This window comes from Anomalospiza imberbis, chromosome 14 (genome assembly GCF_031753505.1).
Source record: "Anomalospiza imberbis isolate Cuckoo-Finch-1a 21T00152 chromosome 14, ASM3175350v1, whole genome shotgun sequence".
In the NCBI taxonomy this organism is placed as follows: Eukaryota; Metazoa; Chordata; class Aves; order Passeriformes; family Viduidae; genus Anomalospiza; species Anomalospiza imberbis.
The window spans coordinates 2,935,659-3,224,016 of record NC_089694.1 but is presented as its reverse complement, the minus strand read 5'-3'; positions in this window follow the sequence as shown (position 1 = coordinate 3,224,016).

Sequence of the window (288,358 nt, the reverse complement as noted above, 5' to 3'; positions counted from 1 at the left end):
ATTTCAGTGTCATTATCTTTATTGCTATTACTGTGGAATTGTTCATTCCAAGTGATCACTTCTGCTTTTCTCTGCACCTGATGTTGTCCGTGGGCAGGAGATGTACTTACAGCTCCTCTGCTGATCCCACGTCCTCTCCTCGTGCCTTGGGGGCAGATTGATCCAGGCTGACCTCAAATATTGTACAGCAATTCTATCATTTCAGTGGAATTTGGTTGGTTTGGGAAAAAATTTCAACAACTTATGGTTCAGTGAATGCAGAAATGCCAATACACACATTGAGACAATTCTGTTTCCATGAAAACTGAAGATTCTGTGTCCATTCCATGCAGAAAACAAAAATGCTTCTCACAAATGGGTGAAGAGAGGGAAAAATCTGAGGAAAATATTTTCCTCCATTTCATTCTTCCTTTGAACTACATATGCAACACAACAGAAATGTTGCTCTGATCTTAGAACAAATTCTCCAGGGCTCCCCCAGGGAAATGCCAGTGAGCCAAATTGGTCTGCCCCCACAACAGCTTCACTGGTGATGTATGGTCACTGACAAAATAATCAATATATTATAATATGTTATAATGTATATAATATAGAATCAATAATAAAATATTCACACAGATATTTTGAGCTTTTAAAACACCAAAGGGCCAATCAAACTATTTCTAAACTCTTTGGAAGCTGGGCTTTGGTCACCCTTCAAAAAAAGGAGAATGAGTGTTTCTTTCAATTTCTCAAATTTTTAATGACTGAAGGTAGATATTTTACCTTAGATTTATCTCCACTTAAGTAATGAATTTTAAAAAGAATAGTTTAAAGTGCTTCAGCAATTTAGAGGGAGTTCTTTCTACTAACTTTAACTAGAGTTATAAGATTTTTTTTGAGTAATGTTGTAATCTAAATTGTCTCTCGAAAGAAAATGACAGTCTTTTAAGTTTGATTTTCTAACAAATCTTACAAGCATTCTACATGATAATATTCTGCTTAAGAAACCTACATTTGTCTCTCTCATAAAGCAGATGTAAGATTTTACTACCACACTAAAATTCTTCCTTATAACACTATACTCAAACTGCCCAAAAAACACTTTGAAATTTGGTGTTCAAAACACACAGGCAGATCTTTCACTGGAGGTAATGGGGGCTGTAAATTCAAGCTCTGAACCTTATAAAAAAATTGATGCACACATTCCTGTTAACCAATTTGGTTTGTAAAGTTAGCCCAGAAAGAAAAAACCCCAAACTCACAGGCATGTTACAGTCACATCTTCAGTGTAAAACGAGGCAATTTCTGTTTCCTGTATGCCTGATAAGTATTTGCATATCATATAGGTAGAAAAATATCTCTCATGAAATCACTAAACATGGCAAAACTTCCTCTAGTGATGATTTATTGTTCAGATATTTTTCTTCAGGAAGGAAAAAGCAATGCATGCAAAGTACAAAATATGCAGCCCCTTTAAAATGACTTCACTTTAAAGAGGCACAAGTGAAAAATAATTTTGTTTGAGCACATGCAAGCATTGATTTCAGTCTCCAGGCAATGCACTGCTCTGTGTGTTTGTCACAGCTCAATTTACATCCACAAGTAGCAGAGGAGCAGCACAGTGCCTGGCACCACCACTGCAGGATATGGCTGGGCAGCAAGATTTGGTTCCCACTCAGATGCTGATTAAAAAGGGGCCTTAAAATTGTCCCTCACCCCACTGCCACGCAGAGCTGTAGAAAGGCTTGTTCTGGCTTTCCCCATGAAATCAAAATTCTAATCTTAGTGGGATAAATATATTCATTTTTGGGGGGGTTTTATTAATGTCTTACCTACACCACCGAAACCCCCAAGAAATAAAAGTCAAAGATGCAGAGAAGGATCTCACTGTGCTCTCATCAGACCCCATTGTGCAGGGCCGTGCACATCCTCAATCTGCAACATCCACTGCAACCCCTCAAGCACATTTTTCAGCAAGCTGCTGTTCCCACAAGCCAGAGAGCCTTCTCTTTCCTGCATCACATAGCAATGTGATTTTAAAGGCTCTCCAGTCTTTAATTTCCTCGTGTTTAATGGTCACACAATTCCAGCGCTGTTCCCCGTGCTGAGGTGCAGGGGCAGCCCCAGGGCCATTGCAGAGCTGTGGGACACCAACAATAAATGCGATATTTTGCTTTTCCCACCAAGCAAAATCCACTGAAACCAACGACACAGACATCCTAGGGATTCTGAATGGACTTTGCTTCATAAAAATAAGACATCCTGCCCTCTGTGCCCAGCAGGTCACAGAGCAGGGCTGTGATCACACAGAGCAGGGGAGCAGCCAGCTCTGCCCAGCGCTGCAGAGGCTTTGGACACAATCCCACCTCATCCCATTCTCCTCAGCCACTTGGTCCCAGCCAGTTCTAACCTGCTGCAGGGCTTTTGCTGGAAGATGGGGGCACAGAAATGGATTTTCTGCTCCTTGGACAAATGTTGGGATCAAGGAGAGCTGAGGAGGAAAGAGGTGAAGAAGAACCCATCCAGCCTGCCCACGTTCTGTGTCTCACCTCCCAAAAGCTTCCCCATTGTTTCATGGACATTTGTGCAAGTGAAAGCAAGAGCAAAGGAGCCATGAAAAATGAAAACAAAATGTGAAGTCAACTTGCAAAATGTGGTCAAATGGCTAGTTAGAGTTATAGTTTTCAACCTATTTCTAGAAGCATAATTGAACACTTCCAGACTAGAACCGCAGTTAAATATTCTCAAAATATAAAGTCAGCCAGATTCCCTAAAAGAACTTCCCCCATCAGAATTGCAACAGGAATAATAGAAAATGATCAGCATTCTCGACATCAGATAATTTAAAATCCCAGGGACTTTATATAATTTCCTACTTCTATTAGGTAAAGCTGTATTAAATCCCTATTCAACAGCCTGTATTATTCTCAGCCTGTGCCCACCTAGAAAACAATTCCAGCATTTTGCAGGAAACAGGTCCTAAACCCACTATTTCACTCTGGTAGCTGTGGTCATTTTTTATACTTATTTTGCATTCAGGCTGCTACAAAAAGAAACACAGAATAGAAATCAGGTCTGTTGCATACATTTTAAACACTAAATCTGACTTTTAGAAAATCAAGGTTATGCTTTTCTTCCTATGTAAAAATCCAACTGCATTAAAAAGTTTCCAAGGTTCCAGCAACACCAAAATTACGACACATTTATGAAAACTGTGTTAATGCCTGCAAACCTTTGTTGTAAATTATGCATGCGAGCATGGAAATGCTAATGAAAAGAGGATTTCATTTACAAATGATTAGTACAAATTCAGCAGTCACTATAGTTATGCCACTCTAATTTATTTTCTTGTAGAACATGCTGTTTGCCAGGTTTGGGCCATTTATTTCTGCACTGTGGAACATCAACTTTTCAGACTTTAATGTCATGTTATCTTTTTTATACAAAGAAATGTTCATTTTCTTTCCAGGCCTTAGGAAAATGAAGTCCTTGGGTTCAAAGGTAACTCTTTTGATTAAAACATTTGTAGGAAGGCTGCAACAAAATTGATGCCCTTTTACACACAAGGAATTGCTGAAATTACTGTGGTTTCTACTGATGTGTTGAAAAAATGCATATAATCACCTCACCAGAGCTTGTAAAATTTTTTCCACTCAGCACACAATTTTTAATTTTTTAAAGAAATTCCCTCACTACATACAGTCGGGTTTTGGTAGGTATTAGACCTCCCTAGAAAAAAAAATAAAAAAGCAAAAAAACCTCAGTGAGTCAGCATCCCAAAACCATTCTACAGGCCTTTAAATGAGAAGAATCCATAGTGAAAGGCTAAATCTTTTATTTTTTTTCCCAAAGATTCATGTTGGCTGGAAAATCAATAATGCCTTATATGAAACATATCCAAATGGAAATGAAAACATGGGTTCGAGGGAGTCTTAAAAACATATTGTAGAAATCCCTTCAAGGTTTATTATTAAATAGAGAAATTGGATCTTTGCAGGGGTGGTGACGTTCTGTGGGTTGTGTTAGAAGTGTTTGAGGTAGAAACAATATTTTCTTGTACAAGGGATTTTGCTGCTTTCTGTTAAATCCTTTAAAACATTCCAGGCTGGGAAGTTCCAGCCCTGAGATCCTGTGTTTAGATGCAAAAGGAGACTTTTGTCCTTGTTTCTGTGTTTTTTTTACAAGCTGGGCAGAAGGTTCACAGCTGAAGTTTGCTGAAGTCAATAAAAATATTTGCAAGCCAGGAAAGGCTGAAGAATTATACAACTGGTCCTATAATTCTGGCCCGAAAAACAGGCCACACAACCCTACAAAACCAGCCTGTGAGCAGACTATTAAAAATACTAAAGTGGTGGAAAACAGACTTTAGGCCTTGATCAGACAATGATTTTGATTGCACAATCTACCCAAAGCAAATACATCCATAATGTGCAGTGCACATTTGCCTTTGACAGCTTTATTTGTTCATTAAACATTTATGTTAGATGGCTTTTAGCATCCCAGCCCATGATATTCATCTAAACTTGGCTAGAAAATTCACAGCTTAAGTAGCCCCGTATTTTATCATATTAACCTTTCTTTGCATCTTTACTGAGCAGTTGGGATAAAAACTGGCCTAAATCACACATTTCAGGATGGAATTTTAAGAATGTTTTTGCTAACATTAATTGTTTGGGATTTTTTTTCATATGATGTGGTAAAACTCCTTTCTCTGATAACTTGGTAACAGCAAATTGATTGCAATCACTCAGCCTAAAATGGGATTTCTTTTATAAGCAAATCAAGAACAAGACTATTGGGAAAGGTTTAACTATCAAATTAACATTGTAACCTACCTGGAGACTATTTCCTACCAAACAGTATGTGGAAAGATTTCCAGGAAACTCATGCTATATATAGGACTTTAAATAGCATTTAAAAACAATTATTCATACACTTGTAATTTCTTGTTCTATTAGCTAAATGCATCTCCCGCAAATCCAGCTGAGTGAAGGAGCAGGGATGAAGGGAGAGAGCGAAATACTTTCTATAATTTGATGATCAGAATAATCAGAAGTTATCCTAAAATAGGCCATGATCTTAAGTACAACAATTAAGACTTTTTCATTTGAAATGAAAGAAACATTTTCATTTAAAATGAAATAGTATCAAGGAGTTATTCAAGCAGACATTTTGAGAGTTTACATGCAACATGGGTGCCTGAAAACAAGAAAAACCCCAAATGGAGCTGCACACTGTACAAAAAGGAACTGTGGACTCTGTGGGATCTTCTACCTGGCTTATCCAAGGGCACCCTCCTTCTCTTCAATGACATTGTGAAGACTTGCCAAACATTGCAAATTAGATGGGATTTGCCGTTCATTTTAAATGTCTTTAAGCTTAATTTAGTGATATATTTGCATTCAAACAATACACATCTAAAGAAAAAAAGTGGTGGCAGACATGGAAGCTTCAAAAGGCACAACGTGCACGAGACATTTTCTGAGGCAGCAAAAACAATTTTTAAAGTGTCTCTTTTCATTTTTTCTATTGTTTATAAACTTTTCTGCTTGTGAATTTGGTGTCTGTAAGGCACCAATCAATATCTCAAGGCAGTAAACACCTGTTTTTCAGGGAAATGGCTCTTTTCCCAAGCAGGGAAGATGAGAGTGGGGGAGATGAGAGCAGGGGGAAGCACAAGAAACAGAACCCAGCAAAGCCTGAACACCCTCCTGGCTAGCCAGACACAGATCTTCATCATGCTCACAATCTCTAAATTGATGGCTCAGAAACCTCTCAGAGAAATATTAAGAAAACAAAACCCGGTTTTCAACAAATGATGAAAAGAGAAATAGAGAATAGAGAAAAAGTGAAAGCTTGAATGCAGTAATAATTACTGCTCTAGGAGAGCACAGCATCAGTCAGCTGTCAGTCTTTCTTACTGCTCTTTGCTCTTGAAATCTACATTTTCATTTCAGTCATATACCCATACAATCTTCTGCTGTTGCTTGGTAAGAAAACAGAAGTAATCAGGTCTTACCCACATGAAACAGTGATTTGTCTTCCAGGACAATTCATCTGCTTTGGTTCCCTGAAATCAAATCCACTGAAGTTGTGAGGCTTCCATAATGACACAGATGAGTTGAAAATTTGGTTGTGATGTCAATAATTTCCCACAAAATTGACAGTAACTTGATAAGGTGCTGCCTTTATTACATCTGTCCCATGGTTAACAGAAACTGCCTCTGAGACAAGTCCACATTTCACAACATCCCATTTCTGTGCTCTCACCTGTTCTGCTCCTCAGTCACACACACTGAATTGTATTCTTTTGTCAACTAGCTTAAACACGTTGATGCACAATTTGCTGATCAGGAGGATAATGTTGTTATCTAAGAGCAAACCCCATTCCTGACGTGCACATGCTGTAGAGCAGCTGCGATGGGGACAGTTGTCAGGACAAGCTGGGAAAGAGGAGGCAGGAATAACAGATGGGATGTGTCAGGTACTGGACGTGCTGATGGTCAGCCAGGGCATCATCCCAGCCCTGAGCTCTCAGTTTAAATGTCCTTTATGGGAAGCAGAAATGAAGACATGGGGGAATAACAGCAATGAAAATGATGGATGTGCAACACACATCTCCTCTGTTCGTGCATCTCCAGGTTTTCCACTGTTACTTTGTCATCTGTCAAATCTTTTGCTGTAAAGAAACTTTAATCCAAGTTAGCAGACATAAAGGTTTCACCCCACAATGTGTCACCAAATTTTGGATGAACACAGTGTTTCTAGAATATTCACATGCATCTGACACAGAACAGGATCACCTTCACTGGTGAACGATTTGCTAAATGCTCTTTTGAAGGGAAAGAGCCAGAAGAGTTGTTCCAGAAAATGAGACATTAAAAGCCTTCAGGAATTCCAGCCTAGATTAGTAGGCATGACTTGACTGAACTGTGCAAGACTGAACAAGCTATAGCAGCAAAAGCTACAAGACTGTCAGAGAAGGGGTTTTCCTCCTTTTCTTCTCCCCCAGCCACCCCACACCTTCTGTGGGAAGTGGCCTCTGTGACAGAATGCAGATGGATGATTGGCAGTGACAGTGCAAATACCAGACTGGCATTTCAGAAAACGGAGGGGATTCTGAGGAAGCTTGCAAATCCTCACAAAGATACTGATAAGTTTGTTCTTCACCTTACTGATATAAAAAAGGCATTCAGAATGACAGAGCAGGGTGATGAATGAAATGTAAATACTCTAGTCAGGTATTTTGGCCCAACATTTCCTGAATTTCTCACACTTCAGCTCTGGCATGTTTAATATTGCACTTCTCCAGTGGAGCTTACCTTCTTCAGCACCAAGGCAGACAGGACAGCATTTATGATGATATCTGATTGATTCTCATAAAACTTCTTATTCAGCATACACAGTTAATTTGAATTTCTGCTGCTGATGTGTGACTGCCAGAGAAAGCACCTTCTCCAGTTCTGCATGAGCTCCTGAGGTGCTGCTGCCTTCACTCCTGTCAGGGGAAACTTCTCTGAAGTACAAGTTCAGTGATTTAACTGGGGCAACAGTGCAGCTGCTTCCCCTCAGTTCTTCATCTGTGTACACATTCCATCCACAGCTGCAAATTGCACGCAGAATTTAGGGGAATAAAGAACCTTTTAGTAAAAGCCAGTCTTGTTTCTATCATTTTTCTGAGTAGGGTGGTGATCAAATCTCCATTGCCTATTGCAAGAACCAGGGGGAGCCTCTTTATCTTCTATAATGCAACATGACTTTATTAAAGACTTTATAAAAAAAGACTTGGATGAGGGTGCAATGCAATGGTTGATACAAATTTCAATATCTATACCCATCTGTCAGCAAATGCCCAGGAAAAAAATATTCAGCCCTGTTCCTGTTAATCTGATTATCATAAAACCCTCCATAATTTTTCCATCTGGTTTTTCTAGTGCTAGGTTTTCCACCAGGAAGGCCTTTGAAATTAATACCTCTTGGAAGGAGAAAAAAAAAAACCAAACCAGACAGAGGTGGTGTCAGTTTTCTTTGGTGACCACCTAGGGCAGAGGTAATGAGGGCTGGCAGTGGGGCACGTTAGACTTAAGGGACACCCAAAAAGTGCAAACACCTTTTATTGAGAGCTTAATAAAAGGGTCCAGCAAGATGCTAATCAATTCTATCCCATAGATAAATCCAACACAATATATATTTATCTCAAAACTGTGTATTATGACATTATTAGAGAGGGAAAAAAAAGATTACTTTAAGATTTTTTTCCCCCTAGGACTTTTTAACACCTGAGTCTAATGGAATAGAGATAAGAAATTGACCACTAAAAGAAGTTTCACAGCCTCTCTGCTCACTAAGAAAACCTAATGAACTTGAATTTTAATCTTACTTTTTCATTGAAAAAATGTTTTTAATGTTTAATTTTTGCTTTTTCATACTAAATGACTGAGAGAGCCTAAAAAATTAGCCTACCCTAAATTGGGAGCAATCACCATGTTTTATTAACTGTGAGGATCATCTTCTGGAGGGCAATCACAAAACTATTGAATATTTTACTTTTCTCATCTGTGATCTTTTCTTCTGTCTCATTAGAAAACAACCCAGTGAATAAATCTTTCAGTGCCCAATTCTGTGTATTCAGCTCCCATTAAACACATTGTAAGGGATCTCAGCATCTCAAAAGGACTGACTTCTCATCTGCCTCATCTCTCCTGCAGTCTCCAGCACCAAGTTCCTCCCCATCTACCTAATACATTTCCAAGCTTTTTCCAGTTTGTGTTCTTTTCCTGTGCTCTTTATGGCACCTGACTATGTGTGATTGATACACTTAACTGAAGGTAGCTGGTTATTTGATGTACAGGTTGATAGATATTCCGTGGAACTCCAAATTAACCATGAGGAGAGACCAGATTTTCCCCAAGAAAAGGAGGCAGCTGAAATTTTTCACTGAAAATGCTGTGGATTGTTCCTTTAATAAAAATGCTGCAGTTCTTAGCAGGAAAATTTCAGAGCCTTGAAAATTCTGTTCTATATTTTATCAGGGCAGAATTTAGGTATTATTGTACTAATTCCTATCACTCAGACAGCACCACAAATCTTTTTGTTATTTTATCTTTCCTCTCTCCTTAGTTTTCACAGGAGTTTGATAAGAGATTAGCCCCTGGGCTCCTTTGTAATCTGTGGCAGTGCAGGAAAGCATCGCTGCAGGAGCTGTGTAATCCCATTGTCTGTGCCACACGAGTTAGGATTACATGGAATCCCATTTGCCCTGATCACAGCGAGTGCCAGGAGAGGTACACAACGCTTCAAACAGGAAATTGTGGCTGCAGCAGATGTGCTCTGATAATACCTGACAGAGGTCTGTGTTGGATGCTCCCCTGGTTTGGGCAGAACCTTTTGGGAGTCACAGGTCACCTCAGAAACAAGTGGTTTTGATCAAACTACAAACTCCTGGACTTCAATAATTCACCAAGGCTCTGTCACCCTTTGCTGCCTTCTGTCCTGTACCAGGACCCTCAAAATGGCAAAGGATTGATCATTTCTTATCATAAACCCCAAATTTCCACCCAGCAAAAATTCCACCTGGCCTGGGGGCACTCTGCTGGTTGTCACATTTCTGTGTGACATTGGGAAAGAGGATCTGAGCGCAGAGGCTCCCTCAGGTCTACAGATGTTCCTCAGATTAGGTACAAATATGGTTTTACTGGGAACACTGGTTAGAAAAAAAGGAAAACCAACCTCTTAGGTGAGATGATTTGTTGTGTGGAATGTCTGCTCCTTTCTCTTTTGAAATAGCCTGCAGAGCAATTCTGGTGGTATTCTATAGCAGAACATGAAAATACCTTCATATTCAACAGAAAAAAAAAATACCATTTTTCTATCTTAGTAGAAAAGTAGACAATTATATTTCAGACTGAAAAAGAAAAAAATAAACATTAAGTTCTGGAGATCCTATTAGGATTATTTCATGATCTTGCCTAATTCTGTGTTTTTAGTTTTCATCATGGGAACATGATAGGAATTGCTGTTCTGACATCTAATGCTGACTGACTTTGGGTTTGGTATGAATGAGTTGCCTCATGCATGCAGAAAAACACCACAAACATAATGAACATTTGAAACATGTTTCTGCCATTTTAGTGGGTGAGCTGTCTTTTAAGAGAGCTTTTCAAAAAGGAAGTAGATTCCCTGTATTTTAGTTAAATTTAAAGTAGATTTAGAGATGCAATTTGCAGATTGCCAAAGCCTATTTTCCTGATGCCTACTTAACATATGGCCCTGCACCTCTGAGGAAGGATGAGCCAAAGAAGGGGCTGGAAGGATTAAGCCAAAAGATCTGAAGCTGATTCACTGTGTGCAAATAAACCACCCAAAAAACCTGAAACCTGGCTATTGAGAAAGTTACACATTCTGGTAATAGTACAAAAATCTGGAAGAGGTGAGATATCTCCGTTCCTTTTGAAAATAAACCTTGGTCTGATGTGTTCAATGTGGCAGTGCAGAGTTGAGAGCTTGGTTACTCACTCTAATTCTCCTGGTTTTTGGAGGAGAAGCAGCTGTGCAGAACCATAATTACCAGCACAGCTCCGTTTAAAGCATATCCTAGCCTTGTACTGCAGCACAACTTCACTGGAATCACTCTCTCATGCCATTACTGCCCCTTCCATTCATTTCTAATGGTTTGTGGCTTCTTTCTCCAGAGATATCCTTAGCCCTGCCTTTATTTTCAGCCTCAAAGACATCACTTTCATTTATACTGAAGGGCTGAGATTATATTTAGCTGTTGTAAACAATGAGCTTAGAAGAGAGTAAAGCTTGCTTGCTAAAATATTTTCCAAAATTTCACTGTATCCCATGGATTTCAGGATGAACAGAGAGTATAACAGCCCACATCCCCTCAAAAAGTCTGCCAACCTAAAGCTGAACAGCTCCTACCTCCTCAAACTATCCTGTCCCTGTCTCCTTTCCTCTTGCAGGTGCCTTGAGATAACAAGGCCTTGTTTGTCTCTTGACACTTTTCCTGGATCATCTGAAGATGATGCTGCTTAGTCTAATTAGGCCTTTTCTCCTCACCATAAAGGAGGGGCAGTGGGAGCAATAGGGGGGTAACTCAAAAGGGAAAACCCTTCAGCCTCCACGTGGATGTCCTGGTGACACAAGGCAGAGATTTCACTTGGACTCACCTGTGGTGAGGTCTGTCTGCTGGAGGCACACTGGATCTGCCACCCCACCCATGCCTTGTCCTTGGAAAAGCACACTATGGGCTGAACTTGCTATTTATCATTCATTAATAGGTGGCAAAAATTATTGCAGCTTAAAGAGAGTAGAGAGATGTGAGACAAAATGGGAAACAAAGCAAAAATAGAAAAACTTGGCATCTGTCAAAAGTGTGGGAATATTTATCGATCCTGATGTAAATATGCACTCTAAAGCCAACTTTCATTGTTACAAATTGTCATATCTTCCCCAGAGATGCTATGCAACTGCAGGCAGGGAGCAGCAGACCATTGTGAAGCTGGATGGCATAGCCACAACTACCACCAATTAAGAAGGGAAGGGAATCTCTCCATCAGGCACTCCAGCTATTTAGATGCAGTTCACACCACGCACGTCTCTGAGAAGTTTGCAGTCTGTGAAAGCAAAGGTGAAGGTCAAGGAGTAAGCCACAGAAACCTTGGTTACCTGCAGAGTCTGCAATCAAGATGTGTGGAGTTGATACATTCTCATATTATTCCCTGAAATTATGTCTTTTCTTCCCATAAACGTGGTCACTGCATTGCTGATCACCAGGGCTTTGTAGTGCAGCGTTGTGAGGTGATTTATAAAAACCCATGTTTTCCAGGCAGCTCATCAGGGAATTGAAGCAGCTAAGATGTTGGTAATCACTAGACCTGAAGCAGATCTGACAGCCAAAATACCAGTCTTTCTCAAAAAACTTTTTTCTCAGAGGTATTTGCTATAAACAACTTTGGTTCATCTGTAGTCAAAAGCAGTGCTGGTACTTGTTGTCTGGATATCACATTCCCTTGCTAAGCCCCCTGCCCATCACTCCCTTCTGGCTTTCAGGCAGGGCTAGAGAAGATTCTTGTCTGCCCAATAAATTATCAGTAGTATTTCCCATTTAAAAATTACCAAGTCACAACGTGATTTGCATGACCATTCAGCAGAAAAATCCTTTTTTCTGCTATGATTTTATTCCTTATACAGTGCCTTGTTTTAGCACATAAACATCCTCAACCCCACTAAATATCAAAAGTCTCAAATAATCATCTGAGCACAATTTTTTGTTTGAATAGAGCTTTGATCCTGAAGAGCTGAATAACTCAGACGAGTCACATGAGACTGCTAATTCCAGGCACACAATAAGAAGGAAACCTTTGCAGAGAGGGCAGATCCCACCAAGCTTCCCCCACTGGTGGTCACAGACACACAGGTCACTGACAGAAGAGGTACAAACAAAGCTGTGCCCCAGCAAAGACCAAGCAGCAGCCAAACTAAAGAAATGCATGCATGAATAAATAAAAGAAACTGCCTTCATGCCTGGGGTCAGGCTGAGAGTGGCAGGAGAAGTGCAGCAGCTCCAGGTGTGCTCAGGAGGTGAGCACAGGCTGGAAGTCCACAATCAACCATATTCAATCAAACCCTGAGGCATTTGTTTGCTCTCAGACCACGTTGTTTTTCAGAAGGACTCAGCTTTTCATCCACTGGAGCAGTGAGGTGGTATTCCCTTCCAAACTCCAGGACTTGGGCAGCTGGTTTCTACTCAGGACCTTTTTGCTAAATAATTCCACTGATTTCAGCAAGCCCAGGGCAAAGCAGGAATAGACAAACCAAAATCTCCATGTAGAAAGTCTGGTTCTATAGAACAAGTGAGCACTTCAGTCACAGCAAAACCATTTCTGCCCTGGACCCCTGAACAAAGGGAAATCAGCTCCCATCAAGTCATTTTGTTTGATGGCTCTTGCCATTGGTTTGAAATTCTGCAAGTCACACTGCTTTTGATACTGGCCCATCTCCTTTCACAATCTTCATTTTCAACTTGTCTCTTCACAGAAGGGCTGGCAGGGAGGGCAGCAGGTTCTTTTTATTCTACATGCTACCTTCCTTCTGCCAGTCTTGATACCGCTAATGATCTTAAATACCTTTTCCAGCATTTAATCAGGTAGAGCATTTAATTGGGTAATCACCTGCTGAAGTAAGAATAATGTTTCTAAGCAATCCATCTGCCTTTGCAACACAGGAAAACAAAAACAGGTTTGAGCAGATAGGTGCAAATGCAGGGCTTGTATTTTGATGGTCATCTGGTTTGAATGGGAGTTGAGGGAAGAGATTTGCTTCAAAATAAACCTTCCCTCTCTGCTACCTGTTCTGTTACAGATCAGAGAGGAATTTGGGGAGCTACCTCCTGAGTAAGAGATTAAAAATCCCACATTTCTTGATGTTTCCATTCTTTCACCCCAGCAAGCAGCAGATTCCACTGCAGACAGAAGATTTGGTGACTCTGTCCAGCCATTCTCACCTTCAGCTGGACATGGCAACTGGGTCTCACTCAACGTGGCAAAGGTGGCCTAAACCAAGCAGGAAAAAAAGCCATCTGGATTTTTGCAGACAGACAAAGGGCTTTTAAAACCTAAAATAATTTTCCTAAAACTTTAAACAAGGTTTGTGCACATGATAACATCTGAACTCCCAAAACAACTGCTTTATACTGCACAATAAAAACACGTTTACTGTGAGGTAAAAATTTCTCTGGTGTGCTACTAAACAGGTAGGAAATAGGACAAACCAGTCAGGGGGATTAAAAACTGACAGAGAAACTCTGAAACGTTTCATAGGAACCCCTGGTATTTAATACATTCATAAGCTACTCAAAAAGAATTAAGGAAAAAATAAGGTGACAAAATTTGCTTAAAGCCAAAACAGCTGAGGCTTCTTCAGCATGGGTAAGAACACAGTTGAGGGGACACAGGATGACTGAGTGTCTATTGATAATTCACCACACTAGATCCACAGGGAGGAGAGTATGTGGCAGCAGCTTGAACATAAAGAGCAAAGATGTAAATCAAACTTGTCCTTCAAAATTCAGAATTAAAATGATGGAATACCTTCCAAAAGGACAGGTTGGTTGTTAATAGGCAGAAAGATTAAAAACCTCTTAGAAAAATGAAAGAGAACTCCCTCAAGCGCTATTAAGCAAAATGGTTTGGATGTAATATTCTGGTGAAGAATACTGCAGACAAAAATACGAAAAGCCATACCTAGAGACATATCTGTGTGTTGGCTCTGCTCTAACACTTTTTCTGCAAGCATTTGCTGCTGCCTCTTGCATCTGATGATTTCTCCAGGGTCAGCTGGACTCTTGGACTGAGCTGTTGCTGAAGCCCTTTGCTCTCAGAGCCCTTTGCATGTAGTTAAGAGTTTCACCTCGGAACCACAGACATCCAAAAGAACAGTTTTCCATCCTCCCTTGCAGCCTCTCTGCTCAAAAAAGGGAGCCTAAAGCTACTGATCTTCTGTTGTGCATGGAATAAAAACCAGACAAGAAAGAAAGGAGAAATCTAATGATAGTCAAGGGATACCACATGAGCCTTTCCGAAAAGTAGAGGAAAAAAGCAACAAGCATCATGTAAATAAAGACCTGAAGCCATCAAACAAACAAACCCTCCATACAACCAACAAAAAACCAGCCCAGCCCACCCCCAAAACCCTTATCTATTGGGTATAAAGAAATGTATTTCTAAAAGAAGGATTCTAAAAGCAGCCTAAATCTGGGCTATATTCCCACCATTCCTTGATTAAGAGCAGCACTCAGGGATAACAAGTAGGTTTGTGTTGTGCATGGCTTTGTAAATAAAGCATGAGGGAGATAAACTAATTTTACAACTTTGCTGGGAAAGCTGGGAAATTGGTGGAAACCACCTTAGCCCTGAGACAGTTTCTCCCAAATAACAGAGTAAATCAATTTACATAAAAGCTCCACACTGCTATTGTTAGCCTGCTTCCAGAGCTCCTGCTTCCTTGTTTAAAGTTAGCCTGCACCTCCAAACCACAGGGCAATTTCTATAGAATCTTCCCTCACTTTCCAGCACCATTAAGCCCCTCCAGGATGTGTTTTACCATCCCACTCACCCAAAGCTCCCACTGCAGCCTCATATATCACCCCACGCCTCAAGGCGTGTGTTAATTGACCAATAAAACACACCTGTAGCATATTAATGTTCTAATAAAACACTCTCCATATTCTGTAAATTTTGTGTTATCAGTTCTCCATCAATTATTTATTAAGAGCCAGCATAATAAATTATCTGCTGAGCAAGGTGCAATAGCAAGAGGACAAAACAGTGCAAAATACATTTTATCACCTTCCCACTGCAGTTCCAGCCTTTGTGGCACACTGCATATTTATAAGTGCTTGAAGTGAGGAAAGATTGAACTCTTCAGCTCAAATCAGCATACTCAATTCATGACGAGATTGCTTTGTTGAAATTAACAAAAAACAGGGCTTCTTATAGCATTTACTTGCATCAGGTTCTCCTAATCCTAATGGTAGTGATTCCCTTCTGCATAGAATTTATAGGTTCATCCTCTGTATTAGTGCTAGTTAACAGAAATATTTTTAATAAGACACTCTAATTCCTTTCAGACTTAATTTTTTTAAAAATTTAAGTAGAGAATTTTTAGAGTATCCCCAAATACAATTAGCACATATCTAAAATGACATTGTTCCATCCCCACAAAATTAAGAACCAGCATGGACTTAATGAGCCTGCCAGTTTTCAAGTGGTGCCTTACTTAGGTTGAAAATACTTTGGATTTCTAATAAATATTATGGTTAAAATCAGGTACAACAACAGTCAAATCAAAAACAGATAAAGCCTTGGAATAACCACTAAAACATAGCTTTTAAACAATTCCTGATTATTTTCTCCAAGGGGAAGTTAAAATTCTCTCTGCTACAGTTTGCAGACTTAGATGATTAAAACAAAGCAGATCCCCTTTTTCTCCTCGGTGTTCTTATTTATTGCTGCCTTAACAAGATAATTGTTTTATGAAACTGAAAAGAATTATAATCAAAACTTACAGAAGTGACTGAAGTGAAAGAGGAAGGAGAATCAGCAAATGCATGAGTACAAGTTTAAAGATTTTTCTGTTGCCTCCTGTTCAAGGGGAAGTTTCTATGTTAATGGCAGATGAAGGACAGAGGAGAAAGGAAAGAGCTTAAGGTAAGTAAGAGTTAAAAGAGAGAAAATTATCATTATTGTTTCTCTCAATTCATTGTGGACATCCACCTGAGAGCTGTCAGTAGTTCTAAAAACAGGTGAAAATCATGTTATTATTCATAATTCTTGATGGAAAAGAGAATGTTCATCTCCATCACCTTCAATCCACCACACATTGTTCATGTCACTAAAGTGTGTCCTAAAATAAAATACAGGAATGGCAGCATTGCAAACACAAGAGAAATAAAAGCTTTTATTTTCTAGTGGGTATTCAAAATGTACCTTTAGGGTCACATTTTCATCTGTAATTTCCTCCATGCTTCAGTTCTGTGTGGAATGGAAATTACTCTTGTTGAAATTTTGCATCTGCAAAAATTTACCCTGCTCACGTGGATCACCCAGACCTGAGAAACTTAAAGTGAAGAGACAAAGTTACACTCAGCACCACACACAAAACTTAGCCTTGCCCTCTTCAGATGCATCTGCAACAGAATGAGGGAATTTATCCCACTGCAGAAATTGTATTTGATCATGAAGTATGAAACAAACTGTTCCTTCTTGTACAAGAGGGGTTATCCCATGTTCTCTGCCTAAATAAAACCATATTCTCTAAATTAAACCATATTCTCTGCCTAAATATTAATCAGTTTGAACTTGCACTTGTGAATTATCCCCCCAGATGAAGCAGAGATGCTCAAGAAGGCAAAGCTTCTCCTGTAGAAATAAGAAGGAAGAAGATAATCTGCAAAATCTCACAAATATTTTCATTTGGTGTTGGTGCAAAACTCTCAAATAGGCATAAAAAACCTTCCACCATGACAATGTTCAGAATGTTTCCTGAAATGTCAGAAGCAAACATTAAATATCTCAACAATATTTCAATGTAACTATGCAAAACTGGCTGAGCATTCAAAGAATGCCTCAAGAAGAAGGGAACCAAATGTTCTACTTACATCAAAACAAGACAATAACTCATTTCAAAAGTGTAATTTCAAGGAGATGCAACAAATGCTCAGAAAACAATGTTATGGGTTTTGTAAAATATGTGGCATATTTTCTGCAAAATCTAAAAATTATAATTTCCTCAGTAAAGGATCAAATTACCATTTTCATTCAGAGTAATAACAAAGAGCTTCAATATTACATGTCAAAACAAAGTTACTTTGCACATTCAGCCTAATTTTATTTCCTTGTTTGTTAGGATTTTTCCCTTCAATGTTGAAAATGCACCTATGAAACTTGTCACTTTTTATACTGCATTAAAAAATAAAGGATCCAAAACAAAGCCAGTCCAACTGTGAGTTATGGCATTGCACACGGAGTTAACAATAGTGTAATGATTAAAGAGTTAACAAAAGTGTAATTATTAGTTGTAATTTTGAATATTATTTTAATAATATCATTCAGCAGGTCATAAGTTAGAGTTTTAGGATGAGAAATAATCCTGAAGAACAGATTATGCCTACTAACTTAATTTTGAAAATCACCTAAAAGGGAAAAATATTTTTCCCCACATCAAATCTCTTCCTGATTTGCTATTTTTCTATGATTTTAAGTCAAACTGGAAAAAAACCCTAACTTGTCAATAATTTTGTAGCTTGTAAGTGAAGAAGGTTTATATGGAAATGGAAGCTGAGCAAACTAGAGCTGCCTCTTTTGTGACATTTCAATCTGGTCTAAAAATAAAGATTTTAAGTGTGAAATACTTTGGAGAACTTGTCCATTATGGCATTTATTTGGATATTAATATTTTTAACTTCATGCTTTCAGTGTGCCAAGAATAGCCATTTTCACTGAAAATAAATAATGACCTAAATAACAGGATATGGGTTTCCAGATCCACAGTCCTCAGAGAGCAATCACTCTGCAAATCAACTTACAGGTAAATTAATTATGCTGCCTTATGTCTTTCATAAAGGTCCTAATTAAAATAATTTTATGTTTTCCTTATATTTATTTGTGAATATTAGTTAATTATTGACAATTAACAGTTCTATTTACTTAAAAAGCCTCTCAACATCTAAACCAGGATCAAAGTGAAGTGAGGAAACAGAACTTTGAAATCAACAACTGCAACATAATTTGTTCATTTTCATGTTATGAGAAAGATGAAGTGTGGGAGTGCAAGATTGGAGCTGCACCTCTCCTTGCATTTTCAGTCACTTTTCTGATATCCAAAGTACAGGAAGTAAGGCCTCTTTAAAGACATTTTTTGTCCCCCTCAAATGTAGATTTTTCTTTCTTTTTCCTTTTTTTTTAATTATATCTATGCTGTTCTTTTGGAAGGTGGTCATATTGTTTGAATCAAATACTTCTGTTTCCCCCCTCACACCATTTTTTATTTCCTCTTGCCTTTAAATGGGAAATTTTGATCCATTAGAAGCAAAAGGCCCAGGACAGATTATAACAAACATTATTTGCTCTGACTTGGCATAAAGTGAAGCATGTGAAATAAAATCCTGCATTAAGATGAAAACAATACATGTCTCAGCATGGATAAACACAGTGGAGCTCGTATTTCTTATGTTGTCAAATCCTTTTAAAATGGTATTTTAGGACAGCAAATTTTAATAGGACAAAATGATACAAAACAATGAACATCTAAAATAGGGACAATTAAACTCTAGGAAAAAAAATCTCTGCACCACACAAAGCTATTTGACCTCTGGCTAATGTTTATCCATTATTTCCATGGGTTGTAGAAAAAAACAAGTTATGAATTAATAACGGGATGATTATTTCCACCTAAAACTGGAAGCTGGAAAAGCACAAAACCTTTTCTACATTCTGCCTGAGTCAATATTCCCTTTCCTCAGACATTTCAAGAGCATTTCAATGGTAATGGGCACTGGACTGAGCACCAAAACCAACCACGAGCAAAACTCCAAGGAAAAAATGCCCAGCAAGAGCCATTCAAATTCATCAGCACATCTATTCCCATCGAAAACTTCTGAATTATTGATTAATTCTTTCTGTTTGCTCTTTCTCATCCCAGAAATGGAGCTCTTTCCCCTTGACAACTGACCAGGCTTTTGTGCTGAGCTGCCGCACTTTGGAGGGGAAGAGCTTTGCCTCTGGCAAGAGCCCTTCAAAGAGCGTTTGAACCTCACCTGGAGAACCCCCGTGGGCAGGATGACAAGAAATCACATTTTGCACAGCTCTGTGTACATTATACCTACATCTATAAGTACAAAATGCAGCTGTAAATCTGAATTAATGCCAGGAAGAGTGGCTATGGTGCTGACATCTGACTGGAGCTATCTGGATGTAAAGAATCTGTTCTGAGTTAGTCATGGTCTGTGGAGAGAAAAAAGCACCTGGAAATAATGAAATATTTGTATATATTCAAAAATATTGAAAATATTTTTTCATATTGAGAAATGAAATAATGTCTGGGGTGAAATGAGCACCCACAGGAGGCAGGTGGAGCTCATGTGGTGCCATAAGTCCAGATGATGAGCTCAGGTGCTCACCACACCCTGGGATGGGTTAAGAACCCAACTGAATTAGAAGCCAAAGCTCCTACCCACAATGGCATTCCAAGATTAACATGTACTTTTTGATTAAATTCAAGATTAACTTGGATTTTTCATTTAAAATTAATTCTAAAACTCAACAACTTTATTATTCTACAGTGATAAATCAGTTATTTTAGTGATTGATGCCAAGTCAACTTCCTACCAAGTAAGACATTTTGGAATATATGTTATCAATACTTGCATAATCCTGCTGGCTGCAAGCTTCACAGAATACTTCTGTGCAGGACGTGGCCTCAGCAGGAGCTGGGAATGACAAATTAAATATCATGCTTTAGGAAGTCAAAGGTTGGATTTACATTTGCAGTAAGAATTGAACAAATTAAGAAATAAAAATATAATTGAAAAATAAGAAGCACACTAATAATCAGCTACTCAAGAAAAACAAATAGGAAAGAAACACCTCAGCTATCAAACAACAAATAAGATTTTGTGCGGAAACCCAAACATTGAGTTCAGGGGTGTTCGGGGGCACAGTCACAGCTCTGTCTCCATCAGCTGGTCCCTGCGGGCTTGGCCAGCAGAGCTGCTGCAGGTCTGGCCCCCAGAGCAGGGAAGGAGCAGAGAGGGCACAGGCAGCACTGGGCCTCACAAGGCCAGCACAGCCAGCACCAAGCTCTTCATCCATGTCAACAGAACAGACAAAATTTCGCACCATTGCAGAGGAAATAATCTGGTTTTCAGATGCCTCCCCAAAAGCTCCAGCTGCCAGAAGACTGCTGTGCTGGAGGTGTGCTGGTGCCTCCATTAAGCTGTATTTATATTTACTGCTTGATATTTTTTCCTGGTTAAAAATGTTATGTGATGCAAACATATCTATGAATTATATTCTCTCAGTCTCAAAGTTTTAAAAAAATCTTCTTAAATAACATTCCCTTTCCTTGACTGGATGCAACGCCACCCCACCCAACACAGGCACAGGAGTAAGGTGAGACTTCAGGCCATGGCTCTTCTGCCTGGAAGCTTTGGATTCTAATTCCAACTTTCCTCTGTCAAGGTCGAAAGGAGAAAATACAACTAAACACAACTAAATAAAACAAAAATACAATGAAAAATCCTAAACCAGTGTGATGGAATGAGTAAGGCACGTTTTTCTGTGCTGGCACAGCAGCGCATTCCTTCAGAACAGAAATGCACTGCACAGCCTGTGGAATTATGGAACTCCCCTCACTGCCTCCTGAGAAAGAGCCCAGGCTTGTAAGAATCAGCTGGGCCTTAATCTTGCTTGGGTTTCCTTCCTGTGAGAAAATGGAGAGAGTGGGATTTTCTCTCTGCATTCAGGGATTGGTAAAAGCTATAATTAAAACAGATTTTAGGGATTTCTGCTCAGTGCAACTGGCTGTAATTCAGCACACCCTTAAATCTGAGACAACTTCTCCAGAGTTCAGTCAATAAAACAGCTCCTGGCAAGCAGCAGGAACCTGCATTCCCTGCTCAGTGAGCTGTCAGGAAGAAATGCAGGTTATTAGATGCCTCTGTTATTAGAGATTACACAAGTGGCAGAGAAAATGACATCCAATTCATGTTGCTCCTCAACTCTGATATTCCCCTCTCCGCAGTCCTTGTGAACACATACAGATAAAAATTCAGTTGGCTTGGAAGACAAAATAAGGATTGTATGTGACCAATATTAATGGTCACATACAATCCTTAGAAGTCCTTCCTACAATCCTAGAATCCTTCTAGTCTCACCTAAGAAAATGGTGAGACTAGAAACCTATTTCCCAAGCCTTCAGTCTGATGCTTTAATATGACATTTAATTTTTAATATAGCACTTACATTATTCTGAATCAGATTACTGCTCCATATCTACTTTTAAGGCTTCTAGAAAGAAAAAGCTAGAATAGCCATTTTTCCTGTGTGCTCTGCTTTTTGGGATGTAGAAACACTAACTGAGCAAAACCAAAGAGATTTCTCTGTATTCCCATGTAGTGAGACCTCCAGAGTCTCCTAGACTCCTTTCTGAAGACAGTAGGTAAAATGACTGTACACAAAATTCAATGAAAACACATTGTAAAAAGGAAAAAATAGTAATTCTTGAGCCTTCTTCTAGCCAATGCCCTTCTCCCATCTTATTTTTCTGAAGCCTCATTCTTTGGAAACCTAATGAAAACTTTATATACTACTACAGAAAGAGGCAAAATCCAACCCAAAACCCACCTGAAACACTCACCTCACCTTTTTTTGTGTGTTTATACGTAATTAACATGTGGGATCCACTGCTGCAGTGCTCTAGGCCACGTGCTAAGTGGATTTTTAAAAGCAAGAATTTACACAGAGGGCAAAGAACCATTGCAGGAATGCTTTCTTTAGGAATTCTAAATTCAAAACCTGAAGCTCTTACTGAGCTTTCTGATGCAAGAACTGACACAAGCTGTAAACTTGAATGTTGCTTTCCAAGTTATGAGCTAAATTCAAGTGTGGGGAGGAGAGAGGAAAGGGAATTTCCTTTTCAAATGTAGGACCTGATTCATAACTCCAGCATTTCCTCCATCTGAAACAGATGTGTTTAGTAATGGTAAAGTAAACTGCACTGAATGTGTTATGGAATTAATAATACCTGTTCTCTAAAAAAAAGAGGGGTTGTGGGATTAGAATTCCTGGATGTAAATATCTGTCAAAAAAAAGGGGAAAAAAAAGCAGCAGATGCTGCTATCAAAAAAGAATAATTTGGCTGTTTCACATGACATCAATCAAAGCACTTTTTTAAAATATGCCAGAAGTAAACAGTGCTCATACATTACAAACCAATAGCAGGGTAATGCATGGTGGATGTGTAAATGGTGATAAACTGGGAGGGAAAGGTTCAACCCTGGCCTTTGGAAAGGAACAAAAGACCAGAAATAACTGAGATACTCCTTTGTATGAGTACTGTGTATGAGTATAGTATACTCTGATTTTTGCCTCGCTCCCCAGCCTGTGGCTCTGACAAAACTTTGATATTAGAAAGAGGAGATAGACATAAAACATCATAGAAGAAAAATAAAAATCTAATGTAAAAGGAAATAAAATAAGTAACTCAATCTGCCTGGGGAAAATTATTGAATTAACATACGTATATAAAGAATTCAAATCATGAGGAACAGTGTTTGTGCTTATTTTTGGAACCTTTCATCCTGTTATAAATATGGCTATGCTTAATTAAGTTTGAAAACACACTTATAAGGAAAAGATGAAAAAACTGCAGTTATTACCCATAATAAATTATTTTAGATGCCTAAAAGCTTGTAGGACCAATACAAAATTATGGTATCAGAAATTTTTGAGCAATGATTTGCAGAGAGAAAGTGAAGAGCTATATGGTAATAATCAAAAACCATTGTAAAGGGCATAATGTATACAATAAAAAATAAATTAGAAATGTATATTCATGGGAAAAATATTGTGGAAAGAGAATAAAGTGAAGGGAAGTTTTATCTCTTCCAAGTTAAATATATTTTTTTTCTCTGAAAGAACAGCATAACAATAGTTAGAGACCATCACCTTCCTGCAGCCAGGTTGTACCTGATATTAACAAAGTGCACTCATTAGAATCAAAATCCAGCAAAGTTCTAAAATCTTCAACTTCATTGATAAGTGACTTTCTGCTTTGTTAGAACTTACATATCATCATTAAGAGTAGACACAAAATTAACTTATATGTTTGGTCATTTAGAAAACTAATCGAACTTTCTTTTTGTAACCTGCACAGATAAAAAGAACCTGAGACTAAACCAGTAAACCCCAATAAAAATGGTTTCATATCAATCAGGAACTTATTAATTATATTATTGAAATTATTATTAATTACTTGTTATTATTAACAGACGCAATGAACTGGCAACAGATGGTGTGATAGAGTGAAAAAGAGATTAATTTCATACATTCACTTTTGGCAGTCCTGCAGCCCAACCAGACCATCTGTGGCACATTAGGAACGTCCAAAGCTGTACCATACATATTGCAGAGATGATACAAATTGCTGGACTCTCTGCTTTTCCAGTCCAGAACCCATCCATCCCTCGCCATGGCAGAATTTTAAACAAAGAAGTTTTTATCCCATGCATTCTGCCCTCTGCTCTGCCTCTGGCACTGCAGAGCTCCTCCAGGGTTTCTGCAGGATTTCATCTGAGCTGCACTTCCAGCGTGTGAGCGACCTCAGGTTCATGCTCAGAGCACATTCTCCACTGCTAACAGGAGGAGTTTAAATTTACAAGTTGGGAATCAGCCTCACTTTCCTTTTTCCAAGCAAAAATTCCTAATCTGTTTACAGAAAACTGAGAAGGGGATGAATGTCGTCCCTGATGGTTCTTACAATTTTGGTTCATGACAGCATTTAGCAATTGGACATTGGTTTTGTTTTCCTTCTGCTTTGGAGTTTTCTATCATATTTTTCAATTATTTTCTAAGGACCAACATTTCATCCAGCCAATCCATCTCCATAACTCTCTTCCCCTTTGCTACAAATATGTGTATATTATACACACAGAGATGAAATCCTGTTTACCTTTACTTAGAGCATTTGTAATGTTAGAAATTAAATTTCAATGGACACACACACCTGTAAAACAGGATTTGGAACACAGAAATATGCTCAGAAATCTAGATTTCCATGGAATGGGTTCAGCGATGTAATGTGATCATTTTAGGGGAAATTTTAATTGACTGGGTAAAAGACTAATGACATCTGTTTCCAGTGAAATAGTCCGGGGTTTTTTAGTGCAAGTCTGTATTCTAAATTGTCCTAGATAGTTTGTCCTAGATAACACACACAAATCCATCTGCCATGGCCATCAGAGAACATAAAATTGCAACTTGTAAAACCAAGGAGTGAGGAGCTGGATTTCAGTGACCTGAAACATGTGAGTCACAAACACACAGGGATATTCTTCTGCCCCTCCTCATTGCTCTTTCCATCCAGGAGGAGAGGAAGGAGCAGGTTAATACAGCACATTGTGACTCTGGAATTTATTGCTGTGTTTCTCACGTGCTTTTTAGAAATGCTTTCACAGCAATGCCCAAGCAACATTGCTAACTGCCCAGTCTTTCTGAACAACCCATGAAATAAGCCTTATGTCGCTTTTTTTACCATTGTCCTCCAGTCTCTTCTCTTGACACCACATTTTTCCTCCATGATTTTCTACTCCTCCCTCGTCTCAGTTCAGTTCTAAAGGCTCAGCAAAGCAGCTCTCACAAGTGAATTCCTGACCATCTAGACAATTACCTGAAGCAAGGTCGTTGTGTCAGCCTGACGGGACCGTGTGTTCCATCCCTCCCACCTCAGCAGGGGCTGTAGGAACTGGATTTAACTGAAACAGAAACTACTCTCACCTGCTTTGTTCTCTTCCCTCTGCTTCATGTACATTTAGCTTGGCTCTAAAAGGCTTCAAATCAAACAAAGAAACCCCAGCCTTTCTCTTATTTCTCCATTGGAAGAGTCAATTCTACAACCATCCCTACTGTGAAAGTGGGACAGAGGAAGAGAATTAAGGAGAGTTTTGTACTTAGTTCATACAAAAGTTTGCCTTAGTTGAAGGAAGACAGATGTTACTAAAGTGTAAATTCTGATACAGAAGTCCTAATGTTTAAGCAGGTTTGGTTTTATTTATCTTTAATAAAATAATATATTTTACATGAACATTTTTTTTTGCCATGAAACTGTACTGGGTAAGGTAGTTGTTAAACTGCTTATCAGAATATCTAATTTTGTCTATTATGTTAATATTGACAGATTTTTAAGAAAGTGATTTGTTTGGTCTCAGTTTATAAGACAGCAGCACACAGAACTCCAGTGGTACATCTGTCTGTTCTCTTAGTTTTCCTTTTTTTTTAAGGAAAATCTGAACATATAAGAGCCTAGAAAACAATCAAAAGAAACAAAGGTTTTCATTCTCTCCATACTATTTCTTGCTACCAACTGGGAATCAAACAAAAATACAAGAACTTAACAAGGCATTCATTTCAAATACACTGGACAGTGAATTCCCTGTTTAAAACAGTTAAATGCCTAAACCGAACATATGAGATTGATTGAGCACTTTCCATGAGACCTATGAGTTCTCAGGTAAAAATTCTGTTTCTGCAGGAAAGGAGCCCCTAAAAGCACTGGTTATGAGCAGGTGACTGTTCTGGCAGTCTGATCCTGCTTTTATTTTCAGAGCATTTCCAAGAAAAAGGCATTTTCCCTGAGTTTCCTACTATGACCGGTACATATGGTACATATAAGCAAATATGTGTTGAAGTTTATTGAGAGCTGAGTCCAAGAAAAGCTATTCTGCCATTAAAGTGATTTTTTTACCCATTTTTTTAAGAGAATCAAAACAAAATCTCATGCAATGGAATTTTGGGTCCAAACCTAGTTTCTCTTTGGATCTAAACCAAACAATATTGTCTAAGCTTTTGTTCTTTTTTTGTTACACTTTAAAACAATACTATTTTGCAGGATAAAGTTAATTTGAAAATACTTTGAAATGACACAGCAATACCAGACTAAAACCACAGCTCTTTCACTGTGTGCTTTCAATTTCCTTCTTCTTCCGTTTTTGACTGACCCATGTCTTGAATTCAGTTTGAACTCACAGATTCTTTTGATTCCCTTGAAACTTCCTTTTGTTGGCAGATTTTATTTGCAAATTGTATGGCCCAAGTATAAAATGCATTCACTTACAGATTGCATTTCTCACCAAGCTTTTTTTGTTCAGGGAAGCTACCCAAGAGTCCAGAAGCTCCTGAAAGGCACAGTGACACCATCCATCAGCTATTCCCACCTCCTCCTCCTCCTTCCAGTCTTCCTCCACGGATTCTTTTCATGCTTCAGAACATCTCTGAATGTCTCCTTGACCTTGACATGACACATTATCTTGTCATCCCTTGTCTTGTTTTCTCCACGTCCTTTCCTGGGCCATTTCATCTCTGCTGTCTGTGCTGCGCAGTGCCAGGACACACAAATGTTAATGGGTTTGGAACCTTCACCTTGGTGAAACAAGATCAAGGTTTGATTGGTTTGGCACCATAATTATGTAAGGAGCTGCTCCTCAATGACTAAAAAAAGATGGAATAAATATCTCAGGGATAGGCTTGAAGCATTCAGAACTCCAGAGTTCCTGGAAATAGGCACAGTAAGGCCAGACAGCAAAAGTTAATATCTAGACATGGAGAAATTTCACAAATAACCACAAGGACAATTTGCCTTCCCAAAGTCAAGAAGTCATATTAGTTACAGCTTTTTTGACTGCTGGTTCCAGCCCTAACACTTCAGTATTAGTAAACCAGTAGTATTTCAGTGCCATGAAAGTAGCTCACAAACAGCTAGAGGTTCACTCATTTTCCCAGTAATCTCTTTTAAAGTCCTACTTCTAGTGCTCATTTTCCCAGTAATCTTCTTTTCTGAACTTCTGTCTTCTAACTGGCTGGGAGACTGCCATGCAAGGAGCAAGCACCTACAGTAATTCTTAGAATCAAAGAAATGAAGTAATAAATATGCAGCAACAAAAACTGCTTAGACACAATCTGAGATGACAAAGGTGTGAAGTTTGGGAGACCTCTTTGCACTTTCCCAGCATATTTGGTTACCTCCATGGCTCAGAAGAGGTGACACCATGTCACTGTCCCTGTCCTACCTGGTCACTGGCCTTTAATGTGGCACTTCACAGTGCTCTCCTCTGATAACATCACTGGTTTTTTGGTTTATAACCCCAAATATCTGCTTAGGCAGCAATTCCACCTGTCTGCAAGATTTATTGTCTAATTCCCACATACATTTCATAACCAAAAAGATGTCAAGTTGGCCACCAAGCTACTCAGAGCCCACTCTGCCAGCTAGTCACAAAATAATGTTTTGGTGATTTATTAGTTTATTCCCAATATCAAAACTTATTTTCATTATCATCTCAAGTTCCTGTTCCCCATTGGTTCTACAGCCACCAAGGAAACTGAATCTGAGCTAAATGAGTAATTGGATTTGACACAGCTGTCCTAATCCATTATACTGACATTAGTATTTTAGGCAAGAGATACTTGGTAGGATAGTGAGTGACCTGAGCAGACTTGTCTCCCTTAGATAAGCTAAATTTTTCCCCCATAGATGGTGTGAATCTATGCAGGGTTTTTTCATGTTCCATCCTAAGTATTTTGGTTGTAGATTGTAACTGTCCTTGCACAGATGAATGAGGAATTCATAATTCACTTTATAATGGAGGAAATCAGTTTAGTGTTAGACACTAACTGGTACTGGAGGATGTTATTGCTGAGGCAAGGCTGATAATTTTGCAGCATTACCAGTTGGGAAAGTATTTTTAATAAGTATTTTTTAAGTGCTTTAAGTCTTATCCTAATGGAGATAAAAGGACCAGAGAGAGCCCACCACCTCCTCCTCCTTTTTCCTCCCTCTCAGGTTGGTTTTACTGCTCAGGGTGACACAAGGGGATGAGTGAGTTAGACAGAGACCAGGGTCTGGGGGCTCAGAATTTGGGACAGGAAGTTTGCAGGGTCTTTAGTCGCTGCCCAGACTATCTGGCTCGTTAAGAATTTATTTTTTGAGAGCTTGAATAGGTTTTTCATGGAGGAAATTTATTCAGTAATCTCTAACATCCCCCTTGGAGAACTTGTCAAGGTCTCCTCTTAGTTTTAGAAGAAAGTTCATTGCAATATTCCACTTAGAATTCTTCCCTCATGGTAGTATATATTCTTTATCTGCCTTCAAATTCCTCACTTTCTTTCAGTTATTTCTTTATCACTCTAATTTCTACCCTAATTTTTAGAGCGCAGACCTGATTAGGCACAGAGATATTCACTTATCTTAAAACTAAGGAAATAAGAGTTCCAAAGACACATGGATTTTATACCTATGGTTCTTCCACCTTTGAAATAGCTTTTAAAAAAACCCTTAGAGTGATGATTAGAGAAATTACTGTGGAAAAAGTTTGAAAATTCAAGGGAAACCAAAATAATTTCAAAAGGAAGATGTCCACCAATTGATTTCTTGTATTTTGAGTGTAGAGCTCATTGTTGGTCCTGCTGCACAACCCTGTTCCATGGTGATGTGAGGGTTCTGTGGGATATAAAATCAGGAGTTCTGTTTCTACCTGTAGCATCCACGATCCCACACAAGCAGCACAGCCCCTGCAAAACTTGAAAGCAAAACTGTGCATTATGTGCACCTGAAAAGAAACAGCAGCTTAGTGGGATCTTTGCTGTTTGTATAAGCATTTAAAAGAGAGAGGCAACACTCAGATTTTATTCATTTTCTCATATGTGCTGCTCTCCCTCATCAAACACTTCAAAAAATTGAAATTGTCTTCTAATATAAATGTCTCCTACTGGGAAGCTACTTTTTCTAAATGTGTTCAAAACAGGTCATTCATTAGCAAGTTTGCCAAAGGAAAACCTCTGTTAAGCTTCAAGATTTTATTTCCCAAGAAAATATATTTTACCCTCTCATTCTCAATCAGCATAAAAAAGAACCTTTTTTATTTTTTTATTCCACTTCCCTCCCCACAATATTTTTTTTTTTAAAGTGAGAACAGTCAAGATCAAACAACAAACTTGTTTATATCCCCATCTCAGACTAGAAACATCCTCCATGGACTTCTAGTGTGGGACAGCATTTTCCTGGAGGTCTCCTGACCAGGCTACACCACAACATTCCTGAACTGAGCCTGGACAACTGCAGGGGTTGAACATTCTAAATTTGTTACTTTAGAACACCAGCAAAATGGAAAAACATGGATATTGACAAATAGCTCTAAACTGGAGAGCATGTGCCATTAACATTTCTTTGCTGTTTGATAGAAATGACCAGGGGCACATATTGTAGGAAAATAAACCTTTGCATCTTCAGGCACTTTTCCTGTTCTTTCCTAGTTAGCACAAATTGACTTATTCCCTTGGCACATAAAAGGAATATTTTTTTTTATAATAAAAAAAACCTGCTTGCATATTTCATGTGGGGATTTTTTGTGTGTTTATTTTTTGTTGGTTTGGGTTTTTTTTTTATTTTCCCCCCGAAAAAAAATTAATAATCTTAAATCAATCATAAATATATCAGTGAAGTGCAGGAAAATGTCCTATTCTCTTTCACTCCTGACTTTGTTGACATGAAGTTTAAGGTTAGGGTGGTTTCAGTGAAGTTAGCCTGAAAGTTATCCTTATCTCCTTTAAAGCACAAAAGAAATGAAGTTGCTCAGACATTTATTTGATTCCCACATCTAAGGCAGTCTTTTCTTGTGACAGATGGATTCAAACTCTAAACACTGCATTATTCTGAGATGGCCCTTGGTATTGTGCAGCAGGCTGCACTTCCAGCATCTATTACCACAAGATGCCTTTAACAAAATACATCCATCAAGAGAAAAGTGACAGAGCTGCACCAAAGGATTCCCAGGATGAGAATATGAGAGGCATCAGTATTCTAACAATATTTGTTAGGTTCCTTGAAATATTTTTCTCTCCTTAAATATCTGTTTTATATAAGCAGGCTTTGTATTTTCATGGGTACTCCTGCATCTCTTTGTGAAAGTATGTTCTCTGATCTTACAATAATCTACCAAGTAGAAGATAATTTATATGATAACTTTACTGATATTCTCTAAGCCCTTCTTAAAGGCACAGAATCACAGAATGGTCTGTGTTTGAAGGCATCTGAAAGCCCATCTCATTCCAACCCCTTGCCATGGCAGGGAACACCTTCCACTATCCCAGGCTGATCAGAACTCCATCCAACCTGGCCTTGGGCACTTCCAGGGATCCAGGGGCACCCACAGCATCTCTGGGCACATGTGCCAGGGCCTCAACACCCTCATAGGGAAGGATTTTTTTCCTAAATCTAATCTTTCTCAGTTTGAAACACAAGCCAATGCAGAAACTAAGGGCTATGGATTAAGTTTTCTGTTGTGCCTTTGCCACTTGTGGTCTGCAAAGAACTGGTGAAGCATTTATACCCTCAGTTAACCCCGTTTCTCTCGGGAATTTGTGTAGGAGTTGCATGATCTGGCAGTTACATAACCTGGCAGCTACATTAACCAGTAAATAAGATGCTATACCCGATTTAGTTAAGAAAAAGTTTTTCACTTCCAAGTATCAGGATGATAAGAACTGATTTAGAGGAGGCATCAGGATAGTTTGAAAGCCACAAAGTAAAGCACGGGAAGCCTCAAAAGTAACCCATCCTCACTGGATTCCTTGGTTTCCCAGTGAGTCACCTGTGTCTCTCTGTCTCTGACCAGTTTGATTCCTTGCTCATTTTCATACCTGCAACAACATTCTTTATCTTGCATCTATTTTTGCCTGTCAGATGCCAACCCCCAAATTAGTGTCTTTCCTCAGCCGTCTCCCTCTCAGAAGCCTCAGAAACATCTCACCTCCCTGATATGCAGCAGAGGAGGGCAAACTACACCTGGTGTGACAGCCTGGCACCCAGCACTGCTCTCTTCTAAAGGAGCTTCCCAAGCTTGCTGTCTTCACAAGTGACTGCTCAAACCAGATATAAAAATGCAGAGTGAAGTAGGGTATGAATATTAAATGGATGTTACCTGGTTGATAACATTATCTATTAAACTGGTGGCTTTGGCAGACAAATTGATGTCAGGTTCAGGGATTGCTTAGACCAATCTGAATTGTGCTCAGAGGCCAACAGCATCCAGTGAGGCTCAAGCTGTGCTGAGAAAAGCGATGTCCAAGCATTCATATGCACTGTGTGTGCCCAGGAAGAGACAATGGAGAACTTCAGATAAGGATCATCAACACAGTAGCTCCCAAGAATGTTTTTCCTTTGTTTCCATAAGTCATCCTCACAGACAGAGGAGATGGGCTACGTTAACAAGTCAGAAAAAGAGGCAGTAACTGGAATTTTGGTTGAGATCTGAGTCTACCAATGTGAAAGCAATGTGAAAGTCTATGCTATAGCCAGGCAAGAAGCAAAAAAAAAGCTTCTGGCTTTTCAGATGCCAGTTCTCAAAGTTACAGTCAAGTCTTTCCCATGTTTTGCCCATCTGTCTAATGGGCTCTCAGCCTAGCCAGCACTGGAATGGAGTCAGTGTCATTATCCCCTTGCTGTAATTGCCATGGCAGGATGGAGCAGCATGTACAGCCTTCTCCTGGTGGGAGAGAAAGAGGCAAGAGAAACTGAAGCAAGTGAGCCAGATGTCACAGAGACCCTGAGAAGTGTGCTGGGATCCAGAGGAGGAGGGAACAAGCTGTCTGCTTTTGCTGCACAGGAGCTGTTTGTTCCCATCCTCCACTGGCTCTGTTTTTTCCAATGCGCATGACTTTGTTCTTGTTGGTTTTGCACTTCTGACCAAAGGTGGGGTATTTTAGGAGCTATGGGCTTGAAACATTTCACTGGTGATGACCCTTTCCCTTTTCATGTGCTAGACACTGATGTTGGCACAAGATTGTGAGGGAACAAGATGGTTTAAATGACATGAAAGAAAGAACAGGATTTAATAAAGAATTCATGATCACTTTGTTGTGACAGTTTCTTCATCTCTCTGGAAAACTTTGCTTGGTATATGTCTCTAAGAAAGCCAGATCCCACTACAGCTGTAAGAGAAAACAATTCATACTTGGTCTTTAGACCAAAGAAACTGGTCCAAGAAGCAGGAGATTAATTCAATTTTGTGGGATGTAGTGCAATGTGGCCCTGATCTACACTAGAACTTTGCAGGTTGAGTGCCCATGGTTGAACCAAACCATTTGCTAAGTTGGATGAATCTTTGGATTCATGGATCCATTTCTGCTTTCTGCTTTCATGGATCTGTTTTCTGCTTTGATCTGCTTTTCATGGATCTGCTTTCTGCTTTGATCTGTGGCAACCACCTGGCTAAACCCATAATTCTCTCAGACCTGCTGCTGGTTTTTACCTTTCTCCCACTCCTCAATGCTGTCCTGGTAGGTCAGACTATTTCCAGGAGCCCAGGCAGCACTGAGAGGTAGGACACCACTACAGGAGACCCTGAGTCAACCATAAAAACCCAACAAAACCCCCAAACAAAACAAAAGAAGAAATTATATTGTAATTTCCTCGATAGTTTTCTATGAAACACTGCTTTTGGGTTCTTCCATTTTCAGATTTCAGTTCTAGTGTGCAACACTGAGAGTTTGTTTCATTTCTCAGCAGAAGTGTAACATCCACAAACACTTAAACAATTCCAGAGTCCACAGTCCAGAATTCTCAGTGTTTCCATCAGCATTTCTCCAGAATCAAAGGTGAGAGAGAATTAAATAGGTTCCAGATGGAGTGGACTTCAGCTAAAGAGGAAAAGTCAGAAGCTTAACCATATGATAGACCTAGAGGCAACTCCAAAGCTGCCAGGAGCTGCCTTTGGAGTCTGCCAAGGAGACAGATGCTCATGCCAACAGAGCAGAGATTGGCATCATTTATATCACATCAGCTCTCCTGCTGTCACCATGCCACAGAGCAAAGCACCAAGGCAGACAGTTAATATTTAGAAAAGAGCAATCACACTGCATGCATTTAGATCATATATCCAGGAACAGTTTTCATATTCTATTTACCCTTTTGGATTTTAAGAATGAAATCATTGTCCTCTCTTCCTGTGTTCCTGTAAAGCTCTTGATGAAAACTTCACAAGCTGCTCAAAGCATAAAGTAAAACCAAACCCTTAATTTCTACACCAGTGCAGAACTTTGGGATAAATAGTGATTATATAAGTGATATCGCCATGAAAATTACATCTCCTACTTATAAATGAAGTACTCACAAGATTCAGGAATTTGTTGTGGTTTTTCCCCTCTCTATTTTCACTTTACAAATCCTGAATAAAAGGTGCAAAACTGAAGACATATAAACACACAATTCTTACCTAAAAGCTGCTTTTCTTTCAGTGGATTCACACATTGCTCCTAACTTCATGCTCTGCCACTTGGAACATCTTTCTGTCTGAAAATAAATTATGCTCTGTGTGGAGCATCCAGTCTAACCTTAGGCATCCAGCAGCATACAACTGCACAGATGTATTACAGCAAATATTCACATTCCACGCTGGGGCATGGCACTTGAACAAGTGCAAACTCTTGCATGGAATTCTGGACACAAACTGGTTCAAGCAAGCCTTGTTTAGAGATCACTGTGCTGGGACTTCAGGTTTGACCGTGCCGTCTGCTGGAAGCTCAGATTTCTCTGAATAATCCTAATCATCATCTAAATCCAGCATGGGAACAAAAGTTCTAAACAAAGCAGAGTGTCGCCCTGATTTCTTAGGATTTTCTAAAGCCTTCTAAATTTACATTCTTGTAGAGAACTTTCTCACGCAACTTTCTGTAAACAACCTATTGTTTTGCATTCTTTCATAGAGGCGGAGAAATTTGATAGACTGGTAGTTTGTCCAGTGTCGTTGGAGAGGTGGCACGTTCACCTTCCAATCCACTGGCACCTTTTGAGAACTATAAATGATTGGAGTCAGAAAAAAATAAATTAGTCTCTTCATGGTGACCAAAGCTGTGGTGCGTCGTTTTTCCTTGTGTCCTCTGGTAACAGCAGAGTGCAAATGGGTGCAAATCACTGTCCCAGCACAGAGTAAAGCAGTGACTTCAAAACCAGGGCACTGCAGCTCTGAAATCCTTCCATATCAGAAGGATTAACTTTGTTCTTTACGGAGCCTTGCACCATAAAGTGTGTTAAAATCTACCTCTCCCTGATTGAGAGCCCGAATAAACATTGGCAATTATTTAACAGCTGTTTAGGCAGCGTGTTTACATATCCTGGGGACTGTGCCATCCAAATATTGTGATTTCATTAAGGAGCTTTGCCCTCAAGAAGCTCAGGGATTGAGACTTCTGAGGGCCCCAGAGCAATGTGATAATTTTCCTGCTGTGCTACCTGGCTTTCACAAGGGGTTGATCTCAGGCAACCTTGCAGATGGTTTATGACTGCACAAGTCCTCAGCAACATGGCAAAACAGTATGGTCCTGAGGAAAAAACATAAAAACAAATGTACCACCCCTCTGTCAGACACTGCACAAACAACAACAGCATGGGGTTGTTTATCTGAGGAGTTTCTGATGTATTTCTTTGGCTTTTTCTTCCTAACCACCAAATACTCATTAAAAATCCTATGTTCTCCATGCATCAGAAAAATCAGCATCTTCACACCAATGTGTTCTTGCTGAATGCTAGCATTCCCTTCACATGCCATGGAAAAAAAAAAAAAAAAACAGATTTGCTGCCAATTTCTCCTTCTCTTCCCACACAACTAACTGAACCTAACCTGCTAACTCCCCAAAAAGCTCTAGCTAAGCATCTGCATCCCTCTTCCCTCATGGCCAAACATTTTGCTCTTAAATCCCTGTACACTCCTGAGAGTCTTTTGATAGCATTTAAAATATGATTTCAGTTCCTCGGGCAGATCAGCAGAAGCTCTCAGGGTGAGCTGTGCCAGCTGGAGCCCAGATAAGGCCTTTGCTGGCTTTATCCACATTTGGGAGAGGAAAAGGAAGGGTTTCAGGAACTGGGCTCAAGAATTAGTCCTGAGCAAGGTGTGTTTGGGATTAATATTTCTGGGATGAATAGCTCTCCTCATCTGCAAGCAGACATCTCACTTCAGGCCCAATGTACATCTCACTTTATATTAAAATATATACTCAGTCTCAGCACTCAGATTTTTTCCCCTCAAGATACTCGTTACAGCATGTGCACCATTCTGAATGCAAAAAGTGTTTAAATCAAATCTGTATTTTGAAAACACTGTAAATGTATAAAATCTGGTTTTAATTACATATACATAGCATATTTGAAAAGAATGTAACATTATATTTGCTTAATCCAATCAATTTATATTCAGCTCCTTTAATGTGGCAGAAGTTATAAATGAGTGGATTTAATCTCTCCAGAGTGCACATTTTCATTCTTTACAAATGATACTGTCCTTAAAAACCACAATATTTTCTCCAGCACTAAATATGAAACTAATAGTCCTCTTGCTAAAATTAACATCTGCTTTCTTCATGAAAGCAAACTAAAAAGCTTATTTGTGTTTCAGGAATTGTGTCTTTCTGCTCTCAATCACACCAGTGAAAGGAAACATTTGGCTGTTGCTCCATGGAAAGCAACTTTCTTTTGTCTCACATCTAATTCTAAATTACACAGCATTTTAAAAGGACAACTAATATCAGAAAAAACCCAAATGTATGAAAAGCAGAGAGGATGCTCTCCACAACACCTTTGGTGTGGAACAGATTGCAGTGTCATGGAAATAAAAAAAAAGATACTAAAAAGACAATTCAGGTACTTCTGTTTTGGTTTTTTTTGGGTTTTTTTTTTTTTTTTTTTTTTGTTTTTTGTTTTTTTTTGTTTTTTTCCTGGTTGCAAGACTAAGAAGACATTAAAAGACTGATTTAAATATAAAACAAATGATTTTTTTCCCTTTCCATCTTACATCAGTTTTCCTGCAGAACTAATTGCCCTATGAGCCTGTGCAAGACCAGCTGGAAATAAAAGTACATGTGTGTTCAAATGGGATAGAAAAACCATAATAGAATGAACTACAAATGTGGAAATTGATATAAACTCCTGCCAAAAGAAGTAAACCATCAGTCACTGGCTGCAAGAGATTCCCATAAGAAAATCCTTTGTGCTACACAGTATATTTATTCTGAAATACAAAGAACTGGCCACTGCCAGACAAAGCACTGAAAGAGAGGCACTGCTAGTGGATAAATATGGTAATTTAAACTGATTTTTGGGGGTGGTAAGTGGAAGAAGAGTCAGAGAAAGTCACAACACTCTTTTTTTTTTCATGTAAAGTCACAAATAATGTCCTGTAGTCAATAAGTGAAGCACAGTCTTTAAAACACCCCACATTTCAGTCTGATCTATATTTGACAATATCAACAGAGGGAGCTTAAGAGGTGGGGTTTGCCCAGTTTCATTAATGAGCCCTTCATCAGAGCAGCTTTGATCCAAAGCCAGCATTCCATGCACAAACCTTTACCTTTGCAATCAGCACCTGGGACATTGCTGGGGCAGGAAACACATCTGGGGGCAGGAATCACATCTGGGGCAGAAAACAAACACATCTGGGGGCAGGAATCAAGCACATCTGGGGGCAGGAATCACATCTGGGGGCAGAAAACACATCTGGGGGCAGAAAACACATCTGGGGGCAGGAATCAAACACATCTGGGGGCAGGAAACAAACACATCTGGGGGCAGGAAACAAACACATCTGGGGGCAGGAATCACATCTGGGGGCAGGAATCAAACACATCTGGGGGCAGGAATCAAACACATCTGGGGGCAGGAAACAAACACATCTGGGGGCAGGAAACAAACACATCTGGGGGCAGGAAACAAACACATCTGGGGGCAGGAAACAAACACATCTGGGGGCAGGAATCAAACACATCTGGGGGCAGGAAACACATCTCCAGTGCTGTGCCACAGCCTCTCCTCTCTCCCAGTCACACAGGGGCACCCTGGGCAGGGCTGGCTGCCTCCAGGCACTGGTACCCCCTTCGCCCTGTGCTCATCTCTCTGAGCAAGCACTGAGCACTCTGGGCAAACAGGCTCGTGGAGAATTCTGCCTTAATTAATGCCCACAGATAAGCCCCTGAAATCTCTCAAATCCAAAAGGCAAACAAGTCCCAAAAAGTGAATTAAGCATTATAGCCATTCCTACCTTCCTCCTTCTTCCCGTCATCACACAGATAAACAAAAGCAAAAAAACCCAAAAAAACTCTGTCTGAGGCAGAGGCAAAGTTGCCTGAGCTCATTCTCCTTCCTGCTCCAGCAGCCCCAGAGGGATGTCCTGTGAGAAGGGGAGGCCAGGCCAAGCACACCCAGCCCTGCCCTTCCAGGCACTCGCAGCCTCCAACCATTTCCAGCTGGGAAACCTGCAGGGCTGCACATCATCTCTGATAAATAACCCTGCCTGGGCTCTTCTGAGCACTACAAACATAGCCAGAAACCAGAAATGAGGGGTTTTGCAACTTGTGAGATTACAGGGCTATCGGGTGTTTGAGTGGGACTGAGTCCTTGCCGAGCTCTGGCCCCTGCCTTGGTGACAGGAGTGAATCAAGCAGGTCCTGCTGGCTGGAGAAGTCTGTCTGGTGCCTCATTAATTCGTGTTCTCGCTGCTCTCACCTGCAGAACTGTGTCCTCAGGCAGACCAAGGGCCCTCATTCTGGTGTGTATAAATCAGAATAAACCAGGTTTCCCAGACCTGCTTTTGTGCAATTATAACACAGGACCTCTAAATTACAATTTTCTCCAGTCTTAGACTGCTGCTGCCCAAGAAGAGGTTTAAACAGCATAACAGTGCATAAATAATATAAATAAGTTAACATATTTAGAAGACCAGACTTTAGAGGAGATAACAGTTTAAAATGCATATTTGAGTAAGATATTTACTGCAACAAAAAACTTCTAGTCTGCCATTAGTTATGTGGAAGGTTATTCAATTTGAAGGGTAGTTCTGCTGTTTTACTGAGGAAAGTAAGTTCTACACAAGTAACTATAAAGTTTCAGCTGCCAAACTATTTGTACAACAAGATAATTTTTTAGGAATTCCTAGGAGGGGAAAAAAAAAAAGAAACTCAGACTGTCTAATCAAAATATGAAACTCCCAGTAGGAGAAGAAAACTTCAACCTTCCAGATATAAAACATATTACAAAGCATTCACACTTGAGCAATTGATAGGATGGTTTAGAGAGACTGCCATGCAGTCAGCAGAATGGATAACCTTGGGGGAAAAGAAGTATATGAAATTTCTGTCCCTCGAGGTATTCATTTGCTGAGGCTGGAGGAGCGAAGATCCAGAGCTTCACACCATTAAGGCTACCAAAAAAAAAGTGATTAGTTCATATATAGAAAAATTTGCAGTCTGCATTACCTTATGAATTTTCAAATGGAAAAAAAATCTCATTTTTAATGATAGAAAATACAAAGTTATCTTATTTTAATCTAAGTGTTGCTGCACTCTGTTAGAAACTGACTGATCTTTCCATTTGTAAAGTACAACATGGTTTTTCAACAGATATTGGCAATTCTTTAGGGCCCAATCCAAAGACAAAAGCTTTTCTGTTGCCTCCACAGGTTTTGTATTAGGCCTTTAGTAAACTGAAATGAAACCAAGTCCCAGAGCACTCACACACGTTGGCATTTATCAAACAGCCTACAAAAACTGCAGCAGCAATCAGAGTCCCAGGCTTTCTGTCATTTCCAGAGAAATAAGTTCCAAGTGGAATGCAGGATCAAATCCAAACACTCATTGTACAATAGAGGGAAGAAATATGACACAGCACTGGGCATGCTATGAGCAATAGGAATATGAGCTGTGGGCAGACAGGGAAAATATGTAGCTCTCATCTTATATAAAACCCTCAAATGAACCAAAATACTTTCTGATGTCAGATCCTGGCAGCTGGACTACTGAAGTAGGAGTTTTTTTTAATCTCAAGGTCAGCCAATACATTTAAAATTTTAGATAAACTTCCCTTTTGCCAAAAAAAGTTAAATTCTGCTTATTGGGGATATTTTCCTGCCATGCTGATGCACAGACCATTTCCACATCACTCCTGTAGGATTCCTGTCACCCACCTTTCATGGATGAAAGAGAAGTAATGTAGGACTTTAAAAACAGATGCAAACCACAAGCAGGCCCCTGTGGGAAAGCCTGAACGCTTGAAGAAAGAAATATGCAGAAAAATGCAAATTTTCTCAATTTGAAGACAACATTAGGATTTAGGAATGAAGACCAAATGCTCCTCAATCAGGATTCCTAAACTTGCATTAAGAGTTAAAACTTTTGAAAATAATCCCGTTTCAATTTTTAATTAGGGGTGGTTCCACTGCTCACCTGTATTTGAAACTCATTAGATAAAATATTTAATACAGCCCAAAGACAGAAAATGAAAGATTATTGATATTACAGCTAACTAGTACAGAAAAAGTTATACACATTCCCATGTCAGCCAGTCTGTATAGGAGTCAAATCACTGATGTTGTAATTAATATTATTAGAAAGTATATAATAGAATAGTAAATACCTGCCCTAAAGCAAAGATTTTGCTTATTATCATTTTCAACCCTTTTAAAATTGTATTTGCTTAAAAGCATCAGGCTATTTGGATTCTCACAACAGTAAAAATCTTTTCATCTAGAAGAGTTTTAAAAAGCTGATAGAAACTTCTTAATAGTTTTTGTCTGCTCATATCTTCATTATTACTCTAATAAAATATTTAACCAGAGAAATTCAATAATTCCACATAGCACTCGCCCTAGAGAAATCACTGGAAACAAATATCACTGCTTTTCTGTTCTGCAGTATTTGTAAGATCAATTAAGATTAAAATTTACGATGAAATGCTACCAGCTCATTTTTTTCTCCTCACACACTATGATTTCTCCATTATGATTAAAGTCCCTTTGCCATCCTTTAAGGCTGAAGCTATGCTCTGACTCGGAGTTTATGAATCCCAAATAATGAAATTATGTCATTCCTTGCTTTGAAGCCCACTTGATCTCTGAGGATTGGAAAGGAAAATCAGCGGGCGTTAGCCACACGCCTTTCAGGAGACAGGGAAAGGGCCACATCAGATATTGACAATGCAGGAGTGCAGGGCAGCATCCACGTGGCTCTCCAGATAAATTCTGAACACCACGAGAGTTTTCATTTGATTGGAAAGCCAACGGTTCAGACGCTCCCCTCGCTCCTGGAATTGCGTTAATAAGACTGAAATCAGAACAGGTTTCCTGTGCAAAACACGTTCTGGTTTGGCCAGGAGAGCACAACCTTCAGCAGAGTCCTCCAGGCTCTTCACAAGCCAAGGAATTCACCTTGCTGTGAGAATAAACTGGCCCTGAAAGGCCACGGCATGGGAGCAAGGAAGGTTTGACTCTGCTAAAATATGATGGAAATATTCAGGTTTAAGCTCTGGTTCTACAGCGAGGTGTTTGTTTCCCTCAGCTGATTGCAGCATGGGCAAATGTCAGTTTATCATAGAATTAATAAGTCTTTGTCCCCGTTGAGTTAGGAATGGCTGAGAGAAGGTGACATTGACTCCAGTGCTCAGAGGGCATGAAGTGAGATTTATCAGGAACTTCACATATTTATAGATAGGATCGTTCACCCAGAACCTGAACAGAACCTGAAACAACACCCCTCACACCCCTGGTTAATTAGGAACAACACCTTTTTTAAAATCTCTTTCCATAAACATCCCGTACAAACATTCCACGTGTTCACAAACACCAGGTGCAGAGATTAAGAGAAGAATTGTTTTAATTCTTTCTCTGAGTGTGCTCACAACTTCCCTAGGATGATGCCTGGGAAAGTTATCTCTTTCTCTGACAAAACTTTCAGCATCCACAAGTTTCCCATGCAAAACACGTTCTGGTTTGGCCAGGAGAGCACAACCTTCAGCAGAGTCCTCCAGGCTCTTCACAAGCCAAGGAATTCACCTTGCTGTGAGAATAAACTGTCCCTGAAGGCCACGGCATGGGAGCAAGGAAGGTTTGACTCTGCTAAAATATGATGGAAATATTCAGGTTTAAGCTCTGGTTCTACAGCGAGGTGTTTGTTTCCCTCAGCTGATTGCAGCATGGGCAAATGTCAGTTTATTTTACAATTAAGAAGTATTAAATGACAGATCAAATGTATTGTTCAATTCTGTAAGGGCAAACAGGCCCAGTCTGGCCCTATTTTGACACTCTAGTGTCACAAGAGCACAACAGAGATCAGTGGAATTTGGGACACAGATTCCCTGGAAATCCCTGTGCAGGAACTCCAGCTGGGAGCATGAGGGTGTTTGAGGGAGCTGCGGGGACCTTTGGCATTACTGTTCATCCTGACCCCATCTGGTTGTGGCTATTTTTAAGAGCTCTGATGTTCAAGCTGTCAGGTAAGCACCTTGCTGTAACACTGGGCATTGCTGATGGTGTTTTACAGCTGCTCGGGAGGGCAGAGAGCTGATCTCCCCACATCCTAACAACTCCTAATTTCCAGAATGAACATCTCATTTACTAAATAGCACTTTCATGCTTGCATTTTTAAGCTGAATAGCCTGTCTTTTACCACACAGACCTTTTTCCATCCATACAGATGTCCCAGAAGCAGAGGCAGTAGCAAACACTCTTTGCATTTTGGGCTTTTTTTGAGATTATAGGAGTAAGAATGCAGTACCCTATTTCAAACAAAGAGTTTAAGTGTGATTAAGTGGCAAATTAATGAATGTAGCAGCATCCAGGTGAAATATTGACTTAAAATTCAGTCCTTTTAGAGATCATGTTTGAAAAATTAAGTCTCTGCTACCTCTAGTTGACTGAGTTTATACTTTGCTTTGGTTTATGCTTTAGATTCAGATGAGGTGTATCAAATATGAATCATCTTTTTTAAAAATCCAATCATTTTTGTGTAGAAACAAATCCAATTTGTTTATTAATCTCTCAAATATGTCAAATGGATTTCTAATTGAGAAGTAATTGCATTTTGCCTTTTAGAGTCTTTGTTGATTTCATAAGCTTATCGTCAATCCTGTGTTGATTTCTCACCTGATAAAGAAATAATGTTATCTAATTAATCACATTGTGTAATAACAAATCTCCTATTTAGAGGTACAATAATTAGATTTGGAAAATACTAGGAAAACAAGAAAATTATTCCCCAAGGTAGAGGGATTGTGGGTTCTACTTGAAAGGAAGACACGCAGTTTGCAAAGTTGATTAATTAGTTTTAAGAGGATCTCAAAAAGCTCAGTACTTTGAAGTCTGCAATCAGTTTGGAAAAGAAAATATATCTGTGCTACAAAGATACCTCGTACCAACTTTCAAAATATTATCTGTGGCAAAACACAGCATTTGCTTTGCTATATGAAAAACCTGTTTTCACTTTTGGAGACACAGTATGATAAATTTTGGCAAGCGGAGTGATTTCCTGTCTCTGATGCATTTGGCAAGGCAGAAATGCTAAATAAGAAGCTTGCCTTGAATTTACATCCCCCCTCCAACAGTTTCAGCTGCAGCAGCTGAGAGGAAAGGAGATGCTGGTTCAAGTGAGAAGTCTTTTTGGGCAGGAGTCTGTAATGAATCACACTTAAAATACATGGTCACTCTCCACCATGTGCATATTTTTATCATTCCTATTAGACAGCCAAAAAAAAATTTAAAATCTCTATTGAGCTCATTCTGAGACCTGTGGCAGAGATGAATAGAGAGTTTAAATGAATGATTTGAAGCTGACAACCTCAGCAAACTGTGGTTCAGAGCAACTGTGGCAACACAGCTGCAGCATCACGCTGAAAATATCCCCCCATCTGAACATATGTACAAACCTCGAGGAGGAACGATGTCCTGGGGGAAAAGACAGGAAAAGAACACTGAATTCTGACAGGCTATCTGAAACGTCTTTTCACTATAGAAGATCAAGAATCCTCCTCTGAAAAGCAGAAAATAGAGTCACACACATAGTTGCTGATTTCACAAAGCTGCTTTGAACTTCTATTTCCTCTATCTAAGGGCAAAATTTGAATAAACAAAAATTTATGCCTGAATAAATCGAATAAAGTACTAAATGTTCATGAAGAAGCATTTCAAAGTTTCAGATAAGTATCTGGAAGAGCAATAGAACATTATGGATCAATAGTTTTCTATCATTTGCCTATTGGAAAAGGTCTTTGAAAAAAGGACTCCTTATTTTGCCCAGCAGCTGGCCTTTGAGTTGAGCTATTCAGCAGCAACCACATGAAAAGAAAATGAGATTGCAGCTTATTTTTACTCTTTAATATCTTTCCAAAGATCTACCCTTCTCCCTAATATGTCATATAATTGAAGAGTAATAAGCAGCAGCCTCAATTCCTTAGACTATTATTAATTTTGTTATTCTCTGCTGCTGTTTAGAAATCTGCCTTGTCTACTTCCAAAATTTCCAAATTTTTTTTTACTTCTTCAACCCTTTCAGTGCAAGGCCCATCAGCCCAAGCTGATTCTCCCCTATAAAGGGGATGCAGCAGGGCTGTACCATTTATGTGCTGTGTCTCTGGAATTTCACAGCCTACAAAAGTTGCCTTGCCTGTCCTCAGGATTAACCCCTCCTCAGCAGGAATTCCACAGGTCTCCCTCATACACCATCAAAACGCCCAGTACTGAAAACAATTTTTTTCATCTGCCAAATGGCAATCAATAGAAAATAGAGAATTCAAGTTCTACAAGTGCTAAAGTCAGACCAGCCCTCCACCCCCACATTGCATTTGGGTGCTTCATTTTTACATCCATGAACCTCTAGAACGAATTATTTCCTCAAAGAGCTCATCATGTTTTTCCACAATCCATTTCTGCCTGTTTAATCCTGACCATAATCTTTAAACCTCTTCCATTTCAAGGGCAAACTCCTTAGCGAGATCATAGAACTGTTCATAGTTGTAATGTTAATTAATTCAAGATACTGGCAGACCCTCATGGAAAGTAAAATTCTTCTCTTCAATAAAATCTGTGACTTTGTAGCTCACCACTGAGTGGAGGCCAAGCCTGCCACAAAACTCCTTCTGACCTCTCCTCCATGCCTAGAAGGATTCTCCCAAGGCAGAAAAAATGTTGCCATAAACACTCCCAGGCAGATGCCCATGGATTTGAGAGGCTCCATAGCTATTCTATATTAAAAATCCTCACAGAATTTTTTCTTTGTCCTCTAAAATTTACTCTTTCTTTAAAATAAAGGTAGATTTTTCATTATAAAACATCTTCCTCTTATCCCCAAGGCATTCCTTAGTCTAAAAGAAACTATTAAAAATCTGTGAAATTCAAAATATGAGTTTGTTTTAATATTTTGCAGGAAAATCTAAAGAGTTACAGATGTAATTTTTCCTGCTATCTGCACTCCTATCTGATTATTTCAGCTGATTGTGAAAACAGGAAAAATAATTTTTATAGAAATTCTTCAAAAGAACAAATTTGCTTTTTAAGCATTATAACTTAGCTGTATTTAAAATCCTAATGTATAAAATCTCTAAACAGCCTGACCTTTAATAAAACTTTTCCTCTCCTTTTCCACACAGTTTTAAAGAAAATCATCTTTTCACTACTCATCACCGAGAGAGTTTACCTGTGAAATACTCCTTCCATTTCTTCCTGATTATTTCACAATCCCTAAAAAGAAAGAAGTATTCATGCAACATTATTTCAGTTAATGTAATCTGCAAATTCCTGCTATATTTCATTCCACCAAGTAAACATCCGTTGACTTTCTCTCTCGTGTCACACACTCCAGCAGCTGTGTCCTTGATGAAGCTGGGTAGAAATTACTTATGATATGTTAGCATTCATCATATCTGCTAATTTTAAACTTTCCCTTCTCCATTCGAACAACCCTGCATTCAGCTATTGCTGAAACCCATTTATTGGTAAATGCAGTAGTCCCTGGCAGCTGGCAGTGGGAATTATACCTATTTATCCCAGGGGTGAACCAGCACTGCAAAATGGAGGAGTGGTTCAAAGCAGACAGAGGTGACTGTGAGAACTGTAATAAGGGCTCCAATTTCTGGAAAATTTATCAATTCCTGTTGCTTTTAGTCAGCAGAGTCTTAATAAATGTATTTTTAATAAACTTATTTTTCTAAACTTAGAAAAATAAAAGCCAGCTCTTGGGTTCTCAATGTGCACAGCTGATCCTGGTGTTCCTTGTGTTCAACAGCAAAATTTTTACTTTAAATACTCTTCTGAGTAACCTCCCACCCTCTCTGCTGTAATCACAGCCCCTGCCCTCAGCTGAAATTACTGAACCTCAGATTTGAGGTGCTGGCTGCAAGCAGGAGAGCATCATCCCCCTCCAGGGCTGGAGCCTGCCCAGAGCTCTCCTGTGTGCTGACACCTGTTTTAATAATAAATAGAGAACATTGCTTCTTTCCTAAATGTTTAATATGGACCGACAGCTCCAAGGTGCTGCCTTGTAAAACCATTTGCTTTCACATATTTCAGTGTTTAAAAAAATACTTATTTTAATATTTGAGGAAGGATGTAATGAAAATTCCTGTGCTTGGCCACAGATGCACTTGCAAAAATTCATTAAAGTGTTGAAGGCTCTAAATTCATTTATTTTACCAGCATGGCACAGAATAGGAAGGTTTGCTTGTATGGATGGGGAGCTTTCCCCATATTCAGTGAAAGGACAGACAGAAGTTCTGGAGATACAAGTTATTATTTTCTAAACCTGCAGCAATTAAATTCAGAATAACTGGACAAGGCTTCCTGGCTCTATTTTGTCACAGAAATTTTACTGTAAGGAATTGGCCAGAAGGATTTTTTGGGGGGGGTTAAAATAAAAAAGGAAAACATTTCTAAAGATTAGAAATATTTTTTACTTCTCTACGCCTTATCCTACTGTTCTTTCTTACTTACTACAAACTCTTATGGGTTTGTACATACTCAAAAATTCACCGTTCAAAATGGAAATATACTATATGCATGAGGAAAAAAAATAAATTACTGATTAGTGTCCTGGAAATATCAAAACTTTAAAATCAAAAATCTACTACTCAAGTTGAGATACAGTGTGGAAATATAAAAGAGGGTTGTCCTTTCTTCTTTTTATTCTATCCTACAAGAGCCATTGAAAATGAAGTGCATCATGTACTAAAACCTGCAACCACCCTGGAGCGGCCACAGATATATATAAATATATATAAATCTGTAGGTCCAAAGAAAAAGTTCCTGTAAAACCATACAGTTTGTTATTACACCCCATCCACAAAAACCCAACACAACCCCACTTAATTTCTGAACGTTGGCTCCTTCTTGACGAGTGCTAAATCTGAATATAATGAACAGGCTAACACAGCTGCAAGTTTTCTCTCAGCTCAAACTCACACAGAACAATCCCAGCTGTATAGCATAAACATACCAATGGTTTAAAGAAAAAATTCATAAAGAAAAAAAAGTTCCACATTTGTATAGCCATGAGATACTAGAACCTGTAATCAGCTTGGAGAAGTTGTAGAATTCCAAGTGCTACAAATGGCATCATTTCAGTACTTCAGAAAACTTCTTGGCATGAGATACAAAATCATATCAAAGCAGATCTGTCTCCAGGTTTATCTCACTGCAATTTATCTGTGTATTATTATCTTCCCAATTATTAAGAAAAAGCAATTTTCATTTTAATGTAATGTTGACAATGAGACATATTTAAATGTTATGATAGACAACATCAAATATATTTTAGAATTAAAGCTGATCACTTTTCCAAACTTTCAGTAGATGCTGTTTCTAGGAAGTTGGATCATTGCAATCAGAAATTATTATACACATCCACAGAAAGGCACATACTCATTTAGATATGATTTGAGATAGATCTATTTTATTTTGACCAGAAATCAACCCCACTAAGCAAATCTCAAACCACACCAGATCACACTTTCTTCTCTCCATAGCCCAGCTTAAATTTTCACCCCTTATGTTCTTTACATTCAGGAAATGTACATTTGCATTCTCACTCTTTCCTCCAAACTGCCCATAGGATGGTCTGGGGTTTGTTTCCCTTTTATAATAATTCTGTTACGTGCAGTCAGGAATCTCTTTGAAAATGCCTCTTTCAAACAGAGGCCTTAGAAATTATAAATTTCATGGCAGGGAAACAAACTCAGACCCCCACAACATCCAAAACCTGCGGAAGGGAGTCTCCTCTCCATCTCTGGGATATTTCCTGTCTGCATCAATACTCTCCCTAGATAAAGAAAAGCTAATCCAGCCCTGATATAGAATTTAACGTCTGGGCTGTGGCATTCCCATTCTCTGGACAGAGACACAATTCTGTCTCTCAGGAGAAGCACAGAGAGAAGAAGAGAAAACAATCTTTATCTCTGCCCCTCTGTTTTCCCCATGTGGAATGTGGTGTGGGCATTGTTCACCTGCAGTGATGGCTGGGTTGGTTCTGGTGAAGTTGTTTGGGGTCAGTGACCAGTGGGACCCAGCTGTGGCTCGGGCTCTCAGCAGAGTCACGAGTGTGAGTTAGAGAGGTGAGTAAGAGGTAAGTATGTAGAATAGTACAGAATCTCTTTAAATAGTATATTAATGTAATATAGTATAGTTTTAATAAAGCAATCCTTCAGCCTTCTGATCTGGAGCCAGACATCATCATTTCTTCCCTGAGCTGGGGTTCACCACATTTTACCATAGTGGACAGCACATTATGGATTGATTTACCCAATTATTCATGGAATGCTAATTAAAACCAAGATTCCTGTTTAATTCTTGGTCTCCAATGGCAATAGATGAAGACAACTCTGTTTCTCCAGGAGCTGACAGGACAAGCTCTGACTCTTTGGCAGCACTGAAAGCTGTCACAGACCCCGTGCTTTCCATTTGCCTTCCAAATTATGCTGGAAGAAGCACTTCTGCAATGCCTTGGGAAAAAATAAAATAAAAGTAGTGAACATCTGCTGATATTGATTGTGAGAATCTGAAACTTTATGAAACCATAGATGGGATGCATTTGACGAGCATTTTTCTGGAACATTTTCAGACTTAAGCAAACAACATCTGTTAATATTGATTTTTGGGTTACACTGAAACTTTCAGAAGAATTACAATCAGCAGGTGATTGAAAAGTGTTGTGATATATGTTAGAAGATCAAATAGGAAACAAAGGTTTAAAGGGTCTGTTTCCCTTTATCTTCATTAATAATCTATGATCCTTCCCTTTAAAAAAATAAAAAGAATAAAGGTAAGGAAAAAAAACCATTTGCTTTATTTCACACACTAAAAGATCAGAGAAGAAAATTAGCATTTATGAAAGTTGGTGAGAATGTCTGAGGCAAAATGTTTCAGTTCTACAGTTGACACAAACATTTCTAAAGCTACATTATAATAAAAAAATAACTGAATAAGTCCATAGAAAAGAAATCACCATGACAAATTGAGAAGTCTGTTTAGGAAAAAAAAACAAACCAAAACAAAACAAACAAACAAACAAACAAACAAAACCTTTAACCCCCCCAAAAAAACCAAATAAACAAAAAAAAATCCACCCAAATATTTCCCTGATACTTTACAGTTTAGCTTTTGAATCAATAATGAAACAAAGTACCACATTCACAAATTGGAACAGGAAGGTTTCAAATTCCATTGGCTGGTGAATATTCCAGATGGGGCTTGTGAATGCCAAAGGTATTTTTGTGCTTGAACTTTATCATTTTTCTATTCAAGGGGCATTTTCCTTTAAAAGCAAACTTTTGGAGACATAATCAACTTACCCACCATTCTTTGATTTGGTAAACGATCCACTACAATTAAATTGCACACTGAAATATCAATATAATTTGTTTTCTTAGTAAACTCCCGTTCTCCTGCAGCTACTGGGCAGTGAAATATGTTGCATTTTATGCAATATTAGTAATATACAAAACACCGTGGCACATAAATATATTGGGAAGTAGATCAACTGTGCACAATTAATAAAAAAAGAACATAGGTTTTAGAAACTCTTTTCTGATGCATCTGGACTTGCCAGATATTAAACAGAATTAAATTTCCTTCCAGTGACAAAGACAAGCATCCCATGGAACAATGGATTCTTCTGCCTACCTCCTACACCCCTTCCAGTCCCAGATTAGCAGACAAAGATATTAATGAATCAGCTGCAGCCAGAGGTCACACAACCCACATCTGCTTTCAGGCTTTGGCAAAAGCAATCTGAGCACCTGTCTGAAAAAATAAGTCATTTATTCACTGAAAACATTTCAGGGGACAAAGTAGTCTATTTTATAAATGTCCTCTTTCAGATTTACCCTACTTCTCTGTCCTACAGAAATTCTGTTTGTACTTGAGGGATTTCTTGAAGTCAAATCCCAAGCATATGGAGGGAGCAGTCGGTTCTATTTATCTTTCACACCATGTGAGGCACCACCAGCCAGTCCAGGTCTTGCTGGTGAATCTAAGCAAGACATGGGCAATGCTGGTAGTCAGAAAGAATCACTTGACAGCCCCATGTGCTTCCTTCAGTGGAGAACATCTGTTTGTGAACCACCAAACTACCAGGAAAAAGTGCAGGGTTTCTCATTGCTGATATTTGCCATGATTCTTGGACTACTCTGTGTGTATACACATATATATGTAGATATATAGATACATAGAAATATAGAGATATAGAGATTTATAGAAATAAATGTAGATATAGATGATGAGATAGAGATAGAGATAGAGATAGAGATAGAGATATATACATTCATATATACATATGAGCAGGCACTCTGTGTATTCAAATATGTCCATCTTGTCACAATCAGACTTCTCCAAGTCCTGACCACTTTATTACATCTAATTCATTGTTTAGAACCTAATTATCCCCCGACAGGACCTAATGTAAAACAAGATTCGTCAACGCTTAGTGGGTTACCAAAGAGGCTCATCTCAGGAGTTACAGACAATTATAGGAGGGAAGAAAATTGAAATTTGTGTTTTATGGGGAAACCTTCATTGCATCCTCTAAAGACATTTCAAAGAGCTAATTTGAGTAAAAAAATCAGAACTCAGGTCCTGCATTGAATGCTGGAAGATTCTGAGGAAATAGAGGCATGGAGCATGCAAGAGACATAAAAAAGAAATGGCAGTTCCTAAATATTTGTGGAAATGCTTCCATGGTTCACAGCTCAGAGCAGCTCTGGCCACAGCCCAGGCTGTTTCTGAGGATCTGAATCAGAGTCAACACAGCACCCACCATCCTTCTGCTCTTCTAACAAGCCATCAGCCTGGAACCAAACAGAATTCCTCTTTTATGAGCCTAACTTTACAATGCAACTCTTGCACGACTTGAGTGCTTTTGAGTTGTAATGAAAACCACAGACATACCAAAAAAAAGGCACATTCCCTCACAACAGCAATTTGGCCCCTGCTACACAGTGAGAACATGAGGCCAAGAATATTCCAAAGATGGAAAAAACAGGCAGAAAATTGCCACGCCTGGCTAAAGCACAATGCACTGCAATGTCCTCTAAATATTAGATATTTAATATAATATAATTCTAAACATAATATTATATTGTATATAATATTAAATACAATGTAATATTTAATATCATGTAATATTTTATATTTATATGTATGCACTCATACTTATATAAACCTCTATCTATACAAACCCATACAAATGTACAACCCTAAAAATATATGCACACACATTTTCAGACAAGAAGAACATACCGTGCTGTGCAACAAAAATAAAATGAGAGAATCAAGTAAACCCTCCCTGAGGTGACACTTTGTGCCTTCCCTCTCATCCTTGGTTCCAAGCAGAGTGACCTATTGGTCCAGACACCATAAAAATTGAAAGATATAACCATGGAAAACAAAAGCATTCCCTGTCTGATCTTCTGCTTCTGACACACGGGATTCATGCATTTTAAAAAGCAGAATTAATACAAATCAGTGTGTTAGAACTGGGGCTGCCTTTTTAAGCTCAAGCTCGTGTGATTCAAAGCTGACCTCCAGAATTTCACATTCTGCATTTCCACTGTGGATCTTCTCTCAAGGAAAGGTCATCTCTCCTCAGCAGAAAACTGAATCAAACTGAAGCCAAGAAGAATGCCTGTTTACTTAAACTACTGCAAGAGTCTTAATTACATTTGTTTAGCCTTTTATGGAAATGAATGGAACAATGTAGCCTAAAAAAATGGGACTTCAAACGGTTTTGTGCACTTTGTATTAAAGGGCTTCCTCTTTGGCTCAAGAACAGTGGGAAGCTTTATTTTATAAGGCATCTTAGAGAATAATTAAAACACTTCTTGTCGCTACTTTTATCTTTCCTAGCTGCTCAAAGTGATTAAATAAAGACACTGAGCAGTTAGTATAAACCTTTTTAACATTCAGCCATGTGCCTTTTCCAAAAGCCATGCACAAGCTCCTTTTTCCCTCAGATAGGCCTAAAGGCTCTTCAAATCAATGTGTTTTGGGTTTTTTTCCCACCTTGAATTATTATTATAAAAACACCAAGTTACATAACCATTCCCTCTGAGCTCTCCACACTTAGGCATATTTTAAAAGCATAAGCAATCATTAATTATACCTAATTTCATATAAAAACATTTCTTGACCTACACTCAAACTTGTACAAAATTGGCCAGTCCCTGAAAAAGAGTATGGTTTTTTGACACCAAGAGTGTGTAATTGAATTTGTCCCATAATATTTTAATGTTTTGCCTTATTTTCTTTTAATGAAGAAACAGGTAGCATCAGGCTGCCATTTATTTGCTGAGTGCCCAAGCACCAGAGTAAAATTAATGGGGTAAGAAGGGAAGAATGATCTTGCTTAAGGAGGGAAGTCAGCTGTAATTCCTACTGGCCAATAAGGATTAATTATGGGATTTCCATTTTCCTTAAAAAAAAACCCAAAACTTACAGAGCTCTGAACCTTCTGGCCTCGACAAAGTGGGAATCTTCATTCAAATAACTTTTCTAGAAGTGCTTAATCACTGCTGAGGTTGAAACATTGAATGATGTGGTCACCAATATCAGTTAGGGGATAAACTAAAGGGAAAAGTTCAAAAAGGTCAGAAAAGGTCAAGAAACTCCTTTGACTGTTGTGGAACGAAAAAGTCCTACTTTATTTTATTATAAGCTTATTTTAGTTGAATTTATTAGATTATATACTACAATCAAAGAGAACATAAAGCATTATCTAAATTACTGCTGCTGCCATCTTTTAATCAAAGATTTTTGCTTACTCACCTGAAACTTCAGCCTTTCGGTCAGGGAATATTTGAATTAGTGAGTTTGTCCTAGCTGGCATGAAGACAACTACTGGGAGCTCAGTCCTTGCCCAGACAGAGCCCTGGTCCTTTGCACAGCCATGCCCAAAAGTCAAGCAGGAGAAATTCAAGTGGCATTTAGATTCTTGCTGAGGGCACTGTGTTATCTGTCACCCAGATTAATGCAGCCTGCACGAGGCTTGTGGTTCCTGGCACTTGAGAGTTATAGTGTGCTTAATGAAGATATACACTGGCTTTAAATGCTCCTGGACACTGCTTGCCCTGCACCTCTCTCTGCTTTCCCAGCAAGTACAGTTTGAAAATTATTTGAAACTGATACATCTTCTGGGGGAAAAAAAAAAAAAAAAAAAAAAATATATATATATATAAAAATAGAAATAACAATAAAAAATAGAAATAACAGTAAAAATAAAAGTTAAAAATTAAAAATAAAAATAAATATAAAAATTAAAAATAAACATAAAAATAAAAACAAATATGAGACAAAACAAAAACAAACCTAAAAATAAAACAAAACCAAAAATAAAATAACAATAAAACTAAAACAAAAATGAAAACAAAACCAAAATAAAAATAAAAATTAAAATTAAAATTAAAATAATAAAAATTAAAATAATAATAAAATAAAAATAAAAATAAATTTGGGCCACATGCCATTTTGTCCATTCCAAATATTTCTTTTCCATAATTGCTGACATCTGCATGCTAAGTACAGGTATCCACAGTATTGTCTTTAATTCCACAGGATCTCCCTCTCTACTCTCTTTAAGGAATATTGTAAAAATCCTCACTGATTAAGCTCCGCAAGACCCTGTATTCAATCGGGACACATCTGGCAGCTTGCAGCAAGAGGACTCTGCAGCCTCACAGTTGTCATTTCCTGCAGCTTCTTGGTTGTAAAAATCCAGCCCCGAAATGCTGGAGTCTAGAACATCCTTTTGGCTGCTCTGGATGCCTCGACACCCTGGCAGAGGGCTCAGGGACCTTGGCAAGTCAAAACCACCTGTGGCTTCGATTTTAGCCCATGGGAGAAGCTGCCAGCCTTATATGAGGAATTACAAGCCAAAAGGGCTCGAGTAGTGTAATAGGGGAATTGACACAGGGTGAAAAAGTAGAATTTTGGGGTTTTTTAGAATGTAATTCAGGGATAAAATATAGAGGAATTTGGGCGTGCTCTAGCTTTTTTGTCTTTCTTCTTGTCCTCTATGTCTCAGTGTGACAGTGACACTTTTCTATTGGTCTAGGATAGGGACACACTGTCCAACATAGATTTTAGGTATTGGTACAGTTCCTGTAAACACTGTACACGTAATTTTGGGTATATAATGTGGGAGACTCCCGGGGCTCGGGGCAAACTGCCATGGCTTCTGTACTAGCTAGACCTTGGCAGGTCAAGAAGAAAATGTCTTCGATAAGAAGAAATAAACAACCTTGAAAACTTGGCTTCACGCCTTCCAGACTTTTTCTTTAGCTGCCAGGCTAGGGAAAAAGGACTTTCGTACTGTTGGGGTCTTGCCAACCCCACCCCAACAGTTTTGGCATCCCTGGGTGGGCACGAACCACCAACCTTTCGGTTCACAGCTAGGGAAAAAGGACTTTCACACTGTTGGGATCTTGCCAACCCGACCCCGACACCGAGATGTCCCATCAAACAGCCTGAAACAGCAGCACAACCCCAGATTCCCGCTGGAAAATATCTGGGTGTTTCATGGACCCCAAAAACATGGAATAGCTTGGACCTTGAGCTCAGCATTCATGGAAAAGGTAAAGGTATAAAGAGTCTCTTTGTGGGACGTGCTCTGCCTGAGAAAGCCTCAGGATCTCAAAGTGCTAAATAATAAAACACTGCTCATTAATATCCCTGGATAAATGTGCAGAATAATTCTCATCAAATGGAAGAAATCCCACTCAGAAGAATTGCAATCCGTTGCTTCACGTTCACTGCAATTTCAGGCATGTGCCACCTTATACATTCTTATTTCCAAGTTATATAGAAATAAGAAATAAAATATTTTTAAAAACCCATAAAAATCAACAGAGAAATGTGTTAAGCCACTGATGTGTCTCTATTGCAACTGTGGAAAGCAGTGTTTTTATACAGAAACTTTGGAAAAGTACAGCAAGAATGAACTCCTTAAAATAATAATTAAATAAAAGAATAATACTCTGCTATTCTGTAACTTCTACTGAATAAAAATTCTCAGAATGCTTTATGAACACTATTTGTGTCTTACAATATCCTTGATTTCTCTCATTTTATTGCTGAATAAGAAATAAAGGGGCCAAACATTATTGTCCAAAGGTTTACATTTAGGTACTCCCTAAGTGACTTGGGTTTTAAAAATTTTGAACTGCAGAAGGGCGTTGAGCACAGATCTAGGCAATTTAACTTATTTTTACATTATTGCAACAGTTTTCAATTCACTAAACCATGTGTTTTAAAACCTCATTGTGGTCTCCCAGTTGTTCTCAATGCACCCATTCATCTCTCTAAATACAGATTTCCTTCCACAACTCAAAGTGTCTTTGTTCAACATTTCACCAAAGTGTGATATTGACAAAACCAAAGAAACTGATTCCATCAAATATTTTTTTCGAATCATGTCTGGTTTGTGCTATTACATGTTTCTTCCACAACTGCTAATCCAGTATTATTGTCATTTCCATGGATGCATTGCCCAGGTAGGACCATTCCTCCTAAATAATTTTCTGAACAAAACACCCTTATCTAGGAAGATTTGGGGTTGAATCTCCTTTTGAGTATATTTGTCATTTAATTCTATAATGTGTCAAGTTTACCATCCCCATTCCAAACCCTTTAAGTCCCATCACCACGTGACTGTATTTTGCAAACTGAGGCATCAGATCAACTTCTAATTGATTATTTTATCCTTTCTCTCCTCCTGATTATCCTTGTCTGTGAACTTGGATGGTTTTTTTTTGTTGGTAAGTAAGCATTTGCAAAGGACAAATCACTTAGGAAATGTAAAGAGATGATAAACAAGGGGCAGTGTCAATTCTAACAAAAACAGAGGGGAATGCAATCAATCAAACACAGAGCAGCTCCAACAAAAGCTTCTGTTGTACCTGGGTGACACATGAAGAACATTTTATCTGCTATCAGAAAGTTGTTTAGTATTTGAATCCTGTTTTTTTTTTTACCACAATAAAACCTTCCAGGCTGGTTTTCCTCTTCTTTTCTAAGTGATGAGCACATAATTAATATATTTCAAAGCACTTGGAAAAACCTATCCTTGCAGACAACAGCAAATTTTGTCCTTTCCAACCTAGAATCTACTAAAAGCCTTTCCTTTTGCTTTTGTGATTTAAGGGAATTATGGTCTTTTCTATAAAGAAGAATGAAAATTAATGTTCTTATTAAATGATATTGAACTTGCCTAACAAAAGATTTATTTTATTCAGTGTTATGAAAATGACAAAATTTTGTTAAGTGTAGCATATCTGAAAAACAGCTTTGCCAGATTTTTTTTTTTTTTTAGATAATTTGCATGGAATTCTATTTACCTTTAACTTGTCAATGTCCCTCTCTTTAATGAAGCTACTACTTTCAAATCTCAGGAACATTTTTATCAAAATCTATAGAAATTGTGAAAATAATAAAGCCTGATGGATTTCTGAGTATGATATCAATCAGCAAGAATTTCATATTTATTTTCTGAAATTTAGAATGAAATTTACCTGTGTATCATCTGGTTAATTTTTGTTTTATTTACTAATTAAAATGTTATTTTCTAGAATCTGACATATTTGATTTTTAATGTAGATGACAAAATGGGTGGATTATTTTACATCAGGTACACATGATGCATTTGACTGGCTTGTCTACGCTGTGTTTTCGTCCTTTTTTTTTTCTTTTAAGTAAAATGGCACTTTGAAAATTAATAAATATGATAAATTTGAGGTGCTTAATCACATTTAAAAATCCCTGAATGCCACATTAACATCTTAGAAATCCATAAAATACTTCTTAGGTTTTAGGAGAGAAATTGCATTTTAATCAATGGTTGAATAAACCTAAAAGAGAGATGCAGAGGAAGAGATTCCCTTCTCCAAAGATCTCTCCAGCTGCACTTTTCCCTTCCAGTTTGAACTTCCTATTTCTTAGTTTTCCTACTCAAGCTTTGTCTCTCATGCCATACTATTGGGATCAGTTAAATCTGGAAGATTCTCAGTCGTTAAAACTGTCTGAATGTGTCAGTGTGTGCCAGAGGACAGATGAGGAGGAAACGAGGAAAGATCAGAGTAGATGAGAAAAATTTTATGTGATTTGTGGTATGAAGTCTTTGCTATAACACTTTATATTACATTATTACTTTGAATTTTCCTTTATATACCTTTAAGTCCTGCTTTTGCCAAAAGTCAAGAATTGGGAGGGAAACTCTGTTGGTCAAATCATTTATTATCTACCAAACCCAGCAATTAACAGGAGTAATTAATTCCCTGCTGAATGTTTTAAGTAGGAGGGGAACGTATGGAGCTGGTATCCCCTATTTCAAATATTGATCCACTCACTGAGCCTATCTATAAGTAAATAGTTATGCAGAACCTATAAGCATGATCTATATATCAGCTGTAATTCCTCCAGAAAATGCAATATATATATTCCCTTGCAAAAAAGGCAAGAACACAATCAGACATAAAATTCAAGCTCTTGTGTCATTGATGCAAAGCCATAAGACTTTAGAGAAAACAAACCTGAGGAATTATCAAAACTGCTTTTTATATTTTCCTGCAGGGTATTTCATGTCAGGCATGAGTTCTTATTAAAAATCACTTTTAAAATTATTATATTTGAGCATTCACTTATAATTTATCATCTTGTTCATGGAGATGCATGATTAATGAAAGGAAACTGAAAGGTAATTGAAAAGTACTAATAAAATTTTATATATTGGATATGTTATTTTTAATTTTCCAAAGGATCGTCAGAAAGTCCTTATCACTTAAATGGAGTCTCTTTAAATGACCACAAGATGAATATTATGGGCTTCAACCTCTATCAGAGATTTCAAAAGGAGCAGGGCCTTACATATGTACAAGTCCTGTCAAGTATCTTTTTTGTGCTGCTGTCTTTTGCCCAAGAGAGCCTTTTATTTGATTTCAGTCCTTCCCTCAATGCAAGATTAAAACCCAAAACCCCTTTTTATGTGAACTGCAATACCTGGCTCATTTAGCATGAAAAACCAAAAGGATTTGGAAGCAGCTCTGTTAGCTCTGTTGATCTTTTGAAGCAAATTAACTTTTTTGTTGTGTCCATTTGTACCAGTTAATTTTACTCAGACAAATCAATCCTGTCTCTTATTCCTGTAGAAGTCTGTGTGCAGAAGTGGAAGGGGATGCATGAAAACAGGAGAGATGCTAACCTGGGTTTGCTGCCCTGTACCAAACATTATTTCCAACCAGAGCATCCCTGAATGGCTGGAAGAAGCCTTTGGAGACACTACAAAAATAACACTCCTGTGTTTTTAATTTCTCAGCAGTGGCTCCCTTTAGGAACCCATAAACCTCCACAGGTCACGAGTGATGGCTGAGGAGAAGAAGCAGAGATGAGCAGCTGGCTGCCTGATATTCAAAGCTGACTCCAAAGGATGCTCTGTGACAAAGGGAAGGGATCCAGAACAAGTTGTGACACAGGAAAAGGGATCCAGAGCAAAGTGTGCCACAGGGAAAGGATCCAGAGCAAAGTGTGCCACAGGGAAAGTGATCCAAAGCAAAATGTGCCACAGGGAAAGGATCCAGAGCAAAGTGTGCCACAGGGAAAGGATCCAGAGCAAAGTGTGTCACCAGGAAAGGGATCCAGACCATAGCGTGCTACAGGGAAAGGATCCAGAACAAAGTGTGTCACAGGTAAAGTGATCCAAAGCAAAGTGTGTCACAGGGAAAGGATCCAGAACAAAGTGTGCTACAGGGAAAGGGATCCAGATGCAGGGAAAGTATGTCACAGGGAGAGGGATCCAGAACATAGTGTGCTACAGGGAAAGGATCCAGAACAAAGCGTGCCAGGGGTTCCTCTGCAAAACACACATCAAAGCTGCCCTGGCTCCAAAGGGAGCTGTTTCATCAGCAGCTTCAAGGACAATGACCATTTGCATTCTGGGCCATCTGCTGAGCTATCTGTGCCCGATCAAAACGCTGGGATCTGAATGGTCAGGGATTATCTGTTATCAGTAATTACGTGTTAATGCTCCAGTCTGAGTCAGTTCCTGTTTGCTCACAGGAACAACTTCCCTTAATCTGTGTTGTTCAGAGATCTTCTCCTGTAATTGCCACACCAATGACTTTGGTGGACAGACACTGCACTGGTGTAGGAGGAATCTGTTCTAATTAGTGCTACAGGATGGATCAGTGCCTTTTCTCCCCTTTCTTTATATACACATTCTATAATTATACAGATGCTGGGTAAGAATAGCTCAGTGAGCATTGATAAATCCTTCCGTTTATTCCAGCTGAATTATTTCCATTTCAATTTTAGCATCACCACGTGTGAAGCCTCAATAGCTGAAAAAACTTTCTTCTGAAACCTTATTTGTCCCATGGCTCTTCTAAAATCTGAGGTCGATCTTTAGAATTAGCTTCATATTTACAGGGCTTGAAATGTGCTTTTGTGACTCGTGCAATCAAGATGCAATTTCACACAAGCTACTGCAAACTAATAATGAGGTTCTCAGTGATGTGAAGATTCAACTGTCAGTTCAAAGCTTTCATTTCCGAGCTATTCCATTCATTAGGAAAAAAGAGCACATTTGGAACAATGTTTGTAAGCTGAATGATAAAGTATCCTGAGGGATCTGAGCAAAAGCAGTTAACAAAGAACCCATCTACAGAAGAACTTGTGTCATTTGCCAAGAAGGCACAGCAATGCCGATCTCTAATATAGTTTTACTTCCTCAATTAACATCACACAGCTCTACACAGCTTATTATCATTAGATTTCAAAGCACTTTACAATGTCTACTGTCATCAGCCATCAAAAACACAACCCTAATTGTTCATTAGTAGTGGCTGTTATGTTTATGTGGTGCCTTGGCAGTGGAATTTTTTCCCACGTAGTACTTGTGGCTACATTCATCCCTCTTAATGATACCAGGCAATAAAACATGGTCCTGCATATTGTTAAAATAACCCAAGGAATGTTTCTGACCTAAGGCAATTTGCATTATCCCAAATAATTATCAAGGAGCTGGAGTTTTCCAGCGAAGACTCCCCAAAGGCCATTCAGGTGCAGCCACCCTGTCTGGGCAGGCAGGAGCTTGGTCACAGAATCCCAGAAAAATGAGGTTGGAAAAGGTCTCTGTGACCATCAAGCCCTAGCTGTGCAGAGGGCTGAACTGTGACAATTGGCCTCAGCACCCAGGAATGAAAAGTTAAGAGTGTCTTTTCCATTAGCCTGATATTAGTTATTTTAAAACTGAAAGCATGCTTTTGTCCTTTTATATAGAAATTGTTCTTCCTATATAAAAAAATTTTCTGTGAAGGTTTAGGTGTTGGTTAAAGGGTAATTTGGTCACTACTGTTAATCAGGTCTACTCTATTTTCCACTTCTAAATGAAATGTTAAATGAAAATGAGTTATCAAAAAATGAGGTTTCAATTTCAAGAGTACTTCCTGAAGAAATTCTTCTAGCACCTTGCTTTGTTTTGCTGTCATTTTTCCAGGCACACCCTCTTTGTCAGACTTTTTCATGGTTTAAGAATCATGCAAAGAGTTGAGTGAGTATTTACAGAATTTAGCAAACATTGAGTTCTGCTGGGTGGGCAGAGGGAGCTCAGCCCAACTCCCTTTTCCCATCCCAGGTTCCAGGTTGCATAACTTAGAGATTCTTACGGAAACTGGGTTACAGAACCTTCCCACATCAATCTCAACCCCCCAGCATTCTCACTGCCTCATTCTTTATTTTACACAAAGCAAAGCACCAGATGCCTCTCACTGAATTAATCTTACTGATTAAAAACTCTCTGGGAAGAGGGAACACGAGAGCCTGACTTTATTATATTTTAGGTACCAAACTTAGTTCTCTTGTTTGCTGACTGAGTACCCTGACTATGAACTATGTCATGAGAAGAATATCACTTTCTGCTGTTGTACCACTTTCTGCCCCTTTTATCTCCTTTGTTTTCCTTACAAATGCTCAGACATAAAATAATCCACTAATGAGCTAATGAGACTTTTGCTAATTTAAAAAAAAAAAAAAAAAGCATTAAAAGAAAATTTAGGAAGCAAAAGCAAACTGAAAATGTAATTTCAGTTGACATCACTTTTTTCCCAAAGGCCCTTTTCTTCTTCTTACTCTTCAGCACTCTGAAATGACAGAAGTAAACTTCCTTTCAAAATAGTACTGAAGTTTTAAAGGAAATGGATCTTTCACAATTATTTAAACTTCTAGAACAACACAATGAGAAATCTTGAATAAGATTAAAAGCATAAAGAGCACCTGTGGATTTATTTTCTTTTTTTGGTTTCAAGCACCATTTTTATTTTGCAGCATTGATCCTCAAAATAACTCCTGCTAACATGTGGTTCTGAGTTGAATGAACTCAGATCATCTGCTTTGATTTAAATATTGATTCTTTGTAATGTATGAGAACAGCTGCCTTTTTGAATTCCTTTCCATCCTCCTTATTACCAAAAACATCATCATTTTATCTGTGGGATTTGGTGCTTAAATAGAATTTCAACTATACCATCTAATGAACTCAGTCAGAAGAGATTCATCTGCTCACATCTGAGGAAAATACAATCCAGATTTCCAAACCCTGACTTAACAAAACAGGACATCAGGAAGTTGCTCAGATTATTTTAGGGAGAATTGCCTATCTCTTAACCTGGAGCCAGAGTGTATAATTCCATTGGCAAAGGAGTTGAATAGGTGATAAAAAGTTCACCTAACCAGAAAAAGAAACTGGAAATCACAATTATTTCCCATTACAGTCCAAGAAAGAGCTGATGCCTTCAATGGATTAAGAGACAGAATCAGCTTCCCTAGCACTGGGACTCTTCCCAGAAAAGAGTGAATAATGAGGATAATACTGGAACATCCACTTTTCAGCTCAGATTAATAACTTTTGTAAATGACTCATTTAAGCTACGCTGGTGTCCAAGACTTCCAGAGCTCAGACACTCCCAAACATCTTCCTCCATATGAGAACTGCAGCTCCAGCTTTCTCCTCTCTTACAGGGGAAGGATGATGGCTCTTCCACAGCTCTGCTGAGATATGCCTCACCCTTGCATGATGATATAAAAATAAATAAAAATTTTAAAAATCCAATATATTCTATTTTCTCTGAGAAAAAAGAGGAGTGGGTCAGAGACATGTTTTTGCCTTTGCTTCATCTACCTTGAGATAAAACTCCTACTATTGTGTAATGTGTACGATTTTCATACAATCCAGCAGGATGACACCAAGACAAGGGTCCCTGACACTGCTGTCTTTCCAAGAGTGCCACCTCAAGCCACCAAAATGCACTTGGCTCGTTCTGACACAAATCTGAGAGGGCTTTTCCAAAGTGAAGAAAAGGTCCAAGTGACTTTCCCTTGCCTGTGCTCTCTCCAGCCACAGCTTTGCTGTACCTGTGGAACTTTACCTCAGTAAAATACTCCAGAGGAGAATTTTATAATTTTATTTTATAAAATGCTCCAGAGGCAGGACACAAGTGGAAAATGCTGTTGGTATATCAATATATAACTCAGGTGAGATGTTGCTCTCTGATGTGAATCCATTTTTCTAACATGCATCACTCTGGAAGCAACTGAAGTGACATTGAAAATTCTAGTTATTTCAGAATAAAAATATCCAAATAGGCAATTTCCACTGAAGTTGCTATAGAAACTGTGAGAGTGAAGAAATTAATTCTAGCTCTCTAACAAGAGTCAAGAATAACCACTTTCCATTACATATGCATAACCATAAAACTATGTTAGCTCATATAAAATAATAATTATGAAAATTCTTTTTTCATGAAGAGGATTTTTATTTTTAAAAGAACCATGACCAAGCAAGACAAACCAAACTTTGAAAAATACTCTGCACAGTGAGCCAGTTATCTCACCAAAAATTTTGAAAACTGTAACAGTTTTGAAAAATCTCAGCCTGAAAGCACATTTTTGGCAGAACCTCTGCTTTCTTCCTTTCTCCTGTGCCTGCAGATTTCAGAAAACATCAAGGGTAGATAATCCTTACATTCCTGCATGTGCCACACTCATCTCAATGCACACACCAGGGCCATTCCCAGAGACCTAAGCAAGAAATGCATCATCCAACCCTCAGAAAACCTGGCAGAAATTCTGTCAGGTGAGAGTGAGGACACCCCACACAGATTTATGGTGCTTCAGCCCCAGAGGCCGGGGGCTCTGTAGGATGTGGGATGTTTAGAGCAAACCTTGTGCTTTTTATTTGCATTTCTACTTTGCTGCCCGAGCGCTTTCTGTCTGGAAAGAGGAAAAGGCATCCACAGGAACTGTCTGCAAACCCTCACAGCTTAATTGCTCTCATCTGGGGACTTGTTATTGTTAAATTTAATAGACATTGGGGTGTTCTCTACTGAGACCTTTAATGTGTTCAGGGCTTTAGAGATCTCTGAAGAAAAATTGAACTTATGGAGAGCAAGTCAATGGTCCAGTGACTAAGGAAATCATGCACCTGCTGAAGAACATCTTTCTTCCAGTATTACCCCACAGTATTTGGGTCCTAAAGGAGCAGGCATGACAGGGCCAATTTAAACCTTTTAGTCTTGCTGTGATTATAAGATGATGTCCAGCATGAATATACCTATTATTCCTTGGGAAGTGACAGAGAGGGAATCTTTTTTTTTTTTTCAGAGTTATGTATTTCTAACAAACAGACACATTCATTATTAAGAGTGGGGGGATTTATAAAAAGGAAATAATTCATGCAGCAGGCACACAGCTGGGATTCCTGTTTACCTTTATGTTATCAATGATTTCTCTATGCATGTGAGGGTATGTCAGGATTTGTTGGCACATTTCATCCTTTACAATCTGGATTTCAACACACATTTTGGTTTTCTGGTATCTTAGTCTGTCCCAAATCAACCCCTAAATATTTAAAAATTAAGGAAAACCCTGGTGTTTCAAGATTGATAGACTGATTTCCAACCTAATGAAATGAGGTCAAGTTCAGTTATACAGTTTTAGAAGTTTATCCATAGCAAAAGTTTTGAGTTTTAGAGTAATAAACTATTCTGTCTAGCAGGAATCACTAAATGGATCATGCTGTGCTCTGCAGTAAAAAACCAAAAAAATACTCATTTTTTGGTCCTTTTAGCCAAATATTTGGTTTGTTTACATAGTTGAATAAAAATAGAATGTAAAAGTTTAAACCAAAAAGCAACCCCTAGCACAAGGAGAAAACCTGGGTATGGAATGAAGAGATGGTTTTCAGATGAGAGGGAGAAGCAGATGGAAAGCTGATGAGGCAAGGAAATGGCAACCTGGGACTTTATCAAGCCATGCAGGTGGCAAAGCAAAGTGGGCTTCATTCAGCAAGATACTGAGAAATTCTTGAGACTGAGTTCCCTGATAGTCCCTCCAGATGAAACATTCCAGCAGGCAATTAATTTGTACAATTGCTCAATTGCTTTTTGACAATAGCTTGCTAGGAGAAATATCATACCAGAACTTTTTGAGGAGCTGGATTTCTTTAGAGTGCATTGGTGACAGCTTTTGAAAACTCCATGGGAAGGAGGCTTGGGTTTGACATCTCAGAGTTATATTTTAGTAGCCCTGATGTGTAAATATTATAGTATTTCCTTCCAGAAGCCAAAATAATTTATGACTAATGTTTTGATGAAAGCTCCTAGACAGTCTTAGATGATACAGAGAAAATAAAGATGCTGAGGACCTTTTCATTTAGAAAGAAAAGGTGCTAGTGTGAAGTACTTTGGATTCCAAGGACTGTCATCTTTAGAGAAAAAAAAGATTTTATCAGAATGGTCCTGTCTCAGAAGTCTCTGCACTCCCACATCAAATAGCTGCCAATGCTCCCCCATTTTCCATCACTAGACCAACTTCACTCTTCTGCTTTTGCCTTCCCACACCTTTGGAAGGTGTGTGACCTCCCTGCACGTACAGACCACAGCAAGAGGGGTTTGGACCTTTTTTTAACTTTTCTCCTCACAGCTACTGGTAAGGTCACAGAAGTTTAGAGAGTCCTAAGTGTGCCATAAAATTGACTATGCAGAGAGCATCAATCTCTGCACGCAGGATGATCTTATCTGTACAGCAACAAGGGAGACATGAGTGACAGGCCTCATTTGGAAAGCTGTAAAGAAATGGGAATGCTGAGGAGAAAGCTTTGGAATGGTAATGGGAATGAAAGTAGTTTGGATGTGATTAAAAGAAAAAAAAATGTCTTATATGGGAAATAAAAAAGAAGATTTGGAAAAATGACTTACTGTATTTTTTTATCAGATTCTTAACTTGCCCACCTATGGGAAAACCATACAAAACCCAAAAGAATGCTTATTTTTAAATATTTTGCGAAAACTTCAAATTCTACTGAAGCCAATGAGTGCTGAAGGTACCAAGAGACACTTTCTAAAACTGAGAGGGTGAAAGGCAAAGTGGAGGCAGACTGGAGTCCATTCCACCAGCTCTTTGATCCCTGCTGACAGCCTTCCCACTGAGACACCATTATTTTTGCTTAGATTTATTTCTAAAGTAACAGGAAGCTGAACTTTTTGGGTTTGTTTTTGTGGCGGGGTGAACTTTTCTAATTTTCCCTTTCTTCTTAACACATACTGAACTAGGAAAGTGGCTCTGGGATACACATCTCTCGGGGAATATGTATTCATTAGTAGCTTAACTGCAATGCTAGCACAGTAGAACAGCTGCATTTCAGTTCTCCCTCAAGAATTGTGTTGTCTTTTGTCCTAGGAGGCTCAGAAAATACAGAGAAAAACAAGTGAAAAGTGTTACAGAAAGGTTCTAGCAAAATTGCATACAAATGGAAAAGATTTCTATCAAAAACGACCACTGTGAAATACATATTTAAAATATGACTCAGTCCTTAAACAGAATAAACATCAATTTGCCAGTTGTCATGTGTTTTAGAACCATTTGTGCCATTTATTCTGAAGCAGCATCACATTTATTTTCCTGACCTGCTGTGAGAAAGGGTTTGAGATGTTACTGCCACAGCTGAAATATGTTGCTGTATCCAGTGAAGATATTCAGCACTGTGCTGCACATAATAAGCTTCACCACTCATCTGACAATTAGTCATGTTGACACATTTTTATAAATTAGACCAAGAGATCATTTTCAGATGAGACATTTTCCCTGCAGAAGGAACCCTTCAGCTTTGCAGGGCGTGCTCAAAGTCAGGCATTTACCACAACGGAAAGCAATCTCTGCCGTGGAAAAGAGAAAGGTGCCTTTTGAACATGCCAAAAGGAAAATGAAATGTGAACTAAATTTATGGTGGCAACAAAAACCCATTTTCTTCAAGTGAAGAGACATTTCACATTGCCTAACACTTCTTCTGGGCTAATTGTTCAAGTTCTATATATCAGAGCATAACCAGAGGTAAAACAAAGCAAAACAAATTCCACTAATAAGTGTGGTCCAGATTCTCAGAGGGCACAAACCAGCTTAGTTACACCAAATGCCAGAGCCAGGCAGCTATATCAGAGCTGCAGCTGGTGCTGCAGAGCCTGAGAAAGAACTAGAAAGTGACAGAAAAATATTTCTCCTTCTGCACGTCTATTTTGACTGATGGATTTCTGATGAATTTCCATTAAATATGAAATACTGTGCTAGGTACATATTTTTAACTGCCTGGTAGTTAATTTTACAGTTTGGAGCTGAAGACCTGGAGCTCTTCAGTGAAGGATGTAACTACAGCTAAGTAATCTGTCTGGTTAATTATTTCTCTCCTAAACACTGATAAATACAAGTTTGAGAAAACACCACAGGCATCTTTTAAAGCAAATACTTTCCATATTTATGTATTTATATACCCAGTCTGACAGAAACTACAAATTACTACAGAACACCATATCATGTATATTTTCCATGTGGAGAGAATACAATTCCTACAGTCTGAAAATGCTTAAAAATTACACATTCCCACATCTGGAGACTTTGTATTTGTGAAGGTCAAGGCACAGATGTTTCACTCATATGTTCTGCAGCACAGAGCAGTCACACCTGGCAGCGGTGCAGAGTTGTGCTCCTGTTCCAGAGTGGATCCCAGCAGGTCCCTTTTCCCAGGGGCTGTCTGTCTTCAAGTCTCCCCCACCACACAGAAATGTTCCAAAAAGCCCTGGCTGTACTTTAGTGGTGATGGAGATGGATTCACTCTCACCAGCCCACTTCATTCTGCCCTGACCTTGTGGTTTGCTGGGAGAGCTGCACAGAAATCACTGCAGAAATCTTTTCTTCAGCGCCCAGGTTTGCTGTGCATTATGCAAGTGGGGCACTGACAGCAGGAAACTCCACCCCACTTCAGGTTCCACACTTCTTTTCCATCAGGATTTATTTAATGGCATTAAAGGCAGCTGAGCGCTCAGGTTTGACTGCAGTGTCACCTGGGTTTAAATTTTCTTGTAAAACTTGCAAATACTTGTTATTAACTTCCAGTCTTTTTGTTCTAACTCTTACATCCCACCCCAGAATAACGAATTCTGCTCCCCAGGCAGCCCTCCTAGCCAGTTTTATAAGTCTATCAACACGCCCAAGCATATTTAAACAGCCTGGAGGGTGACAAACTATGCAAAATGATCAAAGAACTTCTAAGTGTCATAGCACCTCACAAGGCAGATCTGTGCAAAGGTATCAATTCTTGCTTTGCAAATATTTGCAAGTAAAAAATGGGATTTCCATGAATTTGTCAGAAGGCAAAAAATGTCACTTCTCCCAGTAAATACAATTTTTCATTATGACAGCAGTAAAAATATAGAGTGGTGGATAGGTACTCTGAGCTCTGCATACTTTGTAAAAATGAATGAAAAATTATAGCAAAAAATGTTTCACAGGAAAATAATTATGGAAATAACATGATTTTAGTAAGGCTTTTTTGCTGTTTTATCACACACTTTTTGATATATCTGGATATCGACTGATATACGTTGATCACTGCTGATACAATTTAGGAAAGAGTTCTCTGTGGAACAAAGGTTCCATACATTTGTGATGTGGAACATTTCAGCAACATGGCTTCTAAGTTTGGGAGCTTAAATTATTTGTAATATATTATGGTAATTTTTGAACTGAACCCTCCCTTTGTTTCTTTAATTTCAGCTTATTTTTACCTCTTTAGTTCACTACCTGTGAAGAATTTAAAGGAAATAATTTTGAAACTTCATAAGATACATTTTACAATAAAAAGCATTTAGTGTTTAATCAGAGATGGAATTTTTATCAAAAATCTAGTGCATAAAAACTTGAACTGTTACTTAGAAATAGTCTCTTAAAATTTTCTTATATACTCATACTTCTCTGAGTTTCAGAGTCACTATAACACAGAAAACAAAACACTCGTTTAAGTCCTCAGCCTCTGAAAAAATCAGTTTCTACAGTATTTGATGTCCAAAGATTTGCTTATGTTGGTTGCCAACAATTCTTTGAAAACTACTCTGTCTTTATGTGTTTGTGTGCACCTCAGTGCGTTCATTTCCTAGATCCCCAAATTAAATATTTCCAGACTATTTTTACATGCAGACACACTGTTTCTCTGAGCGACCAGAAGCAAAATGACTGGGGGCTTATTCACTGAGGGAATCTTACCTGCATGAAAGAGCAGCATTTTTTCCCCTTCTATTTTCCATTTAAAACAAAGCCCAGCATGCATAATAAAGACGTTGAGCTTCTGACAGATTGGCAAGAACACAGGGAGCAGTCCTGTGAGCCCCAGAGGTAAGCAGAACAATTTCATAGGAGATTTCAATTTGGATGTGCATTGTGAGTCATTTCAACACTGAGAGAGATTTAATGTCAACATCAGTTGATTCAGTACTGACATCATCTCAGAATTTCACCTGTTCTCCTTTGGGAAGAGCAACTCAGCCTCTAAGTTTACTCCAGACTGATTTTTATTACACGAAAACAGTCATTGAATAATTGTCAATATAATTAGAAAAAGCCCCCATGTTAATCCACATGGTGGATTTCAGGCTAATTCCCTGAAGAGAAGAAAGCAGACATTAGCTAAAAATTCCTCTGGCTGCACATCTCTGCCAGGAATTCTCACACTAATAAAGAAATCAGTTCTAAAGATTTGTTTATTCTCCCATTTTCCTAGCCTTTGTTCCCTCTCTTGTAAACCTTTAGGTTTACTGGTCATCATTCTCACTGCTCCTTTATATCAGTTTCTCCTCAGTTCCTGATTTCCCACCCCAGTTTAAAACAAAATCACCTGCCCAGAGCTACCTTGCATTCAAGAAGCTGTTCAGCTCCAGCAGAAGGGATGATGTGCTGTGGGTGTGAAAGTGCCACTTTCTCCTCTAGGCCCAGCAGTCCTGGGGCAGTTGCCAGAATTAGAGTGGCTTTCAAGTGGAGTTTACACAATCAGCCTGGTTCCAAGGCAGTGTTTACTGCTCCATAATTTCATCTAATCCCCACAGCTACTGACATAAACTAATTGCATGTACACATATGATCCCATTACGAGTGGTGCAATCCAGATGGTGCCAATCTGGGATTGCAAACTGAGTTCCAGTGCTGTCAAATGCATGCCAGGCTTCCCTGCTGCATTTACATCTCTATTCCTCCTCTGTCAGGGCATTTCCTCCTCAGCCCAGTAAAGCCAGGGAGTCTAAGTCCCCACGAGAACATTGTCCAAAAGATGTCTCCAGAGACTTTGAAAACACCAATGTCTGAAAAGCTTTAGATTTTCCTTTAAATCATTCTATCCTTACTATTACAATCACTAATACCATTACTATTTGTTATTAATTCAGTGAGCCTTCAGAATTGCTGTGATTAGCAATAACCCGCCTGCCATGGAACCTGAAATCTCAGCTACAAGAAGACAATTCATACCTGAAAGAACACCTGGTGTGTCCTTCTTTAAGTCCAAATAGAATATGCAAACTAACCATCCACACAGCACGTGGATTTTTCCTATGTCATCTCACCAGCTAAATGACTAGAGAGTTAAAATATACCTACACAGCAAAAACAGCAAACAACCAAAATTAAATATTATTTGCTCTTTGTTTAGAGGCAAATAGATATGAGAATTGCCAAGTGGTGTTTGTCTTTCCAAAAAAACTTTCTAAACTTATTTTTCCATAATTTAATAAAATCCTGGTGGATCTAGTGGAAGGATCTTCTGCACTTGCATGGTTGTACTGCATGGATATGCTGAGATCCTGGACACACAATGAAGATTTCTTATTAGTTTTGGGATACTGTGTTCCAAGAGTGCCAGCAAACACATCATCTCCTAAAATATGCTGTGTGTTCGTGATACATTTAAAGCCATTCATTTTGATTCTCCTCTCACTTTTTCATTCCATTGATTCTTGAGATGTTACCCTGATCAAGATTAGCTCCACTTGCAGTGAAGATGAGTCTACTTCTAGCAAGTACTCACAGCACTCAAGTTTTCACTTTCTACCTGCTCTCATGCAGGTAAAACTTAACTTACAGAGCAAATCTGAAGTCAACTGAAATGTCACGAGCCTGGCTCGTGTGAACTCAATTCAGAATCCAACTGAATATTCCCCAGCTCTATTTTGATGTTGTTATTTATTCAGCCCGGGAAATCAGGAAACACAAGATGCACAGGTGAAATGAACAGCCTGAATCTGTGGAGATCTTCAGAGTCCAATCATTCAGGGGTGCAAATCAGCCTGGTGGAGCCAGTGGTCACACACCAAGGGCTGAAGGCACTGGGTGACTCTTGCATCAATCCCGATTCTTTGCATGCTAAAATACAAGTGCAGATGATTTTATGATTGTTATTATTGCTCTTCGTATTATTAAACAAACAGTTCAAAATTACTGTATTCAGTTTGAATTGCTTCTCACAAAATCACTAACAGAAATCCTTTCTGAACATGCAAGAGGCACTTCAGTATTTCATGAAGTGTTAAATTGGCAAAACAGCAACACGAGTTCATTACTGCAGATTCTTTCCAGATGGAACCATAAATGTTCTGTACTTCACTGAGCCCTCGTGGTACAAAGCAAAAGTTGAGCATTCTGACCACTTTTTGAGGAACGATATTTCTCATAGTGATCATTTATTTTCACAGTGAAGTCACTAATCGAAAACAGAGCAGGAAAATGAAGATTCCAGAAGAGCTCTGATTTATTTGGATCTGGTTTTCAGATCCCAAGCTGAAGCTTTTCTCCACGTCTCCACCTCTGAACACAACACCATGGGAGACTCCAGCTGACTCAGCACACCTGAGCGAGGTGCTGGCAGCCCACGGGAGGAAACTGCAGCACCCAAAGGCAGTAGAGCCAATTGTGCTTCCTGAATGCAACATGATTTCCAACTGACAAACCCAAAGGAACAGCATTCTTGGAAATTTAAACTAATGATTACATATGAAATGACAAAATTAAGTGATTTTAAGTTTTACAGTTGTGTTCAAAAGAAGCTACTGAATGCTCCTAATTTTTTTCCATCTAACTGTGGCAGTTCTGTTTTTTTTAATCTGTCCATCTTTTTATTTACATATTCTTGGAATTTAAAAATATGTTTATTTGCTTATTTCAAAGCATGAGTTTAGTTCCGTCTTATCCCAGTGTAAATCAAGAATGATTCCAATGGTGTAAACCAAACAGGAACAACACATACATATAAATATTTAAAATTTAATCAGTTGCATAATATTTAAGATATAATCAGTTTTATCTGCCCACTGTTCTTTGCCTAAAGGAAGAGTCACACCAAAATTTTCAAATTCATTTAAAGATGATATTGATATATTTTTGTCTACATTTTGAAAAGGCTTTGCCCCAAAGCAGAATCATTTCATTAATCTAGACCATTTCATCCTGTTGACTTGCTTTGTTCCCACTGTTGTACTGGAAATTCCAATCAATCTATTCATGAACTCCACTCGAACTGTTCTTCAAACAATTAATTAGATTTACTTGTCCCCTTGAATACATCAGCATTTTGATAACATTTGTTTCTAGTTAGAAATTATTATTTTTAATAATCTTATCAAATGCCTAAAAGAGGTTGCTCCTTTTTCTTGGAATCCCAGGTGTAAGAATAAATATGGAAATAAAGATAGAGCAAACTAACAAGACATTCATCTTCTGCTTCAGACAGGCTGTGATATCTTCAAAGGAGCATCCAGTAGGAAATTATGTTCACTGGTCCCCAGAGTTTTTTGAACAATCAAGCTCCTGGGAAAATGTTAATGCCACAGTCTTCGTCTCAGTTCCCTTCCATGCCAGGAACCTCTCTCACTCTGTGCAGTGAACTGCCCCATTCCACAAACACATCAATTTCTTTTTGTTAAATCTCTGCTTGTGCATTTCACAGCTCAAAAAGGAAATCTCTTTACATTCCAATCAAGAAACTCATTCCCATAAAATGATATTTGCCCCAATTAAAAAATAAACACTACTTACAATGTGATGAGATTAACTTTGTAGGAAAAGTGGTTTTATACATTTACTTTGACTTTAGCTCTTGTATTGAAATTAAAAATTAAGAGAAGCTCTTAAAATTCTTTATTGAGTAACTTTTAGAAATTAAAATAAACTCTGTGGTAGTGTCTTGTGCTACTACAGCTTTCCTCTCACACTACCCCTACTCATATAATTTTGGAATGTCTGTAATGGCTCTATAAAACTTGGCTATGTCGATAAGACACTTTAATAAGTCTTTCATCCTAAAGAAATGATGAAAACTTTATTGCTCTTGACAGAGCTGATAGACAGGGAGTAAAGTCCTATTTTTGTGACTTCTTCAGGATAAATTCTGAAACCATAGTGGCTCCTACATGTACAGTACTCTGGCATTAAACAGGGCAAGAGCAGAAACAAACTCCACAGAGGTAATAAGTAAATATCCACAGGGTCACACCTCCAGTCCTTGGGCATCCCACCAAAATTCTTCTCAGACCCAGAACCAATGAATCTGTAATCAGGCGGGCAGAAAAAGTTGATTTATATGAATATATAAATTTCCATAAGCCAGTCCAAAAGTTAAACTCTCCAGAAACAGAACAATTCTGAGTCCTCAGACTCCTTTGAAAACACCACCAGGAGGAGCTGAGACCAATCTGAAATCACAGATAGTGATCTGAATGAATATCCCTTATATCAACATGCTAGCACGTTAGGAAGGAAATTAAATATATCCCTTTAAAGGCTTGCTCTTCAGAAAATTCATATATTTAACACTATTTCTTCAGAATATGAGGACAAAAAAAAACCCAAAAGTAAATGTTTGTTCAATTTTAGTTGCATGGATATCTGTACTTATCTCTGTGCTCATTAAGTATCACCCAGATAAAGCAGTATCCCTACACATTAAGGTAGAAAGGCCCAGCAGATTGAACATGTGCTTTAAAACTGTTGCCTCCAGTAGATCAACTGCTTTATTTATGGATTTTTGTGTCAGGTTTTACACCAGCCTTGCTGCAGAAGTTCCTTAACCCATTTGCCTACATCTCTCTAACAGCAATAATGTCAAGCTCCCTCTTTCTTCTGGAGGCTGATAAAAAGGAATGAGTTACTGTTTTGAAAAGACTCCAAGGACAAAACTATTCCACAGTCGTTAAACTGTGCTCTCGGACATAATCAACCTCCAGAGGGAATGATGGCAAAATTACCTTTTTTCTGCCCTGTATCTTTGTGTCAAGTCAGGTTTCTGGCTTTTTCATACCATCTAAAAATTATCTTTTTGAGCAGAGCCTGGCACAACTGGGCAGATTACCCAGTAAACACACACTGGATAATCACCAACAGAGAGAAACAACTCTTTTGCAAAAGGTAGGAAAGAACAGTGTATTTGTCAGATCTATACACCAAAGCAATCCCCACCATTGGGTAAGTTCATCCCTATAACTTGGGATCACAAATCCAACTGATGCTGTTTCAGAAATTAATATTCCCCTCCAACATTACTGGCTGTATATTAGATTCTCTTATGGAATCATGTCCACTCTGTCACCTTAGAGCATAAATATTTTAATAAACAGTCACATTTCATACATTGTCTTCAGTCTAATAAAATATTTTCTTTAAGTTGACCATAGAGACATCTGGTCCTTCCAATCAAGTACAAGCATTTCCCAGGATTTGGCCTGCTTGAAACCCATTCCCCAGCCTCACAAACCCAGCAGGAGCTGTCCTTATACCCCTGCACTGCCTGCAGACACCCAGGGTGCATTCAGAGCTTTTGTGAGACACCTTGAAAGGGTTCTAAGAGATTCAGGTTGTTGAATGACCTTATTTTGCATAGCAGTAAATATGAATTTATCTCAGGTTTCCTAGTAGATGTATCTTACCATTGTACAGTCCTTGAAATGTTTGAAATTCCTTTATGCTCTTTCAGATTACTCTCAATAAGTTGACAAGCCTGAATGCTTTCTAAGCCACTGCAAAGAGACTGACAACCAACACAATCTGAAGGCAGATAAAAGGGGATCTTTGATGGGCCTGAAACTTATGAGCAAGGCAGAGAATAAATCTATTTCTTGTAAGCTACTTTCTTAAAGGGGAGAAAAAAATATCTGGAGTGTATTTCATCTAGGACCTGTCAAAATAATAGCTCGGTGATGTGAATTCAGAGCATGAAAGTGCTCCATTAGCAATCAACAAGAGACAAGAGATACACCAATCTTTTCTAGGAGAGTTTTCTTATCAGACACATTTGTTTTACTTCATGAGATTGTTCTAAATGCATAAAATTTACATACATATGGCTGCCTTGTTAATTCCTGCTCTGAAACTATTTGGAAGAGTTCTCATTTTCTGCTTAGGGAAGGAGCTTCCCAGCTGAGGAATGTGAGTGAAGGATGTTAGGTGCTTCTCTGATCACATCAGTTACACAAAATATGGCTTCATTTCTACCCTCACAATAATGAGAAATTACAGGAATTGCAGATATTTGTAACGACAAATTAGGAAGAGTAGTTAACAAATACCGACAGCATGAGTAAATTATTACAGAAGTCACTGAATTAATTTTTTTAATTCCATGGTCAGATATCAGATAATGGACTTCCTTTGTTAAACACTAAGTTTTTTTCCTCTTTTCTCCTTTCTTACATATTAGCAAAAAGCACTGCTTTGTAATAGGTTAAAAATGAGGTTTCTATTGCTTACATGAACACAAACAACTATGAAATATCTCCTCAGATGTGAGTTTCCTAAGAAAATGTATCTTGTCATAGCTTCCAGATATCTGTCTTGAAGGAACAAAATTACAGGTAATGGTTATATTTATCTAAAGGAAAGGTTCTGTGAAAGAGGTCACAGAATAAAAGCATTTTCACTCAACAACACTTGGGAGAAAACATTCTTCATTCCTTATCCAGGTGAAATTACATTGCCCTAAATTCAGGATCAGAGGAATCCTAGAATTATCAAAATCATGAGCTTCCCTTTATTTTCTCGGTGAAATTAATCAGAACTTATTTTCCCAGTGACACTAATCAGAGCAATTATTTTCACATGTTGAAGCAGAATTTGGCTTCTTAGAAAATGCCAAAGTGATGTCTCCCAGTGCCATGATCAAAAGCAGTAATTATTATCAGGTAAATCTGTGTTTCAGACCTTTTCAAATATTGAAATTCCATCTGGAAGTCTGCAAAGAAAATGAAGAGACATCATCCACGTCACCTGCATATGAAAAAACTGATATTTATGGGCAGCCACAACTTTTCTGGGCAACCTGTGCCAGGGCCTCACCATCCTCACAGAGAAGAATTTCTTCCTTATATCCAAGCAAAATTTACCTTCTTTCACTTTAAAACTGTTGCTCCTTGAACTGTCACTACAAGCCTTGGCAAAAAGTCTTTGCCCATCTCTTTTTTATAAGCCCCATTTTTAAATTGAATGGTATGACTAAGACAAATCAGTTGAACATTTATTTTCCAAGACATAAAAATGAATGAACGGGGCAACAGGAAAAGGTATGCATGAAGGGAAACTTCTAAGATATTCTAATGGTTCTAATTTTAAAAGCTGCCATCAAATCTTGATGGATTATTAAAGTGTGTCTCGTTAGATAAATTATAGGCATGACACTTTGGAGAGCAAGAATGTGCCTTAATTTATTAAATAGTGACTAAGCCACTACTGTGGCTCAACATTGAAGAGGGCTAATAGTGAGTTCAGAATATGTATTCAGCAGTGGGAGCTCGGTTTTGGAGGTTATTCACAAAGATTTTGGAGGTTATTGACAAAGATTTAGTATTTCTTTTACCCATATTAGCCACATGCCTAATTTTATGTGCAAATCATACAGCAGGGGCACAGAGAGATCAGCAACAGGAGGTTCAGGATATTTATATTTATTTAGATATATAAAGATGCTGAATTATTCTGTAATGAATTTTGTATTGAGTGCAGCACTTAATGGTCAGCCCTCACGCTGCCAGTAGTAAATGTTACTTATTTTGTCAAAATGACAAAAAAATAGATTTATTGTATCTTTATTCTATTAATTTCTTGGTGCTGGAGTTTAAAAGGAACTGTTTTGCTCTTCTGTGCAAAAATAGATCAGTATTTTTTTTTTAATATATTACTCAGGCTTTAGATCTTACTATAAATCTAAAAATGACAATATGTGTCCCAAGGCAAAGAAATTTGCCAATCTGTGAATCTTTTCATGACAGCCAGAACTTGACCAAACTGCTGGATTCTGTTTTTCCCTCTGCTGACAATGGGATTTCCTAACTTGCACCTTCCCCTTCACCACTGTGCATAAAGCTGATACAGAAACTCTGACCAAACTTTCCAAGCTCTCCCCGAAGTGGATTCTTATCCTGTGGCCTTTATTGACTTATTTATTGTTCTTTCCACTCTTGCAGCAAGAGCTGTTTCCAAATATTCTTCACAAGATTCATTTCCAAGCAAATGCAAAACTGCTGCTCTACCACTGCCAGAAATCTCCACTCTATACTGAGCCTGCTCGTGTCATTACCAGCACTTCCAGAGAATGTGTGAGGAAAAAGAGGGGAAGAACAAGCAATAATCCCTCTTTGCATCTCTGTGCAGTGGTTATGGATTTCATTTACTGCTACATGAAATTTACCTGCATTACCTGGCAGGTAAATTACTTCCCCACACCTGCTCTGCTATCCAAGGAAACACAAAGGTGTAATCATGAATTTGGATTCAGAGCAAATTGTGGCAGGAACTCAACAATGTTGACCTAGAGAACCTAGAGATAAAAATGGAATCTGCAGAAAGCAAACCAGGATTGAGATTTTCAATAACAATTTTTAAGGTTGCATGTGTGAATCCCAGTAATTTCACAACAGGCAAGGAAAATACAAAAATCCAGGCACTGCCCTGAGCACGAATCTGAGTCAAGTGGTTCTTCTCTGGCTGGAGGGCTGACTTTACTTGTGATTGCCCTTAATTTTTATAAAATAACACATTTTAGTTTTGGATGGCTGCAGTTCAGAATCAGTACTGTAGTAAAACTGCAATAAAGGATGTTCAGTTCTATTTGCAGGGTAAGACAGAGGGTTAAGTCAAAAATAAACTCACAGCAAAGCCTCTTCTATTTTTCTTTCCTACAGCATTCAGGAAGACCATATTCTGAGCTGGATTGTATAAGGCAGGCAGTACTTTACCCTTTTGTGTGTGAGATAGAAAAATTTCCATCCACTCTGTCCCTGAAAATTGGCAAAGACAGAGCAGAGGGTGGCTGAGAGATTTGATGTGCCTCAGTCAGTGAGGCTGGCCAGCTCCCAAAGATGACAACTGCAGCTCTTCAAGTTCCAGCAGAGAGAAAAGGAGACACAAACTCTGACAGCTCACTCTTCAAGGAGAGCTCCCAGCAAACTCTAGCCCAGACAAAAGGAAATATCCACCAGAATGTGATTTAGATTCGGCAGCTGCGGTTTTACAAGTTAGAGCTTCCCTGCAGTTACCCAGCACATGAGACAGTGAGACAGCAGTGGTGGTTCATTTCTGCTGTGTCTGAGCTACCCCACACTGCCCTGAGATGAGTGACAGCCTGAAGGAACTGGCCATGTTTTCCCCTTTTTGGAGTCCCTGTGAATCCAGGAGGGAAACGTGGAATGCCTTTGCTCCCCTGCAGTGCCCCTGAGGGAAGCACAGACCCCGCGTTTCAGCAACTGGTGCAAACAGACATCCTCTTTGGAGATGTTCCTCAGTAAGCTTTCGTTCCTGATTTGGGTGATCATTTTATCAGTCCTGTAAGGTTTGGAAATCTCTCTGAGCTTCTGAATGTTCAGCCATTGGTCAATTACATACAGAAAGTCACATTCCCCAGATTCATCTCCAGCATGTCTTATGAAAACAAAACTCATTTTCACTACAAGTCCATAAAAACAGATGAAGATTTCCACTGTCACTGATCTTCCAATGGTGATTTCATTTTCCTATATACTTTTCTTCTAATTGATCAATTATCAGTGTCCATTTGGTGAGCTTTTTTTTTTAATGTACTTAAATTACATTTCTGCATAATAATACATCCTTTGAAATAGTGCTTCTACAAAGACAGGAAAGTAAATTACACAAATACTGCCCATCTATCAACTGGAAATATTAAATAAAATGTTGTTTAAATTAATGTGTATCTCATGTACTGTCTAAAGAAACAGAGTCTATGAACCAGGATTCATTTAAATCTCTATAAATTTTCCATTATAACATTTTGTGGGAGGGAAGTCAATAAAGGAAGATTTAGATAAATTATGCAAAACTCACATTTTTAATTTTAAAAAAAGTGTTTTATTTTTAAGAATAACACATAGAAAGGTTTTCGGTTGTTATAAGATGAGCATTCTCTTGACTGATCAAAATTTCATGCATTTCATCTATTCTAATACACACCAGGATGCTAATTACTGAGGATTTCTAACCCCAAACAAGCAAGGGAGCCAAGTCACATGATCCTTGTTTTCACCACAGCAGCAGATTTGGGTCAAACATCTATGACCTTCTAAAAACCCAGATTAAGTGCATAGGCAATTTAGGACAGATAGATCTAAAAAATCCTGCAGGCAGGAGGAAGAAAGAAATCTCTGCTTCCATGACACAATTCAGTTCACCTGACAAACAGAGGCAACAGAAAGAACACAAGTGCAACACTAATGGGGGGTCACAGAGGGAATTCCATATAAATATACATAAACTCTATATATTCCATGTAAATAAACTCTCTGCAAAGCCTGAACCATTAAAGAAATGTATCTAGATGGTCACTGGAAATGTGAAATATAGAGATTTCCTTCCTGAACAATGCGTGGGTGACATAAAACTTGCTCCCTGCATTACCATTAGCCAACAAAGTATTTTTCATGGCTAGACGAGAAACTGGAAAACTGTCACACATCAGGTTTGCTGGGAACAATGTTGATTCAATTTTTCTCCAGCACAGGCCTTTGTCTCTCACAAGGGATAGCAGAGCACTGTGTAACACTTTTATTCCTGCCAGTTTTTCTTGCAGGTGCATATAGTCACTCTGCTTCATTTCCTCTACTGCTCTCCCCAAAGAATCCACCGTTATTGGCTCTAAGAGCAAGTGACAGATTTCCCCCTAACTGAGCAGTCTCAGGCACTTTCTTCATAAATAAGTTATTTTGGGGATGTTTCTGTATGTGACAAACTGGGAAAAGGCTGTCTAATCTGTGGCAAGGCAGGAGCCCCAGTCTCCAGGAGTTTTCCTTGAGGAAGGATTTGGGAGCTGTGTATTTTCCTATCCAGTGAAAAGCTGTGGGTGTGTTGGTTCAAGCAGGAGCAAGACTCATGAAGGCTGATAAAAGTTACAGCAGAGGTGAGACATTTCCAGAAATAATCCAAAAAGAGTAAACACCAAAGGAAACAAAAATGCCTTCCTGCCCACTGCTGAAAACACTGATTTTCTAACCAATTCCATAGATGATCTCATTTCATGCAACTTAATCCAACAGACACTATATTCCCTGATTCTGCTTTCTGCAATATACTGAATGAAATAGATACTGATTCTAAAGCTCAAAATAATGCAAATTTTCTGCAAAGAAAGACATATTTCAAAACTGAGCAAAACTTGACACAGGAAAAGCTACTGAGGTGCATCCTGAGCTTTTTGAGCACAGAGACAGAATTACAGCAAAGCCTGAGCTGGGATAAATGAAACACTAAACTGCACAGTTGTAACTTGGTAAAATGCAGACAGCAAAGAAAATAAAGACATCCGCAGAACCAAAAGCAGTATTGTACCTGTTTTACCTACTGGAACTATGTAAAAAATATATAGATTATCAGTCCATACTGTTAAAAAATCAAGTTAACATTCCTCACTACTGCTCCTCCATGGAACAAGCTCCGAGTTTCCCTGTAAATGTATTAGCAAACCAAGATTTCCTATAAATGTTTTACTACTAATTCTTTATTCAGCAGAAAATCAGACTCTGAAGCAAAGCTATCCACCTCAAAATACTGTTAAAGAATAAATATTGTGCTAAAAAATAACAATTAAACTTCTCACTGCATTTGTCAAATGTATATGCAAAAATGTGCTCTAAAATACTGTTGCTGTTGGTAAGATTAAATCAAACAAGCAAAAAGATAGCCTAGAATTCTTTGATCTGAAACATGCAGAGCCATAAAATGTTTGGACATGATAAAAATTTGACATTGTGGATAAGCTTCACATCTTTTATTCTTTTTCATAAAGAAGTGTCAGACAACTATATAAAAATAATAGATCAAATAAACATAGACACTGTTGTACAGAGAGCATAAAACCTTAAAAAACACTGAATAATTCAAGGGAACTCCAGCAACACTTGTAATTTACAACCCTTGCAATTTTTCATAAAGCAATACTTTTTCTAATTCTCATCTCTTTTCTTGCCGGTGCCTCGGGAAAGAGAAAGGCAAAAATGGAAACCATAACTACAAATATTAAAGTGTTTGCTTTTAGTATCAGTGTAGTAAATATGCCATTACTCTTAGATGGTAATGCAATATGCAAACACTATTTGTCCCAGATGGCTACAGTAAACAAAATTTCCAGAAACTATAATATTTTTCTCTCCTGCTATTTGCAATATTACGTTGCAAAAACAAAATTCTAATTTTTGAATACCTTCCCAATACAAGGTACTGGAAAAACAGCATCACAAGAGAATAAGAATGTTTATCTCTTCTTGGGAAAGTGCTCAGGTTTTCAGCATTGTCTTTAGCCTGGCTGTAGCTGGGTTTATTAGTTCTGCATTAATTGAGGATCTCCCCATGACATGACTTTTTTCCTAAGGAAATCAAAGATCTGCTGTCTGTGTTACCTCTGATCTGATCCTGGCAGCTGCTGTGGCACTTTTAATACCCAGTTTTTCTCTGTCTTGCCCCCTAATTAATATCCCTGTGCCCAAGAGTTTTTGCACAGGGGGAAGAAGAGCTCACCAGGAAAATCAGAGACACTCAAAGAGTGACCAAATTGGGAGTTATACATCCCAGCGTGGTTTGGAGAGGTAAGCATCACAGCCTCATCTCACTTTTACCTCCTGTACACGTATTTTGTGTGATCATACTCACCGTACTGCTACTTTAAGATCATTTTGTTTTCCATTTTTATATTTTTTATATTTGTTTTATGTAGTTTTAATATGTAACAACCATAAAAGATTTCTTCAAGATGAAATTTAGCTTGAAACAGGAGCCTACATGTAGCAATCAATGAGCATTTATGTAACGAATCTCCTAATTTAAGACGTTTTATACCAATTTAGAAAAAAAATCCCAACTAAAAGAAAAAAAAAAACTAAAACAAAACTTTATTTTGGACTCAATGCCAAAAAATACCCTACTTTTCAAAATGATAAAAAATGCCATGAGTTAACAAAGCAATTCTACCATTCTAAACCTGCTTAGACACTCAAGCTGAAGTACACAATACACTCAATACTCGTATTTTTGGTTAACTACCCAAAGAGCAGACAAGTAGTGCAGCTGCAGATCTTCATAAACCCCACTCCATTAGGTCAAAAACCACCCCAACTAGTGGAAGATTCAGCTGAAGCTTCTCTTTCTTTCCAATTTACCTCCTTTACCAAAGGAAACACCAAATTATTTGACTGAAATTTAAGATCTTTGAAGCATTTCCAGCTGTTTTCACTCCCTCCTACGATCTGTGTGGCTAAAATTAAACACCACAAAAAGACAGATTAATCTTTGCATGTCCAATAAATCATTTCCCTCAATAAATTAGTTTCTCTCAATAAAGAAAAGCGTAATTAATGATACCAGTTTCTCCAATGTAGTTTTTCTGAAGGGGATGTGTTTTATTTAACATGAAATCTTAAAGCTGATGAGGAATTCCTTAGAGAAATTAAAGCTGGGGCAATATTTCAAAAGCTTCCGTTGGAGCTGTTGCTGTTCCTGAGCAGGGCAGTCCAGTAAAGCCTCTTCTGTCCCCCATGGCACACCTGTGTTGGTTTCTTTTAATAGCTGATGTGAATTCCTTCCCATCAAATATTAAATTTTGGTGTCAGTGGATGTGGGAAATGGATTTGTAGAAAATTCTCAAAACCTGACAAAAAGAAGGCAAACCTTGAGATAAGAAATGCTGGCTTAGAAATGTCATGGAATAGGACAGACATTGGTGGGAGAGAAATGGAACTTGAAACAAGTTTCAAAGGGCAGCTTTGCAAATAAGACTGGATACTTTAGAGAAAAAAAAACAAAACAAAACTATGAAAGATGCATTGTATCAGGACCCTCAAGAGGTAATTTTAGATGATTGACTTTAAGGCATTTACAGCATGACAAAAGCTGATAAACCAAGAAACACTAAGATGGTATTGTAATTAGGAAATGGCTTCTGATTGTGATGGTGGGAATTGTAACACCTGTATTGTCTCACCCTTCAAATGAGACTGAAAATGGAATAGAAGTTTTTAAAACACTCTCAGTTACCCCATCTCTGGGTCAGAAAAGGCTGAGTCCAACAAGTGGATACAGCTGAGCTACAGGAGTTGTGCAGAGCAGCAAAGCTGCTCAGAGCTCTGCACTACGTGGTGAAAAGCCTGATAAAAACACTCCCTGTCCCCTCAGCAAACCAGTTGTGACATTAATAACTCAGTTTCCACCTTCCCCTCCCTGCCTGCAGCCTGGACCATGCCTCCCAGCACGCGGCGTTTGTTGGGTTTTTTGCTGTGTTTGTTGGACTCTCAGGGATTTCTCCTGCCAGAGGACTGTCAGTGCTCCCATGTCAGAGACACCTGGCACCTCTGAGACCCTGCACACTTTGATTGTGATTGTCTCCTGCTCCAGAGGGCCATGAACTGAGGAGCTCCTGATCAGCCTTGGCACAGCAGAGCAAAGCAGCTGTTGGGCCCTATTGTTGTGGAGAATGTGCATTTTGACAACTACTAATCATGTATTTACTCTGAGCAGTGAATAATCTTATACATTTATTATTCTCAGAATGTATTTACCCAACAAGTAATGGCAGCTCTAAATGAGTTTCTTATGTCCTGGAAAGGAAACACAAACAGTAATTAATTAGTTTATTGTTATTTAGCAGGAATTTATTTATTTATTTTGCCAAGCCATTCATCAGATGCATCAAATACAGAATGGAAGGTAGCTTTTTGTGGCATTTATGGTTATCAAGTTTCTGGAAAAATTCCTTCTGAACTATTCTAGGGGATCTCAATTGTGTTTGAGAAGGGATATCTAATTTTGACCTGAATAGGGAACAATTAAAAAGAACAAAAAAAAATTGATTGAGCAAGTAAAAAAAACTGGTTCAAGTTAGTGATTATCTATTCTGTGTTAAAAACAAAACAAAACAAAAAGGAAACAGGGAGACGAAGCTGAGTTGTGATCCATACAAAGACATAAAGCAAGGAGTAATTTAACTTTTTCAGATTCTTTGGGCTGTAAGGACAATGATTCAGCACAGGGTGGGTGAGGCAGGATAGGTCATCAGACAGACATTAACCCTCAACAGGTCACCTGGTTAACAATTATTCCTTTTGCTACAGAAACCTTCTTTTACAGAAAGCACAAGGTTCAGTGAGGGATTCTGTGAGTGACCACACAGAACCATGAAAAAATGCAATGCACTGATGATGATGGATGATCATTAATTATTAAATTAATTCATTAGCAGCACATGGGATACAGTGTTGGCATTCATTTAAATCCCAAATGGAGCATGAGGACATGCAGGTCATATTCTTACCTGCACAAAACCCACTGCAGGTTACAGCAGGGTTGATGGAGGGCACTGGGAAGTTATTTTAACCAGCTGTTAATGGCAATTATTCCTTATTGTGCCATAGCTAAATGAGAGAAGCAATGAGGTACAAACCTTAACTGCCTTAGGATAAGCCTGGGGAGATGTGACTTAAAGGGAGGAGGGAATCCTTGAGAGCTAAGCACAGTTAAAGCCCAAAGGTGCATCCAAAATGTCACAGGCCCAGACTGGCCTTGGAGGAAAATGTTGAATTAAACCACTGATGTTTATGAATGACTTCGAAAACTACTATTTTGAAATGTTGTGATATAACATTCAAATAATTCATTTTGTTTGTTTATTTTTAGTCCAAATCCTTTCATTCACTCTGACCTCCCCTTCTGTCTGTAGCTGGAACACTGCCCTCCCACATAATCTAAACAGAGATGCATTAACCTTCTTTTGGGACTAACAAAAACATTCAGGGCCTGGTTTTCTTGAGAAGACCATAATGATTTGTGTTAAAATAGTTGTTTTAACTCATCATCGAAACCTTTGGATTTGCAGCTCAACCTAAATTTTATTTTCCATTTTATTGCCCTTAGTCTCAGGAGTAAACTGAGAATGTTCTAAGGGCAAGCTGTGTGGATTCAGAACAGTTTTTTTTTTTTTTTTCCCTCTTAAAACTACCTATGATGCTTATTGTTATTTTTGCTCCTTTGCCAGCTTCTCCAACCTCTAATTAAAGGCTGGAACAATTTATTGAATGGTAAGTTCACTAATTGAATAGATATATAGACAGTTGAAAGCACCAGGATTCTCTACAGGGTTTGTTTATCAGTGTCTAAATCTTGGTTAACAGCTTGCTACCCTTCCAAATATACAACCATTTATTCAAGTATTTATGTACAATGTTTGTTTACCATGGCAACTGCTATATCATCTTGACATACACAGGAGTAATTTTATTCAGATACATTTACCTCTTTGTTAGAATTCATCCATATTTTATGGTGCTTAAAGAGAAATAACAACAAATTCTCAATATATGTGTCAATTTCTGTGCAAGAGGCACCTGGCTGTTTTCTTACATAATGAATATGACTAAAAGTGTCTGCCAACCACAGAAGTGGTCAAACAGCCAATTAAATCAGCTGGGGGGAAAAGCATGGGAACCTTTGAATATTACTTTGAATATTATTAGGCCTATGGGGTTTCCCTTAACAGTTATTTATTTTACTTTTTGAATTTATACCCTGATGCAGTTTTAGAAAACACAGTTTTTTAGAAATGCAAAGAAGAAAAACATATGTATCCCTGCAAAAATACAAGGCCAGGCTGGACAGGGCTTGGATCAGCCTGGGATAGTGGCAGGTGCCCCTGCCCACGGCACGGGTTTGGAACTAGATGGGCTTTGAGATCCCTTCCAACCCAAAGCACCCTGTGATTCTGTGATTCTATTCTCTAACCTCCTTCAGAAATTACCCCTCTGGAAGAATCTAATCCACATCTGAACACAGCCTGAGCCCAGAGGGGCAGAGAACTGGATACTCAAAGCCCCCTTCCTGATCTCTGCACTCAGATCCGATGCCATGGAAGAGGGAGATGACACAACTGATGGGATAAACCATTGTGCATTCAGAGAGTGGAAATGCTGGGCCACATTTGCACCCATGGAAATGGCCAGAATTGCCAATTCCCACGCTAGGTTTGCATAGATGGATCATGGGCAAAGAAAAAAGCAGAATTGCACCCGTGTAGGTCACAGAAACATAAACCCCCAGGTCAGAATCTCAGCAGGTAACTGGTGACCTCCTCCTGCTAGACCTGCTCCACTGAATGCCACTGGCACCTGATTCACCAGTGGGATCAGAATACACAGCCCTGGAAGTGCCAAAATGAAGGCAGACCCCAAAGGGAGTTTACAGGGTTAAAGAGAATAACAACTACAGCACGAGTGGAAAAGAAGCTGGATATAACAGGGTCTGTAATTAAAGAAAGCAAGAAATAATTCAAGACTGCAACATCACGAGAGTACAGTACCAGGAGAGATTAGAGGCAGCAAGAAATAGCCTGGTCATGAAGTACTGTGTACGCTGCTGAGTTTTCAACAGGGAATAATTCACTTCTGTGATTCAACTGCTTCTCCCTAATCACAGCCAGAAACCGCCCTGAGTTAAAGAGAGGACAAAATTGAGAGATTCTGTGAATTCCTCAATATATTCTGCACCAGCAGCCAGTACTCCAGTCCCTCCTGCAGTAAATGAGTAATAATAATGATAATAGTCATAATTAATATTAAACTCTTAGTGAAGGTTTATTATCTTCAAGTTCCATTAAGTAATTAATGAATTCATTAAGATTGCTAATGTAAAAGCAAGCAAGTTTCATAGAGACACACCCTGCAGGTCCAACATTTAATAATCTATTTTAACAGTAGCAAAAAATTAACATTTATTCCTTAATATGGTAATGATCTAGTCCTACAATTATGCAAAACACAGCTGAAGAACACTTATTTTTGGAGTTCTTATCTTTTCAGAACTTGATGTTGGTTTGTACAATCTCAGCTGCACAGGAATATGTTTGTGCTTGCTTGAGATAAAAGCCTACCCTGAAATCCACAGTGGTAAACCCACACATTTTGTAGGATAAAGTAGAGATGGACACAGAGATGGATCTGTTATACACAGTCCCAGGCATCCCAATCCATTTTCTGGATCCAGCAGAGGAAATCCTGCAATTACACAGATATAAAACCATAGCAATCTCAGACAAAGAGGTCACAAGCAACAAGGAAAGTCACAAAACCAACAGCAGCATGTCCATGTGTCCCAACTGCAAATTAAACAGGCTCCGATACCTGACATTTCATGTCAATATTCTCTATTGTGTTATTATTTTTAAAGGGGTCCAGTAAAACAGCTGGACCTATTATTGATATCATTTGCACTCAGGCAGTTGGCCAGTGGAAAATAAAACCAAGGGGAATCTTATCTTTTCTGGGAAGACTGAAATGTGTGTGAAGTACTGAGATCATGGAGACTTTTTTTTTTTTTTTGCATAGTACTAAACTGATTATTCTAATGAGCCATGTGATTTTCTGCCTGAACATTTCTCATTTTTTTAATTGGCAAGAATTAATTCTTTACATCAAATTTGAGAACTTTCACTTCTATTTTTTTACACTCCGGTTTCAAATGCAACTTTCGCTTTCATTTTATGTCTTGACTTATGAAGACAGCAAAAAAATGAGCTGTACTTTCTCTTATTTCACATTTAATGTTTTTGCAAGGTCGCAGCTTTCTCTTCTCCATGCTAGTGAAATGCAAAACTCCCTCACCTGAGTCAAACTAGTACTGCTGAAAAAGAGGAAAAAGAGGAAAAAGAGGAAAAAGTCAACACATCTTCTACAGAAAAAAAAAAAAAGGCATTTTCTAAACGTTGCACCTTATTTGCTCCTTTCATTCACACAGTTTTCAAAACAAGCTACAAAGAAAGTTTTGCCTGCCTGGCACGTTGGTTCTTTGCCTGGGAAGCTCACCTCTGGAGAGGCACAGAGCTTGTAGCAGGCAGTGTTTTAAGGCTGTGTTTCTAATTAAGTGAACAGGTGGCTCCAGCCAGCAGGAACTACTGAGCAAACAAACCCAGGGAGAGCTGGGACTTGTTGGAGCAGATGGTGTGGTCTTTGTACCTCTTTAATGAAGACTGTGCCTGAGCTCTCTGCTGGCTTTAATCGAACGCTTTCCTCGTCGTTCGTGCAGCAGCGTTCGCACCAAAATAAAACAAAACGATGTCTGGATTAGAAAGGAAAGACATTCTCTGCACCCTTCAAATGTGTTTGAGCATAGCCTGGTGTGCTAAGTTATATTCTGCATGCCAAAATTCAGGTAGAAGGTCAGTGCACACTATTATCTGTGTAATATCATTCCAACACTATAAACTGGTTTAATACTTGCATCATGCCAGCAATCACCTTGTAAAACTTTGCCCAGATATTAAGTTTTTAAAGAGCAGGTAGACATTAATAGACTTTTAACATTCCCTTGCCAACCCCTGTTTCTAAATTAATCTATCAATGATTTAGAATGCATTTACTAAATTATAACCTTTCCTTTATAGATTTATGTGAGCATACTCCAAATTAGAGCTCATATTAGGAATGGGAAAATTTGTTCAAATTTTTTCAGTGAAGATCGTGATTCTATTTTGCATCATCCCATTTACTCAGGAGAGGGTGATCAGAAAGAAAAGCAGTTTTATAAAAAAAATTCCAATGGAAAAACGACCATTCCAGCTTGAGTAGGGATTAAAGAGAAAAACAGGGAGCAGAACGGGGGAAATTTCCAGTACAAATTCAATAATCAAAATCAGAAATTCCAATAAATTACACTTTTGTACAGTCCTGTATTATCACAGGGAGCTCATTAACTTATAAAGTATTCATACACACAGCCTTGCACTCAAAATTTCCTAAACTTCATCCATATGTAAAACAGTTCAAATACCTTCCAAGGGTGAACTGCCAACTGCCTTTCCCAAATCAGGAACAGCTGAGGTGCACCTGAGGCTTCAAAGTCCCCCTGGGCCCGTGGTGTTTCTGGGGACCAGGGTCAACCTTCCACGGCACAGCTTTGGGGATATTCTTGGGAAGTTACACAGGAGCAGGGATGCAGGAAAAGTAACCCAGGGAGTGGTGAGGAAAGGAAAGCAACCCAAAAAGTGTGTGTACCATCAAGCTAAAGAAACTCCATGAGCGCTGTGGATGGAACCCGATCATTTCCTAACTTGCATTTTGTGGTTATTTTTTTTTCCCCTCTCAGAAACATCATGAGAAAATATTTGAATCTGATCCATAAATCCCTACGTTGTCAGAAAAAAAGAGAAAATGATGCAATGATTTCAAAGTTGTGCAGCTGCCTGGTCATTTTTTATTTTCACAAATTTCCTTCTATCATTAGGGCAATTAATATCCATAGTGGCCAGCATATGTGGCAGCTGAAGGCCAGGCCAGGAGCCATTCATCTCCAAGTGCACAGAAAAATGCTTTTAGTTTTATCAAATGGAGAAGGTATTTGGAAGAATGAGAGATTAAGACAGCAGATGAGGGTACCAGGTATTTCTGTTACATCTTTGTTCCTATTATTTTAATTTTTACTAACACTAATTTTGCTAACATGCTGTGGTGTAGTTTGGTTAGATGACCTAGGTTTAAATAAAGACATGGACACTCACAGAAACAGAAATGATGGATGGAGCTGAAAATAAAAGTGGAAAAGTACTATTTTAACTCCAGCACTCTTACCACAACTGCTACATGGTTGCTATGATATCACTTGGTAATTAATTGCAAACCACATTCTACCCCTATCTTTGTGCACAAATTCAATTGATAAGGAAAAAATAAGATACAGTGAGGCCCCTTCTGCAGGGCAATACTCCAATATGTAATAATTTGGTTGGAATACTGCAAGAATCGTGGTACACACAGCTCATTATTCTTACTACTCGTATCACTGAACTTGCCTTGCTAGCTCTATTTATTTTTCACTGGAGTAATTCTGTGGGGAACTTCAAAGCAATTAGTTCAGGAGCACATGTTAAAGGGTGAAGGGTTTCAATGTTGCAGCAATGTAAGATAACTATAGATCACAAAATCTGTCATGGAATAATGCAATCAAGAACAAAGCAAATTGAAGCTTTGTTTTCAGAAGATAAGAATGCAATGGAATGCATCAGTAGCTCCCCTTGCTTCTTGTGCTGTCTACCTAAATGAGACTCCCTGCTTGCATATTTCAAAGTCATTGGTTAATTATCCTGGAGCAAAACTGCATTTTGGGTGCTCTGATTTGAACATAATGATGTGACTATAATTCGAACAAATTGGAAATATGCAAAGTTGAATACTTGATTTCAGATATAATCCAGTAATTAAAAACATAACAAATCATTTAGCAGGAATGCTGCCATTGTGGCTGAGGAAAACTGCTAATTGCAGGGCCCATATCTCCCCCATATTTGCAGTGCTTAACTCCAACCACAAATCACAATCCAATGGCAAAAATAATGAATTGAAAGATTTTTTTTTCAGGCCTCTAAACCATGTAGACAATACTGAATAAGAAAGGAACAAGATGGAGTAAACAGGCATCACTTGCAGTGTCAATTCAATTTTTACTGTGCACTCCCTTTACAACACAAAATAATATGCCAGTGTGCAAAGTTACACCGATAATAAGTGTAGTAAATATAAAGAGATCATCAAACACAAAGTGAATGCTGAGGAATATTTATTTTGAAAATATGCTGTTGGTGTTATCCTGATAATTTATTATGGAGTCATTTTGCTGTCCATTCACCCAATTAGGACTTATTTCTGGTGTTTTTGATAGTGTGAATGAATGCTATTTTCCCTTAGCAGAGGGCCATGATTCTGGATGCCATTCAGGCAGCAGCATTTGCAAACACTTGTAGGAGCTCCCCCTGAGGCAGCTGCTCCCAGGCACTCAAGGTTAATATCACTGAATGTTCTTTCACTGGCAGAGCAAGCATCCCTGTGAAAAGAAACCTGCTCCAAGCATGCTGCAAGTGTATTGCAAATAAACACATATTCAGCAGTTCTGCTCAGCCATGAACACTGTTCTGCAGTGACCAAAAAGAGAGGATGAAGGATGGGAACGTTTTACAGCTCAAATCTGTGATGTGAGAACTCAAATGAAAGCCACCTTTCCTAATTCCTTGTTCCCTCAGCAGTCTGTTTGATCACAGAGGGAATCCTGTGCTTTCACACGTGGCAGCTTGCCTCCAGAACTTGTTCCAGTGTTGTCTATTTTTCGACCCCTCCTGCTACAGGGAGAGTATAAAATCCATATTTCTTTGAAATGCAACATGGTGCTTATATGCGAAAAATATTATTTCCTATTGACAGGGATGCTCACATCTGTGAGTGTTTTTGCCTCCTAGCAGTTCAAAATCTGCTGTTCTGGTGAGACCAGACTTAACATTCTAATAACAAGCACTGACATCTGCTGAGGTTTTAAGCACAGACTGAAGTTACTTTAGAGGGATGAGTTGTTTGTACAGATAATGATCCACAGACCTGGAGTGAATCCACTGATGCTGACTGACCCATCCCCATTTATCCTTCTTAAAAATCTCATGTTTATTTCCTCCATGTACAGACCAAACCTCTCCTTAAAGTCCCCAGCAAGTTGCTGTAATTGGTGAGTGACATAAAAACACTAAATAATATTGCATTCTGCTTGTCATATTTGATGAGACAAGTTCATCAGCCTCTGCCTTGCCTTATTTTTGTCATTGTGACACAATTTTGCAAACTGGTGAAATGCCCATGATAATACCTTTTCTCAGGATAGTTAAAGATGCCAATTGGTAATTAGCTATTACCATCTGTGTTTTGTTCAAATATTCGTCTCCTGTAAATATTCTTTAACAGCTGAACCTTCGTTAGAGAAGAGAGCAGGAGAAGGGATTATGGACGTTCCCTTTGGCTGGGAATTGGACTCTGTGTTGCCCATCAGTTCTCCTTTCTTCAAATAAAAAAGGCAGAGTTGTAACACAATAGTTCAAGGCTACAGCATTTCTGAAACAGCACTACTTGAAAGTGACATAAATAATGCTGACTATCTAGGGAAAAAAAAATAAAATCAGAAGAAACAAGGTATATTATCATCAGAAGACTTGGAGGAGGAAATATAAATAGAGGACTGGCACAGCTGATTGCCAGGACAGCACTGGATTTACCTCTGTTATTCCAGATAATTCACATAATGTGGATCTTCAGAATGATAGACTGAGGTGCTTGAAGAAAGCCTAAATGCATCAGGAAATGAAGAAAAAAAGTACTTCTAGCACATGAATCTCTCAATTATTTAGCACTCTCAGGCATTAATCATTTTTTTAATTCCAGATTAAGTACTGCTCATTTGACTCCACTACTGTCCATAAAAGAAAGTGAATTTCAGCATACTAGAGAATTCTTAAAGGTAAATATCATGCTAAGATAAAGGAGAGCAAGTAGTGAACACAAATAAATGGAAAAACGACCACAAGTAAGAGATCTGAAAATAATTATAGCACTAAAAGTCAGTCACAAGAATACCAATCAAAAAGCAAATCTTGCATTAAATTACTGTATTCAGTGCACATAAAATAAAGATATTTGTGGCCAGGAACTGGCTGACTGTTCAAAAAAAATTGGAATGTCTCAGCCTCTCTCATTTTCTTTCTCCACCTAAGCATTACTATTTGTTATTTGTTTTTCTTATTTAGATAGTTGTACTGAACTTCTAAACTCACATGCACTGGACTCCTAAAAGTTCAGAGTCCTGCTGTTCTTAACACACCATGGCAAGTGATAGTTCATTTTTCTTTTCCTTTCTTTGAATTGCATTTCAACATGATGCCACTCTGGAGGTTATTGAAATTATTGTTCATGCCCTGAATATCTGGTTAAACAGAAATCTGTGATTCAAATTATTAACTAAAATGAAAGGAGAAAAGATGACAACATAAAGGGTCTTATTTTTAATTCTCTTTGCAGTTAAAAGCCAGATGAATAGAAATCAGTTAAGGTTCATTACTGCTACAATCCATCCAGAGAAAGGGAAAGAGAGAAGCTCTGGTACATTAACTTTTACACTTGTGACCCGGTAAATAATGTTCTAGTTAGAGCTATGACTTCTTTCAACCCATAGCTCACATAATTTCTATAATAATACATTAATTTTTTACACTGCTAAGTGCTGCTAAAGGCATATCTGAAGGATATCAAATTGAGAGCATTCCTTTAAAAATCACAGATGTATATTCAAAATGTTTAGCCGCGACGAGACTCTTTGGATAAACGAGAAAACGAGGCCGTCTGTCAAACCCACGGCCCTCCAGATGAAACCCCAAATTTGCAACGAGCCTGACACAGCTGACATGATTCCATTCCTGTCACACATGGCAGGCAGTGGATTTCCAGCTCGACTGGATCATTTAACCAATGGCTCTGCTTCAGATGCAAGAGCTGAGCCTGACACCTGAACAGGCAGCAGAGGCGAGGGCTGGGATGAGGGAGGGACTCTGAGGTTGGATTTGTCCCCACAAAAGGATTTCCATCGTGTCCTAATTCTGTTTCTCTTGCAAGAAAGAATGAAGAAATTAACTCAAATGCAGTAAATGGTATCATGAGAATAGAGGCTCATTATTTTATTTATTGAATTATATTTTAATGATTATAAATTCCTTCCCCGTGGAAGGAATTAAAAAGAATTCTCTTTTGATGAATGTGCAGGTTGGTTAGGGAGAAGCCTAAACTGGTGAATACAGAGAAACTGTCAAAAATATGGAGGACATTTGTTTAACCAGTAGCATGAAAGCTGCACAGTGGGTAAGCCAATAACTGGAATATGATTTTAAAAGGGAATTAGATGTTAAAAATCACTGCCCATCTCATCTGCCAAAGGTAGGTGTCAGACATAGACAACAATTAATTTCCATGGATAACAAGGTCTTGCAAATATCTCAGTTGCAAGACTTAAAATATTTTCAGTAGCTAAGAGTCCAGACCAGAATGAGGGGTTTTCTCCAGTTCAAGATAGAGAACTTCAGATCCTCTTGTGTGAAAATAAAACAATGAAGATAAGCAATGAGTATTGATGATGCCTTCTAGTTTCTTCTTCTTCCTCTCATTTTAATATTTTAGCGAGTTTACAGTGTTCCTTTCCTCACCTCCTGAGGAATTTGTCTCTAAGTGCACTGTGGATCTCTCCAGCCTGATCTTGGGGCTCCTCATCCTTGTTTTACTCTCTTCCTCTATGTGAAAAAGTTGGCCTCACTGACTTTGCAACTTTTCTGACACAATTTTGAGCAGCCTGATGCCCTCTGAGTCTCATTCTTGCCAGACCACACAAGCCCCACGCTCCAGATTTAAGGTCTCTCCACTTTCCCATACCCTCCATGATCTCAGGGTCCCAAACTCAAATTATTCCAGATATCACCCGCAATGCACTGCCCAGCTGGGGATAATTCTCAGGCCTCTCTGGTTTGATGCAGGGTATCAGATAATTGATAGCTTTATCTCAGTGTAAATTCCTTGCCTACACACCTTATTCAGACCCAAAGGAAGCAACCTGCACACGGATTTAGTGTTTTCATTGCAAAACCATGAGCTTTTCTGAGCTCCTGAGGGACTTTCTGTGCCTCTCTCTGGATCACTGAGACCAAAGCCTGAGAAACCTCTTCCCCATCACAAAGGTCCAAAACAGAAACATGTCAGAACAAAGCCAGACTGCACCTAATCCTATTAATGCTGTGCAAAATCAGTCTCCTCAGGCTTTCCAGGGCTTGTGAACAAGCAGTCACGATGCCTCTGGTGATGGACAGACATTGCAAGGCTGCCTCCTGATTTCTTAGCCATTTCTTATTTTCATTCTCTTTGCTTTTGCTGAAAACTGATTGACTGTAAAAGATCTGCTTCAATGTCAGTCTCCTGTTAACAGCTGGGAAGTCACTTTATCTTACTTGCAGCCACAAGGAAACACGAGATAATCACCCGGTGACAGCAAGACCCAGCAGACAGGCAGAGAAGCAAATCTCCTTTTGTTATTCTGCTCTGCCCGTTTCAGCCCTCACCGAATTTCCAAACAGTGAAAGCAAGAACATTCCCTTTCAATTCCGTTAGTGGCTGGATAGCCACCAGGAAAGCTCATTTTCAGCCCATAAAGCGTATTTTCAGGATAAAGATTGAGCTTTTCCCTTCTCTCCTACTAAAAGTGCAATCCACAGTTTTCATTGATCTCTCCCATTTTCGGGGAAATTGTCTCTCCACTTTCTTAGCTGAGTATCTCAAAGTACAGTTGAGCTAGACAAGAGTACTCCAGACTGAGGAATTCAACAGGAAAAAGCTGTACAAAGAGGCAGTGACACAAAAATCTGGAAGTGAGCGGTGTTAGTGCAATGTAATTTAGCTGCTAGTTTCTATAAGCACTCGAATGTAAATCAGAATTTCTACTGGAAATGGATTTTGTAACTAGAAACACAGGGAAGGAAGCATAAAGAACACAATCTCCTTTCCCTTCATTGCCTCTGAACTGCTCCTTGTTTCCACAGGTGCTGCTTCTCATTTAACAGAGACATTAGCATAGAAATAATCTGCATCAAGTCTGTCTCAAAGCTCTGCTCAGTCCCAGGAGTTTTGGCTGCCTAACTATATTAGGATCACAAGTAATTTGAGTCATTATATTTTAGATTCAGATTAGCTACAGAAAATGCAATTTAATTTTTATTAACAGCTAAACATTACAAAAATATTATTCCCCTCATATTCACATACTGTTGAGAGCTTTCCACTGTAGTTCGTTCAAAAATCTAGGAAAAAAAGGTATGAAAAAAGTCACTAACACCAGCAGTTTTTTAGTAAAATTGTCATGTCCAAGTCAGACTAACTAGCTACAATTTCACATTCTACATGACATGTTACCTGTAGAGAAACAGCTAAATAGAGTTTTTCTCAAGTATGTCAATAAATCACTCAGAACTCTATTAACAAAACCAAACCAAACAAAACCGAAATATTCTGCACTGGAAACACTGTTTTGCATCTCCCACTATCTCAGAATCTATTATGAGGTCATAGTTTTATCACAAAAAAAAAACAAGTTTGGCCAATATCACCATAAAATCAGCAATAAATCTGAAATTTTATATAAAGAAAGGGCAGGTTAAGGATACTTTGCCATCCATTCGTTGAAGCCTTCAGTGTTTATGAATTTCTGCAAACCTAAAAGTAATGTCAGTCAGCCAGCCAGTGTTCCAGAGTCATGAGCCAGTCAGTAGGAAAAAAATACCCAGTAATGAGCATGATGTATTGGTGAGAGCAGATCCTCCTGGATCCCTTATTTAGCTCTGCCAGCAATTAATATGTGACCTTGAACAAATCAGTCAGCTAAAAATCAGTTTGAGGCACCATTTTCATACTGGACATCGGTACAAATGTAGTCTAAATCTCACAGATTTTCAAATGCAAATAGGTAATTCAGGTTCTCTTGCATTTGTACCTTATTTTTTAAAGAAATTCTTGCAAGAAAATAAGAAATACAACTTCCACATGGAGCTTCCACACCTATTTCCCTGGAATTTTGGTTCTATCTCCTTTGAAAAAGTGACAAGCAATCTTTTAATGCTGCAATATTTATTTCTGTTGTAAGTATATCAGCTACAAGAGAAAAAGGGAGGAAATTTAGGAGATGGTGTTGGGCTCTGTAACAGAACCTTTACATTTAGGGCGAAATATTTGCCTTAATTTCAGTGAGTCTGCTTGCTCATGAAATCCCCAAAGGGATAAGGGGTCAACTTGAAACAAAATGCAAAAATTAAGCAGGCTATTGAGGAATCATAAGAAGTTTTTCTACAAGCAATTGATTTACCCTTTAAAGTTTGTTTCTATCATGAGTGTTCATGCAATTGTTTGAATGATTTGTACATTAAAAACCTACTCTTGTTTCCATGTACGACAATTTTTCAGCTTTGCCCACACTCATCCATCCGTGGATAGATGCAATACTGTGTGGCTTATTTGATCAAGCATACCAAATTGAAAGTATTAAATAAAATCAGTTTTGATATATTCACTCATGCCTCTCCTCTAACAGCCATTTTGAAACAAGATAAATGGTGAGAAAAATGTGATTTTTTTTTTTTAACCTGTTCAGTTATGCTACCAGCTTCACTTAGGGCCCCCCAAAGCCCTTCAGATACCTTCAAAGCACTGCAGCATGGCCTTAGTTAAACAAGCACTCAGGGTTTGAGGTTCAAAAAAAAAAATTCAATTTTGATAACACAATAGGTGTGTAAAATGAGTGCCATACATAAAACTAAGAGGGTGATGAGATGCTGGTTGGTTTTTTTTTTTTTTTTTTTTTTTTTTTTTTTTTCTTTTCTTTTTTTTTTTTTTTTTTTACAGAAGCATTATAAAAATACTAATTTCAAATTTACCTAAAGCAGTAGAGGACTGCAGGTTGAACTTCCAAGCACTTAGGAAGTTTTTAAAGGCTCATGTGATGAGCTCTAGTGATGCTAAAGCACATCCCTGTAATTAGCTGTGTCATTTCCATGGATTTCCATGGTAATCATAAACATGTGTATAACCATCAATACAGCTTTGGGATGAGAGCTTAAAAGAGATCCACATCCCTCAGCCCAGCTCTTGACTTTGATGCACTCACTGTGTCAATAGCACACAGCCCATTTTCCTTATTAAATGTTATTTTTCAGGATTTCTGCACCACATACTTCACTACAGCTAATTGAAATATTCCAGGGATCTAAACCCCCCAAATAAACTTATTGTTTTCTCATCTTCATGTAAAATGGGTATTTTTCACAGCCTAACTTTGAGAAGAAGATGTTTATAGCAATCTGACTTAAGCACCACTTCAAATAATCAGGTTGACATGGAATACCACTGGTGCTTCCTTATTTTCCAATTATATTTTCTCATCCTGAAGTTAATGAAACTTTATGCAGCCTATTTCAATAGGGTCTTTTCAAGGCTCCAGTTTGGCATTGCCTCTCAGATCAAAAAGGAGCAATTCAACCCAGTCCAAAGGCACTTCAGAAAGGGGAAGTCAGCAATGTGGGGTAGAGCCTGACTGTAAGGAGCTGAAGGATAATCACAGCTGACTTCCATTCATTCCTTCACACTGAAACATTTATCATGAAACTGCCTCTTAAATGAAACTTTGCAATCCAACAGCAATATCTGTCAGCTGAAGGGAGCAATGACAGAATTGTTCCATTCTGTCTTATTCATTAGAACCCGGATTTTTTTTTTAAAGAAAGGATGTCTTATGATTAAAATATCATTATAAATGAGATGGTAGCCTGTCATGTGGAAAATTGAGATTCTCTGGTTCTGGTGAACTGACTCCCAGCCTGTGGGGTTCTAGCTTACCCAAGTGACAGGCCCTCCTGTCTCACTAGTTTACACATTTAATTTTGCATTAACTGTTTTCATGTAGACTTTTTATTGTTTAATGTGCTCCAAGACATAAAATGTTCTTGTTGTCTGCTTGCTTTTATTACCATGCCATACCATTACATACCATATGGATCTGTGATCTTATACAGAGTTCTACATACAGTAAAAAGTTTTGAATGAAGATATTAAAAACCACAGATATTATCCCCACTGCAAAAAGAGGTTATTTTTCTTGAATGATTAAAATGTAAAGGAGCTGCACAAGCTTTAGATTTTTATTTCTGGGAGCTGTCTTGTTCTTGAATGCCAAGCTTCTCCTGCCACACTGAACAGTTTCATTAGTGCACCAATTTTTTCAGTTCTTTCAAAATTTTTACATAGATTAGATTGACAGTAACCACATTTTTCCTTCAGGGCAAAAATATATGTTTTCTTATTAGATTTTGAAGGGATAACATCAATGGTTGACCTCAATTTTGGCAGACTATTCTAACTGCACTCCTATTATATTTGCCAATCAGTTAAAGCACTTCTGTCAGACCCAAGTACTTTACCTCTATCAGCTGTGATCAAAGGGGGTCAGGTCCTCTAATTTTAGAGGGTTTTTTTTATTTCTTTCTCTCCCAGGAAGATATCAAAAGACCACATTTTAGTGACTGATAGTCACGGGACAAATTCACACCCCAGTGTGCAACCCAAAGGAATATCTCAGTCACTTCTGGGATATCCACCCAGCATAAAAGATAAAGAAGTTTCCTGAGTGTTTGCACCTTTTCCTAATCATAATTGCCTAATGGCACAATGAGATTTGCAAAAGCAAGTCTCCCTGAAGCCAGAGAGTGTTACCCATTAATGTCAGGGTAAATCAGGTCCTTGATGCCTTTTCCTCAGCCAGGCTTCACTAAGATTGCTAATTCAGTGCATGTATGAGGGTACCTAACTTTGCTTCAGAGAAATATACTTGGGTGAAGATGGTATTTCTCCATTTAGAGAGCAGAGAGAAGCGGGGAATAAAAGAGGAGAGCTGCAATTAGACCCCATATGGTTTTGAATATAGCAAATATTAAATTCTTTCTTAATGAAAGGACATTGCTCTTAGTTACTGGAAAGCTTCATTTCAGCCAGGTACTGAGGCAAACGCCAAGCCTGCCTGTGTTTAACAAAATGTTTAACTAATGAAGAGGAAGGCTTTAAAGGCAATGAGGTATAAAGTGCTGTCACAGTATTCATCTGAAGAAACTGAAATGGTCCTCACAACTCAAAAGGCCAAGGAATCCACATTTCCCAGAGAGCCTTGGAAATGATCCATAATTTAAAATGGGGAAGAAAAAGTGTCGAACCTTGTTTGTATATTACTTAAGAGGATAAATTAATGGGAGAAATTGTTCATTCACCGGGCTTTACTAATTGTGACAGCAAATATAATGCAGGGATTTTGGACATTTCAGTGTCACAGAGATGTGAGGACATGCTTGGAGACACTGCAGGCCAAAGTGAATGGTAAGAGAGATAATTAAAGATGCTTTAATAGTTGCTAAGATACTGTCAGGTAATGTAACACATCTTGGACAGCCACAATATTCAGGACTATGTTCTAAATATTCATTTCCTGTAGCTTTGCTTTCATTTTGCCTTTCCTTTTCTTTTGCCTTTCCTTTTTCTTTTTTTTTTTAACTTCCCTGGTAATTGCAAGCCTCTTCAGATAAAACATCCCCATCTGACAGGAAAAAATATTTATGTTTGGGATTCTCTGCGTTCACTTGGCAATGAAGGAGTTTTTACAGCTTTTCTGACTAATAAAAAGCAACACAAATATAAAGACGAAATTATCTGGGAAAACATGACTTGTAGCAAAGCAGGCAGCTGAGATGATGTATGTTTACCACTTCCCATACAGTAGGGAAAGTACCAGGAGATGGAGCCTTCTGTGACTCCCATACCTGGATTTTTATAGCAGCAGAACCCCTCAGTTCTGCAGCTGTGTAATTGGAAAAAAAAAAAAAAAGAAAAAAAATTGAAGGTGTTTGCATTAGACACAAATGAGAAGATGGAATAATGTGAGCTGAAAATGCTTTGCAGATGTGACATAAAAATAATAACCTCAAATAAACAGTTCTGAGCTCTCTACCTGCCTGAAGCTTATGCAACAGAGCAGTTTAAGTGGCGATCAGCTAATTTAATAATACAGCATGATAATATATATAATAATAGTGGATATTGGATAATTTAGGGGTTACTTTAATCCTCACAACAATAGTATTCAGACACACAACGGCTTCTCCTCATCAGTGAGTAAGGATCTCACAGCAAACATTCCTCAAATTAAAACTAAAAGCTGAAATACCTACAAATTCTGAGAAATCACTTCAGCTCTGATTGCCTTGACACAAAGCTGGATGGAAAAAATCTCTTCAGCCTTGCTTTGGATGTCCATTTTTTGCCATAGAAATGCGTTTGAATCCCACACTTAGAAGTGACTGGTTCTTTGGAAAGAGAATGACAAATGCCTGCTGAACTTTTCTCTTAAAACTTAACACCCAAGATCAAAGACTAATTCAATTAATTCTAATCTCTAAAGTTATTAGATCTGGGGGCTTTATTATTAACATTTTTTAGGCTTTTAATCCTTTATACAATGACTTATGCAGGCACATAATATCCCAAATGATTATCACCATGTTGCAAATTCTAATAAACTTTTATCTGGCACAAATCATATATAAAGCTGTCAGTTTAGCTCCTTCTCTGTAGAAAAGAAATGGAAAATCCTGCACACAATGGAAACAAGGGGTGATAAAGAATACTGATATTAATGCACTATTTGCAACTAATCATTTATTCAGAGATCAGAAATTGTTTCCAAGCAGACACGGGGCAGTTCTTGGCACTGAACATGATCCTCTCTCAAGCAACTTGGAGTTAAAAAAAGGATATAAAGCATCCCAAGGACTGTGAAATGCAAAATAACTCTCAGCTGCCTTTTCTCTCTGCATTGTCTGGAGTCATGAGAGGCAAGGCCTGACCCCACAGAAGTCAACAGAATTCCTGTCATTGCTGGTAGCAGGACCAAGCTTTATCACTGTTTTTATTAATAATTCATTCTTTAGAATGACTTTATGTGTATTTTGACAGTGGCTTTGATTTTTCCATTGAAGTGAAAAGATGATAAAGACTTGGAGGATGTTACCAGCTCTGATATTAGGATAAAACTGAGAAAAAAATCAGACCATGCTCATGTTGAGTTCCTGCTCTGGCTAGCCACTAGCTCAAATCCACTTGAACTTTTAATTAAAACAGTATTAGAAAAAGAGAAAGACATAATGAAAAATTTGGTTTATGCAGAAAAAGGAAGCATTTACAAAAGTGTCAGAGACTGACCTAGAAGGATCATGATTAAGGTTTATAATTAAAGCTCATGATATCATAACCCTTCCTACCTGAGATGCTCTAAGACAGCACTCTGAGAGTAGCCAGTTAAATGAAATGGAGTCTCATGACATTTACATGAAACACACTTGCATATTATATAAAAATATGATACTAATGTGATACTAATAAGGGTAGGTAATCATCCACTCATTGCAGTTGTGTGCAGCCATTTTGCACCTTTTCACCAAAAATTCTCCCGTATCCTCTGAAGTGACTCTCAGCTGAGAGGATTTGTGCCCTTCCTCAGCCAAGTCAAGGCAGATCATAATGATGCTGGCCACTTCTGAGCTAATTTTAATGCAGCCTGCCCAGGTTAACTTTTTCAGCCCTGATTTTGTAGCATGAAATGTTGTGAGGCCCTGGCACAGGTGCCCAGAGCAGATGAGGCTGCCCCTGGAACCCTGGCAGTGCCCAAGGTTGGACACTGGGGCTTGGAGCACCCTGGGACAGTGGAAGGTGTCCCTGCCATGGCAGGGGTGGCACTGGATGAGCTTTAAGGTCCCTCCCAATCCCAACCACTCTTTCTGTGATTTCTGTGATTTCTGTGATTTCTGTGATTTCTGTGATTTCTGTGATTTCTGTGGTTTCTGTGATTTCTGTGGTTTGGTCAATGCAGCCCAGCAATGCTGACACCACACGGCTGTGCCACGCTGAGCTCTCTGCACCCACACAATCAGTGCTGCCAGTCCCGGCAGTTCTTGCACCACCACAGAGAACAAAACATGGGACAATTCACACTTTTGTGTCTATTTGCCTGTCAGGGCTCAATCCTGAGCTCTTAACAGAGTGACTCCCCCGTGACATTATTCTGGTAGTTGCAAAACACAGCATTATTTCATTATTGAATGAAATGGATCGACCTGGATAAGAAGAAAACCCTCTTCAGTTGACAGTGTCTCAATGCAATAAAAATCTACCAGAGGTTGTTTCTAGTGAAACTGGAAACCAATCAGCTTCTAATCTTTTAGAGTACAAGATCAATTCATGCTCAAGGTCCACTCACTTCCTGGATTTGCAAAGAAAAGAGCCCAAGGCTGGAACATGTATCTTGAGTTGGGAGTTGGATGCTGATGATCCTGGTGGGTCCCTTCCAACCCAGAGTATTCAGTGATTCTGATTCTGACTTGACAAATTTGACAAGAATCTTCATTGCATATTTCTTTGCATTGGAATTCTTAATTATAAAGCACCACAAAGAACTTTCAAACTTTAGAATGCAAAATTACTATTGGAATGAGTGACAATTAATATGACAATTATTAGAATATCCGACTAAGCAATGATAATATTCTAGACAATTTGAAATATACTAAACTTCTGTTAAATATCTGACCCCAGTGTATTGATTTCGACATTTTGTCAGTCGTGTATCAGTCCACCAGACAGATGCTGTTAAATTGTATTTAGAATATGGCATGCACTGTTAATGGATGAATGAATGGAGGTTTAGGAGTTGTGTGCTTTTATTTCCATTTCATGCTTTAGATAGATGCTGGAAAGGATTTCTCAGAAATGAGAAGAAACTGATGACAAGTTCTAGACATTGTTACAAATTCTGGACTTGAAGTGATGACACACTAATATTCTCCAGGAGAGAATACAAACTTCAGAATTTTAAAAGTCACTTGCTTTAACAGCCTGATGCTGTTGGGAAAAAAAAAACAAAAAAACAACTAAACCAACCCAGGTGGAAACAGTTCATGACCTTAAAAACTGTGAGGAAGGATGCAGGGAGCAGTTTGCTGTGGTCTCATCTGTACTAAATGAAATCTAGTTGTTAGAAAGGTTTAACAACTCATTTCTTATTATAAAGGAATTTCTTAAGGAAAATTTCAATAGCTCACTTCAGATGAAACATGTAAATTATTTTGGAGGCAACACAGATGACACCAGACTCCTCTAAGTCTGCACAAGCCCTCAATCACATCCAGTCAGACTGAGCCATCTCCTCAGAGGTGTCTGCACAAACTGTGGAGCAGAGCAAGGAATTCCCTCCCCACACTCACCTCCAAACTGGGCTGTGATAATGAGATATTATTGCTGCTTCCAAGCTCTTTGAAAGCTGAGTCTTAATGTCCACAGCTTGAGTTGCTTAAACATCCCAGGCTATAAAGTAATTTTGGACAGATTGCTAATTCTCTTTTAATTATGGAAGTAATATAGCAAAGACAAAATTAGATACATTTTATTTGGAATGCTAAATATCGATAATGCTGGTGAATAGAGCAAAGAATTATTGATTAACTGTCAAGGGTAGTTGGTAAATGGTCTGTGTGCCTAATCAATGAGTTAGTACCCTGAAGAGAGTGATCCTTAAAGCCCTGAGACAAGGCTGGAGATTGATAGCCTTCTGTTTTATTTTCAGCTTGCTAAGTATGTGCTGAACGTAGTGCAAAGTATCTTTGTCATTGGCCCGAAAATAAAACTTGTTTTTGTGGATATATTATGTACTTATAGCTGGCAACAACCATTTCACACTTGCAAATTAAACCAATCCCTGTCGAGTGACTGAGAGTCGTGTTGATTTCAGTGAACCCAGGGAGATCTGGTAGACTGTCAAGATGAGTTTGGTTAAATGTTAACAGAGTTCAAAAGGAGAATAGAAAACATCAGTTCTAGTGAATTCCACAAAGTAATCTGTGTCAGGTTTACTTGAAGGGGGAGAAAATAAAAGAGAAACAGTATTAAACTCCCAGAGAACCCTGCCCAAACCTTCTGCACAGCTTTTGGCCATTGTGTATCCTGGCACTGAAATAGGCGTAAGGAAAGCTCCCCCAGAGACCAATCCCTGCCTAATGGTTCATAAAATTTAATAAAATAGGAAAAGCCTTCTACTCCATTGGACTAAGTATGGGTTGACAAACAAGAACCTTAAAGCACCGACCTCACTCTCTTTTCCTCTGCATTTAACCAGAATCTCTTCATTAAGCTTAGCACTGTCCAGCATGACTTTGCCTATTTTCAAAGTATCTTACATAAATCTCAAGTTTTCTTTGGTTTTCAACACCAGCTTCATGCCTGGCCCACACCACTGTGAGCTGCACCTTGCACACAGCAGCAAATTCCAGACCACTGCAAGCATTTTCACAGCCATTTGATGTGTACAGTGCCAAGCAGAAACAATCACCAAAAGCCCAGGAAGAGGTCTCCATGCCTGTCACACTCTCAGTTTCCACATTAGCTCATGCAAATCATTTTGAGGGCTTTTTTAGCCAATTTACATAATGTGCACCCTGCCTTCCTTTTCCTTTTTACATGGGTTATTTTTATATTCTGTTTGCACAGAGCTTCAGTGATACACAGATAACAGGGAGCCTGCAATGCCTCCAGCATGCATTTGTGTAGCTTACAAGTACAGAAAATTCCTTGTTCCCCTGGTTACTCTCACTAGATCTGCATTATAACATAAGAAGAAAGAATGACAACTTCCTGGCTGTCACCAGTGAACACAGCTATTAAGCAAAGATTTAGCAAATAGATATTGCTTAGCATTTTAATTTTTCCTTTGAAAACAAATAGGTAAGGAGAGAACAGCTGTCAGTAAACAGGCAGTCTAAAAGAATTAGTCTCTGGAAAAGACATTAAAAATCTGGGATGTTACATGGCTGACAAAGGCAACTGGGGAAAGATAATGTTTGTAAAACCATTTGCTTAAGTACACTTTGAGAAATGAGTGGAACACAGCAAACTGAGATGTTAAACTCAGGCCCTGATTATTTTCAGGATCCTGACAGAGCCAAGCACAGTGTAAGACATCTGCTGATGTGCATTGACCTGCTACTGCCTGGCAGTCAGAGCTCGGGATGTGAAATTCCGGTTTTCACCGAGCAGGAGACATTTACATATAAATGTGAAGTGTGACAGAGCTTGCTCTGAATTTCAGGAAAGGGCTGACCCATCTGTGGGAGACAGCAGAACTCCAAAGTGTGGTGTTGTCCTTGCAACAAACACATTCACCTTAGCTGGAAAGCAGCTGCCATGGAACAGAAATGTGAATATTACAGATCTGATCCAAATGAGCCCCTCACTGCACTGATTCCTGCACAGCACTTCCACTATGATATTTTTGCTACATTTGCCATATCTACCCTTCCGATCACAGATTCCTTACCCCTCCAAATATGCTTTATGTGGCCACAGAGCTGCAGAACATTCAGGAACATAAACCATGTTTCTGGCACACTGTGTGAAGCATTATTCTACATCACTTGCTCTACCTCAGATCACATTACATCATGTCAAACAGCCTGAAATTGAAATAATAGTACATGACACAAGACATTTGTTATGTAATGTGATGTGACTGTTAAAATTTCACCAAAAAATATTCTCCTGATCCATAGACTACCATCAAATCAGACTGGAGTTAATAAATCCAAATTGGATTTGGCACAGAGAGCATGAAAGTAAAACGAGAACAATTTTGTGCATGCATTATATACATAATCCTGTACTTAATATAATCATGTTGAGTTGGAGATGAGGATTTTCTTGTTTGAAACTGGCAGGCTTGTGCAGCTAAAAAATGTGGTTGTTTTATGTATTTGCATATAGATGTAGTAATAGAAACCTACAGTGGATGAAAACTGTTTTTGTGAACAGAACTGAAAATAAACTTTGTCATCTTTTTAATCATCAGGTGTCCTGAAAGGAAAACATTTGTGGATCAGGCAAGTTGTTTAGTAAAAACACTCTAGAAATATTTTTTGGAAAATTTATATAGCGCAACCTGTCATTTGTGATGCTCCACAAGTCTTTCCTAGTGGACTTCTTTATATCCTGTCCTGTTACAGCCCAATCTATAACATCCAGTACATCTCTAAATGAGCAGTGCACATTTCTAAACAGCAAGCCCAGACAACTGATATCCCTGGCATGACACAGAGCTCAGTTCAGAAAAATATTAAGGAGACAGCTTTTTTTTGTGAAAATGATCAAATCTCCACAAAACCCCTACAAATAGCAGAGAGCGTTATGTCAAATAATTGTATCTGTTTATGGCATCAGTAAAACCCAGAAATCACAGGTAAGCCCAAACACTGTTGACAGTGGACATTTTGAAGCAGTGAATTTAGTGTTCTGTCCTCAAAAACACCCTCAGTTCTATTAACTCTACTGCCTGAAAACATTTTACTTTCAGCCCCAAGTGTTCTCTGGGTTGAAATATCAAATATGTGGTGACTAAGTAAACAGGGTAAAAATCAAGCTGAGTTCAGACAAATTGATCCAGACAGCAACACCTTTGAGACAGTGACAGTGTCACAGGAGTGAAAGACACCAAGAACAGTGAATTCATCGGGTGAAAGACCCACTGCATCACCCAAGCACATAACTGGAAAAAATGTGTTCTAAAGTAACAACTCCTCACTCTGTCATGATTTCTCCTTAAGAGTAATTCATCCTAAATTAACAAAAATTTCATTCAACTTCTGTCTTAAAATACTGTCAGAATGAGGTGTCTGTTCTAATAAAATTGTCAAAAGATTATCCTAAGTAAGAGGCAGTGGAAAGAGGACAACTTGGAGGGTCAGTATGGGCTGCTCTTTTTAGAGGGGAATTCTTTTTACAGGCTGTACTGGCAAATGTTAAAGAATGCACAGTTGCTACCTTGAGCTGGCATTATAATTAAAAAAAAAAATCATCCACCGCACATTATCCTTTGTAAATTAAATTATTCCAATAGTGATCACAAAGTTTCATTTTTAATGAATTAGCCATTTATTCTGGTGAACTCAACACATTAAGTGTTCAGTGAGAGGCTGTTCTCCTTAGTTTAGCAGGACATTCAGTTGTAGTTCAAAATCTTCACCGAATATATCTCACTTGTGATTAAACCAAAGGCAAAAGCACACAAATAAAGTGCTGTCCTTTATAGCCCCAGCCAGCAATGAGGTAGCAAAAGAAAAATCTCTTTCTGGAAGGAAAAGCATTTCTACACTGGAGAACAACTGCTGGAAATCAAACAAGATTAGCCTGTCTCTCTTCTCTCTGTCCTTGTAGTGGACAGGAGAGACGTCACTCGACTGCTGTCCTAAAGCAACTGATTCAAAAGCAAAATCACACCTTTTTCGCGGCTACAATCAGCTTTCATCACACAACACAAAGGTGGACATGGAGAATTGAATTAATTTATCTTCAGAAGCCATTGCAGGATCTACTCTGCTTAAATTACCCCTGAAAACACATTTTTAGTCTGCTCCTAAGTAGTGCAGTGACAGAGACTCCACTATTTCCCCCAGCAATAAGTTCTATGCAACGGTTTCTACAACTGGAATTATTTCCTGATGTCTGGTCTAAATCTGCCTTGCTGCTGTTTTAATTCCATTATTCTTTATCATGTCCCCAGGAGCGATGGAAAACAAATCATTCCCTTTCTGTTTGAAGCAATTTGGAGACACTTGGAGCTCCATCACACTCCCTTCCTCCTCGTTTAGATGGAACAATTAAAGCTCTGCCAGGCACAAGGCTGAGCCTCCCACCACCCTTGCCTTGCCTCTCCAGCAGGGTAAAGCACAATTGGCATTGGTGGAATGCAGGATTACAGGTGAAACATAAATAACTTATTTAAACGTTTAAGTATTTCCCCCCCACAAATATTGAGATTACTGCCCTAAAGCTAGGATTAACTGCCAATAAATTAAATTCACTAAAAATTCCCCAAGTCACAGGCAATTTTACCCACGGCACTATCCACATGGAGTCCTTTTAACTCAGCTCTCTGAGCTGTACTTTATTTTTTTCCAAACGATTTCTACAAATTCAGAAGCTCATTTTGCACTTTTATCCTATTAGGGGCTTAATAACACAATTCCAGGCTTGGGAGCAAACCCCAAATGATCTGTTCATTTTCCAAATGAGTTGAAAGAAACAACTGAAATAGGAAACAAGAACAAAAGGGAGAACCTTCTAAAATTACAGTGGCATTTTGTGGTGTCCAAAATATTCCATGTGCTTGCACACACAGGAGTGCTCTACATGTAGGTAAGGATCACATTGGTGCTATAGGTTCTCTGTAAGTTAAGTGTTTTCCTGAAATATTCTAAGTGAGCTGCTCTAGAAGGTTATTTTCCCACTTGGTTTGTCTCACCATAGTTGATTCCACGCTTAGAAACAAGAGTTTGCATGGTCACAGTGGCACAAAAATCATATAAATTATAATTAGACATTTTCAATGTTTCTTATAAACAGTACTGAGTATCACCTATTTTTTTTTCCTCATGGAGAGAAATGACTGGGAAGAGTAATCAAGAGAGAAAGAGAATTGCTTGTCACATCATTGCCCAGCACTGTGCAGCTCCATGCTGAACATGTACTTCAGTGATTCAGGAGCTGTGAAAATCCAGGCTGTGATCATCCAGGCTGGAAGGGGAGTGAGGGCTGATTTATGGAGGGAGGCGTTGCTTTTGCTACATATTTTATTTTGACATAATACACAGTTGCCAATGTGAAAAAAAATTAAAACAACTTCATATGCTTCTCATTCTGCATCAGAATATGCCATGAAATATCAGCAAGCCTACATTACATAAAGTATTAAGTTATGCACCACCCACATCTCTTTTTTTGTTGTTGTTGTTAACTCTTGTTTATGATTTAAACCAATAATCACACTAAACACTTGGAAATAAATTAAGCCTTTTCAGTCTGATTAAATTGGCTGAATGCTTTATACATGTGACTTCAGCAGCTCTAATCATCCCGGGATAGTCCGGGAGTTAATCATGCAAATGTCTTTAGATATTTCACTTTGCAGAGCTGGGGCTTGGAGCCTGCACTCTTCCAAAGCATCTGCATTCTGCAGTGAGAGCTGCTACTCGAGCCTTGCAAAACTTCATAGCCAGCAAACCAGCAAGCCTGGCCAGGACAGGAGCACCATTAGAAGGTTTAATGAGGGCAATATAAGTGCAGCACTAGAGCAGGTGAGGCCTGGCTCCAGGAGCAGGGACCAGCTCCAGCACCTCAGCACCTCTGCTCCTGCCCACCTCAGCTTCATTACATGCATTTTCTGGAATGATTCTCTCTTTGTGCCCACTGCACAAGAGGAGATTGATGGTGTTCATAAATGATCCTTGCTCCCTCACTCTGTTTTGGAGACTGCACTTCCACTAATGGTCAGACTCATTTACTACTCATAGTAATCTTTTTTTTTTTTCCTACCTTCCTTTCTGTGTGAAGGAAAATTTTAGGATGAATGAGGGGAGTCATGGGTTCCATCATTCAGTGAAATGCCTATTTAATTTTGATCAGAATCTGAACCGTTCCTACCCTATCTTCTTTCTTATCTCTGGGATGACTGAAAAAGATTGCATCTAGATCCCACATTTTGATATTACAGCTGACCTTCTTTAAAGCTCTCGTTTAATAGAGCAGTTGGAAAAAGACAGAATATGGTCAAAGAAACACCACAGTTTCATAAAATTAATTAACCAATTACGTTTTTTCTAATTTATCTCTTCTCTACAGAAGCAGATATTTTCATTTCCATTAAAATATGTTACTCCCATTAATAAGATTTAATATATATGCCTAACTTTATGTACCACCTACTGGCTGGGTTTATTTCTTGATTAACCCACCCAGACACTGCTAAAACAATTAAGGGTAATGAAGGCACAGTAACTCAGTGCAGAAAATAAGGTCTCAAAAAACCTTCAGAAAATATTCCCTGAATTTTAAATTCTGCCCCGTAATTGTATTGGAAAGCCCAGTTTTAGTTCAGCTTTATAGAATGCAGCCAACCAATCAGACCTAAAACCAGTAAATTGGTGAAGGAGATTAAAATCCCTCTTAGGGGCAAGACAAGGAAGGATCCAAAATAGAAGTTTGTCAACTGCTGTGTGCCACCAAAAGATGTCAGCGATATCTTGTCATTTTATAAATGGATGACCCTGATTTTGCTTGCCTAAGAAGAGTGGGAGTTATGATTCTGCAACACAACAAAGCATAAGTGACTTACCAGGCTTTTAAGGGCTGGAAACAAATTCCCCAAACAATAAGCAATAGAATTGATTGGATTTATAACTGGCACTACACAGTATTTATTTGTAAAATTTAAATGAGTTAGCTTGCTGTGCCTGGGAAGAAACACAAGACAAATCTAGGTCTTATAAATGAGTCCCAGAACCAGTTTGTTTCTTCCTCTGCTTTCTTCCCACACTCAGGAAGAGCTTTCCTCAATGACATTAAGGTTATGATGGAAAAAATGATTCCTCCAGAAGTCTATAGAGATTTTGTTAATATGCCTTTATGATGTGATATTATGACGGCAATTCAATTTCATTGCAGGCCTAATGAGACCGTGTTACAATGTCAAAATGAAAGGAAACTATATTAATCACGTTATAGTACCCCGAGAGAAAGAAAAACCTAAAGAAATTAACCCCATTAAAAACTATTTTAAAACAACATTAAGATTTAGTGAATTCAGAATTGCTTTGCTTTTGTTGGTTTAGTGCTTCAGGTAGAAGCTAAATTTGGCACTGATTTACAACTCATTAAATATATTGACATCAGGGGAATCAGTGAAAGTTTTAAGGAAATACAAACAGAACAAAATTCAGACCAACTGCTGTGGTTATGCAAAGCACTGGGCACAGCCTGATTAGTGCTACAGCTAAAATATCTTTTCCCTTCAGTGAAACCAGAATTTCTACTTTTCTCACATAAAAAAGGCGGCAATTTGGCCACTGTCTCAGAAATTTAAGTTTTTGTGTCCCAGCTCTTTGATAGAGTATTGAAATTTGTACTAAACACTGTAAAATTCAATTCTCAAAATCACAAAAGAGAAACAAATTGGAGTGGAAAATTCTCACTGATCTTATTAGAAACAAAGATGCAATTGGCAACAATAAAGAGCTAGCACATGCCCTGAAGACAAGAGGAGTCTTGGTTATGTCCCAAGCTGTCAAAATTGAAGCTAAAGAGAGAAGCCACAACTGATAAACACCTTTTGTAGCAACACTTTGAAATGCCCTGGAAGGGAGATTAAGTAAGAGTTATAAAAACAGTTTAAGTCTAAACATGGCTACATTAAAAAAGTTAAAACAAATTAAAAAAACCCTGGATATATTGATTTAAAAAAAAAAAAAAATCAGATTTTTGTCAACACAGACCTTTTCATTTGCATTCTCTGAATTTTACACTGAGGATTTTTGTCCTTTCCAAGCTACTGTTTCTTATTAGGTGCAGACGTTTGAGCTGCAATATTAATGAGAATTTGATGAGGGCTAGCACAAGGATTCCAGCTAAAATATGCCACTGTCATTTTCCAAACCATTGGAAATGTAAAGTTTTGCTCTCTTTAAAATCTGCCACCCACCTGAACAGGTCATGGAATTCCCAGTGCAACAGGCAGGGTGAGACTGAAATGTGGAATATTTTACAGAACAGGAACTTTCCAATTTTAAGCAAGGTACTTGTAAGAATTAACTCAGTAAAATCTTAGCAGCAGACATTTTGGACATGCACTAAAATATTGTAACAAGTCATATCCTCTTCCTCATTTCTGCAAACACTGATATTTACATGGCACCACGAAGAAAGGTTTGCAAACACGTGAGATTTCCATTGATTTTTGGTCCTGTTTCTGTCAGACATGCAGAGATGGCACTTTGTCATTACAGTATTAAAGAAAATTGAAGGAAGGAAAGTTTAAACTCCTCCTGAACTCAAAATCCAGGTTCTATTTTAGCTTCTCCTTTCTTGACATACACAAACACACATACCACACATGCACAGAAAAGCACTTTGAAGGTAGTTGGCATATAAAAATATATTTATTTTCAGCTGTCTACAGTAAAACTTGAATAAAAATCGGTTTGGAACATTTTTATTTAGTATATACAACTCAATATTGACACCAGATGTTCTATTTCTTCAAAATTTGCATTTCCAGTTTTATAATATTTATATTTTTCTTTTGGCAAAGCGCTTAAGAAAGCATACATCAAAAAGCTGGATTTTTCCTTTTTCTAGGTTTGGGTTTATAGCAAAAAATTCAAAGGCAAAGCTCAGGTCATATTCCCAAAGTCAGACCTGGTGGCTTCATTTCCTACCACAGAAATACAATAGCTTTTATATAAATCATTCTTATCTCCGGATCTAGAAGCAGAGATAAACAGAAAATTTCAACAATACTGTTCTGCTAAACCTGCAGCCAAATGGAATCAAGGAACTGATAAGAAGCTTCTCCTACACACAAAAACCTGAATATTCCTGTCATGGCTGTTGGCTCTTACTTGCCCATCTACTTTCACCTCAAGAAATAAATCTTGTTTCATCTAAAGAACTAAAGATGTTAATCTATAATGGAAAGGTTTTGATAGCCCCAGACCAAAAATCATCTAGGCTAAGATTTATTTTGACTTGTTTTCAGACATGCATGAGAATGATTGTTGTGAGTTTCAATAATGAGAAGAGAAAGAGAAAGAGAGGAAGAGGAGAGGAGAGGAGAGGAGAGGAGAGGAGAGGAGAGGAGAGGAGAGGAGAGGAGAGGAGAGGAGAGGAGAGGAGAGGAGAGGAGAGGAGAGGAGAGGAGAGGAGAGGAGAGGAGAGGAGAGGAGAGGAGAGGAGAGGAGAGGAGAGGAGAGGAGAGGAGAGGAGAAGAGAAGAGAAGAGAAGAGAAGAGAAGAGAAGAGAAGAGAAGAGAAGAGAAGAGAAGAGAAGAGAAGAGAAGAGAAGAGAAGAGAAGAGAAGAGAAGAGAAGAGAAGAGAAGAGAAGAGAAGAGAAGAGAAGAGAAGAGAAGAGAAGAGAAGAGAAGAGAAGAGAAGAGAAGAGAAGAGAAGAGAAGAGAAGAGACCTTTCCTGAGGTCACCAAATATTCAGGGGTCACTGGAATCCTGCAGAATGAGGTCTCCCATAGGAGAGTTTATTATTTTTTAAATCTTTGTGGGAGATAGAGAAATAATTTGCATAAATAGGATTAGCATTTTGCCATGGTAGATTCAAGTGTTTAGGTTCATGTTTATCCAGAAAACCTTAGCACACTCCATATTCCAATTTTTCTTTTTTTTTCTTTCCCTTCCAAAAGTATGTTCATTCTATTTTATTACATATTTCATGCTTTGACTGAGCAATAAACAGCTGTAGGCAAAGAAACACAGCACAGCATGAGCTGGGAAGGCCTTGACAAAAAACATCTCAACAGTTCTGCCACCACAGCTAATAACAACCAGTCAATAAAAATCCCATGCCACCAATTCTCAGAACTAAGACATAATCTCTGCTTATCTCCAGCCCTTAAACTCCTAGAAAATAAAATTTTCTACAGCATTTTACTTATTCTTTAGCAAGATTCTGCAGTAAATGTTCTTGTTTTACTGTCTCAGTTAATATCAAATTATTTAGACTGAGGGTCTATAATATTTCTGAGATTTGAGCTCATGCCTTGTACAAATTTTATTGACACCATCAAGTCATGGGGCTGATGGCACCCTTAGACATCGGTTGTTAACAGCTATGAATTCCTTGACAACAAGGGAATAGGAAAATAAAGCTACACTTGGATAATCAGGACAGATTGTAGAATGCTCGGAACATACAGCATTTATTGCTGTGTCTACTGGCTTTGTAATGCTGGGTCATAAAACAGCAAAAACATTTAAAACAGACTTAAAGTTTTACTTGCTGCTAAATCTACTCCTCTGTTTAAACAGCAGAAAGGGTTTAATAAAAAAAAAGATTATTTTTTCTTTGAGATTATCACTGATGCAATTAATGTTTAATTTTGAGGGTGGAAGAAAGAAAGGGCGGCATTGTTTATTATATTCAAAACATTAATTAATTTTTTGCTCGATGCAGAACAATACAGAAATGCTGGTACTGCTTTCACCTTTTTCTAACAAGAGGCCAAGTCCACAAAAAGGGATTTGTTTATAAACTCCCTGCTAAAGCTTTATTGTACATGTAATTGTCACATCAGGGTGTGAGAACAGTGACCCTTGTCACTTAAAGCGTACGACAGACAAAATACAAAAAAAGGATGGGTTAACTGCTGGATACCTTTTCAGGATGGGTCTGCTCCTTTGGGGTTAGGTGGGTTTTCAGTGGCTTTCTGGTTTAAATATACATTTTTACAGTTCACTCCAAAGAGCTGGAATTCTTGCTCTCTTCAGTTCTGGGGTTTTCCTTTCCATCTCCTCCACCCTGTGATCCTGGCTCTGCTGAAATCTCTCTTCCTGCTCTATTTTTTCACAGACTCTATTCCTGCTCTCCCTTTTCCTCCTACCAGTATTCCTTATTGAAAATTCCATTTCTCTGCCACACCTGGGCTCCTCTGATCCACAGTACTGCACCCAGAATTCCTGCACACAAGAAAACTTTCTCTTTGCTGCAGAGATATATTGACTTTTTTTTTTTTTTTAACTCCAGGTGTCTCTTAAGACATAGACATCTATCAACAAAAATAAGCAACCATGTGACATTCAAAAGCTTCTTGTCCTCAAAATATTATTTCATCCCTTTCCTACCAAGGCAGAAAAAGCCTCCAAGTGGGAGTCTTGTAAGAAGTCAGGAAGAGTTTTCTCTTGATGGTAGGATCCAGCAGAGACTCCATTAGAGAGTCCCTTGGGAGGGTTTATTTCATTTCACAAGAAGGAAGAAAGAGAAATCCATGAAGCTGTTCTACAGTGAAGGGAAATAAACTCTCATATGTGCACTACATTTGAAATTCTTTTATTTTTACTAGTGGCAGCATGCCAAGAACCAGAGTTAAATATTTTCCCAGCTCACTGTTTCGTCACCTACCACCATATAAATCAATTTATTACCAAGTCTACATGAGGTTAAGTAAGTACATGCAACTCAGGCTCAGGTGTGAGTGCAGATGGGTTTTTAATCCATTTCACAAATCCAGCCACAGCTATATTGGTTTCATAGCTTAAAATACGACTCAGGAGAGGAACTGATGAAAGACTACATTTACTGATTATCTCCACTTTCCTTAGTTCAGTCCTTATCACCTTCCTCACATCTTCAGCTTCCATTAAACTAATCAAGATGCAATAGAAAAAAAAAAAAAAAAGCCTTTGAGATTTGCTTGTGAAAGCTACAGGCCCAGTGGAGACACAGAAGTGTCGACACTCACTAAGCAAAGCATTATTCAGAACATCTGCCCATCCAGTGCAATGTCAGCTCCTGTCACTCAGCCCTGACGTGCCCAGGACTGATATCCCAACAGAACTACATTATCTTTCATGAGAATATGCTAATTCCTTGTGTATCACTGATACACACTATCCTCTGACATTCCCAACATGTTCTGGTGTGATGTATTAATTCAAGATTAAAAAAAAAAAGAAAGGACTGTGCAAAGGCAGTGGTAAAGGCAGCATATATCTGGTAAAAATGGATTAAATGAATGAAATCATCCTCCCAGTAAAATTATTTTCCCCATATAACAACAGATTTTTTTCCATTGCTCTCAGTGGTGCCAAGACTCTACCTGATATCCAGATTTTGGGTTATTAATTAACAGCAAGGCACATTATTAGCTGTGTTACTCTGTGGCAAGTAAAATTTTAAAGGTTTTTATTTTCCTATTGATTTCTACAGAACACATTGGCTAATTAGCAAAATAACTTCTCTCCAATTCAGTTTTGATTGTGTATTATCAGATCACACCACACAGACATTTCTGCCAGCATTTTCAAGCAGTGAGTGACTAAAATCACATGTACTTGATACACATAATTACAACACATTATTTTACAGCTAAGAACGAGCAGGTGGGACTTTGACAGAGCCTTCTTATTGTATTTTCTACAACAGATTCCTTCCTTTTCATATTTGACTTCTCTGCCCTTCACCAATGTCCTCAATGATTTCTTCCACCAAGTGCTTCGCTACTTCACCTCCCCTAATTAATTCTCAACTTCAAGTTCTCCCCTGACCCCCATGTAACTCTCTGTAGATACAAAAGCTTTGAAACCAAAATCCTCAGTGAGCAAATGCTGGCCAGAGAGATTTTTTTCAGGCTTCTGCAGCTTTCAATCTGATCACACAAAATGCAGCCCCAAATCCTGCTCTGAGCAGCACGTCACACTTTTGTACCTCAGTGGCATTTTCCCATTGTTGGACTCCAGAAAAATCACAAAATTAGGCTCTGAGTGTGGAGATGAGCCTGCAGGTTCATTCTCAGCGACAAGACTGCAAAGAGAGGGTCTCCTGAAGTTCCAGCTCTTTTTTCCTTCACTTGCCAAAAGAATCCTCCTCCTCCAGCATATGTGTAAGCAGAGAATACAGAATGAAAAGTACTGGATTCCAAAACCTGGCTGAACAGATTTCTAGTTTTACTCAGCTATCTTTAAGAAAGTAATTGAAAAAAAAAATCCCCCAGGTTAAGGGGAAGTTGAGAACAGCTGAGATATACACAGGATGGTAAAAATTATAGCATGACCAAGAAAAAGGCACCTTCCTCTCTAATCCTGCTTGATTTACAATCTCTGTCATTCCTGAATTTAACCTGTTGTACAAAAACAGGCAGCTGAAATTGGAGACAGCTTTTAAATAGTACTTTAAGGACCTTGGAATCAATCAAAAAAAAGCAAATCAAACCTAACCCAAACAAAATCAACTCTTAACTCTACATAACCTATATCCAAAGTTAGAGTTCAACCAACACCTCAGGGAAAGACAGAAATATTTTGCTCCCAATTTGGTCTCTGGGCACTGTCATATCTGGTACAACATCTGACTCTTTCAGAAATGACATTTTCATGTCATAAAATCTAATTGATAGGCACTTTCAAGTGCTATTTTTAGAGATAACTTCAAAACTAACTAATGCAATATACTCAGAAGTTAATATGAAGTTAAATCAAGTCCTGTCTCTCTTCAAGTCCTGCTTTTCTTGACAATAATACACAAAACCAGCAACATTCCCCAGACTGGAAGTTTCTGACCCTCATCTTTGCCTGAACTGTGCTTTCACTTGGAACAATATTTACCATTGACTTAAAAGCCCAGAGTTCTCCAGTGCCAGGTAAATTTTGTGTTTTGTTTGGTTATCCTGAACCCCTCGATAATGTATCATTGTGCAGTTTATTCGAGATCAGCTCAGTCACATTTTCTGTAACTTCAGAGTCAATCTTCTCTTTTTTTTTTTCTTTTTTTTTTTTTTTTTTTTTTTTTGTGAAGGAGCACACCAGAACTCAGACAAATGCTATTCTGGGCTCATTTCAGTCTTTCACCTTTCACAGGTTTATCCTCGTATTTTATGCCAGATTTCACCTTTTCTCACATTCCATCAGGAAACTTTGATACACAACTTTTACTTTTTGTCCTCAAATGACTTCAGAAAACATGACTACAAGTAGCCATTTACTACAAGCCTCTTCTCTGCAATACAATCCAAAAAGCAAAAAGTGAAGTAGCTCTGCCTCATTTACCCCCACATGGCTCAGGTAGGTTTGTGGCACTCTTTCCTCATGAAATCTAAGGTCAAGTTTGTCCCATGGTTTTGTTGGGGGTTTTTTTTTGTGTTTTTTTTTTTTTTTTTGTTTTTTTTTTTTTTTTTTTTTTTTTTTTTTTTGTTTTTTGTTTTTTTTGGTTTTTTTTTTTTTTTTTTTTTGGTTGGTTGGTTGGCTTTTTCCCTGAATTATCTTGCTGGTTGCATTGTTGGTGTGTTTGTACACCTGCCTGTGAAGATTCCTCACACACTGCAAAACATTTAGCAAACAACACTAAGGTCTAGATGTGTCAGATTTTAAGGAAAACTATTTTTAATATTTTGAAAAATTAAATGAAAAGCAAACAATATATCTGCCATGAAGTGTTTTCTACTCTAGCATAGCTCCATAAGCCATCTCTCTGAAATTACCTTGAACATGAATAAAAGAATTACAAGTACAAGCAGATACATTTTTCAGCAAACTTAATTTGAATTAATTTAAGCAAACTGACTTTTGTTTAGTAAAGAGTCAGTCAACATAATTATACCAAGGAGTCAGGAAATATTGAATAAACTGAGACTTGTGGAATTTTTCTTGCCCTAAATATTTTAAAGACATTTCAAGTGCATTAATATTCATACGAGCATTGAAAGCAAGCCTTGCAATCATTGATTAACCCTTGGTCATTTTGGGAAGGTAAACAAAGTTCAAACATCTTTTGCTGTTGTTCCAATATTGGGAATCTCCTCATCATCTCTGATCATACAAAATAGGCATCCTGACAACTTCTATTAACTGATTCAGCAGGGAAAACTCCAGATATTCATTTGCTCAATAGGCTTGGCACTTTTCAGGGTGCCCTCATCTCTTTGGAGGGGGATCCACACAAGATCCCCAAATTCCCAGAGGGCTCTGTCCCACAGACCCACAAGCCAAGAGCAGCAGCAAGAGCCACCAAGAATATTCCTCCAGTTCCTTCATTACGAGTTGTCTTCAAGCATATTGTATCTGCATCATCTCTTCTCCATCCCAGCTGCCCAAAATAAATTGTTAAAACAAAAACCAGGCTTTCACCTTACTTAAAAATGCACATGGAACCAGAAGGGCCATCCCAATGGCTCAGCTGGAGTTCTGGAGAGCAATTTCCATATGGAAATACAAGATACTATGTTAGTGAAGATCAAAATCCATGGATTCCTCAGCTACTTAATGATTTCTCCCAGATTTCATTAGAAATAGGATTCAGAAAAAAAGGTCTATTGAAAATGTGAAACAAAACTGTTTTTTGGAACTCCTAATCACACATCCATAGCAGGACACATGACAAATGATTCAGCAGGATGTCAGGAAAAAGGACATCACAGTTAACTTCCTATTGACCTAGAATACAGTATTTTCCACCAGAAAATAGTACGAGCAGTAATTTTAAGTCAAGCTGACAGATCTAAGTCCAAATCATCACAAACTTCAAACCCAAGTATGTAAGGGTTATATTAAACAGCCTCAAGAGAGCTCTCAAACACCTTCATCCTTTTTCCTTTCAGCAAATACACTGAGGGCAAATGCCCATAGAAAAATAAAACTAAAAAAAAAAAAAAAGTTTAAATCTGCACATTATACTGGTAAAAAAAAATAAAAGAAAAGAAAACAAAGTCATGAGGATAAAAGTGTCAAAAGTGGCCTGAGGTCTGGCAGCTGACAACAGTAACCTGTAGGGAAGTCAGTTGGGAAGCTCTCCAGAATCAGTCTGGCACAGAGAACTCTCTTTAAAATGGCAATTCACCCTAACTTCAGCCTTCCAGCCAGTAACTGGAAATATTTGTCACACAACCAGAAACAAACAAAATTTTACCTAAATCAACACAAATCACTGGGAACAGTGAAGCTAGGGTTCATGCACAGGGCCTCTCTAGCAGATATATATTTTTTCTGATGAAATGGGGTATATCTTCCTGATGCCTTGTCAGGTGCTCTGCAGTTCTGGCTTATCTGAAATTCCACCCTTGGACTGGCTGTGAAAACAAGGAATAGATTGTAATAAAGTCAATCTTCCCTGGGCTCCAGCTCCTCCTCTGGAAAGGTCAGTGCCCTTGCAGACTGTTAGTTATGTTTTTAATTTGTTAGCACTGCTATTCAAAAATAAGCCAGTTTCTTTCACACAGCTGCAGCAAGCACCAGAAATAAAACCAATAAGCAGATGACAGAGCACGGTCTAAAGGGTTTGGTTCAGCTATTGTACATGTAGCTATCTCCATTTTACATATCTAGCTTCAGATGTCCCAAAAAGTCAAAAGCGGTTAGTTTGCATCTTAAAAATATTTTGTCTGTAGACATAAAACTCCAGGTCCATTCATGATCCAAACTCTTCAGAGCCTTGCTGTGCTGAACTTTCTTGTTATTATCTTTGATTTTTGAAAGAAGTAAGGATGTAATTAGAGGTGAGAAGAATCATCAGAGCACATGAGTTTCAGATTCCAGAGCTTGCCCTTGACAGTGTTAGAGAAAAATCCATTTCAGCTGGATTTCTTTATGCTAACACAAAGCCCCCAAGACAAACAGAATTAAATATAGACAATTCAAGAAAGAGTATAATGCTATTATCCTAATTTGAAAATGAAGCTGTCAATAAAAGAGAAAAACCAACTGGAATGAAATCAGAGTAAGAAACAACAAATGAACTCTGCATTTTTATTTTCATCTGCTCTCCTCTACGGTAAAAAGAGTGAGAATTTCTTTTATTGCAACTAGAACACTTCGATAAAAGTGTTTTTTGCTTTCTCTCATTCGTCTTCTAAAAGGAAAATATCCATCCCACTGTTGTAAATAACTAAGGTTTCTCAGGTCTCCCCCTGCTACAGATTCTTCTGCCCTGGAAGTTCCTACAGCAACAGATATAAGTGGACACAAAGAACTTGGATATCACTGAGCAAATCTTCACTGTTCTATGTCAGCCTACTCCTGGCAGTCTCTGGCTGTGCATCACTTTACATAAAGTGAATCTGCAAAAAGGAGAACAGAGATAAGAGACATAAACGGAAAATGCAGCATTGGAGAATGTGAATTACAGATCTTTATTCTCCTAAGAGCCACCTTATTGGCCACTGCTTTGTATTCAACAGCTTGCCCATTAACCCCCTGAAAATACTGTGTAATAAGGAATTAGCTTTGTGTTTGCCACCAATTACTGCAAGCTGGGAGCAGAAGCCTGTCAGCAAAATCTGTGGATTTTTTGAAAGGACAAAGCAAAATTGCAATGGTCTTCTGCCTTCCTGAGATCAGCTGAATCAGTTCAGCTATTTAAGGCCTTTAACCAAGGTTACCTTAAGAAAAAATGAATAGAACAGCTAAAAAACCCAAGAAGATCAGCTCATACTGGATGTACAGAAGTTGTCTGTGCAACTGAAGTGAAATTTAGCCCAGTTTTTTTTTTTTTTAAGGAGGTGTTTAGAATTCCTTCTGAATACCTGCACTGTGTGCATGCATCTACTGGGCAAGCTTGCCACAAGCAGGCAATAAAAACACAGCAAACTTGCAGGATCAGCCTTCTGTCCTCTCCACATCTGACAGAGATCTGGGTTTGTGCCTGGCCAGCACTTTGCTAATTAACTGTATTCTGATTATTCTGCAGAAATGATATTTTAGTTTGCAATGTACCAGATGAATATTATGGTCAAGCAAACTTACACTACGAAATGGTGAAGTCACTGTCAGTCTGCTGCATCTTGTCCTGAGAAAGCTCAGAAGGAGCCCAAAATTTGATTATATCAATATTATACCCTTTCTCAACATGAGGCATTTGGGCATGTACCAGAGTTTAGTATTTCAGTAATTGAACACACTATGAAATCTCAAACCAAGAAAATTAAAATACAGGTGTCTAATGAGATAAATGCAATGAATATCTCAGGGCTAAGATGTGTTTAATCCAGGTTGCTCTAAAAAACTTCTAGTCAGTTTACTTAAAAAGGAAGATGCCTTGTGCTTGTAATTCCATGTAATTCACAGTCAGAAATGTAATTTTCTTTGGACAAGTGCTTGAAGCAGGCCCTTCAGGACAGTTCTTACTAAAACTTCATGGTTTTTGCTTCTTCTTCTATTTTATTGGCTCAGAACAGAGGCCAGTACACGAGGTAAGGCTATTTTTCTCCTTTATCTGGTACAGTCTCTCAGCATATTGTAGTATGGTAGTAAAATAATTCTTCACCCAGTGCTACTGGCTTTTTATATTGGGATTCTGTGCTGAAAGTTTAGAACACAAAAGGTGAAAAGAGAATTTCCCACATTTTAAAGCAGCCCAAACAATCTTTGCAGCAAGCTCGTACATTCACTGAAAGCAGAAACAAAACCCTGACACAACACAGGGGCTGGAAGCTGAAGGATAAATTATGCTTGCTGTGTTTTCCTGAATTGAATCCTGCCTGCATGATCAGCAGCATTCAGACTCTCAGCAGGAAGTCTCCAAAAGAGAGGGAAAACTAGGCAGGAGGCTTTAAAGAAAGCCCAGAGAAATGCACTGAAGGAAATGCACTGAAGGAAAATTCTGGTAGAGAAGTGAAATTGGTTAAATTGCCTACAGCAAGTCTGTGCAGAAGAAGGGTCTACACTGATTTCCCTGCTTTGAGGGGTGGAGAGAAAAGCTTTGCAGAGCATGAAAAGCAAAAGCCTGTATGGAAAACTTGTTCATTATGGACAATTTCTTTACGGATAATCTGTTTTGGAATGAGACAGAATGAGGGAGACACCAAAGAAACCACTGAGACAGAGTGAACGATGTATTTGGATGAATCAGTCAGCAAAATTCTGTGAATACAGGTACAAGCTCATGGGAACAGACGATACACCCTTGTCTGGGCCTGAAAGCAAGGACTGGGAATGGCAGAGCTGGAAAATTCTCCCACCAATTTACCCAAAAGACAGAAGTCATTTCTGCTTCATCATTACTAGCCAACAGGAGTTTGGAAATATTCAAGGCTGGATTAATTATGAATTTTTAAAAGTCAGATCATGACTGGGAGGTGGGAGGAGTAAGCTAAGCTCAAAAGCAGCTACAGAAGGAAAATGAGCAGCAGCCCTTGGCAGTCACTCAGGAAGAAAAACAGGAGCTGCACTCTGAAGCAGCTGCTGGTCTGTGCACTAAACCCAGCAGTGACCCAGAGACTGATCTCAAATGCTGGTCCAGGCTTTAATGCATATCTGAGAGCATTTGTTCCTATCCAATAGATGGAACCAAGGAGCCCAAACCTCTTCAGCAGCTGAGAGAACCTCAGCCTAGCTCCTTTTGTGCAGGTGTTCTGCTCCTTCCTCAGTAGCACACCACCTCAGCCTTCCTTTTTCACAGAACCAGGGATTGCTCTCCCCAGATATCAGGACAATTTTTCAAACAGTAGCATTCTAAAAGTCTGTCCTCCAGGCACCATAAAAATGTCAATCTTGGTGTAAGGCATAAACTGACCAATTTGTCTCCAGGCAATTCAAGTGCACAGAAAGGGCAGAACAAATGCCTGGGCCAGAGACAAAATAGAGTAAAGGACAGATCAGTGAACTTCTCAGATTTGCTTTGTCTTCTGCACAATTTCACTACAGATCATGTGCTAAGGATAATGCTCCGAATCATCCATTAATTCAATGTATGACACTCAGCAAGGGTGGCTGTCTTCAGAATGGAGACAACCAAAGCTTTAGGTTGGACCTGTAACTCATCTGTAACCAGGAGTGCTCAGTTTAATTTTAAAAGACCCAAAAACCCTTCCTTGTGTAGGGCACAGACAGAACTTTCTTAGTCTGAACACTGAAGAACTAACCTAAATCCCATCCTGTTTGTGAACAACTCTCAAAATTAAGGAAAAGCTATTTTTTCCAGGATTGGACACTAATGCTATCAAATAATAAATCTGGCCTTTAAGGATTACTTTTCTTTTTCAATATTACCTCAGTACTGAGTTACTTCTAACCTGCTTTTATTCCTCTGTTTTGATGAAGAAAAGCAAGAACAAAACCTGAAGAATGAATCACAACTGGGTTTGAATGTAAAGATGTCACCTTCTACGGAAAATATGCTTACTTTTAAAATCAGCTCCTTAGAGACAAGATAAGAGGCTTCTCATGACCTAATTAATTTTACACTAAGTGTGTTTTGCAAATGTACAAAGTTAGGCAGCAAATTCCTGTCTGTGCTTTGGTAAGAAATGGCTGTCTCCAAACAAATCTCTAAACCAATGTACAGTAATTCATGCCAACAGTTTATTCTAATTACAGCTGAATATAATGGTTCAGCTGAGATGCCAGATTTCACTGCAAATAACACTTTGCTAGACAGTAAATAAAAGAAAATGAAAACAAATTATGAATCCGAGTAATTTTAGCTGAAACTTTGAGTGTTTTCAAAACACATAAAGCTACTGAAAGGTATAATGTAAGTGATGGGATTATCAAATTCAGAAAATTAGAAGAATTTATTTTAAAAGTAACAGACATCTGTTTATTCACATTAACACGGATCTCATAATACTGACACTCTTTTTCCTGGATTCCCTGAAACTGTGATGGGGAAAATTATCATCAGCTGAGAACAACTGAGGTATTTCTCTCTCCAAACATGCAGATTCTGGTCTGGCAAGATGGATTTCAGGTGTTGGTTAACTGCTGGTGCAGACCCAGGGTAATTTGTCTTTATTCAATGCTGTATATCAAAAATTCCCTTTACCTGTGTTTGGGACCATGCCAGGGCACCCCAGCAACACAGAGACATCAAAGTAGAACAAACAAAAAATGCAGCACCTCAGACAAGGGGGTTTTTCACAAGCAGATTATATGAAAATTATAGCTTTAGGGCAAACAGCAGAGCTGAATGTTAAACAGGTTTTATATTTTAATTTTTTTAAATGCCTTAGCAAACTTCTGTCCAAGTAGAAAGAAAAAGTTTTGGAAAACACATAAGTATAAATTATGTATATAGAATAAAGATGTGATGCACACTAAAAAAGACAAAAACTAGATTTTGCATCTTAATAACTTTTATGGAAACAATCAAATATTCTACAAATCCATGTTCATACATAAGGAGAAGCAAAGACTGAGCTGTTTTTTCTTCATTACTTTTAAGGAGACTGAACATTCAATATCTGTATTTGAGATTTTTAAAGCTTTCGAGGATTCAAAATTTAAAGACTTTGAAATCAAGTTTTAAATTAATAAAGCCATGAAAATAAAGGGAAAATAAAAGTCAATACAATCAAAATAAAGGTAAAAATGTAATCAAACAAAAACATGCAAAAAATGCAGGTGTAAGAAGTGGTATCCAAACCAACATGGGTTGGAAGTATAAAAACAGCACCACCATATGTATTTTAAGCATTTTTTAAAAAAAGATCCCAAATTCATTCAACAGAGGACAAAAGGCCAAATTCTCTACACTGGGAGAGTCCCTCCTTTTTCATATTAGCACCCTGCAAAAAGAATATTCATTATAAAAAGGCAGAAAAATTCTGTATGATAATATGAATGAGGCATGTAGTTAATCTAGTAAGATTCCATTAAGAAGTGAGCTGATGTTCAGCCAACTAATTACCCATTCATTAAAACAGAACCATAAATGACATTTCCAACATATTACAAAACTCCTCTGTAGTAATATTTTCCCATCTACATCTATTCTGACATTTATATTCTATGTCTCTTTCATAATTATTTCAAATAATTCCTCTGACATATTGAGGGGAAAATAGCTTTAAAAGAGATTACTTACCACCTAACAATGGCATACAAAGAAAGGAGCAGGACAAAGTAATTATGTTGGCACATTAATTTAGAATTGATGTGCTTGTAGCCCCTAATAATCACTACTGTGCTTTAATATTTCCATGGTGAAAATTTAAATTATTTGCACACACCTATAACTCAAGAGTCGCCCTTCCAAAAAATGAGCAGATGTGAAACTCACTCATTTGATTCACTGAAGGTGATAAAGATTCACAGAAAGCACTGATAAATTGGCATTAAAAATAAATAACTCAATCCAGAGCTGGTATTTTCATGTCTCAGTTCTGCTGCTGGAGGTGCAACAGCTGCTGCTGTGCTCACCAGAAAAGTGAAGTGGAGAGAGGGGAGCACAGACATCTCCAGACAAAAACTAATGTGGCTTCAGCCAAGGGAGAACTTGATTCTCAGTGCAAATTGTTGTTTGTTGTGTGTTCACTCAGGCACTCCCTGCACCTCTTTGGCTGGTAATTAGCAAAGCCACAAGAGTTGACAGTTTGCTGGAAATGATACAATGGTACAATGGGATATTTAAGACAACAAAAATCTGCAGTCCTCTTAAGGACTTATAAGTGGCTAATTTCAGCACGTTTTCATATCAAGATTTTTGTATAAAAATTATTTCTTTGCTATAACACTACGACATTTTAAATTTCTTATTATAATTAATAAATAAATGACATTTCCCCTTCACCCACTGGTTCACGTTCTGCCTTCCAAACTGCACTTTGTTTGAGCAGTCTTTTCCATCTTCACATCTTTTATCTTACAGTTCCTGCCCTTATCCCTCTTCCACTACACATTTTTCTGACCTAATTTCTAATTCATATTTAAAATACATCAAACTTTGTGCTGATCCCAGATTTAGTTCCAATCAAGAAAACTTAGTTAAAAAGAAAATCAACTTCAAGAAAACCAAGTCAAAGCCAGCGAAGCATTACAGCACATATCTGATGAGATAAGGACATCTGAAAGATAAACTAGATTAAATGGCTCCACCACACGTTTGCAGCCCTGCAAAGTTCTCAGTGCCATAAAAAGAAGAAAAGGTGGGATGCCACGGTTTTATCATGTGCTGTTTGGGATAAAAGAGGCTCCATCTGATACTGAAGCTACAGCTCACACTGCATCTACAAAGAACTGACCTACATAACCAAAAGAATGGCTTGTCTCTCCTAAAGATCTCTTTCCTTTCATTTTATGCCATTACCAAACTCACAGAAGTCAGAAAACAGATTGGTCAATGATTGGAGCAGCTGACACGTCCCTGGATAGAAAAGTGACCTTCCTGACACCACTTCAGCTGCACTGCTCAGCTCCCACAGGATTTCTGGAGGCTCCAGCAGAGCTGGGTGTGGAACAAAGCGTGAGGTTACTGCCAAATGCCAGATTTATCTGCAGCCTGGGTCTGAAACACCAACTACGAGGTCTGATCACAAGACAGGTGCTGGAATACAAAGAGCTCCGCAAGCATATGGAAAGGAAAGGGAAAAAAGGTCTTGAGGCCCAAAGGCCTCTAGAGGTTTCACTTCCCAAAAAAGAAGGTGGGACTTCTGCAGAAGCACCTGACTGCACATCCTCACAGTGCATAAGGCACCCACCGGGAGAGGAACCCAGGCCTAGATGGCATCACACAGCCAGCAGCACTTATCAGCCAAATACTGAGCCTTCCAAAATAGACACAAACCTCCACCGTTCATTAACTGACCCACTGTCCATGTTCAACATTTATTTTTAACAAAGCTTTCCAAGGAATACAAATGTTAAGAAATTCACACTCAGAAGTGCAGCATGGACATAGATAAGAAAATCACAAAGAACTTTGTCCTGAATTAAAGGAATGAGGCTTGTCAAAAAAAAAAAAAAAAAAAAAACAAACAAAAAAAAAAAAAAAAAAAAACAAACAAAAAAAACCCAAAAAAACCCAAAAAAACACAACTCAAAATTTGTAGTTCCCACCAAAAAAAAAAAAAAAAAGAAAACAAAGCAAAACAAAACAAAACAAGCAAACGAACAAAAAATAAAACAACAAAAAAAAACCCCAAGGAGAGGCACAAAGATATTTCTCATTTTAATGTAAAAGAGATTTGTTTGACCTGTTTTTATCCTACATTAAATTAGATGTCAAATCGGTTGTTGCCAAGGAAAATAAATTGGTGGCAAGAGAGAGCTTGTAATGTTCCTTGATCTCCTAGTTCTCTGTAAAGCAGGAGAAACATGGAACCAACCAAAGCCTGTTGCATTTCCCTCAGCCAGCCCCGTGGATGGAGATCCAGGACTGGAAAGAACATTCTGGATTAACCTGAACAAATCTAAGAAAGAGGATACAGATCAGCACAATCCTTGAAAATTCTGCTTCCCATTCAGAAACATCCAAAAGATGCATTACTCTAGACAGATAATTCAACACATCTAAAGAGAAAAATACAGACAAGTCCCTCAAAAAACTTTATGAAGAAATCTCAGAGATTTAAGCAATGCCTCACAATCTTTTGTAATAGGATTATTCTCACACAGATTTTTTTTTTCTGCCTGAAAAAATATTTTTACATTGGCTTTAACATATTTAAAGGTCCCCACATAGACATAATTTATTGCAACCTGTTAGGGGAGCTTTTCCTGTGAAAATGGGCTGATCAAATGTTCATAATACGGGTCATGATCATCCACTGGTGTACTTTCATTTCCTTGGTGGGAAGCTCTCACCAAGTAAGGAATTCAAAAATAAACCATTCTGTGACAAAGTCACTAATAAGAAAAATAGTCACAGTGTCCTCTTTAAAGCACATGGCATTTAGTTTACATTTTAATTACAGAAAATTCTACCACAGTAATTTAAAGGGAAAATAGTTTTCACATTGTGCTCAAGATTTTTTCCCCCGAATTGAATATTTTGACACAGTCTCGCCAAGAACTTAAGAACAGCTCTCTTCGAAATAAATTGGTACTAAACAAAATGTGTTTACTCTCTGTGTATGAAAGTGTATTGTTCAAAAACAGAATGTGAGCAACTTGGAACAAATTTTAGAGCAGATGCACGGGGTACTGCTGTTAAACAGCGACGCTTTTAAGGCTCTTCAAAGCAGCAGTCCGCAGGCAGGGGGAATGCAGCACCAAGATAAAATACCTATCAGTGGCACTAGAGTTTGCAGCAAAAATAATTGATGGGGAGTTGGGCAGAGTGGATTATAAATTGCAGGGTGCAGGCAGTCATTTCTGGTCAATGTAGATATTAGATATAAAGACAGTTGCTGGTGCAATAGAGGGCAGAATAACCCACTAACTAGGAGGATTATATTTTATTGATTGGTAAGAGATAAAACACCTATATTATCCCAAATTAGTTTTTACTGCCTTATGAAGAAAAAAAAAAATCTCTTTCTGCAAACCCTGCATCAAATATTAATCAAGCAATAATTAAATAGGATAAAAAAACCTGTCCTGATATTTCACTTGCAATCATTTTCTTGGTGTGTAAAATAAGCCAAGCATGACTGAATAAAACTGCAGTCCTCTAATACTGGATTTTTAAATTTTAATGCTTGGTTTTATTCCTAAACCCTTATTAGAAATACCACTTTGAACTGGTAACTTCTGGTAGTCTATGGAATGAAAGTGTTGCTCATCCTCAATACAGCGAGATTTGAGAGCAGGACCGATGCAGTAAAATAAGGCTTTAGATTCCTCTTTGGTATTACCTGATCCATTTCATTTTCACTGCAGGCTTTTTTTAATTATGTTTCTATAACAGAATCCTGAGGTCAGAGAGAGGCAGCTACAAGAGGGCATTTACCTCCCCACTCAGCCAGCAGTTACACACGTGCTTAAGTACTTTTTAAAGGCAAGAACTCCTTCACCAGATGCTTGAAGGATTCCTGGCCTACTGAGGGGTGCACAATTAAGCAGTCAAGATGCAATTATGAGCTCAGGTTCTGCAGCTTCTGTGCTGGACTCTGACAGTGACTATTTCATTGCCTGTTAATAAATCATTGCAGGTAGAGTGGGCTGTTAGATTAATTGTGGTTAATGGGAAGTTCATGTCTGACATCACAACAAAGAGGGATCTTTAACATACAATAGATAAGGTAATAAATATCAGGAAAGAAGTCTTTAGGAGATGCTGTTTTAATTATCCTAATTCCTTTGATTTGCACTCTGGAACCCAACTAACTTGTCCTTTTAATGTTCATGGATGTCTTGCTGAAGGTACACCCCCACAGAGTGACTTTTGCAGATCATGTTATCAGAACAAAAGCAAAGTATTCATGATTTCAATTATAAATTCTTTTGAAAGACTGCAAGACAGAGAATTTATAGCCTGTTACAAGTAGGATGAGTGAGAGCAGAGCTCTCAGCCTGGTTAAGAAGTCATGGTCAGCTTTACATGTGTTACAAGCATCTGATTTGAGAACCCATTATATGAACTACTTAGGCACTTAATCCTCTGCAGAATCAGGATCTTAATATGACAAATACCTTAAAATAAAAATTTTCAGAATTATTGGTGCTGAAGGAAAAAAATGTGCCATAAATGTGCTTGTTCAATAATTAATTCAGAATTTGTGTTGTTTTCAGAGATCGCAATTGATGGCCAGCACAATGTGTCCTGGTTCATCTGCACTTCAAAGACAAAGTGAGTTTTGTTTCATTTGAACCTCTACCTCTCACTGTACTAAATTTAAATAATACATAAAACTCATAGCTCTGAGAAAAAGCAGAAATGAGGCAGCAGTCAGAGCCAGAGGGATCTCTGCTCACGGGCTGTGGGACTCTGCTGGCTCAGAAGCCACAGAGACCAATGTGGCTCCCTGCAAAGCTCCAGCCCTGGCTCATTAACAGCCACACTGGCAGCCTGACAAGATCCTGCATTTCCCAGCTCTGCACTCCTCCAGCAGCCAGTGTGGAACCTTCCTGTCCAGGTAATTTCTACAATTTGCCTTCCATCAAATCACTTCTGCTGTGAAACATCAAAATCCTGTGAAACGCAGACATCATTTTCCTGCAGACTTGTACAGCTCTGAATTTTTCCATGCATTACACCCTTTTCCCACCTCTGAAATTAAAGAATATTGTGTTTGGGAGAGAATCTTTCCAAAATCCTGTTATGGCTGCAAACAGATGATGTCCATGGAGCTGAACAAAGCTGCTGCAGAGACACACCTACACCACAGAGGGATTTGGCTGGGGATCCACTCAGGCCAGGACAATTCTATTATTTCCCCCACTGGTCAGCTGAAGGCAGGCTGCCCAAAAAGCAGAAAAGTTCTCTTTAAAAGAACAGGAAAAAAAGCAGATGGCCCTGAATGAGGATATCATACTTCAAGAAAATGAAAGTTATTAAAAATGAAAACTGTAGAGTTAAATCTGAGAAATAAAACACTTTGACTTTGCATGGATGTAATTTAAAGGCTCCATAAAAGACTTGAAACAAACTCGGAGCAGATAGGAAAATAGGCTCTAAGCTAGTGACCAGAAACCTTCTCTACTTTCAGAGCACTTAGTTTGTAGCACATAAAATATTGAGCTAAAAGAGAACTATTGATGTAGATGTAATGGATGTGTAAGCAAACTTGCTTTTTGTGTACATCTTAAAAGTAATTTAGAGCCTCATATGTTGGGAATTGCTGAGTCTAATTTTTAGCCCGGAGCAAATTTTTATAGCTAAATATCAAACTCTAATGATAAGGGTTTCTAATGGTCAGGCTTAACTACTTTTCTGCTGCCAGGTATTCTAAATATCCTAGCCTACCTTTCCCAGAGCCGATTCCACAAAACAGGCTGTTCACATTCTTCACATAAACTCGAAATTTCTACAATTTGAAATTAGGCATTATTTGGAGACATTTAAATCTCATCTGTTTTAATGGAGAGCATGTGTTCATTTTCTTTCAAACTACCTTTGAAAGGATCACGATCAAGTAATTAAAACTATTAGTTGACATTTCAATTCTCAACAGCTCTATCTAGACTAAAATTGTTCTCTTTAGAAATGGTAAAGATATTCAAAACAAATAATTGCGAGTTACCGAGAAAATCGAAACTCTGAGTGCTCTTCATTTCATTCACATTAAACTAACTTCTCTTGACCTCTCAGTTTAAAAACAACAATTTTTTTTTGTAGTTGATGTAAAATGAAGTACAAGAGTGCCTGTGCTTTTAACCAAATGGAAGCAGAAGTGCAAACATAATTTCCTCTGCCTAATAGAAACCAGTATTCACGTTTCTGGTGTCCAACTTGGAAGAAAAACACTGCAATTCTCTAGTGTCACTTGTTCAGAGAAAGGAGTCCTTCAGAAATGGCACTATGAAAATGTTATTAACAATTGTTGCTCATTCCACAAGGCATTGTATTCTTTTAATCCTGGACAGGTCAAAGGAATTGGCAATAAATCAGGGACAACCTAGGAGCAGAGTTCTGCCTTCTGCAGGCACAAAAAGAGAAAATAACTCTACCAGGACACACACACAGTGCAGGATGTAAGATTTTCAGGGACAGCAAATCTTGGCTTTCCCTTTCTTTACCTTGGTGTCTCAGGCCAGGGGCAGAACAGGAAATAAACCCAAGATTTCCTCACTGCCAGTTGTGTCACACACCGAACATTCCAGGTGTTGCCAGCAGATTGAGATATTCTCTGAAATCCTGCCCTGAACACCCAAAAATTGATGAAAAGCATCAGCACAGCAGTCCAAAGAAACAGCTGGCATAAATTGGAATAGCATCTTTGCACTTGCATTCTTAATACCTTTTGATTTAATCCAATATATTGAGCAAACAGAAAATATTACTGCCTCAATTTTTCAATTAACTGCTGTGGACTAATTGCACTGCTATGGTTTATAATCAGCAGAGGGTATAGTTTTAACAACAGTATGCCAGAGGACAGCATTACACCTCCTTAACTCTTGAAAAGGAAAGAAAAATAACAAAACCTAATAAATTATAAAAGGACTGAATTGCATATTTTCACTTAAATGGTTAAGATGATAAATCACTGAAATCCAATATTAGCTGAAATTAAAAAAAGGATTTTTTTCAGTGATTTAAGTCTGTTGATTGCTGAATAAATTGTATTTGCATAGTAATGTTTAAGTACTAGAAACTGCAATAGAAAAAATCCTGAATATCAATTATGTTAATTATGATTGAAGACTATTGGGAGAAAGGAAAAGATCAGTCTTTTTCCCCTTTGTTTTCTTTAGTATGTGCTTTTCTGTGCACAGTGGTAAGATGAGAGCTCCAGTTGCTATAACAACTTAACTCTCTATTATAATCAACAATCATCTTCATTTAATTGCCATCCAGCCCTTCTAAACCAACATGTTCAACAGCAGTGCTATGAATTCCATAAATTTTGCTACTAAAAATCTATCCAGCGTCTCTAAACAAGCTGGGATAGTCTCACCCATCAGAGTTACCCTCAAGATGTGCTTCCCTTCCTTACTGTGGCAATGCACCATTCCAAATGCTTTACTCTGTCCATGAGAACATGTCCTTGGACGCTCTGATTAAATCCAAAACTGAATATGAAACACAACTGAAACTCCATGAAACAAAATGAATTGAAATAGCAATTAAAAATTGAATTTTTTTTCTAAGAGTATGAACGTCCTAACCTTGTACAAAAGAAATTTTAATTAGGTTACGACAAGAGTAAGTCAGACATAAAACATAAAGGAATGGGAAGAGAGGATGGAGCACCCAATGAGCTTTAATATCTAGTGCTGGAGAAAGACTTCAAAAATTATTTCAAACTTTATAATGAAATATGAAAATTTCTATGGTTGGTCTCACTAATGTTTTATTTAAGCAATAAACAAAATAATATTTGAAAAAGGGAAATTTGTTACCATTCTTCAAATATTCTGTAATTCAGGCCCTATGGGCTCAGAATAAAATTAAGCCTTACAATTTACCTTTTAATTATGATGCTTAGCTGTATTACCAGACCTGGTAAGTGACAGCAGAAATAGGCAATCAGAGCAGAAGGAAAAAAAGGAATCAGCATCAAATAATCCATGGTTAAACAGAAGCTAAAAGAGGTTTTTTTACATAAGGTAAGAAAGATAAATAAGTGATGCAGCATTAACTGAGATAATTGATTCTTTCTGAACAAAAACAAGGCAGGATAAGTACAAATTGTACTTATGGACTTCTGCAATCACTGTTTCCTGCCTCGTGCTCTACATCTCTTTTATAGTCCAGATACTTGCAAATAATGCAGCAGCAGCCCAGAGCAACACTAAAACCATCAGGTGCATGACCTCACTTTCATTTACAGCACAAGCTGAGATCCCAGAAAACTGTTTCAATGCAATAGTGGAAGCTAAACCAAAGCATAAAACTGGATAGCACAAATGATTCATCCCCAGCCAAAACTTCTGGCAAAGTAGGAATTTGTTAACTACATCTCTCTGAGTGTCTTACAGTGAAAATGCAGCAGATTCATGAGAAAAATCAGAAAGGTGGAATTTGCCTGCAAACGAGGGTGTGGGTGCAGCTGTGAGAAAAAGAATCTCCCACTGAGCAGTCCTATCAGGCTGTAGAACAATCAAAAATATACAAGTCTATTCAAGCCTTTTTATCTATTTGTTTGTCTATGTCATTCAATTATAATGCATATTTACAATTAATGAATATTATTTATATATATTAAAATGCATAAGGACTTTATCAGGAAGTCACAGCAATGTAAAAACAAATCGTGCTGAATTTTTGGACAGCGACTGAAGAGTTCTTTTATCAGAAATCAACAATTCTAAAACATAATAATGAAATAAGAACAACTGATAGTCTTTGCTGGGGCCCACTTGGCAGAATTGCAGTACTGAAGAAATGAGCTTTGACTTCTGTTCCAAAAGCAGCATTTCATAACACAGCAAAAACTGGCTTTCTTTTGATCTTAGTTTATTAGATCCAGATCAGAGAACAGAACAAACTATTTATCTTTAAAAAGTAATATCTTTTTGATTATATGTCACAGCAGAAACCTTATCTTTGTCTGGGAAGTGGGAGACTAATGACAACAACATCAGGAGCCTTGTGAACCTTGACAGTGGCTCAGCCAATTAGGGGATGAACGATGAAGATGGAAACCTCTTCACTCCTCTGCCACGTTTCTGCAGCCATAATTCTGCAAATCTAAATGGAGTCATTGCTTTTCACCCCCGTGGGCAGAGCCATAATTCCTCACATCTCCATTCTAACTGCATTTTCTAATAGCTCCATTCATTTCTCAATCTCCCTAATAAGATTGCCACAGAAGACAGCTTGTCTCTGGCACATTTCTCATCCAAAAGGACAAAAATCATCATTCAGCCTTTCAGCCTCGCATTTGGGTCATCAGAACTTGTCAAATTAAACAAACTAATATTGCAGTTGGAAATGAAAAATGAAAGAGGCAAAAGGAGGCTCTGTGCTTCCTGGGGCTTCCACACTTGGTGAAGTCAAGCATGTTTGAAAAGTAACTCCTCACCCCTGAAACAGAGAGGAGTGTTTATTAGACTCAGATACTTGGAATTCTCAATTCCTGGAATTCAGTGTGTGGTGTGAAAATTTGCACATTTAGAGCTAGAAATTGTAATGAAGTACAATTGCACACAGTAACACCGGAATGGAAAAAAACAATATTTTGAATTAGCATGGGCAGTTTTGAGGCAATTTTTTCAGGAAAAAGAGAAGCCAAGAAAGTCTCAGTTGAAAAAAATCTCCCCAAAACCCACAAGCTTTTAATATTCCCAAAAAGACTACAGGAAAAAAAAAATTAAAAAGGCAGTGCAGAAATAAATGCATTTTCCAGTCAAGTTAGGGAAGACTATCCTTGACTACACCAATGACCTCTCACTACAATATGTGACATTTTTAGCTCAGAGTACTACCACAGAAATTGCTACAAACTTTATTTTAAAAACATAGCAAGTGAGAAGATTGCCTTAATTTTTATGTATGTTAAATACCTCTGTCATCTCATTTCATTTAATTATTCTGCATTAACAGACATGAAGCATCCACACACACTGGCATAAAAACTGCATCTATTTGCAGAATTTAAAAAAAAGTCTATTAGAAACCTAAAGCATTACAACATCTTTAAATTCAGAGACTGAGAAACCAGCATTGAGTGGGAAGAATCTGGGTGTATTTTTTCTGCTACTCAGTCCATGTATACATTTTCCTCTTTTACATAGATATTCCTAGTAATTTTATTTTCTCTTAATTCCACCAAATGTGAGAGTTATTAAAGCTAAATTAACACACTTTTTGCTGTAGTGGTTTCTTTTTTAAATTCTCATTGCTCACTGTGTCCAAGGTGCCCATTTCAACCAACTCTTGAGGAAACAGAACATTATTCTCATATTCTGCTACCTGCTCCTACCATGGCAAATTCAATTGCCTCACAGTTCAAAGATTGAGAAGAAAAGAAATCTTCAGATTCATTGTTCATTTGTAAAGAGCAAATGGAAACAGAAACTGGAGAGGACTTGGATTTTGATAGAGTTGACTTTCTTTGAAGGAGAGAAGATATCAGAGAGTGCAAATATTGCAGTGAGTGAAAATAGGGTCGACATCACAAGGAATGTTTGTTGTCTGATAGAAAACGTGTCTTTGAAAACTTAGCAACAATATCAAAAGCTCAGGGATTGTCTGCAGTGCTGTGTACAGGCTGGTACAATCCAAACCATCCAATTCTTTTAAGAGAGTAAACTCCAATTACTTGGAATCAGATGCAGTTGACTGCAGTTCTTTGCATGACATTTGCTGGCAAATTTTAAATTGAGAACAAATCCTGTTTGCTGACATTCCACAGTATCCACAGTCTGAGTGAACAACAGCAGCTGTATCTGAGAGGATAAAAATATAAAACAATGGAATTCCAAATGCAGTTCTTCTCTAGTCATGGATTCTCAGACAGAGCCAAGGAACCAGGCAGTGCTGGGAGAACATTTCCTTCAATAATTTATTTCAAACATTGCCTTGATTTTAAAGGAATCTTTTGTTTTAATGTGAATTTCTTATTTAGGCAAATACTGATTGCAAAAAAATCCAAAACACCGACTCATTACTTCTAAGAGGAAGAAACATTTTTTCCCCAAAATGGTTAAATAAATAAATAAATAAATAAAAGTCAGTATAAAATGCCTGGAACTTGTGGAATAAATCTACCTGAAGGTACCTTTTTCTTTCGTGTGCTGCTTGATAATTCTGTACGTGACCTGTGTATTTTTTGGACAGATGGACAGGAGGCAGGAGGGTGCCCAGGCAGGCCAGAGCGACAGTCCCTGCCATGGCATGTCATGCCCAGCAGTCACCAGGGGTGGACAAGGGCCTTCCCAAAGTCTCCCTTGCTCAAGGACAGGCTGGGCATTGGTGTCCCTGGGGAGTGGCAGTCACCTGTGTTTTCATTTGGTTTTTAATTCCTCTTTATTAAACATGGCCTTCTCCCATGAGTTTTCTTTCTGCTCCTCTTTCTTTGCACCATCCTGGGAACAGGGGGTGGGAGAGTGGCTGTGCCACCCTGCCAGGGGTCAAGCAAACCCCTTGGAGCTCCTGCTGGGTAGGACATGCCCCTGATGGTGTTCTTTGGGTGGAAACCTTTAAAAATTGCCCCATCCAGGCCAGCTGTCTCAGCCAACTTCGTCCTGATTTGACATTCAATGTTCATGGTACAAAATTCCTCCTAGTCAAGCAGAACCCAGGATAAAGTAGTGAAAGTCAGTATATGCAGAATCATTACAGCCAGACCAACATTTTCTTTTATGTTCAAATACATATTTTTAGAGGAAAATATACTGATTAAATCTAGAGCTCTGAAATAACAGGGTTTTTTTTCTTTTTTTGCTGTATGCATTTCAGTGCTTTTGTGTAGCTACTTCACAACTTGACAGTTACCTTCATGATATTTTTAATTAAAAGACAATAAACACTTCAAAGAACTGCTAGCCACACTGCCACTTTGCAGCTTCCTCTGTTCTGCTCAAGTAATGCCAGGAACTGCACACCACTGACACCTTCCTGGGATGAGTGGTTCTCTGAAAGCCTCCACCAGCTACAGCATTCTCAAATTACTAAATTGAAGCTTTTGGTGATTTTGGGCTCTTCTATTTGCTCTTGTTGGCACCAAAAGGGACAATCTTCAGAAAGAATTAATTGTTGGATCAAGAAACATAACTGCATTAGCACAGGCATTTCACATTCTCACTTTAGGTGTAGTCTTCAAAGAAAAAGGTTGATTCTCTCACACTGAATACTCCTCTTCAGTTATAAACCATTTGATTCACTCTCAAAATGAAGAATCATTTGATACATTTCTCTTAAAGCTATCTTCATTTTGAAATCTTTTTTGGCAATGTAGCCAGTCACCAGGAATTTAAATTCTATACAGCAAATTCTACAAATGGAAAATTGATTTTAGACTCAGCCCAAACTGCCCAGAAGTTTGATCCCCTCCTGCCATTCAGCCAACAGGACTGAAAAGCCATTTATAGAATATTCCCAATGACCATGGGGATAAAAAGAATAATGCCCTAATAATACCTTTTGCCAAAAGGTGGAGGAGGCAGTTAATATACACCCAGGGGAACTGATTTGAGTCTTGCACTTGGAGTTTTGTCCCACTTTTGGCAAGAAAAGTGAAGTCTGCATTTCAAACACTGCACCGTTCTTTTTATGTTATGCATATTTTCACCAATAATAGTTTATTGAAGTATAGGAATCAATTTCTCCCTTCCCATTCTGGCTGCAAAAAATCTCATAATTCCTAAATTACATTGTTCCTGCCCACTGCGTGCTAAAACCAGGTTAAATGAGATTAGTACTGAAAACAGGTTAAAAATAGATTCCTACACCAGAGAGAGATGGATTTAAATGTTATATATTCTGAAGGAGGAGCAGGGGGAGAGGGGACTAAGAGGTCTCACAAGGGGGATTAGACTTTGCTACTTAATAAAATATTGAGTGACAATCAATCAAACTGGAATATGAGGGAAGCAGAGTTTTGCAGAACTGCTCTTTTAGGATTTGTTTTCTTCAAAATTTGCATTCCTTTCTGCATGCTTGGGAGACACACGTGTGTTGGCTTTTTAATGATTAGAAATGGCTTTGATCTTGACTACTTGAAGGAACATGAAGATATAAATAGTGTCAGTGGATATGATTAATCCCAGTAATGACAAACAGAACAAAAAATCCAAGATAAGCTTTTCTGAAATTTTCAAATGCACCTTATGATGTTCACTCTTAAGCTCTTGCAATTCCTACAGGAATGATCTATGGGAAAGGTCAGGAACACACCACATTCAGGGCCCCAAAACACCACCAGTGCCAGTTTATCAAAGATAAGAAAGCAGGAAATCAGAAAAATCAGCTTTCTGCTGGAGTGGTTGCCACTTTCCTTCGAGATGGATGAGGGAGCAAGGAAACATCCTTCCTACTGCAACATCACTGCCAAAAAACCCAAATAATGTGGGATGGCCAGGTATGATAATGAAAATAACCCACTGATAAAAGGAAATGTCACCAGGAGATAATAAGTGCCCAATGGCCAGGGCTTGATGGGCATTGGTGAGGTGTGAATGTGCAGCTCTTATCAGAGGAATTTTTATCCAGACAGCTTCAAAAAGTGGCCCTAAATTGTCACTAAGATGATGAAATTTCCTGTATCTGTGTGAGAGGGCAATAAAGCGAGATGAGAGGAGCAGCTGTTATGATTAAAAGATGAAATTTTTAAAGGCAAAATGCAAAAAACCCCAAGACAACTCTACAAGACAACACCTTTATTGGATCTCGAGATCTCATCTCCTCAGTGCAAGAGCCCAGAGCTCCAAGAGATGCATGGCCCACTGGCCCAGTGGTAACTTTCAAAGTCCTTTTGTCTTTTAACAGCATTGCTGAAACTGAGCTCTCAGCTCCTCAGGGGCATGGCATATGTAAAATATCAAATAAAACAGTATAAAGTAAAATATAGGGGTGTATATATATACATATATATATATGTAATCTGACCTAAATCCTCAACCTACTTCTTTTCAACAGCAGCTTTAATGCATAAAGTTGATTATTTCCAGTGAAACTATAGAAAATTAAATGGCATATCAGAAATTAAGGAAAAAGAATGGACCAATTGCTCCAACAATTAAAGTAAAATATTAGAGAATTCTGCTGCATTTTTCAGTATTCAGTTGACTGAAGGACAAATTCTCCTTCCTTCCCTTATGAGCTACCCGATTCTTTTTCATGGATTCTTTGTTTTCAGGGGCTATTCAACTAAGAAAATTAACCTGCAGACTTAGCATAGTATGGCAACAAAAAAGAATTAACTAATCATTGAAAAAATTCAAAGCTCTTATTTCAATCAAAACTGCCAAGTCATGGAAGAAAGGCAATATCATGCCATAGTGAATATTTTTAGTAGTTTCACAGCAAAATGCATGAAGGCAAAATATTAATTACTTTACCTTACACCCTTTCTTCTTTTAATGTATTCCCACACTAATATCTTCAATTTTAAAGAGAAATATAAAACCACAAAGCCTACACCCCACTCCTCATAAGTTAATGAATGTGTAGACTGAAACAATTTCATTTCTTAAAATAAAATAAATATTTATTTGGACCATCACTATGCAAGCTCTTTGCTAGAAAAGTACTTTCACAAATTGCAGTTTGAAAGGAATATTACACAAAATAGCTGTACTGGGTCTTGCTACCCAGGGAATTCTGTATTTCAGTGATATCTTTCAATACCAACCATGTTTGCACTCAGTGCAGGAGCAAAATCTCTTCATTAAGTTATTTGTGCAATCTTTAGATATTTCCAACAAATTATAAAGCTTTGATCTTCTAGAAAGCACAACAGATAGGCAAATAAGATGCTAATATTATGGGATTGTTATTTTCAAACCATTTGAGAAAACTCCCACCCACCCAAGTGCACACACATTAGAGAATGCTGTATCTGTAAAATTAGAGTTCAGCATCCCATTGAGAAGATGCTGGAATGCAAATTCCTCTGGTTCTCTCCTAAATTCCTCCAAAGACCAAGTAATACTTTTAAATTTTGCTGTAACAGCTTCTTTTACTTGGGAAAATGGAAGAAAGATTTATCCTCAGTATGATGCATCACTAACTTTCTCCTTGTCATTGAAATTGTCTTCCCAAGTCTCCCTGACTGCACTTGGACCAGAAGAGACATTTGGTAATAAAACTCTGAGAAACACAAACAAAATCAAAGTTCCAAACCAAACAAGTATGCCAAACAGAAAACTGAAGGGCCAGCAGAACAAACAGACAAACAAACAATTCCAGCAGCTTTATTTGAGCAGCTCTTGACTTGGATCAACCCCTGGAAACATCTGGAAGGATCCTCCCTATCTGATCCACATCACCAGGGTTTCCCTCAGCCCAGCTCCCCAGCTGATCAGTTTTCCTGGCTTTCAGAGAATATTCCTCATCCATCTGGAACTGTCTCTACAAAGCCCTAAGGAAGTTTTGCAACATTAGAAAGGGTAATTAAAAATGTTCTCCAAACAAGGATCCCTTCAGGGAGCAGGATGAGGGAGAAACTTTGCAGTGTGATGTGCTCATGGGCAGAATTATCACCAGCACGGGCACTGACAATGCCTGACAGCAATAATAAAAAAACCTTCTAATAAAATAGACATAATTCAGCAGAGGAATGCACGAATTTTCTGACCCATAGATGGACCTGATGAATTCTCTAAACCTAAGTGAGTAGATAGGGGTGTAGCTGGATGGTGTTTGAACATCCTGTGACAGTGGGATAAAACCAGATAGAGATATAGATAAAGAAAAGATAAAGATAGATAAAGAAAGCCCAAGCCCTGCATTTAAGTGAGGTGATGACATATCTGTGCAATTTGTCTGCTGGAAGTTTTGGGTAGATTTGAAAAGAATACTGAAATAAGTGCATTTATCAAGCAAGCCTAACAAAGGAAGAACAAAGCTACCAGCAACCCCCCACCCCGCCCCCCCAAAAAAAAACAAAACAAAACAAAACCTCAAAACAACAGATGATATAAATTAAATCACTTTTTTCTCTGAGGAAATGTGCCCTAACCCTGTTCAGGGCACAGCAGAGGGATTTTAGCCTGACAGCTGACAATGCATGGTGCTTACCTGGCCTGCTCTCAGCCTGGCAAAAAGCCCTGTGTGCCTCCTGCAGTTACATGGCTGGCCTGAGACTTAAAATTCCCCCGCTGCATTTTACAGCTTCAAAGATACAAAAATTTAATCTTTGACAATTAGAGATTAACTCTGCTGCTCATGGAAGAAGAGGTCATGGCATGAAGGGTACAAACAAGGCACATATTATGCACATGGTGGCTCTCTAACATTAAAAGAAAGCTTCAAAACTATATATTTATAGATCTCCGTGTTTGTACTCCTTGGGCTCAGGATTTCAACTATCTTTTGCAATTAAATCTATCAAACTTCAAGCTCCCAATTAAAAATTTTCAAATGCATTATGCTCCAGGGTGTCTGAAATTAAAAACCACTTTACATGTTTGTCAAGTCCTCTTGTAATTTTTCCAGTGTTGCTCTTTCTACTGTGATAAGTGCTGCCAGCCCCTTTCCATTTATGTGCCACGACAAAGGAGAAAATAAACAAAACTCCTTAAGACAGCTCATTCTGAATGGTGAGGTTTTGTTTCAGGCTGCTCTTACCCTTCCCAGACATCAATTCTCAGGAGAGGGACAAGGAGGAATCAGAGGATGTCTCCATGTGGCCATTTCTGCAGCAGCTCCAGGAGAGAGGAGCTGGAAGCAGGAATTAAATAATTGCAGTTTTCTTTTATTCCACATTCTTTGGTGGAGAATTGATTAAAAATGGTGCTGGCCTGCAAAGAATGCTCATTACAGGGTCTTGATCCCTGTTTTCCTGGAGCATGAGGATACAGCCAGTTCCTAATTTTTCCTAAGCAAATGTGGAAGAAAAAGCACAACTAATTCTAAAACTGAGAAGCCACTAAACCTTTACAGTTTGTTTCCTCAACAAACTCTTCTTCAGGACCTGAATGCCTCCTGCAGGATGGTCCAAGTAAATATACCTATAGATAAACCAAGTTTATTTCTGCTATGTTACTAGAGCATTCCTGAAAGAAATCCTTCCATGGAGATTTTGCGGCACATATCCTACCATGGAAGTGAAAACAAACTTTGGGCCTTTTGCTCCCCACCTCTCACAACTGATCAGCACAAGAGAGAACCTAAAAATAATGTGGTTTCTTAAGGAAGGCTATGGAAGAAGACATCCATTCAAAGATATGGTTCTCAATTCATATGAGTATAAATTTACAAAAAGAAGTGACCAATCTTGTTTAGCCACCAGTGGACACTGAATGAAAAAGTTGCAGTGGGAGATGCTGAACAGGAGCTCCAATTCCCTTTTTCCCTCCAATGGCTTCACTCACCTCTAGAGAAAGATGAAAAGACTTCAACACCAAAACCACAGAGGATGAGGAGGACAGAAAATGATCCAGCTAAAATCTTCCTTTGCCATGGAATAACTCTGTAGGCAACACTTTTAATTAACTGATTCCATTTCTGTTACCTTCAATGCTTATTTTGACTTTAACAGGAAAAGACAGAGACTACAGAGGACTCCAAACCGCATTTCCCTGTAAATGCAGAATATTGTGTATTTAGGAGACCAATAGCAGTTAAAAGAGAAATATGAATGCAGTTCATATGAAAATAGTGCAGTACAAGTAGAAGTCACATACTGGGCTCATGAAAGGAATATGCAGAGCCTTAATTATGAATTCCACTTGAATTGTATAATGCTAGAGGCAGAACAGAATTCTTTATTTTTCTTTCCATCAGTTATATAAGGGACATTTTCCCCCCCAACACCAGTTACATGTTGCCAGCAATCTTTACGATGTGTCTGTTGTATTTTGCTTACTTAGTTTTGCAAAACATCCTGTTTTGATACTACATTCCTACCACAGGCCCTTGGAAATCAAAACATGCTCGGAGAGAATACTAAATATATTTTCAGATATCTGGGCATGACTTTTCCTAGTGAGGAAGCAACTGGAAGGGATGACAGGAGGAAATGACCTGTCAGTTGCCAGAAAAGAACTTTAAACCAAGTCATGCACTTGCTGTGTTTATGATGACAGGTCAGCTGTTCCTTTGGGTTTGAGGGATGTGGGTTTTTTTTTCCTTGCCACCAAGATACACATCTTGTATTTTAATATTATTAGACTGCATAACACAGTGCCCTCTCACTAGTAAGGGAATTCATTTCCTGAATGCAAACCAGATTGCAGAAGAGGTTAATCAGCAGAACAGAGAATTATTCATTTCATGTACGCTATGAATTTAACAACATGCACTTGTTTTTTTCTTTTTGGCTCTTATCCAGATATTCCTCTTTGTACATGAAATTTTGGTCCCCAGCACACCAGTGAATTGTTAGAAAAAACACAAAATGTTCTCAAATCTTCCAAAAAGAGAGAACATCAGCACCAAATAGAACACACTTATTGAACGATCTCCTGTAGGCCTGTTCCTCAGAGAAACCAGTTTTATGTCACTTCTAGCACGACTAAAACACAAAATCACTGACTATTGCATTTAAGGCTGTCCAAAGCACATATTTTGGCCAGCTAATCCAAGACAACCCACTCTACATTTTTATCAATGTCCTGTTGCATGATGAGCAAACTGCCAGCCTCGCTGTTTTCTCACAGAAATTAGGTTCATCTACGTCATTTTGATGAGAAAAACCCTGAATTTAGGATTATATTCTGTGCAACCAAGACACATCAAGCAGTGGGGGAAGCTCCCCTCTGAGCTGCCTGCTCCAGGAGGCAGCTCACCAACACTCACCCTCACCCCAGACTGGAGAGGGATGAAGTGGAGCACCAGCCTGCACTGGGGCACATCATGAGAGAGCTGAACTGGACTCCAGGAGAAGAAAAGCTTCTCCAGCACTTCTCTGCTTCCCCAGGAAAGGCAGAGAAACAACACAGCAGCACATATCTGGGGGCCTGCACATGCTGTGCATCTAGAAGCACAAAGGAACAAACACTTCCCTCTCCCTCTCTCTTTAAAAAGATCCAAAACATTTCTTTTTATTTAAGGCGGCTGAGGAGTGTTAAAACTAAACCAACAGCTTTTTAAAACTCTAAATGTACTAGAGAACACTGGGGAACTGAAAAGCACCATATCCTTGAAGAAGGGAAAATACAATATAAATCCAAAGCTTAGGAGCAAGGGAACATCATTAAGATGATGCTATCTGTTTTAACCTAGGTACAAGCAACTTCTTTTATTTATAACACAGAAATACTGAAATCCAGTTTTTGAAATGCTGATTTAATTCCAGCTGTATCCACAGTTTTTAAATCTCACCTCTTCAGCTGCTGATTTGGGATTTCAGCACTGCAGAGCAGCCAAGTTCAGGCGAACAAGAGAACAAATGCTTTCAAGACTTCCTGTTCTGCTTGACTTGCTCACTTGGAGAAAATTCAAACCAATAAAAGAAAACAAAGGGGTACTTTCTTTCCCAGGCTATAGTTGCTCTGTTTGACTGATTCCTGACCATCCTATTAAGAAATCTTCCAGTAAATGCCATAAACAATACTACTTCAGGAATTTGTTCTACAAACTTCTGGCCTTAAAAATTTATCAGTAGTCTCTGGGTTGGTGAAATACTTTCAGTTTTCTTTCATTCCACATTCTTTGGTGGGCAGTTGCTTAAAAAATGGTGTTGGCCTGCCATGGTTGCTCATTACAGTTTCATCTGCTTGTATTTGTGGTTTCCTTGGACATCAAGCTCACCCCTTACCAAGCTTCTGTCAATCCTCCCTCTCAAATCTTCTGCTGAGTTTTCACCTCAGCGCAAGCCCCAGAACCAGCATCTATTTCAGGCAGGATTTCAGGGTGCCCATGCTTTCAGGAACAAAAGACACTGTTCCAGTCAGGCACAATGATTTGGTTACATATATATCTCATAAAATTCTTCTCTAAGGGTTGCAAGAATATTTCTCTGCAGGAGCAGAGTCTTTTTTAAGCTCCTGGAATTTAGGAACAGCTACCAGTGGCTAACCTGTAAGCAGAGGCATTTCCCTTGCACTCCTTGATATTCCCAGAGTTTGGTGGATTTATTGTCAGGAATGAGATGTTGATGGTCCTCCTTGATGGGAAATGCAAGTAAATATGTTAACTGATCTCATTTAAATAAATCAATACTAAGCACTTAGGTGAAATTCCTCTGTATAGTTCAATCACAGAAGAAGATGTCTGGTGCTACCCCCTGAAGGAAAGCAGCCAGGGAGAAGCCTGGAGCTAACAGGTGCAATTCCTAAAAATTCCAAAGGTGCAGGTAGAGACAGAAGCACCTCAGAGAGCTGGGGCAGCTCTGCACCTCCTCCAGCAGCACAGCCCTGTGTCCTCCCAGAAAAGCTGCAGGAGGAATGCTGTTTATTTTGCTCCTGCCGCTCTTCAAGGAAATAGAAAAGCATTCCATTCCTTTAGAAAGAAATGAATTGCAGTAAGAAAATCCCCCATCTTGCTGTCACTATTCCTCAGCCAAACAAGCAGCAGCTTACATGAGCAGACAGGAATATCCCTGTCTAAGACTGCTTTGAGCCTTAAGGGCCTTCCAGGACCCAGTAACTTGTGACTTTCAGCAGGTTTTCTCATTGAGGGGAACAAATCTCCTTGCTGCAGCTACTCATCGTAAAGAGCTTGCAGGAGTTCTAGTTTCCAGGCTAAAAAAAAGTGACATTTGACAAGTTATTCCTCAGTGAAGCATAACTGGCAGGGTTAGTCGGTCACTGGTGAGCTTGTTCCCTAATTGCACAGGGGACAAGGCTTGTGCTTCCTGAATGACAAACTCGCCAGCCTGGCCAGCATGATCCTTTTCTTTAGGATATAGCTCTGCCCTAAGGAAAGCACCAGTAAAGCACAGAACCTGACACACAGAAATCTGGAGACACTGGGTAGATTAAACTGACCTATTTGTTTTTCAAACCCTACGTCGTTCTTTCTCAGTGAAATGTGTGAAAGGTAAATCCTTCCATGGAAAATTATTTAATTCACTTTTTGGACAGAAATAAGTTTTTTCACCATAAAAGAATTTTGCTAAATAGAGGGGTTTTTGTCTGGTATAAAAACCACCATATTTTGTAATATTTTCTCTCACTTTTAGTGGAATCCCACCACAGACACAGTCCTTCACAGGGATGCAGTTTACACTGCCACCTCTGATGAGTGCCACAGCTGGCACAGCAAATCACAATATTGCAACATCAAATGAAAATGAAGAGGAAGGGAGACATATCAGAGGCAGTGGTACCCTGCTGTAGTAGATTAAACCAGCAGCTGAAATTAGTAGCTCTGTAGAATTTATTTGTACTATTTTATCTGTTCCAAATTATCATTTGTGGCAGCAGCTCTGTGGCCACAGAGAGCAGGCACAGACTTTCCCAGGCATTTTCCCAGGGAAGGCTGTGAGAAGATCAGAGGAAAGAATGAGAAACAATTCTGATTTCCCCTTGTTGCACCTGCTGTTGTGCACGTGTGGAATGTGTCGTGGAGATTTGTTTACCAAAGGGTGATTTCTAAATTGGACACTGGATGGTGTTTGGATGGATTGACCAATTAGGTCAAAGCTGCAGCAGCAGGCTGGAACGGTAACTGAGTTTCTTAATAAGTATAGAATAATATAGGATAAGATGATATAATAAAGCAATTGATCAGCCTTCTGCAATCATGGAGTCAATGCTAATTATTACCCAACTGGGGGCCTGTGGCGACAATCATTAACCTGGAAACAATGACATTTTTCACTGAGTAAAAAGCCATATTTGCTTCCTCCTTTTAGACTGACAATGCCGTATTAAACAAAGAGGTTTTCCAAGTTTAAAGAACAAATGCAACATTTAGACTTCACAAGGACATAAAATGCATCCAGATCTTACTTCACATTCAAATGCCTCCATGCACAGTATTCATTAGACTGGATTCAAATGGCCATTCTGGGTGCCAGGTCAGCTCTGTCTGCCTTTGAAGTTGCCCATGAAGAATAACAATTCCAGCTTTTGTCTGCCTACCAGACAGACTTCCCAGCACAGCTGAGCCAAGGAACAGTTCCCAGAGAGTCAGAGCTGCAGAGTGTGACTGGAGCAGGCTTGGAGTGCATCAGAGCCACCCAGAGCTGCTGCTTCATGCTTCCAGCAGGAGCACTCCAAGGCGGCTCCAGCAGCTCCTAGGCCAGGCTGGCAGGGTGTGGATCTGCTCTGGAAGGTGGAGGTGAGGTTCAGCAGCTGATCAAGGTGGGTCTGCACTGCAGGAGCTGTGACAAGGTGAGATGAAGGGACAATTTCCTCTTGTTCTTCCCTCCAGCCCACACAGGCAGCACTGGCTGAGGCAGGAAGGTGGGACAAGGATGTGTGATCTGAGCACTGTGCCTTCTTCAGCTGGAACCTCACATTCCTGCAGCTCTTGCCTGCTCTTTATAAGCCTGATGAACATTCTCATCCAAGTGAAAAAGTGCCATGATTCAGTGAAGGAAAACAAAAATTGTCTACAAAGCTGGAGCCCTGCCATCAGAAAGCATCAGACATGAGTGAGGTTACAGGGTGAGTCAAAGGCTGTTCTAAGAGAGGATATCTGCATATTTCTGCCCAGGATCAGAAAGCAAGGGACACAAAATAAAAAATTATTCTGTGATTTTCAGAAAAGTTTATTCTGAATGTACCAAGGCCACCTAAATGTCACAGCTGTCACAAACTGCTCAGGGTTTATAATGTTCCCAAATTTCACAGGTAAGCTGGATTACAAGAGCACTAACCCCTTTTTTAACTTTGTACTTCATGTAATAAGAGTATTATCTTCAATCTAGTTTTGACTGGATTCCAAGTTTTCTGTTAGATGAGCCTTACATAGCTGAGTCTTGTATTATCAGCATTCTCCTGACCCTTATCACCCTTTTATTCTCAATAATATTCACTCGAAATTCACAAATAATTTGGTGACATTTAGCAAGCCATCTCAGCATCAGAGTGAAAGTTTTTTCAAGAAAGTAATTGAAAGAAAATTATAGTAGGTTATCAAAAGAGAAAGAAAAGTGCTTTCAATATCCAAGAGTACACAAAACAATTCAGTCCAAACATCCTAAAATACTGAGATGCAAGAGATCAGTTTTCATGTCAAAAGAAATTGGACAAAAATAGTTGGATGAAATGGAAGAAGATATTTTAAGAAGGAAGAGATTTCTGGAGAAACTGATGAAAGGAGGAAGACAGCAAATTATTTCTGTTAAGAAATGAGTTACTGAATCTGTGTTCCATTACTATGCCTTTAAATAATGGTGTCCCATGTTCTCTGCTTCAAAACAGGGCTAAAAATTTATTCAAAAGGGCTGAGATAAAGAGAATGGTTCCTGCCTTTTCTCTCATGTTGGTCTTGTGTTTGTTCTTTATTCATTTATTCCCCTTTTTCTCATTCAATCTAAAATAAAAGCAGCTCTGAGAGAAAGAGTGTTTGCTCAGAGTAAACCTTGTATCAGAAACTGGGAATGTTCAAGGGCTGAGAAGAAACAAAGGCTCACAGGAAGTGAAAACAGTAATAATTCATTTAATATATGCTCCAGATCCTCCACACAGCACATTAATATGAGCCTTTTAAAACTGAAAATTCATCATAATTTTGTATATCTTTTCCTTTCTAGCCTGTGTGAATCATCACCCTCTTTTGGACTAAGAAAAGAATGCAATATTATCCACACATTAGAGGTGAAATACAAAAGATTAAGTGTCATGCCACAAATCAAACAAAAGTCTTCAGAAGAGCTCCTGAAGCAAAGTCTGGTACTTTAACCATATGATAATTGCCCTGTGCCAGGCATTTAATTTTTATCCCAGTAGTTTAGGAGTTCCCATTAGCACAGAATTCATTCCAGCAATGGAAGTGGAGGGATCAGAGTTCATGGAGGGGTCCCATCCTTCTCCTCTTTACCATGTTTTCCCTTCACTGAGGATGGGACAGGGCTCCAGAGTGCTGCTGAGGGAGCTGAGAGGGTGAGAGGGAGGGAAAGAGCAAACAACACATTGCAGAGGCCACAGAGATTTCCAGCACACAACAGAGGAAGATTTTATATTTTTGCCTGGCTCTGTCTGACACAGAGCCCAGTCTGGACCTTGGAGATAATGAGTGTGAGAGACTTGAGGGTGAAGACATCACAGGATGGGTTTCTGGAGAATTGCCACTTCATCTTGGCATGCATTCATTAGATTTTACACCAAGGTGACAGAGAGCATTAATCTGAGTTTCTAATGTTTTTATAAATAATTTTCCATTGCTAAACTCAGGCACTGAGCTCTGAACTGTGCAACAACTTGCTTTGCTTTCCAGGCTTGCACTGAGATTGCAGATCTTTTAAAACTGAGACACCTGCCCTGTCCTTAACCCTTCAAGGGAGATGGGCTGATCTCACCCAGGTAAAAATCTCAGCAAGCAGCAGCATAAAATGTAATATTTGACAGGGATCCTGCTAAAGCCACACAGGGAGAGGCCAGGTCCCAGAGCACACTGCTGCACGCTGCTCTGAGGCTTTTCCCTGTACAGGTGTCACAGCATCACTCCAGTGAGGACTGTAGAGCCTGTTTGCAGAGCTTCCTTGACACAGGGGTAAAGGTGTGAAATACCATCCTAAGACCACTCTTCAAATATTCCGAGGTATATGTGCCTTGGAATCAAATGAAAACCAGGTTAAGAGACTTTCCTGCAATATTAGTTTGTTATTAGCATGATTTGTTATCTGCTACTGAAATCATCCTTCCAATGCTGCACATGGGTGGGGGAGGTGGTGCTTCTGCATTTTCCAGAGCACTGCTCCTGCATGGCTGTGCACAGAATATTTACACACCTTTCTACCTTGCCTTCCTCCAAGTCCTGTTCCCAGTTTTAACCTGTGGATACTGATCATATCTGCCCAGAAAATCCTATTAAAATCAAAATAGCTTCTTGGGTCCATACAGGCAAGGTTGATCCCATACAAATAGAAGATCTTCTTTCTGCCAGAAAGAAATTTTCCTTCCATTAAGTCCAGGCTGCACAAATCAGTTTTAATTTTTGAAAATACATTTAATAATTCTCACCTGATTTAAAAGGATAGAAAAGTAATGTCCTGATTAGTTATGTGATCACCTCAATGATTACTTCCATGATGAAGAAATAATATCAGGGTACATAAACAATCAGCCATGGGAGTTAATTTTGTATTCTAAGCAAAAGTTATTTACAAGTGTTGATTTACAAACTTTATATAAAAAGGTGACCAAAGTAAAACTCAGAACTTCCAAAGTGTGATATATGCAGGTAAAGTCTAGAATTCAGAAATGTTGTCTTCATAGCATGCAAGTCTGTACTGCACTCCTTTGCATATGATTACGAATTATCAAAGTCAATTTTTAAAACTTCACAGCAGCGTAGCAAGAGGCAGGCAAAGTAAATTTCAGTCTTTTGTAATATTCAGGCTTGAAACTTTGAGGTATTTTGCTTTACTGTTGTTATTTTTTTTTGCAAGTTTTTAGGGTCAGGAAAGACTATTATGTCATCTGATGCAGCTCCCTGCCTGTCACAGCCAGACCTCTCTGTGAGGAGCTGGGAGAGGCAGCATCACAGTTCTCACAAAACATCAGTGCCTGAGCTGGCAGACACCAGCAGCTCCTGCAGGGGACGAGCCTGATCTGATGTGCCTGAGAGGAACTCTCAAATGCCAAATACCCCTCGCCATTCCAGGAAGGAACCACAGTTTCAGCTTGCTGTTAATCTGGGAAAATGCTTCCCTGGCCTTACCTTCCCTTATTTGATTTCTGTGTGTGTTCAGAACCATTCCACAGATTTATATGCCGAGCTATGTGAGTTGTTTAAAGAGCACTTTCATGTTTTAACAGACAGACACATGTGCATACACCCAATCCATTAAAATTCAATATACTGACTGAGGAATCTAGCAGATTCCTTATTCTGATTGCACTTTTCTGAGAGAAGATTAAGAGAAGTTTCTTTGGTGACAGGGAAAAGTCAACAGAAACCCCAAGTGTGCCTGCAGCACAGTGCTGAGGCTCCAGCGTGGTGGGGGACTGACATCCCTGACTCCTGCTCGCTGAACAAACAGCTGTGCAGTGTCAAGCTGTGCTTCCCCAGCTGTTCATTATCCCCAGCCAGATGTTCCCATCCCGGGGGCAGCACATGGAACCTGTGACATCACCTCCTCTCCTTCAGCACTGCCTGGTGCTTCTGCACAGCATCACTGGCTGTCACCTGGCCTGAGGGGTGAGGTGACACAGCCCCCACGTCCTGGTGGTCCTTTTTTGGGCTACCTAAAAGCAGAGACCAGACAAAACTAAGGGAATAAAAGCAGTTATATTTATTGAAGGGCCTTCAGGTACATTTAGGGCAGACAAAGCGCCCCAGGAGCTACACCCAAAAATAGATGACGGTTCACAGGTTTTCATACTTCTATAAGTTTGGGGCATTTGCATATTGGGAGATAATTTTCTAATTACAGCTTCAGGTAATGAAGTAATTTACGCCAAATTTGCTCCCCCCAAACTCACTTTTGCTTACATCTCTCAAGGCCTGAGGCAGTGAGGTGTCCTTAATTTCCAGGCCTGGAGAGGAATTGTTGTGTCTGACCAAAATGTGAAGACAGCAGCTAACACCCTGTATGGAGTTCAGAGTTACACACTACAGAACTTCAGGATTACAAATATATGAGAAATATAAAAGCTCAAATCCTAAGGCAATACTGGGTTAGTTCACAGAATCAGAACTGGGTCTGCTGGAGCTCCACGGGCGGATCCCTGATCCAGCCTCATGCACAGAGCGACAGTGCAGTGAGCTCAGCCACGCACAGGGAACTGAGCAGAGATTTCCACCTGGATGAGAGGGAACTGTGCCAAAGCCAGAGCTCACAAGTGGAATTTGGGGAGATGTGTGTGAAAATCCCAGCCTCTCTGGCTGTACTTAACTAGGCCTGCTTTACGCGGGCAGAGACAACACTGGCTGCTGGGTTCATCTGCTTCAATGCAATTTTTAGGTGGGTTTGTGCTGGGTTTAAGTGAGGTCAGCAGGCAGCTGAAGCCTTTCTGTAGCATAAAACCGCTTTGCTACCTGCCATGACCTCTGAGGGTTTTTGGGCTCAGAATTAAAGCAATCCCATTTCCCTCTGCTCTGGCTGATGGAACGGCCTGTGTCAAGATAAGACAAGGCTGGTGTTTCATGAACTTTTACAGAAGTTACCTGTTCTAATACCAGCTTCTGTGGACAGCAGGCATTAGATATTTCCAGATCAACTAGTTATTGTTAATCTAGCAATTAATCATCTTCTCAGCATAACGTGCACAGTTAAAATCTTAATGCCAAGGTATTACCAAACAGGCCTGCACAGATCCCTCCCTGCTCTCACAACACCAGCCCAGTCTTTGATCCAAACTTAGTGATACAGATACAGGTATTACTGGGATACATCCTCCAGCCTAATTAATGCACATTACAGGTCCACAATATTCTTCCCTCTTCTTGACTATTCAGCACCCTAGAGCAGCAGCAAGATCAGCAGCTTATCCTGCCATGAGCTGAAGGCAGACGAGCAGACAGATCTTACTTATTCCACTGATTATGGCAGTGAAGCTTTCCCTCTCTTGAGGGGTTTGTTATAACATCAATCAAAGTTTAGATGGCATCAGAAAGAACTCAACAGAGAAAGTGCCAATGCCAAGCTTAGGGCAGTAAACGCCAAAACCCATCCACATCTGAGAGGAAATTTGGCCATTTCACCCTTCCCGTGCACAGCAACCAATTTAATATTTGAAAATGCATTTAAGAAGTCTCTCTTCATTTAGAAGGACAGAAAATTCAGGGTGTGTCACAGAGCAGGCTGCAGGACAGAGGAGCATCTGGAGTTAATACCTGAGCACACTCATGGATGAGAGAAGGGATCTGGCAAAAAAACCACCAAGAAGTGCAACAAGAGATGTAGAAACAAAGAATTGGGTTGTGTATTAAAAGGACAAGTAAACTAACAGTATTAAAAGTGCAGGTCAGTAGATGGGACTGAAGCAGGAGAACTATTCTCCCTGTGGCAGGAGCACATATTTCAGATTTATTCGTACTTAGGAAGGGTTCCATACCCAAAGTGTTTGGGCCTTAGCTTGCATTTACCAGCTTGCTGTACCAAATAATAAAAAAGACTCTCCCCTCTCTGAAGGCATGAATGTTTTTTATGGACAGGATGGTACAAGAGAAGAATAAATATTATATATTATCTAAATAACCACAGCTGGAGCTGTTACAAATTCAGAGTAAAAATAATTGCTTTCAGTTATAAATAACCAAGACACCTCCATCCACACTGCTCAGTGGATACACACAAATACAACATGCAGAGCACACTCATCAGTGGAAAAAAGAAAAGTACTCCTTGTTCCAGGCATATTAGAAGATGAAATCAGAAAAGCACTGCAAGAAATATATTGCTATAAACACCCAAAGGCAATTGTTCCAGTATATCACTTTAACACAGAAAATGTCAGCAACATCTGAAGTTTTCCAGATCACCTCAGAAAGTTCTTAAAAGATGCCCTGATATATCATAATGAAGAATGACAACATCTCCATTGCTGGCAGAACTGGTGCAGAATATTTGCTGTGTCGTTTTGAGTGGAAATACTGGGATTCCATTTTTCACCTGATCATATATTTATCCGTTCAGATTTTTTAAAATATACAAATAAAGAAATTTAAAAAAAATCAGTTGCTTAGCATTGTTTTCAATTCTTTTTGCTACATGCAACCTTACTCAATGCATTTTATTGTGAGGACTGAAGATTCTGAGGCAAGGATTTGTCAGGTAAGACAAAGGACATGATTTTCTGAGGGAAGAACAAGAATATCCTATTGGTGAAGCTGAGATTCCTGACCTGGGAAACAAACTGCAGTTACTGAACATGAATGAGCACCTCAAAAGCTCTTTAAATATGTCCATAATTCCATTAATTTAAAATTGTAGCATTCACCAAAATATTTCAAACTTTTTAGAGTCCCAAAAGCAACAGGACCAACAACATTCTTGGTACCTGTAAAAGTAATTTAAGTTTTTGTAGCCTTTCAGTCATTTTTATCCCATTTTATCCATGCAAGCACTGTGCTGTTGGACACAAGTACTGCAAACACTGCACTCCTGGGAATGGCTGGTGTTGGAAAGGTTCCACACACACAGACCCAAAGGATACACATATAGGATTAAATTCAACAGCACAAAGGAATAAACAATTACAGGGACCAAAACTCAATTGCCTATACTATGAAATTGCTAAAGTAGTTCTGGTGGAATTATAAATAAATCCTGTATCAGAATTTAACTCAGTCCATGGACTATTCCCAGTAGAGAGTCTGACTTTTTTCAATCTGTTCTGGAATCTCAGTGAACTTGATACTATGAACACAGTCTGTTCCATGCCTCTGATTCATTAGTACAGCTCCAGCCCATCAGTCCATAAATGAGGGTAGCAGGGGTGGGGTGATCAACCCCAGTAAATGAACACTCAGAATGCTGCAGGTGTGTGCACACGTTTCACTTTACCTGCTGAATAGGACACACCACGTTCAAAGGCAGCAGGTACCCATTGCCAACTGTCCCAATTCCAAAAACAAGCAGCAAAGTCCCTTGAATGCAGCAAGGAAATGTCAGGAAATCCCAGAGGAACAGGATTTTCCAACAGCAAGAGAGCTGGAAAAATTGCACTGGGCTGCCTTGAGATGGTCAGCATGGATGGGTCTGGTTAAAGCACATTATCAGTAATGAAGGGTGGTCATTTGTCACTCTCCACTACTCACTGCCTTTTAAGGGACTCTGGAATCATCATGGAATGGCCTGGATTAGAAGGGACGTAGGAGATCCTCCCATTCCACCCCATGCCATGGGCAGGGACACCTTCCCCTGTCCCAGGCTGCTCCAGGCTGGCCTTGGACACTCCCAGGGATCCAGGAGCAGTCACACCTCCTCAGGGCACCCTGTGCCAGGGCCTCACCACCTTCACAGGGAAGATTTTTTTCCCAATATCCCATCTAACCCTGCTCTCTGTCAGCCTGAAGCCATTCCCCCTGTTCTGGCCCCCCAGGCCCTTGCCAACAGCCTCATCCCATCTTTCCTGCAGGCTCCCTTCAGGCACTGGAGGACCAGAACTGGATCTCCACAAAGCTTCTCTTCTCCAGACTGAACAATCCCAGTTCTCCCAGCATTTCCTCATAGGAAAGGTGCTCCATCCCTCTCATCACCTTGGTGACTCTCCTCTGTCCTTTGTCCTCCTTTTTGGACCCTTTCCATTACGAAGCATTAATTTCCTGACTTAGAGTTTTCAGAACACAAAGCTCACTCTTGCTGAGCCCAGAAGTCTCTTAACAAAGAGAACCTGACTCGAACACTCTGCAGAATCTCCTTCTAATCAACCTTTCACTGCAGCACACTCACCTGCCCCCAGCCCTGCACACACACAAAGAACTGCTGTGTACCTGTTGGCTCACATTGCTTTTTCTTTCCACCTTCATCATTGTTTGTCAGGGTCAGACATAATTGGGTGAGGAAGAAGCCCTTACAACCACAAATGGAATTAGAAGTTGGTAAGCAGAATTATTTCTATACATGTCTATATTCTCTTACACTCCTGAAAAAAAAAAAAAAAAAAAAAAAACAACTCAGAAAACAAACAAAAAATCATATTTTTAGCTCAAAATATGTGTGAGGTACGGACATATGCTTGGAAGCCTTTTGCAAAACTTAATTAAAATCGTTATATAAAAATATACTTGACAACTAAATCAGCATTAAAATAGTTTCTAGGAGATAAATAATTTACAGATTTCCACAGTTAACAATCTGCTTTCTGGAAATAAACTTCAGAGTTTACTATAAAATGATCAAAGAGGGATTAGGTAGCTATTCAATTTACTGGAAAAACGTTACACCATATCAATGAGATTGGGAAAATGACTAAGGAGCTGAATATGTTAGAGAAAATGTAATGAATCTAAACAGTAATAGAAATTCACTGGGTATAGAGTCATTAATGTTAATTTTATGAATATTTAAATCACCGAGGGGAACAAATTTGCTGCCACTAAAGCTGATAATGTCTAAACAGTCCAAAAGATTTAATTTCTTGAAAGTTTAACAGACTCATTTTGAACTCTGAATTTGCAGATTCTGAGCAGTGGCACTGAAGTGACACAAAAATAATAATGGTCAGATTTACGTTATTGCAGCTCACGAAGAGAAATCCCATTTGGTGTCTAAATGATTCCACAGGACATGAAGTTACAACTCCCCGTCTTTGATCCCTCCTGGTCATCCCAGGAAGAAATTAAGCAGAGAAGAGCAGTGTGTGGGTGAGCTCCACATGAGATTTGTGATAACACAGCTGATTCCATCCCGAAACAGCTGACTGAATTTACACGGGAAAGAATTGAGAATATGTTTTTCCTTTTGATTCCAGAAAAGTTAGTGCTATTCTCTGAAGCAACAAATAATAACTGGGAAATAGGAATCCTCTTGGTCTTCTGTTTATTCTTCATTTTCTGCATCTTGAAACACAGAAACAGAGGAGATTTGATGTGCACACAATTCAAAATAGCTATTTTACATCTTAAGACTCAATACTGTCATGGAAACTCATTTTAATATGAGTTTTCTCTTCTTTTTGGATGTGGATATCAACAATAATTTATCACTTATAATGTCACCTTTGGAAAATTATGGTTTTATCCCCATTTATCTTGACTTTCTTTAGGAAGGATGTTATTTCTAGGTCATCATCAAAATCATGCTTGCCATGGTGGAGTAAATTTGTTTCTTGATTATGGAAGTAGAAAGGAATTTATATCAAATTTATTAATATACATTCAAGGTGTACTTGGCAATCAGTCTTACCCCAAGAAAATGATTACTTTAGAATCTCAGAGGTCATAAAAAACCAAATTTCCAACTCTAAGCTGCAAACTGAAAATTAAAGAAGCACAACCTGAAAATACAGGACCAGGAAATGTTGCATATTCACACCAGTGCATATTTAAGACTGTGGGAACTGTGAATATTTGAGATGATGGCTAGCAAACAGTATGATTAGCACCAGCACCAGCAAATTCATGCCTCCTAGTGAAAAAGGGCATTCTAAAAGATGCCACTCACCTCTCCTGCTGTTTCATACTGGGCACTGCAGTGACATTTCCAGGCAATTTATGACATCATTAAAAAAAAAAAAAAAACAGCTGCCATCATCCCTGACCCAAACCCACCACAGGACTGAAGGATCTGGTGTCTGATCACAAGTCCAAACTTTGTAATAGCCTTTGCAAATCAATTAAAAAAAAAAAATAGACTTTGCTGGTTGTGGACCAGCCCTCTAATATTTGCCTGACATTCCAATTTATGGACCTGGCTCCCTGGAGGAATGAGCACATTCCATGCTCAGTTCTTCCCCTCAGATCTAATCACCCTTTTTCTCTCTTCCCAAAGAATTTTGTGGTATCTCCATTCACTAGCATTAGTCAGCAAGCAAGAAAATTATTACTATTATTACTTCCTGACTAGAGATATTTGGAAATTTCTTTTGAAGCCTTATTTCCTGCTTTTTTAAAACATATTAAAGCTTAGAAACAGCGAGAAACATACTGAAATTGAAATAGCACCCACTGAAGTGTACTGCAATGCCATGAAAGTTTCTTGTTAAACCTTTAAGATTCCAAATTTATGCCACTAAAATGTCTGCCTGCTTTCATTTCCCCACATCTTCTACTTGAAGACAAATGTAGGAAGAGAATAATTAGTTTCTATTGTAATGAAGTGTAAAATTTATAGTAGATTATTAAATTGAGAAGCATAGAACAATATTATCATTGAGGATTTATAGGTTATAAAATTCAAATTATATATATTTCATAAATTCTCTCTGATTTCCATCGCTATTATGACTTTACCAAATGTCCTTCCTGTTTTTTATTTCCCTCTGGCATCCTCTCACAGGTGAAGGGAATCTTTCAAAGGCTGCACAGATTTAAGGAAAGAAAGAGGAGTTTTTCCCTAGCTCAGGAATTTTGCTGTTTTGCTCAGTCAGGATGTTTTGTGTTGATCTGCAGCTCAGAAACAAACACCTGCCTTGGCTACAAATCCATGTTTGGAGCCCCCTCCTCAGAATATGTAATTTACAGTCATCACAACAGCAGGAACCTCTTAGCAGAGCCCAGAGAATTCTTTTATCCCAGAGAGAAACCAGCACATTTCCAGAGCCCTCGGAGCCCCTGCTCTCCCCGCAGCTCTTCTGACAGGTGCAGTGCAGGAGTGGGTTTTAGCTGAGCCCCCTTTTCAACCCCAGCCCTTCCCACCTCTCCCGGAACACAAACAGCTTAATGGTCCCTTCCCAGCAGCTCTGACACCTCCTGAGAGCAGGCAGCCACTGGCATTACCTAGTGATCTCCTAAATTGCTATTTTTCTTTTTCAACTATCTCTACTATATATCTTCTTGAGAGAAAACTACTATATGAAGTGCTTCTGAAGTAAAGAAATTCACTTCAGAGGGTTTGGAGGTGTTTTTTTCCTCCTATTTTTTCCTTAAACTCGTGGCTCTAAAAACCACTGACAGTTTTGATGGAAGAGGTTGCTGCCAGCAAGAAAACAGATGCAAAACTGAGGAAAACGTGTGAAATATTGAGAAGAGTAAATCAGTGCCTCAGTGTCAGAATCACTATTTCATTATTCACATACAGTAGGCTGAGCAAAAAAGATGAAACATGTCAGAAGTAAGAATGAGCATAGGATTGAAGTTCACTGAGAAACCTCCACATCCAAGGTTTCTGCTTTGTAAAATTTATAATTATTCTCCAAAATCCTTGTGCTCCTCTGACTCATATCATTTTTGATCAGCATACCAAAGCATTTTACTGCAGTATTTGTTTCACTGCACTCTAATTTCACCCAGCCCTACTGAATTTCACCACTGTAAAGCTAAAGCTGCACTGCAATTGTTCAAGCCCAACACAACTGCTCCCTTGAAAGTACAGAAAGGATGATGCTGAGAGAATGCAACGTGTTTGGGAAAGTTGGAGGGAATCAGATTCCTTTTAGAAAAACATCTGCAATACATTGGCTGTAGTAGGATTGGATTTGCTGCCTGCAAATCAGGGCCCACAGGGCTGAATGTAGTTACAGATGGGTGATTGTCAGTTTTGTAGGAGAGGATGTGCATTCCTACATTTATTTCCCATTATCTTTTTTTTTTTTTTTTAATTAACAGCATTATCATTACTTTTGCCTCATGACAGAAATAATCTACAGAAGACCAAATAAAGGCTCATTTAAGGACCAAACCACCACCACAACCCTTCCCTGGACCACAAAGTGAAGCCTGGCTGAGCTCAGCACCACCTCAGCCACACTGCACCAGAGCAAAGTTCATTTTTGTCCAATTTCTTTTACCCCAGTATCCTTCACTTTGCTATTTCCAGCAAGGAATTCTTCGCAGAGAGGAAAAAAAAAAAAAAAACAGAGTAAACTCTAATCTACTTGATCAGTTATAAGTTCTGTTCATACCCTAAAATGTCACTTCGGTTGGGTTTTATAATGTTTTGTGCAACTCAGTCTTAGCAAGGGGTAAACCTTCATCACCATAACCCCCAAAGAAGGAGGGGGTTAATTTTGTTTTGAGAGGGTGTTTATCAAGTAAGTTCCAAAGCCTTTGCAAGTTCACCTCAGGTTTTTAAAGTGTGTACACTGGAACGTTAATATGATTTTTTTCTACAAAAATGACAAAACATTTCATTTTCATATTTTCAAATTAGTTTTTCTTTTACCTGTCATTTACCCAATTTGTTTTCTCATGTCTAGTTTCATTTAAAAAAATCCTAATAATGAAAATATTTTAAAAGCTTAATTGGTTTGGTTCTGAATGTCAAGATTTTGTATAACTTGCCAGAAAGCAGAAAACAAACAAAAAAAATTTAATTGTTTACTTATGCAATAACCTTAACCTTTATTAGGTATCATGGTAGAAACACCTCAAACAACTGAGCCACATTTTCAGGAAAACCCTCAGATTCAGGTTGCTTTTCCAGGCCTTCTTGGGATTCTCAGGAATATCCCTCCCTCTCCCAGCTCAGAGACAGAAAGGGGAAATTCCCTTTTTGGGATGTGAAGAGCCAGCCCAGAGATGATCCTGCCACTTACCAGACACAACAGCTGCTAATGGTCGATTTCTACCTACACGTTTTTCTTTAATAAGGGCCAAGCACCATCATTTGTAATTATTCTAACGTTTTCCCACGTTTTGCCTGTTATCCAACCAACCCTCTGACAATCCTGTGGTTTTGAACGATGTCTTCTCCAGCCTCGGTGGCCAAGTCTGCACTATTTAATACATTTTATCTATCATTTATAAATGCATTTCCAAGTATCTCTGAGTGCAAAGGTGAGACAGCAGCTGGAACTAGAAGTTCTTCTGACTGCTTTTCCTCCCCTAATAAGCCCTAGTTATCCTGAAAGATTTCCAGCCTGATATTAACCTCTCAATCTCACAGGGCTACACACTGTTTATTCCTCGTGAATTAACGGTTTAGAGCCGATATGGTGCATTACAATTTTTCAATCCTCACTAGACAAAAGAAATGAATTTATCATTTCCAAGAGGAGTGGGTTTTATGCCAATTCTGAAGGTAAGGGCCAGTGCCATCCTCAAACGAGCAAAGACTTGTGCACAGAGGAAGGGAAGATGAAGGCAGGCTTACAAGAGACATAAAAAAGACATTTTTTAAAAGCATTTTCTCTTTTCCCTTGATCAATTTCTTTTCTCAAGGTGCTTTTTAACAACGAGGCAGGGCAGCGTATTTGGCTCTGTCAAAACCAACATTCCCTCAATGTCACTTGAAGAAATAATGATTTTCTACAGGAGAAAATCCTGTAGAAAGGACTCGACAGATAGTCCAGCCGATGCATTTTTCAAGGGGGACAGACAGGCTTGCAGTTTTATGTCAATTTTCAGAAGGCAGCTTTATACCATGAGAACCAGGAATACAACAGCTCAGCTGAAAAGTCGACCTCTCGTCCTGGGCAGGTGAAAGCAGCAAGATTTTGGAAAGAAAAACAAAATGGGGGGAAAAAAGAGAAGAACTAGTAATGAGCAAAATCCAGGCTGGGAGGGTTTAACAGAATTGATAACAACTGTTAGGAAACCTTCTCAGACAAAACGTTCCTTTTTCTGTTCGAAGCTCCTCTGCTGCCCAGGCAATGCCCCTGGGTTCACCTGGCACTGTGGAAGGAGGAAAGCATTCTAACAGCAGCACCTGCTCCTCCAGGAGGGAGAACACCTCCCTTCTTGCTGACCCTCTGTGCTCCCTTCCTCCCAGAGCCTTTTTTCCAAGGAATCATCACAAGGAGAGGCAGCCTGGCTCCCTGCCCTCCCTCCCGGGCAGCTCTGGGGGCACAGACGAGCTGCCGAGGAGGAGGAGATGCAAGGAGAACTTCCACTGTGTCAGTGCTCCGTGGTTCAGCAGCTGGAAACTCCAACACAAAGCCCCTTCCACCACAATCAAAGCCAAAATGAATTAAACAGGCTTTGTCCCTGGAGCAGGGCAGGCTGCAAAGCTGGGTTTCACAGCACTCCTTTTGGGCCCAGGGAAGGTGTTTCAAAGGTGTGTGGCACCCCTGGCCGCGCGCACAGCTGTGCGGAACAGCTGGAGCCAAACGCCGGGGGAAGCTGCAGCAACAAAGATGAGATTTGAGGTGCTGCCCACGAAGGGCCATCGTTCCCTGCCTGCAGGAGAGCCCAGCCCAGCCCTCAGGAAGGGAAATCAGGGCAAACCACCAGCTCTACTTTCCAGGAACATTCCAGCTGCTCTCTTCTCTCTGCTTGTCCTCACCAAACCATGACGTGTTTCCCTCAAACAGAGTGGTCTGAAGTCAGACTGGAACCAGACATTGCCTTGGCTTTGGGGATAACTGCGGAAGGTGCACTTTGAGCAGATTTCTTTCCAGCAGATAGTGAAAAACATCATTTCAGTGGTTTTATTTATGTCAAATTTAGGATTATTTAAATATGCAAAGCTTCAGGAGGTGAGTAGGGCTGGCACACCTGCAGAAAACACACAAGGGTTGAGGAACTTTTTTCCCCATGATTAAAGCATTCCAAAAGCTGTTTTAGAGGTGGAGTGTCCCTATTTTTTCATGATGTTGAGAATTCTATCCTATATTTTTGGAGTAGTTTTTGTTTAATATATTAAACATTAATAGATTAAATATTGGGTGGGTGTTGGGTTGGATTGGGCTGATTGTCTGTAGATGCTGCAAATAATTTAACAAGCACCCTCAGGATTCTTGCTGTAGGGAAAACATTCATTTTCTGCTGCTTAAAAGTAATGATTCTTTTATTATTTCTTTTTTACAACAATTTAGAAAAAAAAATTAAAAAGAATGTTTCTAGTACAATATTTTATGGAAGAGAAAATGCCACGAAACTGACTCCAGACCTCATTCCATTAAAATCCAGCTATGCCAGACACTTGGCCACCACGGATTGCAAGTTCTAATAAACGCTAGAAAAATCTATTGAGATTTTGATTATTAGAAAAGTGTTCAATGCACAAAATTCCCTACACAGAAATATGTAAAAGATTCCAAATTACACTATGCTGTCTTAACACTTAATTAATATTTTTGCTCTAATTAACATTTACTGAGTACCTTATTTATGATCCCTTTTTTTTTTTTTTTTTTTTTTTTAATCACATATCCTCTTTCCCTCTCTGTCTTTAAGTATCAAACACTGATATGGAATATCAGCTTTCTGGACACCTAGATAAAAAAATATTATTAGCTGTACTTTGCCCAACATAACCCCTCAAAGTCACAGTTTCATAGTGATTTTACCCACCTATATTTTCAATTTAATAAGGAGATTTTATGCTCTGAAACTCTAAGGGATTATCAACTGAAAGAAGGTTAAAAGCTGGAATATACAAGATCCTTTTATGGGACAAGCCACAGTATCTCCAAGTGATGTTTGTCTTCTTGGGCACAACAAAATTAAAAGTATATTTTGGAAACTTTGCTTTCCCCACACTCCTGTCCTTATTAAAACAAACAAATATTCCCAGCATTGAGAACACTGTAATTGAAAGTCATGCTCTGACTGCTCCAGAGGTGTAAATCAATGAACTCATTGAACTGATAGGAACAATTCAGAATTAAGTGAAAAATCCTGATAGCAGAAGTACCAATGTAAATCTGGGATAACAACAGTGATTTATATTGCTTGTTGCTCTTCTTGTTACTTTCACTTTGAAAACACCTTTAATTTTCACTGGCATTTGCTTTTAGCTGTTTACATACTTTGAATAGATAATCAGTAAATATTCAGAACCATCTTTAGGGTGGGGAATTTTGGTTCTGCAGGGAATGAACAGTGTGAGTTCTTTCCCCACAGCCTCTACCTCGTTCCATGCAGAATTCCTGGGCTCACGTAAGTTCCTGTCCTGCAGCCAGAGAGTTTTCCAGAGCAAAGGGATCCCAGTTTGACCCAAGGAGTTTCCAGTTCCCTGCCCAGAACAGGAGGAGCCCATTAAAGGAAAAACACTCCCAGTGAATGGGCTGGGCTGGACCCGTGCCATCCCTGTGGAATGCACAGCCCAAGGAAACAACCAATAATTCTCTTGTTAGAGGCAGAATAAAAGACAAACAAGCAGTTTTACTGTAGTTCCCAAGTTATTTGTGACTGAGATGCACCTGAATTGTTGGTAATTAGTAAAATAATTTGTTCTTTATAGGGCTCTTGAAAATGCCATTAAGTCTGTATTTACTCAGCATCCTCTCTAACTGCCTTATTGGAAATCAGGCAGCAGGAGTTTCAAAAGAAGTAATAACAGAATAAAAGCCCATTTTCTATTCTAGTGCCACAAGAGGAAGGGGTTGAATTCCAGGGTGTCCAATTTAAAACTGGACAAACCTAGTGACATGCATTCCAGGGTCCACCACAGAACACAGGTCCAGAAAAAATTCATTACCACATTCCTTCCAAACAGAGTTGTTAACTGCAGACAGCACAATCCAGCAACACCTATTGCTTCAGGTTTTTGAAACCATGGAAGCACTGCTGGATTGCAATGCCCTCTGTGTGGGTCAGTGCAATAAGATGCAGTAGATTTGAGCCTGTACAATTTAAAGCAAGAAGGCACAGATTCAGCCACCCAGCTCTCCTTGATGCAAAACCATAAAGTCACCCAGAAATATTCAAAAAATGCAGGGCTGTAACTTCAGACCAAAGCAGAGTAATCCACTTTTCAAAGTTCCATGATAAGAGCTGCAGCCTTTTGAATTTGCCTTGAGTTTCAGTTTGAAGATCTACAAAAAGATATCTATCTCTAAAGGACTCTACTCAAGAAATGTCAAACATAAACAGACTTTGAAGGAGTTAAACAACTGTTTCCAGAGCAGCAATGATCAATTTTGAAGCTTATTTGTTGTTTTAGTTTGATTTAACAGCACAGGAAGGAGACCTCAGCACAGAGCAATGGCATGCAGTGATGTGGGAGGTGCAGTGGTTGGATATTGCTGGTACCAGCATTAATTCTGGGGTAATGGATGTACATAAAGCCTTGTGCAGCTGGATTCATTTCCATGTGTGGAAATTCATGGAGTGGATGTCCTGACAGCTGCCTGGCACCACAGCCAGGTATCATACAGGCAAGGAAAGAAGCAGCTTCTGTGAAAGGGGACCAAAGGGAAAAAAAAATTAAAAGAGTTGCTGTTATTTAAAAAGCAGCAGGACAGGGGGAAAAATAGGCCTTTAAAGAAGAACCTTTCATTTCACAGTGCAGCCTCAGAAGATAAAAATTCTTCCCAATTTTCATACATGAATATCTAAACTCAATCTGCAGACAAAAAATTGAAACAAGAGTGGCCTGGTCTCCCAATATACCAAACACTTTCTCTTCTTGTGCTCTCTCTTGTTTTCTATATCATGCTGGTTTCTCAGGTATCTCTGAAGTGCATATTGCAAGTCTGTAGTGTGCAGTGTTCAAACCCATCAGAAGTGAGGCAGCTGAGGCTGGGTGCTGGCTAAAGGATGGCTTACTGCCCCCAAAATTTTATCCAGGACTTGCTGTTGTACTGGCTGAACTGGAGCATCTCTGGCAGGTCAGCTAAATCACAAAATTCAGAATGGCGCCCTATTTACACCTGTACATTGCTGGTTAAAAACTGAACATAGCATTTTATTTAAATAGTGAATTTAGATGAAAAAAATCAGGACTCCACAATGGAAAATTGTTGTCCTTAAATGCAGTGTACAAAATAAATTCTGCTGTTACCAATGTCAGTAAAATTTGCTAATATTCATGTAATCAATGTCAAAAAAACTGTCAAATCCCCATATATTAACAGAGTCAGCTGTGGTAACTATGGCACTGCACTATTCTGTACTCTGAGAGAAGAACACCAAGTGTAATTGTCTAAAATTAAACCTCCCAAGCTCATACCCAAGGCTACTGCCAAAGCAAAAAGCAGGTTTGTATTTCAGCAGACAAATGACTGATGATCATTATTAGACATTTTCTACGAGATCTACAACATCAAACCTCTCCTTTGAGAAATTTCAAAGATCGTTCCCAATGTTCCTGAGACACATTTATGGATGGTGTATGACTCGCAAAGAAATTGCACCTCAGAATTTTGTTTCTATGACAAGAAATAAGGTTTCAACTCTTTGCTTAGTTTCAGTAGACATATTAAGGGTCAATATGGTCCACATATTTAGACCTCTGGAGAAGGCAAAAAGAGAAAAGACAAGTAAATCATGTTTAAAATACTAGAGCCCAACCATAAAAATCTATTGTTTCTCTTTTGCAGTGATGGTATTTTACCATCCAAATAAAAATCCCAGCTCACCGATGAACAGGATGATTGAAGTAACACTGTACCACACCGTTTTAATTTCAGGTATTTGAAAAGATGATGCCATAAAATGATCTGGAATATTGTTGTAGCATAAATCTCCCAGCACTTTCCCTGTCCTTAATGTTCAAGCCTAAAATTGTTCCATTCTTCAGCTGACAGTGCACATTGTAAAAGTTGCAGTTTATCACTTTCCTTTCATTCCTCCCCAGCAGTTACATTACCACATTCCTTTTTATTACAGTCGCAGGGTGTCACTACAGAAGTGACATCATGAGGGGAGGACAAGGGTTTGCCAGGAATAATCGGAATTTCTCTGCAGTGCCAAAGAGCTCTGAATTCAGAGGGAAGGGACAGCCTTGCATTTCAGCATGCTGAACATGTGCACTCTCAAATCTATCACCTGCCACTGGAGTCCCTCGGACTGGAGAAATGATATCCCACAGCTGGGTAGTACAAAGGTAATTCTGTTGCCATATGTTGTGCCAAAGAGCTCACACCGTGACAGGGTGCATTACAGATTATGCTTTCCCATGTGATGCCAATTTTCTCCTTCATCTGTGAGGGATAAACCTTGTCTCCATTCAGATTTTAAAGCAGCCAAAATAAAACTCCAGCAAGCTGGTGGTGCAACTTCTGCTTAAAAAGAGGGGGAAGAAGCCCAGGAATTTCACTTTGCATCAACCCCATGGGAATTCCAGTCCCAATTCAGGAAAAAAAATGGAGTTAGAAACACTTTGATCAGCCTCACACATTTGCTTTATCAAACACTGCAGTTTCTCTGGTTGGTTGATTTTGAATACTGGCATGGGCAGCAGCTCACACAGACAGAAAAGAAATACCAGGAGAGTAGCGAGAAAATAGGTAGAGCCCCCCAGAGCATGTTTAAGAGATTTTGCTTGTCTGTCCAATTTATTACTAGATTTTATTACTTCGCAGCAGTGAATTGAAGTGGTTGATAACATGCCACAAATGATTTCACCCATCAGCATCCAGCTCAGCTCGGGAATGATCACAACCCATTGCCACAAGCCTGGGCTTGGGCAGAGCAGGGAAATCAGATGTACCTGAGGATTCCATCCTCGGTGAGGGCATGGCACAGCACGTGGGAAACACCCAGTGAACACCAGGGCCTCACCTCACAGGGCAGAAATGGAGACTTCAGGAAGAACTTTAGGCATGACTACAAAAAATAACTCCTAAAGAGGGAAGAATGGGCAGTAGATCCCTAACTTCTCACAGTCCAGAAACTGTTCCTCGAGGTAAAAGACTAGGGCAGAAATGCACAGACGAACACTTCTTACGTTCTTCAGGAGTCAAACAGGAACCACCCCTGAATGCACAGTCAGGTGTGCTCACAGCTCAGTGCTTCAGTCATTTTGGTTTGAAACTCTTGGAACAGAAGGAGACACTCAGAGAGGGGCCTGCATAACAACAGCCTTTGGAATTCAGTGGCTTGGCAAGGCAAATCTTCAGTGGAAATTTGCTCAGGTGTTTAAATCCACTGTCACATCAGTTCCTCTTCTATCCATACACCAGGAAAGAGACTGAGCTAGGATATTTGGGATTTCAAGCATCAGGCAGGAGTTTAAACCTCAGGCCCCTCTGCAATCATCAGGAATGCTGCTTGCAAACCCAGGACTGGAGGAATTCTCATTTTACCCACCAAAAGCAAGCCTAGGCCTAATAGGATGCCCACGCCCTGGGGATCTCCTGCTTTTACTTTTTCAAACAACAAGTTTAGATATTTATTGAGCCAGTAGGCAGCCTGTAATCCTCACCCCAATTTCAAGGTTACTGGAACAAACTCCTTTTGATTTAAGGCCTTTTGCCTTCAGCTAAAATGGAGCTTATTCTAATTATCTTCATTATAGCACACATAATTTGGGGCTCCCATGGGCACTGAGGGTGTAACGAGGATGGCATTTTACATCCACTGGCCTCTAAATTAGTGCAAGCTTATTTCACCAGGAGAGGGCACAAAGTAAAATATATCCTTTGCTTTCCACTCAGTTTACAAATGAAATTTTGTGGTTTGTTGTGTGAGACTCTGTCATCTGCATTCCCGTTTCCCTGGCACTGCAGATGTCCGAGGCTGTTTTATGTGCCACTTTCATGGCCAAATTGCTGTAAAGCCCAGGAAGGTTTATGGCCACATTAAAGAACATTCTCCCATCAAGCCATCCAACTTTGTCACTATATAACAGCTCCTGGACACCACCCCCTCAGTAAACTTTATAGGAGACCCCCACATACAACCAGGAGTTCCAAAACCATCATTTGGTCTTTTGCCATCAGGAAACATTGTGAAACCTTCCTTTGTTTGGTTTGTGGGTTACCCATGGGCTCCCAAGACAAAAGAAAAAAAAAAAAAAGAAAAAAAAAAAAAAAAAAGAGAGAGAATGGAAAGAATATTAAAGGTGAGGAGAATGGAGAAGAATCATTGTTCCTCTTCAGCTGTGAGATATTCTAAAAGAGAATGAACTGTCCCTAGATGTGTGATCTGTCCTAATGAAGAGACCCCAGGTTTTCTGGAGTCAGTCCCCACACAGTGAATAGTGATTGTGATGACACTATGGAGAATACTTCCAGATAAAGAAGAACAAATCACATTATGTTCAGTAAACGCTAAATTTATAATAGATCAACATATCCAAATCAGCTAATCCCCCGTTCAGTTATTTAAAAAGGAATATTTAATACCTAGGACCTGGACAGAGGTGAGTGCAGTTATTTCACAAATTCCATCAAGACCTGTCAGGCCACCTGGTGTTAAGGAAATGCTCTAAGTGAAATCTGTCCGGATTTGTTATTTCAGTATTTCTCTTTCTCGTTTCAGCATGCCCCACTAGTTGGCAATTACTGCCTACTGTACAATCTATTAAATATTCATGTCAGATATTATTTGCATAGAGCAGCTTTTCTCTGATAAAAAATATGTTATTCATTCACTGCTTAGAAGATTGACCTCAGGTCCCTACTTTAAACACACAGTTATATTGATTGTGAAAATACTCCAGGAAAATTATGTAGTTTATATGCATGCATTATTTCTACTGAGTCATCCTGAAGCTTATAATTTAAGCCTCAGTGTTTCAGGTAAAAATGAAATTGCTTCACTAAGTAAGGCTGCTTTGATTTCAGCTTTGCTCTGAGCTTTGCCAGGCAAGCAGAAAATCTTCATAGTAGGAAAGGTCTTGTTCATATGGAATGTGCAGTCATGCCTTGATAGAACTGTGTGCATTCAAAACTCACCAGGCCTTTGTCCAGAGATTGTTTTACAAGCCCCTTTTCTGTTCCTTCTGTAAATAATGCCATGTCCCATATTAATGGAAGATCATCATAAATGATCAATGAATTTAGGCTTCCAAAGCACTGCTGTGGCTACTGTGTTATGCATGGAGCACTAAGAACAAAAAAAAAAAAAAAAAAAAAAAAGGAAAAAAAGGAAAAAATGAAAAAAAGCCCAACAAAACAAAACAAACTCCAAAAAACGGAAAAAACCAAACAAACATACAAACCCCCCACCCCAAAAAAAAACCCTAAGGATCTTGTTTCCAACAGGAATAAAATCCACAAACTGAACCAAAGGAACCCCAAACAACAGCAAAAAGATAAGGTAACCAGTTTCCAACTAAAAAGAAAAGTTCTCCTCATAAATGTGTCCTCTTGAAGAGGAAATTGAAACACCCCACTTTTGAAAATATTATCTCTATGTTACTATTCTGCCCCCCACTCAAGACAGAAGCAGTTTAAGAGAATAAACACAGTAGGAAAAAAGGAAAAAAAGAAAAAAAAAAAAAAAAAGAGAAAAAAAGAACATGGTCATGTTCTTTGCCTTCCTTTCTCTTTTGCTATTTTATTACATCCACCTCCTGTATTTCCCAGCTCCTCTCCACATTATCTCTCTCCACTCCTTGCCTCTCACTTTGGTGTCTTCTTTTTGCTCCTCATTTCAGTCTTCCTTTCAAGAGAACATCACCTCTAATATGTTTATTCATCACCAAAAAAATCCCCAAAATGAGGTTTTTTTTTCAGAACAATGAGGAAAATCACAGTTCAACCCTCAGAGGAATGACATCACCCTGGCACTGTGGTTTTTTATGGCAGCAGATCCACGTCCCAGTGGTGCCTGTTCACCTTCCAAGCCCCACAGCTCCAGGCAGAGCTCAGGCTGTGAAGGAGCCTTTTCTTGGCCCTGTGCAGATAAACTGCAATCACTGTAGGGCCATTTCACCCCACAACTCACAGGGCAGAGATGCAGATACCTTTAAAATGCTGAGCTAAGCAATGGCTTTGAAGGATAGGCTCCCTCCTGGAACTTTGGAATAGACCTGATGGGAATGATGCTTGCCCAGAATAAGAACTCCAGGATCTGGTGACTTACTAAATCATAAAAATAAGAAGAAAGTTCTCTGAAGTCAACTGAAGCTATCCTGGGGTACACAATATCTTGCAAGTTGGCCTGATGTGTGCCCTTCTGGATTTCACTGATGTCTTCATTTAGTTCTCTTCAGAAAGCGAAAACTTCAGCCTCAGTGAAGCTCTGGCAAAATCCTGCTGAGCTCCATTACCTGGGAAACACCCCCAGCACTGCAGGGGAGGCTGCCTGGCTCTTTCATTTATCAACAGCAAAGGGGTTTTTCTAGCCCAAAACAGAGAATACAGGTTTTAGTTTTTTTGGTTTTTTTTCCTCTCCAAACCCAACCCTTCATTTCTAACACTGAATTCCCACTCATGCACATACCCTTGTTTTGCTTAACTGCCAGTGAGTATTCAATTTCATTAAAAAGCTGAATAATCTAGGGAATGCAGAGACAAATTTCAACCTGACTTTATAAATGCAAGTGATGCAGTAAAGATTTGCCATAATTTGTACTTACTGTGACATGATAGAAAGCCAATCATAATGAACCAGGCTGGAAAACAGATGCAGAGGCTGTTAAAGGTCAGGATGGAAGAATAACAGGTAATAAAATCCTTTACCTATTGACATATTGCAGTGTGAGTGTTAAAATTTATAATAATAGCTTTTAAATTTTGTGTCAAGATTTCCTGGTTTTTTTTGGTTTTTTTTTTTTTTTTTTCTTAAAATGAAAGGAGAGAGAATTAAACCTGTTCCTTGTGTGGAAAAAGTGTGGAAAAAGTCACCCAGACCTGTGCCATAACCTGGGCATTGTCTTTTCAAGGCATGAAGTGCTTTAGACAAACAAATCAATTCTTGTAATACCTTTGTATTATCTTCCACAATGCCCAGAAACAGTCAAAAGTGAAAATAAGCTGTTGTTAATTTGTTCACAGGGTTTTACTTTTGGCCAGTAAACCATCCTTTTCTTTATGGAATTGTTTATTGAAATTATCCAGTGCAACTGTTTCCTGAACGTGGTCATTCCACAGGACACTCTATTACACTAAAACTCTTCCTAAAATGCTTATCCTAAATGGATCTGAGGCTTTTCCCTCATATTTTTATTCTAGCCCATTTTATAGTGAGAATGGATGTTTTTGCAATATGGAAATGTGTCCCAAGAATGTATCTCTAAAAATAAATCCATAGGAACAATTCACATCTCATCCCAGTGAAAACCTGGAATATTTCCAATACATTTCTGAAATTATCTTAATGTACAGAAGAAATAAGTAAGAGAAAATACAGAGCCTTTTGTCTCTGAGGTCTATTGCTCTACAAATAATTAATTAGTGGAGCTGCTGTGCTGTGGGCCTGCCTGTCTGACCACTGAGCAATTAAATAAAGTGATTCTAGGAGCTACAGGTGGTTGCTTCTGGAAAACAGAGCATCCTTCAAAACAAGAGAAAAAGCATTCTTTACTAATTCAATTTTTGTGTAATTATAACCTAATCAATCTTTTACAGACTTTTTGGCATCACTCTTCTCTTACTGTTATAACATTTCATAATTTAGTCTAGCAGCAGCAGTCTTAACAACAAAGTTTGGACATAATCCAGGCACAAGGGCAGGGGACAATTTCTCCCAGATACATTCTACATTTTACCATTACTTAATATTGCATGTAAGAAATACACTTAGAGAGAGATTTAGATTTCCCTCAGAGAAAACTCATAGGCACTAGAATCATTCGCTAAATTTCCACCAGCTGCATTAGGGAATACATCATCATTTTGATTTCCCCAGAAAAAGCCTAAAATTCACAAAAATAGGAATGCAGGATCCTTATTTATGCTCTGCTGCGAGAAGGAATTGGAACTGCGATTCAACAGTTACCAGCACACAAACAGAAATTGTTTGTCATCAGCTATTTGGATATCCTGTCTTCAGGATCAGATGAGAAAATTCTAATCGGAAGAACTGATCAGAGGTTGCAGAAAACTGAACTTAATTCACATGTGGGGCCTCTCTGACTTTCTCTGGGGGTTCAGCAGGGCAGAGGGATTAGGAGAACATTCCAGATTAGCACATTTTACCCTGTATCTTTGTCTCAAGCACACAACACAGCAATTGAGAATAAGTCTCAAGCAGGGAGCAGAAAGGACTGTTTCCACACAGTGTATGGTAGTCATTTTAAAGAAAAATAATAAAAATCTCAGCAGTTGGGCAGATTCCACATATTTGCTTGAAGACTATATCCAGAAGGATTTTTTTCCTACTTCTATTGAAAAATCATGTTTAAGATTAAATGTGCTTATTGCAGATCCTGTGATACTGTATAAATATCAGGGCCTTTTGTAAATTTTCCATGACTGACTAAAGCTGACAGTTCTGAAAAGTTACCATTTATAAAGTCAGGACTCCATTAGATATTGCACTGGAATTCCAGTTGATCTTTCAGCCATAGCCCCCCTGCAATCAGCTCCAGGGCAGAAACATGCAGGTAGACAGCAGCAGAAGAATTTTTCCCCAAGGAACCTCATCAAAGCTACTCCTTTGGAGCCACCTTCACCTGGAAATCTGTGAGGGGGGCTCAGTGGAGGCTGCAGGGAGTCCCATGAGTGGATTCCTTTCCTCTATCCACCCAAAGTGCCTTTCCAGCTGGCATCTGGAAACACTATTATCATCATTTTCAGAAATATTATCCTCCCTAATAGCTGGAATGCTCCCAGGCCAGCCAGAGAGAAGCTGCATCTCTTCCTAAGGATCTGCAGGGCTGCTCTGAGGTGTAAGCAGAGGTGATTGCTCATCACTGTGAAGGGTTTGTTTTGCAGCCACTGTTCAGGCAGGGGTTCATCAATCCTGTGCATATTAGGTTTAGAAAATCCCCTCCTCACTGGGGAGTGCTTAGTGCAACTAGACAAACACAGATGCTTCCCAGAAATCCCCAAACACTCCCGTGTTCAAAGACTCACATTTTTCAAATCGACTATGCTAATCTCTGCTGTCCAATGGGGTAGGGCTTGTCTTCAGCAGGATCAGTTGTGTTTAGGTGTAATTGAAAATTAGGGTCATCTCTGCAATTTATCTCTGCCACTGGACTGGCCCTGTCACTGCTTCCAAGCAAAAGGTTGGAAGATTACAAAGGAGCAGTGTGGATTGAAGAAGAAAAAGTTTGAAAATGCAATAGAGAGAGGACTGTTTGCTCAGTCTTGTAACAATTACCCACATTCCTCCTGCTAGGCAATCCTCACAGACTGTAATTGTCATTCCTTGTCTTCACTGTGGTGTTTTGATCTAAACTTCCATTCTATTCTTCTCCCTCTATGTGGCTAAATTCCATTCTTCTCCCTATTTGTGGCCTGGGGATTTTCAATGGTACTTGAGATGTCAAGGAACTAAAAAACTTGTCCATTTTTAATTTTGACCAGCCAAGGCTCAGAAGAAACCATATGGCAACAGTGAGGGGCTGCCATTGCTTGCCTCTGCAGACTCAAAGGACTCTGCTGGGAGTGATAAAGGACTCTGCTGAGAGCTCTTTTCCAGGTCAGAATTTTCTCATGGAAATGTAACCATCTGAACTTAACATTAAGTATAAACAGATTAAATGAGTCTTAGGTCAGGTTTTAAATAAAAACTCCTTTATTTTTTGATCAAAGTATTACAATAATTATTACCTGTGCATTGAAGCACACCTGGAGATTGGAAACTTCAGAATCCATTCACAGCCATGCCCTCCCTGCTGCCTTGTGGATGCAAGAGCCTGTAACCTATTTACCCCATTCCGTTAGAATGTGTGAATTGAGCCTGCATGTTTTTTTTTTTTTCCCTTTTAACAGCTCTGGCTTTAATTTCCTTACTCTCTTTGTTTGAATAAACAGTTTCGAGCTGTTTGGAGCATTCTGTAAAAGGCTGGGCAGTGAGGGGTTAATGTTAAAATTAGACATGGATGTGCCTGGAAAGAGGGGGCAATGCAGAGGTAGAGAAACACCTTTCTGAGCCAGTTCTCCTCCTCAGGACAGTGCAAGAGCAGAAGTGGTGTCAAGGAGGGGCCAAGACAAATACAGAAGGATGGAGACCACCAAAAAACCCTCAAAGCCCCCTGGCCCATTCCCAGGAAGATTCAGGATCAAGTGCAGACACACTCTTACTGACATGAGGGTGAAAAACTTCATCCCAGGGTGCTGAAAACTGATCTAGGAGAAGAGATTCCCACAGGGCCCTCAACACCCTGGCAGCAGGATCGACACTGCCCCAGGACTGGAGATCTCCTCACCTCCCTATCTCATCTCCCTTCCACACTCTCCTTCCCTCCTTTAGATTATTCTTTTTTTTTTTTTTCTCTCTCTTACAAGTAGAAAATAGGGGCAAAACATGCCAAATTCCATGCCATGTGTGTTATTTGGTAAGAAAACCTTCTCAGTTTTTTGTTGGTTTTTTTTTTGGCTTTTTGCCATTCCCTTTCACTCGCAGATGTCTCCAAATTTGGGGTGCAACCACTGCCCTGAACAGCACATCCCAGCTCACTCAGTAGCAAAAGAAAAACAGGAAGGGTAAATAAATAACCACTGTTGCACACTGAAGGGATGTGCAGGTATCACTGAATACTAACAGAGGTGTACAGATTCTGAATTATTGAAGGCCAGGTGCTTTGAACCCTAAAAAGCACAGTGCACTGTGAAAGAATTTGCAAGAGTTTGGAAAGATGCTTGTGAATCTGGAAAAAAGAGAAGACAAAAACAAAAACAAAACAGCAGAAGCCTCGTTTTTTACAGGCTGCTCCATAATCATGTCTTGTATAAAGAAAGGAATGGCCCTTGTTACTTTTGGGATAACAGAATCCACCCTGCTCTGGCTTGAGGCATGTGCTTGTGGTTTCCAGCTAATTCCTGATGTGAAAATTGCTGGGGATATATCCAGACAGGATAGCTCAGATCCTCAACACTGCCTCATCATCTTGGATTTCAAAGAACAAGCACAGCTTGAAGAATAAATACTTAAGATTTGATACTCGGTAAAAATACTTAATTTAATTTAGGATAATGGAGTGATATTATTATAAGATACTTGATGAAAATGTAAGAAACAAAAGAAAAAAATTTAAAAAGACGATTTGTTCCACTCGGCACAGAAAACAGTCACTACACAGAGGCCAAAAAGAGGATTTTTTAAAAAGAAGCTGTAGATTGAACAGCAGAAGTGCCACTAACAGAAGGCCCACAGCAAGCAGAGATCAATCTGCTCTCCTGCATGGCAGTGGAAATTAGGAGTACTTGCACAGAACCTCACAGTCTGAGCTGTGTAAGACCAAAGTTAGAACAAAGGAAATTAAAAATCAGGGTAATAGCATGTGCAGTATAAGAGGCATGCATGAAAGATTAAAGTACCTTAACCTGGCAACAGAGAAGAAATATAACAACGTCAAACAGGAAAAGAGATAATAAAATGTAAAAGACAATGAAAATGTGCAGACTCATGGCAGCAATTTAACATTCCCCGAGTTCCACAAATACTGGAATGCAGATAACTTAAAATCCAACTTGACAAAGGGAAGTTTCCTAAGTCTCCTACCTAACCAAATAAAACTGCTTTGATTATAGAGGGATGTGTGTTATAGAACATATACAACGCCCAGGTCTGCATTTATCTGTTCAGGGACACCTGTGGGACATTTTCACCAGTGTAGGGTGAAACTTTTCATGGCCAAATCTCCACATTCACAAGACAAAAAGCAAGGGAGAAGCAGAACATGCACCTGGACTTCTCTGGAGGAAAGTGTGCTCTGCATTCCCAGCAGGGCCCGGCAGAGCAGAGCGCCCAGGGCACCTCCAGAGCTCATCCAAAGGATGGAGGCCCTGCAGACTCCTTGGGAAACTTATTTCGGTGTCAGATCACATCCACAGGACAATTTTTTCTTATGTTTAAGTAAGAACAGCTTCAGGAAGCACAGCAACACCTGGTTTATTAAATGCATCTCACTTCTTAAGCTTAGTTTTTTCTCTGAATTCTCTCTTGCCTCCAATGCTCTCAGTAAATGTGGAAACCATTTCAAAGCACCATATGCTGGTGTTTTCTAAACTATCATTTTCTGCAAATTGCCATTTCATAGAAATTTAGGTGAAAATGCTTTTGTTCTTATTTGGATGAAAACTCATTTAGGAAGATGAATAAATTCCCTGAACATGCAACTCCTGACATTTGGCTATCTCTAGCAGAAGATAAAACTAGCAAGTCAAGCTCATGATTCTGTACTAATTTACCTCATGTACAGCATATTTTTCAACATCTATGCTTAAAAAATTAATGTACCTTTGAGAGTCATCATTATTGTTATATCATAAACAAGTTCTTTTGTTGGAAACAGTGATCTTCAGAATCTTTCTCCTAAGAAAATGAATTTTAAAGCTAAATACTCTGGGAAAAAGCCAAGTTTCATTGTGCTTTTGTCATAGGGCTTTTAGATAAAGCAGCCCCAGATTAATGAAACAAGTTCCTAATTTCTGGTAATTTGATTCCTTAATTGAATTAATTAACTGGCTTTTTCAAAGTTTTTAAAGTAAGAACATTAAATTTTACAATATTGGAGCAGGAATCAGTTTCAGATGGACCAATCTACCTCGTTCACTCTGAGGGGATCTGCAAATGCTCAGCACTTCAGCCAGCAGCAGCCAGAGTGGGGTTTGAACTAAGCAGCAAGAAGGGAACAAGGAGAGTAGAAAAGCAGGAGAAGGTAAAAGGATGACAAAGATCACAGCACATGGGACCTCAGATAAGCTGTGCCACACTTGCCCAGAGATTTTGTAATGCATTTAATGGCAAAATAGGGCTGTGAGCAGCAGAGACTGGCTTTTCCTACTGGGCAAAGGAAGTTCTGGTTTACAGAGTGAGCATCTCCAGCAGTTACTGCCTCACTTTGTGCCAAAAAGATGTTATCTGTTTTTTTCCTACCACTGAGTAATATCTGGTCCACAGTGTTGTTAGGATGTACAGATGGATGGACCCTTCAGCTCTCCTCACACAGACAACAGCAGAGAACAAAAGGACATGAGTTAAAGCATGCCCAAAAGTCAGATGAAGGTTGGTGATACTGTCACACTCCCACCCTGCTTATCTGTTCACCCATGCAGAAGAGGGACTTGCAATCTCTGACTTCCACTTGTTCATCTCTTTAGGCACAGTAATACTAAAGAATAGTCTCTAAATAATCTGAATAAATACATTTAGAGTACTTGTATTTAGAGCAGTATAAATCCACAGGACCTGATCAAAGCCACCCTGTTCTCATGAGCAAAAATATTCTTGATTTCAGTGCCCTTTGGATGAGGCTTCAAAACCTGGCTCCTGACCTACTCCAAATACAGACTGGGAAATAACCCAGCTGCAGCTGAGGACAGATTTTTAGAGTAACTTGGTTGTGCTCCCGTCTATTATTATTTAAACCTTTATTCCTGACTATCTGAGCTGTGTGCAAATCAAATTTAAACATAAAAATTGCACTGCCATACGATGGAAGAGAATTAATGATTGAAGCAGTTGTGCAAGATAAGACAATCAATGATTCTGTGTGGCTGCAACGGCAGAGACAATGAACCTCAGACCCACAATGAAAAACAATATTTAGTGCTGCCTTTTGCCATACATTCTGATATTCTATACATTTTGAATTGTGCTCTATAATATGTTTATATATTTATAAACCTGGCTCTCAGCCTCTGGCTCTGAAGCTGGTTCCTCGAAAACTTCCCTGAAGTATTTTTAGTTCACAGACAAATGTGAAGAACTACCAGAATAACTGTCCTTTTCATGATCATCTGCTAAGTTACAATTTCTTAAGAAACAGCATCATCTAGAAAATCCTACTGCAAAATTCCACAGGAGATACATTTAATTCAGAAGGACTGAATTACAAGTTACAGCAAGACCTGATGGTTTGAAAGAACCCACTGATTTTCAGTTCTATATTCTTAGCACAAACACTTTGAATTTGAGAATGGCTTCAGCAGAGAGGAGCCTTCAAAGACTAATTTAAATGTTTGGTGGGATGGTGATGTAGTTTGATAATACAAGTTTTTGTTTACTTTCTTAATCACTTTTTAATTGCACTGCATTATTCTCTTTGATAGATAAATTTGCATTATGGAAGACAGTAGAACAAGAAAGCTGAATGTTATTAGTTTTCTATAAATTAATATACTTTACTTTTAATCCCACTCAACTACTCATTTCCTCCAAAATCACAGCCATTGCAGCTGACTCAGAGAGCCAGACACAGTGAGGTGAGATGGACAGGATTCACACTTTACATTAAAACACACAGGTTTTAAATTTTACTATTTAAATAGCTTGACATATTAAAAAGCATCCTTCATTTCTCTCAATTCACGAGAAAATTGCAATACACACTTCTGTGCGTACTCTACCAGAGCATCCAACAGGTATTAATTTCAACATTTGCTAGCTCTGGATTATTCCAGATTTTTCTCCTCAGTTGTTGATCATTTACCAAACCACAAAGCCAATGGGGATTTTTGGGTGGTAAGTATTGAATATTCAAAGTCTGAGGTTTTTATCATTGAGTCAGTTTTTTTAAGGCAAACATTTCCATAATGAAAAAAAACAAGTTGCTCTCCTCAAACTGGGATTGTTTCAAAGATAGCTGGTTTCAAACATAACTGGTTTGCACAGAACATGATCTCTTTGGGCAAAAAGGAGCAGCAGGAAATGCCATGGCACTGAGAGCTGCAGTCAGTACAGGAAGGATCCTTCAGGACAAAAGCAGTGAAATGGGGCTCAAATTATTCCCCAAAATCCATCTGAGATTTGCATCTGAGGGAAAAAACTCTTTCATTCCAAAAGGAGCTCAGCCATACAGTGAGCTGGAGGTGGAGTTAACCAGTAGTGGGACAGGGACCAAGGCAGGGAGTTGAGGCAGACATGAACTAAATATTGCCAGCTTTGTTTATTTTCCACTTAAGAGTTATCCAGGACAATGTTTGTTTGTTTTGCTGGGGCTTTCTTTGTTAAATACCATTAAACTGGTAAACACTTTGCCCCTGTGTCAATGGGGAGAAAAGCTATTTCCATTGCAAATATGAACTGTGCTCCACTGACTGTGCCCTTACAGAACACTTTTTGTACCTGAGAACGCCTCCTACCTCCTGGTAGAAAACAACAAAATGCCTTCAATTATGATTTCATGGACAATGACAACCCACATCAAAAACTTCTGCTACAATATTTGCATTCACACAATTCTTTTGTTCTGAGCTGGTGTCTATAACATTGTAAAAACCTCTCTTTTCACTCACCTGAGTGTCTTTCACAGTACAGATGAAGGTCACTGCTTTTATAAGCTTTCCTCCTCTGTAAGCCCATAATACTCTTATGACATTAAGGTATGTACTTAAAGACTTGATTGCTGGCTTTCATTTACTTAATATCTTGGCAAGTTTGCAGTACTGCCACAAAATCTGTTTAGTAGCAAAGCACACAACTGTTCTGCTTTTTAAGCTAGGCTTATTTATATAAATTTATTCCATAGCCTGCTCATCTTATTTTAATGGCCAGATGTTCTTTTCTCTTCACTTCTTAATAAACAAATACCCTTAACTAACCAGACATTCTCAAAGTTCTTAATCCTAATGGCTTTGATATTTCCAACTCTTTTATTTTTCTTTTTTGGCTACCTTACTCTATGAAGAGTTAAGGGCACTAAAGGTCTGTCCAACATAAAAATATTCATTTGTTAGTGAAGGACAGGAGTATAGCAAACTCCTGCTCTCAGAAATAGTTTACTTCACTATCTAAATGCAAGCTCACCACTTTTTCCAAAATGAGCCTGACATCTGTTTTTGTTTACCATTTGGTAATGACATGAATTCATGCTAAGAGGATGAAACAAAATTTAAATACAAGTATTCCCTTAGATGCACTGGATGGAGAATATAGCATTTTCAAGACTCTATTCATCTCCTAACAGGGTACATGGAGGCTTCGTGATGGCTTGGTTGTTTTAAAAACAACAGTCGGATTTGCTGCTGGTTTACAAAAACAATGTTGTGGAAGAATTTCATACAAAAAACAAACCCAAAAAAACACAAACAAAAAACCCCTCACATAACAAAAACAAAGAGAAAGCTTTGTGCTTCTAATGCAGCATCATTGACCAGTTTTAGTTCTGAACATAAGCATTATTTTAAGGATAAGCAAATGGCTCTGCTCATTATCAAAGTCAGGCTAAACCCCACTGTAAACCAGAAAAGAGATAATGCTCATGTAGAAGACAATGAAAAGAGCACAGACTCAGTAACTGAGCTTCACGAACCTGCTATCACAGAAGTATTGTCAAAATCCCAAATAAAATATATTAAAAATATTCCAGAACTGTATTAGACCCTATATTACATGTTTATGTAACCCAGAGCATGTTCTCCCTCCCTCTAAATTACTTGTTAGTGACTCTGCACTGGAGTATGTGGGTGACTGAGGCTGGGGTGGTTTTGCAGAATCTCTTCCCAGCCTGGTCATTCTGCCTGCCTCTGAGAAGCCTCTGGCAATTAACACTCACAAGGAGGATTAAAATTATCTGTAAGATTTAGATTAGAGCACCATAGTTCTGTCTAAATGGCACTGTCAGAAACAGGCTGTGTTCTGCAGAATTATGAAATTTATCACTGACAACACATTTGTAAAGTTTCTTAAGACAGCTCTATTGTGTTCTATTTTATAATTAAAATGGGAATTGAACCATCAACACCAAGTGATTTTATTTAGCATGATTCCTCCTTGTCCTATTTCATTCGCACATGAACACTGAATAATTTTAAAAACAGTGGCCAATACCATGCAGACAGAGCTGCCCTCATCTGTTCCAGCCGTGCAGGACCACAAACCATCTCCAGTTCCTAAAGCACAGTGGTTTGTACAAACCAGGCTGGCCCAGGGGCAGCAGCACCAAGTGCCAGCTGAAAGTCCCAGATTTCCCAGCTCAGACAATGGAATTGTTCAGCCCTTGGGGTGGGAGGCTGCCAGCATTTGGGCACTGACATTCCCAAAACTCAGCTGTTTATGTGGCAAAGCTGAGCACCACAAGATGCCACTCACCATTCCTTTCATCCCCTCTGGCTGCGGTGAGGGATGAAAGGGGGGCAAGCAAGGAAATAATGAACCCTATGCAAAACAGGCAAGAGCAATTTGCTCCCATTCGAACACTTTTTACATCAGAAATAGAAGGCATTGTGTGCTGTTCAAAGGTGCTGATCACACAGCCCTGGGAATCAAAGGCACTGATGCACTTGGAAGGTATTAAACACCCAGTTAAAATAGAATTTCCAAGTGTCTTTTGGTGTCTGAGCATCAGACAGTGTGGGCTGAAGCATGGAGTGGTACCCCTGAAATTAATAACTTTCCTTAACCATAAGATCTCAGTCTTCTAAGTCCTGATTAATGATTTTGGAAGTGAGAATTTGGGAAATTGTTCAGTGTAAAAGGAGTTTAGAGGAGCTCAGGCTGAAGGAGTGAGGAGGGTTTGGATTGCCTGGAATTGGTAAAGGGGCTACCATGACATCACCAACACCATGGACAGCAGAACACCCAGGCTGGGGATCTGCAGCGACTCCTTGACCTCTGAAGGAATAGGAAGAGAAAGAAGACAGAAAGAGGAATAAATCTATTGGATTCTTCCTTTCATTTTGACAGACAAATTTAAGGAAAGGAAAGACTAACTTTAATATTATGCAAAAAATATAAGCGAAGGATATTGCAATCATAGAGGACCTCAAGCACTGATTTAATTCTCAACTGTAATTCTAATTACAGACTTTATAAATTAGTTTTGATTCTTCCTGAAAAGTTCTTCATGGACTGTGTTCTGAGGTAATAATATCTGATGTAATTTATGGTGTTAGGAAAATTCCTTTACAAGTCTCATATGATTGCCTTCAGTAAGAGTAATTATTCCCTTCTAAATTTTTGATTTACAGGTCTTGTTTCAAATGAAGGCTAAAAGGTTAAAGCCAGGGCTGAGATGGTTCTGTCTCTCTTGGACACAAGGGAAATGCTCTTTTAGCCCTACTGAAACAATCTTGGACTCTCACAGGGAAGAAGCCTTTTCTTAGATTTTAGAATTTTCTGGCTTTGATTCAGGAAAGAAAAGCTTTTCACAGTTTGTTGGTTCTCTCAAGCCCTGAACTGGTCAATCCAATAGTTAGATCGTGACTGTAAGAAATGGAGCACAAAAATCAAATTCTTATAATGGTTTGGGTTGGAAGGGACCTTAAACACCTGGTGCCACCCCCTGCCATGGCAGGGACACCTCCCACTGTCCCAGGCTGCTCCAAGCCCCAGTGTCCAACCTCGGACATTTCCAGGGATCCAGGGACAGCCACAGCTGTGCCAGGGCCTCACCATCCTTCCAGGGAACAATTTCTCTTGTAATATCGAATCTAAATCTCACTTCTTTCACTCTAAAGGCAACAAACATTGTCCTTCCGCTGTGTAACTTTGTAAAAAGTCCCTCCCCAGGTTTCTTGCAGGACCTTTAATCACCAAAAGGTGCCAGAAGGTGCTTCATGCTTGAGCCTTAGGAAGTGTTCAGGAGTTCCTGCTAAGATGACCACATTATTTCAATCCCTACAGACTTTTCCTCCATTGACACCAGTAGATTCCCTAATCTTGGTCACACTTGAGTCCTTTTCCTGGATCTTTGCCCTGCCCACCAGCCTGACCCATTCTGTATGCTATCCCTGAAAAGGGAGAGCTCAGTAGGATGGATTTATGGGCTCCTTTATCTCCAGACTGCTCATGTTACTGGGAAAATACCAGAGCTAATTCTCTGCTTACACAAATTTTCCTCCTTTCCATTCCTCTGCATCTAACTGATATGAATGTAATTAACTCCATTAACTTGCACGGTCATATCCTCTCCCCTCCCCCCTTTTTTTTATTCATACAAATGAAAGAGGATTTGGATCCCAGTTTTGTGAAGCCAGTGCTGCAGAGACTGGTGCTAGGGAAGGCACCTGCTCCAGGAATACACCTATTGACAGTGCTGTCCACACCAGGAGAGTTTGACACACTCCCACCGACAATCCACTGTGCATTTTAATTTAGATGAACCCTTGCTTTTGAGAGGATTTAGACTATCTCAGCGATGGCTGATTGACATAAAATTAAAAGGGAGAAAGAGTGGCTTAGGAAGTGGTTGTGAATATATTTAACTTGGTGGCGTACTGAGGGAATGAACGGACTGCCTCTCATGACCTGTGTGGAAAGGCAGCAGAATAAAAATGTGGCTCTGCACTTTGCCTTTCCTTTTTAATACCTGTCACGTCTCAGATTTGCCACCTTTAGATGAATTGCTGTTCCTCCCATGCATAGTGTGAATTGTTTGATGTATCTTTCAAGGAGCTGTTAAATCTGGGATACAGTAAAGTTGTGTAATTTATCCTGAGTCAGGGGTGACATTCCTCTTCCTGCACCTGGCAGCAGGACAGTGAGACACAAGATTTTCAGTTTTGTTTATTGTTAAGAAGCAGCACCTTGCTCCATTTATTTAGTTAAAATAAATTATTTCCTATCATATGCCCAACTATTTACTGTAGGATGCAAAAAAAAATGAGAGGCGCATTCACAACACCTACAGGCACTTAAGGGAAAATATGTCATCCACCCCTTTTCTTCTCATATTTAGATGGATTCTACCTCCACACAGGGATGTACAAGAAAATACTGGGATGCAGCTGTCCATGAGAAAGGGTTTTCTAAAGGGCAGCAATTTTTTTGCCTTTAGAACAAATTCAAATAGTGCATTGATGAGAAATTCAAAGAGAAAAGACACCTCAGCACCTGAGATTGTGACATATGGATGCTCCAATCAAAATAATCATTCCCATGGTAATTTTCTTTTAGCCTTTAATTTTCTTTAGTTCCTTTCTTCAGAAACTGTGCCTCTTGAAACAATAATCCTTGTGCAAGAGTTTGCAAGCAGAATCTAGAAAAAATGTGCTGTTTTCAATTTACTTTTTGACATCTGTTAATACCTGTGCCTGATAAGTGAAAACAGTTCTGGTATTAGGGGTGGATTGGATATTGCCTGTATCCAGTCATTTTTTAGTGGTGAAACATTCTATTTTGGTATATTGTAAGTCAAGATAAAGCTAGAAATTTCAAAACAGTGCACGACAAATCTGTAAAGATTATAAATAGATGAAGCTGACTGACACCTGGTTGAATTCTCTTTACCTGACTCATCTATTTTTTTCTTTACATAAAAACAGCTAAAGCAAAACTGGAGAGAGCTTTTATCAAATCCAAAACATTGATATATAGGACACAGGGGTTCTATATGATACTTTCTTTGACTATTATCAAATCCTGCAGAAAAGCAAAAAATCCAGTGAGGGAAGAGTAATTTCACAGGAACACAGAGGGATTGTACCAGTTCATGTTTAAAGAAATGTTGTTCAGTCCTCTCCAAATTCTCTCTCATGAGAGACGGGACATGTCATTTATAGACAGAACAGACAGGAATGGCCATGCTCAGGAACCACCCCTGCAGGACTGGCAGGGGCAGAGGAAGGTGCCCAGGACCACAGAGCTCTACCAGTACCACCAGTATCACCAGTGCCACCAGTGCCCTCTGTACGGATGTCTTGGAATTTGAGCTTTTCTATTTTTCATGTATTTGTGCTCCTGCAGCTCTTCAGTGTGTAACTCTAAACTCCATGTACAGTGAGAGCTGCTGCTGTCCCATTCTGGGCAGACACAGCAATCCCTCTGCAGGCCTGGCAAACAAGGACACCTCACTGCCTCAGGCCCCAGAGATGGGAACAAAAGTGAGTCTGGGGGAGCAAACTTGGGGTCAATGACTTCATTACCTGAAGCTGTAATTGGGATATAAACCCCCAATATGCAAATGTACCAAATTTATAAAAGTGTGCAAAACCCTGACCCGTGGTCCATTTCTGGGTGCAGTCCCTGGGGGGCTTTGTCTGCCCTAAATGTACCTGAAGGCCTTTCAATAAATATAACTGCTTTTTATTCTCTTAATGCTGTCTGGCCCGTGTTTTTAGGTAGCCCCAAAAGGCATCAGCACTTCAGAGCTGCACCAGGTCCCCCCATCTGTACCAGTATCTCACAGCTGCAGTGCCACGCTGTAGCTGTGCAGTGGAAGAGTTTTGCCCAGCACACATTTAAACCCTGACTAATTGTTTCAACAATGCTGTCACCTCCTCAGCACAGCTTGCTGGGTATGTCCTCTGACACAGTCAGACTTTCTAAAAACCTCAAAGTGAAAAATGCAGGATGTAGCAATCCCCTCAATGTTAAAGCTGTAGTTCTGAGCCTTTCATTAGTATACAGAAGGTGAGACTTTAATTACAAACCTTTCACAGTCTGGAGCACCCTAGGGCTTTCAAACATCCTGGTGAAGGCAGGAAGGATATTTCAGACTTCATTTCAATCCCCTGAAACTTTTGTCAACAGCCTCTTTGCAAGTGGAAGCTGCTCAGTGCTGCTCAGCTGTGCTGCCTCAGCTGCTAAACCAGCCCAGCCCTGAAAAAAAACCTGCCCTCATTAAAAGAGACAGGCATGAAATAAGACTCAGCTTCAAAAACCTCTAAACTACTGCAACACTGAAAGATGAATATAAACTTCTGGGGCTTTTCTGTATCATAAAGACATTTGGCCATAACAGTATTTTCCGTGCCCTGTATTTGGTGAACAGGAGGAGAGGAGTGGTGTGGTGGATGTGGTTGGGTTCCTTGCAGGGCTGCTCTGCACACTCACACCCCAGGCACACCTCAGGGGCTTGCTCAGACCTGCAGGGAGCCTTTCTGAAAGCTGCTGGCAGATTTCTGTCACCAGAAGGAGATGCTCTTCAAAATTCAACAAATCACAGCACAATGGGCTATTTTGCAGGCTGGCAGGAAGTGCTTCCAAGCTCTTTGCTGCTGTGATGTGGGCACTCCCTGCTTCCTCTCCCACTCCTCACAGGCTTACTACAAATCCCTGAAATCTCAGAGGAGACCTAAAGACAATCCTGCACAAAGCAGGGCAGGTTCCACCAGCCAAGTGATGGATGGACCACGGAAGGATAACTGATGGCTACTCCTAGGAAAGACACCTTGGGTGATTAAATGATATTTCTACTTCATTCTTAATTCAAAGCTGATTATTATTCCATGTGCAGTTACTCATGTTATACTCCCCAGTTTGAAAAATGAAGGTAACGTCGTTGAAAAGCTCTTTAACCATGCCAAGAAGAGAGACACAGGTATTGCACTGAAACCATGAGAAAGGCACTGAAACCATGAGAAAGGCACCAAAACCATGAGAAAGGCACTGCTCTGAACCCTGATCTCTAAACATCTTTACTCATTCATGTTGACTTCCAGTGTGAATTCTCAAAATCTTATCACACTGCAGCCATTCAGCAGAGACAAATCTGTCTTGTAAAAGTCATGATATAGTGTGGCTGCATCAGAATTAACTTCTGTGGGCTTGTATAATGTTTTCTGACATTTTATGAAGCTGTGCTTATTAACACACAGAGTATTGTAAAATCTGCAACCAGAATTATTTTGAACATTTTTTTTAACTTTAAAAGCCAGTTAAATATTTCACAGGTGCATATGATGATGTCTGGTTAAAAAAAAAAAATAAGAAAAAAGATATAAGGCTTTTTTTGTTGGTTTGGTTTGGTTTTTTGGGGGATTTGTGTGTTTGTTTTTTTTTTTTTTCTTTTAAATTAATAGGGGTAAAATGACATTGGATTGCACAGTCTCTAATGTCAATGAACTGGCCGATAAAACACCATTGACACTGATAACACCAGCAAACCAGTGTGTACTATGCTTCATATTTAGTGTTCAGGGAAAACATGATCTGCAGCAGCTCTAAAGAGTAAATCTGATCTCTAGAGAGGAGTCTCAATGATCCCATTAACATTGATCATATTTGAAGAAGTCTCAGGCATAATACATTATTAATATGACCCCCTTTCTGTTTGTTTTTTTTTTAATGGTTTCAAAAGAAACAAAGGACATTAGATAGAAATGTCTCCATTAAAATAACGTAAGTGGTCGGGCTAAAACCCTCCAATGACAGGAAATCACAGGAAATCCAGAATTCAAAGATGCTGCTCCCCCTGAGTGTCTCCAGACACCAGCTGAGCTTGTGTGCAATACTTTGCAATATTGAGTAAGTTCAAAACAAGGTGACTAAAGATGAGTCACCTCCTTCCTGCAGGTTATGTCCAAACTGAATGCATTTCTTGTGTATCAGACCCGTAATTGTCTCCTGGTTCTCACTCCCTTGACACATGGGATTGTTCACGGGAATTTCATCTTCCATGAAAGACAATGTCATGCTAAGAGTAAAAAAAATAGAAATTCTCAAGGGATTTGATGGAAAGATTTTGCTTAGAATGCTCATCCCTCAGGATGTAATGTTCTACAAAATTTATAACAGATGTAATGTTAATACAAAAATATAAAAAATCTGAAAACCAGAATATAGTACCAGACCTGACTATTTTTTAGGTAGTGGAATACAATTTTAAGGGACCAGGTCTGCTATTCCTAAGTTTAAAGCAATCTTCAGGATCCAGAGCAAATATTCAACTAAAACCAGACCTGTTCCAAGTTTTCCAACACAATATTTTTTGAAGTATTCCAAAAGCAGATGGAGTTACCCATTTCTATGCACAGAGCCCTTCTACCATGCAGGAATCCAAGTCTGAGGTGGAGCCACCATGCAGAGATCAGAGCAGCAGTGAGCTCTGAGGTGAGTTAATCTGTCAGAGGGAGTCATTCCCTAATGCCCCATGCCTAGGAAACCTCTCTAACCTGTCCCAGAGGAACAGAGGCCTTGGCTCCACGTTCAGTGTGTGGATATAATAGAATAGAAACCTTAAACACAAAGAATAGGAATTGCTATTGACCCCCTGCACCCCTTAGCAAATACATGGTAGAGTACACAGCTGAGTACACGATTCCCTTCCTGCTCATTCCACCCCACATCCCTCATGGCAACGCTTCCTTATCCACAGACTGACATGAAAAATCACCCCAAAACCAGGGCTGTGTGCTCTGGCCACTCCTCTAGGAACAAAACATGGCATGTATGCTTTTAAAGGAGTGGCACATGTCAGTCACACAGAAAGCCAAGAGCAAATCAGCAGAAAGCTCTCGTGGCCGCGGGAGCACAGAATCAATTGTATTGGACAAATAATTACTCCTGTAATAAATTCCTGCTCCAGGTATACAACAACATGAAGATATTTGCCAAGGATTCCACAGCCCTTTTCCATATGTGTGCAGGAGAACAGCAGTGGCCTCCTGTCAGTGCCAGGGCTGCTCTCAGGGAATGAGGTGGGAATTCAGGAGCACTGGGAACCCTGCACTGAGCTGGATCCACCTGAACAGAGCCAGATTGCTTTCACAAGCTCCAAAAGCTGCTTTTCAAACAGGTAGGTGCTGTCTTTTTCAGGACAAAGATGCCTGATGTGCTATCACTGAAGTCATCAGGGTTATTCAAGAGGCAATGCTCACACAGCAGGGCAGGAAAACTCCTTGTGGAAAGGAAAATGTTGAGGAAATGCTCCCCAAATGCTTCTTCCCCTCTGAAATTTAGAATACCTAAGGACTCGCAGCCAATGGACAAACTTGCTTATTCTGTTTTTATGGCCCGAGAAGGACAGAGCCCACAACACCACAACAAAGATTTGTAGGCTGGGGTCTCCAACTGGAACTGCAAAACCCACTGCAAATTTTTGCAAGTGTTCCAAAGTAAAAGATCACTCTGTCATTGCTAATAGGTCTACTGAAGGAGTTTACTCAGCTGACAAATCAATACAAAACAACAGTAAAAATACCTTTTTCTTTTACCAACAGCAAACTTTCCTAGTGGGAATGCCTCTACTCGCAGAATTATATCTGTGCAGGTTTTTTGAGCACAGTAAAGTCTTCAATTCTCTTTAAAAAAACGATACTCTAGGGAAAAGCATTCCTGCTTTGTTGTAACATATTTCCTTCTTTTTTTTTTTTTTAAGGTGAACCTTCAAAAGATTTCCACCTAGAATTTCTTCTAATGTGTGCAGGCTAATCTAGATGGTTTATGGTCACTTGTTATATAAAGTACAGGAAAGTCTTATTCAATTTCCAATCAAGCCACAATGATTTGGCTTTCAGTTTTCACAGTACTCTGTTGAATGAAGAACAGCTTATATATGGAATTATTCACGTGTACACCTTGATTTCATACAAGCACGCACAGGCACACAGGTATCTCCCTACCTGTGTGTATGTACATCTAAATATGTCTAAGATCAAAGAAATGTGGTTGTTAAAGTTTCCTTTCAGAGAACAACAGCAAAACAGCAGGGGGCAAGCAGCAGCAGCAAAATGGGAAGAGTTTTAGAGTGCAGAGCATGAGAAAGATCCCAAACACATTAGAAAGAGATTTGTGTAATAGTATTCCAGCATTAGGGAAATATCTGGTTATGCTGCCTTTTAAAGGTGCATCCCTGAGCAGTTGGTATCAATTACCACTGGCAGGTAAAATTCCAGTTCTGTCTTTGTGCAAAACCACAGATTTCATTCTTTAGGGAAGATGTTGTCTACTTGCACCCACCAAAAGCTGTTTTCTGAAAAAAAAGGAAATTCACATCTTTTTTGAAAATGCAATTCAAAACAAAGTGCTTTTATTGATAAGTAGTTTTATATTTGTTATGTGGATATTAAACTAAATACTACAAATAGTAGATGTTTCCGTTAAGAAAACCCAAACCTTGTATCCTGCTGAATCCCACCAGGCATTAGAACTGCATGCACTGAAAACCCAATGAAATCCAGACACCAGGGATGATGGCAAAGATACTTGCAGTGATGTTGACTCCAAACAACTTAATTTAAAAAGAAAATAAAAATTCAAAACAAGGCTAGTTGTGTCCTGTTGAATACTAAATCTCCTTGCAAGTCTTTCCTCTGTAAAACCTGTAGGCAGCAGTGGACACAGCTCAGGAGGAGCAGCCTTGCATCTCTCATGAGAAGAGAAAGGACAAAGAATGCCATGGATTCCTGGTGCCTGAGTGTTCCCAGGGGAAGGTGGCTGCTCTGCCCTGGCTGCTGGACAGCAGCTCCCACATTAACCCTGAAGGTTTTTCCCCTCTTTCTTCTGCTCCTCTCTATCAGCCCACCACAGAACCTTTCTGTCCATTTCAGAACTGAGGGACAGCTCTGTTAATAAGTTGTAAACCCTTCTCTGTTTAAAGGCAGCCTAATTTAAGTACTCAAAGTCCACACATCTATTTGGAATTTCCTGACATTTGATATTTGCTCTGGAGTTCAGCAAGATTAACATTTTGAGGTCAAAGTCATTCAAGTCCTCAGAAAGTAATGCCTGTAATAAAATCCATGCCTGCCTTTATGCTGGCAGATGTTAATTATGTCTTTTCTACAGCACCAGATATCAGAACAGGACTAGAGCCTCTTATAAAATGGTCTTGATCATTCAACACGTACCAAATTAATTTTATATATGGAAAATAATGCTTTAAAAGGAATTTGGTTCCCTAGAGAGCTTCTATGGTCTAAGCAACACTGCATGCCCATCTTCCTACTGCCAAAGTGGTTCCTGATTGTTGATGAAGAAGAAAATAATATTAATATTGAAAAGAAACCCTACCCTAGCACCAAAACCACTTCTTTTACTTGGTAACAGACTGGGTGGGGGGGATGGTGGTATCTGCTTCTCCTCAGCTGAATTTGAGTCAGAACTTAGGAGGAGGGAAATGTGGAGAAAACCATAGCAAAGCATCCTCATGGAAGTTTTTCTAAACCTCAGAACTACACATGCACAAAAACACATGGAGGCTGGAAAGGTGCTCCTCAACAGAAGCTTGAAATAATCCAAGCCAGAGATGGGAATTCCTTTGTCCCCCTCCCCCTTATCCACACAGGCCAACCCCTGTCCCAGCCCTGCCTCCAAGATGCATTTGGATGGGCCACTAACAGAGAGCTGAGCAGCTGAATAACTCCCAAAAACGATAGGAGGAGGCAGCTGTCTGTCTGAGCCAGTGCAAGTTCAAGGTTAACAGAGGAAAAGGAACAGCCCCTCTGAGCTGAGCTGCATTTCTGCCTTTTTTAAGAGGCTCCTTCCAGTCCTACAACAGTTTCAAGAGTGCTGAAGCCTGGAACAGATTGCTGACCTTTGCCTGGACATTTGGTGGATACACAGCTTGTGCTACTTTAATTAAATGCAGGGCTGATAGCCTGGACCAGTGGTCAGAAATTCATTAAAGTAATGAGAATGCCTTTGAAGCTACCTTCCAGGCTATCTTTGTAAACTCTTCAGGCAGTATTAGAGATTGCAGGGTTGAGAACAGGTCCAAAAATCTACTAGAGGAATAAATGTTGATGGGGACTCATTATCAGATGAGAGAAATTAATCCAGATGGCTGGGAACAGGGATAGGGAAAGTTCACCCTGGTTCTGTTTATTTCAACTGAAATTTTTCCATCCTCAGCATATCAGGGAATGGAGAGAATGTTTGCATAAAATTCTTATTTATAGATAGTTCTGAAACGTCCAGGGAAAACATCTGATTCTCAGACATTAAGATTTAATTATGTTCTAAATTCAGTTAATAAGATGGAAAAGTCTGAAAGATTAGACATGAATCCACATCTGAACTTTTCCCAAACCTCCCTTCCGGAGGTGCCTGTAACCAGAGGTTCTCCCAAGATGAACAACCTGAGTATCCCTTCCCTCACATCCCCTGTCAGATCTCTGTTCAAAACCTCCAAAACCCAAGCAAACCCACAGAGCCCGAGCTGTGAGACTCCTGTCTTCAAAAATCCAAGGTGTCTCTGCAGTATTGCTTCATACCACAGAGCACAGGCACTTGTTAAACTCACACTGGAGCTGATTTTCTTAGAATAAATTGTGAGCAATCTCACAAAAGCCTCTGCATTATCATTTAAAACTATATTGGCAAAAAGGCTTTTGAGCTTCCAGTGCCTTAAATTTTCCAAACAAGAGCGCACAGCTCATCAGTCCGAATGTAAAAAGTTTGCCTGGTTGATTTTATTTCCCTTGGCATCTTTCTCTTGTCTCTTGACAGAAGACAGCTCCATTGCTGTGCTGATAAAAGAGCAGCAGAGCTATATGATACTGCCACCTCCATCAAAAATCACTTCCTTCTCAAAAATCTCTGTATTGTTGCAGCTGAGCGTGGCTTTGGTGTGGATTCCAGGGACTGTGCTGTGACACAGCACCCGTGTTTGCACTGGGCCTTTGCTCTGCTGGAAATTGTTTCAGGCACAGAAACCCTTTTTTTTTTGGTCTATGCTCTACTTGTCAACGGCTTCGTGGGCTGGCTGTTGGGAAAACCGAGGCTTTGAGAGCCTGTTTTCGAGGTAATTAAAAGTAAAGATTTTTCCTCTTGCCTTTTTGCTGCCCCAGGATTTTTGCTCACTTCCCCACTGAAATAAGCAGGGCTTTCAAGAATGACATCCCTGGTCAGCACAGCTGCACTTGTGCAGCACGGATTTTGTTGTGCAGTGCTGTGTTCGGCCAGCTGAGAACGAGACCACAATTAGAATAAAACCCTTGTGAAGTACCTGCATTGTAGCATGCTCTTTTAAGAGATGATATGCCTCGGAGAATGAGGTGGCAGAATGGAGCTAAGATGTAAGCTGCTTTGAAAAACACCCATCACCAGTTCAGCTGTGCCCAGGGGTACCTGAGCTGTTGTCAGCTAAGGAATCCCACAGTGAGCCACGACAATACAGCACAGCTCCTGTGGCAGGGGAACAAAGCAGGGAAGGAATTTCATGATGCTTTCTCTGGCAAGAACAGTTTAAACTGACCTCTTTGAGACTGAGAGCAGCCCTGCCAAGAAGAACTTGGGGTTGCTGGTGGGTGAGAGGCTGGATATGTCCCAGCCCTGTGCCCTGGGCTGAGCCCAGCCTGGGCAGCAGGGGAGGGAGGGGATTCTGCCCCACTCAGGTGAGACCCCACCTGCAGAGCTGCCCCAGAGTCCAGAGGAGGCCCTGGAGCTGCTCTTTACCATGGGAACAGGCTGGGAGAGCTGGGGTGTTCACCTGGAGAAGAGAAGCTTTGGGGTGACCTAATTATGGCCTCCAAGTACTGAAGGGAGCCTGCAAGAAAGATGGAGAGAGACTTGGGACAAGGGATGGAGCGATGGGGGAATGGCTTCAAACCAAAAGATCAGATAGATAGATCAGATATTGGATAGATCAGATCTTGGAGTATCCAATATTCCAATATCTTAGATCAGATATTGGAAAGGAATTCTTCCTGAGAGGGGGGAAAGGCCCTAGGATGGAATTCCCACAGCAGCTGTGGCTGCCCCTGGATCCCTGGAAGTGCCCAAGGCCAGGTTGGATGGGGCTTGCAGCACCCTGGGATTGTGGAATTCATCCCTGCCCATGGTAGAGGGTGGAATGGGATGGGTATTAAGGTCCCTTCCAACCCAGGTCATTCTGGGATTCTATGATGGTACAATTTCCAGCTGGATATTCAACTTATACCAAGATCAAATATTAATAAAGAGTAAAACAGAAGATCTTAACTTTACCCTGCACAACTCTTTTTAAGCTTTCCTTGGAATCTATCTTTTCTACCTTATATTAGTCACTAAAAAATGGAAAAAAAAAATAAAAAAACCCCAGTAGTTAAAAAAATACAGCTGCAAATCTTCCAAATCTTCTCATGGCCTGGCCTCCCACCCTCCCCTCAGAACAGGGTCAAGATCCAGTGGTAAAGGCACTCAACAGCCACCTCTGGATTGTCTTCATTTGTAACTTTGGGAAATGAGGTCAAGAACAAGTTTTTCAAATTCAGAAATAATTTTTCAAATTATTACAGTGAGGTTCAAGTGTGGCACTTGGAGGTCAGTCAACAGGCTTAATAAGCACTGATCAGACACTGGCATGCCAGACTGAAACCCACCTTTGGCTCCATGAAATTAAGAATTTAAGGATTTGGGGAAACACTGACAAAATATTTTCTTTGAAAACGAGGAAAAACACATTTAGTATTTTCAGCTATACTTCTGTCACATGAAACAGCTGCAGAAAAGTTTTATTTTTAAATTCTGTGCCTTAATTTCAGCTTTTTTTAAAGTATCAAGTAATTTCATACCATCACGAGAAGGAACACTCGGAATTAAAGGTCAAGGTATTTCATTACAGCCAACCCTTCTGAGCAGCAAGAAGGGAATATCTTTCAAACATCTTTCAAACTGTCTCTCAAGTGCTCTGTATTGCAAATGCCCTCTGCTGAACTTGTTTTGGTTTTGCTGGGCTTAGAGAAGCAACAGGAAATTTTTGGGGTTTTGAATTTTTGACATAAATGTTTGTTATTGGCACGTAGATCTACAGAAATGATTGCTTGGAAAAGCTGGAGCTGCACTGTTTGGTGATTAGAGGAAAATGACACACTGAAGCAATTTGTTACATCCTTGCATTTGCCTGATAAACTTCATTTTGGTGAATAAGCTGTCTTTTATGAAAGTGAAAAGAATGAAACAAATAAATACTGATATAATATATATATATATAAAAGAGCTGAACCAGAAAAATGACACCACTGTAGAAGAAAACCTATGTTTTCAGGATCAGAATAATTTAAAAATTAGTTGATTTGTTGATTTTAGTTAATGGTTAAGAAAAGAAGTGCATAACTTAATTACTGACAAAATACTAATAAGGACTTTAATGGTCAAAGCACCTCATAGTTATTGCAGTAGAAATAATTTTGATTGCATTTTGTATTTGTAACAATTTTAACCTCATAAATATCCTTATATCAACTTTTCCTTGTAGATGAGCCTAAAATTTCAGCACCTAAGCCTGTCTTAAAAATCAGCAGCTTGACTTTCAAAGACACTGAGTACAGAAACAACTCATAGTGCAGTGAAAAATCAGTTTCTTTAGTCAGGTATGCAAACTTTAATAACGCATCCCAATCTGGCACACCCTGTAAGACATCTCTCTTCCTTTAAAATTAATTTCAATTCAAGCTGCATTGGTCAAACATGGCCCTCACTGTCTGAAGCTGAGGTATTTCTATATATCCATTTTAATTCCCATGCAATGAAGTATGAGTCACTACACAGCTCAGGCAGTTCTCGAGTGTGGGCAGCTTGATTGATCCATCTTTGAGGATGGTACAGCATGCCCAAATACTGTAAATATCCATAAATCCAAATCTGTTTCGAGGCATTGAAACAGGTTGAGGCTGGAGCACATAATTTAGAATTGAGTGGCTACGTGCTATGAAGTTTGCACAGACAATCTAATAAATAACACTTTCAAAAGTCTAAAAATGTCAACAATTTAAGGAAACAAGAAAAAGAGACAAATAACTCTCTCTGCCAAATATCAACTCCCTATTGCAAAAAATTAGCAGTGCCAAGTTTTCTCAAAGAAAGAAACCCTGTGGGTCCTTTCTGTTTCAACTGCAGCAAAGAATACTTTCTTTCCTTCCCTTGTTCTGGTACATGTGCAGAACATTTTAGATGCTTTCTGAAAACGAAATAAAGAGGAAATATTTTCTTGACCTTGGTGGTTAGTGCAGAGAATTGTATCCCAAACTGTTGGGGTTTTGTCCAGTCAGGTAGGTTGACATTAATAATGAACTGGCAATTGCCAGTTCTTAGAGCAGCACAGGATGGTTCAGTGTAAACATTTCATAGCCTGGTAAGCAAGAACATGTTTTGATATTTAAATCCATATTCATTTTGGGTTTCAGCTCATCATTTTTAGTTTTGCAAGTGCCTGAATAGAAGTGAAATCTTCAGAAAAAAGCAGCTGTACATCAAGAGGGGTTGAAATACATGGGGAGTTCTGAGCCTCATCCTAAACTCCCTATTCCAGCAATATTCCTAATGCCATCTGTTGTTGCATTTGAATGTTGTTAGTCTTCTAACATTAGCTGATTAGCCTTTCCTTTTGCATCCAAAAGAATGGAAATATCTCAAAATACATTTTTACAGTAGAGACTGCACTAAGTGGAATAAAAAATGGCACAGAATCAGTTCATTCTAATGAATGGCAAAGGAGAGAAAATAGCAGATTTGGCTTTCTTAGTTATTAAAATGTAATTAAGTATTTGCACTCAGGATATTTAACGTATCATTTAAATCTTTACAGTGTAATTTTGTAGGTATACACCCATCATGTTTCACTGTATATGATTTACTGACAGACACTTCTGGGGACAAACCAGGTATTTCTGTGGAGAGACACATGCAAAACGACTCAGAATCTAGAGGTGCACCAACAAAGAGACTGCAGCAGGGGTTTGCTTCAAGGCAGCTCCAGTTAACCTTGCCTGGCTGGGGTCCAGCCCTGGCAGGGACCCCTGGGCACACGGCTCTGTGGGGTCACCCCACGGCACAAGGCTCTGGCCAGCCTGGCTCAAGGGAGCTGGGGGTGTTTATCCTGGAGGAAAGGAGACTCAGGGTGACCTTGTCACTCTCCACAGCTCCTGAAAGGTGCCTGTGCTCAGGTGGGGTTGGGCTCTTCAGGCAGCAATGACAGAACCAGAGGACACAGCCTCAAGCTGCACCAAGGGAAGTTTAGGCTGGATATTAGGAAAAAGTTTTTTACAGAAAGGGTGATAAAGCTCTGGAATGGCTGCCCGGGGAGGTGGTGGAGTCACCATCCCTGGGTGTGTTTAACAAAGCCTGGATGTGGCACTGGGTGCCAGGGTTCAGTTGAGGTGTTGGGGCAGGGGTTGGACTCTATGAACTTTAAGATTTCTTCCAGCCTGGTCATTCTGTGATTCTGTGAACTCTGTGAATGTCCCCTCCAGAGGAGCAGGATGCATTAGCCTGAGAAAAGTCCAATATTAGCACTTCCACTGCACTGCCACTGCTCTGCTCGCAGAAGGGCTGAAGGGCTCAGCAGCTGAGGGTGGGGAGCTGTGTCCCCATGGCCTGGGGGTGGCCTGACAGGGCACCTCATCCCTTCCAGGAGCTGGGCTATGCCTGCAGCTCCACTCTGCAAGGGACACAAGTTCTGAGGAGCTGGGTCTGTGCCCAGCAGCTACAAGTGAGCCTGGAGGAAAGAAAGTGTCTGTGTGTGTGTGCGTACCCTGAGAGAAGCAGTGAGGGAAACACAGATTAATTAATATTGGCTGAATTTCCGTACAAAGGAGCGCAGCAGCGTTTGGGAGCTGTGGCCCTTGCACAGGGAGAATGGAAGTAGAGCTGGAAAGACCTGATTTAAAAAAAAAAAAAAAAAAAACAAATAAACAATGCAAAAAACTGCAAAACCAAAGACTTACATGAAAAGTGCAAAGGCACAAGCAGATGGATGCTCTGGATTTTTCCAGCATTGGTCACCCACAACTTCCAAGACTCCTGGAATTCCAGTAGATTAAAGCATCACCTCTTCCTCTGGAATTCCTGGTTCTTGTGGCTGATTACTACAAGGAAATAGGAAGCTCAGGAAGATTTCTATTTCCCCTCAATATTTTGAAAGCTGGAATTTGCATTTAGCATCTTTCTAAACTTTTAAGTATCTCTAGTTATGGATGATTCATGTTATAACACTGAGTGCCTTGGTAAAAGCATTTGCCTACAGCATCAGGCATCTCCACCTGTGGATCAATGCTAATAAACATAAATATCCTTAAATAACCTTCTCACCTGAAGGTAAATGAGACAAGAAGAGACAAACAATCTTGCTTAACCAAACTACATTTTTGCCACCTGTGCAAATAACTTGCATGCAGGATATGGGAGAGGATGAAATACATATCGGTTTCTAAAATTTATTTCCAAGATTTAGAGAAAATATAATTAAACTGTTACTAATAAACTCTTTTTTTTTTAAGAGAACATTATATTATCAGCAAGATTATCCTTATTTTCAATCAATGTAAGTCAGATGTGGGATTCCTTGAAATATAATAGTCCTGTATTTGCCTTCCTACTTTGAAAGAACCTAAAATGTATGGTAAATATGGTAAAGCTTATTCAGGGATCATGCAAAATAAATGCATTTTCCTGAAAGGTCCATTTCAGTCTGATGCATACAGGTGTACTGAAGTCAGGCTGTGCATATTAAACCTCCACGTAAAAAAACATCAGAGAAAAAACATTGCTACGCCAGCACTTTGTGCTGTTTCCACGAGGAGCTGGATGTGCAGATGCACAGGACACTTCAGCAGAAGCAGGAGAATGTTTGCATTATTCCTTTTCCTCCCTGCTTCCTCTCCTAGCTCTCAGCATACAGGTCTGATACTATACCCAAGAATGAGAGAGAAGAAAAGAACTTTACAAATTGTGCCAAATAACATTAATCCATTGAAAAGGCCATAAATTAATCCACTCTTTTTGAAGACTAAAAGCTTGGTATCTGTGAGCAAGTATTCTAGGAGCTCTTATTTCATTCCTGAATTGAGAAACCTTCATTAATTTGGGCCATTAATTGTGGAGATTCATTACTGGCATATTTTCATCATTTTAGCTTCCTTTTAATGTATTCTTAATGAAATGCTTCTATTTTCACACAGGCCTTCTATAGCAGAATTAACTTGGGCAGCTTTGCAAAAGCTGCACTATAAAAAAGGCAGATGAATGAGCCATGAGCTTATCATAAACCACTGTGATTTACTAATAATGCTGAGGCACTTTGGTATCGGGCACTGCATAAAAAAGGCTCTGTGTATTAATTGTTTTCTGTACTGTGACAATTCTGCCCTTTAAAATACACAAATCTGTGAACTGCTGGCTTAGGAGCAGCCAATTTATCTCCTGGGTGGTAAATATGAGTTTCAGGTGCTCTTGCCCCAGCTCTGTTTTCCTTCCAAACCCCCACAGAACTCCCAGTGGCATTAATGGGACGTGAAACCTGTGCAGTACAGGGAGGAAACAAGGGCTCTGCAGTGGCAAGGTGGAAAACCTGGATGAGCAATATCTCAGTTATCTGCATGTTTCAGACATTCATAGAATATGAAATGAATAATAGGAAAAAGCCCAGACAAACATGCAGCCAAATACACACATGGAAATAACACACCCACACTCAGAATGTGCACGGCCTCTTCAGGATCCTGAGACAAACATCTAACGAGGTTAATTGGACTGAAGTCCCAAATTATCTGCAACAGCTCCTTCCTATTCTCTAGACCTTTCCCTGTATGCCTTTATTAGGGTGATAGAAAAAAGGAATGCAGATTTTATTGAGGGGCCCTTCATGTATAATTGGTGATTGCAGGTGTGCAGCACTGCTCCCCTGCTGTTGCAAGGTGTGCACTTTGAGTGGTATCTATCCACTGGTTTCTCAATCTCACTGACAAATTCAGTTTACAATTAACAGAAAATACTTTTAAAATGAACTTTGTTTCATTTACGTAACAACCATCAATTCATTTTCAAATTTAATTTCACATTCTTAGCTTTACATTTCAGTTAGTGAGAGAAGTATAAAAATCCTCATTGAAAACACCTTGGGCACTTCACTGGGATATATTTTACATGTTTTTTTTTTTTTTTGTTGTTGTTGTTGTTGTTTTTTTTTTTTTTTTTCCTTCCATAGGTACATTTTTAGCCTTCAGGGTATTAATTGGATGGATGTTTTCAGAACTTAATTCTCTATAAACTTTCTGAAATAACATTGGTGATAGCCCAAAACCACCTGGACCTACACAAAAGCTCCAGCAGTTGGTACTGGGAGTTGCATTCAGCAGCCCATTCCTAATCAATACATTTTTATAGCATGTGGCTTGTATCAATCACTTCATTACAGCCCAAACATTAATGATAGCTCAAATAGTTAAATGAGCAGCCTGCACTTCAACTTTGATTAATTTTTTTCCCCAGAATAGAGGAAGGACAGAAAAAAGAGGGAAACTGTTTGTGTTGACTCAACTTTTAATTTAATTTCAAAGCCAGAAATCTGCAGCTTGCTCTAACTGTAACCCAGATTTCAAAGAACAATTTGTCTTGCAACAAATAAGACTGGCAGAAACAGCACAGTGTTAAATGCAATCTTTTCATGAAAGAAAAGTATTTTAGGAATATTTTTGTGTTTCACCTTCGTGCCATAACATTTCATAATGCTGTATTCCTTTTGGCACAAATGTCCTTAAATGTCACCAGCTAATTAGTATAAACATACTCACTCCTGCTTATAATTCCAGGTTACTTCTGATTAAAGTGCATTTTTAAAATGGTACCTGTTCACTGAGGATTAATTAGAAGCACCTCCTTGAGGAGTTGATTTCTAAAAGCTAACCTACACCAGTATTTGCACACAACAATCACAGAGTTTAAACGATGAATTCCAAATTATTTGCAGTGCAACTTCACATCAGTCTAGGTTACTAACCTTTCCTAGCACCTTATATAAAAAGAAAAACAAGTCAGCTGTGCTCTGTGTCCTTACATAGAAAGTTCTCTGTACTTCCATAGAAAAGATAAAATTACCTAGAAAAGATAACACAGGATGGAAAGCTTGAATTGAAGTAGAAAAGAGGAGACCACAACTTTCCCAAGACAGAAGATGTGTGATGTGTGACTTTTTCTGCAAAAAGTGCCTCTTTTTGCTGCTTTCCAGAAGCTATGGGATTTAAGAATGCTTATTTTAAAAAGGGCATTTCCAACTATTCCATCCAAAACTTTAATGAGATCCATCAAAACTGATCTGAAGTTCTTGTTCCTGAAGTCCTTATTTAACCTGGGGGTTTCTTATGTGTACATCCAACCTGAACTGGTAGAATTCCCTACAGCGAACAAAACTCTTGGCTTGTTGGGCTCCACTTGTGACTTTTAAATTCTGCAAGCACACTCATCCCACTCCCAATATGATTTCAGTGATCTATATTTTACCCTATATTGACAGAGTTGTTTATGGCACTCCTCAGGTACAGGCCTTGGGTCCCATTCTGCATTTATCTGCTCCCATTAAGTGGTGTCATTAAAGACATTTCGACAGCTCTCTTGGCACTCCATGAATGTTTGTGACATTAAGGCTTGAATGTCTTCAAATTTCCTACAGCTAAATGTTGACAAGCTTGAATTCTTATTTATTGGTTCCCTGCAGTAACAAACTGCATGTTCCTCTTTGACAGTTGCTTTCATGATGAGCTCTGCTCACAAAAGGTTGATGTTTTGAAGCAACATTTGAGAAAATCCCTGCATTTTAAGGCCAAATTTACTGCAGCACTAAAAAAAAAAAACCCTTAAAAACACATCGATATAAAAGGATGTAATCAGATGTTTAAATGGTGTACTGAATCATATGGGCTTATTTCAAGCAAACAATTCCATCAGAAAAGAAATTCTGGCTTTTTTGAATAGGGGATGAGGATAGAAGTATATTAATTCCCAGCTGTATTGAAGGACAAGGCTTCCACAATCATGATCTTGCAAATGCATATCAGGATTTTATATCACTGTCCAGCACTCACAAAAAATGCAGAACTTCCAAATTAGTTTAGTTTTTGTGTTACTTCCTTTTAGATACATTCCACTAACAGTCAACTAAATAAGCTTAGCCAAGAACTTGAGCTCAGGGAATTTTTTCCCCATTTTATATTAAGTCTTAAACAATACAGAAGAAAGTAGAGTAGTAATTTATTTTGTTCAGCTAAAGAAGGAAAAAAGGTTCATTTAAGGTACAACTAATCGTTATCCACATGAAAAAAAAGCCAAAAACCTCAAAAAAACTACAGCCAAGTTATCACAAATTCAGAATCTCCATGTTAAGCCAATATATAAAGTCAGCATATGCAAAAACATAAATGTTCCCTAAGCAGGGCAGAGATTTTTAATATAGACAGGGTATTGGGAATATTTGTTTACACAGAGCCCACCAATTCTGTATGTACCAGCAGATAAAAATGCAATGATGTTGTACTCACTGCTGTGCACTAGAAATGCCGAAACATGGACTAAAAGGAACAGATAATCAAATGATAGTGCAAAAACTTTGTTCTGTATTCATTCACCCTTTGAGCATGGGTGACATGAAAATCTTCATATCCTGTGCCTGCCCATTTCCCTCAGCCTTGTGCTGCTGTACTCAATATTCAATCCTGGGTAACGTTTTGCACTGGAAACATAAATCACTAAATCTACAGATGGCAAGGGCAAGAAACAAGGTGCCCAGGAGGCAGAATAAGTAATTCACAAAAGCCATAAGGCCGAGGTAGGAATGTGTTCTCTTTATTTTCTGTGCTGCAGTACTTTTCCAAAGGTTCAGAAACAGGTATTTACAAACAAGAGTCAAGTGACTTGACTCTCATTTTTTCCTGTGGTATCAGCAGGATAACATTGATTTATTTGGGGACAAGTTCAAGCCCAGTATTTGTTCTTTGTAGACTGCCTCTCTAAAGGTGAGACTCATAGTTCAAATCTTATACACCACATAAATTCCACTTAAATCTATTTTGATGGCTTAATTGGGGTGTATGACTCGTGTTGCCTCCTGCAGAGTGCTGAATTTCACTCTATGTTATTTGACCTTATTGTGAGAGCAGTGTTGCATCTTTTACTGTTTGTTTTATTCATGATCCAGAGGTGAATACAATAAATAAAAGCTTGGAAAAGCATTCTTGAAATTCCAGTGTTGGAGGAAAACACTGTTTACCTTCCTCCTGGGTGAGCAATGGGACTGCAAACATCAGCAGTGCTCAGGTTAACTGCTCATTTAGAGACATGGTTTGACTCCAGTTATGATTTTACCAGCACCCCAAAATCCCAGCCTCAGTCTGCATGTGGTATGAGGTGCATGAAATAGAGAAGACACAAAATACTCACAAAAGGAATTTCCTTCTTTACCCAACAATTCTGCCCAAGTTATGGGCAGTGGTCACACCCAAGCCAAGCAGGGAACAATTTCCTTGCTGGTGACTGAGCAGGACTTTCAGTGTGTACACAAAGTGCACATCACACTGCATTTGTTCCATCAGCATATAAACCACCTTTTGCTTGCTCTGCTATGCTCCAGTAAACTGCCAAGTGAACCAATGTGCATGGAGAAGCCACCTTCATTGCAACACAACTGTGCTCTGATGAATTAACATCAGTACTAGTAAGATATTAGCAACAGAAGCTTGTTTTCTGAAACCAAATTAATAGGTTTAATCTTTCAGATATGGCTCACTCAGCTGCCTCTTGGGGGGTTTTTAACTTGCCCACCCTTAAGATTACGTGTGGCCAGTAAGGAGAGGGACCCTGGAGGAAGGTGTTTTAAAAAGCGTCTCCTGTTGGCACAAACTCCACACCAGGATGGCTCCAGGGCACTGAGTTCCTCTGTCTGCATTTCACCATTTCCCTTGGCAGTGCAGAATTCCAGACTGCAGCTCTGCAGCAAACCTGGGGCTCTGGCAGTGCCCCCGTGCAGCCAGGACTGAGCTCTGCCATCAGGCTGGACCGGGGAGCAGAGAAATGCAGAGCCCAGGGATGCACTCACCTGAACATTTTACTGCTGAAATACACCCATGGCTTCTGCCTAGAAGGAAATGACTCAAAACCTCAGCTCAAAAACCTCGAGTGGGCTTAAATACAGCCATGAAATCATTGTATTGCTCTATAAAGTTCATGTTTCCATAGTGTCTTCTGCTGTGCAGAAAGAATTGTGCTGAGCCCTTCTGCAGGTGCAAAACAAATCTCTCTTCTCTCCTAACACTGCCCTCAACCCCACTGGTCACAGACCCTGCAACACTGACCCAAATGGAGCAAAGGAACATGGATGTTTTTGGAAAAGCAACGTGACACAGTGCTGCTGAAAGTACTGCAGTGGAGGGATGTCAAAACTCAACCTAAAACTGCTTCCCTCGGTGCCACCTATCACCTGCAGCCCCTTGCACACAGTCTGTAGGGAGAGTGTAACCTTGGAGGACCAGGGAAGGCTCCAAATCCCCTGATAAAAACCATCCCCATAAAACAAACACACTGCTGCCCTTTAAGGGAAATGACAGCCCATGACCCCCTGTTCCAGGAGATTTTTGTGTCTGTTACATTTTTTAAGATACAGATACTAAGTCTACAGCAAAATGTCAGCCATTCATATACTTTAGCAGTTTAAGGAGAAGAATTAGTCGATGAAGAAGAAGAAAAATCCCCTAACCTTGCAGTTTTACTCTATTTCTAGATATTGATTGCACTGAAGCTCATAATATCCACTTTACCAAGAGGAGAGGGGCAATAGCAGCAATTACCTGTTCACAAAGAAAAATTTAAAAGCTGTACCAGGAACAATGGCTGAAATTAATTTAAGAGCAGAGTTATATGAGTTTTTTAGTCTGAATTTTTTAAGGGACTTATAAGCTAAATATCAGTTTCATTACCTATTCAATATTTCACAATACAAAATGAGCTCAATCAGAATTATTAAAATTATATATATATATATATATATATATATATATATATATATTTCATGTTGATGATGCTAACAGATTGTCTTTAATCAGTAATACTCAGAATCCAGGAGTCTTCAAAAAAGATCTCAAATTTCAAGGTAGGTTTCAGAGTTGCCCTGAGTTCCTACCTGACTTTTGGAGCATATTTTGGTTGGGTGGTTTTTATGGGTTTTTTTGGGGAATGAACAGAATTGGATCCAAAGAGTACTGAATATTTCTACAGTATAATACAGCGGGGAAAAAAATAAAATACTTTCTTATCACCAGTTAGAGTTCTCCATCTGAATACATTTTGAAACCCCTCAGTCTGGCCTGGAAATCGACTCTTCTTCGCAAAAACCTAGAGCATACGTGCACAGCCTTGCTCCATCATGGTTATCCCAAAGGCCTAAAGGAGGAGAATATCCAGGACCACCCAAACTTTCTTTTGACCACAGATACTGAATGATAAATTCAAAAAAACTCTGCAGGAAAAAGGAGGGAATAAACATCTTTTCCTATTGCACATCTTGAATTCCAGTCTTGAGTTAATCCTGTTTGCACTCACGCTGCAGACAGCTCCTCAGAGCTCCCTCCCTTCTGGAAATTACTGACAAACTGTTCTGGTGCCATCTGATGTCCCAGCAGCCAGGGAGGAGCTCTGCCTCCTGCCAAATCCCTGCCCACGACGCCAAGGTGAGGCAGCACAGGGGAGGCACCAGAGGAGCCCCTGGTGCTGCAGAACAGATGCCAAGATGTTCCTCAGCTGAGCAGCAAAGCACATTTCAGTTTAGGCCAAATAATTCATGAGTTTAAAGGTTCTAATTCATCACAGTTAACACGCAGCTCCTTGGAAAGGCTGCTGTAAAGTGTCAGGGAAAGTCAGATATAAACACATTAAATTCCAGCAAGGAGCTGCAGAGCCACTGAGATCACTGTACCTCAAAATCACTTATTAGTCATACTAATTTAAGGTAACACTCTAAAAATAAGCCTCTGCTCCATAGGGCTAAGCCATGAATCACCATAATATATGAATCATAACTTCAAATGCAGTAATGAAAAGACAGGGGAAAATAATACGGTTTGTTCAGGAGAGTGCTTATTATTCCATTTCACAGAAGACTGAAAAAAAAGCTGGTTTCATTATTTTTATATAATCATTCCAAATTGCAAAGTCCTCCACACAGCCAGGCTATTTAAATAGCATTTTAACAGTGTAATTGCTAGAGATAGTTCTCTCTGTCTTCTTTTGAAGAAAAAAAAAAAAAGCTACACCAGTAACAACGTCTTAATTTATTTTCTTTTTCATTATTCTATGGGGCTGACACCTGGCAGAAACTATTTTGTTTATATTCCTTTCTATCGGGGTGCTCAGCTGGAGAAGGCCCGAGTGAATAATTAACTAATCAGTGGAAGCACAGTGCACTTCCAGCACAGAGGAGATCTTGGGATTCCCAACCTGTGTCAAAGATAATTTCACACGCAAGCACGAATGTCTCGGAATTTCAGATCCTTAAATACAAAATGATAAAATATTTGTTCCAGGCTTTGGCTGTGGCAGTCAATCTTTTGTGCATTTAATGGCTGTGGACTGTGCTCATCTAAGCTTCTAATTCTGCAGCATGGCATGAGGAATTTAACAACAAATTTAGCAATAAATTCCACCTGACATTTGGTGCCACCTCCAAGCCAGTGAATCCAATCCAATGACAGCTCCTGAACAAACATTATCCTCTGCACAGAGGAGTCAGTGGAATTCCCTTATGCACAGGAGGTTACATACTTAAGGTGTAATATTATCCACTTTTTCATCACATTCCTTTGGAGTTTGAAAAGCTTTATGTACATTCGTGATTCAAACTCTAATTCCTACCCAGAGGAACAGAATATAATTTTTTTTTTTTCAATTCTAACCTCTCCTTTCAGGGATAAAGTGTCCAGGGGCTGGAATCAATTTGCTTAGACAAGTGTTGACCATGAACTACACGGTTATTACATATATTATATCCCAGATTTTGGGCTTTCACCCTAGGGCCAAGCACTTAGAGGTCGGACACCAAACCACATTTTCAGGTGTTTCAATCCTGAACACACCCAGTCATTTTTCATGACAAAGAATATGTTGGAACCCTGGTTACTGAGAATTTTGTAAGGTTCATGCAACACATTCCATCAAGAATGTATGCTTATACTAAAGTTTTAATAAGTTTCAGGGCCAGGAGGAACAGCACAGAGCTGTTCACCTGTGGCTGCTCTCAAGCAACAAATCCCTCACACATGAAGAGCCTCCTTGCACATTTTACGTTTACACTCCCAAAGCTTTTTGATTAAAAATGTAACTAATCTTACATTACAAGTCTTGTCCAAATGCAATCGATTATATTTTGTTCAAAATGAAGCTGTAGCACCTCTGTGGGAGAAAAATGAGAGGAGATGGTGGTTTGTGGAGGCTCTCTGTTGATAAATGCACAGAGAGCTGGGAATACACCAACTTCATTGCTGCTCCAGACAAATTAAAATGAATATACTCCTTTGTATTTCCTGAACTATACACTTTCTTACCCCAGAGACTGAATAATTGGATTTTAAGTCTCCTGAATAATACCAAGGATGGACTAATGATCCATAAATTTTTCATTGTGTGTTTTCTTGCCCTTTTGTAACATGTTAAAAATATAAAAATGGGAATACTTCAAATATCACCACTGCAGAGCTTGGTCACCACTTTCTAGGTGCCAATAACCAAGGGGTTTAGTTTTACACAGTACCAGATTATGTGAGGTTGAAGCTGATGAAACTACTCAAGGCTAAATAGAAATAATTGATTCACAAATCAAAGGTGTAAAGCACAGCCACTTTTTGCCTCTCAGAAATCATGTTGAACAGATAGTAACTGAAATTTGTGCTCATTTCTTCAAAAGATATATAGAAACTCCACATCCCCCAAAGCTATCCTCTGTGACAGCTAGAGCAAGAAGTACTAGAAAGAAATGAAAAATAATGCAGCAGACTAGAGGTAGTTGCCTAATTTTCTAGTCTGGTATGGTGTGAATGTAATATTATTTTTAAGGGTACCTCAGTCGAGAGGCAGACCCCAAACCTTTGCCCCCCTATTCACATTGCTGGAATGCTGGCTACTTAAAATAATTAAATTAATAGCTCTCTAAAGGTGTAGTAATAGAAAACTTCATGAAGTTTTATAAAAATAAAACTGTTCTGGACTAATCAGTAGAAACGCACAGTGAGCTGGTGATCCAAAAAATCCTTCCCTTCTAACAACACTGCAAGGAACATTGACTAATTTGAAATCATAAAAAAATGTGTGCAATCTTCAAATAATTTTGATTGACATGAATTATATTCCTATCTTTTTCTGAGCTTCTGGGACAAAACACTGAATTAAATAGATCTTCTATCTATGACTGTAATACCATGCTACATACACGGGAGGTTGAATAAATTTAATTTAACAGTACACAGACTGAAGGCTGAATACATCTGATTTAACAGTGCCCCTTTTGTGTTTGTCTGTCTGGCTGAATGTTTAAAAACAGATTACTGGAAGACTATTTTGACAGGGTTTTTACAAGCTAGATTTACTTGTGAATAAAAGTTTAGAAATTAATTAGCTCCAGATGAAAGTATCACAGATGATGTGTTACAAAAACATCACAAATCCAGTTCCCTAAATTAGAACACTCTATTACAAAGTGTCAAGAAACCTACTTAATTTTTATTTTTATATATATATAAAAGCACCCAGCAGATGTGTTTACTGGATAGAGGCAGCTCTCCCCTTTCACTGACTTGTGTACCCAAATATTTCTGAGTTTTCTGAACCAGCTGTGCAGGGCAGCAGCTGGACTTTTTTGCTCCTTGTGGGCCACTTCCAGTTCAGGATACTCAATGGTTCTCTCATTCTGTTACACAAGGCATCGTTTCAGACAAAGTTGCAGCCAGAGGAAAAGTGAAACCCAGACTCTGTTTTTATCTGTAATGTTCATTTTCCCCCTCATCGGGCAGAGAGTGATTGATGGTTCAACTCTGAGCCACTCCAGTCCAACTGCAGCCCTGGCAGGGACTGCATCAGCTCAGCCCTTTCAGATCAACAAATAAAAATAAAAATAATTCATCAGTGACGTTCTTGCATGTCTTCGACTCTTAAATTGCAAGTTTAGTGGAGAATTATGTTATACTTTGGTCAGGTCTTGGTTTTAATTAGTGCAGGAAAAATAATAATGGGTATTACTCACTAAGTGACGTTTTCCATATTTTCAAGGCTAATTTATGCTTTAGTTTGAAATTCTCCTGAATCCTCAATTAATAATGAACTTCCAGCTAGAGTAACTTTGCATTGCACATGTGAAATACCAGTATCTTGGACATGTAACATATCAGTAAACATGGACATGTAAATATCAGTATTTTGGACATGTGAAATACCAGTACTTTGGACATGTCACATATTCACCAAATGTCTCTGGTGCCTGCAGTTGTCACCTGCCAGTCCCCAGCACTGATACTGTCAGGGATGTCGCATCACTGGGGCACAGACTGGAATCCTGAACACCCAGGTCCAGAAGCAAGGATACAACTCTGAGAAAAGACTTCAAGGCAGAACCTCTTGACTCTTTTAGAGTTCTTCTAACACACCAAGATGACATTGGAGGCTTGAAGCAATTGGCAGAGGGTGGCTTTGCACAACACATTTGATATTTTCTTTTTAGATGGAAGCCAGTGTATCAGTGCAAAATGAGATATGGCCTTTATATATCTAACCATAAATGCTACTATAGTTGTGATAGCAAATTCAGGACTTTATTACAGCTTTTTGGATCGTTCTTTTCTCCCCCAGTACTCATAAAATCAATATATTAAACATGGAAGGACTTAAGACCACATCTCCAATATTTAAGGAGCTCTTCATGCCCTTCTAGAAATGCTGCTGGACTTTAAATTCAGCAAGCCATCATCACTCTTTGTCTTTGCTAAATTTATAAAAGTGGAAAGTCACAGTGAACATCTAAAGGAGAGGAAAGAAAAAGTATGTGCTGAATATTTTTAAACTATAGCTAATATCAGAACAGCCTATGCAATATGTAGATTTTTTTTCTCCATCTTTTGACAGTCATTGAAATGAATTCCAACTGGAGATCTGAAAAGCTGGCATAAAGCTATTTTTCCCTCTTGATTCTTTTATATCCTATACTGAGCTCAACTGAACTGGAGAGAACAGTTATGCATATTACACTGAAAAGAGCTGAGGATACAAAATGCAGATCTTTTTGGGAAAGAACATGATCACTCTCTCCATGCAGAATGTGAATTTGTCTCCTTTTGGCATCCCTATCCATTGTGGGATCTAGAAGTTTCAGGTTTTTATTTTCTTCTCCTCACACCAAGGTAACCAAGTGAAGCATCACTTCAAAATTAATAAAAAAGCCCACAGTGGTAAGGAGTTTGAGGACAGTTTAACTCCCATCCAAAAGATTAATTTTGCAAATAATTTGTGTCTGGACTTGGTTTGACCCTTTTGGACAAATTTTGGATGTTTTTTAGGTCATTGGTGTTATGTTTGTTATTTCCACAACTGACATGGAGAATATAAATACTGTACAAATACCAACATGAATTTGGAGGGAAGTGCAAGATCTGAGAAAGCTTCAAGCCTTGGGATTAATTTCAAGTCATCCCAAATAGAGCTCAGAGCTGGCAACAGATGCAAACCAAGGGATGCTCAAGGCTGGGATTCAGTAATTACAGAAATTCTGAATTATAACAACAGTGTGTATCCCTGAAAATTATAACTGCATCCAGAATCAAATGCTTTGGGCTCAAACTACAAAAGAAGTTGCTCTGCATTTGCAACAAGTTCAGAAAGCAAAATTTTTAAAGCAGTTTCATCACTTTTGAGTTTAGTTGTAGCCTGAGTCATACTCTATGCACACATCCCTCTCCGTGCATTGCAAAGAGAGTTAAAATTAAAAATTAGGTCTCTGTCCTGTACCTTTGCTAGATGTCCACATGCACCAAAACAACCAGTGATAACAGCAAAATAGTATCTGCATGTGTACACTTATACAAAAAATCACAGTGACACAAAAATGCACAAATTCTGAAAAGGAATTTTAGCAGTTAATATATGGATAAATGCTGCACCCTCATTGCCTCGCCAGGAATCCTGCACCACCTTTTGGTAAAAACTCAGAAAATACAGGATATTTGTAATCCAGAAAGAGAATGTTCCATGTTTTATCAGCCTCAGGGGAATCTTGTGAAGCTTAAATAGCACCTGTATGTTTTTCATGGTATGTTGATTAAAAAAATAATAATAATAATAAAAGAGCTGTAAGAGGAAGCTAAAGAACATCAGGACTAGTAGAGAGCTGATGTATATCTGATATCCCTAACTGAGAAATGCCAACTTGTCCCTTGTAGGAGCTGCAGTTAATATTTAATAAAACATTAATAGATACAATATAATTAAGATGCTCTTCCCTAAAATGACCCCCAAAATCTGCACGTCTCTAGATTTAAAAGCTGCAGTTACCATCAGACAGGGAGCAAACTGGTCAATATCTGCCTTTTTTTGAGCTTACTGGGCATTTCATTCCGACATCTGTGGTTAGGTCTCCTCCCAAGAAATCTGGTGACAAAGCATGTAGGATAAGGATAAAGGCAGAAAAAAGGATTTATGGAAAATGGCCCTGAAAAGGGGCTGGAATACACTTCCATAGAGAGAGAAATGAAAAAATAAGTCTTAAAAAAAGAGGGAAAAGTGCCAGCTTAGGAAAGCAAAAACACATAAACCAAAATTTTAACTCTAATTATTTTCTTCAAAAGAAGAAAAGGAGAAAGAAATGGGTAAATGAGGAACTTTGTCAGAACTTTTCTAATTTTCTCTAACTTCCATAGTTTTTTCCCCCTTTTAATTCTAATCATTCACCTCCACTGTGAAGTTATTTACAGTTTCTTGCCAGTTATGAATAAAAAGCAAAAATAAAAGACTACACTCTGAAATATCTATTTACATCAATATCTCTGCAGACAACATTGTTATTCTTTACTTGAGTTATTTCCAATTCAGATTAAAGTGAAAGTATATCAGGTCCTCACTAGCAATTTAAAAATCCTCCACTCATGTGTGCCAGGTTTTACATATTTTGGAACATATGCCAAAACAGAGCTGCTTAAGACAGGATGCTTTAGGAGAGGGAATTGTGTGAGAAAGAAAATGAATAAAACAATCGCAACAATATTTTTTTCCTCTGATTGAATTTTTATCTCATCTCATTTCCATGCATTCTGCTTTTTTTTTTTTCCTGCTCTCTAAAGCCAGGGATACTGAATGCTGATAAGATTACATTGGTGCAGCTCCAGCACATTATTTAAGAAACTTGCACACATACACTTTAAATAAATAAATCTGTCCTGAGAATATTTCCTAAGTTGGCTAAGGACTCATCTGAATACTACAAAACACTGTAGAAAAGGGTGGTTGGTGGCAGATGATGAATTTCCTGATTAATTCACTGTTCTTGAAAAGTTCTCCCTTAACCCACTGCCATTCCTATTTGCTGGCCATGCTCCCGTGGCAATGGCCAGGAAAGTCAAAAGCAGCACCTTAAAGGCAAGCATGGAAAATAAGTTTACAGCACCACTGAAACCGTGATCTGAGAACCAGAGCGGGGAGAGGTTTTCTTATCACTCAGTGATAGAACCTCTCCCACACACAGTTAAGATTATTGACAGTGTTCTGAGCTCCTGGAAAGCAAAGTTCACTGTCACTCAAGCAGCTGAAAAACAAGGAGGGAAGACTTAGAGTACTTCAGGTCTGAATTTTTCTGGTTTTTCAGAAAAAGAAAAAAAAAAAAGCTGGAAGATGTATTGTCAGGGAAAAAAACCAAACCAAATGAACCTTTACTCTGTCTCTTCAAGTGGCCACTTGGAAGAGTCACTGCATTCATTATTGCAGCAGAGGGTCAGGAGGGATCTGCTGGAGCAACCTGCCAGGGCTGCATTGAGAAATGAGCTCCAAAGACCCCTGAGACTGTGATTGTGATAGGGAAAATTCATCTAAAAACTCTGGTCACCATTTTCCCTCACCAGAGCTCTCTGTGCCAAATGGAACATATATGAAATTAAATCGTTGTATTTTAACATGCCCAATTTACTGCTTTTATGAGTATTATGAGAGTTTAAAATACTTTAACAAGTATTCTTGGGAAACATGTTCATCTGTACATTAAACACATACTGACATTATTACAACTACATAGAAATATCCACTAACACATCATCTGATCTTTCATGTAGCTGACTGCAGAAATCCACAGTGATATTAAATAATTGCATTGTGTCTATTGGTGAACTGTAGCAGGAAAAGCAGTAATCTGGTTTCAAAAATTGTTTGTAATGCTTTTAACCAATTCAACCAGAGGTACAGCTATTAAAGTTAGTGCCATTGGGTATCCTCTAGAAGTAATACAGGGAGACACTAAAATAAAAACACTTACACCAGAACTGTTCACACAGTTGCTCAAAATGGCTGAAAACACAGCAAAGTCGTGCATTGTTTTATTTAATAAGAACAGGAAATAATTTACTTCTGCAACTGAAACATTCTCTGCAATTAAAGGAAATCTCTAAGTGATATGGAAGCTATTTCATCTTCCACTCACTCCATAGTTTCTGCATTTAATTTTCATGAGCCCCTCAAATCTTCTTTGAAACCGTACAGTTTCTGGGTTTGAAAGGATGATAAATTTCACGGGTGAATTCTCCCTAACAAACATGCTGGGACGTGTTATCATCATGTCACTTCTCATATTGACAAGCTGGTGATGAAAGCTGGGTGTGCTTCCCTCAGCTCTGATCTACTGCAGCTTCTAAATCACAGACATGAAAGGCAGCTCCATCCAAGGAACGAGTCAAGGTGTGCCAAGACCTCTGAGGATCCAATGAACCAAGGTTTCCTCTGATTTGTAGGTGTCACTATTTGTGAGACATTTCTGCTTTATGTTGAAACACGTCCTATATAGCTCGATAGCTACATTACACACAGCAAAATCCTGGAGCCTTAATCAAATTTAGGAATACTTTGTTAAGAATAATTGGAGGATATGATATGGGTTAACTGAATTGTGCTTGTCACAAAAACCAAGAGTGGCTCCAAAGTATAGATCTACACTGATTCCAAATGTACTTCTTTCTACCACAAATAAAAGTGGTCCAGAGGATTCTCTATTTACAGCCACTCACTACTGGCTCAGGGCTACTCTGCGAGATCAGGATTAAGGGGATGTTGAAATACAATCTCTTTTCACTGGTCACAAGTTTCTGAACTGAGAAATCATAATGGCTTTCACCTCAGGACCACTGGGACCAGAAGGATTAGCAGAGCCATAAAAATGACTGAAGAACTGGGAAACCAGCCTGGGTGAAAGATTTAAAACTTCAGACTGTTTATCTTCACAAGGAATGTTTAAAAGAAACTCCAAAGTCTAAATATCTAGGATATATCTGAGCCCAAAGAAAACAAAAGCAGAGGTTTTTACATGTATGCAGAATAATTATCACCTACAGGCACAACTACAGCTCCCCAGAGCCAAAAGTGGATTTTATATTATGTGCAACTGCTTCAAAAAGGTAACAAGTCAGACTTGGGCATAAACAACAATATGTCTCTAAATAATGTAGAGAAAATCTCCCTTTTTCTGCTCATTGATAAATCTCAAGTAGAACACCACGAGTCAAGGAAAATGATGGGATTCCTCAAGAGATTAATGCAAGAATGAAGAGTGTGAACACGCCTTTCAACAGGTGTGTTAGGGAAAGGCATTTTTCAGTCTAATCCATTAAGCCTGTAAATTTAAAACGATATTTAATACAAGCAATGCTCTCATTTGTAGGATTGCTGCCACGACAAACAGGAGTTTTTTAAAGGACCTGTGCCTGTAAGAGCCACCCACCACATTTCTTTCCCCATCCCACCTGGCAACAGCAGCCAAATGGGTACAGGGGAAACCCAGCATTCCTAACAGGATGAGTCAGCAGTGCTAGGAAATGATATTCACATGCTATTAATGAACCTTTAACTGGAATTTTTCCCTTCAGAGCAGATCAGAAGAAATGCCACCAAATGATATCTTCTGCAGCAGAGAGATCTGTATTTCTGGATGACTTCCATTACTGGGCTCTGACCACTGTGGATCATTACAGGTTTCATTTTTCATAAATTTAATTTTTTAGTTTGGCGGGAGATAATAACATCCAGCGAGCTGACCCAACCTCAGATAATTACTATCAAAATTGGTCCTGCAGCTTCAATTGGAAAAAGTTTTCTTCTTCACCTCCTGCCTGAAACTACTGTGCTGCATGGGTGCATTTCAGCAGCACCGAAATAATTACACCAGAGTCAAAGACTGAAGAAATAATTCACTGCAAATATCTGTTTTTTTCTGGTTGTGAAATATTCAGTGGTTATGCTGTGTTTGCATTTGTTCTTGTGCTCATTTTGATGACTGATCACTTTTAACCCTCATTATTGAGGATGGAAAATACAGTATTCAGCATCAATGCCACATAGTAGAATCTACTTCCATTTTTAGGGCCCAGTCATCACCCCCAAGTTAATAAATATTTTGCCACTGATTTAAATTGGTACTGAAACAAGACAAATAAGTTGAAACAGGTTCATATCTAAACAGAATTGGGGCTATTTAAAAGAGATTTTAAAATGCCTTTCTGGGCTTTACCCCCCTGGACTGCCTGAGGCAGAACTTCCAGAAAAAATGGTGACAAATTTCTTGAGACTGCTGGGTTAATTCAGCATGTAAAGAATTCCCATGTGGACCAGGAAAAAGAAATGTCCCTTCAGTAAACAGTTTCAAAAGTATTCTCAGGATCTGAGGAGTACTTGTGAGGAAATTTCTGAGTTTTTCAGGATGTGCAACCTTTCTGTTTTCTGACGAGTGGGGAGCCTTTACAAGCACAAACCAGATCGACCACTTTTTTGTCCTGAAGTATGAGTGATTATTTCCCTAAAATAAAAACCTTTAAAGACACAGAATTATTTAAAAATGTATGAAGGCACAGTAGAATACCACATGCTGTATCCCAGCCAGAGTATTTGGTCTGCAGGTCAGAAAAGAAAACCTGAAGGAAAAGAAAAATCTTGCTGACAAGACATTTTCTTGTTCAGTTACAAAGTGTGAACACTTTACCAAAGATGTGTTTGCCACGGCCCAAAGAATCTTTTGCATCTCACAGTTCTTTCTAAACTGGACACTTTCAAAACTCTGTAGAAGAAATTGCTGAGTAGCACTGAAGTTCCTGACAAAACTGCAGAAATAATTACTAAACAGAATCAGAAGATTGCTGAAAAATAAAAATGGGATTGGAAACAATGGACTGGAAACAAAAGCAGTGAGTCAGTCTAGAACATTAATACCAACTGGCTAAGCCTTAAAAAGCAAACACCTTCACTAGAGTAACATAAAAATGGGCTTGAAAAAATTGTCATAGCATCCCCAAAATCCACCTCAGCGCAGTCAGATTTGGGTTCCTTTTCAGAAAATACTGAAAGTTTTGCCAAAGAAGTGTCCCCGTGTATCCTCATTAAAGGAGACCCCAGGGTTTCTGTCCTTTCACATGAACAGACTCTGCATTGCTAAAATCTTCTCTGGAACTCACTGGTGCCTGCTTTGAAGTGAATATTAAATCCGTTTGCAGATAACTTGCAATTGCTGTTGAATTTCAATTGTTTTCCTACCCTGGCAGCCCGAGTGCAGGGGCTCTCAGAATGCTACTGGAAAATCCAGGGAAGAGAAGCAGATTTGCACAGCTCATCCTTAGTGTTAGCCCACAGGGATTTCTCACACCATAAAGCTCATGGAGGGTGATCAAAACATCACAGAACGCTTGTAGTTATGGCATTGCTTTTGAATGAACTAAATTTGGAAGAGATTAAAATTGGAGATACTCATTAGAGATGGCTAAAGAAGTGTTGAAGGATTTGGAGGAGACCCATAATACAATTTCCATATGTCTAACTCTTTGATGTACCCAGTTGTGAATCATTTGCCATCAGAGCACCAGGACACAAAGCATCTTCCAGACCCAAACTACTTTCATCTTTCAAGGAACCCAGCTATAAAGAAGCTACAGTAGAATATGAACAGTATTAACAGAAATTATTTTTTTTTCTTTAATAACTTCTCCTTCAGTGCATTTCTCAGTTAAATCATGGCAGGAAATTAATGGACAGAATATAATGTAAAGTTTTAATTTTAAATACAAAATAAAGATCATACAGGAATTTGCAATGCATTTGAAAGATTTATTCCAGTGATGAATTTGTTTCTAGTTAATAAAAAAACAGAACTGGAAAAATGTAAGCACGACAAACTGGGCTCACACTGAAGATAAAAGTTTATAACAAGCTCTGAAATTTTCAAAGAAAGAAAACAGCCCTTTTTTTTCCCCTTATATTTATAAATATCATGGTTACATTCCTCACTTTAAAAGCAGAATTTCACAGTGTGCATCCCAGAACTGGAACAACTACCAGGAAGCCAGAATGACTTGCAAAGCAGGGTCACTCAGTGCTAGCTCCATGAACTGCCTCTCCCATTTATATCAAAACCTGCAGGTTTTACAAAAGCCATTTTTACCATGCTGCTAATCCAAATTTCAGTGTGTGATGTCTTGTCCATATTGATAATTCATACCCTCTCCTCTTTGTTGTTTTATGGAAGGAAAACATTCAAAATCCTTTCCACGTCAGTCTCAGCAAAGGAATCTTCATATTCCTGAAGATGGTTCTGCTTTCAGATAGCAGGGCAGAACTGATGAGGTGCATGAGCAGCCATCAACACCCCAAGAAAGCTGTTAATAATTTCTGACAGTCATCTCCATTAAATAGGTTCTATCTGGAATGAAGCACGGGCCAAGGAAGTCTGAGTTTCACTGCTGATAAGTCAGTCTAGCCCACAACACAGACTAATTTTTTGGTTCTCAAAAAGATAAAGGATTGTTCTCTGGGACTTTTTTGGCAAGCTGTACTGGAAAGGTATTTTGGCAGGGATACAAGGGAAAATGTTCATTGAGTCTGAACATACCTGGAGATAAGCAGTATCCATCTCCCAGAGAAGTCTTTATTCATTACTATCAAAATATACTTGGCAAAAGTTCTCAGTTTGCTTCAAAAGTAATGAGGGCTAGAACATATTTGAGATGAGGAATAAATTAGCTGAGACACAGCATTTTTTTTTCTCAGTTTTAAGCACTTCAGTAGGAAGGCATATTTATCAACTGCTATTCTTTTCCAGGTTCTGACTGCTATTAAAACAGGCAGGATAAAGACAAGACACAGGAACTGCTTCCTTGTGCAAGTCAGGATTCCAGAAGAAAAATGAATTTTACTCAGGAGATTTCTGTGCTACAACTCATGAGATGGATATTAAAACAAAGAAAACAAAAAATAGAGTTAATAATAGCCTTCCCACTGTTCTAGAGATGAGAAGATCATTCCAAAGCCCAAGGTGAGAGGATTGGGTATGACCAGCGTTTAAAAGGATCTTGTGCAGATAGTAAAACCTTTCAACTGAAACTGGCTGGTAAAATCTAAATACTCTAGTTTTAATTAGTGTTTTTTAACTAATCTTAAGCCCTTTTGTTGCAGCATATGTGCTGCTGTATTTTTAGTCTCAGCCAAAAACTAACAATCCATTTCATAAACATGAGAAGGGATGGGGCCTCTCCAGCAGCCAATGTTGGTGGATAAGCCAGAGGGGGAAAACCCAGACAGAGGAAAGAACCAAATTAACAAATTTGGGGGAAAAAAAAGAAGAATTCTCCTCCTCTATTTTAACTTTGTGCTTTCTGTCCCCTGATGCATTTATTTGCAGGGCTATTTTTCTTGTAATGAGTCTTCTTTTCTGAATAAAAAATTGATTCACTGATGAAATTTCTTCACATTCCATGAAAAATACCTAAAATTCACAGCGTCTTCAATTTTCAGAAACCTGCATTCCAAAATTTGGTCCCAGCAATGAAGGGCTGATGGGTATGCATCTCCTGATAGCTAGCAGAATATATATATAGCTCCATTTGGAAGTGACATGAGGAAATAAGAGACAAATTCCTGTATTAGGCCAGAGATGCAACAATTCTGCCTTCCTGGTGTTGCTTTGGCTGGTCAGACTCCTGGAGCAGCACACATTCCATGAGTCCCAGCAAAGGACCTCTCTGTCCTTCACCACTTTTGTCCTTTTAAAGAGAGAGTGGTTGAATCTTTCCATATTTTCCAACTACATTCAGCACCACTGTTTCATTTTTGAGGTTTTGGTCAACATATCCCATCTCATGCTTTGAAAGTACAGGTCGGTTTTGTGGTGTCTTTGCAAAGAGCATCTCACAGAGTCGGCAAAGAATTTAAATCTCTTATCTTGTTTTAAACTGTAACTTTGATGCTTCAAGGGGAAGTTTTAAAAGAATATTTAATTATAACTATTTCAGGAAAACCTGATGAAAATGAAATATAAAAGATAAGGGCTTTTTGCATTTTCTAAAGAAAACGTCCAGTTAAGATGAAGAAAAGTGCTTTCCTTTGTACATTTGATAATAAAATAACCTTTCCCTCTTTCATTAGTAAACCTTGGCAGGGTACTTTTTCTTAAGACTTTTTAACTTTAAATTTTTTATGAAAAGGATTTTATAAATGTCATGGGCAGCTCGGACCAGCTGACAGCAGGATAATGAGGGATGGGTGCTATACAGAAGCTGCTGCATTCTGCACTGCTGGTGCATCTTTGACTCTGCTGTGGAGTTCTGGCTCTCCAAAACACAAGACAACAAAAGAAAGCGTTCTTTTCAATTTAAAACCTCTCTTCAGAGCACTGACCAGTACAAATACAAAAAGGCTGGCTGGTTGACCTACGGATGTGCTGCAGAGCTAATCTGTCACCAGCAGAGATGAACAAAGCAATCAGAGGAACACAAGCAAAAAATTATATCCTCTGCTTTGTCCCCAGCTGCAGACACAGCAGCAGCTGTCCTTAATAGAATCAGACTGCAGGGAGAGATCACCATTTGTTTCTTGGTGTTAGTGTCTCCTTCAACAAAAATAAACAGTAATAACCCAGGCAGGAGCTTTGCTGCTGGAGAGTGCACAGGATCTCAAGGGGATTTGGGAATTAGGATGTCTTTAGGAGGTCTTCCTAAAACACAGTGGCTCTTGAAATCTCAACAGTTTTTCAGTATATGACATCTCAAAAGAGAGGCAGAGAAATTCTGCCCAGACATCCTGTAAAAGACCCTTACATCAATAGAAACACTTAGACAGAGTATTAAGAAACAACTGTCCTTGTTGAATTTTTTAATCATTAATTTGACTGTTGTCATGATGCATCAATGGTGTTGAGTGACCCTCAGATATTCAGTGACTGCTACTGCAACCAAAGACCAAAATAACACAGAGACAGAAAGAATATGAAGCAATACAACTTGAAATTTTAGAAAGCCTTATTATGTTTTAACAGAATATATCGATTCTGTGCCATCTCTGGAAAACATCCTAAGAAATATTAATAAACACCAAGAATTACTAAGCAGATTAGAGGCATTCAGAGAGGTACTGAAGGGTTCTGGTGTGAGTGGTGAGGAGCTGACCGAGGGTGCTGGGTCTCCCTCCTGCAGCACAGGAAAGCTCAGAGATGGCAGTAAAGAGAAAACACTTCCACAAGATTGCCAGTCTGGATGAGTGCTCTCCCTAAGGAAAAAAATGTCATATAGATTCATGGACTGCACCTGATTCACTGCTGATAAATGAGACTTTTGCCTGAAAAGAAAAAGAGGAAGCCAAATGCGGAGACCTGTGGGCTGGTACACAGATGCCCAAGGAAAGCTTCATCTGGAAAATGCCTCCCTGATGCCCAAAGGAGAGCAAACTCTCAGTGTGCAGCCAGAGCAGTGTGAAGTGAAAGTGGCTTGGCTTTTTCCACTGACAGCAACTCAAATTAAAACTGTACTACATTTGTTACCTTTTCCATCACGTCTAATAACACAACATGATCTCAATATTGACAATTTCCCTTTAGTGCCAACAGAATATTCTTCACAAATGATTGGTAAACACGTTCAAAAGGAGTCCAGAGCCATGCAAATGCATTTGATGTGGGTATGTGAGTTATTTTGCCATCACTGGAGAACAAGCAGTAGTACAGCTCTGACTGTTTGATCACTGCACTGGATACCACGGAGTGTAATTGATAAATGTCAGATCTGCTTTGTACATCAAGAGTTTTTACTGTGAAACATTGCTCTTTCAGCTCAGGACAAGAGTTAATTAAAAAGTTGGTACCAAAGATAACATCCTCAGCAGGGAACATCTATTGATCTCTCCAGCAGCATAAGAGACAGACTGATATGAGATTACAAAATGTGCACATGGAACACTGCTGATTTCCACAACTTTTCCTTATCTTATAAGCTCAAGATTGGATACTGCAAAATATTAAAAGTATTAAAAGAATGGCAAATTATCAAGAAACCAAAAAGCATCAAGCCAGTGCTACTGTTTCTCCAAGTTATGCTGTTTATCCTTTTTCAAATTCTGTATGAAATTCCCATTTTCTTTAAAACGTTCATCTTCCCTTTTCCTCCTATAGCTCTTAATTTCAATTAAAGATTGGCTATTTATTAAAGGCATTGTGAGGCCTCATACTTATTCCCACAGCTAATTCCTGGAGACCTGATACAGCTCTGCGTACCTGAGCTTTGCTTTATTTCCTGTCCTATTCTACTGCTTAGAAACTGAAAAAGACAAGAAGAAATAATATCAAATTCTTCTCTAGACTGTGCCATTATATTTTCAGGAGCAATTTTGTGCATTTTTTTTTTTTTTTTAACTCAGTGTATGGAATGCTCCCAAACCCCTGTATTATTGAATTTGGGAACTGACAATTGTGTAAAAAATTCTCTTTTGTGAAGTTTTTAAAAACAAAAATTAGATGTTGGTTTCACTGCTTCTGTGTTTTAAAGTTTGAAAGAGCTGCTGCACTGCTCCAGTGGGGCTTGGTCTCATGATTAAGACTGATCTCTCCATTCTTTTAATGGTTTTATAGTCCTCGAGGTGGTTCTGAACAGGAAAGCTGCTCTTGTCTTGCGGGCTCTTGCTGACCTTGCTGCTTTTTTGTTGCATTCATAAATATCCAAAGATCCAGGCCAGCAGATCCCATCCCTCCACAGCCTGTGCTGCCTGTTTGAGCTCTCCTCTCCCTCCCTCTGGACACAGGCTCAGATCGCTCCTGTCGGAGCCCAGGGTTCTGCTCCCACCCAACAGCCATGGTCCAAACCAGCACTGAGCACATCTCTCTTGGAAACACCCTCAGTCCCACCCTGCCCACGTACTCCAGGCCCTCAGACTGTAGGAAAGCTGAGTTTGAGAGCAGCCTTAGCCCTGAGCTTTCAGCTATTCCCCAGTTTCATTCCACAGAAATTCCCCAGCTGTAAACCACACAGGCCAAGAGCAAGAACAGTTATCAGGGCTGACAGCGAAGGCTGCCAAAGGAAGGGCCCTTTTTTGGATTTCCAGGGAGTTAAAACAAATGCTTTTACTTTCTGAGTCAAGCAAGTAAGAGTTGAAGTAACTTGAATGAGGTGGAGAGGTGGAGAGCACCTTTCCAGGGAGAGCAAATTCTGCTTTCTGCTGCAATTCTATCATTCGCTTGGTTTTTTTGGTATCTTTCCATGAACTGGATGAGACCTTCCATTTGTGAGACCTTGCTTTCTACACTGGCCCTTCTTGGCATGCCCAGGGAGGTGCTCTGTTCTCTTCTCTACTCAAAAAGTGCTGCCAAACCCCTACCTTTTTATAGCAAATTGCAATTATTTCACACGGCAGGTCTTGGAGCAGCATTGTTGCAGCTTTGTACTTATATTAATCTGAATTAAAATACCTACTGAGCCTTCCAGCTGGAAATCCCTTGTTATCAAGGACTTCCTGTTGGAATTATGGTGTAACTCGGAAGAAAAGCCAACACAGATCCCAGAGCATTAAGCTTGTTGAGAGTATCAAGGTCAGAATGGGGAAGAAGATCAGCCCTGAACGTGGTTGGGTGATAAAGCACAGACAAATTGATCTTTCTTGGAACTCAGCCTGCATTTTCATGGAATCAGGGTAAAAAGGATCAGCACATTGTAGGATCAAGTCTGTTACCCAAGCTGACTTGACTCTTTTTTGTGAGTTAATTCAAACTGAGGAAAGACTCAAAGACAGAAGCCATCAAATACACAGAGAAAAGGAAACGGCCTGCTCGCTGCATCAAAAATAAGTAGAAAAGCCCATTTTTAGAACATCCCAAATACTGGAGGGACTCTGCTGGTTTTCAGACAGGGTAAAGGAAATCCTGCAAGGGATGTGAAGAGACAAGCAGGCAGAGCAGCTAAAGGGGCTGCTTGGAGAGCAGCAGAGGATCCCAGAGACATTTTGTTGTTACTGTTTGTCTGGTTATGCCCTGAAAACCTGCCTGTCTTTTTTTACAGAACATTCAGGCACATTATGCTAAAAGACAAACGTAATCAGAATTTGTCTCATCGTTTTCTGTTTCCTCCTGTCATTACTAAAAATGATGGTGAAGTGATTTCAAAGGATTCCCACTCTGATTGCATGTTAGATCACTGTGGTGGCCTTTACTTTATATTTTTGATGTCCTCACAGGCAAAAGACTTTTTTTCAGGCATGAATCTCTTAAAAAAATCCATCAAAATGCAATCTTTGTTAGGATTTTTCTAGTTCCCCCCCCGTCAGTGGTCTCAATTAGTGACCATAAATAATTCCACTTTTATTATCTTCCTTGTGCATTTTTGAATTCTCTAAGGCTCTGGTTTGAGTTCTAAGATTTTGTGTATTTACATGCATCCCAGGGATGTTATTTCCCAACAACCTTGCTTCAGTTTTTCTTTTTATGCAGATGATGTGAAAAAACAGGGTTTGGCATTTTCTCTGATCACTCAAAACCTATCTGGGCTCTCCCTTTTATTTTAGAGCTCTGCCATCCATCTCCTTTTATTTTATTTTTTTTTTCCTTAAGCACTGATATAACTAAAACCACATTTCTTCAACTCACAAAGTCCTTTTCCTCCTCTCCTATTTATATTTCTTACGAATTAATACAAATTTAAAGAACACCCTCCCCTGTGAACACTGGATTTTCTGGTTCCAGTTCACCTCTTAAGTGACCAGATAGAACACATTGCATTGCACCATCTCAGCAGCAAATTCAAATAACTCTCTGACACACTTTTGAAGATGCTGTTGCCATCATGCCTTTGCAAGAGATCAAATTGAAGTGATTGCTTTCACTCCCATGTCCTGGTGGCAGAACAGACCCGTGGATTACAACAGATGAACTGCACATTTTAGCTACCCATTGATCCCCATTCAGTCAATGCCATCAAAAATTCCATCCCTTGCTTTGAGCAATATCTGACAGGAGACATGAAGAGGTCATGAAAACAGATCATTTCTATTTGTCACAGCAATCCTGGTTAAGGATTTACCCCCTCATTAAAGGTGTGATCCAGCTCTAGAGAGATATCAAAACCAGATCTCTTAATTCACAAATCTTAATGTTTATGCAACCAGCCTTGCCAGAAAAAAGACCCCAAGCCTACACAAGCAGGCAGGACTTTCAGAGGTGTAAAGCAGCAACTCCCACACCTGCTGTGAAGCTGCAACCTGATTTTTCACCTGCTGAAAGCTCAGAGAATTATCCACATGGATTAAAAGGTATTTTTTCCAGACTAGTTAAATTTCACGACCCTGACATCATATTTTGGATGCAGACATATTGTTGCTGCTAAATCATATTTAACTTATCTCACAAAGGAATTGCAATGATTGCTATCCAGAGAACGGCACAGAAAACACAGCATTCTTCTCATTCCCTCTCTGTTGCAATTTTTTTTCATCTGTCTACCACTCAGAATGCACGAATGATAAAGAAAAACCCACATAATTTTTAAAAAGTAGAGGTGCCTATTCTGAGCTGTGCATAGATTGCAAAAGTACACAAAAAATAACACCCAAATGCATCTGTTATGGCAAAATTCTGTACCAGGAACTATTACAAGAGATATTCTGGGATGCAATAATGGTTTAAACACCAGGATACATCATAAAGTGTTTCAGAGAAATTTAATCCAGCTATAATACACAACTAGATAAAAAAAAGCTAATTGTGCATATATAATCAATAATGTGATGTGTGCCAGTTTTATAGGATATATAAAATCTTTATGTTTTCTTCCAAAGTCTCACTTTAGAAAAAAACAAAACTACTCTTTTGCTAAGCTTACCAAAGTGGTCATTAAACATCCTCAAGTTAGAAAGATGCCGTACTTTACATAATGCAAAGAAATTACTGAATTACTCCATTCTTCAGAACTTTCCCCCCACATTATTTGATCCAACATTATTATAAAATGGGTTTTTCAATTGAAATTACTGCAAAAAAAAGAAGTAATTTGCAAAGTCTGACAGAAATGCACAAGCATTTCTCATCTCCCCCTCTGCTTCCTTCTCTTCAGGACCCCACTCCTGCCTCATAATTCCCTGGGAGATCAAGGGTCCTATGAGAATGTTGCTCAGAAAGGGAAGATTAAAGAAAATCTGCCCTGATATACAGGACAGGAGACCCACTGGGTGCCTTTCATCTCAAACCACTGGATAATTTCATGATCCTCCCAAGAAACCCAGAACAAAGACATCACTGAGCAGCCTCGATGCTCATCCGGGGACCTGCTGGCCCCAGCTGTCCCCAACCATGCACATGCCTCTGTGGGGACTAATCATGGTTTAGGAATGGCCCTGAGTCAGAAAAAAATCAACATTTACAGTGATCTGGTAGAAGGACTTGAATGGTTTGGGAATCAGGGCAATTTGTGGCATCTCTTTTTGATTTCTGTACCTAAAGTTCGTGTCATGTGCCCGCTGGAGCAGAGTGAAGCCTTGCACACCAAAAGGCAAAGAGCACCAGCACACCACAAACTCTGCTGCAAAGAGAGCTGATGGCTGATTTGCTAAAAACCTTTGACACCAGCAGCAATAATACTTAGCAATAACAAAAATATTAACAATACTAACAATAATAAGAGAAATACCTATGAAAATGCTAGTGGCTATCAGTTTGGAAACTTTAAGCTGTAATACCTTTTGGTATCAGTCTTCTAAAAAATAGGTTGAATAGAAGGATGACCCTTACCAGTGGCACAGAAAGGAGAGCTCAGCATCATTTTAAACTGGACACAACCACTTCTTTAAACTGAAGGGGAAAAAAAGACAAGACTCTAATTAGAGACTCTGCTTTGGTGATAAGGACAGCTAAGCATGGGAACAGATGGGCTCTGGAATCCCTGGGATCTCCATCTCGGGCTTGAGAACAGACAGGCAAACATCCAGGCTTTTAATTGTCAGCAAAGCCCAAAGCAGTTTGGCCAAGGCCAACTCTGATGCTGCCACAAAATGCCTGGGCATGGTTTAGGGGACTGCAGGGACTCAAGAGTCACTCACAACTGGTAACACCAGTCAGGCAATCCTGGCTCCACACCAGGAGGGTTTGGCCATCTGGAGCTAAGCCATAAAGCACCACTTCATCTCAGGGCCCCACACCAGAGCCTGGATTATTTCATGTATTAAAACAAATGCAGTCTCTAAAGTCCTTCATAGCCTGTTTTTCCAACAGTTCTGTTGTATGTTTAATGCTCTTCACAAAATTATTCAGTTGCTCAAAAGAACAAAAACTTTTAGAGGCAATTAGGCAGAGGCTTCATTCTGTTCCTTATCCCTATCTTATACCTTGGGCTGTGAAAGAGTAACAGCACAAAAGAGCAAACACTTGCCAGGAAGGAAGATCTAAAGAGAAGAAGAATCTAGAGGAATACAAAATTTTTGGGCTTGAAAAGAGTTAATACTATGAAGTAGGATTTGTTTATAAAAATACCTTGATTTCTCCAGAATTTCTTCCTTCCTCCCTAAATAATTCAACCAAAGTTCCTGTTGTTGCTGTTTGTTCAAAGTACATTACACAATTTCCTCCTGTATATGTTGAGGTTTTGTAAATATATGAGTAAATATACTTCTAAATGGAAAGTATTAACGACAGATGAAACCCACATCTAATACTGACAGTACCATGTGAGCCTAAAATTGTAAATTAAATAATGGGAGCAGTAGAACGCAGAATCTAACATAGGGTGTTTAAAATCTGGATTTTTATTCTTTTAATAATTTGTTCATTGTGCCTCCAGATATGGACAAAATATGCCATAAAACCTAATAATATAAAAGAACTGTTGTTAGTTTGAGAAGTTTAGTTTAAAACAGAGAAGACAAAGAAAACCCAACATTTATACTTTCCTTTGGGGGGACTGTGAGCTACATAATATCACTGAAGCTGTGCCACAGTGGCTTTTGCTTCTAAGATCCTAAGTGCCTGGCTGGAAGAAGGGCAGCTAGAATGAAATCTCCTGGTTCTTGCTCAGCTGGGCCAGGCTGTCATGTCATGGCAGAGTAACTCTGAGTGATCCATGAGCATTTTCCTGCTGTTGTGAAAAGCAGCAAGGCAGCAATGAATTCTCGGTTTATTCTGAGTTGAACCCTTTAAAGGCTCAGGGAGGAATAAGCTGTGTGTGCCTGAGTGTCCTGGGACTCCTGAGACTCCTGCCCCGAGGTACAAAGCACACCAGGTTCCAGCAGAGTGTGAGGATAAGAAGGCACCAAGAACAAAAGCAGCCTCAGGCAAACGTCCTGCAGTGAGAAAGAGAGAGATGCCAGGAGCCCAAAACATTATCCCTAGGATAGAATAGAGAAAAGCAAAATTTCCCATTAAATCACAGTTAGAAACACTGCTTTTGTTACTGGCTTTTTCCTGGAAGGAAATTGCACAATTTGTCCCCTTTATTTGGGACAACAATCAATCCTGTGTGAGCGTGCCCAATACAAAGCACGTTCTATTTTAAGTTCCCAAATGTCCTGGCAAGTCAGCCTCCAGTGATGGCCCTGATTGTGGGGCTGAACTTCTCCAGAGGATTGTGAATCCTGGAATCCCTCTCAGCCATCCCTTCACAGAGGAATGTTTAACAAGAGCAGTCAATGCCACCTTGACCAAAGATCAGTGATGCCCAGAGTTTCCATCCAAGGGGGACCAAACCCGGGAGGGGAGCAAAGGCTGGACAATTGCATGGCAATGAAGTTTCCATGGAATTATAAGTCCAAGATTTCCTGCAATGAGCACCTGACAGGCAAACTTCTCCTCTGCTTTCAGCTAGAGCATGGATCATGTGCTGCATTCCAGCTAAAAACCTGCACATTTCTTGTCTTGGAATCACACTCAATGCAGACAGCTGGAAGTGAATGGCACATTCCCCAGGAGATTATTTTCTTTCATATATAACCTCACTTAGTTAACATTTATAATATCCCCATATTGACTTGGGATTATTAAGGAAAAAGTGGCAAATAAATATTATACTCTACAACAGTGCTTGAGACTGCCACGGCCTCCAGATACTCTTGATATTGCTTGTGTTTTATAAAAGAAAAAGCTATATAGGCTTAACAAGAGGAAGATGTCTTACAGAATTTATGTATTTCCACCTATTCAAACACTCTTAGTTCACAGAGTTAGCCAGAAGCAGCATGGCAAAGAACATTAGAGAGGATATTTATTTTTTCTTTCAAGATCACAAAAAGGGACAATGTTCCATTATCAACATATTGCTAAGTCTGCATTACCAAATGCGTGAGGACATCAAATATTTCTTTTCTATGGGATTATCTGTATTTTCTTTATAGACAAATCCCTACTGTATCAAGTTCTGTGCTCTCCAGCAGGCTGCAGTTCACCTTTCACACAAACATAGCAAGATATATTTAATCTTCTTGTTCTCCTCAGAACCAAGAAACAGTACAAATCTTTACACACTGCATTGTTTAAGCTGTACTCAAATAAAGACTAAATTTTGACTCCTGCTAATGCAACACATTATTTTCTTTCCATTCACTTCATTAAAGTTTTTTGGGGTTGTTATATCAGTTTGGGATTCTGGCTGGAATGATGTGAAGGGTTGTTCATAATGCAGAATGCAAACTGATCTACTGTCAGCTGGAGCTCCCGAGCTGCTGGATCTGAACAAGGCTTTGTTCTCCAAAAAAAAGTCTTCAGTAACAGTCTTAGGCTCCAGCAAACACTTCAGATCTGTGCAGCCAACACAGTCCTTAGGGAGAGCAGTTAAACCACGGGAAGCAAAAGGTCTGATGGATTATTTATGAACTACAGCAAACACAAAGGAGAGCACTAAATTCTTGTCACCTGCAAATGGACTAGATGACTGCCCTGGATAATCTAACAGAGAAGGACAGAGAAAAGTATTTCTCATTTAAAACTTGTGGATTTAGGCTGTAATAGAACTGGGCAGAGCAAGGCAAAACTGGAGCCAGGCACAGAGAGAGGTCCTGCACAGCTCCTTGCTCCTACACAAGCTCCTGACCCCTCACACCTTCTAAGCATCCCTTCCAGCAAAGTGCTGCTCAAACTGAGCGGCCAAACAATGCTGCAATTCTGGAAATTAAACTGTACTACAATGGGACTAAATTCATTTGCTGTTGTGGATCCCTTTTGAACAAGAATTTGACAATAGCTTTTCAGAAATAAAGAGCTGCAACACCACCCACCCATTTTGTAGACTCTGCTGAAAGAAAACAGAGCAAAACAACAATTAAAAAATCCATCCAAACAAACAAAGCAAACACAGAAGCAGAAACTCCCAGAAAAATTAAGAGAAGGGAAAGCTCTGTTGTATCCCAATGTTCTCAAATCAGAGGTTGCCTTTGCAGGAGATTTGATGGGCTGGTTCTGACACCACTCATCTCATTACTGAGGCCTAATTACTGCCTTACTGCACACCAAAACTGTACCCACTACCCATTCCAGAGCCACAAACTGTGCCTTAGCCTAACCTAAAACCAAAAATATGACACTAAGGGAGCTTAATCTGTATCCTATCATAGGCTTTTCCTCCCATACATTCACAAGAGTTGGACAAGTAATTCCAAATACTCTTAGAAGCAGACTACACCTCCACAGAGACTTTTGTCTTTTTCCTTCCATCATCTTTTTTTTGCCATCCTTCTCTCACAGCAGGTTTTCCAGGCAGAAGCACATACTCAGGAAGTTTGTTTTCTAAGTGTAAATACTTAAAAAAAAAAAAAAAAAAAACAGTGTAAAATCCAGATGGTGCAGATGTCAATGTCAGAATCCCAATCCTTTCCATAGTTCTTCATCAAGGTCTTTTTTGTACTCTCTTTCACATCTTTTCATGAATTAATGCAATGTCACATTGCAGCACTTCATCTCAAAAGATTGTCCCTCCATTCAAAGGATAATGTGCAAAACTTGCAAATGACTGTAGGAAAAGCTGGGGATTTTTGGCCTCTCCCAGATCCCTGACACTGCAGTGAGGTGCCACTGACACCCTGGTAAAGGTTATACCACGGGGAACAGCAGGGGAAGTTCCAGCTGCAAATACAGAAAGATTTTCAGCTTTTTTTTTCCTTCATTAATCTAAAATAGGATGCAAAGAGCTTGTGCTTTTTGACAGTTTATGAGCTTCCACCTCAATATCATATCATATCATATAATATCAATCATATCATATCATATCATATCATATGCCTAATGCCACCATTGCTTTTGTTGTACTAAATTAAGATTTGGGATTAATCGAGAAATGGAAAGAAATGCTATGAAGGTTCAGCTTCCTAAATTCCAGTTAAATGTTGCTGTTCTCATGTTCTCAGTTAAAACTCTATGTTTGTAGGGAAATATTGAACATTTTAAAAACCCACAGTTTTTAAAACACTGTTCCCTTTAAATTTAAGTGAGTCTCCATTCTAGGTTTTCTGCTGGTAATTTGCACCTTTCATTCCAATCTATTAAATTATATTTACTACAATTACTATTCCTATACAGTTTTTCATAGCACATCACTTTCTTGCCATCACAACCGAATTTAATAGCAGTTTTTATTAACTTGTTTATGATAGTGTTCATTAAAGTTTTAAATGAGCATTCTAAAATTACAATATAATGTACAGAAAACTTAGAAACAATTATAGCACTCACCAAAAAATTACCAGCAACTGTGCTCTTTTTATAAAACAACTCTTTTAAAAAATAAAGCACAGATCATTAACATACTGCCTCTCTTAATAAAAGCTAACTTAAACTCATAAATTGAAAGAAAGTCACTTAAACGCTTCTCTGATAATATGAATTTTCAGTTCAGCCACCCTCAAGTATGTTTCTACTCAAGTTAAATGTTCATCATGTGCCTCACTCCAAATGAACACATGAAAATAGGATTCTCAGAGCCATAGAATGTTTTACACTAAAACAAATAGCTTTACACTGAAGTGGCTGAAACAATTCTCGTTAAAGTGCTCCTTGTGTAATTCCCAGGGCTCAGTACCCTCAGCTGAGCTGCTGCACCCCACACAGAACTGAGCAGGCAATAACAGGGATGTTAATCACTGTGGCGCAGCGAAACCCCAGAAATTCCCCTAGAACAGGATCCCATTGTGGGAATATCCCAAGCAAAAGAAGCAGCCTGGTGCAATGTCTACAGACCAGATACAAAAATAATGAATAATTACACGTGGTGTGCCAGTGGCCATCTTCAGGGAGAGAGAGGAGGGGGGAAAAGGGCTGCATCATTTATTGAAGTTCTCTCATTAATGTGTCTGCCTTTTTATTTTCTAGGGGTTGTCTCCTGAACTTTCCCTAGAAAACCCACAGGCTATACTCTGGCACTGATTTACAAGCAGGAATCTCCAGTGAAAGCAAAGAGGAACTTTGTTTATAAATGTATGGTTCATTATTGTCAAAAATTCAGGAAAAGCTTCTGGATTCCCCAAAAACATTGCACAATCTTATCCAGACTTCTGTAGCAGGAAATGTGCCCAGCACATTAAAGGACACTGAAGAGTTCTTTAAACCTTCTTCTGACACATTTCTGATACCTCCAGTAAACAGATTTCTTGAGTGCTTTGATTAACTCCACTTGTTATCAATTTCACACAAAGCTGCACATGGATGAGCTGCTCTGCAGCCAAGGGGCTGGGGAAACTCAGGGCCACACCAAAAGGTGCCTTTCCTTTCTTTTTCCAGACCCAAAACTCAGAACAGGAGGGCAGGAGAAGCACCAGAGTCAGCAGAGAAACTGCACAGCTTCAGGTGGGTGCTGGATCTTACACAAAACAGGAGAAAAAGGACAGGGAGGGCACTCAAAAACACACCAAGGAGATGGGGCTACAAATACCTCAGGTGTAAAACCCTGCTGAGTGCGTGCCAGCTGAAAAAATGCAGGTAAGAGCCTCTTGATTGCACTGTAGAGGCAGATATGGACATATAAGTAATTAAGTAATTTCTGTAAAATCAAATAATTCATTCTAACAGAGTTTAATAAATAAATTTTCCTGTCAGCCAGTGTTTACATTATGCCTTAGGTGCTAATCCAATCAATCAATAAATAAAAAATTCTTTAAACTTGATAAAATGCTTTTTAAAAACATACAAACACCCCAAAAAAGAAAAAAAAAAATCACAAAAAACAACAAACCCAAGTTTTACCTGGAATTAAGTCAGGTTTTGAATAGGAAGTAAGCTTTGAGATTTTGCATTGTGTAAGGTCCAGAAATGCTGATTTCCAGAAAAAAGGCAAACAGAAAAGAGAAGCTGCAAACAAGAGGCTTGGCATCCACTGAATGCCCTGTGTACCATTTAAATCTGAGCTGAATTCTGTGCATTACAGCACCTTCCTGTGCTCACTAGGGAGGAAAAGGAATTCCAGGCCTCATCTGGGACCACTGCAACCTGGGGTTCCACTGCAAGTCCCAGGGAAGCAAGGGCAAACAGCATCCATCACACCTGCTCCTTACCCAAAACTTCAGCTTGAAACTTCCTCCAGACACTGAAAATAGAGATAAATCTGAGAAGAAGAGGCAGAAAAGCAAAGAAAAAAATAGCCTTCAATATTCTACAGTGAGGAAAAAGCAAGTATATAAATCAAAAGGCTGACTTATCAGTATAGAGATTTTTAATAGAAAAAATATCAAGGGGAGCACACCATATGGATCAAAGTGCTCTCCACATATGTTACTTTTTTTCATTTGAAAAGTAACATATGTGAGGAGATGCAGAAGAAGTCCTTTCTAAAGATTTCATCTGGCTTATTTTTAATTGGAATGATATTAAATTTTCTGTCTAACTTAATAGCAAATGACAGTTGTTGCTTCACTAAGTACTCCTGTCAGCTAAAGATTGATAGATTTGGATTCTATTTTCTTGACTATGAAAGTTTTAGTTGTTGCTAAAAAAACTGCAAAAAAAGGAGACTGAAAACGAGACAGTACAAAACACAGGGAAGCCGTGGAATATTGTGTATTAATATAATTATAATTTTACTGGGCCTTTAGATCCAGAAGACTCAAGGACTTGAGATGCATAATCAAAGGTACACATTTAGAAAGTCACAGCTGCACATCTCCAAGCACAGCGGCTTCTGGATATTTTTTGTGAATGCTCTGAATTGACTGAGAGCTCATTGCTAATGAATCTCTCAGTCTCCAGACCCATAAGTCAGTGTCCCTTTGTCATTGTTTCAGAAACTAGAAGCATTGCTTACACATCAGCTTCTGGCTTTGTTTCACTCACACGTGCAGGAAAAGTTATTCTCACTATTGACAAGGTGGTGATCAGTCAAAGGTTGGACTCCATGATCTCAGAGGCCTTTTCCAAGCAAAATGGCTTATTCTGGGATAAGCCAACAGTTTTCATTTAGAAGTGAACAATCCAGTAGTTTCTACAAAAAGGGAACGCTTCAGATCACAATCCAGTAGTTTCTACAAAAAGGAAACGCGTCAGATCAAATGATACCCAAGATTTTACTGCTGCTGCTAATCAACCTAAAAACGTTCCGTGTCAGTATGGCCTGTCCATCTCAAGATATCAGGGGCCTCTTTAAAAGATGTGGGGGCTTAAGGAGAAAGTCTCAAAGATATTACTCAAGTAAAAAAAAAAAAAAAAAAAAATCTGACTTAACCCATGATTTGTTTTCTGAAGAAAAAGTAGGATTCATGTTTAAACAATCCAAAAAACATCAGCATTATGATATCTGGTACTTCAGCGAGGTCCTAAGTGAGGTGCTGAGCTGAAACCTCAACTAGGCTGAGAGTGATGCCAAGTCACAGCACAATGAGTGGCTGGTTTTGAGAGTCAGGGTCTGGGCCAGCTCAGTTCCATTAATGTTTTACTCCATTATCTGAGAGCTGACATCTTTTCAGTAATTACTGCAGATGATACCACCTCTAGTGTAATTAAAGAACGATTATTTAGAGTGAAGTGAGCCAAGATCATCCCCATCCTCTGTTTAGGCCAAAGCCAAAGAAGGCCTTGTCAAATAAAATGGATGTTTTGCATTAGGGAGCAAAAAAGGGGTGATGTAAAGAGTCAAGTAATTTGATGGGCAACGCTGCAGTGGAATTAATTCAATATGTTCAATAGGGCCAGTTCCATGTGCAGTAATATTGGACAGATGGGGATGATGGCTCTGTGCTTCCCCTGCCTTTGCATTAGTGATTCAGGACTTACAAAGCAAACCTCAGACAGTGCCTGGCTGCCTGCCCAGCCACACAAAGACTGGAAGCAAAGCACATTAAATGCCCCTGCAAAGCTGCAGCCTCTGCAGCCCTTCTGCAACGAGCCTCTTTCGAAATGACCCCTTGGACAGCAACCAGGAAAATTATCATCATCGTAACACCAGCCCATAAACTTCTGGGATTAACTGTTAAATAATAACGAAAGGAACTGAAAGGAACGACTCACTTTGTGTGAATACTAATGAGGGAGGGCCGGATGCATCCTTTGTCTTTGGCAGTAACTAGGTAGAGGGACTAATTACAAGTCTTACTTAAAGCATAAATTGCATATTTTAAGGAATTGCTGAACAGAAGAATGGAGTTAATAAATGCATTCTATCAGACACAGGAAGGTAAAAGATCCCATCTGACCAACACATCCATTTCCTAATCCATCAGGGTCAGTGTTTACACAGCAAAGGTCACCCTTGGTCAATTGACAATAACAAGTTTTCCCATCAGGAGCTGATGGAATGACAGGTATTCCCAGATTTATAGGGAAATAACTTTAGCTCCTTGGACAGTGCAGCCACCTTTTCAGGTGTTGAACATGGCTCCTGTAAATGCCATCCACAAAATATGGGCAGGTTCCTTTGCTCTGAAAACAAACACGTCATTATTAACATTTAAAAAACAGATGTAAGCAGAAATAGAATATTATCTGTAAATCTGGATGTTGGTGGCCTCGCTAGGACAGTTGGATGTCCACTGAATTATAGGGCTTAAAAAACTCGTATTTAAAACCTGCTTAATTCAGCTATCCTTAATTTCAAGAGATAAATAACAGATGACAAATACTGTTAACTTTTGACCACTTTATTTTTGAGTTTGTTAAATTCCAGAATAGCTTACTATTTTTAGTGGATTAATTTTTGTCTTCTAGCCTCATGTGAGGCAAGACAGACACTGTGAAAGACAGTGTGATATTAAACTATCAAAGCTGTCTCTCTCTTGTAGCAAAATATTGAAAAAGTGGGCTTTGCTTTGCAATTAAGATTCCTGAACTGAAGGTTTGGCTTCTGCTTTAGTTATGTGCAAAAAATATTTTAGAAGTTGAAGGGAAAAACTTAAAATTACTTAAAGAATTTTCAGATATCAAAGACAGAAGGTGATGCAGTGAAATGAAAAAATATTGACACTGAGTAAGAGCTCTGAATGGGAAGGAGGAGGGGGCTGATTATCAGCAGCCTTCCTGAGAGACATCCTGCCTTCACCAGCATGACAGGCTGCAATCCCAGCACTGAGCAAGCCCTGGGATTTGAGGCTGACAATCCACAGAAAGCTTTTCTGGAAGGAATTGAGCAACCACATCTGTCCATTTACCAAACGGAGATGAAGGCACTGAGGGACACTGAAGTGCCCTCTGTGAGCAGGAGAACTCTCAGAGCTGGGAGCTGACCACAGCCTCTCCCTGCTCTCCTCAAACCACAGCAGGACCCTTTCCAGCAGCTTTTCCTGGTCCCAGGACTCATGGAGCAGCTTCCCACAGGTAAATCCCTGCAGCAGGGATGGGAGAGCAGCACACCCAAAGTCCTCCCAGCCCTGTGGCTGAAGGAGCACAGAGGATGCTCCTTTCTCTCCCAGCCTCAGGTAAGAACAGAACCAGTGCCGCTTCTCCCATCATTTTCATCTCTCAGCTATCTCTTTATGAGAATGAAAGGCAGCTTTTATCTGAAGTTTATTCTGCTTCATTTGCCTCAGGAATGGGCATCAGATCAAGGAAAAGCACAGAAGAGCCTCTGGACTTCAGAACCCCACGAGGCAGGGCCTTTTATTGTGCCAACCCTACCAACAAGTACAGAACGGCAAAACTGAAGGTAACTGTAGACTGTATGCAGCTGCTAGGATCATTAATTTCTAAATTTGGCCTGAAACTGTGTGTGTTCTGTCTGGGTGATGTTGTACACCTTGAATGTGTCCTTCAAACTGCATAACACCAAAACTGGGCCATGTATTCTCCCAAAAATCTGAGTTTAAACTGGGACAACCTAGAGACGGTCACCACATGAAGAGGGCATTTTTTTCTTAAATCACTTATATCTATCCCTGCTACTTTCAGTGAGTAAAACAGAGCATGGAAGGCAAACAAGACTCTCTGGATGAAGAGCAGACAGGAGTCAAAGCAAGCAGTGCATTTTGTCTTACAGCCAAACACGGGAGATATTTTGTACAGGAATGTCTCAGAGCAGCACTTGCAGCCATCCAGGATCCCACGTATGTGCTCCACTTAAGGCAGATCAAAGTTTGGTGTCAAAGTTCTCTGCATAATACATGCACCCAGAACAGCATCCTGAGAGAGAACACCCAATGCACGCTGCTCTTGCATTAATATGATTTTAGTGTGTGGTTTACATTTGTTTATTTAAAGCAACATCATCTATCTGGTTTGTAACAGCCCTCAACAGCTCCCAGTAGTCAAGGAAAAAATGTATGACCTCAGATGAGAAAGAAGCATTGACTATATTTTAAGGAAATAATGCCTCAGGTGCCTCTGTGTGCTGTCCTGCACACAGAGGAAATTAATTTGGGGATCATTACCAGTCAGATATCATTAAGGATAGGAATTACAGGATGGAAATGAAGCTGTGTCATTTCTGACATGTGTGTTCTTGTTCTCATAAAGATGTGCTTCAAACACAGAAGCAAAAGGTAGACTTTAGGAAATCTAGAAGCCTGGTGACTTTTGCCATTTCCATTCCCAAAATGACTGTGATAAAAAAAAATACAGCATATAGTCTCTGTTTTAAGTGGAATGTCAAATCTGAATGCTGTTAAAAATGATTAAGTGAAAATTTTACATTGTAATTATACGTTAATTTGGAATTGTCAGAATCAAATTAAGCAAATTATTACAAAATTCTATATGATAACTCTTCTAATACCTAAGCTGAATTAATAAAAAAACTCACACATATCCCACAAAGTTCTCAAAATATTCAAGTTCTCCAGCCCTAAATATGGCAATGGTACAGGGATCATACAGCTTCCTCTGGAGGTATTCACCTCATGATTATTATTTTCTAGATGAAAGAAAAAAGATATCCCTGATATCCCCCATGATTATCATGGAAAAGATCGACATGAGCAGTTATTCACTGGAATACTGCCCGAGTAGGATTTATAACAGAATTATTATCATTTCACACAGTGAGAACCCATGTGGATCAGGGACCCAGCAACCCCAGCCCTCCAGAAGACCCTGCAGCTGCAAACTGGTTGTTCATGGATGTGTTTTTCCACGTAATGCAAAGACCCTTCAACATCTGCCCTCCCTGTTTCACTGAGACATCATGAAATATCTGCCTGCACATCTGGAACAGAACAATAGGGACAGTAATTTTGGGGGTGGTGGGAGTACTGAGGGCCTTTGTCCCACCTTCTCCCCATCCTACCTGCCTTCAACAGGTGACAAAGACCACCACAGGGCATTCCAGCATATCCAGGCATCTCTCTGGGGAGCTCTTTTGTCATTTCTAGTCAGTTAACTGATTAGTGGTACAAAATTTCAGAAATATCTCTTCTTAATAATTATGATATTTTAATATTCTGGTGTTTCAGTGTCATCCAATTTCCAATCAAAAGTCACATCTCAACTTAGCTAAATCCTGACCCAGAGTTTTGTAGGGATTCATGCTGGAAGGATTGTTTACAGCTTACTTTTAAGGTTATGAAACCTTTAAAACAGTAGCATTTAAAATATGACCCTTCAACAGCAATATCATCCTCCACTAGCAAATTTCTGCTTTATGCAAAGTGAAAAGTCAATGTTACCTTAGGCTGTGCTTCTTATTTAAGTTCATATAGTGCTGCACCCTAGAAGAAAGTTCTCTTTCTTAAATGTCAGAATGAGACTAGGATAAGGGGATGACTTATTTTCTGCCTGATGCCATCTGATTCTGAATTTAAATGAGCAAAACCTCAGGAGACTGGTATTTTTCCTAGAGAATCATATGGTGCTTCCAATGAGGAAATATTTACAAGTGAAATGCAGTTGGAAAGGACTGATGCTAAATGCTAGTGTCACCAGAACTGCTTGGATTTGTTCAAACAGTTGTGCAAGTCTAAAATCATTATTCCTCTTTGTTGATCTTCTTCACATTCCAGAGGAGGAAGCTGATAAAGTAAGCAACCAAAAGGATGCTTTATTATATATATATTTATATTTATTATATAAACAAAAGTATACAATTAGCTCAGAAGAATAATTTCAGTGTTTTGAAACCTAAATCAGAATCAACGTGTCTGGTGTAACTACCTCTGTTATATCCACATTCCACCAGGGTAAGTAATATATAATTAATACAAGGTATTTGTAAGGAGCTGAATTGTTGTGGTGGTCAGATGCTTTTCAGAGGAAAATGAAACTGAGCTTATGTAAGAACACAAGTGCATTTTGCAACCACTTGGCATCATCAAGGAGCTTTCAGAGAGGAATTATATGCTGCCTCATGTATTAGCAGCATAATTCCCAGCTCAGCCTTAATTCCAGTGAGATTTGTCTGTGTAAAAGGAGAAAGCTGGGGGCTCCTCGTGCCCCAGGATGTGGTGATGTTGCTGTCCCCCTGGGCTGGGAGAGTTTCATGTCCCCAGGGCTGCAGCTTGCCAGGGGAGCAGGGCATGTCAGGAGAGGCCACGCTGCTGCCCCCGCTGCTGTGGCACATGTGCTGTAAATGGTAATTTAATAACTGCTTCCCTGATTACCCACTCCACAGAAATGCCAACTGTGACTGTGGACTGCTGCAGCATTTCACCCTCAGCCTGGTAATCCACTCCACACTTTGCATGTTTCTTAAACAAAAGCTAAAGGAAGCAATAGATTTCCATTTCAATGAAAAGTAAAATCTTTTAACTGCAAACCAGCTGCAGTGAGCGAGAAAGAGATGCAAAGTTTTTTTGTTTCCCATTGGAAACTCTCTGCTATCCACAACAGTGGTCTTATTCCTCCTCCATTTAAAATTCTATTATAGCAACCAACCATAAATATACTTTGCAAGAAGCTTCGGAGCAGCTTCAAATGCATATTTTATTTTTTCCCCAGTTGTACACCTCTTCCAACTATTAAATATTAAAATTCTACTTTGCCACTCAGGTCAGTTCAAGAAATCAAATAAACTCCATGGAAAGTATCCTGGTGTTTTTTCGAGTAAAGCAGAAATCTAATATGAGAACTGAAAAGGAGGCAAGGGGTCAGGACCATAAAGATTTTATTTGAATAGTGTTTCAGTTTGTTTACGGACAGTTTATATGTCAGCCTACAGCATTTTGAATGCACCTCTATATGATGTGAAAATCCAAAAAACAAAACAAAAAAACAACAAAAAAAAAAAAACCAAAACAACAAACAAAAAAAAGCGCATCATATAGGTAGGAAAGGCATTATAATGTTAAATTTAGTGAAATTAGTGATAGAATTAAGCTGAATATCAGTATCTGATACCAGCCAGGGTCTGGCCCTGGGAAGGATTTGTTTGTTTTCCATCAGGGCACAGGAGCACAAGCAGAGCCCAGCTGAGCAGGCGTGGACCTGTCTGCAGCTCCTCATTCCAGCACGCCCCACCTGGGCACAGAAGGTGCATCTGGACCCTGCTGAGAGGATCTACATTGGCTCCACATCAGAAATGTGAAAATTGCCCCGTAGAACCTTTTGTAGGTAATGCTGTATCACTAAAAGGGAACTTCCAATACTCAGTGTAAAATTCCACTCAGTTTATGCACAATAACTAGGCAAAGTAAAAAGCTACCAGTTACCAGTTATCACTACTTTTCAACATGCTTAAAGCTCTTTCTACCTTTCTTTATTCATTCTGAAACATATTTTGTGATTAGTTACATGATTCTAATAGTGAAATGAAGCTTACTAAGCAGAAATTTTGGGGTTTTTTGGTAGGTGTAGGGGTTTGGTCACTTTCAAGGTTGTATTAACACCATTTCAAACAAGACCTCAGTTTCAGTGTCCTCTGTGAGCTCCAATGCAAACACAAGCAGCATGACTTCCTTTTGGAATATATTTGCAGTACACAATCTGGATTGATATCAAACTTCAAAAAATAAAACAATGAAAAAGCTTCAAAGGGGCCCTGTGTCAGATATAATTAAAATTATGCTACTTCAGAGCTAGAGCTGCCTTCTGTATTTCACTAATATTCCAAATATCAGACTGTACATGTAAGCTAATTGAATAATAACCTAGTCAGTAAAGAGTCTCTGAATTTAATTATTTTTTAAATCAGAAGTTGTTTTCAAGTGAAATAGATTGATCAAGAAGCTGTGTCAAGGTATTTTCAACATTTCTATTTAACAGCAAATGCCAAAATACTCTGCTCTGAACAGATAAAAAAGGGCTGCTCACAACTTCTGTAAAACTTTGACTTTTTAATTCAAAATTTAACCACTCCCAAATCAGAGCACTTCATTACAATTCAATTTAGCATTAACCCCTCTTGACAAGCAGTCAGAGTGCTGTGTAAGAGCTGCAATTTATTCACTTTATCCTCCTGTTCCAAAGGAGTTCTTTGGCCTTTGGGGATGAACTGTGGTGATGCTCTGACCCACAGGTGTGGTGATGCTCTCACCCCAACAACAGCAGCTCAAAATCAGCAGGAACCCAGAAAATGAAAAAAATATGATTATATTCTAAACAAGTCTTAAAAAAAGAAAAAAAAATGTCAAAAATACACAAATCATCTGAAAAGCCATTATAAAACACTAAGAATTGAATCTTACTGAGGTATTCTAATTGTACTCTAAGTTGTACACCTGTAAAGATCTGGTAGAAGTAAGAGAACAAGGTATAATTCTAAAAAGTTCATAAATTATATTTAATTACAGCAAATCCAACAACAACCACAAAGCCTAATCAAACTGAGTGAAACAGACATATTTATCATTCAGTCCACCAGGAACTTCATTAAACAAAGTGGCACAGCCAAAATATAAATGAGTTCTTTCCCAAATAAAGGTGTTTCTCTCCGACTGTCTCACCTGAGATGATTGCCTGCCATTTCCAATTAACTTCAACAGGAAAGATCCTAAACTGAGCTTGTTAAAATGCTAAAAATAGCAGCAGGTCCATAAAACCCTGTCCATGGGTAATTGTTTACATTCACTCACATTAGTCTGTTGGGTTACAGTAGATCTGTTGGTACAAGATGGATTTTAGGAAAGATCCACATATAATAAAACCTAATTCCAAACTGGATTGTGGAATAGCTGATATGCAACCCAGCAGATTATTAATTTTAGGGGAATATAATTATTCCTGCATACTTAAAGCAAATAGAAAGCATAACATAAAGGAAAGAAGGCATGAACTAAGTTGAATAAATGTAACTAATTGAAGAGTCTTCAACCACAGCTGCAGAAGTAGAATTGTCACCATTTGCTTAATTGGACAACAACCACTTAATCTGCTCTCTGGTAAATGTCACAGATCCACTGGGATAATTGAGATTTTGGCATTGAGTGGACAGGCTCTGAAACCAAAGCAGCCTGGAGAGCTGAGGGAGGTGCTCACGTTGTGTAATATTTCCTTTGAGACAGCAAAATGCAGCCACACCTTCAGGAGATGCCAAGAACGATGATTGTACCATGACAGAGATTGTCCTGCCAAGCCAAGGCTCCTGACAAAGCCATTGCCATTCCAGGGAACAACATTCCAGGGGATGACCAGCCAGGATGGGAGATTTCAACAAAATCAAGAGGTCTGATAACAAGCAAAAAAAAGGAAGTAAGCAAAGCTGTTGAGTGTATGTTCTGAGCAGCCATTAAAACAAAAGTTAGACACAAGAGGGTACAGATGTATTCCATGAAAATGCCTAAATGTCAGGACAATATGCATAGGAGGACATAGCTCACCACGCTTTATTTATCAAAAAGCTTAAGGTCAAGCCTTTGAGATCAGTTCTTGCTCTGGAGATGAAAAATTTGGCAATTGGCTCAGTCTACCAGACAGAAATATGAGATTAAATGGCTGGAAGATAAATTAAAAACAGTCAAAGAGAAGGTTCAATTTTGTAATAGTGCCAGCATAGGGGCAAACAGAAGATTTTTCAACACTAATCATCTTAAAGATGCATTGGTTTCTTTTTTTTTTTTCCGTCTAAGATCTGCACTAATACAAACAAAAATTAATTCATGAAGTCAGACTGGCTGACAACAATACTCCCTTCTGGCTGCATAATCTATTACCTAGCTGCTCACAGCCATCAGTCTTTGCATCTTACATAAACAAATATTTCATTTCATTTTTTAAACTGGGAGTTAGTTTTGGAAAAAAAGTAACTTAGTCTAACTTTTTCCTTTAAAAAAAAAGGTCTGTATTATAACTGAGATGATTTTTTTTCTTGTATTTGGTTTCAACTTACAAAATTAAATGCAAGCTGCTATTACAAATGTAATACTTTCTAAACTTATTTTTCCTGCTAAAGTCATCTTTTCAGGCTTACATTTTTCATCAAAATATCACTATCACTCTTGACACGAGTCATAAAATATCAGCAATACAAACCCTCATTGGCAAATACAATTTCTTATTGTGAGCTGACTTTTACTTTATCTAGATGAAAAATAAATTATTAAAAATTAAATAAAAGAGATATAGTAAGAATATTGCAGGCAGCATTAACCTGATCATAGCATTCTCAGAATTAATCCCATGCTATTCTTCCATGTCACTCCCACACATTATACTGCCTTATCATCTCTGTTCCTATGTGCCACTATTAATATTTAACTATCAAATGTCTTTTACTGGAAGATGTTTAAAGATTAGACTACGAGGAAATAACCATTCCTGGAGCTGCTACAGACTAAATGATATTCCAGACTGGAAAGCCCTTCTATCTAAATAGTAAATCTGCACACACTTTTGCTGGGTGTAAAATCTATTCACACTTGGGTCGAGGTGTTCTCTGGAACAGCTCAATCCATAACATTTGAGGGGTGAGCTCTAAGTGGTCCTATCACTTCCACAAGTGAAACCTTAAATGTTCTTGAATAATGGGTTGAAATCTGAACTGAAACCTCTTGTCGTCCCACATATCACAAGGTTTTGGCCAGTTGTGAAAATCACACTTACAGATTTTATCAAAACAGCGGTGTCTTTAAACAAGGCTGTGATTAGGCACAGGATTAGCTTCTCTGTAAGCATAAAATGAACCAAAGCACCCAAAGTGAGGAGGATCATAGCCTCATTTTCAGCTCTGCATTGCAAAGTCTTAGCAATTCCATTTATTTAAAGTGCTGTTATAAAAATAACATTTCTTTTAAATATTTGTATAAATTAATTTCATTTTTTCAGACTAAACAACAAGAAAGGACATTCCTCCACTTTTGCAGAGGCTGTGCTGCTTGTTTGGGAGGAGAGGGAAATTCTGCTGTCAGCCTGATTTACTGTTTGGTCTTTTTCTAATTCATATAAAACAAATAAATACTAATGAACTCACCACCCTCAGCATAAACACCCCTTCTGCTCTAACTGATGAAAGCATTTTCAGTTGTTTCATCCTCCTGCTCCTGGTGTTGAAGTTGTGCCTTTGTGTGCCAGTCCTAACAGTGCCAACACTGCAATGGTGACAGAAGTTAAATGGATGCCAGAGATGGAGCTTGTGATCCTTTTCAGTACATTGGAAGCTTCCAAAAGCATTAAATCAATCAATAAAACCAACAGAGCCATAATCTGGTTTCAGGTTTATTTCCTTCAGAAGGCCTGCATCTGAAATTAGCATCCTGTCAAAAGTTGATTTAAAAAAAATTTAGTGAGCCATGAACACCCTGTTACTTGGCATTTAGGGCTGATGGCCTTTCTAAAACATCCATGCAGTCACTCAGCCAGCTCTTCTTCTGATCATTCCAAGCATAATTGATATTAGCTCCAATACTGCCAATCAAAAATTAGGTCAATGCTCTCATGGCAGTGCTTTAAGCACAAGTACTGGCTGATCATAGTGAACATCGTACCTTTCACCAATGATACCAAATTCCTCAGGGAAAAAAAAATGGAGAATTCAAAGGGAATCTATGGCAATTGTGAGAATAGAGCTCTGGATTCAAAGATTTGGATCTATAACTTGCCAAAAAGACAAAGGGATGACCTTTTGGCAAAGCTGACATTGGACCAGTCACATGATATAAAATCTGTTCCACTGAATCACAGAATAACCTGAGTTGGAAGGTACCCGCAAGAATCATCAAAATCCAGCTCCTGGCCCTGCTCAGGACAAGCCCAACAATTCCAGCAGGAGCCCAGGAGTGTTGTCCAAAGGCTCCCTGAGCTCTGGCAGGTTTGGTGCCATGCCCATTCCTTGGGGAGCCTGGTCAGTGCCCAACCACCCTCTGGGGGAAAAGCTTTTTCTGGATATCCAGCCTAAACCTCCCCTGACAGAGCTTCATGCCATTATTTGGGAAATATTTTATTGGCATTTGGCTCTTTCTTCTTTTAATTGAGTTCTGTTTACACCACCAGGCATTAATCCTTGCACTTGGCCTAAAACTGGTGGAAAACTGTATTCCCTAAAAGTTTTTAGAACCATCTGGTCCCTGGAATTTAAAAACACTTTTTCTTCTATCTAGGCAATACCACAACAAATTCAAGCTGTAGAAATAAAGTACTAAAAGGTTATCCTTTCTTCTCCCAAATAAACATTTAAACCAATCAACATGACAGAAGGTGCACATTAGACAACGTTTCCATCACTGAGGAAAAGCTACTGAAGTAACGAGATCCAGATGTTCTACCAAAAAGAAATTTATCATCCTCAGAAACCCCCAAATTGTGTCTGATGTTTCATACAAAGATTGTCTCATTTGCTAATGTGCATTTTTCTTGCAATGTGAGAGAAAAAAAGCACACCTGTCAAGGAACCTGTTTTGCACACACATTGGAATGACATCTGTAGCAGCTCAGCATCAGGGAAATCCAAACACCATTAAATTAATTTAAGCATGCCTTCCTTTGTACAAATTTCTCTGGAAATCATCAAAGTGAACAGAATAAATATGCCTAATTTATTTACTTTTTTACAACATCTAGGGGTAGATTCAGGAGAAAAAAAAATTGCTGAAGAAGCTTTTTGAATAATACCTTCATAGACTGTTTCTTTACCTAGCTTAAGTTTTAATCTCTGAAAGTTTTGAAGAATAAACTCATTGGTAGAGCCACAGGGCTGGAGGGTCAGGTTCAACCCCTAAGTTCAGTATCACTTGTGGTCATCTAAAACATATATGGAACAGCATCTTCAGAACTGCCCCAGTGAAATACCACCTTGTTATCATCATATAAACTCCTACAACAGAAATCTAATTCTCTATTAAACCTGACAGCAGAATTATGAGACTCCACTGACGAGTTCTATTTTCTCTACCAAAATCAGTCTTTCTTCAGCGAAGTTTTGCAATTTAATGACTTGAACTTTTCTTCACTATGATGAAGGCACAGGAAGAGGCCGCCCAGAGCAGCTGTGGCTGCCCCTGGATCCCTGGCTGTGCCCAAGGCCAGGTTGGACACTGGGGCTTGGAGCAGCCTGGGACAGTGGAAGGTGTCCCTGCCATGGCAGAGGGTGGCACTGCATTGGCTTTGAGGTCCCTTCCAACCCAAACCATGCTGGGATTAAGGATTGTAGAGAAAGAGAAAAGAACAGTAGATGCAACAGTAAAAATAATAAATAAATAAATAAATATGGAAAACCAGGGTCTCTTTCTTACCTAGTGACACATTTTTACCTGTGAATGAAACTTTCAGAACTTCCCTCTCATGGTGGCTGCACTATTGGCTTATGTTTCACTTTAATTTATATGGGACTATTTCCACCAAGATTGTATCTGATAACTGCCACCTGCTTTCATGAAGATCTTCTCAGCAAGATTCACAGGGTCTTTCTCTCAGGGACATCTGAACAGACCTGACTTTTTTCACTCAATACACAAGTTTGGAGTGAGAGGCTTCTGAAGAAGAAAGTTGATCTAATGGCAGAGTTAAGCACATTTTCTAATTATCAGAAGGTATACGATTTGTCATATAATACTTCTCTTCTCATAAAACTGCTGAGATGTTAAACTTTAAAATGCAATGCAGGTATTACACAAGTGAATTATTTTACTTATTTTCCATATATTACAGCTGAATAGCAGTTCACTACAGCTATGGTTGAAAATTGCTTACTATTTAATAAAGGGCTATTCCAAACTCTTCCCCTGCTGACTCAAATGCTTTAGAATTATTATGCTTCAAGGTGGTGGCCAAAATATTGGGCAATTTGGAAAACAGGTTCCTAAGACACAGCTCCCTTCTCAAATGAGTTTGTATCATTTTTTTCTTATCTTTTTTTTCACAAATTCAGAACAGAAGAGATGGCAAAAGACATTTTAATTACCATGGAAGAAATGCTGTAAGATAGGTGAGGTGAACATTTATAATCTAGGTGTGAGAAAATGAAGCATAAAGTAAATATATATTTAAGTTAACCTAGAAATGGTTCAGCTGAGGTTTACAAATTTTCCTGGTGGCAGAGAAGATGCTCATGAGGTACCCTGGATGACAGGATATTGCAGTCTATCTGTACCACCAGTTGTCTAGGGTTATTGTGCACATAACTCGGCCTGAATCCAAAAATTTTTTGTCTGAAACTATGATTTCAGTGTATAATTTCAAACACATGATTTCCCTTAGAACATTAATTATTTATGGAGGAGATAAGGAGAAGCAGTCACGTGTTTTTCATGACTGAACCAAGTCTGGCTGAGAGAAAGAAAAGACCAAATCCCTTGGTCAGGTTATCAATAAAACTCCAGCTTGAGCTTGGCTTGGCTTCTGTTCACTCTTTAACAGCTGATGGCAGAGCTCAGACACAGTCAGGAACAGAGGGAAAGAATTCAAGAATAATATGGGAGGAAGCAATGAGAGGCCTGTCATGGCTCACACAGTGCCAGGCAGCAATTCCTTCCTGTTGTGAACTCTGCTTTTCCAAATTCAAAACAGCAATTGCAGAACGGAAAAAAAAACAGTATCAACCTTTAGATTTTCTTCATAATCTCTTGGTGAATCAAAAGACATTGAGTCTAAAAGAAATTGCGTGGTGAGAAGTCAAGTACTGAGCCCTCTGTGACTTCCCTGGCTTTTGTGGCTATGGCATCCATCTTCAAACTTCCTCCTCTGAGTAGCCTGCACTTCAAGGGTATTACTGAGGTGAAAGGGACAATGGAGATTGGCCAGTTCCAAAACTCTGATGGATACATCAACCCACAGCTGTGGCACAAAATACAGAGAAGCCACCGCCAGCAGAGGCCCAGCACAGGTATGGAAATCCAAGATCAGGGTAAGGAGCTGAGGACAGACACCCTTAGTACACTCCACACTCCCTCCAGACAGGATGTGAGAGTTGCTGCTCTTCCCACTTTAAAGTTTCAGCACAGTTGAGTTTGGTTAAAAAGTGTAAGACTTCCTCTCATTGATCGACATCACCAATGGTTTTGGGGTACTTGGTTTGTTTATGTCTTTTTTAAACATCTCTTCAAACCCTACACAGCACACATCAACAACCAACTCATCAGCAAAGTACCAACAGTAGCAATTCAAATAATAAAGACTTCATTTACAAAAAATGTGACAAATCACAGCTACTGATGAGGAGAGTCAGGACCCCTCTGCAAGGTCAAGAAAAAGTGGGAACTTATTAATATGTAACTCTGACCTGCTGTGGCTTGGTAGAAAAATGCAATCCCTAGTAAATCATTTTCTTGCTCTACTTAGTCTTAAGCTAAATCTATTACAGAATTTTTATGATTTGAGAAAAAGTGTCTTACCTCTGAAGAGAAAAAGATGGCTTAATAAATTATTAGATAAGGGTTATCTAATGCCTCATGTCATTCTAATGTCTCATATAGATTATAAACTAATACAGAGGATATAAACTAATACAGAATAGAAAACACCTTTAAATTAAACAAAAGATTTGGATAGACAATTGCTTTTTATCTTTCTTAATGATGCTCTAATGGATTACCGCTGATGAATAGTTTTTACAATACTACAAACCAATTCTGCTTTGTTGGCTTATGAGTCTGCCTTCAAAAAATACTCACAAATATGGTGTGAAAACAGTACTGCAACTAAATCTCATAAAGCACCTTGCAAATAAGTAGCAAGAATTTAGTGGTTCTGGTCAATGTGTTGTATTCCACAGAATTCAGTTAATTAAGCAACAACGACAACAAACCACTGCAACCCCTAAATAATTTCTGAACAGTTATTGTGAGCTGACCCTACACTGAGTAGGATGCTGGACTGGAGACTTCTTTCAATCTGATGATCTTATGATTTAATAACTCTCAGGAGAAAATCCTTTCCCCTAAGACATTATATAATATCAAATTTATAAGAGTGAGCAGAGAAAAAGAATAAAATACTAATGGCAAGATCCTGGAGAATGAAGTGACAGAAAGGAATGGAATGAATAGAGCATTGTGCATTAGGGCTGCAGCACCATCACAGCCATTAAGCTGAGAAATGTCCATTTACAGGTTCCCCAGAGCCACTGCAGAACCACAACTCTGTACTTTAACCACCTTGTGAAAGAGGAGGCTGATTTCTAAAGGTGTTTAAAATAAACTGATAACATTTATGATAAACCACTATGATGACTTAAAATGATATTTTAGAATGATTTATTATGACAGTCTAGGACTACTTAGGTGTGTTCATGTTTATCTTGAGTTCAAATGCTGAGAGGTTGTCTTGGTGTCTCTACAGACACTCAATTGGCTAAATGAATTTAGCAGCAATTCTCTTAAATTATTGATTTGAGTTTAATCTTTCATTACTTTGGAGAACAAACCAGAAATAGAAGGCTTCAACTTACAAGACACCTCTAAATGATACACTACATGAATTAATGCCACTGGCAATGAAGCCTTTTCCTCTACCATGAGCACCTTGAGAGGACAAAGAATCAGCAACTCATCTCATCAGAGAAATGGGAATAAGGCTGAAGAGTTTTGAATTAAAACCAGCATGGTAACTGGAAGTTCAGACCAGGTACTACCAGCATACTTGAAAACAGCATATTTGGAAAAGAGATGTCAAACACAGATGCACCGAAACTCTGCTGACACTGGAAAACTCCAGATGAAGTTTCCCTCCCCCAGGAATGCAGCACATTGTCCCCAGAAATACCCTGCACCTGCTGTCTGGCTGCAGTGAAATTATCTGACACTTCCAACCCATAAATATGAGTCAGCAGCACTCATCCTGTAGCATTCACATTCTCTGGACAGAGAGACATAATTCTGTCTCTCAGGAGAAGCACAGAGAGAAAAAGAGAAAACAATCTTTATCTCTGCTCATTTGTTTTCCCCATGTAGAATTTAGTATAAAAATTGTTTACCTGAAGTGATTACTTGATTAGATTCCAGTAAAAGTTGTTTAAGTTCAATAACCAATCAAACCCAACTGTATCTCAGACTCTCAGCACAGAAGTCACAAGGTTATTATTTAGTTATTAAATAAGTAAGTAAAAAGTATATTTATAAAATAAGATAGTCTCTCTTTAAATAGCATAGTAATATAGTATAGTTTAAATAAAACTATCCTTCAACCTTCCAATCTAGAACCAAACATCATCATTTCTTCCCTAAGTTGGGGGTGCCTTTTCTTCCAATACTCATCCCCGGGTTTTGGTCAAATCCCACCCCAGCTCAAAGAATTCAAAAATGTCTCATACCCAATGAGTTCTACACAAATGCAATCTTCTGCTTCGTGTGTGGAGGTGGGAACATGAGATGTAGAAACTCCAGGATGTTGTTTGGATACTCTGCTGAACATACTCAGGTGTGAAACAGTTCTGAGATGTGAGATGGAATGAATAAATAGAGAGGTTGCCTCTCTGAAAGGGAAAGTCAGGACTGTTCTACTTTTGCTTAGTCTTTCAATATGATTTACATCTAAGAGTATCTATTAAAAACCTTGTTGCTTTTCTCTTTGATCTAAAGGTGTCAAAGAAGCAGAATTTCTAACACAAGGCTTATTATTTCAAAAATCTGAATTTTCTTTGAATGCAAAATCAGATAGACTGACACATTTTTTTAATGTATGACAAAAATGCTGTATATTAGGAATTAAAGAGATCAAGACAATTGACAGTAAGACTACAAAGGACTGGTAAATCAATAGAGTGAATGAAAGGTAAGAAAAGGCAAAAAAAAATCCACTACTCTGTTTAAACTAATGTGGCAGACAATGCAGCAGGGAACAACAGAATAAGCTGAAACACAATAAAAAAGTGGCTGCTCTATTAAGGAATGAAAACATTTTTGGGTATCAATTAATGGACAAAGGTCATTATCCAAAACCAACTCACAGATTTTATTTTACTCAGAGGAGTCTAGAGAACAAGGGAAGCCTGACCAAATGCAAAGATCACTGGAATAAGTTCTTGCAGGCCCAGGTGAGTGAAGGTTTGTTGGGGAAAACTGAAGGAAGAATGGAGCACCAGCACACAGACATCACTGCCACTTAACAGTGGAGAAGACAAAATTCCAAGCACTGAGAGTATATAAGGGCTAATTATTAAACTAATGCTCATTAGACAAAATTTTAAACAAAAGGCTTCAACTAGAGCTCATAAAATATCAACAAAGGATGTTTAAAATTCTTCCCTGATGTCCTTCAATTTTCAACAGTTTTTTCCCAAGGTTCCTTAAAAAGCTCAAAAGTTTAATTTCCGTTAAGAGTCCCTGGAGAGTCAAAACATTATTGCTAACCCACCCAAATTAATGCCAGTTTGTCACCAATGCCACCCAGAAACAAAAAGCAAAGGTGGCACTTACGCTCTACATGGTGTCTTACATATTTATCCTTCCACAGGATCCTTCCACAGGGTTCAGTACACTCAAATTTAATATTGAAGTGTTCACAGTGCTGCTGTCACTCAGCAGAGTAAATCAGGCATGTTTTCAGCATTGCTCCAGTTGAAAAAAAAAAAAAAAACACAAACTACCAAACCCAGAACAAAACTCAGGAATTCACTTTCCTAAACTGGATCTGATGTGATTTGGAGGCCATAGAGGAAAAAGAAGTAGAAATGAAAACGTTTTTTATCATTCTCATGTTTTTCTTATATATATATATATATATATATATATATATATATATATATATGTAGCTATTAAGGTAAGTCCACTTGAAAATGTGTCTCCATTTCTTTGGGTTTCTTGACACACATGACAGATATGTCTGGGTTCTGCTCATCCTTCCTCCACTCCCTCGACACACACCCTGCCTGTCCTAGTGCTGATCACTCATTTGGAATGTGACCTAAAATTGAACATTCTTTGAAAAAAGCTTCCCCCAAAGCACACTCACGTACATATAAGGAAGATACATTTTTCTTTCATTACATCAAGGCCTGGATAGTTCACCTACAAACTAATAACCATCCTTTCCCATGGCAAAACAAATAAACCTGGAGATAGCAGGCAGAACATTCCCAGAATAATTGAACATTTTTTTCCCTTTTGAACATTTGTCAACAAGCAGGATTATTGCAGAAAATAAGTTTCCTTGACAGAATGATTTCAGCTTTTGAGAAAATGTATTCTGTCAACAAGACAGAGTAAGGACTTGACAAAATAATATGTCTGAACTACTGAAGTGTTTTGAGTTTCCTTCTCAAGCATAACGATGAGAGGTTGTGTGCACAAAGTCAAAAGTAACTCTTTTGACATTATATGCATGTTCTCTCCTCAGGTGTCAAAGTCACAGAAAAGGTCTGACAACCTTTCTAATATCTTCACATAATGAGCTACGGCCAGAAACCAACAGCATTTACAGACACTGACCTTAGGACCCCCAAAGTCCTCTCCAAGCTGGATAATCAGCAAAGCCAAAGGACAGCACTGCTACCATATCTAAATAAATAAAAAATTCAAAACAAAGCAGAAATACCTGAACTTTGCTCAGGAAGTGTCTTTAGGCTGAGGAAGTGAAGAGTTAAGCCCTTGTGCTAAGAATGATCTGCGGGTGGGGGCACTCCTGCCTTAGCTGTGGTATCTCTGAGCAGCCCTGCTCCTGCAGAGCTCCCCCAGCAGCCAGGGAATTTCTGCTAAAGGTGAAGCATCTGATGGAAATCTCTGCTGGGATAGCTGTGGGGACAGAGGGAGAAAGGCTCCAGCCTAGGGTTTCCAGTCTCACTGGTTTTTAATTCCCTCACAGCCTCTCAGTGAGGGAAGTCTGGCAATAAAATGCAGCACACACTTCTCCACCAAAGCTGAGATTTAAATACGCCACTGCTGTCCTCACTATCAGATCAACGGGGTGCCAATAATTTATAGACACTGACATAAAAGTGCTCGGATAGAGTCAGCACTGGGGAGAAGCTAATAAAGAGGTGGGGAAAAAAGGAAGACCATTATTTACAGCATGCTTTGCCTGCACTGGAATGCAGTCAGGATCGACATTTTTCACTGGGATTTGTGCTGCTGGATATACTGTATATTCTCCTGAGTTCCAGTGAGGGGAGGGAAAGAATAAATAAATAAACTCAAGAAGCAGATACTGCATCAGTCAGCTGTACACAGAATATTCTGGTTTCCTACTGTCTTTATAAAAAACAACTTTCCAGGAAATTATCTTTCATGATTTATTACCCAAAATAATTTTGATACTTCATGTGGAAGTTCTTATTTATTTGCAGAGCTACAGTGACCATATATTAAGGGTCTCTCTAAAATGTAACTTACTTGTCAAAGATTATTGATTTCTCCACTTCTGCCTTTGTTTAGATGTTAAATATTCATTTCCTATTGGCCACCTGCAAACTTGGCTTTAAATATTTTTAAGGTCTGACTGTTATTTTGGCAATTTCTGTACTTACTAATGAAACAGTCAAAAGCAAAATGAAATAGATTTTTCCAGAGATATTCTGGCTATGGTACAAGGGCCATTTATGGAGTCCTCAGTGGACTTTTCATATCTTTTGTTCAGTTGAAGTAACTGGATCAAATAATAAAATGATGACAGGAATATGTGGCATCAAAATCCAGGTACAACATGTTTTACTCCTGGGGGACAAAGTCTTGATATTAATTTCTGCTTTCAACAATCTTAAAAAAGCCTCCTGCTTGGTAACCCAAGCACTGGGACATCATTTTCAAAGACAGGCACTGGGCATAACTGACATGACTTGAACAGTTGACTAAAATGAAATTATAGGTCTCTCTTTTTGGACAAAATCCATGATAGACTTTAGAATTCTTCAGTGCAGCTATTGTTCAGACACTGCTGATAGCAGTAAAACAAGGCCCAACAATATCATAATAGTGGAAAATCAATTAAAAGGTGTCAGGCTGCATGTGAACAATTTCATATATGACCCATCAGGGTAAATTCAATATGTGCAATTTGAGTGAAGCACTGGTGACTGTGCAGGAACCACTTGTGGGGTAATTAAAGGATTCATGTATTCTATATAAGAAATCAATTTGCTTTTGCTTATTTTCCTTACAGGGTGACAAGTAAGGTTTGTGTGTGTCCATGTTTCCGGTTCTTGGTGTAACTCATGAGAATCTCTGCTCATGGGGTTCTTCTGCTTTGTGCTTTGTGCTTTCCTTTTTCTGCTGGGATAATTGGACCAAAACCAATGCTAAACCCAGAATGTTTCACCAGAGCTCACAGAGCTAAAGTCATGGTCATTATGTCACACAAATAAAATGTAAACAACTGCCTGGAATTCTTTTATACTGGGCTTTCTTGTAAAAAAAATATTGTATTTAGGGTGGCTTTGATGACAAAGTGTTCAATAACGACTTAAATTTCCTGTTGAAAGGTTAATAAAGCTTTGTGTCTCGTGTTTCTGTGCTTCCATATGGCACACTGAAAATTCTGCTCATACATCTGGAGGGACATAAGCCAAACATCTCAAACACCCACATTTCAACACAAATTAAATATGAGCAGAGAAAAGTTACACTGTCAGCACTGAATGACTGAACATGGTCAAAATGCAAGAAGAGCATGGTCAAATAATAGAGGTAAAGAAATCAGGGAGGGAAAATGTCAACAGTTCTCCAAGATGTTTTTTCAGACACTTAAAAGCCATGTGGAACTAAACAGAGGAAAAAAAAATAGACAGGAGAGTGTGAGGTGGTGTGAAGCCCCTGACACATTAGAAACCAGAAAAAACACAAGTCTTTATAGAAGACAACACTTCTGCTCCAGTTTCAGCTCCATATTTCGAGAGAGACCCGTCAGGCTCAACTCTTAAAAACAAATTCAATTCAGCTTTTCAATGTGACATAAAATATTATTCCCAGCTAAAGTGGAGATGCTACAAATGCTTGAAACCAGAGTGTGCACATGTATGTGGAAATATAAATATATATAAACTCACCAACCTGCGGGAAAAATAAGTGTATGTATGTATGGGATATAAGTTTGTGCATATATATATATATATATATATATATATATATACACATATATAAATCCCCTAAAGCAAACTTCTATTTGTATGCTTGCCATGGATTGGAACTGGATTATTTTAAAATCCTTTCTAACTCAAACCATTCAATGACCTTTGAAGGAACATGTAAAGATAGATAAATTTATATCCAGAAAGGCCTTTTTTATTAGTTTATAATTCTTCCTGAAGTTTAGCATTCAGCATTCACTGCCTTAAAGGAAAAAGAGCCAATCAATTGCAAATTCAGTAAAGGCCTGTTATGTAGTGTTCCTGCACATACAGGATGTGACATCTGAATAAAAAATAACAATACATTTAGGGATGTTTAAAAATTTTTACGTAAATATTTTGAAGCAATTTAAAATTTGACAGAGACAAAAGCCATTACAGATCACTCCACTCCTCTGCCAATTTTTTTTTGTTGTTTTTGTTTGTAAAATCCTCTCCAGTTCCCGTAAGTGGCACTTTGGTAGCCTGTGCTCTTAAAGCCGACAGGTTCCTAGAATTTAAGATCAAAGGATCACTTAAGCAGCAGGTGCTAGAAGCTTTTAAAATAAAAAGATAAGATAGACATTAAAAAAACGCCCACACCAAAAAACCCAGCTGCTTTTCACCCTTTCCAGCTCTGAATCTCCAGAGTCCCCCAAGCAGGTTCCTCTTTGACACAGCCTCGAGCTACTTCTATTGTAAGAAGTTCAGCAAAAAGCAATGTACAGCCTGCCTCACACCAGCCTGGGATGTAGAGTGGTTTGAACTACAGCAAACCACGGCGCACATCAGGAGTTCTATTAAAAATAAATAAGGGCTCCTCAACACTTTTCTCCTTAAGAGGGAGCAACAGAGGGTACAGACACAAAAGTGAATATTAATCTCCGATTTTAGCTTTGTACTAAGAACATGCCACAGAGCAAAGGGAAATAACGAGAGCTGGTGCAATCAAATGAGTTTAAAGTGGCACAGGGGAGGCTTCTCATCATCCCAAATCAAAGGATTCCCCTCCTTGGGTCTGACCATGGGGTGGGTGATGAGCCTGACATCCAAGGATTGCACATCCAGCCAATTGTGTTCCACACAGGAGCCCTTGGAAAAGTCCATCCTGAGTGACCCTACGCTCCTGGCCATGCATTCCACAGTCTCAGTACACACCAGCAGTCTCCTTCTCTTTGTTTTCAATTTATTTCCTTTTGTACTCATGGCACGTCTTTGTTTCTAAAAAACAGGACAAAATTTCTGCCCCAGCACAGCAGCCATTGAAAAAAATCAAAAACCAAAACACAGAACAAAACTGAACAAAACCACATTATGCATATTATCAATTAAACAAACAAACAAACCCCAAAACCCAAACAAAAACCAAACAATCTCAAAAACAAAAAAAAATCAAAACCAACCAAACAAAAAAAAAGCAAAAACCAGAGTAATTGGAAATCTGATGCCAGAAAACCAAAACAGTTCAACAGTTTTCTATGAAAATCTTAACCACTCTACGCAAATTGTATTTTTTTAGACAAAACTTCTCTTTGTAGCATCACCCTGCAGGGTAAGCCAAACCATATATGAATAAATAAATGAGTAAAATTTTTTCCAATATGTACAACAGTCCTTATGCTAAGGTAGCTCTCCTCTGCTTTTGATTTAGGCTGATATTTTGGAGTATCTGTTACATCTCTCTACTTCACTGAGATAACACCCTGTGAGAATGAGAAGATCCAAAGGAGTATTTTTCATTACCTGTAAGAAATAAAGCAACAAACAGAAGAGCAAACAATAAAAATGCTCTCTAATAAAAGTGTTTCTCCCAGGTGCTCCCAACACTCAACTCAAAGCAGAGGAAAATAGGACATTCATTCAAAAAAGGACAATAGCTACATGTCCTGAATTATACAACATCTCTAACTTTACGTTTCCAAAAATCTCTACATATAGCAGACATAAATCCTATCCTTTCATTCCAAGGAGTGGAACACTTGCATGTAAAGATCCTCCCCACAGCATCAGCATCCCATCCAAAGATCCCTGTCACCATGTTAGAAGTACTTCTTCCCCCAATAGAATTTTTTTTTCCTTCCTCCAGAAGCTGGGAAAACATCTGAGCTATGAAACAGCACTAAAATCCTCTGAACTTCATAAAAAAAATCATTTTAGAAAATCCACAGAATATTAAGAAAATAGATTTTATTTCAGTCCTTCTGCTTGACAGCTTTCCTGAGCTGGCCATCTGCATCAGCTCCGTGTGCCTGCCAGCTGACAAGTTCCATTTGTTGAGCAGATAATTGTGGCTGTTTTATTTTCCCAGTAACACACTATCACCAAACACAAGAGCCTTCAGCTTACTTCAGATATGTTCTTCAATATACAGAGGGCAGTGAGAAATGGTGAAAACTGTTTTGGCTGACAAGCAAAGCATGGACGTGTCACATCAAATAGTTTGTCTTGCTCAGTGCTCCTTCAGAACAGATAACATTTGGCTTTCATATTTTACAAGAAAGACTTTCAAAGACAGCTACGAATAGGTTGCATTACAGGTGCAACTTTTTAAAAAGTTTTCTTCAAGGTTTTTAAACTTTATTTCTTAAGTTTTTAAATCTGTAATAAAACGCATAAATGTTATAAAAGGAAGCTTTTAGAAAAGAGCAGGAATTTGAATATTGAAGGCATTCATCACCAGCAGCTTGTGCTTTTCTGGTCATAAATATTTTCCCTTTATAAACACAGAAGTACTTTAGATGGGATACTTCAATATCAATATCCCTGCAAAGGAGTTTTAATCACCTAGTGTTCAATTTATGGAATCACAGAACGACTTGGGTTGGAAGGAACCCTAAAGACCATCCAGCTCCTGCCCCTTCAACTGCCCCAGGCTGTTCCAAGCCCTGTCCAACCTGACCTTGAGCACTTCCAGGGATGGGGTAGCCACAGCTTATTTTGGGTTTTTTTGCCAGTTTTGCCACATTACCTGCGAGCAGTGAACTCTGCACATTCCCAGCCTGGATTTTATTGGCACAGCAGCCAGTGGTGAATTTTCTGTCCCCGGTGCTCAGAACAGAGGAGCAGAATTCCCCCATGACCCCAGGGAGGACAATCCTTGCAGGAAGCAGGGCAAGGGCCTGACCTGAGCTGGCTCTGATACCCCTGGATCGCAGCACAAAACCTCTCCTGTCCTGTGACCACCAGAAAGGATGGAGCCCAAAGCCTCAGACTAAATGAACTCAATTATGATTTCGTGGACATTTAACAGATATTTCACAGAACTGAGGTCTAGAAGTCTTCTGAGGGCTGTGCCACAGTCACTAAGCCAGGCTTAATATTGACATTTCCCTTGTCCTTTCTTAGGCATTGAGAGCCCTTGCTTGTGCCTTATTATTATTTGTGCAAGCCCTGATAAACCATTCTGGACAGCTGAATTATCCCCAAAATGGTCTCTCTTTCCATAGGGTTGTGTTTTAAATATCTTTTCCCTAAGCCCTCTAACACAGTGGCATAAAAGTCAGTGCAGCACAAGGCAAGAACACAGGGCTGGCAGCAGATGGGAGAAACAGACCCTGAAAACTTGATTTAGATCAGCTTATATTTTCATTTATACCAAAAATCTGATAAAAATGATTTCACGTCAGACTGTGAAGTGAAAACTAATTTTTAAAAAAATATTTTGAAGATTACTGTAGAAGGATTTGAGTTGAAACAGAAAACTCTGTATTTGCAGAGCACGGAAAAAAAAAAAGTCAATCTATTTGCTTCTGGTATTGCTTGAGAACCACAATAGAAATGTGCCAGTTTCAGGGCAGGAACAGTGCAGATTCTATTATTTCAAGGTCATTCAACTGCACAATCACAGTTTTGTTCATCAGAATGGGAATACAATCAATACTGCACATGAAAAAGTTTCACTGCTGCACAGAATGGATTTAAAGACTGTCCTCAATTTGGGCAGCTCGTCCTGATGGTCACTTGGGCTGCTGGACAAAGCAATTCCTCCCCCTTCAGCTTTGGTTACCTGTGCTGAGCAATCAACATTGGCAGGGATGCCAAGAGGCAGATTCCAGAGGTTTAAATGCTAGAAGAAAAAAGAATCTTTAAAGAATAAATGTGCCAGAGCATTAGAAATTACAATGGCTTGTCATTTCAAATGTGGAAATCAATAATTATTCAATAACAGTTCCATACTCATGGGGATGCAAGTCCTGACCAGAATGCTGTATCTCAAAATTCCCTATAAAAGAGAGAAAGATGTGAGCTGCAGTGAGGGGTAAGAGGAGCTAAAAGAATCAGAATGAACTGCTGCACATGAAGCTTTAGGACAAAAGAAATCTCATTTTTGGATAAACTACAGCTCAGAACCATGAGCTACAAGGCACTAAAGGTGATTTTTGAAGCAGCACCCTACAAAGCCTTGCTTTGCCAGTGTAAATCTCCGTTTCACCAGTGCTGTCCCAGTACAGCCTGGAGGATCAGTGTGTGTCACTCACTGCTGCCTGAGTCCCTTTTTGCACCAGGGTAATTTAATTTGCTAAAATGACATGACAACACCATTAAAGCAGAAATAAGATTCGTTATGTATAAGCATTTAGGCTTATGACTCTTCCCCTTCCTAAAATCAACGCAAAACTTTATGCACATCCTTCTGTCAAATACTGTTCCACTCAAACTCAGAATTCAATTACAAAAATACCTTTTAAGTCTCTAATTTCTTGGTTTTTTTCTTTGATAATCAATCATTTACACCCCAGTGCTATGCCTTTATTATCCCATTATTTCATCTCCACTGATTAGCAAAGAAAAGTTCCACTTTGGCTGCAAAGAATAATTGTTGGCATTTATTATGCAAAACTTTTAATTTATGCTATGGATTTTATTTTTATTAAAATTAAACCTATCATGAGTTAGCACATCAAATTCCACAAAATACCAGTTTAACACTTTAATCCTGAAGTGACTAAAATACAGGTACATGCAGCGGTAGGTAAAGAGATTTTTGCAATTTCATATTGGATATCTCATGAGCCTTCTGTGAAAGCCTCAATATACTAATTTACTAATTTTTACTACCACAACTTTAAAAAATCGTGTTAAGTAAACATTACCATACTATGCACACACACACGACAAAAGAAACCTTATTTTTATTAGCTTATTTTTACTTCTTAGTTGCTTACTCTAACTTTTTTCTTCTTCTAAAGGCAGAAATAAATAAAACAATTGCATGGATTATGATGATACTTGGAACAAGAAAGACAAGGGATAAAAGGTTTTCTTTAAGGGCAACAAATACAGGGTTAAGGCCATTCTGATTCCCTTTCCCTTTCTATTTCTCTCATATTCTTTGCAAAGTGGATTATACTTGTAGGCAATTAAAGCTAATAAATTAAACCAGCAAATTTCATAAGTTTTCAGGGAAAAAAATAAACCTGAATCCTTGAGAGTAACAGAGGAAAATGTTGAAGACAAAATGTATCAGAGAAAAAAACCCAATCATTTGTTCAAACTTGACTTTCCTCTTCTAATCTGCTTCTTTTTGTCTGTAAATCTGGGGATCACTGCATACCTAAATGAGAATTTCAATTTTCTTACTGAGAGTTTTTGTCAGGTCAGTAATATCTTTTATGTTCAAATCATTTTTTCCATAGGTAAACAACATTAATTAGGGGGAAAAAGGAGATTCTGGAGTATCAATGGGATTTTTAAGACCTGTATCTTTAGCTTAAACAGGGTAAATGCTATTTCTAATGAGCAAACACCTTGACTAAGGCAGAAAGGAAACAGAAACAGAGATGCAGAAAGCCTACAGGGAACTGACTGTTACCTGGAACTTCTGTGGACCAAAAATTGTTTCCCTGAGGAAGGAAAACATGCAAAGCTATTCAATATTTAATCTTATTTTTAATTTTTAAAATCAAGCTGTCTCAGCTCCTTCTAACAAGAAGAGACCTAATACAACCTAAGTACAATATTAGCTTAAGACAATAAACTTTGCCAATAAATGCTTGGCTCATTACTAGTCGATGTTTAGTCTCCTTACCTACAGAAAGTCAAGGATAAAGATTACCTTTCCAAGCCACTGTAATTGCAGAGACATATACAAAATTAAATAAATATGCAAAAAAAGTGACACAATTACAGTAATTGCTATTCAGAAGTAGCTTTTCTAAATTTCAATAAAAGTTCACTTCCTTCTTTGGCTGTCACCTAGGAAATATATTCAAATTTTCTCAGCATTTATTTGCTGCTTGAATGGTTGAAAATATAAATATTTGTTTTAGAGATGATGCATATTAATAGTTATTTAGAGGACCAAACACTGGAATTGTGCCTTTCCAGCACCTGAATGGAGCCTGCAAGCTGCAAGGAAGGTGGAGAGAGACAATTTACAAGGACACAGAGTGACAGGACAAGGAGGAATGGCTTCAAACTGAGAGTAGATTTTGATTTTTTTTTTTAGAATTATTTACTGTGAGGGAGGTAAGGCCCTGGCACAGGTGCCCAGAGCAGCTGTGGCTGCCCCTGGATCCCTGGAAGTGTCTCAGGCCAGGCTGGACAGGGTTTGGAGCAGCCTGGGACAGTGGAAGATGTCCCAGTGGAAGTGGCGCTGGATGAGCTTTAAGGTCTCTTCCATCCATTTTATGATTCTTCAGCTCACAGCTCTGTTTTGATTTAAAACAACACCACAAATAATCATCAGGACAGATAATGAGGGCCACTATGTTTTCTTGCCAGTGTGACTAAAACTGCAACAGAAAAACCTGGTGTCGCAGTTAAAGGCACTTCAGAATACACTTACTTTAGACTCGCATGTTAAAATCTCTGTACACCTGGATAAAGTTTTTTGCAGGGCCAATGTCAAGCAAAAACACAGGAAAAACCCCAGAAATCCCCTTTTTCACCAAGGAATTGTGACTGGAGTCTGTGACGTAAGGATGCCACACTCTTGTTCTGTGAGTTGCTGCCTGGTGAAAGAGGTCAACCCCCACCTGACTACAACCACCCTTCAGGAAGGTGAAGAGAGCGATAAGGTCACCTCTGAGTCTCCTCTTCTCCAGGCTAAACAACCCCAGCTCCCTCAGTCGTTCCTCATAGGGCTTGTGTTCCAAGCCCCTCACCAGCCTTGTTGCCCTCCTCTGAACGCGCTCAAGCACCTCAACGTCCTTCTTAAACTGAGGGGCCAGAACTGGACACAGCACTCCAGGTGTGGCCTCACCAGTACCGAGCACAGGGGAAGGATGACCTCCCTGCTCCTGCTGGCCACACTATTCTTGATACAGGCCAGGATGCCGTTGGCCTTCTTGGCCACCAGGGCACACTGGTGGCTCATGTTCAGCCTGCTGTCAACCAGCACCCCCAGGTCCCTTTCCACCTGAGCACTGCCCAGCCACACCGTCCCCAGCCTACAACGCTGCAGGGGATTATTGTGGCCAAAATGCAGGACTGGGCACTTGGACTCGTTAAACTTCATCCCACTGGACTCTGCCCATCCATCCAACCGATCCAGGTCTCTCTGCAGAGCCCTTCTTCCTTCCGGTAAATCGACACAAGCTCCCAGCTTAGTGTCATCGGCAAATTTACTAATGAAAAAAGAAGATATTTCAATTTTCACACTCCCCTAAAGAGCAGCAGCACAGCAACTCCCTAAACTCAGCTTTGCCTTTCTAACATTCTTCGAGCCTCCAGCCAGAGTGGATTTGCTGTCTTGCAGCCACGTCCCTGCTTTGCACACTCCCACGTTTCCAGGCACAGTCAGCAGGTACAAACAGGGTCACTTTGTGTTCACGGGTCTGTCACACATTTCAGGGCAAAGCTGGCAAACATTCTCCTCCAGACCTCTCTGAGGTGCTTGAACACATGGCTGGTGTTTAAAACTCCCTGCAGGGTTTTGCTAAGCCTGTGAGTGAATTTAGGTCTGTTGGACACATCAAATACATGAGGAAATCATCACCTGGGTGAAGAGCAAGTCATAGCACAGCCACTGAAAAATAATAATTTTGAGAATCTGCCTCATTATTTCTAATTCACCTTATAATTTATGTATTTATCTAATTAATTCTGATTTACTCTGCCAACATGCACCAGTTGTGTGCCTTCTGTTTTTGGTGGCTAAACATGGATTTGCCATTCCTCACTTGACTATAGATACTCCAGACAAGAAAAAAAAAAACTTCCAGTGACTGAGTTGAGATATGGAAACTGAAGCATTTCATACACATTGATTTTGTTGACATTGAAACAAATTCCTAGTTGAAATTTGTATTCCACTTCTCCTTTTTTGAGATCATTTTCCCAACAGCTTCTTTAGAAATTTATGAGAAAAAAAATTTCAGTTAATGATTTCAAAATAGAAATGAGAAATGGCTTATAGCAGATTTATAGACTGATACTATAAATGCTTATTTATAGCAATTTGAAGCTTTTTGGAATAAAACATTTTCCTTACAATTTCTATTACTTTTATGCTATAAATTCTAAATTTTTGTATAAATTATCATTGTCTTTATAAAAACAAAGCAAAACTGGTGTTGTCTAGCTCTGCCTTGGAATCAACATTTGGGGCACTGCTGTCAGTAATAAATAGTTACAGGCTTAGTCTAAACATATGGTGAATTCAGCACAACAGAAAAAAAGCAGAATTGGGAAAACAAGGGATTATTCCAACAACAGGGGGAAAGTGCTATTCTTCTGATTCCTTGTGATCCAAGTAAGACCTTTTCATTTCTTCCCATTTAATTAAAACCTTCATAATAACTGTTCATTTTGAAATTGAAAGGAATTCCAAAAATTTCAGAACACAACCAAGGAAATGAATCTTTTGTTTGCTCTCTCCATTTATGCTATTCTTGTACCATTCACCATCAGAAATGGAAAAAGCAGTGGCCTCCCAGTCTGGGGTTTTTTGAGGACCAGAATAAGACAATTTAATGGCATTCCTCTTTTGTCACTGTTATTGGGAACTATCACATTTTCATTTTTCTTTCTTTCTTTTTTTTTTTAAGATAAATAATAACAGACATTGCTGAAATCCTATAAAATCAAACTTAGTCTGTTGTACCACAAAGGAAAATGGCAGTCTTTAGAAAATCATATTTTGGAAAACACAGAAGAGAATAATTTTTAGTAATTGATTTTTATGTTTTCTGAATATTGATAAAATTTTGGCAGCCTAACTTTTAAGCAGCACTGTAAACTTTGCACTGTGTTTTATTTCACTTTACTAATAAATCCTTGTTAAGTGAACAGTAAAAAAACCCAAAAAAAACAAGTCAACAGTTAACACTAACCATTACCAACATGTGAAAATGAATCCTTAAAGTTTCAAGTATTTCTAGGCAGGACTTCTGAAAAAACAACAATTTTCTCTGCTGAAAGGAGACGATTATACAGTCATGGGTGTGAAATCTCTCAACAGCCACAACAAATGCAGGTTAGCAACAGCAGAAAAATGCCCCAGAGGTCTAAATGTCCTGCTCCCCCAACAAAAAATAAAAAATAAAAAAAAAAAATCTAAAAAATGAAAATAAAAGCAGAAGACTGTACCATCATAAATCTAATTCAATTCTGCACAGAAGCCAAATTAGTACTTCATTTAAAATTAAGATAGGTATTTGTAAAATATCTTCTTTTTTTCTCTTTTTGTATTATTCTATCAGTAAATTTTGTGAGATACAAGAAAGTAGATTGCCCAAAATCACATACAGTAATAGCTGTGCTGAAGATAATTTTCAAGCTTTCGGTGGTCTTCTCCATTTAACTTATTTCCTCCTACTAGAGATGGGAGATGGCCTTTAAGCATATTGAAACCTTTCTTAAAACAAACCAAGACACAAGTAATAGAGAGTAAATCAGAGATTAAAGACCTTGGGATGTTTCCAAATGCTTGCTCTCAATGAAACAGAGCAGAGCTTGAATCAAGGGCTGGTCAGCAATATTCTGACAAATTGTTTTATTGAAAAATGCTGTCTCAATGCAAAGGCAAAACTGCCCTTGCAACATCTCCATTCTTCAAATGGCCACTGTTATTAAATGCTTGTTTTCCAAGGAAAAACCTTCTCTAATTCAAAACAACCAGACTTTATCCCAGACAACAAATAGCAGCACCATAACAAAGGTATATGGGCCAAGGTCAGGGTGCAGGAGTTTGTATTTCCCTGCAACAAGAGCTGTGAATCCCCCCAGTCACTGAAAACATCACTGATTTTTATTTTTTTTTTTTCCAATGTTTTATGTTTTAATGATGTTTTTTCAATGTTTTAACGTGGTTTTAATTTTTTTTTTTCAAATTACAGTTCTGTATTAAAGGAAAAGAAAAGTGACACATTAGTATTCCAGTGAGAAAACTGTAAAAAAAATTAAAAAAAAAAAAAAAAAAAAAAAAAAAAAAAAAAAAAAAAAAAAAAAAAAACCCAGCTGGGACACAGGGACACTTTTTCTGGTGACATCCCTGCTGCAATTTACTGCAAGGATCCCTGACCTGTCATGGTGAGGCTCTGCCTGACAGCCCCATCCAATGCAGAGTCACAGCCCTGGCCATTGCAGTCACACACAAAACCAAAATAAAAACCAAAAAGCATCAATGTGGCCAAAGGAATGTGTCCTCTTATTGCAAATAACAGTGGCAAATCCTGCACTCCATGTGATCTCCAGAGAACTTGAGCAATGATTTAAAATTGTAATATTGGTGTCAAAATCCAGCACTGGGGACACCATTTGAGGAAGTACCCAGAGTATCAAAGTCATTTGTAAAAGCCAGCAAATTACACTCCTCTAGACCCATAAACCACTTCACACTCTCAAGAATCAAATTCCAAATTCAGAGCAGAGTCCTACACTTTCAATTATTGCTGCAATTTTATAAAGAGGAAGAAAATGACCAAAGCAGCACATTCCATTTCATCTGACAGCCTGGGATCACAGTTCAAGAAGTGAAATTACTTAGAATGGCTTTCCAACTCTGTGTTTTACTTCATACTTTTAATTTGAAAACTTCCCACTGTAATTCTGAGGCAGGAACTGGCTGATCAGTGTTTTCCTGATAAACTGTAAACTCTACAAAGATTTAGCAAAATGATATTTCAGGGGACTTGCTCAGCAGCTCTCTTCTTGGAGAGAGGTCTGCACACTGGTCTCCTGAAAGAGCAGCTTAAGAATTTTTGTCACAATTTGAACCTCTGAGGAAAAATTCAGATATCTGAATATTCCGACCTAAATTTATGTTAGAATGATTTCCTTGGCAAAACTATTTTTGGCCATATTAAAGTCTAGATCAAGACTATCTCTACTGTTGTATTTATTTTTAAAAAGAACAATGACCCCACAACACTGGTGAAACCCAAGAGTTGTGCCTTTTATTTCATTTTGATCTGAAATCCATTCTTACGGAAGGTATCTATAAAATTCAATTTGCAGACTGTAATTTCTAATTTGAAAGCAGCTTAAAAATGTTTACAGCAGATATAGAATTTTCTATGAGATTGCCTGGGTTTTTTAAGTTTTACAGATTCCTATTCAAACACTAGAGAAGACTGTTAGAGATCTGTTAAATGTTTTTTACATAAAAGGCAGGATTGTAAAAATTCAGTTTTGGTGTGGTTTAGATTCTTCAAAGATTTGATCTTGCATATCACTCGAACACAGGCTACCCCTTTCCAACACAAATTCTGATACCATGGGAGAAAAATAAAAAAAAATGTAAGGAATACACTTTGCAGAATGAATTTATTTATTTATGGCTGCAGAAATAAATAAAATTATTAATTTCTAGAAATTCATTTATATAAATTTCTATAAATTAATTTATATTTAAATAAATGAATTTATTTATTAATTTATTTCTGGCTGCAGTGGTGCTGATCAGGGTCAGCTGGGGTAAGGGCACAGTGACACAAGGAGCTGAGCTGCTGTGATTATGGGAGAGAATTTGTTCCTACAGAAACTGCAGCGGGTGGAACCAAGCTTAGACCTGACGTGACTTGTGCTACTGCGACAGCTGAAACGGGAGAAAATGACCGTGGCACATTTGCAACACAAAAACCCCACACTTTTAAGGGAACAAAACATCCAAGAGGACATTTTCCAAGCAGTAATGTAGTGAGCTCTCCTTGCAGTTATGGTACTGACAAGCAGTTTTTAAAATACAAATGTAGTTGGGGCATAAACACGCTTTCACACAGAGCAGAGGGAGCCCAGAGAAACAGAGTGCAACTTCCAGAAAATCTGCACTTGGGTCATGTGAGCACATGTCCCTGTTATTGAGACTTTTTTTCCTCTCTGACTGGAGCACCATTAATCCTTGCTAAGGCACTAAAGATTATCAGACAATGCTGCTGACCACTGCTATTGCTCCTGATGTGCAAGTGTCTACTTGGAAAATATTTAATCAGTGTGAGTTCCTTTTCTGCAGCCCAATTCTATTGGCAAAATAAGAAGGTTGCAGTACATCTATTCTAATCCCAGTCATTTTAACAAACATCTGTCCTGCTCCCGTGATTTTGGTAGTGTAACAGCTGGCCACATACAGTCCACTAGAAATTAAAGCATTCCTCACCAAAATATCTGTTTGGGCACTGTGAAATCTATTGAAGGATATCTGTTCCTGAAGTGAATCAGGGTATAAATTCCACAAGGTGACAAATGACTGTACTTTTCATTAAAAATAAAAGGAAAATAACACCTCAAACAACAGAGAAATCATCCCACTCCCTCCCAAAGTCAGTACCAGTTTTGCACAGCTGAATATGCACATCACCTGCTTTTCAGGTAAGAAAAGTAGAAAGAAGAGAAAGGGGAAAGGGGAAAGGGGAAAGGGGAAAGGGGAAAGGGGAAAGGGGAAAGGGGAAAGGGGAAAGGGGAAAGGGGAAAGGGGAAAGGGGAAAGGGGAAAGGGAGAAGAGAAGAGAAGAGAAGAGAAGAGAAGAGAAGAGAAGAGAAGAGAAGAGAAGAGAAGAGAAGAGAAGAGAAGAGAAGAGAAGAGAAAAGAAAAGAAAAGAAAAGAAAAGAAAAGAAGAGAAGAGAAGAGAAGAGAAGAGAAGAGAAGAGAAGAGAAGAGAAGAGAAGAGAAGAGAAGAGAAGAGGAAAAAAAAAAGAAAAAGAAAAGAACAATCCAATGACATAAAATCTAATGAACTAAATAATAAATGCAAACTTCTCTTTTAAGCCAGCATTTCTGTCAGACATGAGACACATCCCTTGTGCAGGAGCACCAATGTGCACCAGCTGAGGAATGGCACATTTGAACTCTGACATTTTAGTATTTTTGATTAAGTAATTTCCCACTAGAGGTCTGAGTCCATATTAACATTTTTTTCCTGGTTTTAGTCTTTTTTCCCCTTGCCTGGAGTCCCAGAAGAGCTCTCCCCTCTCCATGATCTGAACCCCAGTCAGTCATTTGTAGCTCACAGGCTCCTCTCCCTATTTCACTGAGATGCTGCAAAACATGAGGTGAAGTTTGCAAAAGCCTGGGATGGGAAATCTGTGTGCTTGGCACTCTTTCAAGAAACAAAGACCAAAAGGCAGTCAGTCTGTGCTACCTAAAATTACCATAAATTACACGTTTAATAATAAGTTATCATGTAGCAACACATTCATTTGTGTTAAGAAGCAAATCTTTTCTGAAGGAAGCTGAATTACCTTGAGGTGCATCCAACTGTTTCACTGGGGACTAACAGATCTCTCCCTCACTGGTACAAGGGCATTTGTCACATAATTACCGTGTTATTCTCAGATAATTGGCACTCAGAAGCAGCACACAACCCAATAGGTGTTCATCTGCTTTTGCCTGCTTCCCAATAGTAAGGAAAATACATCACAAACTGTCTAAATGCTCTGGCAGGGAGCAATGGCAGGACAGGTGTCTTAGAAGAGGTTTAGAAATGACAGGAGCTCTTTAAAAGAGAGAGGAAAGCTCAGGATTTAATTAATTTATGTAGCATGCTGTTATGTTTTTACAGGTGGAGGGGGGTATAAATAAAACCTTCAATTTTTAAGCTACTATAGGGATAGCTATAGATCTAAAGAAAATAATCTGACTTTTTTTTTATTTGAAAATAATGCTAAATGGAAAATGTGAAGAGAAGAAATAATAATAATACTAATAATAAATAATAATAAATGTACCAAACTTTGTGCTAAGGGCTTATCTTTTGCAAAAATTCAGAGTATCCACAAAGCCATGGTTGCCATCATACATCTGCTCAGCTTAAAACATGGAATTAGTCAGCAATTTCAACGTACCATGTCCTTTTCCATTTCCCCCATCACAACTGGCTCTAATTAACCTTCCAAAGAACTGGAATATATTAATTCAAGTGGAATGCCATGCTCAAACAACTCTGCTGCTTCTCTGTGAGTGCAGTCACCGCCTTAATTGCCTCTATAAGCCCTAATTGGGTGTTCAGACTGAGTATTCCAGGGAGAAACACCAACTTCCCCTTCCATTCAGGAGCACTATTTTCAGCAACACTTTGCAGCAGATAACTGCATATATTTGTTCTAGTCACAATGAATATGCTTTCCTTATATTGGAAAGCTTTTTCCCCCCTCTATTAATATTATCTAACTACATTTAGAAGCAGGAGATCCAACTCTCAGGTTTCTTACATCTTCCAAATGAATAAATGGCTATTGGGCTGTGGTATCTCTTTATCAGGAGTGGATGAATTTGGGAAGGAAGGAGGTGAGGAGGATACACTCTTTAACAGATATGTTTGGGGTTTTTTCCTAGGAGGGAGCAAATGAAAAGCTAAAATGCCATTACCAGCACTAAATCACTCCCTCTTTCCTTCTCAAGGCACAAGTTTTGGTGAAGCTGCAGCACTTTCCACTCTGATCAATGTTTTCCATCTTTCAAGCAGTACCAGAGGAAGCAGGAACAAATCTCCACGCTCATCTCCACACTGAAGAGGGAACACAATTCCTGCTTCTCCTGCCTCGTGCTGGACACGGCCCTTTCCAGCCAGCCCTGCCCAGGGCACAGCTGTGTCCAGGGGGAAGGGGATGCCGATTTTGTCTTTCTTTCTCACCTTCCATCTTAAATGGGCAATGAACTGCATCATTTTCTGCAGGCTGAGCCTGCTTTGCTCACAACAGCCACTATTCTCACTTTGCTGATTTCCCTCTCTCTCCATTTCTTTTCATTTTTCCTTCCAATTTTTGGATAGACAACCTCCTTCCAACTCCCTTTCCCCTCCCTAATTTTACACCTCTCTGCTGATTGTTCCTTTTGTTCAATCCACTTCATTCACACCTTCTAAACCAAACTTTTACAGGAATAAAGACCTAAAACCAAAGTCATTGACCTGAACTAACCCAGCAGTCAGCCTTGCTTTGAGCAGGTTATTACTAAATCAGTTCACCACCAGAGATATCCTCTCAATTATTCTCTAAGATATACATACACACATAATTAAGCATATAAAGAATTTTTGTTTGACTAGAGTATATGTTCCACCTAACACAGCAAAAAAATGTAGGTTCACAGCAGGAATTTCTGCTGGCCCAGAGAATGACCTTGGATTGTTACCTCAGCCTCTGTTGCCCACTTCCAAACAATGTGCTCTTACTCAGGATTATCAAAACCAGTAATGGCCTTTGTTCCTGCAGGGATTTATTGTATTTGCAAGTATAACTTCTGCAGCATTTAGACAGACAGAGTAAACAAGGCTCTAACAATGAGCAATACCAATGAGTTCTGGTTATCAATGTCAAGCTTCAAAAGAGAAATTTCAGTGCTGGAAAGATGAAAATCTGAACAACTGGGACTAAACAGCATTTCTCATTAGACCAGGAAAAAGTTCCAAAATGTGAAAACTCCGTTATCATGGATATGCTCTCTGCTGTTTGTTGCTGTAAGTTTTTTAAGAGAGTGGAAAACTAACTGCTTACTAACATAAATAAGCACTGTGGCATGTCTGAGGATTCACTGAGATTTCCACAAAAGCTGGGGAGACAAACCATTGTGCCTTGAGGAGAGAGGGTGACGCTGAGAGCCTGTCCCAGTGACAAAGGCTCCAATGCTGCTGTCAGCTGATGTCTTGCTCCAAGTGCCTTTGGAGCCAAATTCAGACAAAACCAGTAAGATTAATTCTAGCATGCACAGCCCATTACCTCTCACAGAAAACACCATCAGCGGAGTTTAATAACTTGCTTCTAACTGTTTAATTGTGATGCCTGCAATAATAATTATTGATTATGTCCAAAAAATTACATTTTGTATAAGACGGCTGCAGAACACACACACAGCAGCCGAGTGCCAGCTGATACTTTGCCAATTTGATTTATTAAGATTATGTATACACAAGTGGCAGCAAATGTGCTGGCTGCCTTCCTGCTCTGCCTATTCTGTCCTGGTCCCTCCCCTTCAATGCTAATCAGAGAGCAAAGCATAACAAGGAGATAATTACACATTGCTGTTGTTTATGCCAAGAGCATTTATGTAAATATTTTTAATACATTCAGTTATTTTGCGCTTGCTACAGGTTGCATTTTAAGGCAGGAGTTTGGGCTGACACCCCTCTTATGCTCTGCTCTTCGATGATTTTCAGGCCATGTTTAAAATTATAATAAAAATTGCAATAATTTCTCCTCTAGCTGCATAAACCACACAGGAAAGTTTCCTCTGTAGGCAGCAAAGTTGCAAAGATGCTCCAGCTAAAGGAACTTTTAACACTGAGTGTCTGAAAGTGAATAAGGATATTAATTTTCGTCAGGGAAAAATTTGCTCAGTTATTTTGTTATTTAAGCCAAGGTATATATGATGATGAGGAGGAGGATGATTTAAATATCCATCTGAAAATTGATTTTCTTCATCTTTCATTCAAAAAAGCTCACAAAATTTAAAAATAATGCTAAATCTTCTCAAAGTTAGTGCTCTGAGAAACTCTGGGAAAATTAGCATGTAGCACTGAATATATGGATAAATATGACAATGAGTTTAGCTGGTATAATGTTCATTTGGAAAAGAAGCAATTAAAAAAAAGCATAAACAAGATGCTAAAGTCTCAGGCTATTACTAGAGGAATGTGTTTCCTTTCTTCCTCATTTAAATGTTAAAAATAATTTAGGAAGAAAATTGGATTCCGACTTCTAGCTTTTAAAATGATGATGAAATGAAGTAACTGGAAAAATAATTCATTTTCATTTGTGTCTGCCATGAACAACAAAGTCCCTAAGAATCAGACCTTTATATAAAGTCATTAGAGTGTTGCTATTTCGGTGGGCAATGTTTTTAATGAACCAATGGCAACTTGCTGATAACAATTAGATGAGATGAAATTAAAGCAGTCCCACTCTTTAAAAGAGCAATGGTGCTTCTGATAACAGAGACTTCATCCTTGTGTCACCTAATCTGCTGCCTGGCTGGAATTTCTTTCCACTGCAGGTTTAGAAATTTAGTATTAAATGTCCATCAATAACAGTGTGCAAATAAAAATCATGAAAGCAAACTGATTTAATGTCAAATTAATGAGACTGGAAGCTCTGCTTAAGGAATTACATTTTAGCCTTTCTCAAATAAAGTGCTTAGAGGGGAGAGGGCTTCCTGGAGTTTACTGGAGTAGGAGATTTCAGTGGTTAATGAGAGGATCAAGACTAAATGTCAAACTAAATAAAGTCATAAACTCTTCATTTCTGATGCCTGCCAATCCAGTCACCACTTTCTTATACCCTGTTATAACAGGTTCATTGGCCATTACTGAACTTCCAGATAAATAGGAAAACCTCATTTATCAATGCTCAGCCACTAATCTGAAATCCCAGCACACCAAAAAGAGCTCATTTAACAGCAACAGAGTTACACCATGTTCTGAGGGAAAACACATTCCTAAATCCACAGTTAGCAGCAGGCTCTTATGGAAAATATAAGGACTATTTGCAAAAGAATGGCACAAGTTCTCAATACTTTCAGCTTTTTGTTGACTTGAGGAAATCTGTAATTTTTGGAGGTTTGACAGCCCTTGATGTGAACGTGGATCCAGCAAGCAAACACTGCCCTCCAAAAGTTTTCACAAGAGTTTGGATCAAATGCAGAGAGACTCTAGAGGGAAGCATTAGAAGTAAGGCCACAGAATGAGCAATATTTTTTGGATGAAGTGAAGAACTGACTCCCGGGCAGACGAGCAGCACCAGACCTCTCCATCAGTGAAATGCCAGTGGGAATTCCAGGAATTATGGGGTGTTCAGCTCTCAGGCCATGGCTGACTCCCCCAGTAATGAGTGACTCCACATGGTCAACACCTCAACTGCAAAAATGGGCAAACATTTCCACACAAATCACCTTAGAAATTTACACTACTGAATTCCTACAGCTGCAATTCTATTTCTCAATAATTTTTAAGGCTTGCTCATTTATGCTGCAGTTTTCCTCCAACCAAAGGTACTCCACAGAATATTTTTAAAGTTGAACTCAGGATAGGATGGCCTTTAGAAAGAAACATTTTCAAAATTATCAGTATAGGAGGGAGATGATGAAGAAGAAAGGAAGGAAAACTGGAACTTTCAGATTCCCTTTAAAAATATGCAGGAAATCTGAAAGGATTAAAAAAAAAAAAAAAAAAGATATTACAAAATTCTGGGGTTTGTCCTCTCACTTTTCAGCAAGGGATTCTAAATACCATCGAGGGAGCAATCAATTTGCAGCAGCTGTGGACAGCCTTAAGGGCTTGAACAGCTTAATTGGAGAAATGTTTTAGAAGTTAAAAGGCCAGAATCATGTCAAGTACATGAGCAAAGACTCACAGATGCTTCTAAATGTATTCATTATACAGTATTACAAAGAAAAGCATCCACATGAGAAACAATGCTCAAAAAGGATAATTAAAAGCTAGTTTTATTGATGAATTCTAATCAAATACCAAAAATATTAATATACAGATTCAAATTGTACTTAATCTACCCTAAAAAGTTCTATTAGTATTTTTTAAGAATTATCTTTAATAATAATTGAATACATGGAAGTGAAGATTTTAAAGTACTTAGAAACATAATAGTCACTTAATTAAAGCCAGGATTGAAATGTAACAGTTCTCTTAAACTACTCATCCCCTAATTTAGTTTTTTATGTTAAATTTACTGTTCATGCAGGGAGGTCCAGCTTTCAAGGAAGTTGAAGCCTCTGGCTTTTCAGAGCTAGAATGGATATTTATCCCTTGGTTTAATTGCACTTTAAGGGGCTTTTAAGAGTTCCTGTTTGCCAAGTAACTCAGGCCTTCAGGATGAAAACAGCACAGGAGGAAAATAATGTCCAGCTAAGCAGCAGCAATTCCACTACTGACAATCACCTCTCTTCATTAAATGTATGTTTTACCTTTCCCACCATCATCCCTGAGCACTGCTGCTCAGGAAGGACAAAAATGTTCATTACAAGCCCATCACTCCCAAATAGAAGAGATTCTTCAGTTACTGCTCTCTCCAGTGAACTATGATCTGAAGTGTGGGGAAATTAAAAATTCAAAGGAAATGTTACTGTGCTAGAACTCCTGTAAGCATAGTAGAGGTAAAGGAGGTAATGAAATTCTTGGGGTTTGGATCCCTTCTTATACCTGAAAAAAACTTCAATGTACTGTTCAAGATTTACAATGGAGGTCTGTGACAAAAAAAAAGAAAAAAGAAAACGAAAAAGAAATAACAAAACCAAAACTAACCAGCCAACCAACCAAAGAAACAACCAAACAAACAAATCCTTCTTTCTCTTTGGTAGTGTAAATTTACAGCATCATACAAAAACCAACAGTTGAGCAACCATGACCTAGGTCAGCATATGTGCATCAATATTAGTAAGGTACTTTCTGAATAAGAGTATTTATCACACAAAAGTTGGTCTAAAGATTCTTAGGTTTGCACACTATTTTTAGGTAGTTTTGATTAAAAACATCATCAAGAAGCTCAGTTCAAATTGATGCAAACTCTGATAACCTCACGGGTCTGTTTACAGTTCCTCCATGCAGTGCCAAACACTCTGCTATTACACAGGATTATTTTTTCATTAATTACTCAAATATTGGTTTCTGTGCTCTGCTTCTGTGTGTTCAGTCTTCCTTGAGGCACCCTTCTGCACTACTGAGGCCCCTTCCCCAGCTCCAAACCTCAGGAAATCACAGGAAATTACCCCAAATCCTGACACCTTCATGGCTGTTCTCTGCAGAGCTAAGAACTCTTGCCATGTATTTTTGTGTAAAAAACAGCCTGTGGTGCTGATAAAAACCCAACAGTAAAGAAGCAATTCCAGTCACTGTGAAAGAGAAACTGTATATTTTTAATTAGTAAGGTCAATTAATGCTTTACCTAATGAAATCTTCAATTCAAGAGACTGTTCCTACTCAGGAAATTTAGCTTTAGTCCAGATTTAAGTATCTGCCTAAATTCTGTTTTCCCATTGTACCAAGCCATAGTTAAGGTTGATCACTTTTATCATATCCAATCCATTTGTTTGCCAACTTATCTAGTGCCTATAAAGGCCAGTAATCAAAAGCTTTAGTTTTTCTTTTATGTTGCACAATAAATAGCTTTGAAGCAATTTGTTATAAAAATTATGACAGTTCTGAAGCTATGACATATGAGTCCTCCACAACAAGAAACCGGAGCAAAAGGATAAATTTTTGCTTTAATGGAACCAATTATTGGGAAAGGAGATTGCAGGAAGCCCAAAACATTGAACTAATTTTCCATGGAATGGCTTCTGGTAAAGAGGACTTGAGAAGAGCCCTCACCTCATGTCAGTAATTATTTTGGCAAATACAGAGCTGAATATTGGGTAAACGTCCAAGTATTTGCTTGTTTAAAGTAAGATCTAATTAATCATTTAAAAACACAAAAGTCCTGTTGTGTCAAGCTTCCTGAAGTCCCAGCCTTTGTCAGAGATTCAATCTCAGTGGTAACTGTGTGTTCTATCTACTGTCCTAGGGATAAATAGGTTAAACTCAATCACTGGCTGCAGCTTTATACCTATACTCAATCCAAAGCTGAAAGCATGTAGGGTGGGAGACAGCATCACCTCTCCAGGATTTTAGAACAGTTTGGGATATGCCTTTAAATCCTTACCAATAAATATATAGAAAATGCACAAAGTACTCAAGGAATTACTGTGCTACTCTGAGTTTCTCCCCTTTGAATTTCTCCTAAATAATTATTTTAGCTGAACGATAAAGTATCTCAACTGTAGGGCTCAAACCAAGCAGTATTTCCATGCTGTATGTGTACACCATGTACTGCCACAACCTCCTCATGGCTACTTCCAGTTCAAGTCTGAAAGCTGTTTGGAAATAGCCCTGAAAGCTTTTTCCCCAAAGAACATCTCTTTTTTTTTTTTCCACATCTCATTCCAAGGAGCCTTGAGCATCTCTGTCTTTAGGGGGTTTTCTGCATTTAGCTTTCTCCTTGCTCAGAGGTGCTGCATAATATGCAACCTCAGAGCTCTGAGATGCACTAGGTTTTTTATCTTCTGTTCATAAAATCAGAAAAAAACCACCGTCTGCCTTTTTGCTTAAGAGATATAACTGCAAAGAAGTGGTTGTGTTTGCAATATCCATCATTCTGGATTCAGACTCGTTGGTCCTGGTCGACAGAAGGTTGGACAGGAGTCAGCAGTGCCTGGCAGGCAGGGGGACATCCCTGTCCTGTCCTGGGTGAATCAGGCTCTGGGAGGATTGTCCTGCTCTGCTCTGCTCTGGGGCAGTCTCACCTCCAGTGCTGGGCCAGTTTGGGGCACCACAATGTAAGAAAGTTGTTAATGTATTAGAGAGTGTCCAAAGAAGGGACACAAAAATGGTGAAGGGCTGTGAGGGGAAGTGTGTGAGGAGCAGGGTCAGACACCAATCTCTGCTCTCTGTGACCAGGAACAGGACCCGAGGGAACGGCCTGAAGTTGTGTCAGGGGAGGGTTAGGTTGGATATTAAAAACATGTTCTTCCCCCAGAGGGTGCCTGGGCACTGCCCAGGCTCCCCAGGGAATGGGCACAGCACCAAATCTGCCAGAGCTCCAGGAGTCTTTGGACAACACTGCCATGGATTGGGATTGTTGGGGTGCCTGTGCAGGGCCAGGAGCTGGATCAATGATCCTGATGGGTCCATTCCAGCTCAGGATGTTCTGTGATTCTTATTTAGCCTTGACTGAGTCAGTCTCTTTATCACCTCCTCAAGCACTCAGCCCCTGTGCCCATTCCCTGGGGGCAGTCCCAGGCTTGCAGCCCCAGATGTGCAGCCCCAGATGTGCAGCCCCTGCTGCTGCAGTGTTCTGCAGGTGCTGCCTGGCTCCCACCAAAGCAGAGCGTGGCTGTGACCGCTCCTGGGACAATCTGCCCTCCTCCCTCCCAGCACAGGGGAATTTCTCTGCTGGGCTGGGGCAGCAGCAGCCCTGCCAGAACTGATGGTTTTCATTTACTGGTTCCTGGTTTATTTACGTATTTTCAAATTTGTTACATCGTTTTCATTTTCTACCCGCAATGCACACAGGAGGAAATTTGAGTCCAAAAAGTCATATCAAAATAACCTTTCAGGTACTTTGTAGGTAGATGGAATATTCTGAGATGGAAGTCCATTATTTTTCCATTTAGGCATTACAATATCCTGTCGCTTACTCCCATTTTCCCTGCCTAATTTGCCATCTCTTAGATGCCAAGAATGTGTAGAAATCTCTGAGGGGCGTATCTCTCATCAGCAGAAAAGGAACATTGGAATAATGACTTTCAGGCATTGGTGGCAAGCATTGTATTCTCAGAAGCATAAAACCAGAAATGGAAAAACTCCTAATAGGTCACCTAATCTATCTTTCTGCACAAACTGAGTTCTGCACAGTTGAAATAGCTTCAATTTCGTTAAGAAGTTGCCTGCTTGGGATTCCATATGCAGATTTCTTGCCAGTAATGCAGCCACAAGCTCTTCCCCATGTCCCCTTCCAATCTCAAGGAGGAACTGAAATTCAGAATATAGAAGGATAAAGGACAAGAAGCTCAGAGAATTGTTATATTAAAACCACCAACTTAGCCTGACATAACCCAGAGTTTTGGGCTCTGTATTAACAGGGAAAAATATTAGACTGGCATAACATTTCTGTGGTAATAATTACTTTCTAAATGTACTGGAATAAATTTAATCTTAATGAAATTCCATCTGATGCCAAGGCAGTATCTGCTGCCTTTCTAATACACCTCTCTAATTCTCATATGAGGAGGATAAGATCTTAAAATTCCTGAATAATGAACTTTCTTACACAGTTAGACGAGAACCAATATATAAAGATACACTTTAGCAGTTCCTCTCAGAAAAAAATAATGATCTGTTTGCAAAAGCTAATAGGTTCTGCATTTGCTCTCAGCTGAGTTCTGCAACTTTTCAGTTATCCCAACACTTTGTTTGTGCTACCATCGGAAGTAGGAACTCAGATCATTAAATGGCCTCTGAACTGGGCATATGTTTAATCAATTTTCACTATTCCATCCGTTTCACCAGCAGAAATTCTGACAGAGTATCTACCCACACCCATCTGGGGCCATCAAACATCTCTAGAGCACAGATCACTGCAAGGCCTTGAGGCTGTCAGGAGTTTTAGGCCATGCTAAAAAGAGTTCCTATGTTTCATGTGCCTCGAGGATGAAGGAAGAAAGGGAAGGTGAAGGAACTAAAAGGATAATCCTTCATTGAAGTGCTGCTGGGTGGATCTGGAGAAAACAGACACCCCACGTGCTCAGCTGAGCAGCAAACAGCCACAGATGGATGGGAAGCTGACCTTCCAGAGCATCATTCAGCAGAGCTGAATTAGCACAAAGCTATAAATAACCAGCTATTACTACTGCAGCAGAAGCAGCGATTCTGTCACACTGCAAGGCAAGACAATCAGATTTCATTATTTGTATGTAATCACAGTTGCTATGGGGTAGACAGGAGTGAAGAGACAAATAAATTATAACCTTTTTGCAGAAATAAAATCAAAGCAGTTTTGTGGAAGCATTTAAAGCAATAAGAGCTCTTCCCTAATGGGGCTTCTCGCAGTCTTTTGACAACAAGGGAATTTTTTTCCAGATCACGTAAAAGAAAAAATAAAAAGAAAAAAAAAGTTTCTGTCATAGCTTAAGTCAGTAGTTTTCTTCTGGAAATGTGTTTACAGTTTGAGGCTCACCAGGGAGGCATGTTTTGCATGTAAATAGCAGGTGGTTATGGAGAGTTCCTTTGACATCTAATGTCTTGAGCTGCCTTGACATTGCTGGTCTAATAGAGTGGCTCTGTAGCAAGTGAACTTCCTGATGAAAAGCAACCAAATTAAGTGGAGTTTTTCATCTCTGTTCCTAGCTGGCTACACTGTGACCATTCAAGGGGGAATGAAGAAATGATTAAAAAGAGATTGCACTCTGGCTCCGGTGGCAACTGACATAAATGAACTTGAAAAGACAAATAAGACTACACTAATTTTAAAGCCACAGTAGTTCTTCTTCATCTGCAACACTGGAAATTGCACTGCTGAAAGCAGAGGTGGTCTGACTTGCCCAGAAAAGAAGCATGCTCATGCTGTGACAGAGGAGGAATGTCAAATGCACCCCAGAGAGAGAGGTAATTAAAGCCTTTGTCTTATTTATTCTTCTTTGTAGAGAATTAATAGCTACAGTGTTCATAATGTCTCCTGGCTCCTGTACTTAGGCTTAATTCACATTTTCTTTCTATTTCCTAAATTATAATCTCAAAATTACATTGCTGATCCCAGGAAGGTACATGAGTCTCAGTAGTAACGTCTCTGTGCCAAGGAACTGAGGAGTCCATCATTTTTCCATGCTGCAGCCATGGACTCTTCCTTTGCAGACAATGACCGTTCATGTGCGCCTCCTCTAAGAGAAACCTGTGCCTTGTGACTCCTGCACTGCTGCCTGGGCAGGAGTGCAGCACCCTCATCAGTCAGGTGCATTCAAGGTGGGTTTCAGACTCCCTCATCTACAAAGCTCTGGACAGCTCCATGGAATTTACGACCATAAAGGCATTTGTTTATGGATTGGCTCCTATTTGCCGATTAGCACAAGGGGTTTCCAGGCATTTCAGCCTTCACAGTCCAGCTACCAACCCATTCTGGTGCTTCTGACTGGATCTTTGTACTTGTGTGGATCTACCATAACAAATCACTCTCTTCAACAGCACTTGAGGGGAGTTTGCTGCTAGAGCTGCACAAGACACATTTTAAACTGGAAGTATTTCCTTCGCAATATCCCACCTAGCCCTGGCATCCCTCTGGCAGTGGGAGCCATCCCTGTGTCCTGTCCCCACATCCCTTGCTCAAAGTCCCTCTCCAACTCTCCTGGAGTCCCTTTGGCCACAGGGAAAGGGCTCTGAGCTCTCCCTGGAGCCTCCTCTTGTCCAGATGAATATTCCCAGCTCTCCCAGTCTCTATCCTCCTGCATTCAACTGTTCCATGTGTAACTGTAAACACAGTAGAGTCCCACTTATGAATAATAATCCAATAAAAAATAAGCTCTGCTTTGTCCATTGGGTTAGCACACCATCAACTGACACAAGGGAAAACCAGGCTGCAATACCATAAGACAGGAGAATTCCCTTTATGTATTTCTTTTTTTTGCCATTTACTAATGGTGATTTAATTGGATGCAGCAATTGCTCTGTGTGGGCTCCATGACAGTGAGAGGATGTTGTTAACAAAATGGGAATGAAGCTGTTGGCCCACGAGGCCTGAGGCAAGCAGACCTTTAGCTGTGCTGGCTGTAACCTTTGCACAGACCTAGGCAGGATCCCTTTCATTCTTTTATTACTACATCTGTGTGCAGCAGTCACACAGCAGGACTCCCAGTGCCAGCTGGGGGCTTCCACTGCTCTGAGATAAATAATATATCTGATTAATAAAACACGCTAGAGCAACATCAGTACTTCATAAGAAAATGGAAAATACACTTCTGGAGAACAAGCACGTACTTTACAATAATCCTGTTTAGTATTCCTCTTTTCTTCTCATTTATAAACAGCAGAAACAGGACAAAAGATGGCAATTTTAATTGTAAAGCTGCCTAATAATTTTATAAAGGGAGCCATCCTCCTTCTGCACATCACAGCATAATGAATTCCTTTTGAAATGGGAGAAGGAAGGAATAATCCCAGCAGCTCTAACAGATAAGATGAAATGTCACCCTAATGCAGTCTGCATCTTGTTCCCACCACAATAAGTAGCTACCCTCTGTTTAGTAAATTGAACACTGCATTGTTCCCAATAACCGGAATGAGCGTGGATGGGGAAGAATCTGCTTACATGGGAATAAAATTTATGTAATTATTAATGAAGTTGTTTATTGCTCACATTGTCTGTGCCTCCTATAAATGCCTGTATTGGACATTCAGCAGAACTTAATACAAACCATTAGCCTGATTTGAATGGTGGGGAGGGATCAAAGAGATCAGAATATAGTTTCAGCAGCTTTCTGAATTTCACTTTAATTCAGTGGAGTCCAACCTACAAATCTCAGGTGATTTGACAGACTGCAAGTCTCTTATACTTATGTATCTCTATCTGACTTCATAAATCCTTCTTATGTTTCTGCCCTAAAGTTTGGGACTCATACTTCAGTAACTGCCTCTGGATGAAAGTTAGTTATGGCTGTCAGTATTGAAAAAGTGGGTTCAGTGTGAGAAAGAAAATAAGGCTTTAGTTCCAAGCTCTAAGCAAGTGCTCTGTGAGCCTACAATTCCACTATTCCAGGATAAGTTCCAATGGTTTGGACAACCCTTTTTTACTACAGAGATTTCCCCTACAAGTCTAAACGAGCTCAGAGTTCTGATAAAGATTTTATCCCTGTTGGAGCCATACAAGAGCAGGTGTTTGCAGAGACAAACCCCAGCCTTTTCCAAAAGAGCTGGCACTGGAACTCTCTGGTTCAGTCACTTGGAACACACCAGTTCTGAACGTGTAGGTTAGAATAGCATGGCACTAAAAACTCATGATAATAAACTTTAACAAACTTTCCTCTCTTCACAAAATTTCCCAAATTTTGCTCCAAGTTCACCTGTGGAACCAGCAGCACCAGTTCAGTGGCCCTGTGCTGTGTCCCAGTGGCCCAGAGCCTGGCCAGGACAGGGAGCTCGGAGCAAGCTGCAATCCTCCCTGGGGAAGGATAAATCACCTGCGCTCAGCGCTTTGCTCCCTGGGCCAAAATCCCTCTTGGCACCTGAAGAAAAGAGTTGAGTCCATTTGCTGCTGCAGCCAGTGGTGCCTTCCCTTTATGGGACTGAGGGACCACAGAGAGTGATGGAGCAGCAAAACTCAGAGGTTCACAGTCTGGAATCCACATGACAAAATTTCACATTTATGATGCTCATATTGTGCTTATTTGTTAGTTCATTCATTAATTTTCTCATCATTTATGTTATTTTATAAACCAATATGAGAGAGGCTACTGGTTTGCAGGATGATAAAAGAATCATAACCAATATGCCTCTCTGGTTTTAATGCTTAATTTCCATTATTTCAAAAGCACAAATTTTGTTAAAATTAGCCTTCACAGGCTATTTAATTTTTTTAAAATTTTAGTTTTAATTGCAAAAGTTAAAAAGTGACAGAACGATTTTTGTATTTTCCTTACTTTCAAAGCAAAAATAATCTGTATGTTACTGGATAAATCAACACAACTTCCATTTAGACCTCAAACAATAGATAATTCAATGTTTGAAATTGTTTCAAGGGAAACAACCCCAAGCAAATAATATATTTTTCACCTTTAAATTTATTTTCAATATTTTTGTGCTTTATTTGCTTTCTCCACATGGTTCCTTGTGTTTCCTATTTTCTACTGCTCCTTTTCCTGACATGTAATTTCCTACTTGCTTTTATTTCACGCATTCTACTGTTTTTTCATTATTTTTTCTATTATTTCATCTTCCTTTCTGTTTGTCAATTTTATGCAGGTGGTTTTTTTCAGTGTGGCTCAGTGTTTTGACATGCCTTTATTGTTGCATTTATTTTTATTTACTTTTTTGCTTTCACTGTTCTATGGATGAGACATTATGCCAAGCCAAATCCCTTTTCAAATTTTCTTTGAATAAAAGATGAGCTGCTCTGGAATCATTCCAGATGGAGCTGCCAAAATGAACTGGTCCAGCAGAGCTTTCTTTGGATTATATTCCATGATAGTTTCACTACCACTGTAGCCGTGAGAGTAATGCAAGAACTTTCACAATGAATCTTTTTGTCATTTTTGATACCTTTGATTACTTTAGTCTATTGAATTTCAAACTCAAAACTAAGTAGAAAAAGAAGATTTTCTTGTGCTGACTTTTGACAAACACCTGCTGATGGAGAACTTCAAAACCCAGTTTTTGTGTGAACAGCTAAACTGATGGCTGAACTCTTGCTGCTCTTGTCTGTTGGGATTCTCTCTTGTCTCTTGCTTTGGATGTTTTGGGTTGTTGGCTTTTTGCTTGTTCATTGCACTTTAGTTTGGTTTGTTTGGGTTTGTTTCCATTATTTCTTTGTAGCATTTTTGCTTCAAACTTATTCAACTTGAATATTTTTGTATTTCTTCCATCGATTCTGTTGAAAATGTGCCAACAGATTCCAGAGTTTTAATTCAATGCTCTTCTCACCTTATCCACTGTCAATACAACAGCTGATCTACTGAACACTCCTGATTCTACCCATTAGAAACACCAGCGAAAAAGAAATATGCTACGGGATAAATGCAGTAATTTAACTTATTTCTTTCTAAAAGCCAAGCACTTGAAGGATAGGTTGAGGGCTTTTCTACTTACAGAATTTGACTTGTGGGACTATCACCTCCTGTGATAGTACTGAAGAAAGAATATATAGAATGATCTAACAGATTTATATGATTTTTTTTGTAGTGACTGGCCATTATTGACATTCTTCAATTATCATTGATCTTTCTGTGCTAGGACAAATGCTATTCCCTGGAACAGTCACTTAGAAGAAAATCTAATGTGCTGTGCCTGAACGTATCATTTTTATGCTACTTTAAAGAAGAAATGCTGCTTAACCAGCTAATTGCAGAAACTCTGTGTTGTCTAATGATAGCTCCTCTCTCCAGGAAAGCTCCAGAAAATTAGCACTGCACGTGGGATGGGGCAATCCCACTGTGTTCTGGTAGACTGTAAATGATGGATGTTCCTGGCACCTAGAAACCCTTTCACTTTGTTTCCCAAAAGCTTTAAACTTGTTAGCATCTCATCATATTCCTGAATGCAAAACCCTGCAGCGTGCACGGGGCATCTGGGAAAAGCTGCAAAGGCAGATTAATCACTGCCTTTTTCTGATAGGGTGAGAGCACAAGAAGGATCTCCCCACTCCTGGCAGCTTTGCTTTTGCTCTGTTCTACTCAATCTTTACTCCCTTTGTCTGTTCTAAATAATGTTAACAAGATGCCCAGTTCCTCACGCAGGAGGACACTTTCCAGGAGGAGGTGAATTGTGCAGAAGTGAGGAGGTGAGTTTTGCCTTGCTCCTGCTGTACCTGCAGTGAGGTTTTGCCAGACAGGACCTGTCAGGTAAGGGCCTTCTTTTGGTGTCACCAGCTTGGGTAGCTGTTGTCACCTTTCCTGGAGGAACACACAGTGTCTTTATTGAGCACAGACACCTCCCTGCCACAACCAGACTAGAGCTCTTTTATCCATCACCTTCCACTGCAAATGCCACAAGGATCAGAGGATTTCACTAGTGAGGAGTATAAGGCGGAGCAACTGCAGAGGGGTGCAGACATCTGTAATAACATCAAATAAAATCCTCCCTTTACTTGTGCTTTCTAGGTGGTTAATGCTACTAGTATCAGCTCTTTAGTGACTTTTCAAATGACGTCATCAATTATTAATGAAAAAAATGTTTGAAATGACCAGGAGGAAGAAACTTTGGCTACTTGATCCTGTCCTCTGAGTTTTGGATTCATTTCTGTATCATGTGCACAGAGTTTCCAGAGGAACATATTCTCTGTTCAATTTCTGTGACTATAGGCTGAAAACAGGTTAATATCTTTCATCTCAATACAGAATTTTCATCACCAAATTACACTCTAGATGACATTAAGAACTTGTGAACTGGTTTCTGTTATAAAAAGTCACACTCTTGTCAAACGTTACTGATAGGAACTGTTCATTAGAAGAAAAAACTGGCTGCAAGTTCTTACCAAGCCTCCATTATTCTTTAAAACACATCCTAAAATTTGTCTAAATATGTATTTAAAGTGTGTTTATGAAGTGGACACAACCCACTCAAATATATTCAGAAGCTCTGGGCTGTGCCAAGTACATTTCTGGGATGGTTTTAAGAAGAGAAGTCAGAAAACAGTAACAGTTCATGAACATAAACTGAGACCACGTTCACATGCAGTGGAATCATATGGACCTGCACTTAGAGAAGCAAAGACCTGAAATCTGTAAACTTCAGTAAAACTTTCTGAGAAACGTTAAACAAGACAGATCACCAAATATTATTTATCTAGTTCTTGCTTCCAAAATGGCAATCACATAATTACTAAAAATGCAAGGAAAGCCTGATGGAGAAATAAGAATATTAAATGATCTGGAGGAAACACAAGACAGCCAATAGCCCTATCTAATTTATGCTAAATAAAATTTTACCAAATTGCTGCTTCCTTCCAGTCAAAACAGTTCACAAAATTATCTCTTGGAGAAAGAAAAGGCCCTCTCATTTTTTGACATGTTTATCTTTAAGACTTCAGCCTTAAATTCAGAAGACTTTAATTAAACATCCAGAATTAGACTGAGCAGAACTTATAGCCCAGTTCCTCCCACACACTGCTCCTCCTCGTTAATCACCAGCCTATTTCAGTTTATCTTCCCCCAAGGCAAACTTTCCAAAGGTATCCTGTGGTTCCAGCTTGGGCTGCACAGCCAGAGCAAACCGAAGCACATCCCTAAACCTCAGAAGCTGACACTGCTGAGGATCATCTGCTTCAGTCTCAAGAATTATCATGTTATTATCTGCAGAGCTTTTCTCTCTAAAATACCTGAAAGGAAAAGCTAAGAACAGCCTTTGGTGCTGGACTTATGTGCACGCAGCACAAAAACTTCCTTTTGTTTTAAAACAAGAAAGGAAGGAGATATCCCAAATGTGCTAAGTTTTCTTTTCCACTGTGGAGAGAAAAGGCAGAAGGCATCTTCCCTCTCCTGGAAACCTGTTCACTGGTTAATATTCACTTATTTACCTAAATGGTGAGCTCTAATTTCCATTTAATTATTAAATAATAACAACAGCATTCATATTTCCTAATTCAAATGGAGCATTTGGCCTTTTTTTTTTCCTGCAGTAAAAGAGAAGCTACACATCTGATAAAATGCTGAAGTCCCCTGCTATCAGATCTCCCATGCCTGCCCCAATTATTTAAATTAGCTTTGCAATTTGAGGAGTTTTCCATGCCAGTACCAATTACAAAGAGCAAAAATGAGCCAGATCCACATCTAACATACATTGAGATATACCAATTTACACCAGATGACTATCTGACCTCAGAACACTTTAAATCCCAAGCCTCTCTTTATAGCTCAGAAAAATTACATAGATCCTTGTTTAGTCATTAGTGTTATGTCCAGCAGATAATTTAAAAATAAAAATAACCACTTTTTAACCAGATCATTTCAAAGAAAAAAGGTCAGTGATCAAAGACATTTTCACTCAATGTTGCCTTCGCCTCTCCTTTCATACATGCAAATAAAAATACCAAATCAAATGCAAAAGTGTCCAATTTTTAAGTAACTGAAGAGCAATTTCCTGTCATAAATAATTTTCAGATAGATTCTGATGAATAATTCCCGTTGTATTTCCACAATGGAATTCAAATCAGTAATATTACTGGAACTAGAAGCCAGTGTGTTGCCCTCTGGACAGACTAAATGCAAGTTATTTTCCAAACTGCTGAAGTCAGAAGAACAAAGTTATTCCATTCTTAAAAGAGCCTGGTTTTACTAAATAGTGAATATAACAGCACCTGATTCTCATGTGTGCCTTTTTGAAGTAGAGAACTCTGATCCTCCAACAAAGTAAGGGAGGCAGACACTGTAATCATCAATTACATCATCAGAGAGAGCAAATTGCATATTAGCCACCGAGGCCAAATGAGCTGAGGAAAACTGACACTAAAAAGGAAACGTTCCCTTCACTCGCTTCCCCTGCTGCACAGATAAAACAGGAATTGATCTCCCGTAATTTAAATTAAAAGTAGGAAGAAGGGAAAACACAAGACATTCTGGGAGCATTCTCCTCTGACTAGGATTATGCAAAGGATTTTACTCCTACATAAAATAGAGGTCATACGATGGAAATACTTCAGATGTGTTCAACACTTCATAAGTGTGGAGAGAGAGATGGTTGAGGCAAGATTTAAATAAAACATAAACTGATGAAATAACAGAGAAAAGAAATATAATATATCCTTGCAGAGGGAAATACTCTGGTGCCTTTATATTACATATTTTTTCATTCCACTGCAAATCTCCTCAAATATTGGATAAATGAATTCATGTGATGAATGTTGTTGTTAGCCCACGTTATACCTGCTTTCATTTTGGCTCTGTGGTGGGTTGACCCTGGCTGGGTGCCCACCAAAGCCACTCTGTGACTGCCCTCCTCAGCTGGATGGGGCAGAAAATAAAACAAAAAGCTCATGGGTGGAGATAAGGACAGGGAGGGATCAGTATCAGTCACCAGCTTCTGCCAGGAGTAAAACAGACTCAGCTCTGTGGGACATGGGGGGAACTCCTAGCAGCCTCCCCACAGAAACCACCCCACAACCAAATCCTGCCATGAAAATGCAATCCAAACTGCTAGAAACAAAAGTGTTAGAATAAATGAAGTTCATGTAAAGTGTGGATTTCTATGGACTTTGTACCCAGAGAGTTACACTCAGCACCTCAGAAGGATGCTGGTCCACAGATGCACCACAACAGAGATTTTGTAAAAGTCTGGTATTACTGAAGTCTGAAATATAAAAATTGGCCTCTGCTCATTCCAAAACATCCTAATAATTTTCCTTACAAATCATAGTGCAAATATTAGATTAAACATAATGGCCATTATTTATTCTAGATCTTTAATTACCTAATCTTGGAACTCCTTGCAGAAGCACCAGAACTTATGTTTTTTCATGCACTAAGCCTGTCCAAACAACAAATAACACTTGACTGTTGCAATGTGCATCTCCTTTCTGTATCTCAGTAAATCAGTTAATGC